This window comes from Macrosteles quadrilineatus, unplaced genomic scaffold (genome assembly GCF_028750875.1).
Source record: "Macrosteles quadrilineatus isolate MER2022 unplaced genomic scaffold, UCM_ALF_1.0 Scaffold_4__1_contigs__length_99947679, whole genome shotgun sequence".
NCBI classification, from domain to species: Eukaryota; Metazoa; Arthropoda; class Insecta; order Hemiptera; family Cicadellidae; genus Macrosteles; species Macrosteles quadrilineatus.
The window spans coordinates 58,474,013-58,680,316 of NW_026542597.1; the positions used below are offsets into that span (position 1 = coordinate 58,474,013).

The following is a 206,304-nucleotide window of genomic DNA, read 5'->3' on the forward strand; positions in this document are numbered from 1 at the left end:
ACCCTACAAACTTGACGAAATCGTTTCATTGCGTTTAGAAATTGACAATTTTGATTTTATGATGAATCAAAAATATTAGTGAAAAAAGTTTAAGTAGCCCACGATTGCGCCGCTACCTCGACTGGGAGTCGTGGCGTACTCCTGTAATCCAGCTACTTGGAGGTCGGGTGATGAGGATGGTTTGAGGTTGGGGCTGTGGACTAGTCATCTCAATGTTTGATTTGGCGTCCGCATACTGGTCGTCATCAACTTGGGATTAGACGTCCGCCTACTATATTAAGCTCACCATCAACATGGGTACTCGGGAGGAGTCCTGGGTGTCCAGGTTGGCTAAGGAGGGGCGGTGGACTAGGGGGAAACTCCAGTAGCCAAATGTCCCCGTGGTGAGCAGTAGTAGGGGATAGCGTCCCCGCATACTGGGTTACTACTAGACTATGTCTCAGTCTCGCTAATATAATCAAACCATCACCCTATTTTTTTCCTTTTTTAACAAGGTAATTCTTATCTAAACGAACAGTCAGGAGTTTAAGATAAGTGTACTTAGGGAGCCATGGTCTTCAGAGATTCTTAAGCACAATGTAATAAGGTCTTGATGAAACGTGTAATTCAATAAGTTTTACTGGTCAGGTGACTTGAATATAAGCCTTTGATAAAACATTGGCCTAATCCCTTCAGTAGATTTATCATCCCTATATGAATAGGATGAAAACCATTTTTTTGTTAGCTCCGTCTGGTTTACTGTATGGGTCGTGTTTTATTTACAATTTGTTTCTTGTTATTTCATTAACCTATTTATAAAACCTCGTTTAACTAAATAAAAATCGTGCTAATATTATAAATGTGAAAACTTGTGTGTTTGTTTGTTTGAAGTTCAATCACTCATTATCTACTGGTCGAATTGGGCTGAAATTTTATGATAGTTCATATTCCCGATTAACATAGCCTATCCTTATCTCAAAATCCTTTCTGGCTCCGCCCCAGCGGCTTTGGAATTTCCCATGTTAACCTTATGTAATTCATATTTAAAAGGATTTAACAAATGTTGACGACTGCTTCAACTAGACAAGTTGGTTCTATGATATCCAATAGAATTAAAATGTTATAAGGCTTACCAACAGGGTGCAGCACTACTAGGGCCTATTTTTTTGCATTTATGACGACAGCTAGTTTGAACTAGCAGCAACAAGTAATATACAAGGAGAACTGTCAAAATAGGATTGTTTACAGTTATGTTTATGTTTAAATTTAATAGTTGGTGGCAATCATTCAACAGAGATACTTCGATACTTGGTGTGTGTTTGAAAATGATGCAATGGAATACTGAATACCAAGCAACAATAAATTATAGATAATACAAATTATTAAAAAATATCAAATGGACAGAGAGCACAAAACATACATACATTGCAGAGCATTAAAACGGAAAGATGAGCCTGCTGGAATGTGTTGTTCTGGTGGAAAAGTTTATTTAGGCCTACCTGTATTATAAGAGCCGATACAGCTATGAAAAAACTTTACTTGGAGAAGCTGAAGAGTCGCGGCATTTCCATTTTCAATATTTTATGTTGTACGATTTTTAGTCGAAAACTAAAAAAATGGTTTTCATTTAGGTTAAACTGTGCAATAATAGTCCAGTCAATGAATGATCCAAAAGTAGGTGTAGAGTGCGTGAGCAGGTAACTAAGCGATTCCTTCAGAAACTTGTTCAGGGGGCTTAGGGTGTTAACATACCAAAAGTCCTGACTCCTAGGTGGTGAGCCAGGGGGTGGAGGGGGTGAAAAGGGGGGGGAAAAAGGTACACATTTTGGGTTTTTTGATTATATCTCGAAAACTATCAACTTTTTGTATACTATAGTAAATTATAAAATTGAAGAAGATTAAATTTTCTACAAGAAAAGTATATAATGTGTTTATTTTGGTTCAACAGATTACGAGTTATAACCTATTTAATTGATATCTTATTAAAATACTCCTTCCATAAGAAATACATGTAAATTAGTATGCGAAATGGGGCGAATCCTATCCGCCCAAAGGAAATATAACTGATATTCTGGAAATCTTGACCAAATTTCCAGTAATTTGACACTTAAATCATGAAATTTTGTCAAAAATTAAAGCGAGGGAGAGCATTTAAAAATGGGATGATTTAAGGTTTTTTTTTATATTTCCAATAAAAAAACACCAAAACTCGACATTTTGTTACCTCGCCCTCGCCTTAATTTTGGATCAATTTTAATGATTAAAGTGTCAAATTACTGGAAATTTTGTCAAGATTTCCAGAATATCATTTATATTTCCTTTGGGCGGATAGGATTCGCCCCATTTCGCATACTAATTTACATGTATTTCTTATGGAAGGAGTATTTTAATAAGATATCAATTAAATAGGTTATAACTCGTAATCTGTTGAACCAAAATAAACACATTATATACTTTTCTTGTAGAAAATTTAATCTTCTTCAATTTTATAATTTACTATAGTATACAAAAAGTTGATAGTTTTCGAGATATAATCAAAAAACCCAAAATGCGTACCTTTCCCCCCCCCCTTTTTCCCCCCTCCACCCCCTGGCTCACCACCTAGGAGTCAGGACTTTTGGTATGTTAACACCCTAAGCCCCCTGAACAAGTTTCTGAAGGAATGGCTTAGTTACCTGCTCACGCACTCTACACCTCATTCCTTGACTGGACTATAAATAAATAAATAAATAGTCAATGGTTATAGTCTATGATGTAAGCAAGGAGTGCATAACTGTTGTAGTCCGTTTTTTAAGTTTTCAGACAAATCGAACCATATTTTGCAGTGCACTAGTATTGGTAGTGCTCGATTTGTAAAAATTGAGGTTCCGGAACTGTAACCTATGTGATTAGTATCTATTTATGCCAATCATTTTATCTTTTCCAAATAGAGGTACCGGAACTCCGTTCCGCTGCGTCCCCCCTCAAATTGAGCACTGGGCTGGTCTTTACCGTACAACTTATATAACTATATAGTTGTTATGTTGTCGTGGCAATGTGGTGAGCTTCCCTTAGGCCCATCCCTTGCTGGCAATCGAGTCAAGTTCACAGTAGAACCAGCTTAATTAAAACAATAAAAAACTCACTCTTTCCCGAGGTGCTACAACCCAACCTAGACTTTGACCTCCACGATTACTAGAACAGACCCAACAGACCCAGTATGGATCATAAACATAAATTATGTTACTGGCTCTAAAGTACACAATATTTAATGTTGATTAAATGCAACTGTTTAAACCATGTTGTAATGCAATTAGTATATGATTCGGGCCAGTTACGTCATTCAGTCATGTTTATGATCCATTTTCTAATATTCTTGCCTTCTGACAATTTAATCCATAGCAGTTTTCTATCCATCTTTAAACATTTTATTTCTCCAGGTTAGAACATCTTGTTTTCACCTTATTCTAGCCTCTCAATTGTCTTCATTTCATTGATTTTACTTTGTTGTGGCGTCTATCTTAAACGAGTATTTTAACAAACGTAAAGAAACATTTAATTTTTGAACTAGTTACCTTAAGCCTTTGTCCTTGCAGGATGAAGTTATAGATGAGTGAACGAAGTGAACAAATCTATGTATCGTGTATTAGCGGAGTCGGAGAAAAGTTGTCCGCTTGTCCATCTGTGTGTTCGCACCAAAAACTCAAGAACCGTCGCACATAAAGCGTTCAAATTTTGCACAAATAATTATGACACCAGTGGGAAGACCTCAAGATTCTAGACGATTCCGATCAGTAGTAATTATAAAACCCTTAAAAAACATTTTTAAATTTGTCCCATAAGAATAACATTAGGAGCTACTTTCTTCTTCTTTTTATTTGTTTACGTTTTACAACCAACAATTTTGTTGTCTACTTAAGATAGAGAGAACGACCCACCGACCTTTACTCTAAGCTCTTTCATTCATGGAGTAAACAGTTTGGCGTCTATGAATATATATAATTATAATTTCACAGCTTTCAGAATCATGTTATTTAAGTTAGTTAACGACTTTTATGGTCGTGGTTCTTCATTTGACTATCGTAGCTTACGTCAGTTATTAGCATCTGCAATAAATAACAACAGACAACACAACAAAACGTTAATCGTAAAATACTCTGTTTCTGATTTAAACTTCCCAAAATAATTGGTTTACACTAATATTTTTTTTCAAGTACAATGTATGTTTTTGTTTTGTTTAAACATCTTTCGATCTTTCATTCGTCACCAGCTGCTTGAGTGTGACTGACAGTGACAATGACAATCCGGAATCCGAGTCCATAACACTAATTTACTACCAACAACAGTGGGGTTAATTGGTAGCAGTAAGAACAATGGAAAGCAAACAGAAGAGGCTTTATAAGGTTGTTCTGACCGGAGGTCCTTGCGGTGGAAAAACAACTGGCCAATCAAGGTTGTGCACGTTCTTTGAGAACTTAGGATGGAAAGTGTTTCGAGTGCCGGAGACTGCCACAGTGCTGCTCAGTGGTGGAATAAAATTCTCAGACCTGTCAGAGGAAGAAGGTTACAAGTTTCAAGAGAACCTCCTCAAGACAATGTTACAGATAGAGAACACATTCTTTGAGCTGGGAGAGAGCTGCAACAGAGATTGTCTTATAATATGTGACCGAGGGGCCATGGACGCATCTGCATTCATTTCTCGAGACAAGTGGGAGCGTATGATGTCAGCCAATGGTTGGAACTCTGTAGAGCTCAGAGACAACCGGTACGACCAGATTGTACATCTAGTGTCCGCTGCCAACGGAGCAGAGGACTTCTACAGCACTGAGGACCACGCGTGTCGAAGTGAAGGAGTGGTCCTGGCTCGGGAGCTGGACTACAATGCTGCGGCTGCTTGGGTCGGTCATCCGTACTTCGATGTCATTGACAACTCCACAGACTTTGAGACCAAGATCTGCAGGATGATCGCAAGCGTTTGCCAGAAGCTAGGCATTGACACTGGAGACCGCCTCACGACCAACTCTCGCAAACGCAAGTTCCTTGTCCGAGGTCCGCTGCCAGACGACTCTATATTCCCACCGTTCCAAGACTTCGACGTAGTCCACAATTACCTTCAGACGTCAACCCCCAACATGCAGGTGCGACTCCGGAAACGTGGTCAGAAAGACAGTACTGGGTTGGCAGGCCACTGGTCCTACATCCACACCATACGCAAGCCCAAGCTGCGAGGCCAAGTAGTTGAGGTCAAGACGCAGCTCACACACCGAGACTACATCAACATGTTGGCGCAGAGGGACGACTCCCACTTCACCATCTTCAAGCGACGCCGCTGTTTTCTTGATAACAACCAGTATTTCCAATTAGACATCTACAGAGAACCTTGCCATCCTAGGTGTAAGGGTCTGATCCTGCTAGAGACATACTCTGCACTAGACAACGGAGCGTTGGAGAAGTGTCTGCCCAAGTTCCTGTCTCTTGTAGAGGAGGTGACTGGCAACCCAGCATACTCCATGTTTAACCTCTCACTCCGCGAAGACTGGGACACCACCACCAAGTTCTGCAGAGGTTTCCAAGGTATCCACAGGGACGTGTGTAAGAACTGACGTTAGAAGTGAACAACTGTTAACCAGGTGATGAAAAGGAGAAAATCAAGATAAACAACAATGAGAGCAGTGCTCCTTTAGCAAGTCATGTAAATGTAAAATCCTCAGAGTCAACAGTCAATGGAGGACTCTAACCTGGTACTTAGAGCTGTGACTGAACCTTATCTACTTAATAAAAGAAAAGATGTTAGTTAAATATTCTAGTTCTTGCCACTGGGAAAATACATAAAATAATCTTAAAGAAACATGAGAAACATGTTGTGACCCCTCATTTTAAAAGGTCTTTTTAAAAGACAACGTTTGGTGTGATATATAAAATTTTTTTAAGAACAACCAGTAAATACATGATTAAAAATATGGATATGGAACAAAAATCTAACACTATCTGTTGCAGATACGAAATGTAATCACTTTTAAAAGCGTTTATACTGCCATTATGTCCAGGATGGTCGCAAAACATTTCAATCGCACTAAACATTTTATTTTAACGAGAATTTTAAAATGATGGGTCACGACATGATTCTTTACGTTTGAAAATTTTGAGTTGCCCCATATCTACTTTAAAAGGGGGAGGGGATAAAATAATTCTGGTTTCCTGCTAAAAGCTAGAAAAGTCATCATACAATGATGTTGAAGTAGCAAAATTTTATCTTATGCCATTTAACTTGGTTTTGGGTGTGTTAAGACTTTTCATCACCTTGTATATAAAATACAAAGTATGTCTGCATGTATGTTTGTTTGCCCTGTATGTAATGCCAAACCATTCATCCGACCACCATGAAACTTTAGGAAGTTGCCATGTGTCCAGAGGTGTTTGGTATGTTAAAGTAAATAAGGGAACAGGTGATTTTCGGCCCTAGGGCCGTAAAAACCTGTTCGGCCCCTAAATGACAATGACAGCTGACATTTCGGACCTGGACACCAATTCGTAGATTTCAGCCTCTAATAAGTGTTTGTGTGATACTACAAAATATCCTAGTGTGGAGAAAAATAAATTACTTCGCTTCAAATCTACATACACGAATGTGCAAAATGCAACAAAAAGTACCCATCGTAAACACATTTTTGTCACATGTATACACATATATAAAGGAAGAACACCTTCACATCCTATGGAGCTAGTTCTAGCTCGGAACTGTTTTACACATTACTTCAGACTAGTCCTAGAGGGTTGTGGTTGCGGCATTATCACATAGATACAAATCCTTGAACCCGGGACTTCGGGCACCGAAGCTCTGCACTCACACTAAACCAGCTCCACCCCCATTGCAACACATTAGGAACAGGGGTATATGTAAAACGCAAGTAGGAAAATAATTTATATTACACTAACAGAAAGATCACAGTCATTTGCAATAAATAAGTAATAAATTAAGTTGGTGCCGAGGAAGTTATTCAGGTATGAAGAGCGAGTTGAACGGTGTTGTTTTAAGAACTTTGTTTCCGATGTCTTCCACAAGCATAGAGACCACTGCTTCCACCGCCGGCTTGATTTCGTCAATAAGGTCGTGGGCATTTTCATTGACAAAGTCGTTTGTTGCTTTGCCTGGAATCATAAAGTGTGAAATTAGACAGTGTAAATCAAGAAAAAACATACAAAATAAAGTTGCTTAATTTAATAGTTATAGCGCATTGGAAGGGAAAGTTTTGCAAATATTTTCATTTATTGAAGCGTATTTGGTTAAATATGTTTGAAGAAAGTATTGGTCTATAAATAGGAAGTAAATAAAATCACATGCCCTGTGCAAAGTCTTGCGTTGAGATTTCGGAACGATTAAAATTTTATACTATGGTTCCTTTTCAAATTTTTTTTTCTATTTGAAATGAATTTTTTTTTTTTAATTCGATCTTTTAAAAACACTCAAAACGGTTTTTATTTATTAACAAAATCAATAGAATGATTTTATTCGAACAATTGTATATTTATCATAAATTTTTAACTGTCAAAATGTCATTAGATTTGAATCTTAAAGTGCTTTAAATTAGATTTTGTATGGTTTTGATTTTGTGGTTCTTTTGTTATATAATTTGACTTTGAAGATTCAAGATGGCTACTATTTTAAAAAGTATTGTGTTTGGTATTAAATATGTTTGGAAACTTCATAAACAAATATCTTAAAGCTTCTAAAAAGTTTGACCAAGATATCACCAGGGGAATTTGAGTAAATTATACTCGATTGCAATTTGGCGGATTACAGCTAAGCCGGAACATAAAAAAGGTTTGGTACTTTGGTATTATACCGACCACACCGATTAATCGACTTCCTCACAAGATTTTAATTAGTTTTAACCACAAAATCTTCCGAACATAACCTAACCTAAAACATAGTCCACCCTTATGTTAGGTTATAATTAGGTGTAGTCGGTATAATACCAAAGTACCAATGGTTTTTTTGACTTTATCGTCATATTTTGGTTTGAAAAGTCAGGTTCTGCACAGCAGGCTATGTATTTATGTAACACTGTGTGTATAGACTTACTGAGGGTCTTGTCACCGTTGAAAAGGTTCTCGAAGTTAGCCGTAGCTTTGCCGACGTTCAGTCTGCTCTTGACCATCTTGATGTGGAGGTAGTCCTCACCCTTGCGCTTCTTGAGGTTGGCAGCAATCATTACATCAGCTTGAACATTGGCTGCAACACAATAGAACATCATCATCTGTGTACAGTAACTGAAAAGTTAGATGTGTGTGATGAAAATCAACAATAGCAACTATTACATTTCGTTAGTTCCTATAAAAAGAAAATGTTCTTTGGACTGAAATATTAGAATTATACACAATAAAGTGTACAGTAGGATTTACGATGGTAACTCGACCATGCAGCAATAATTTTAATTTTAGCGCTTTTCACCTATAGAGAAGAAGCTGTTGCCGTGTGTGCTGTTGGAAGGGAAAGACTTAAATCTGAGACCAATATACTTTTTCGTTTTGATGTTCCCAGATGTCAAAAACACAATTCGATGAAATTTGCACACTAGTATATATATATCTGCAATTTTGCTCTTAGGTGCCATAAACTTCTTATATCCTTTTTCATAATAATTCTCTGAACTCAGACCAAGATTCGATGACCTACAAATATTCCGTGTAAGGAGTAAAGGAATCTCATCCACACTTTCTTTAAAATTTTACCTCTAAATATAAACTGTGTGCATGCTCAACGGCTAACTGTTCGCTAGTGACACTCTGACCTGACGTGACTTGTCTTCAACCTTGACCACGTGACAGCTGATAACGATTGCACATCGTTGATTACAGGACAAGACGTTCCCACGAGCTCAGACACGCCATTCTAATATTCTCAATCTCACACAGTTGCGAATGTCAGGTATGAGTAATTATCACTTCGTATTACAACGATAGTCTATAGAATTACATCCTCGGTTACTTGATCTAACAATATGATTTCAAATTGTAATTCTGTTTGGCCCAAGCTTGACTAATAGAGGTCGAGAGAAAAGGTTTGAGGTTTTCTACAGCATTACCACACCCAATTCCCCTCCGTTTACCCTTATCGAAGTAATTTGGTAATTGATCAACTTTACTTGTTTAAGCAAACTCTCGAAAGGTCTTCTCGCTCTTAACTCCATACATGTGCATAGTACATATATGTCCTTGAATATGAATTTACCTAAAATAAGCATAACAGATTTTATGGATACAGTTTTAGTATAAATTATGTTAAATCATGCCCTGATTAATGCATCCACTTAGATGAAATTATCACAATCAGATGGCGTTTTAACGTCAAATAATTTAATAATGATGATGTTTAGTAGTAAATCTGTCCTGGTGGTTACCAGTGGTTACTCTGTTACTCACTTAGGTTGGCCCGGAAGATCCCGTTGCCTTGTATGGGTACGACCAGCGCTCTTCCCTTGATGGTGTAGTCAGACAGAAGCATGATGTTGGGGATCTCTATCCTGGCGGCTGCCATCAACTTATTTGCATTCAGGCTGTGAAACAACAATATTAAATGAAGATAAATAAATCTATCGATATCCAAAACAATTTTAAATTGATCTTGAATCTGGAGAATAAATTAAGATATGATTTGTTCAACGTTGGTGTAAACAAAACTAAATTTCTAACAGAAAAAGGTAAAAGTGTTTGCCATAATTATAAGTACACACATCTCAATTGAATTTAAATAATTTATGCTTTTTACAAACATGATATTTTGTAAGTTTCTAGGAAAAGAACTAGTTTCTCTTTAAACGTCATTACGTTTTGCAACAAACTTTAAAAACCAAAATTTTATCTCCATATCCCAGACCTATCAGTCATAAAATGGCTGGGTTTTTTGAAAGTTTATTAGGAGTTATCAAAAAGACGGATTCATCCTAGGATTTCCTCAAGAATTACAGGGGTTAGAACCGTTTTCCCTTAAAGGTTCTTCAATTACTTTCATACAAAATGGCATTGATAACATCGAAATTAACAAACAACCAAAAAAGGGCTCAATGATGGTGGCAAGTTATTTGAAGGTTAGGTTTCATGATAGTTAATTTATCTAAAGCAACAGAATTATAAAGTTTCGAAACGAAAATCTTCACACATTTTGTATGAATACCGTTCTTTTATTATAAATATGAGCAAATGCTTTACTATTCTCAAGAGTTTCTATATGTGTGTTGGTGGAAGGAAACTGTCGTCTCTAGTTATCCTTGGATAGAAGAATCTTGATGACTTTTTCCATAAATACCTACTATTTCTATATCCCTGTTGTATTGTCTTGAGTAGTGAATAACAAATGTATCCGCAAGTAAGGACAATAGAATATACAACTTAACCATTGACAAGTTACAACAATGAGCTATGTATTGACAGTTATTGGTGGCTTCCCACACAGAACTGACTCACCAGTTGTGGGTTGGAGAATGAAGATGTCACAATGTAAGTAAACGGACAAAGTAATAACTAAATCACTACTTCACTTAAGCGATATTTTTACATACCCAGTTTGTAAACATACTTTCAGCTAAATGAGAAATTTAGGACCAGTATAATTTTTAAAACTTTTGGAAATTAGTACACGACTGAGGCATCCAATATCAAAAAAGCTAGCTTAGCAAAACGTCAATTTTTAACACTTGGTTGAAATATCTTAGTTGGAGGATAAGTGGGGGTGGTTACAATGTATTTGGTAGTTTCATTTAAACAAAATATTTCTATGTATATGTAACCTCTTATCACAAACCAGAAAAGCAATATTATTTCCTTTTCTTGCGCTATAAATGCATCAGTTATATTTTTACATTTTGTATCCGTGGTCGGAAGATATAGTCTTAAAATAATTAAAAAAATATGTAAACCAACTGTTTGCTAACTGTTTTAGCCATTTGTAATTTTAAATATCTGTCGTCGGTGTAACTTGTTAAAAGTCTAATAAATTCCAATAAACCAGTATTATTTGCAGAAAAATCTATGCTAAGCAAAAATTGAAAGTTATTCATCTGGGTTACAGCCAAGATCACCCAGCTGCAAATGTTCAAAAATTAAAATTAACACGTTCCATTTACTTTCTTGAAATCCACTGTAATCATACTAATCATGTCGGATCAAAAGTTGATGTATAGAGAAACCTAATAAGTAATTAATAAGTCATATACCACTGAATATAGATGTAAAACGTTAAGTACTCATACGAGAGAAATGTACTAATTATCAACTGCAATGGTAGTAATAAAATGGTCCTTATTTCATGGGTTGGTTTCAATTTTTGAGACCCAAGCACTCTAAACAGAAAACCTTCATACTTTAGGAAATATGATTGTGATTTCATCACATGACAAATATTGACAAAATGAAACAAATATTGTAACATTGTAAGATTTTATACATAGTGGTAACTTGTTGAACATATAAAACCCGCCCAGCGATGTAAATACGTTTCTCAGCTCCTACTTGTTAATACACATTATTGGTAGGCTACTCACACGACATTCTTGAACTGGTAGTTGGCGAGGCCGAAGACCATGATGTTCTTGAGGTTGGCGTGGTAGTTGACGGCGGATGTTCCCTGCTGCAACATCACCATGGGGATGACCAGCGGCTCGATGGGAGGGATGTTGTGTTCTGGGATACCTGCAAGTAGAAGTAGCAACGCTCATCAACTGGACAATACATTCAATTTTGAAGGACCTGAAAAGGTCCGCCAATTCCCAAGCACGCACTGAGAAATATTTTTTTGATTTTATGAAAAGGGTAAATCGAGTCTGTTAATCTCTTCGATCGTACTAGACAACATTTCAGCCATGTATTGAACGGTTGAATGCTGAAAGTTTAAAACTACTAGGGCGGCCAAAATGGTTAGACTCTAAACCAACCAATCGTTAGAAACAAGTAAGGAATCTTTAATATACTAGAGACTTGTCTAAAAATTGAAACCTCTCAAAAAAAAATTTTTAATACTAGTTTGCCTTGCAAAAAGACCCCTTCGTCTATTTATTTGTTTTTTTTTGTCCTAGGACGCTAGGCACGAGCCCGGGATTTTTTTCACGTTACTTCAGGCTACACCTAGGCTAGGGGTTACGGCATTATCACTAAATAAAATCCATTGGTGAATTGGTGGGATTTGAACCCGGGACCTCAGGGACTGAAGTCCCGCGCACTAATCACTGCACCAGCTCGCTAGCCAAAGAGCGGAAATTTAATTCTAGTAGTAAATTCCAGCAATTTAAAGACTCTGAACATTTTGTTATCATTCAATTATCATAAACTAGAAGGATGTAACTGAGTAAGCTATCTTACCACAAGTTACAGTCTAGTGAATACTTTCCCTACACGTCACGCTACTTTGTTTATAGTGAGGTCGGATAGTACACAATGAGTTAATTAAATCAAATAAATAGATAACAACATCATAAGCATAACAAAACTAATAGTACACTATATGGAAAGAATTTTATTAAACCAAACAAATAATATCAGTAACTTTATCTTTTTCATTTTTCCATTTAGAAGCTGAGTACATCACACTCAAGTATATGAAAACTTTTTCAAGTGTCGTCAATTTTCTTTCCGTACCTCATAGGATACGGTTGCTATTACTTCTGACGTTCTGGCATTAATTTACTCCCCATGATGCAAAACATTGACTTTATCTTATAAAAGCAAATTTGAGACGGTATTAGAAGTCTCAATCTTTGTCAACTTCTTCTCTAGCGAGTGTAGGGGTCCTGGCTACTGGTCGTAAATTCAGGGGTCATATTTATATAATCTAACCTAACCTAACCTAACCTAACTTCTATAAGCGGATTAGGGCCAGAGGTGGCCAGTTCTCCGTTTCCCTTCACTAGCAGTGCTAGGGGATTCCCAAAGCTTTAACAAAATAAAATCGACGCCCCATTGTACCCCACAAAAATACTATTTATAGAAAAATAAGAATGCGTTAAAATTGCCAAACCAAAATGTAACAAGCTAACCGCTGGCTAACCTGTTCCACCCTCATTAACTATTAACATTTCCTTCTACTTGACTGTTAATGTCAAGAGGAGTACGTGACCTCAGAACGGCAAAGCACGTGACTAGAGATGACCATTGTGACCACATCGTGATAAGTGAAGGAAATCTACTTTTCCTGGAAAAACCGAAGACTTTGGCCATTCTACAAGGATCCATTTAATAATACTAACTAGCTGCTGTACCCGTTTTTCGCAACGGCAAGATATACTATATTGTCTATTATTATTATTGCCATTAGCTGTATATGGGCTATTAATTGACAGCTGTGTCTAAGGAATATGTCGGCCTTAGTCACTAACAAGACTACAAGATCGCGCCACTCATCCTACACTCATCTCCATTCATACCTGGCTTAAAATACTTACTTTGTATGGTCGCCATTTCATCGAAAAGTATTAAAGTATTATTCCAAACACTTGTTGAGTAGTTCGAGTTTATAAACAAAAAGCCACCAAATTTATACAAAAAAGTATGACCTACATTGTAATAGTCCTACTTTTTACATTAAAATATATCAATAGCATAATTTCCATAACTTACGGTTATAGAATATTTCTTCATTTATGTAATCTATGTCAAATTTTAAGAATAAATAAACCTACCCCATATAATAATAGTATAGTTGTGTCAAATATTTTATTTGTTTGGATCAGCTGTCTAGAATTGTGAAATAAGCATTTAGCAGTTCTGATTGTTTACATTAAAATTTCAACGCAAAGGCAAACGAAGATTGTGAATTTTCTCAAGCTTTCATGGAGACCAATTAATATTTACTTTTGAAAACTTCACCTCAACTTTTAGACATCCAAGAGGCGTAGCCCGAGAGGAACTCAGGGAAGTGAATACTGAATAGGCCTACGACATTCCTAGATATGTGGACCATCTTTGAGCTTAATTGGTTTATAGTATTTTAGTCGTGGTAGCCGCACAGACAGACGTACAGACAGAAATGTTATGTATAAGAACGAAATTGTACTTTAAAGCAGAACTCTCTCAACAACCCACTGTAAGTTCCATTTTTTTAAATGGCAAAAAATTTGATTCATGGTTTATCTCTGTATATTTGAAGTTTACGTGATGACGTAATAATTAATTTTAGGTCAAGGTCACCCTTGTCATTTATGAATTAAAAGGTACATCTAAAAAAGTGTACGCATTAACCTGTTTTGATGCAGTAGTTCTAAATACTGTACATGGATTTTCTTCTGTAGGCCTATGGATATACTAGATCACGGTACATCTTTTTAGCTATACCAGTTCTACATAATTAGTTATAAACTTAAGTAGCTTGATACCTACACTAAACTAGTAATTATTGACCATCAAAGTGAGTTTTTGGAGCATAAATGTCTTTGATTTTATTAGAATAATGGAATCTGCGTCTTCTTTAAAACCTTGAAAATTTTAGTTTCTGTTTTAGTAATTAGATTGTCACCGGTTTGATCCGAAGAAAAGCCGGTAGTATGTATCAAAACTGGACCCAACTGTCCTTCACCAATGGAATTTAAATACATTATGGCTAGAGAAACAGTTTATCCTAGTCAATATTAAAATTACAGCAGGCTACTTAATCCATTCTACTCTTACCCTTTATTTATCCCTGGGGTCAACTACGCCGAGATGTGTGTGATATTATATGGCATAACATTTGTTCTTTCCAATCTAATAAAATTTGCCTATCTAAAATTAAGTTATTCGAGTTTTTTCTTGGTAGAATAACTCTAATGACCACGTGACTTTATAAAGGGACGATTATGATTCTTTAACTAACTTTTTTACATTTATACAAAATATCTAAAAGCCAAAAGTCTCATCCCCATTAATTGTCAAAAATGTCGTATGCATTTTACGTTCTAAACACTATCTTTTACATCCATGTTAAAAGTCTTCACGACTTGCATGCACTCGTTATAAAACTACATATTCAATCTCTGTGAAACTTAACGTTTTGCAATTGTTAATGGATGAATTGAAAAGTGTACATCTTATTCCCGATTAAAGACGCCCCCCCAAGAGGGAAGCCGGTAGAGACCGGGTAAAAGTTGCTGTGTTAAACCACAGATTAAAGAGTATAAAATGTCTCAGCCATGTTTACATTTTTCTATAATTTCTTTACACTGTTGCGTGATTGACCCAATTCAGATTGAACAGATTTAGAATTATATAAAAGGTTTGTTACAATAACTAATGCTGAACTTACTATAGATTGTTTCTCAAATCATTGTTAACAATACCGAATTTTGTAACAATTGTAAAGAAGTTATTAAAAAGATATTGTAGGCTCATACGTCATTGCATTGCACGGAAACCCCTACTCACTAATAAAGACATATTTCACTCGCTTTGAATCAAAATGTCCAGTGGTCGAGGCCTAATCGAGCACATAATATTCATATTCACATTTATATTATGTGCTCGATGCACAGTAGGCTACTTGTTACAACAATGGTATGGTATACACTTACCCTTGGCTAGGTATGGCCTTAGGATGTCCGTCGCCAACATGAAGCACATCGGCAACATTGGGTCTGACATCTTGCACTTCGGAATGTCAGCTGGAACAAAACATAATCTATTAAAACAATCAGCTGTGGCATTTGGAACAAATAATTTTAAGCCAACAAGTCTTGGAATTCAGTACCTGTTACACTGATGCATCTTTGGTTTAAATGGTAATCAAGTTGGTTGAAATAGTTGTATTTATTTCATAATCTATTTTAGTCATACAGTATACACCAAGAATCAGTCAGTTTTTGCAATAAGAATATGAATATTGTTAAGAGTCTTCCTTAGTGGAAGCCATGTTGGATTTCTTCCCCATAAGAACAATGTTAACTTTGGGTCCAAATATCTCATCAGCAAATTGTCATATAATTAAGGATAAGGAGTTAAATTTAAGGAATTGCGGTCCTCTAGAGATTGACGTTTTTTATTTCACAATTTTTTTTTTTATAATGAATAATTGATTATTAATTAGCTTAAAATTAAGCTAATTATTGAAAGGAAATGAAAATGGATTTTTGAAATTCAAAAACCTCAGTCACGAGTCTATTATGTTAAAAATACAAATTATAAATTTCAAAGCTATATCTTAACAAATAACGCCGTTACGTGTCCACAAATGATGTAATGTTTAACATTGTTCTTATGGGGAAGAAATCCAACATGGCTTCCACTAAGGAAGACTCTTAAGATTGGAAAAATACAATGATAATGCTTTGCTATAAACAAGAGTCAGAACCTAAATTATTATTTCTTACTAGGCGTCACTGATAAGGAGCACGCAGGGTAACATCCTAATTCTAATCCAAACACTCATTCTAATCCAATTTAGTTCTAATTTATAAACAAAAAGCCACCAAATTTGTACAAAATATAGGCCTAACCTACAGTGTAATTGTTCTACTGTTTACTTGAAAATACATCGGTAACATTATTTTCATAAACTAGACACTTAAATAGAAAGCAGAGCCTGGGTTGTACAGCAACGGCTATAGAATTTTGTTATTTCCATAATCAATGATTTAATTTTAAGATAAATAATCTATGACAAGGTTTTAGAATACATAATCTATGCCAAAGTTTTGGAATAAATAAAGCTACCATGGTTGTGTAAAATATTATATTTAATTGGCTTGGATCAGCTGTCTGATATTGTGAAATTAGCATTTTGCAGTTCTGATTGTTTACATTGGAAACGCAATGGTAAATTTGCTCATCTTTTCATGGAGACCAATAATATTTACTTTTGAATATTTCACCTCAAAACTTTGGACATCCAAAGGGCATAGCCCAAGAGGAACCTAGTAAGGTAAGACATTCCTAGATATGTAAACCAATTTTGTGGTTAATTTTGGCCTTTGTATTTTAGTCATGAAAGCTAACACCACCTTAATTGTATAATTGTAGGTATGGATAGATTGTTAACAACAATACACATTTTCTTATTTTGATTTCACCAAATTTGAGTTATTTGATTTTGTAACAAAATTCTGATTTTAAATAACTTCTAATTCTATTGCTATAGGTTTAGGCTACTTATAATTATTATGCTTTAAAAAGCGAAATGAAAAAAGGACAAAAATCTAAACCGGTTTTAATTTTAGGAAAACAAGGCCAACTTGTTAGATTATAAAATGAAACGGTTAAGTTGGCTTTCCAGATTTTAAAACAGCTCTTACTTAGACTGTTGAGGCGGCACGTTTATTTTATACCATGCAACCTATCATGGTAACCACTGGACACAATTAAAAGAGTACTGTACTGTAACAGCTAAACTAAACATGAGAGTGTTTAGTTATTCTTTAATCTTAAAATTATTTTTCGAATGTAGATTACCAAGGAAGCTACACAGGATATCACAACCTAAACATCCTCAAAACTTTTACTCGGGCTTGCTAACATTTGAGACGCGTTAATATTTGAATACAGTGGTTGTTATTTTAATCTTATTTGCCAAAAAATTGTTTTCGTGTTAACTACATATCTTGGTCATAAATGTAATGTTAAAATATTTACTATCAAAATGATCTACGATTAGGACACCGAACAGTTAGATTTAGCTGGTTTCAACGTTAAAGATCTGTTGTGATTATAACATATCAGTTAGCTTGTATCAGCATAGAAGTTTGGCCAAACTCTAATTATTTTATTTTATTTATTTATTCATATCAACGGATACACCATTCACAAAAAATATGTGTTATAAGCACATGAGCAGAATGAAAATATAACAAAAAAAATATTAAGATAAGTTACATAATGACCATGAAACAAAGAAGCATTGCAACAAAAATTTATAACAAGATAACAACGTGACAAAAATAACAGATAATAACATTAACAAAGTAGGATTGTGCAGATAATAAAAAAAAATTCTAACGCATAACATTAGAAAACGCTAATTACATGGAAATACATAGAAAAAACTTTGAAAAAATTTACCATTCGCGCTGCTTAAAAAAATACATGCAAAATATTTTTAGATACGTTAAACTTGTACAAAACTTATTTTCATAAAAATTAATTTTTTGAATTATTTAAAAAAGGAACAAAAAGCCTAAAAAATATTTAAATTAATTGATTTAATAAAACAATATAACTCACGTAGGTGGGTAGGTGAGGCTACCGCCACCAGTAGGGATACCACAAGGCTCAATCCTAGGACCATCATTGTTACACTGGCCAACATAGACTGCGTCGAGGCGAGGCCCCCCTGCTATATACCTGCCCCCCGGCCCCCCTGCCAAGGCCCCGGGATGTACCTATGGGGCTCCACCGCCAAAATAAGCCCTACACCACCTTGAAACTATGATATACGACCTATAGATAATAGCAGGCTCTAGGAATGGTTCTGTAGATAGTTGGCACGCAAACGATTTGAATTATCAGTATGTAATGTTTACTGAATTAATTAATGATTGTTTTGAACGTGATGTAAGATAGTATGTGTGTTTTGATATAGGTTTGAAGGACGGATAAATCAATAAAGAATTTAAATTTCAGCGAACAATTATTTAAAATGTTTTACATTGATTGCGAATAAAGGCCTTGTGATATTAAAGTTCTAAAGTTGAAATACACAATTGTATGAAAGATAGAACATTTGGCTTACTGGTGTATGATCAGGCTAAAGTAAGTTCACCTTAATAACATTACACCATTCAGCCATATGTTCCATTCCCATGTTTAAAACTTTGCCAGTTATATGGAATAAAAATATAAAATAAACGGTATCAGCAATCAGACACATACTTTCTCCGATTAGCTTGTCAACAACCTATATCATGGGTAAACGATGAGAGTAACTATGGTATTTAATAGGTAAAATCTCAAAAGTTTCATTAACTTTTGAACAGTAATTTTAACAGGAATGAAGGGATGCTCTATTTTGTTTAGAATGGTCAGGACCATAACAGAAGAATTTGAATCAGAATTGGGTAAATATATTTTCTCGTGATAATACAACAATATAAATTGTAGCTCAGTTGAAGTCTAATCAACTTGTTCACTTTGAGTAAAAAAGTTGCAACGGCTAAACAAAATATCTATATAATAATAGGCAAGCATTTTTCTTTAAACCCTTTTTTATCAGCGCGTGTGCATCACAGGAAAAATCTACGTATATTGTTAGATTGATATTTTCCTGTAGATGTGCAGAATCCGTTTATAAACTAAAACACGCTAAAAAATAAGCACAAAAAATTAATTTAAAATTAAAAAGATAAAGTGGGCCTTATGGGTTGCTATGCTGGTGACGAAATAACAACGAAATATAAACAGAAAATGAAAACAAATCGCAATTTCCAATCACATGTTTTATTTACAGCGTGGGGTGAAAATAGAGAAGTCTGTACATTAAATATTTTTGGTCGAGTATTCGACCACTGGACAACCTCTAGTATATATAAATGAGAGAGCCAAATCAATATCTAAAGGGGTGCATCCCCTTACCCTGTAATAACCAATACGGAAACAGTGTTTCACATGTATAAGAAACGGTGTCTCAAAATTAAAAAATAAATAAATCCAAACAAAAAATACATATGGACATTATAACCAAGTTACTCCAGTTTAACATTGCGTATGCAAACCACCCAATAAATTATACAAACGCAACTCCCAAATAGCAAAAATGAATAGTGACTTCCTGGAGCGAAAGTGAAGAGAATAGGTCCGAGGAGTCACGACTTCCTCGTGGACCGTCGTTGAGAGGTCAAGGTCTCGGGTGATCTGGAGTTGCGAGACTCTCTCAGGCATTCCCGAGTGAAAGGTCGCACAGACTTGGGCAACATCGCTCTGTTGTAGCATCTGCACAAACAATGCACGCCAGGTGCAATGCTGTTGGTGGACGATTCTTTTGGTAAGCAATAAACAGGGATGATACAAGGGAGAAGTTTTGAATTTTTGAATATTTATAGGTTTCTAAGTGTTCGAAATGCGCAATGTAAAAAAGCGTGTATGTACTACTGAGAACAGACAAGACAGTTTTGAAAATATACATTTAATGGAAGGGATTTAGATGCGTTTTCGCTAAGTGCTTTTTGTACTTTGAATTCAAAAAGGTTACAAATCGAAGTACAATAAACGCACGAAAAGGGATATCTATATCATATTTGAGGTTAGACTGAATTTTCACTAAGATAATTAGATAGATACTAAGATAATTTGGGACCTAGTTCGATAGAAGATATCATCATTTCATTACGCTCCTTAATATGATCATGGTTCATAATATAATCTGGTGGTCTTAAAGAGGATTAATTTCATCCACATGGCCCAAATAAAAATAGTTCTTTTATGAAAAACTTTCAAAAAACGATAAATGCATGGCCAACCCTTCGAGAGTTCTGTACGTCTTTCAAAGCCTTGTAGCACTATAACAGCTAATACTTGGCCTCACTTTAGCTAAGAGATTTATTATTCAATTAGTAGTGTTTTAGAAGTAGTTTTAGTACTGTAGTATTTTAGTAGTGTTGATTCCACTAATTTTACTAATAAAAGTTCACATTTTGTATAAGAAAATAGAAAGTTAGTATTTATTAAATCACAATCTGTAAGTAAACATAAACAATTCAACAAGTAAACAAAATAATAATTTGAACACATGTTAGAATAAAATGTTAATAAAACATATGTAACACCTCCTCCTCTATTTACTGTGCTGCTGCACTTTACGAAGAATCAGCTGGTCAACATGTCTTCTTATTATTCGTCCATCTTCCAGATGAACTACGTACATTACATGTCCTTGCTTTTGAGTTATATAGCCCGAGCACCACTTGGACGAACCATTGACATATTCCCGCGCTTGCACTTTATCTCCAACTTTTAAATTCCTTTTTATACCGATTTGGACTCCCTTCTTCTGATATTTGTTCGGTTCTAATGTTGGAACAATTATTGCAAGGTTTGTTCGTACACTCCTTCCAAACATTAGGTGGTATGCTGATGTACCAGTTGAATTAGGGGATTGCCTGAGTTGCATTAAGAGTCTTTGTATTTTATTTTGCAGTGTACCCTTTTCTCCCTCCATGGATTTTAACGCCTTCTTGACAGTCTGTACGTATCTTTCAGCCTGGCCGTTTGAGTTTGGATGGTATGGTGCCGTTGTTCTGTGAATAATCCCATATTCATTCATGAAGTTTTTGAACTCTTGAGAAACAAACTGTCTTCCATTATCTGAAACTAAGATGTGAGGAAAGCCAAAAGTTGAGAAGATTTTCCGTAATTCTTGGACTGTCCATGTACTTGTAGTTGTTTTAGTCTGTATAACCTCCACCCACTTACTAAAGGCGTCCACTAATATCAGGTACTGTTGGCCATCTGTTGGTCCTAAGAAATCAATGTGCACCCTCTCCCATGGATTAGAAGGTTGTTCCCATGGATGGATAGTTTTTCTCGGGTTGTTGCATTTTTCAATGCATTGTCGACATTCAGCTACCATCTCTTCAATATCCTTGTCTATACATTTCCACCAGCAAAAACTGCGAGCTAAAGCCTTCATTTTTATTCCTCCTAAATGAGCTACGTGTAGTTCTCGAAGCACATGAGGTCTGAGAGATTGATGTATCATGACTCTCCAGCCCTTCAGTACACAATCATCTTGAATGGACAGCTCGTTATCGTGAAATCCGTATTGTTCAACAGATTGTCCCGGTTTTAAGGCCTGTAGGACTGGACCTAAAACAGCATCGTTGAGAGTTTCCTTAGCCACCACGGCACTGTTGATATTGAGTGTTTCCAGTTGATTTATGTGGTACTTCGAGAGGTCATCTACAGAATGTTCTTGAACAACTTCGATAGGGAAACGTGAAAGATAATCTGCATTGCAATGATGAGCGGTTTGCCTGTACTCTATGTCATAGTCGAACCCGGAGAGAAAGTGAGCATAGTTGAATATCCGTGTTGCCGAGATTGTTGGCAAGGTCTTTTCTGGATTAAAAATTGACACTAGGGGTTTGTGATCTGTGATCAAAGTAAATTTGCGGCCATAACAAAACGGGAAAAACTTTTTCAGGCCCCAATATATTCCCAAGGCTTCCTTATCGATTTGAGAGTATTTTTGTTCAGATTTTGACAAGGATCGAGAGGCGAAGGCAATTGGCCTGTCCGTTCCATCCCTATAGCGGTGTGAAAGAACGGCTCCCACACCTACCGGTGAAGCATCAGTAGCTAAGACCAGTGGCAAGCTAGGATCAAAATGTACCAACACGTCATCACTTGTAATAATTTCCTTAATCTTCAGAAAACTCTGTTCACAAGCAGAGCTCCATTTAAAGGTGTTTCCTTTTCGTAGCAGCTGATTCAAAGGATGTAGTAGTGTAGCCAAGTTCTTTATGAATTTGTTGTAATAATTCGCAAGGCCTAGGAAAGTTCGGAGTTCAGTTACGTTCTCTGGTCTTTTACATTTTAAAATGCTCTGTATTTTAGCATCTGACTTGTGTAGTCCGTTGCTATCGATTACATGACCTAAATACTCAATTTTGGTCTGGAAAAACTTACACTTTTCCCTATTTAGCCTCAAACCATTTAACTTCAGTCGTTCAAACACCTGTTCCAGTCGGCGAAGAAGCTGTTCCCTGTTAGATCTTTGGACAATTACGTCGTCAAAGAAACATTGTACGCCTTCTAAGCTATGTAATGTTTTGTCCATGAATCTTTGCCATAACAAGGGTGCCACTTTTACTCCAAACATTAATCTGTTCACTTTAAACAGCCCTTTATGAGTACTGATTGTTTGCATGATGGCACTGTCTTCGTCCATCTCCATGTGCAAGTATGCGTTGCTGATATCAAGAGTACAAAATATCTTTCCACAATGCATCTTTGACATGATATCATCGATCCTAGGTATAGGGTAATGTTCGCCTTTAATAACTTTGTTCAAAGTCACCTTGTAGTCAGCACATATTCTGACTGAACCATTGGGTTTGACAACCGGCACAATGGGTGTCCCCCAATCGGATGATTCGACACGAGTGATTATACCCAAATTCTCCAGTCTTTCAAGTTCTTTCTCTACTTTTTCTTGTAATGCATATGGCATGTGTCTAGGTTTGATGTAAATTGGCTGGGTTTCGTCTTTGACATTAAAATGACCCTTTTCGTTTGGTATTTTCCCAATGCCTTCTTTGAAAATGTCTTCATATCGAATCATCAAATCATCTAGTTCTTGAATGTTTTCGTTTTCTTCACTCGAATTCAATGAATGTATGTCAGCTGCATCGAGTTGAATCTCTCTTATCCATTCTCTTCCGAATATAGAGTCTACACACTTGTTAACAATGTACAGTTTTCCAACAAAACTTTGATCTTTATACTGAACATTTACAAAAACAACTCCTTTTGGATTGATTATTTCCCCAGTGTATGTCTTGAGTTGAACATTTGTCTTGAAAATCCTTTTTGAAGAGTTTAAAAGCCTAAATGTATCATATGATACAATGCTAAGAGCCGCTCCTGTATCTAATTCCATTGTCATGAGTCGTCCTTCCACTTTTACCTCGAGCATAAACTTGTCATTTGATTTTGAATTAAGTTGGTAAATTTCATGAGTGTCATCGCTTGTATTTTCTGCGGTTTCATCAGATTGTTTTACTTCTTTGTTTGGTTTTCTTAGACATACTCTTTCTAAGTGACCAAAACGTTTACAAGAGTTGCATTCTGCATTTTTGAACTTACATTGATGCGCTCTATGTGAATCATCACCACATCTATAGCATTTGTTCCTCAGTTTCTCCAAACGAGATTGATACCCAGAGAGTTGTTTACTTGACTTACTATCTGGTTGTTTGTTCTTGCTCGATACTTGGTGTACTTCCTCTTGATTTTCATTTGTCTTTAGTATTCTGCTCTCACTTTTAGCTAGTTCCAATGTAGCAGCCTTTTCGACTACTTCTTTAAACGGTTGCAATAGTTTATCTTGAAGAAGTTGAAGACGTATATCAGAGTCTTTTAGTCCCCTGACAAACTGCATTCGAAGTAGAATTTCAGACACGGATTCATTACAACTTGTACAAGTAAACTGACATTCTACACTGAGCTTTCTAAGAGCATTAGCGTAAGCTTGTACAGATTCATTACATAATTGGGTACGTGTCGTAAATTTGTGCTGACGAGCCCAAATACTGGGTTTTGGTTCTAGTTGAGCCATTAACATGTGAATCAATTCCTCATATGGCTTGTTGTGTGGGTCATCTGGTATGCAAAGATCGTATAGCTGTTCATGTATTTGTGGGGTGATTGCCTGTAAAAATAAATCCACTTTGACTTTTGGACTTAAGTTTCCCCGTAATTTTGTGTAGTTTTCAAAGCGTCGAGTGAAGTTTTGAAAACTTTCCTCTGGTGTATACGGCTGGAAAGGAATATTAGATACATTTTGAGATGTTGCAGAAGCAGACATTGCTGCCTGTGTAATGTACTTTTTCTTTTCTGCTTCAAGGAATATTCTTATCTCTCTATATATTTCTTCTAACTGCCATCGAATTTCTAATTCACTTTCTACTGAATCTGTGTGAAGTTCAATATTTGACTGTGTAACTTCAATTTCAGTTCCATATTGCTAAAAGTTTATCTGAGTAGTAAGTGCATGTATCTTGAGAATGTTCACATGTAGGTAAATCATCCTTGAGTTTGTTCAAGCGTAGTTCTAGTAGTTTCCTTTTCTTTATACATAGTTCAAATTCTTTTCTACTTACCATTTTACTCGTCGCCATTGTTGATTCCACTAATTTTACTAATAAAAGTTCACATTTTGTATAAGAAAATAGAAAGTTAGTATTTATTAAATCACAATCTGTAAGTAAACATAAACAATTCAACAAGTAAACAAAATAATAATTTGAACACATGTTAGAATAAAATGTTAATAAAACATATGTAACAAGTAGTATATATAGTGCACAGTGCATATAATAATTAAGAAGCGCTGCGTTCAGTGCGACCCACCATTTAAGATCAATTATTTTATAAACTTTATAATTGGCGGGTTAGGAGATAATGAAATTATGTTTTCGTCCACATTCAGAACACAGACATTAAGTATATTACAGAGATGTATACAATTACATGTGTACATGTATACAATCAGTATTGCCTACATTTTCGCAACAGCCTCTATTAACAATAAAGCAAATTAACGACGATGCAAGTCATAATCGAGAAGGCGGTGGCAGTGACAGTGACCAGTTTAATCAAACAGGCAGTGGCCCGCCCGTGACCACGGCAAAGGTCATATATAGAAGGCTGCGACTCGGCCAATGACATGATCTCGCAACACGATGGTTTAATCATACGTTACTATTTAATCATATGTTTCTATTCCGAAAACAGCTCATAAACGAGTTACTTTACAACAGTTGTAAACATAGTGCGTTCAAATCCGAATGGCCAGGAAATAATTATCTAGGAGAAATTATTGGACGTTTATTTCTTTTCGGAGGTTGTGTGGAAGGGTTTCAGATTTTATTTTCCACAAGGCTAGATGTTAAAATCATGGGCATTATTTAGTTGAATAAACAAACTAACTAATAATGTTCTAATACCTAATCGACTGATTCATATTTTCATTTCTAACGCAACGTGAGCATGACGTTTTTATTAAAGTGTAATTATAGCATACTTCCATGCATGAAATATATGCATTAACTGACATACGAGTGTAATATACCAATGAAGTAGTCCCCTGTTACCTTCATGGATTATATTTTCTAACACAACTAAATAAAGGATGTGTGATCAGCATCAAAATGCGGACTACTCAAAATTTTGAATACCTGCCTACTTGGTAAAATTTGAGTTGGTAAATTTTAAGCTTGATTCCAAAACACCAATGAAGCTAGGCGATTAATAAATTGCTTAATCGGTTGTTTGCATAGATATCCTCCCCTCTACCTATTCCTTTCGCATTTTTATATATATTATGGTAAAATTAATGTTTGTATGAATACTTATACTGTATATGCAATGCACAGTATTAAAAGTGTATAATGTTATTATTTATTATGTTTACCATACAATTTTGAACATTCGCATTGTTGTTGGTTTTATATTAGCATAAAGTGATTTTTTCAATGTACAACGTCCTTAAAATTGATGATGAAAGTAAAGAAAATGTTATGGAGAGTACTAGTTAGTTTGTAATTTGTTTACATGTGATAAATTTCATAAGAAAAATCTTTTTTGTGTAATAAATAAATTTTCACAACCTTGCCACGTATCCCAAAACTAACTAGAAAATCCTATGAAGAGTAAAATCAAATAACATGCACCAGCAACATATACATGTGAACGAATCCCATTAAAATACCACGTCTCACAGTTCAGATTTTATAGTTTCAGCGTGATGATTAACAGCCACTAACATGCATCGCATTTTTTTACACCGTCCATTGAATGCACGATATCGAGAGGTGTTGTTCGTTAGTATCGTAACTGGGGTATAAACACTATTGAACTACAACAGACACTATACATTCCACTATCTACTCAGGAAGCTCTGTGGACGTAGTGGATGTCCACCAGGACCGGACGACCTCTCCGCGACGACCGAGATTACCGTCAAGGTCGGAAGTCGTTTCTTCACATCTTACTTTTTTGCAAATCTTAAAAGTAGTGTGACATTTTATTCAAATGTATCTACTTCCTGGTGTGTAAAGAATTTCACCAGATTTTTAAAAAGGTAAAGGGGTGGTAAATGTTTGATTTGCTGGGTAGGCGAGTGGTTATAGCGCTCTTTGGATAATCCGAAGGTTCAATCCTGAGAAAATACAACCTCTAGCATTTGGCTTTTATAATTAGCTAAATAAAGAGCTGATCTGAGTTAATAACAGAGCTCCATCTCATTCATTCAACATCTACGCAATACACACGCTGGCTTGTCTGCGTAGGGAAGATCTAATCTAATCGGCGTTTGACATTTTAAACTGATTTATTACGGTAATTTGTTATTTTATTTTATTTTATTTTATTTACATGCTTCAATACAGTATAGGCCTACACAATTTACATTGAAGCAGTTCATTTACTTATAATAATTTCTTCATTGGGTTTCTTCTTGTCCATTCACTTAAATTTAGCTTACACTTTCATGCCATGCAATAACAACATAAAAAATAAAATTTTCAATAACTATAGGCCTAACAATATATAAATATTAAAAAAAGACTAACAACGATAAATTATATAAATACATAAATACTGAATTGTAAAATAAATACAACAGTGAATAAGAAATATATTAATCATTGGTGATGAACACGGTTTTTAATTTTAATTTGGAATTTTGCATGTTGTCAGAGAAAATATCAATACTATTGCATTTTTCTATTACCAGATTGTATTCTTTCATTAATCGATATAGGGGGAAGGAGGCATGGGCAGTGGTGCGGTTGTAGGGCAACGAGAAGAGATGTTTGTTCCTACTATTGAAGCAGGGTACGCGATAAGACAGACCGGCCAGGCTGACATGTTCATTTAGTCATAGGCCATACAGTGTGTATTCTTACTCTTTGGTAAGAAACTCTAGCTGTTTATCACATTGCCTATAGAGTGGTAATGTTTCGGTAACCAACGAAGTGGCGTTTTCCTTTAGCAATGAATATTAAAAATTCTTACTATGTGGACGTAAACATTATGTTTGTCTTGCTGCAAAACATACCAGCGTAATAGTTATTAGGTGTAAGGTGTGATGGGTATAACACGTAAGTACCATTTGGTTAATTTGTGGGTAATTTGTTAACTGAATTTGGCCATGGCACGCCCACAGTACTGTACTGCATTTTTTGTTCGAGACATAAGAGTTACACATATTCAGGTTCTTTCAGTATCTTGCAGTGTTGCATACATTAACTCTGAATCAAAAGGTCACAAGTTGAATGTGGTTTAAAAAGTAATCTAAAACCCTGTCCAGTGCCTTACCAGTCAAGGGTAGAGTGTTATTTCCGACAGTAATCCTTCAAATGATTCCTATCCGTCAGGTACTTCCTACAAGCCTGTCAGATGACGACCACAATGACACCCATTCAGAGGCAGACCTTGCAGATTCCGTTAGTCACTCTGTCATTGTAGACTGATCAGATGTATTGTCTTCTGTCCTTATCATGTAAGGAAAGGTTTGAAAGTGTTACTGTTCAACATTTAGTTTTTTAAGCCACAACAACTTTAGAGACTTTTTTACTCAGGTTTATGAAATTGCAAAGCACTAAAGTTGAAAGTGCTTGCTACAAAGCTCGTGATTTCTCTGATGGTGTTAGATTTAAAATGTCAAATTATTTTAGTCAGTGGGTTTTCGTACACATTTCTCAATAAAGAGTTTTTCATTTAATTTTTTTTATGATTGACTTTCCCAATGCAATAAATTTTGTGATAAAGAACTTAACATTTTACCATTAAAGTAGTTATTACTTCTAGTAGGGTACTAGGTTTATACTCAATGGTACTAGGGCCGTCCATTAATTAGTTGGTGTTACTGTGGTTGGATTTCATTTAAGTTTAACTAATTCTTATTCGTGAAATGAGTTCATTTGAAAAAACTAAATCGGTTTAAAGTGATGATTGAAACCTATTCAATGTTTCAACAAATATTTTTTCTGAAGATATTTCAGAATTAATTAATATTTGGTTTTACGAATAGAACATAAATAATTAGGTTTTTTTTTGTTTCACTGACACATTTATGTATACAACAACATTAGGCGAAAACGTTAAATTAATCCCCAAAAAAATTAGATTCAAACTAGATTTGCATTCTTAACTGAATACATCATTAAGGCATATTGGTTTTAACAACAAAACAAGCTCAACTGCACGAACGAAAGATTAAACCATTGACTGAGCCCTTGTCAGTGATTAAACTTACACTTTCGTCATATCCTGAAGTTTTTTAACAATTCCCATTATCGTGCTCATTAATAGTCAACGTGTGTCTACTTCTCATTTATTTTGGCAGGTATTTATTCACCCGGAACTTCCAATTCCAAGGATCCTGGAGGACCTTTGAACTCCGCACCTCTGGAGACTCCAGTTCCGCGTCTACGAACAGACCAACAACCTCCCAGGAACATGGAAGTCGTCGAGGGTTACAGCTTGGTACTTGGACACGAGTGTTATGTCCTCTGCAACCTTCAAGGACCTTATAGATACAATCGATGTTGTCATGACTGTTGTCTGCACAGTTGAATCTTGTGTAAAGGCGTGTAGAAACCGGTAGAAACCTCTTGGTAATTGGAGTGGGCGTTGGATCATGATTGTATTGAAATTCTAATTCTTGAAACGTCCTAGCTCAGTAAACTTTTGCACTAAAAAAATTAGGGAGTCAATGTTTATTTAGATACTTAGGAAAACTATATAAATCTCTCTATAAAACAATATTAGTTACTCAAAAGCAATCTTAAAGATGTTAGAAAACAATAAAGATTATTTTATGTATTTTCCAGTGGCAAGAACTAGAATACATAATTATTGAACTATTGTTACCTTTAGCCCTTGTTCTTTCACTTCTCGTCTCCCTGAAGATGCCACACACTGTGGCGAAATGTATTGGTGGATTACAAAATTTTACTTCAAGAACAAAGGCTAAATGTAACAATAGTTCAATAAAAAAATAAACCATAGATAAAAATGTCGTTAGTTCACTGGAATCGGAATGTATTCCTAAATAAGTCAATGGTATCTTAATATAACCACCCCAATATGTTTTTATTATATGCCCAATATGTACAGGGTGGGGCAATGAAAGCGCCACAATTTATAAGCAGTACAAAATCAATAATATTTACCCTATGGATATAAATAGCACATCAAAACACAGCTTATCTTTTGCCATTTTAACTTAGCAAGTCATTTTTCCATTTCTTGAGAACGAAATCCTGCAAGTGACGTCCTTGTCCTACTTGACATTAGGCACTTGAAAACTCCATCAAATACTCCTCCAGCATTTCTTCAGGAATCACTTTAGTTTTTGGACAATTCTTAGCTTCGGTTCAAGCAAATCTGTGGGGTGACTTTGAAAAACCTCGAACTTCAAGTAGCTTATTAGAAACCCCCCCCCCCTTCCAAAAAAAGGAGCCAACGTAAAGCTTTCAACAACAACAGCTTCCTGGCAAATCTCTTTGGACTTTGAGTTACTGCGACTCGCACTCTTTCAAAATTTGCTGGTGTACAAAGAGTTTTGCGGCACCCACCGATTATTTTTTTAGGTTTAAGCGTTTATCCTAAATAATTTTACCCAGTTCACCATTGTTTTCCAATCCGGAACAGTGCCATGTTGACCAAGGATGGAATGTGGTCCAAACAATCTCTGGGTTTTTGCACAAGAACCACTATTTTAAATAAACGGTATCAGCATTCTGACACATACTTTCTCCCATAAGTTTGTCAACAACCTTTATCATATGTAAGTGGTGAGAGTAAATATACGGAAATGGGATTTGTACAATTTTGTTCAGAATTTAAAGGACTATAACATGCTAAATTTTTATCAAAATCGCTCGGGCCATTTTTGGGAAAATCCGATTTTTCTGTTATTTTATGGGGGTTTTAAGGGAAAATGACAGAATTTACAATAACCTTTGAACCGTAATTTTTAGAGAAATGGGATTTGTACCATTGTGTCCAGAATTTAAAGGGCTACAACATACTAAATTTTTACCAAAATCGTTCGGGCCGTTTTTGAGAAAATTCGATTTTTCCGGTTTTTTATGGGTTTTTATGGGAAAATTCCCATTAAAAATCCAAATTTCAAAAAAATGAAAAAAAACGCCTGGAGATACCATGGATTAGAACCTACATACCAAATTTCATCGAAATCGGACCACAGGTGTGGTCTCTAGCTCTGTACACATCCAGACACACAGACACACACACACACACACACACACACACACACACACACACACACACAGACATCACTTCGAAAACAACTTTTTTGGGTCCAGGGGGACCCAAAACGAATATATCCACTCAAAACTCAAACTCGAAAATTTTGACGAAAACAATACTTTCTCCATATACTATGGTATAGGGGGAGAAAGTAAAATAGGTTTGCACATTAAAATCTCAGTGTTAATAGCCTCGGGCATAATATTTACTAAAATGGCATAGTTTAATTGATGTTTTACGCACAGCTGATCATTCGTTTTTGCAACAATTAACATGTGACAGCTAAAACAAATTGTGGTGTTCTCATTGCCCCACCCTGTATAACAGTGTTTTTAATCCGTAAAATCAACCATATCTGTAATATTTAAATTTCAGTGGATGTCCAATCTTTCAGATGTCATACAGGTTTAATGTTTGCTTTTCGTCATTCTTGTTGTACAATTTTGCAATTTTTTTACAAAAAGCAATTTACAGCTTTGTTGTTTCTTTTTACACCCACCTTTGCATATTGAAGGGAATTGCGTATCGATAAAGATGTTAATGATATTTTAAGCTGACTATTCTTAAAAGGTTTTGTTGAAAACCATTTTGGAAGTGAACTTGGCTGACTATAATTTGATTCGGAACTTTCTCACTTTTATCATGCCTAAAATTTGAAAAACACCACGCTCATTACTGCTAATAAACCACAAACTACAGAATAACCTTAGACAGTATCCAAGACTATCAGCAATCGAGGTGGTCTGTCGATTGTTTCAAAGTAATTGATTTCAGCTGTTAACCCGATGTAAATAGAAGTTATCTTCGATCTTCACATAAACTTCCACTCCTGATCCTGGTCTGCTGATATCCAGAAGGTCGTTCCGATACTGATAGTGATGCTGATAACAATTCGCTGTCAACGACATCAGCTGTTCCCGTCGTCCTTGGTACAAGGTCATGGTACATCTTTCCGGCGTCCGCAGTGAATGGTTTCTAGGTTCTAGGATAGTTTGGGAATCGAATTTCAAATTAGGAGGGGGAGTATGCTTCCTGTTCCTTGATATTGATACGTTAGGCTGAATATATTATTTTAGGTTTGAATTATACTAATTTGAGATGGTTTATTATTTAGCTAAATAATTGAGGGTTTTGCAAGAATAATAAGACACAATATCTTCTTGACTCACGCAGAAAAATAGATTTCCCATTCTCAAATTTCTCAAAGTCCCCAAAGAAACAGATGCAGCCACTTGGTCAGAATAACGAGTTTATGTAGAGAAGGCTTTGGCTTGTGCATTAACTTTCAACATAAATTAATTGTGTAACTAATTATAAATATAAATAATAACACATGTATCACATGATTGCACTCATACGACTTAAAGCTGTATTGAGTTTTTTTTTTTTTTTTTTTTTTTTTTGCTATTTTGATCTTTTTGCATTATACTGTAGTTGTGGTATTAATAAAATAGCAAATTTAAAACTACAGACTACGAGCGAGGGGCTTGATAATTATTTAGAGATAATTTTGTATCTCCGTCAGAATTCGGTTTTTGTCAACTAAGATCATATTTATTTGTTGAAGAGATCTGAATCAATGCTTAAAACTATAAGATTGGCAAATTTAAATGGTGGTCATCTCAATTATAGGTTAAAATAAAATGTTCTTTAAAAAAAATCCGTTACAATTCCGCATATACCAAACATCATTGTAAAGCCGCAGTACCATATTGTTGACTTAGTTGTGGGAGATTTTAATCCAACGTCCATGCAAATTTACTGACGTATTATTCTATCCACGCAATTTTGTAAATTAATTCTTGATAAATAATCCCTTAGCAATATACTAAATATAAATTATTACTATTATTACTATTACTATATAAATTATTCTTAAACTAAAAGGCGTATAACGTTTTAAAGCCAGACGCAGTCGCGCACTGCAGATAGAAGCGCAGGTCCATGAGTCGAATGTCACAGCTACTCAAAGTAAAGTGGCCGAAAAAACACCAAGTCCGACAGCTTTTTACAAGATTCCGAACTTCCGGTTTATCCAGAACAATATCCGGTCTCTCTTGGCATTTGTCGCTACTTTGGTTGATCTTTTCCACTTTTTGCTAGTTAGCCAATTCAGTTTGAAGACTAATAGGTCTTTCGGACGTCAGTGTCAGCAAGAAATACATCTTGTTCTCTTGATTCAAGGATATCATTTTACTTAAAACACGATGATTCACATTACCTACGACATCTACACGTCTAGTGGCCTGCATTCTAATTAACTAATTTGAAATGTAGTCATTCTAAATTAATGTAAACTATACATCCTTTAATTTTTACTTACTGAACGTGTAGAGCTTGTTACACTTATATGAGCTTGCAAAGCAACAAGATCGGGATATGGGAACGGGGTGTTATGGAGGTTTGAAAATGTCTAAATCAGTACAAAAATAATTCCCAATTTTCACTACGATTGTGTATAGAAGAGTAGTTGTGGTATCAAAGATTACGGAGGAGATTTTAACAGATTTACAGTTTAAATTCCCATGGTATTCACGGTAGATAGCTTTTTTATGCATGTGTTTTGATAAAATTTGGCGTATTGATTTATTTCGTAGCTACAATACAATTAAATTTCTTTAAAAAATCCCTTTTCCTTTCCTGTGGTAGCAAACGTAGGTACTCGTTGAACCTAATGTTATAAATAGGAATGAATCTGATAAATAAATGTTTCAATAAAAACCCCTTCAGCCAAGTGGAAACTCCCTTAGTTTGCAGGTTTACTGCGCTGGGGGTATTTATATATAGTTTAGATGTGTAACAGAACTATATTTATTTTGAATGTGTTAAACCACACCAAGCTTTATTTATATAGATGGGAATGGGACTATGGGTTGCCCATAGTATAATCCCTAAGATACAGTGTTGCTTATGTTTGCTATGTATTTTATAAATATACAAAGTAAGAGTTTTTTTTATTGATTTTATTTACAATTTATTGATTTAAATGGCTTAAATACATTTTGTATTATTGTTTGTACAAAACACAGTTTTTGTCTAATTATTTAACACCCGGAAAAAAACTCCGTGCGTCACCGATCATGTTTTAAAATCAAAGACACCGACGAAGGGTTTAATCTTAAAATCATATAGTTTGTGGACAACAAATGAGCTACAAAATAGATTTTTCACCGAAATAAAAGAGGTCGTGGCTTCTGGGTTTGGTTCGTAATTAGTAGTGTTAAAGTAAAACCTGCACAGGAATCAAACTGTTTACTTATTATATAGTAACTAGAGGTCGTCCAGTGGTCGAAACTCGACCAAAAATATGTAATGTACAGCCTTATTTTCACCCCACACTGTGAATGAAACATGTGATTGGAGTTTCTTGCATTTGTTTTGATTTTCTGCTTATATTTCGTTGTTATTTTGTCACCAGCATGGAAACCCATAAGATCCATGTTAACTTTTTCAGAATTTTAAATTCATTTTTGTGTTTAATTTTGAGCCTATTTTAATTTATAAAGGGATTCTGCATATCTACAGGAAAATATCTTTCCAACAGTATGTATGCATAGATTTTCCCTGCGATGCACACGAGCTGAGAAAAAAGGTTTTAAAGAAACATGCCTGCCTATTAATGTATAGATAGTGTAACTAAATAATACCCAAACTACTACTACTGTAATAGTGATCATAGCTGTAATAAATTACCATAAACACCTGATGCGTAAATGCGATAAATACAAGAAACAATTAATTGATCAAAGTTTTAGAAGGATTTTGGTGATTGTTCTGCATTAGACGCCGTAACCAACAGTAACAACGCCTGCAAGAGTTGTCTGACTACATGTGTGGCTTCGGTGCTTGGAAAGCGCAGCATGTTGTTCGCCGGCGATAATAATACTTGTAATAATACTTGCGATAATAATACTTATGTATTCCAACATTTTCGACAATTAAGTCGCATTATAATACAGTAGGCTATTAAAATGTAACGTTCCTTGATAAATTACTAGAATAATATAGATTCGCTTTTCTTGTACATTTATTTATCTTTTTTTACATTTAATTTTTAAAGTTTTTACTTGTCCTCTCCAGAATTACAAGCTATTTTGCATATTTCCACTGCTCAAAAGTTTCGGAATTAATACACGAACCAAATTCTTAATGAAGAGCTTTCTCGATTCCTTTTTGTTTAGTTTTGAAAGAGCTACCAGTTTTTTCCTCAAACAATTAATTGTAGCTTTATTATTGTTGAGTAGTTTATAATATACTTTTTAGAAACCCTTGAAATTTCTATTGTCACGAATCTGGTTGAAATTAGTACGGCAATATACTAGTTGGTCTATCATTCTGCGTCCTTTTTACTAAAAAATCACCATGAAATTAGCTAATCACGAACGACCACGTAGGCCTACAGCTTAAAAGGTAAGGGAGTATGTTTTATCTATGGTATTAGCATAATCTATGGTATTAGTCCATCCCAATATTAAACGAGGATGATGAAAAACTGTATTGAAATCAACTATAAGTTAGTGAAAATGGTCAACATACCTAGGTCCTAAGTCAATATCATAATAAGTCGTTAAGAAAAATGTTTGAGTAGGTCTAACCCACTTTGTGCCAATAATGAACTCCGTAAATTACCTGGGTAAAATAGTAATACCATAGATAGTTTTATCTATGGTAATACTCTCTTGACAATGTGCTCATAATTAATTTGTATACAGTATATTAACGATTCTTTATAATTTTGTAGGAAATTTTCATTTGTTAAACTACAAAGACAGAGAGTTGTCTTTGAATTCAGTGGTATATCGTTGAAAATTGCATGCCATGTCAATCTGTATGTATTTGTTAATCGACGATTGCAATCTATTATATAATACGCTAAGCCGATTTTTGTAAACAGAACTCCTCTCTCATTTTTTGACCGATTTTTATGATTAAAGTGTCAAAAGAATGTCCCTGATCTGTAGTTTTGCAAAGTGTTATTATTTTTTTGAAATCTTAATTAGTTCGGGCTGGATCTTCCATCAAAGTTGGGTTTTCTTCAAGTTGGGTTTTCTCCCATAAGATTAACATAGGGGAATCTAAATATTTAATTGGAAAATTTGTCTCCACTAATTTAAGAGAACAGGGCGTAGAAACTTGTAGTGCAGTAAAAATAAGAGAAAAATTCCATAAACCTAAAAAAAAATAGCACAACCGGGGAATTTGGTACAGATTTTGGGTGTACCTTCCTTTTGAACATACTAAAAGTCCCCTAAAATTGAAGCTGTGCTACGGCCGCCATATTAAAAAATGGGGGCATATTTCTGTATTTTTCGCTATAGTGACTTTATTATTAGAGATACAGGAAAAAGGTAAATATACAAAATGTAGGTCATCTAAAAATACACATTTTTTGTATTTACCATATTTCTCTAAACCCAACGGTTTTTGAGTTATTTGTTATTAAGTATATTTAGTTTTTTCTATTTATCAAAAATAGTTGAAACACATGGAAATTGACCGTTACTTTCAAGGATTATGATAATTTATCCCATCTATCTATCTATATATTAATAGGCAAGCGTGTTTCTTTAAAACCTTTTTTCTCAGGTCGTGTGCATCGCAGAGAAAATCTACGCATACTGTTGGAAAGATATTTTCCTGTAGATGTGCAGAATGCCTCTAAAAATTAAAATAGGCTAACAAATAAGCACAAAAAATTAATTTGAAAACTTCAAAAAATTAACATGGAGCATATGGGTTGCCATGATGGTGACGAAATAACAACAAAATGTAAACAGAAAATCAAAACAAATGGAAGAAATTCAAATCACATGTGTTATTTACAGTGTGGGGAGAAAATAGAGAAGTCTGAAAATTAATTATTTTTGGTCGAGTTTCGACCACAGGACGACCACTAGTTTAGTTAAATAGTGTGATACTATAAAATCTTAAAATTCAAGCTTATTTTATGAGTAAAACAACTCTGCCACAGCAAACCTGCAGACTCAGCAAATTTCCATTTGATTGGATGTTTTATAAAAAATGTATATGAATAAAATTAGGTTCAACAGGTACCTAGGTTTGCTGCTACAGGTAGGTTTTTATAGCGTGTGTTTTTTAGTAAAATATCAATAACTTAGTATAAAATAATTAATTTTCCAAGTTTGATCATAATAAATCTATAAACAAACCAACTGCAACAGTTACCTAATTCATAATAATAGCATGGTAGCTTAAGATTTACAATTTACAAATTTAAATATACAAATTTTGGTTGTGTTTACTAAAAATATGGCGATTATTCGTCACGATTCGAATACTAATTGAAGGGGTTTTCAAAAGGAGATGAAGCAAGTAATTTAAGTACTGTAATATTAACTCGTACCAAGTATCGGAAATATTGTATGCAGTGAGGAAATCAACCATATTTTGTAAACTACGTCATATTAATATTTTATACTCATTTTTACCCATTTAATAAATTAACATTTAATATTTTGATGGCACTACCACTATCACTCTGATATCAACTAAGTGGGATGAATAATTGTCGTAAACCTTGAAAGTAACCGTCGATTGCGATGGGTTTCACCGATTTTTGATAAATAAAACTAACTATACTATACCATACTTAATAATTAGTCACCAACATGAACTAGACACGAAAAACACCCTTCCAAATTTACAATGGGATGTCAAGTATAGTTAGTTAGTGTGGTGGTGCCATCAAAATACTAAAATGTTAATTATTAAATGGGTAAAAAATGAAGATAAAATATTAATATGACTATTGCATACTTCACAAAATATGGTAGATTACCTTACTGCATACAATATTTTCGGTGCTTGGTACGAATAAATATTTCTTAAATAACAGGCTCCATCTCCTTTTGAAGACCCATTTGGTTAATATTCTAATCGTGACGAATAATTGCCATCTTTTTAGTAAAAACAACCAACATTTGTATATTCAAATTCGTTTATTGTAAATTTAAAACTTCCATGCTATTCTATGAATTAGTTAACTGTTGCAGTTTGCTTGTTTATAGATATATTTTGATCAAACCTGGAAAATTAGTTATTTTATAGTAAGGTATTGATATTTTACTTAAAAAAAACACACTATAATAACCTACCTGTAGCAGCAAACCTAGGTACCTGTTGAACCTAATTTTATTTATATACATTTTTTATAAAACATCCAATCAAATGGAAATTTGCTGAGTCTGCAGGTTTGCTGTGGCGGAGTTGTTTTACTCATAAAATAAGCTTAAATTTTTAGATTTTATATTATCACTGTATTTAAGTAAATGGGATAAATTATCATAATCCTTGAAAGTAACGGTCAATTTCCATGTGTTTCACCTATTTTTTTATAAATAGATAAAACTAAATATACTTAATAACAAATAACTCAAAAACCGTTGGGTTTAGAGAAATATGGTAAATACAAAAAATGTGTATTTTTAGATGACCTACATTTTGAATATTTACCTTTTTCCTGTATCTCTAATAATAAAGTCACTATAGCGAAGAATACAGAAATATGCCGCCATTTTCCAATATGGCGGCCGTAGCACAGCTTCAATTTTTGGGGACTTTTAGAATGTTCTAAAGGAAGGTACACCCAACATCTGTACCAAATTCCCCGGTTGTGCTAATTTTTTTGGGGTCAAAACATATTTTTACTGTACTATTGGTAGAGGTGTCCAAAGAAAGGTCTTGGTCTGTAGATGAGTTATCAAAAGAAAAACGAAGTAAATTCGCTTAGGGCTCTGCCCCAGAAACCTGTTATTACGCTCTAGCGCTACTCAGCAACACAAACAATTTAATTTATCTCTAAAAAATATATACTTAAAGTGCACTGAGCAGCAGCCTAAAAAATACTATGTAACTTCCTCATATAGTTACAAAATGCTCAAACTCGCATTTTGACATTTATGAATCGGCTTATATTTATCCAACAGTTATTCATCTGCAGAAGAAGTTCAGTGTGCTCTTATCGTGTCTAATAACATACAAACACAAAAACCTTGCCTAAAATGGTACCTATCTTGACAAATTATTTGCAGTGGCCTATATAACGGACCGTGGTCCACTGGATTGGTAACATTATTGAAAGTAACACGATATTTTGGCTGTAAGAGTAAATACTATTTAAGCAGCTACTGTCATGACAGAAAGTCATGTTCCTTTTAAACTAGATCACATTATCCTTTATAAGATACGTTGATTAACAATGCATGTAAACGTCAATATTTACGTAACAGCCAATTTACAGAATGTTTTTTTCTCTTTGGAAATGCCATATTGCCATTTCATTTGCATTATTTGTTGCCAATGAAGCCACACGACCATATAAACGAGGAGGCCCCTAACCGTCGATTTCGACGGGTTTCACCTAGTATTATATATTTCTGTATTGCTTATAGTGTAATTTGCTGATACCTAAATTAATAATCACCAAGTAACTTAATCAAAATTCGATTGTTTACCGTCCTACTAATTCAACAGTTAGTTGTCAGCCATGTCAGTGATCTCAGTGTCCCGCGGTGCTCCCATGGTCCGGGGACGGATGACCGGGGGTGGAGGGTGCCGAGTGCCGGATATTAGAGGGTCACGTGACCACCATGCGGGACAGTACAGTATACAGGGTGTGGTGTGCAAGGTGTACGTCTTCTGATGGATAACACACTGACAGCCCTCATGTCATGCTTTCCTATGGGAACCAAACGAATAGTAAAAATGAACCTCTCTTTTAGTATACCGTCACATATATTTTACCGCAGTTTTTAACAAAATAAGTGGTGATTTGAAGGTCGTCATTCATGGTATTCATAGTGATAGCCCCTGGACTACGTTTAAATGACTTCATATGCTTATAGGCTAACTCCGTCAGTAGTCCAAAATTGCGTCTAACTTCAATATTGTTCAAAGCTTACATGTTTCGTTGCAATGCAACATCGTCGGAGCTTTTTAGCGAATTTCCCATATAGGGAATAAGCTATTACCGTAGTACTCATGGTAAGACCTGGACGCGGGACCGATTTTTTTTTTCGTTTTGAGGCCCCTAGAGGCCAAAAACACCATCCGTTCAAATTCATATATATATATATATATATATATATATATATATATATATATATGTGTCCGTCAGCACGATAACTCGAGCAAAAATGATCCGATTTTGATGAAATTTGGTACAAACGTGTAAACCTACGTCTATTCGAACGAGTTCGCGATCCAGCATGATCGGACCATGGGAACGGGTGTTTACGGGGGGTTTTATGGGGTAAAAATAGGTTTTTCCCAATTTTGACCCAAAAAACATAAAATTTAGCAATTAATTTCCAAACCATTTTGTAGAGCTTCAAAAAACAAATAATTTAGTATATTGAAGCGTTATTATGCGCCTAATGGTTACGGAGAAAATTCAAAAAAATTGTAAATTTAAAATTCCCATGTTATTCTTATGGAGAATGAGTAAACTGTTGTAGTTTGCTTGTTTATGAACATATTTTGATCAAATTTGGAAAATGTTTTTATTTCTTACTAACTATTAACATTTTACAAAAAAAAAAACAGTTTTACCCTCCCTGATGCAGCAAACCTAAATACTTGTTAAACTAATTCTATTTAAATCGGGAATAAATGTTATATTTTTAAGTAGACATTTCAGTGTAAATCCAATCAGTCAAATGGAAATTCGCTTAGTCTGCAGGTTTGCTGCGGCGGGGGTATTTTTTTTAAACATTAAAATTTACACATGACTACTGACTGTAATAGCCTATAAAGCTAATACATCGTTACTTTTGACCAGAAGTCTAAATAGAAATGTTAGGTTAGTTTTTAATCATAATTTATTGTATGAGTTAATGTTGTTTAAAGGTCTATTAAAGGTTGTGTTTAGTGTTTTACCCTTGTGATGGAAAATGTCCACGAGAAACCCTTAAACAGTTTTGTAGATAATAACTGGCAATAATACAATGAACGTATATCGGCAAGTCAATAAGTCAGGCTTTGGTTGCTTGTTTATTATCAAAACTGATTCTTCGTAAGTAAAAATTGCAATGCTTTAGTTATGTTCGATTTTTTAAAGCTAAGCATGTATTTTAGTTAACTTGATTTAGTTAGCACTATGCCCTCAGTTGTCAGAATTATTAATCAATAATTGGGTTTTAAAATGAGCAAGTTTACTTCATAAAGTTGACACCTCGTTGGAAAAGTCTTAAGCAAACCTACGAAAAATCTTCTAAAGCCCTAAATTTAAGTGAGTTGCGAGTTTAGTATAATCGCCCGGTTTACTTATAGCTTGCCTACATTAAATTAACTAGGTGGTGTTCGTAGAGGCGTCCGCTAAATTGAGCGGAATTATTAGGACATTATATTGTCACTGACCCTCATCATCCAGCTTCATGATTATTTTCCCTTGCAATTTGAAATTGAGAGAATACTTGTATAAACCGTATGGGTGATTACAATAGTTAAGTATTGTTCCCCAATGAAGGGAAATCGAAACACGGTAATGTCATTATAATTATATTGGCATTACTGTATATTGTACAAGTACATGTGACGTCAAAATGACGTGTTTGGTCAGCAAGGGGTACAATAATTCCAGGGGTAAAATTACGGCAACCCAGTGGCTAAAAAAATAGTATCTCGGGCTTCGGGCTTTAGGTGGGCGGGCTTAACCCCTACAGATCCACAATTGGACCGTTTTCCTTACAACCGTTTGAATTGCACACATAATGCCTTTGGTATGAACACTTACAGCAGCAAAAAACTATTTCCTCCAATACACACCACATTAGTGTTCAATATTCAAATTTTCACCACGGCAAGGTGGCTCAGTGATTCCTTAGCACCGCCACCATGAGTGAGAAAAAGAGAGGGTGACGAAATGAAGATGGCAGTGACTCACCCCCTCCCCCCACCAGTAGCCCCCATCATCCAATTGAATCAATTGAGTCCAATTGACGCTCATTGAGACCAATTGACCCCGGCATTCCGCCAGTGTACTGTCTATGTCTAGCCTGGGAGCACGCACATAGCAACATGTCGCAGGACTACATGGCGACATGTCAAACCTTCGACATTTGACACCACTATATGGCCTAGGTTGTGAGATACCCTGCAAACGATGCAATTTTAAAATCGTTTAAGAGTTGACCGACAGAAGAAGGGGTCAGTCAACCCTAGCAAGGGTGTAGGTGTCGTTGACTTTGATTAAATTCAACCTTCCGGTAATTTTGTCGTGGGTGTAAGGGGTTACAGTAAGTTTAGTTTGAAAGCCAACGATGAGAATGTAAATACTAAATACATTTTGTAATCAGGACTTATTTCATACTAGTGCACCCGTTGCTCAAATTCGAGCAATTGCAAAGAATGACAGCCGTTATTTAAAAACGAATAACAGTCACAATTTTTGATGACTTAACATTGTCAACTCATAGATAATGTAATAAATCACTCCACTCCAGTTATAGAAACTAAAGACTAATCACTCCGAAAACGAATGCTCTTGAGTGTATCATGTGTTTACTATGAACAGCTGTAATTAATACAAATTATTCGTCTGTTTAAGTAAACAAAATCGGTTCTCCATAAGAAATTACATTTGATGGCCTGTGGGGCAAAGCCCGAGGACTTTTGTTACAAAAATTGGTGAAAGAGGGGGTCTACACAAAAAATACTTTATTTTGACACATCCTTTGTAAAAGTCCGTCCATTATTAACGGAGGAGTAGTGTTTCGTAGAAATCGCCTTCACGTATTATACAGTGTATAAATTAAGCCTTGAAACAAATCTTTATTTATAAAAACGAAATAGCTAGAAATATTCTGTTTGTAGCATTGATTCTTAACAAATGTTTCGCAATGTTTATACCAAAAAAATGTTTAACCACCCTAGCAGGTTACGAGTGACTCTTTTTCTCTAATAGCAACCCCTATTGAGTGACCCCTCATTTTGAAGGGCCTGTCAAAAGAAACACAAATATGCAAACCCGAGGTGAATATCTCACCCCTAGCCAAAATGGCGGGTATTCCGAAAATGGGTGTTTTTTTCAAATAAAATCAAATTTTGGAATAACCGTCATTTAGGCTAGGGATGAAATATCTACCTCGGATTTGCGTCATTGTATTTCTTTTGACAAAACCTTCAAAATGAGGGGTTACTCAATAGGGGTTGCTATTTCCAAAAAGTAAGTCGCCCCCACCCCCTACCCTGCTAGGTGGTTTAAAAAATATTTTTGTTGTAAAAAGTTACGGAACCTTTGTTAACAATCAACGTCACAAACAGAATATCTATTATATTATTAAAGTGATACAATGCAATTTTATGTAAGCGGCTAAGGCCATTTACCAAATAAAAATATAGGCATATGCCACATCAAAATAAAGCTTAGAGTGTGTAGATTTGCCGAAAAGTATTGATATGGACAAACTCCCTAAGGGCTCTGCCCCACGGGCTGATTTCCAAAGGGCTACGCCTTGCATATTTTGGAAGTTATTATTCGATTAATTTAGTGAACAACAGCTGGCCAATGGAATTGACAAAATATAGTTTGTTTGTTTACATTTTTGTTTACTTATTTTATTATTTACTTTTATGTTCTTAAAAGAAGTGTGGCGAATGGACAGTGTGAAGCTATTTCTATCTGTTTGATACAAGTGAGTGATTAAAGGTGTTCGAAACACGATGAATATGGGATTAAAAACCATGTATGTTCTTCGTTCCAAGAGGTTGTCACTGATCTTTAACAGGTCGCAATTTCATTGAAAAGTATTAAAGTAAAGTATTAAAGACGTCGTGAAAGAGAGCTGCGTGTTTAGGTACAACCTCGCCCAACTTAAGGACGTTAGGTATGAAGGTTCCAATGCTTTTAACACCCTTTCAGACGACAATTTCTCGAACTTGGGCCCTTTAAATGAAATATAAAGTCAAAGTTGATTAAATTAATTTAATGGTGGCTTCTGTTCACCCGTGAATTCGCGGGTAGAACCTCTTGTTTCTATCTATTTCGGTATAAAAAATACAGGTTTGTTTCATTACTTAATTTACACACTGTATATAATGATAGCGTAACTTATAATAATACCTCGTATCTGGTTTAAAAATCACGTGTTTGTTAAATTCCACAAGTCCCGATGATGCAAAAAATTCGCATTATACAAGTTCATTTTTTAAAATTATTTGAACCTTGGAAACAACTGTGAAGCTTGTACACATTAACCTAAGTCAATTTAATTTTGTATGTCTAAAAATACCTTTAAAGTCACTCATTTAAGCACGTCCTTTTTAAATCCCCCTACACCGGAAAACTAGAGCACCGACCAAGATCAAACTCTTCTCCTAAATTCACCAATTTTAAAGAATGACATCGGATATTTAAACCTTGACTAACCTTTTTCAAAATAAATTCATACTTTCAAAATCCCAGTTTTGAGTAACATTAAACAAATTTTTCTCAGCTATTTAGAAAAAGTATCCTTTTTGCAAACTGTCACTGAAATTTTTACTTGGCAATTTTTTTAGTATAGTGGTCGTTTTTATAAAACTGTTTTATTTTTAAATCAGACTTTAGCTTTTGTAAAATATACCATAACTATTATAGTTAAGTAGCTTTCGTAAGTAGCTTAAAATGACTATATTAAACGTTTATAACTATTATCAAACTCTACCATGGAGTATAACTACTAGTTATTTACTAATTTTTACTGTTTTACTATTTTTATTATTACTAATTAATTACGTATTATGACAACATCAGAATATATTATTACATTTAAATCTTTATTATTCTTCAACTACTCGGTCAATTGACACCAATCACATTCGCCTTCTAAGAACGCAATTCAGACGTGTCATAAACATTTTACCGACAATCGCCGGTCATGATCACCGGAAGTACCTCCCCTCAATTGCCGCCCAAAGCTGCGGTAATGAGGAAGTGACGTCATCGTTGGCGGCAACAATCCAACAGCTGATTGTGTTATTTATAAAAATATCACCACCTGAGAACGGAATAGCCAAAGTTGTCACCACGACTAATGAACAACAATTGAAACACTAATTTTGTGTGTTAGTTTGAAGTATTGCGATTTTAGTCTTAAAAAAAACACACTTGTATTGTGAACGAAAATTATGATTTTGATTATCGTCATTTATCTATTCTATTCTTTTCATTTATGGTTCGTGACACTTCAGTTTTGCAACCCTGCTTATATGCATACACGATGGGAATGTGTAACCGTAGGTTGTTTACAAAGTAGGCCTAAACAGTGGAAACCACCATGATAAATAAGGCTGTTATCACAACAACATAAAACCAACCAATGTTTACAATAATTCAATCACTTGAATAAATATATTCAAGTCAGTAAAGATAGGGCCACCTCTGTGATTTAGCTACTGGTTTATTTCTAGTAAAGCCGATGATCACTATACTGTACTGTATAAGCTAGGATTCTCACGGCACGGCTATCTTAATAGTTAGATACCTATAGTGATCAAAACGAACATCTTTCCAGAACTTAATTTCTTCTCCATTTCGGACAGCACTTAAACTAAAAAGGTTGTAAAACGGCAAACGTTTTACGGATGAGACACCTCCAACGTTCTATGCACAAAGCGTCCACTTTTGGTTTTACTGTATATCCAAAATGATTTCAAAATATTAAATCACCCAAGGCATGGTAAGATTTGGTTCCTGATTAATAAGCTGACGTGCGTTTTAGCAAAGCTCATGGTTTCAATTAATATGCATTATTATCAAGAATCCCTACAAGTTTTTAGTATATGGATGCTGGGAAATCATAAAAAACACAAATCAGATCTCTTTGACGATATTTAACGTGCAGAGCTTACCTATTCAAATTAATTTTTATGAAATCACCTTTTGTGGTGTCAAAAGGCTAAGCTATCCCAGAACATTTTGAGCTTAAGACATTATGATAACAGAAGCAAGGTATTTAATTCAACGTTTCTTGGCACCAATAATTTGTAATAAATTATTTACAAGACATCCAGTTTGAGTGATTAAAAAAACTGATGTTTAGGCCTAGTCAATTATAATCCCTCAAAATGGATGTCTTTTAAATAATGTATTACAAATTATTGGTGCCAATAATTATTATAATTCTATATTTAACTGAGCGGAGCTCTTTGGAAACGACTTCAATTCAAACTTTCTAACACTATCCCTCAATAACGGCAGAACATATTTTAGCCAAACTTATCAAGGTTGTTTCGACAAATGTTTGGAAGGTTTAAGACGAAACAGTTTCAATTATTGATAATGCATATTAATACAATTTAAAAGTAACTCAACTTATTTAAATTTTAACATTGACCTTATGCAATAAGTTTACATTAAATAACGACGTAAATGTAAACAAAACCAAGAAACATAGCATATGTTTAAAATCAAGGCAATGCACGACCTAATTTGAGTACAAAGGATAATTATTTGGATGATGACCACTGATAAAATAATACAGTACAAAGAAAGTATTACACGACATTTAGAAACTACCACTGATCATGATTATCTGAATTGGGATGCAACAAATAATATTTATCTAAAGTGATTGGGAATTAAAACAACTATATCAATCAGCAGTTTTAAATAACTAGGCATCACTAAACCAATATTTATTGTATCTAAATAGGCTATTAATTATGAATATGAGGTATTTTTATTTGCTTGAAAAAGTGCAATTAAACTATGACTATTATGAAATTTATTGTGGAAACGTTTGAGTGTGCCAATGTCGACTAAAACCGCATGTGTTCGATATCAAAGATAATATAGAAGTAAATGACGGTTAAACAAACAACTTTAATAAAAAAAACTGTTGCAAAACTTATGACAGCTGGTCTGACCATACAACTTAACCGAATTACATGCGGTTGGTACCAAATGAAAGATATTTTCCTGTAGAAGTGCAGAATCCCTTCATAAATTAAAATAGGCTCAAAAATAAACATGAAAAATGAATTTGAAATTGAAAAAGAAATTGAGTAAAAGAATAATCTACTTTTACTCTATAAATCTTGGTTGACAACGACTTGGGTATAGAATTGCCCAATTAAGTGCCTAAAGTAGTTTTTACAAGAACGCATAAATTAAGGAAAATTTAAGAATGCATTCTCAAAAACTGCCTTATAATTGTAGAAAATGAAGACGAGCAACAAGCGCACGAAACGTACAGACCCCAAAGCAGAAAAATCTTTAACAAATTACATCCGTTAATCATATGGATCCATGCAAGATTATTTCTGCCTGATTTGCCAAATCTGGCCAAGATTGAGAAAACGTTGATTGGTCGGGTTCAACCAGAAAAGTTGGTTCACCAGATGACATTATCAAGCAAACAAAGAAAAAATACCGATACAAAGGATGTGTATGTAATGTGCACATCTTTAATTATAAAACTTGTAATGGATGTTGAAAGTCCTGATACAAACTGAACTAGTAGAGTACCCGTTCTTCGTCCGGGGTTGATGTATGTTTAAATGGTGCTTTTTGAAATCTGAAATGCAAAACAGTGTAAAATAAGATTCAATTCCAATAAATGTACCTATCAAAAACTTTTAACTTACTAATTACATAAAAAAACATTTTCAAAAAATAAAAGAAAAACAAACTCAAAGCTTTTACTAACTTTTAAATGATAAAACCAAGCATAGACAAACAATAATTTACAACAGGAAGTGTCAAAAGTTATAATATAGATTGGTAATATAGACAACTAATCTATAAGTATTAATATGAATTTATGATTTAAAAAATTGTAAAAAGGCAAATGGTGTGAACAATATTTCTCTCAAAATATTCAATCTTCTAAAAAATCTTCAATTTTTAAGGTGTGTGCCCTACTCTAAACAAATGTTAATTGTAAATGTGAACTTCATAATTTCACTATTTTTTACACCAAAATCGTTAAATATAGTTATTCACATTGGCGAAATTTTAAATAATTAATTAGGGTTAGATACAGTAACAGATATACAATGTTACTTATTTCATAAAATCAATAATCAATGAACCATCAAATATAAGAATAAATAAACATGTCAGATGATTGTAGAGAATATTATATGCCTATTTATAAACCAGCTGTGGAATTGTGAATTAATGTGGTTTGACAGTTCAGTTTGTTTACATTTGGGTGGCATAGCAAATTGCAAACATTATATGTGTTCTCATGGCAGTCATGGAGACCAATCAATATTTAGTTTTAAAATCCTCACCTCAAAACTTTTAAAGCCAAAGGGGCAAAGCCCACGGTCAGTATCGAAGTGTGAATAGTCCTATAAAGGTCCTTGGTACGGTAGCTATATTTTTGTATAATTTAATACCAGTCAGTTCAGTAGTTTATGCGCCTGTTAGTAACAAACATACAGACAGACATCACTAGATTTTTATATAATAGTATAGATTTGTTGTATGTATCTATAACAAGTGCTTTCATTTATTGTTTTATTAAAAACCATGAAACACGATCCGTTCGCTCAATTGACTTTCACTGCTATGAAAGAGCAATCCTAGTTAATTTTAAACCCTTTGCCCTGCTTTAAAAAGCGAAACAAGTTTCTCATTTACATTAGCGTACAGGAGCAAAAATATTCTACTCTTTTGGCACCTTTCTTATTTTTTGTATATTTGAAATACAACTTGTGTATTTAAAAAAATCCTTATATATAATACGTGAAGGCGATTTCTACGAAACACTACTTCTCCGTTAATAAAGGACGGATTTTTACAAACGATGTGTCAAAATAAAGTATTTTTTTGTGTAGACGCCCCCTTTCACCAATTCCTGTAATAAAAGTCCTCGGGCTTTAATTATGAAGAAAAGGGGTTTTACTTAAGCATTGGACGTCGTGCAATGCATCCAACATTACTAAGTACTTGGTAACATAGATCAGTACTTAGCCTTACCCACTTCAATGTTGCTGCGTTCCCAGTAGGTACTTTAATTCGTATCTTCACAATATCTCATAATTTTTCCGTTACCCCAAAACCCCCGTGGTATGTTACCTACGTGAACCCACTCACCTCTGCCCGCATTTACGGAAACTTATCTTTTAGATCGGTTTCCTGCAGCGCTAAAACACCAAATTACCCGGTATTTGTGAAAACCTTTAGAACTGGGGTAAACTGGAGTGGCTTTGTCCTGGCCTGAGATTGCAGCTACTGGTGATGCGGGCGCCGCTGCGTGTGAGAACGCGTGCGAGACGTGCGGGGCGTGCGTCAGCTGGACCATACGGGCACCCTGTCATACCGCGGCGCATAAGTGACTTCGGTGTTTTGTAATTCAAGAGGGGATCATGCTGGGGTAAACCGTCTATGTGTTTGATAAACCTGTAAGTGCTTTATAGTTTTCGTTTGATTGGCGACTTCGTAATGAAATGTTGTTTGAATTATTAGGTCTATTTTGTATTAAATATGTGTTAGTGATTTAAGTGACTGGAATGACACCCTCGATCACCTGGCATTAAGTGATGGATTATTTCATTGCAGCTCGCTCGTCCCTTAACTTGTTGACAAGCATTGACTCGCTTATGAAATTTAGAATGTCGACATAGGCTTTTATGAAAGGAAAGTAAACTCTGGTATTTTTGGTCATCTTATATAATGCTATATATTGATGTATTGATGAAAAATAAATTAAAATGTTAGCATCATTAATATTTTAGCTTTAATGCCTACACTAACTTTATAACTGCAATGAACACAATATTCCAAATTCTGTTGGAAAATAAATGTTAACAACAGTTATATAAAATAAAATTAAGTATTAAATGATGAGATCCTCTTGATGGCATGGAAAGTATCCTTTACTGATGAAATTTGGTATGTGGGTACTAATCTTTGTTATCTCCAGGAGTTTGTCCAATTTTTGTAATTGGATTTTTTATGGCAACTTTCAAACCCCAGTAAAATAACGGAAATTGGTTTTTTTACCAGCTTAAACGATTTTGTTTAGAATTTAGTATGTTATAGTGGAGTTGTGATAAACACTGCTTCGCTTAAAACGGCGCACAAAAAAATTAATCATATTTCTAAAAACATTTAATTTTACTGCCAAGAATGTTTGTAATTTTTCACACTTTAATCCCTGAATATATTAACAATATTATCTCTATTTATACATCATTTAATAATTTTCTTCGAACTGCGAGGAGAGATTTAGGGGGTTGTACAAAAATCAGTCAGGGCTTTTATTGTGTCTAAAATAAAAAGATCTCCTTTTCAAAGAAACATATCCAAAGGTCAAACACCAGCTTCACTCACTTTGTGATCACTGAGTAATACGTCAAGAATATTCACCAAACAACAATCATTGCGATTATAATCAGACATTCCACACAACAGACGAATGGAATTATGTTCTGTCTCTTTACGATCCAACATCCATTCGTTTATTTTGTAGGCCTATATCAATGCCAAAACGTTTAAGTAGTATAATTAACTGAGAATGATGGAAGTAGACTTCACATTGGTGGCATTTGAGTGCGCTGATGTCGACCACATTTTTATCTTTTCTTTTAGGGTAAATTCAACGATGTGTGCTTTATTCTTTAGGTATGGTACTAGAAGACCATACATTACAAATTAAAAATAATAAATTAAGTTAAAATAGTTTAAATGTTGTTAATATCAGTGAACGGATGGTGCACAAACATTCTCGCTATAAACCAGATTCATCTAACCTTTGTCTTCAGCTGATACACAACTGTAACAAAGTATGTTTAACACATGGTACAGTAGTGTGCAGTGCAGATTGTTCACTGCTTGCTTGGAAGATTGTATTTAAACTACCATCGATGATGAGTCAGGCTAAAGCAGTTTCTAATGAATGAAATTAATGCAAATCCTCGCAAGAGATTCAAAAATATTTTAAAGTGTATGTAGTTATCACGATTACAATGCTTATCTCGTGTAGAAGTTGTAGAACTTGTTTTACTTACCTTTTGCTGTTATTTATTTATTTATTTATTCCATCGGCAAGATCACCAATTTACAATGTGGATTCAAGAAGCCTATGTGGTGACAACATGCATTTTAACAGAAAACTTAACACATAACTTAAATCTATGGCAGGAGCAGAGCAACATTGGTAAAGGAAATATAATCTTGACTAGGAAAACAATAATTTAACAATGAAGTACAAAATAATTGTGAAAAAAGCAATAACAAAGGTAAGAATTTGGTATGGCAATACAGTTAAAACAATCGATCAGCAAAATCAAGGTGAATCTTTGGCCAGGAAAGCTATAATATAACAAAACAATGCTGCTATTTAATCTACTTAACCGCATTATGTTGGACGCAACATGAGCGCTGTACCTATATTGACTACCCTATTCAATGAAGGCGCAATCCTATGGTGAGCGTTCAGGGCTAAGTTTTGATTGCTATTGTTAGTTAGCTTGGGTAATGTTGATGTAGCGATAGATAGTGTATTGTTGTGTTAGTAGTTGGATACAGTACAATATTAGGTAAGGTTTACAGTGGACTATTTAATACTCTCTGTTTTCATGTGAATAACTATTTTAAAATACTGTAATTTGCTGGGTGGCTTAGTGGATACAGAGCTCGCCTAAAAACATTCTGGTTCGATCCTGAGAAAAGTTAGACACTTTTTTTATGATTTAAAACTGAACCAGCTCTTATTTTTATTGTTAGGCTTTTATTTATTAATCCAGGTTCAAGAAACGGTTGGTCTTATTAAGAAACAAAGCTACTCAATGCATCTCACTCCAGTCACCACTCTTCCACTCATATTTGGATTAAAGCACACCTAGAGGCAGTAATAGTTTTATCTTATGTTTTCAATCATGTAGTTTTATACATTTTCACCTGTAATGAGGACATATTTTACTTGCAGCGTGACATTTGACTATTTTGTAAGCCAATGTGAACAAACTAAGAGAAACTTAAAATGCTTGAGTCTGTGCTACGATATATCTTTCCTCTCCAAGCTTATGATTTTCAGTTTGCTCTTTAGTTCAGTGGTTTGAAGTTTATTTTTCATTGAAACGAATATTTTATTGCTGATGCCAGTAATTTTTTTAAAATTAAGTCAACTTTCAAACGCTTTTAGGGAAAGCGGTCAAAAACCTATACAATTTTTACATTCCACCAAGATAAATATAAAAGTGTAACGCTTAGCAGTCGTTTACGTTTGTTTGTACAACGTTTTATTACTCTGAGGTACAACTTATACATTTACCATAACAACTACTTATACTACACAGCTATAATATCAACTGGTGAGTACAAATACATAAACCTAATTTAAACAAATTTAAATGATCGTCTACTTTTTTTCTGAATTTCTATACCGTTTTGTTTTTTTTTTCAGTGAAGTACAAAATATATCAACTGGTATTAAACAGTTTTTTTTTACTCATAATCAATTTGGCTTGGTTTATGTTAGACCAATTTTATTTTGTAAGCATAGAATATTTTTACAGCTAACAATACAACAATACAGGTTATGTGTTTGTTGTTATTTAATGTTACTGGTTTTTTCACTAATAAAGTATGATGTAACATACCGGGTGCCCACGAAGAGGTCCCTATTTTTTAATTAGTATATTAGACGCACCGAACACTCTACAAACCTGAAACTCAACCGTCATAACATATGTAAAAGAAATACCCCTGAGTATCAGTTTATTCTGACACATAAGAACAAAATGGCGGGATAAAAAGTAGGTTTACCCTTAAAGTAAGATTGCTGATTTGGTTTTTTTCCTGACATTTTGTTTGGATCAGTCAGAATTAATTGAGACTCGATGGCAACACCTTTACATACGTGTTAGTCTTGACTGTTGAATTTCAAGCCTGGAGCGCGCTCTATACGTCTGTCATATCAATTGAAAGATATGGACCTCTTCGTGGGACACCCGGTACATTCGACAAAAATAATCGTGATCCCAAAGATGTTTCATTGGGCCAAACTATTGGCTTCTAGAATTTTTGAGCCTAAACATTTTACAAATTTTGGGCAGGTTTAAAGTAAATAATACTTTTTAAGCGTATAAAAGAAGCATTTCAATTATATAACTTCGCTGATTTTTTTTTAATTTTTCCTATAGCCTATAACTACCAAATTATCAAATTACCCTCGATAATTATGTGGTGTATGACATCTTGGAACCGTGATTTATTTTTGGTATTGTTTACATGTTATTCTGTTGACGTAATTAATATTTTATCATAATTAGCTCAAAAATAATTGTTTGTTTATCTTTCTTGAAATAATCTTACCCATTAGCTTCAAAAGTTTGGGTACAACTTTAACTTTTCTTATATTAAAAAAAATTGTTTCTTCCACTTATACAAACTTTTTTGAAAAACATTTTTGTAAACAACGTGTTGCAATCCTCACCGTGTCTACGTCATCACCCCTCTCCACCGCCATTGGCTGACGAGGCTCCGCCCCTCGCTCCCATTGGTCCTCACTCCTCTCCCCGCGCAACAACCACTCCTGCACACACATCGAGACCGGCAAAAAATATTATTAATATATAAATTCCCGATGCGGAAGGTACTGCTAGTGTAGGTAACGTGCTTCTCGCGGTTAGTCCCGCTCTAGACTGAGTTAGAGGAACCACAATTGTGACAATATAGCTTATTGAACGTAGTTAGCTGAATTGGGTCTAACTCAATTTGAGCCAGCCTGTTAGCAGGAATTTGATTAGTCGTATTATTTAATCCCGATCGGTTTATTTTATACGCCGTTTAATTGAAGCGTGTTTCCTTCTCGTCCAATTAGACTTGTCGACTCGTATGTCTTGGTGATATTTTCCCGCGGATTCCGCCGTGTCTTCTGGAGGTTCTTCCTCGAGTTTCTCCACCATCTGGTCATCCTCGGCTCCAACACGTCGTCCGACACCGGCACCATTTCCGACTTCTTCAAGCCCATCCTGGATGTGATGGAGGGCTCGGGCTTCGACGACTCGCTGTTCTCCGACTTCACCGGAGGGCAGCTCCCCGGCACCTCGACCATCCTGTGCAAGTCGGACTCCAGGAACGTCCACAGCATCCAGGTGATGTTGGGGCTGGGACACGAGGTTCCTCCGGACCAACATCACCACGACATTACCGTCATGTTCCAACACCCCTCGACTCAGCAGCAGCGCAAGGAACACGAGCTGCAGGACAACGCCAACATGATACCGCAAGGTGGGTGAACTGTACAGTGCTTAGCTTATTGGATTACAAACAAACCATATTGAACAACACTTGAACCAACACATAAATACATTAGGAATGTATATTACGTTACAGAACGTTTTCTCACTGAAGTCAGTGCACAAAGGCATTGGGTTTTAAAATTAAATTCAATTTTATTTTATTTTCCAACGGTTAAGAATCAATTTACATTGAATATATTGTAAAACATTACGGATTCAGACATACTTACTAGACCTACACATAAATTATTCTCCGAGATCACAATCCAAATATGATATGAATATGACAAGAATATGTTTAGTTAATTAATTGAAATAAACAATATCCAACATTAGGCCTAAAATAATTTGTTGTTTTTTTGTATTCAGGAAATCGACCCCTAAATATTTATTTTCATAGGCATGTTGGATATCAATTGAAAGCTCTTATCCTCTAGATGTGCCTTTTGCGGGTTCGGATGATATCACGTGAAAGCCCTTCGTCCTATAGGTTTTTATAATTTCAGAGTTTGTACTGAATTATGTTGTCAATCATATTAACTTTTTCAAGTTACATTATTGACTTAAAAACAAAATGCATACAGTTTTGATACAAAAATGGTGTTATCATTACAGTTTGTTTGTAATTGTATTATTTGTAATTTTTATAAGGTGCCTTGAAGAGATCACGCACGCAATGCAAATACTGTAATAGGGATATGATATGATGAGAAATAATCGTTTTCACCCATTTCAACTGTCCTTATCCATGGATAATTCAGTAAATACCCCTCTTTTGAACCTAGTACTAAGGAATGAAGTATGTCGATTTTGTGATTCTTTATATTTTGGACGTGAAACAACAGATATAGGTGTTCTAGCAAAAATAAATAATTGTTAACTTAACTCAGAGTAATAGACATTTGTAATTAATTAAAATATATCTTTTATTTATGTATGAAACATTTTATTATTTTACACATTAGTTTAAGCTATCAAAATAAAAAGAAAATATGGGGTTACCCCCTTTTCATGATCCCCCCCCCACAGGGGGGGTCGATTTTACTGAAAAGATCGATGTTTACTGGAACGGATGTATCTTAAGGTAGGTATGAGATATCTTGATTTTGTAAATTTTATTTTGTAGAGCACATGTGTGTGCACAAATTGTAGCATGGAAATTTTAATCCACTACTTATAAATGTAAAAAAATTATCAAACAATTTGAAAAACAATTTTTTTTTCAAAAATATTGTTTCATAATTAAATTACAAATATTTAAAAACTGAATTTGTGTAAATCCATGCTACAGTTTGTAGAATACACTATAACCTTCAAAATAAAAAAAAGATTATTAGATTATCTCACATAGAACCTGAGTTACATCCGTTCCCGTATTTTAAAACATGTGAAAATCAAACTTTCGGTAATCGCCCCGGAAACGAAAGGAAACACAATTCTGTTGGTTTAACCAAAGTTTTACAGATCATTTGTACTTACAAATCATAGAATATATACTACTACATATTGCACACCAATGTGTTCTGGGAAAACCAGAGAAAAAAATAAAACAATAAATTTTTTTTTTTTTTAATTTGCCTTTAGGCCAGTTTTTGGGTGGAGTGCCCCCTTAACATTAAACACTCTCTGTAGCAACAGCCTGTTTATTATGACCAATGATGCTAAGGTATAATATATTATCAATCGAATTAAGTTAAAAAATCATTGACAACATCGTTTAGGAATTTATTTTGGATTTTAAAACCATTGGAGCCTTTGGAAATAATCATACAACCAATGTTGTAGACGGAATACATATTTTGTTCATTTCTTTACTCAGAAATAATTCTCACCACAATAAAAAATATGCATTGGTATATATTACTGTTAAAGGTAATTCGTGGTTTCTCCTAACAGAGTGTCAGTTTTCATGGTATATCATATTTACAACTGTTAAATCAAATTGGTAAATCGTTAATCGACAATCGACTTTTTCTGAGCTTACCTTAATCATATATTTTATTACATAAATAATGTAAAAATAAATGTTTGTTGACACCCAAAAATTGGCGTTGACATTCCTGTTATAAAAAATTAAAATACCTTATTAAAAAATTTTATTCATGTTATATGCATTTAATTTTGGTTGTTAGTTAAATTGGTGGCATCACACAGACATTTCTGTGCAAATTATTGTGCATCTCTTATATTAATACGTGAGGGCTCTTTTTGTGAACAAAACTCCTCCGTTATTTCTGGACTGATTTTAACGTTTGAGGTGTCAAATAATTCGTTTCAATTCGTAGTTTTGCATAAAGGTTTTAGAATTTAAAATCTCTTACCCTTAAGGGCACGAGACGCTCTCAAAGGTCGCATTTTCTCCATAATAAATTACATTGAAAACAAATTAAAAAACAAAACCAGCTGTATATAAAATTAAACTCACCAGCTTTTTGGGGCGTAAATATTGATGTTTGTAATATTTAGGAGGTTATAAACAAAATCTAAACAGTTAATCCGTTTTGTTGTAAGAACAGAAAATTTCTTGAACTTAAAGAAGAAATGTTGAAAACAGGAGGAGGAGACAATTAATAGGAAATCTTATACTTATGAGAAGTGTAGAGGAGAGGCCTGGTCTCACAGTAAGGAATCCAGGTACACAATTACTTGTGAAGATGAATAATTTTTGCCAGTTTTTTATACTCATCGAAAATTATGACTGTTATTACTGTAGTTTTGAAATAACTTCTGTATAATACCGGTACTTGACAATTGCTCGATTTCGAGCAACAGGTACACTAGTATTATTGTATTTGATGAGTCAAGCTTAATTAAAAATGTAGGACTAGGTTTTATTGTTTTTTGTTTGTTTTAACAATGGTTTTTTTTTATTTATTGCAGTAAATAATTATTTTAATGTTTAACACAATTAAGTTTTTATTGTTAATGTTTAGGTTTTGGATTAAATATCTCGATTTTCATCGAACCATGTAGGATATATACATGGCTGTAGTTAGGGGTTGATATTTAACAATTTGATATAGTTACATTCATAGTTTGATTTATCTGATAACTTACTTGTAATACTTCTTTATCCTTGACCGATACTGTCCGATAGACTGCGTCAAAACTCTTACTAGTTGTCAATAAAACACACAGAACATAGGACTTGGGCTTGGGGGGTATTTCGCAATACTCTTCAGAGTTGACATCTACTTCCTTTAAATAAAATTCAAGATAATTTTGTAAATCTATATAAATCTTATTCCCTTTAACTATTAAATATTACTTTTAACCAAAAAAGCTTATGGAAACACACCAATTAAAAATAAAATGCCAAATCATAATTACAGTTATGATTGTCTATGTAATAGTATACATACAACAGAAGTTCCTGAAGCTTGTCAAAGTCAAATTATCAAATTTATCATGTGGCATAATTTCTATTGTTGTGAACGTTTTTTTACAGCAAAAAAGTAATTTTTATCACCCATGTTTTATTTTTTTAATTTTTATTAATTGATTATTATTAGTTTCAGGAACAACGGATCCGCCACCACCAAAGAAATCTGAATCAAAGAGTAAAAAGGGTGACAACAACGGCGTTAAAAAGAAAAAGACAAGGTGCGTAAAATAATTTGGATTGGAATTGAAACATTTATGTATTAGACTACACAAGTTATGTAAGGTTTAGAATGAGGAATACAAACACGTTTTTAAAAATATTTTTACAAACATTTCCGTTTGGTGTTTATAATTTGAATGAAATATTTTTCGTAGGTTGATAGAACGTATGTCTACTGCACAAAAAGCCAACAATAGTCCCGAAACTATTCATGTTGTGAAATCAAACTATTAAAAACTCTCTACATCCCACAAACAACCCCTATCCACTCATATGCAAACTACCAAAAGTATGACGTCATGTGGTGGTATTTAAATATCCTCTATACCGAAGGTGTAACTAGCACCACCTGGTGGGCATTTTAAAGAACATGTTAAAGAACACTTTAGATAAAGTGATGATAATTCCGACAATATCCGCCAGATCGCATCTCTACCCCCATATGGTAGGGGCGCGTGCGCTGGGGTGCCAAGCAGTCATGCGTACTGGACCGTCAGTTGGCTACAAAAACATTGGCATTTAATAAACTGCATCATGGAGGTAATTGAATTTAAATGTCCGACATACGGGCTGACCGATGTGTGGTTTGGCTAACACGTGACCAAGGGTTAGTAATATGTGGGTGGCTTTTGAAAGTTTCAAACACGTTTCAGACTGTTACTTTTCAATGTTTCACCCCTTTTTTTTTCTTTTTTTTTATATATAAGTTCTACATTTAATTGGGTACTGTTTATCGTTATATATACCTATATATTTTTTCGAAGTGCGGTTTTTATTATTAGCTTGCGGAAATAGTCCGTTATACACCGTAATGGCGTTGTGTCCGTTTAAGTAAAATATATAAAGATCACAATTATTTTGAAAATAAAACTAGATCAAATATATAACGTATCGTATACCTTATTTATGAGCTTAAAAGCCATCAATTTTGTTACAGCGGAATTATATGCTTATATCATTACAATAGAGGTATTTTTGTTACCACAACTCCAATAGTGTTTCCACCGATTTTAATCATTTCAGTTTAATTGAGTTTGAGGTGAGTTTTCCCCACTAGAATTTTTAAATAGATCAGCCCTAATATTTTACTTTTCCTCATAAAACGTAAGATTTTTTATCAATTTGAATCATTTACGGAGGAATGTGTTCACAGCTAATCACAAAAACATCCGTGTCTAAGAAGCACGTGTATATAGACTGATTAAAATTGTTATGCATGGCTGTGCATAGCTAACTGCTTAAATAGGTTGCTTTACCATGGTTCAAAACAATGTATTGAATGTGTATAATAAGCGTATTAATAATATAGAAGATAGATATTCGCTAACACTATAATTTTATTTCTTAAGAACTATCGTTGTAACTTACAATCGGTTCACCAGTCTGCTGAGCTTACCTGCAACGATAAAAACAGTTAGAATATCTTCTAAAGCAATATTCTATTAATTGTTTTAATTTCCACTTGCATTTCATCAGTAATGTTTTAATAAGATGAAACAGACCAACAAAACCCATCACAGGCGTGAGCTTCTATTGTGCGAAGTCTATTGTGTCAAGATGAATTGGACTGGGTAGCATTAGGGTCTAGCATCACTTCTTTCATTTCAAGTTAAACCCTTAACTAACTACTAACATCCTTATAAGTTTGACATTTTGCGTCCAAAAACCCAACCTCAATTTTAATACATTTTTGTAAATTTGTCGTCTACCTTTTTGTGTGTATGCTTATGGTGACTCTTCGATTTCAGGGATAAAGAGAAAAACAATTTGGGGTTTGACTTTAAAAATAGTTTAAGCTCTAATCCATCTGTTAACGAAGAATAATGGAAATATGAGCAATTTATAGTGTTTAGTTAGATATTACTACACGTTTAGTACGTTAATAAAATTAATTCAGAAAAAATAGAAATCAAAATATGTTTTGGATTATGTTGATAAATAAAGGCAGTACCTTTTAAGTCAATTATCTTTAAAAGGCAGAATACTGATTTTAAGCTCTCGTACATGACTAAATGGATAGTTCGTCATACATATAGAGGAAATTTGAAAATTTTTAATCGTTCACCATCTTCACACAGTGAATCCAACTTAAATCCCTGGTATTTAAATTCAATAATAAATCCATCTTTATTGAATGTATTATTTGAAATGGAAAATTATGGAACTCTTATTTTGACTATTTAATCCAACTCCACATTTTTGTGTACAATTAATAAACTGTTCTCGTTACTTTTGTCATACTCAGAACTAATCCTAATCTAATTTCGTAGTGTCCAGTTTACTTCAATCCAATCCATTAATACTAATCTAATAAGTATCAATAATATTAATTAGTAAGAGCAAACTTCCCATTTAACTGTATTATTCTTTAAATAATTATGCACTCAATATCTACACTATACCTATATACACTACTAGCTGTACCCGCGGGCTTTGCCCCGTTTAACCATAGACTAACCAACACAAGTAGACTTCTCATCCCATTGTAAATTTTGAAGCACGTTTTTCGTGTCTAGTTCATGTACGTGACACATGGGCGCTAGTGTCGACGAAACTTTGTTTCTATTATTTTAGGGTTAATTTCTTGATTTGTGCTTTACTGTTTGGTTATATAACTAGGGGACAAGTTATTGTTTATGATTAGATCGTATTATTTGGTTAAACGAGTTTTAAATGGCTGTAATAACAGGAAACAAATTGTAAACAAAACACGACCTCTGCATAAACCGTACAGGAACTAACAATAAAATTGTCTTCAGCTGTTCCATAAGGATGAGAAATCTACTAAGGGAGTATGTTTTATCTATGGTTTAACTTCATAAGTGAGCTCGTTCGCATGGCTCAATCACGTCCTGGTTGAAGTTCGTTCGCTACGCTCACTCACCTTTTGGTTGCAAATTAGCTGTTGTCATAAATGTAAAAGAAATAATAGTGCTGCACCCTGTTGGTGATCCTTGTAACTTTAATGCTATTGAACATCATAGAACAGAACCAACTTGTTTAGTTGAAACAGCTGTTAAGATTCATTAATCTATATCTATAAAAGAGGAACTATGTATGTATATATATGTGTATATACGTTATGGACTCCGAAACCGCTCGATAGATTGTTATGAAACTTTCAGGCATTATTAAGCATCTTTCAAGGATGGTTCGAGTGAAGTTTGGTGCAGATCCGTCAAAAGGGCTCTGCCCTAGAGGGTTTTAAGTGGGCCAATGTCAGACTTTTTGATCTAGAATGTTTACAAATAAATATAATTTAAAAGCAGATGTTTACTTTCACCAACTGTTTTGTATGTTTGAATAACTACAACATTCTGTATTAGCATTAGTCATTAATTGAAGTAGTGCCACTGCCACAGTGTTTCTACAGATTGCAGCACAGAAAACTATTTTACTTTTAAATAAGTCCAAATGTATTAAACCCCAATCGCAGCACACCTGTGCACTTAACAACGTTTAAATTCTCCAATGTTAAATATTAAAACATAAAAACCGTTATAGTACTGAATTATAAACAATAAAAGAATGACTTTTTTAAATGTATGACAACAGCTAATTTGCAACCAAAAGGTGAGTGAGTGTAGCGAACGAACATCAACCTGGAGGCGAGTAAGCGTAGCGAACGAGCTAACCTGAAAACAAGTGAGCGCAGCGAACGATTTCCAACCTGAAGGTGAGTGAGCGTAGCGAACGAACTTCAACCGGGACGTGACTGAGCCATGCGAATACTTATGAAGTTAAACGGGGCAAAGCCCGTGGGTACAGCTAGTCTATATCTATAAAAGAGGAACTATGTATGTGTGTGTGTGTGTGTGTATGTATATACGTTATGGACTCCGAAACCGCTCGACAGATTGTAATGAAACTTTCAGGCATTATTAAGCATCGTTCAAGGATGAGTGTAGGAGTTTTGCCAACGGGTATCAGGTAGAAAGGGTCCCCATCCATGAATTCCACATACTGCGGAGTTTTGCCAACGGTTGCGGGTTGCGCGAGAGGGGGAGGAGGAGAGAGAGAGATTACACGTGACCGTGAGGGTGGCTTCCGCTAGGGGTGGACAAACCAGGCAGGATGCTGACTGTGTTGAAAGTAATGGAGTTATGCACTTCTGACTGTGAAAGGATATGTATTGAATTTTTAACCTAACCTAACCTAATCTAACCTAACCCACTGCGACAAGCGCATAACTGCCAAGCGTAGACAACCCTGACAATCGCTCTCCTTCCCTCCGTCACACTCTTTCTCCCACCACCACCGTTCGTTGGCAAATCTCCGCACCAAGAGGTGGCCGAAGGCATCCCCCCCATCTACCTGACACCCGTTGGCAAAACTCCGGTTCCCTTCAAGGATGGTTCGAGTGAAGTTTGGTGCAGATCTATCAAAAGGGCTCTGCCCCAGAGGGTTTTAAGTGGGCCAATGTCAGACTTTTTGATCTACAATGTTTACAAATAAATATAATTTAAAAGCAGATGTTTACTTTTACCAACTGTTTTGTAGGTTTGAATAATTACAACATTCTGTATTAGCATTAGTCATGATTTGAAATAGTGCCACAGTGTTTCTACAGAGTGCAGCACAGAAAACTATTTTACTTTTGAATAAGTCAAAATGTATTAAACCCCAATCGCAGCACACCTGTGCACTTAACAACGTTTAAATTCTCCAATGTTAAATATTAAAACATAAAAACCTTTATCAAAGTATTATAAACAATAAAAGGGATGACTTTTAAAATGTATGACAACAGCTAATTTGCAATCAAAAGGTGAGTGAGCGTAGCGAACGAACATCAACCTGGAGGCGAGTTAGCGTAGCGAACGAGCTAACCTGAAAACAAGTGAGCGCAGCGAACGAGCTCCAACCTAAAGGTGAGTGAGCGTAGCGAACGAACTTCAACCGGGACTTGATTGAGCCATGCGAATACTTATGAAGTTAAACGGGGCAAAGCCCGTGGGTACAGCTAGTTCCATTTAAATATGAGTAAATATGAAGGTTAACATGGGAAACTCCAGAGCCACTGGGGCGGAGCCCGAGAGTCCGATCAGAATAAAAACAGCTTTGTTTTCCTATTTAATGCATAAAGAATCAGTGTACCAAATTTCAGCCTCCTAGGTAAATGTGAAGTAAGAGAATTAGTGATGAGTGAGTGAGTGAGTGAGTGAGTCAGTCAGTCAGTCAGTCAGTGAGGACTTTGCCTTATATATATACGAGGTTAACATGGGAAACTCCAGAGCCACTGGGGCAGAGCCCGAAAGCCCGATCAGAATAAAAACTACTTAGTTTTCCTATTTAATGCCCAAAGAATCAGTGTACCGAATTTCAGCCTCCTAGGTAAATGGGAAGTGGGAGAATTAGTGATGAGTGAGTGAGTGAGTGTGTCAGTCAGTGAGGGCTTTGCCTTTTATATATTCAGATAGATACCTATATCTACACACACATGATCAAACTTGTTACCTAAGTATTATACCGACCACATAAGTGTGCGCCCAGCCTAAGCGCATTTTATGATGCTCCGGGGTTTTTGCCTATATCACATGACCTTGGCCTTCTTAGTGTAGAAAAACGTTTTTATGAATATTGAAAACAGTATGGAACCCATTATGGTTTGAGGCACTCCAAATAGATAGTTATTTATGCCAAATACTGTCAAGGGAATGTCCACGTGGATATTCAAAGATGCAAGTTTTTGTTTCAATTAAAAAAAAATAGGCAACGCAAATCAGGCAATTATATATTTTTTGGTTCTCCCCACATAATGTACCTTGTAGCCTAATAAACCCTTTGGCTGGGCTTTTATTGACACAAATTTGTTTGGGGTTTTCTTTTGGAGAAAAATATATTGCCAATACGCATAACAGTCAGCCAATTTTAGAATCCCGCCATAGCAAACATTTTCATAAGCTAGCTTTATAAAGCTTGAGCAATGCTAAATTGACGTTATCTAAGACGTCATTCCATAACGTACGTGCGTAAAATAGTCTAGAAATTACAGAAAACCGTTGTTGATAACTGTTTTGCATACAGTAATATTCTTATCTTATGTAAGGGCTCTCTAATGGTATATTTTTAGCAAAGCAAAAATTTTCATATTGATGGATGTTAGCCTCCGGATTACTGTATAATACTTAAAGTGGTTTAAATACCTGCATTTAAGTAATCCAATTCGTTGCTTATGTTGCAACCGGTTTCAACTCCGTGGAGTCATCTTCAGGCTCCCAAGGATATAAGTTATCACTTCATTTGAAGGTCGTCATCGTTTTTTAAAAAACTAATAAACACGTAACACGAACATTAAACAATGAACACTGACGTTTAACATACAAAAAAACACACAAAATAACTGAGAAGGTGAGCGACGCGTACCGGCCGGATGTAAAGTCTGGAAAGCGAAAAGTTTTAAGTCCTAACTCAAGTATATGCAGAGATGTACAGCTTACCGTTTGAAAAAAACTTGTCAAATTGCTGTTTTTCGAAAACCGAACGGAAAACAAGACAACTTTCGAGCAGTGGCGCAAATGACATCAATCGCAGATGACACAAATTACACCAGCTACGCCACAACCTCATTAATTTTAGACATGACATGTAAATGATGGTGTAATAATCATCGAAGTTACTCTTCTGATATTTTAGTTTCTCTACTGAATTTTTCGAAAACTGTTTGAACGCGGTAAAAGTAAGTTCACAGAATAACGTTGATCATTAGTACGACCGTTGCCAGTGTTTCAGTTACAAACTTTGTTAGGTGCAAGCAAGTGATCGGTTGTTTTCGGATAAGTGTTTAATTAATACATAATCAAGTAACATCGCCATGCTGGGCGTCTTCTTGTTGGCGTTTGTGGTTCCAACGGTCACCGCTATATGGACTGAAACGCAAGGGGAAACACTAAAAGAATTCCTGGACGTGAAATACTTCATTCAGGATCTAAAACAATTTGAGGTATACGAAAGAGTCTTGAAATCTATTGGCGTGTATGGAAGAGGGGTGCTCCTGAAACATATTACAAAGACGATCGTGTTATGGCTGGCCAATGAAAATGGAAAACTTTGTCTTAACACTTACTACCGTATTCCAGAACCACTTGGCGGACATACTAAAACTGACACATTTTTTCTGGCTGACATAATAACTCCTCGTGATGATCCAAGTATTGAATTTACTCAAGTGGAAGTGGAACAACAAACGCTCGTCCTACGTCGTAAGAAGCGTGAAATGGAAATCTATTACATTGGTAGACGTCCCGATCCACATTTTATTCATAGGACCTTCGAGGCAAAATTTGATTTTCAAGATAAAAAGTTAACCCTTACTTTGAGTGTTGACAACCAAAAAAGATATATGCAATTTAAAAGGGTCACCACAGAAGGGTACTGAGGTTAGTTTTGTATTCAGGTTTGCTTTCATCAATAAATAAATTGTTCTTCAAGGAAAAAATCTGCCTTAATAATTTGTACTAACCAACCAATTTAACTAATAAGTATATTTTGAATAAAATTATTAATTTCAGGAGCTCCCCGGCTTTAAGAAAAACTAGATTTTCCTATACGTGGGTTAATGTAAATTTATTAAGTAATTTAATTTTTAATTAATTTTATGATTTACTAATAGAAGAAAAAAACTTACTGACACTCCTGATACTGATACTAATACTGATACCAACATTTGAGCGAACGAAGCTCTTTGAGACCGGACCGTAATGTCAACTATGTAATGAATTAACTCAATAACGGCTGAACATATTTATCCAAACTTTCCAGGGTTATTTTGAAAAACAGTGTTCATGTTATTAAACAAACAAATATAAATTTGATAATGTCTGCACAATTTAAAACCAACATAATGTTTTTAGCATAAGCCTTATGAGTTGCCATGATGGTTACGAGATAAAAACGTGGATGTAAAGAAAGAATCATTTAGGTCGTTAGCAGACTAATATACGATCTAAATACAGCGCAAAGGAAAAACAACTCAGGTGAAAACCTTTGATCAAACAGAGAAAGTATTACAGGACATTTGGAAACTATCACGGTATTTAAGAGGTACACTATCCAATGATTTACATGGTTGACATTATCTTAATGAATTACCTACCTGCAATCCTAAAATGCTACGAAAAGGTAGGGAAACAGGTCCACGATGACTTATTATAGGCCCCGACGACTCTGTAGGAATTTCTTTTTACATTATACTAGCTGTAACCCGCGGGCTTTGCCCCGTTTAACTTCTTAATTTTCAAGATGATCTCGTTCGCATGGCTCAATCACGTCCTGGTTGAAGTTCGTTCGCTACGCTCACTCACCTTTAGGTTGGAGCTCGTTCGCTGCGCTCACTTGCCTTCAGGTTAGCTCGTTCGCTACGCTCACTTGCCTTCAGGTTAGCTCGTTCACTACGCTAACTCGCCTCCAGGTTGAGGTTCGTTCGCTATGCTCACTCACCTTTTGGTTGCAAATTAGCTGTTGTCATAAATGTAAAAGAAATAATAGTGCTGCACCCTGTTGGTAATCCTTGTAACTTTAATGCTATTGAACATCATAGAACAGAACCAACTTGTTTAATTGAAACAGCTGTTAAGATTCATTAATTCCATTTCTCATAAGGTTAACATGGGAAACTCCAGAGCCACTAGGGCGGAGCCGATTGGATGGATCACGAAATTGATGGTGTATAAACCTATTCCATGAAATTCTACACGTATGTACGAAGTTTCGTGGCAATCGGTTCAGCGGTGTATGAGTTTATCACTGCCAAATATATATATATACAAACATCCTCTTTTATACTTATAGATTATATTTTATATTATTTACCAACGCCTTTAGCCAAATAGTTTAAAGTTTAATACGAGTATTTATATCATATTGGCTAAGATTGAATACTCGTCGACCTTACAGAGTCAGTATAAAAGTTAGGCAACATTTACCAAAACCACTTTAACGAAGGTGAGGATGATATGAATACCGGACAGTTGCGGACACGGACAATTGGGGACACGTCTTAAAAGCGGACAATTGCGGACACTAGGGATTAATGCTACCCGACAAGGGTTTGACAGGTATCTACAAATATTTCACTGCCGGACAACTACGGACACATGTTTTGGAAAGAGTCTGATTTCCACCTAAAGAACAGATACATACATGATATATGATTTTAGGACTGATTTCCATCACACTTTACACACTAACCTAACCTAAGGTAACTAAGATTAGGTTAGGTTAGGTTAGTGTGTAAAGGGTGATGGAAATCAGTCTTAAAATCATATATGTATGTATCTGTTCTTTATGTGGAAATCAGACTCTTTCCAGAACATGTGTCCGCAGTTGTCCAGCAGTTAAATATTTGTAGACACCTGTCAAACCCTTGTCAGGTAGCATTAATCCCTAGTGTCCGCAATTGTCCGCTTTTAAGACATGTCCCCAATTGTCCGTGTCCGCAACTGTCCGGACACCGGATGATAAAGCTCCAACTGAGCGTCTGCAGGATTTCCCGAGCACTTCTAGAGCTCTGAGCCTTCGAATGAATTAAATAAATTGATCAGTCAAAGCCGTGACAACTTCGTATCGACCCCTGGATTTTTCTCAGCTCCTGAGCACTCCGGGGAAGAAATTTTAGTGTGGCTGGTTCTAGGGGTAGGCCTAGCCTGACTTTGTAACATAAATATACTTTATTTACTGCAAAAACAGCAGCCAATATTGGTGTGTGTTTCATGATAAGTTCTTGTTTGAAAACAAGTTTCCAGTTTCGACTCTTCAGTGGAGGTTTAGCAGGTTTATAAATAGATCATTCAATAAAATAGTGTATACACACACACACATCCCACACTGGTATTTGCAACGCAAATCCACGCTCTAAATTGTTATTCCATATAAAGTATGTTTAATATTTTATTTCAATCGAAACTAACAGTCCTTACTTCAATTCTTGATTCCATCTTCCTTGACCGTAACTAGTCAGATGTTTTATAATATTCATATACCTGTTGCAGAACCACGTTCACGGCTTATCAGCTGGAGGAGTTGGAGCGAGCGTTCGAGAGAGCACCGTACCCCGACGTGTTCGCTCGGGAGGAACTCGCCCTCAAGCTGAACCTGAGCGAATCCAGAGTCCAAGTGTGGTTCCAGAACAGGAGAGCTAAATGGCGAAAACGCGAGCCACCCAGGAAGACGGGATATCTACCAAGTACAGGTGAGAAAAAGGGGGTGCTGCTTGGTAAAGAAAACTGCTTGTGAAAAAAGTAGTTATGCAGAAGAGAAAAACGTAGTAAAATGAGATTAATAGTAAATTGGGTCCAACACAAGACTTAGGTAAATAGGTAGATTATGTTACTAGCCTTATGGTTAGCATATTGGACTAGGTAATTGGCGTGAGAAAGCACAGGTAACTCCCGTTATATCACAAATATTTAGGGGTTTGGCAGATTTCCCTTTAAAACATTAGTGATTTTTACAAACACAATTCTGATAACGTTAACAGGATTATCCACAATGTAAGGAGAGAGCATAAATTGAATGTATTTTCTCCTTCGCCAATCCACGATGGTTACTGATATAAACAGTAAAGGATCCTCTTATCTGTGCTTTAAACAGACATTCAAAGTAAACTAAAAACAATAAATTGTACGTTATGCAAAAAAGAAAGAAATTAAAATTATTTGTTATATAACAATCTAAATAGTAATTTGATCATCTTTTTAAGTTACGCAACGTCCTGTTCTTCTTTGGTAGAATACAAATAGGTTTGGAAACCCCAGTATTTGTTTGAAATTAATTAATTTGAAGTAACTTTTATGTTCAAAGGGGTTGAGTTAAAGTAGTCGTTTGTAGTTTTGTTTGCTGTATTAAATTTTGGGTGCACTAACAATTATTTTCAAAATTACTTTTATAATTTGTAATTTTTTATGAAATACAAAGCCCTGCATACTGAATTTATCAATATAATATCGCATTTTAAGTTTAAGCTAGTAATCTAGATTAACCATGTGAATGGCATTTAATGAAACCGTACCTTACCTTTGATCGTGCCCAGAGAACACCGAATCTACTTTCTGTTCAGGGATTTCACATGATGACCGATGACCCTCATCTAACTAATTAGGGATTTTAATTTTCCTGATGATTAGTAACTTGGACATTGGCAAGAAGTATTACTTTTATAGACTAGGGGATATTGAACCCAAAAAGCACCTGATGAGATGGCAACGTAGTTGTGATAATATAGTTTACAATTCACAAGTGTTTAGTTAAGAAAATGGAAATAGGTTTCAAAACTTGACGTATTCCTACAGGAGTTCCTGGATCCCCCAGTTCGTCTATTGGCTCCAACAGCTTCACACCCTTGAGTCCCTTCAACTCTCCGGCCAGTAACCCTCCCTCTGTGCCTACTAGCACCCCGGACCCCTGGGGCTACCCTCCCTCCTACCAGCTAGCTCAGATGGACATCCTCAATGACTACAACTACCATCCTGCCCCCAGCTGCAACTCCCCTGGGCCTGTGTACTCCAACAACTATCCGATCATGGGTGAGTGCAGACTGTGTGTTCATATACTGAGAAGAGGCCTCTCCTAGCCTTTATTACAAGTACATTTTGCTAAGCATGGTTTTAACCATTCTTTGGTAGGCTATATTTCATGCGGTAAATAACAAGTACAGTATGGCATGGTAACCATTTCTTAAAATTAGATGCGTGAATCAATTACCTTGTACTACGAAATTACGTTATATCGTTATAGAGATTAAACAACAGAAAATTCAACAGCATTTCTTGGAATTATAGCATTCTAATACCAATTGTTTTACGATCAAATTACGTATCATCATCATCATCCATCGATAATATTAAAACGTGACAGGGTTTTTTTTTTATTTCACGATTCTGAATAAACCACTTGACGGATTTTCATGATTTTTGTGTTGAAAGAAAGATACTTGGCTAGAAGACAAAACTTTTGCTCTAACCACATCGGCAGCATGCTACAGAGCTTGTCACCGATTACCCTCATCTAACTACTTAAAGATTTTGATTTCCTCTTTGTAAAATTTCCTCCAACATTCTATCTTAACGCCAAAGCATGAAAGTAAAAAATGAAAACTTTACAAAAACCGAACCAAGACCTTCACTTAACTTCACATTGCTTTCAGGAGCCCAACATGGAAACTTCAACTCTGTAGGGATGTTCCCCAACATGAGACATCACCAGGAGTTCATGATGGGTGGAGGCGAGGATTCTCCACCACACTACCCCCATCCTCTGGAGATGGAGCCCAAGCATGAGTATGTGGAAGGAGAGCACCACCACCACCCACACCCGCACCCGCACCCGCAGTACCACCCGGACACCCAGGACCCGGGCTTGGGTGAGGTGAAGGACACCACCAACATCGGAGGGTACAATGTGGACAAGGGAGAGTGTAGAGTGAAGATAGAACCGGAGTCGCAGAGTTACGGGACGTTGCCTCCGTTCATGAACTGACTAGAACGCGGTCTATGTCCGTCCCGGGGCAAGTACTAGCACTACACTCCATTCCACATTCACCTTGCTGTACTGAGTGTCAATAGATCGTGTATTTCAAAGTGCTGTTTCATATTGGCTGTCCTAAAAAATCAGAACCCGAGAAATGGACCTTTGGTCTTTCTTTTACTTGCGGGTTTACGACTAATAATAAGTAAAACAAAGTCAAAAACCAAAACCATTATGTCAAAATACCAACATATCTTAATAAGTAACAAGTTCTACAACGCCTCTGTGACGAAAGTTGAAACAAATCCGCATGACGTTAACATGATGTTTCCCGTATTATTGGTAGGAATACTAACTCCCATGTACTGCACGGTGAATGTGGAATTGAACCTTTGACGGTAAAAATTCAGAGTGCTTGATGGATTCCAGTTACATACTCACAGATTGTATGTTCACAAAACATTTTCTAAGATAGTAAAAAATCGAATTTAAATTAAATCAAAAATACTTGTCCAGTTTTAAAGAAAAGTTCAAACCTTAAACACATATGTTTTTTTATTGTTCTCATATTCTTATGTTCACTCTGTGATCACACAAATATTATGTGGTTTTGATTTGTTTTACTATTGTGTATCAGTCCTTCTAGTACCTGTACATGATTTGTAATGGGATTTTATTTAATTGTGTTAACTAAATAGGCTACATTAAAATTCTAACATGAGTGTGTGAGGGGAATTCTATCAGCACTCTGACCCAGGGAAATTAAGTGCTTTACTGGGGGCGGCTTGGACACTCGGATTATGAAAAAGACTTTTAAATCTATCATATTATAGTGTGTTTATATTACACAGCCGATCCAGTGTGCATATTTATTACGAATAGTATAATGGAATAAGGTACCTAGATAACAAAAAACAGAATTACCAACGATATTAATTTTTTTTGAACTGAGTGGCATTTTAAAATTTGTTTTCATTGTGGGATTTCACTTGTTTTATAACAACTAACTTTAGGATTGTCTCCTCCAAAATACGCCCACGGAGTTAGTGCATGGCAACGTCGTACCGGCCGGTCTGTTGTCATTGTAATATCAGTGATAATAAACTTGTAAACATAAACTTTGTGCAGACGCTCCATTGCGAATTAGTGCAACAGCTGTTTCAGTAGGACGGGACCGCGACGTTGCCACTTTTACCTCGCAGCGGTGTTATAAAGGAGGCTATGATATATTATACCATCCATGCCTTGCTTTTAATTAATGACTGAAAATACACATATGATTTACTCAAATTTGTTTATATTTGGAGATTAGGATTAATTAATGTATGTAAAATGATCAGATGCATGTAATTTCGACCAAAGTTTTGGACTCACTGTTATGTTTAAAAAATTTATATTATTGTTTTCAAATTTTGCAATCGGTTTCGAAAAGAACAAAGATAGACACGTTACTATTACGTGATGAAAAACACTAATTCTGCAATAGAATCTCAGCTTTAGTTACTAGGAATATATAAGTAAGAATGTAAATAATGTAAATTTTTTGTTTGAAATGTAGTGTTATGAAAATGAGGAAACTTAAACAACAAAACAATGTCTTCCAGCAACAAATGTTAGTATTAAAAACTGACTTGTATATTTTCTTATTTTTAAGTATTACCATAGATAAAACATACTCCCTTGTGTTGGTTAGTCTATGGTATTACAGTACCACACCGAAATATAATTTTGAAACAATTGAAACAATTATTTTAATTAGGCGTATACGACTAAATATTTTGTACATTCAAAAATTACAAGAATAAATATAAAGATTTACCTGTAACAACTAAACATCATGCATTGCGGTTCCTAAATAATTTTAATACATTTTTTCCATCTTAAAATCTCTTTATATATCACAACTTAATTTTGTAAATATGTTTGCTTGTGTATGTTTTCTATACTTAATATGTGTTATTTTTGTAACTGTGAATTCCTGTGCCATAAAATGTACATAATTGTTTGCTGTTTAAAACTATTTTTGTAAAATAAATATTTTAAAAACTATTTATGTAGCCTACGTTTTGATATTTTTATCAGTAAAGATTTATTACAGTACTACAACCTTTTCTTTACAAGAGGTTTTGTTATGGTTGAATAAATTAAAATATATCAATCAATGCGACAACAATATGATAAAACAATAATTAATTATGAAATAGTTGTAATAACTGTAATTTAAGTTGTAATAGTATTAAATGTTATCACTTCACTTCAAAGATAGTTTTTGTATTTATGTAGTATAGTGTTGTATAAAAACATGCATTTATGCATAGTCTCCCCTGGGCTATGATTTATGTGATATATATGTGCGTTCGTTGTGCCTTATGTGACTGTACATTTTTCTACTGAAAATATATTTTGTATCATATTTTAGACATTGTAAAATAAAACTGAATATTCTGTAATTCTTGTGTAGACACAAACCTTTATTTCTTATGGGACATAATATTATATTTTATTATATGTGGCCTAAAATGACGATTTTGTCTCCAAAAAGACACTCTATGCCTGAATGACAAACTATATACTACCAATTGGCCAGTAACTTACAGTAGTCCTAATCAACACTCTATAGTTATTTTTGTAAGTAGAGTGTGAAGTGGCACTTTGCTGCACATGAGAGAACGGTGAGTGTGGAAAGTTTTTTGAGTGCAGCAAAGGAACTTTGTACTCGCGTAAAAGATACTCCTCATTTCACGGCAATGATTTATTATTTATTGGCTGTACAAACTTACTTTATTTTAAAACCAAGTGCTCTACATGTTTTCCATCATTAATTGTTTATTACATATTCCATTATTCTTTGAATGTTTTAAACGATTCCTGAACATTGTTTTGGAGTGATGACCACTAAAATTATATAATTATAAGCAGCAGTTCAGATGAGTACCTTTTTTGGGCCATGCTGTCTTTTTCCTATAGATACTATAAAGCATAATTAGTCTTTCAATTTGAACAATCTGATATTCTTGATCCTTATGAATAAAATCTACAGGGTTTTTTTAGCTAATTAGTTTGTTTTAAAAAAATCAATTTTTCTTCTCGTGTATTCGTTAAAAGGTAAAATGGTTATGTTAGTGGATTTTAGTACCAATAATATTAGGTAGAATTTCCAAAGTTCCGAATTTATGATTTATAACTACCAAACTTTCCAAATTCTTGACTTCAAAATTTAAAATATCCAAGTTTTATCATTCATTCGTTAAAATTTAAAAATTCAATTTCAAAATGGATTTTAACTCCTTTCTTTACATTAACCGATACCTGCAATCGACATTTAAATCCAGATCCTACCTTCCTATCTTTGCATTAAAATTTTTTTTTTTATTTTCCTCTTCGAATTTTAATTTTTGATAACTGTACTCACAATAAATTTTAAAATTCATTGGAAGCAAAAATATTTGGCTTATTTTGAATATGTTTTACATTAATTGCCTGAAAAGCCGAAAGCTTATAGTGGCCGCTTTTAAAATATAAAGGTCGATGGTTCGATTCCAAGTGAGTCTGTTTTTAGACCCAGATGTCACTGGGCTATCAATTAAAAATGCTATCAAATAAAATGTCGACATCAGCGATAGCAAAATCAGGGGTTGGATAGGTCCTTTACAAAAATCTAAACAATTCCAATGACATACATAAACACTAAATAAAACGATGAAACTATTAGTCTTTGGACCGACTGCCTATACACTTGGGATGAAGTTTGTGATTGATTTTCAAGCAAAACGTCATCGATATTGAATAGGACAGTGGCTCTCGCCGGTCCTCGGAACTGACCTTTCGCATCTTCGACAATAAACTCGTCCAAGGGAGCGATTGCGATAGACTTATCGCGACTAACATGTGGGTGGCCGGCGCGCGCAACTGATCAATAAGCCCTGCTGACACACTCGCGAAATCGCGACTCTCCATCCGATCGATATATCGATATTGTACAGTTACATCGATTTTGATCGAAAAGCTGATAGAACACATGGTACATTATACATATTGAATAAATATTGTGTACTAATTAAAAGGAATTATACACAAAGTTCATTAATCCAAGTATCGGTAGTGAAAACTAATTGTTTGAAAATAAAATCAAATGATAAAACATAACGTAACGCAATGGCTATTCTAACTAATTTTAAATTGTATTATTACAATTCCACTCGTAGGTCTAATTTTTAAGCGTTGTTCCTTATTTTTACAACACCCAACTTTGTATTGTTCAAATGTGATATCACTATCAGTACATGTTTATAGTGTTGTTCGTACATTCATTCACTAAGTACTTAATGAACATTTAATTTTTTTTTAAATATAGTAATTATTTTGAAATTACGACACTAACGGCAAAATTGATGCGAATGTAACATCGAATTTCTTACATCGGCAATCAAATCGGTAGTATCGGATAGTATCGATAGTTTACAGTAGTCTCGGTAGTTTCGGAACGTTCTCGTCTTTACTGTCTTGTTGCTCCTTGTTCTACGTGTGTTCGCGATACACCCCGGACCTTGGACAGCAACTGATGAGCCTACAGGAGGACAGCCTTCACAGGACGGTCATGGATTGATCCTTTGAACTAGGTAGGTAATCAGTGCTTGAAGTGTTACGGTCGCACAACACTGCAAAAGTTAAACATCTGGAACTGACTTGGAATTTGTGTAATACTTTACATAAATTTTAATATTGAAACAATAAATAATTTGTATCGTGCAATCTACAAGATATTAAATTAACTAGCTAGAAATAATATCGAGAAGTAATCGAAAAATAATTTACACTTTCACCTTATGGTATTAATTGTTAGGTGTGATAAAGATTTTCAAATAATTCCACACAATTAAATAATATACTTTTTATTTTTTTATTGCCTATTTGTGTGTCATTTGATTTAGTTCAATAAATCGCAAGCTTTGAATAAAATAATACTCATACTGGATGATTATGCATGTAACACAATCACGAAATCAGTACTATTAACCTTTATGAAGTAATCAATTAAATAAATTTGTAAGTAATACAAGATTGGAACTCTGAAGAGATTTGTATGATGGAAGGAAATCTGAAGGACTTTCAGTATACTAATACTGCGTCAACAGCTGCCTTTCTATGTTATGAAACATACTTGTGGCATAGATTTGAAGACTTCACAAGTTGTGTATTACAATAATTTTTCTCTTTAGCTTTGTTCACTTTGTCTTCATCAAAATATATTTGGTTGGTGGATAACATACAATTTGGGTATTAAGTGTTTTATTGTAAGAACATCGAGTAATACATCATGACTATGACTAAACCTATTTATGGTATGACTGCTATATGGATATATTCTTATGTTGGTTGTTACATTATCTCAATATTATTTACCAAAATGGATGTCAGCGGGACTACACAGACCATTTCACTCCATTCAACACTCATCATTGCATTCATATTTAGCTCGGCTGTGCCGTTGTCTCAAGAAATTAATTGATTAAACTTCTCAACGATCCACAATGTTTTGTTGGTTTATTCCGTGGCCATCATTGCGTGCAATAAAATTGATTGTTCCGATAGATTTAAAAACTGCCAAACAAGACAATATAACCTGTAAATTATGTCGTTTAAATCAACATTATTATGTCAGGGAATCTTGTAGACCCGTGTTCCTCAGGCAACGACCGCTTGTCAAAATCGAAAGAACGCTTCTGATCCCCAATCTGCATCGATGTAGAGTTTCAACCTCAGGATGACTTGACTAAATCGCAGTGTAAAATTACGTTTTGTAGGTTTGTGGCGCGAATATTAGAACATAAACTGGATGCATTCTGATAACACCGGGGTTGAAGCATACGAATGATCATAACCTTTAGACTTATTAAATAATCGGCTGGTCTTAGACAAAGTCAAATACCGTACTAAAAAATTTATCTCAATCAAAATGTGTTAAATGACCAACTCTTTTTCCCGTATAATTTTATGTATGACACTGCAATGAGGTTACTGGAGAGGGGAAGTGTGATTGACAGGACGCAAGCTGAGGTTATAAGATAACGGGGACGCACACATATTACTGCACTGACCACCACCCGCAGTCTGGACTCAAACTCCGACGGGCAGCGTCGTCTGTATCAGACGGGGGTTTGATCAGTCACATCAGTTACGTTTCCAGGCCTATCCATCCATGTATGTGTCATGTTTAAATGTTAATTAGTTTTTTGTGTCATATATCACGCTCTTCTTATGAATACATAAGACGTGTTAGTTTCGTCTTCGTCCAGTAATAGGTAGAGATCAAGAAATGATAGATTGATAGATACGTTATGAGACAAGCTATCTTTACCACAGATATTTAAACCGAAAAGATAGTTTTATTTGCGATTGTACTCTCTGAATTTGCCGTGTGTGAGTGATAGAGCTAATCATCTTGTTCGTTAATTAACTGTTAAGGGACAAACTCTGTCTGTCTCGCTTGGTTAGATACGTCATTGCCTCCCTGCAGAGATTGGCTACCCCGCTGATCGACATCAGTCACAGTGTATCACTCTGCTAAAACTGATTTAAAATCAACGCAGACTATAATTCTAGAATCAAAATATAGATAATTGATTATCTATCCATATACGAGTTGAAAATATGATACCACCAGCAATTTCTTCTTGATGTTTGAATTTGAGAAAAAATATTGAACTCGTTAAGGGTGTTATTTTATAATATTGAGTAAATGCATTCACTAAGATAAAAATGGGTATTTTTACTATTTTGTACATATAGTTGAAATATTTTACGTTTCCATTCAATAAAAATTATCTGGTTTGATGGAAATAGTATAGCTTGATCGGTATATCCATGACGATTGCATCCGACTTAATTCCCAACACGCAGAACACCAACGCTCCAGCAACACACTGACCCACCTTTTCACGTTACAGTCCTCATTCACTGCCTCGCTGCTATAAGACTTACTGTCATGCATAGGAGCTCCAGGATACCCGAATTTTTGGCTATCCCTCTGATGAGCCGGGTCAAAAAGCGCGCTAGCTCGCTCTGCCACTGCCACTTGATTACCGCAACTGTAAGCTCGCGTCCAGATAACAATATGTTAGCCTTATCTGGTAAAAAGGCTGGCTAAAGATAAATCGAGAGCATGAAAAGGAGCCACGGTTCTCAGGGAAACCGACGTGGCAACTTAACTCATTCGTGTGTAATATGGCAGACTGGTGTAAATAAGAACAATGTGGTAACGGGTTGGCACCCTCATCACAACCTATGGCCAAAAAGAAAATCTTTATATAAATGAACAAACTCCGCTCTGGAGTACAATAACACTGTACATGTATGATGTATTCATGTAAACATATTCATGTATTCACATATACATATACATGTATTCATGTATACATGTAAAATGTTTTCAATGATTAACGTACAACTTAATATGCTAAGCAAGTAAATTACCATTGATCATGTAACATTACGTGGAATATAACAGGTACTGTACAACAAGAGTCAAAACAAAAATTAACTGTAATATCTATACTATTATAAAAAAGAGGTGGTTGCTGTATGTGTGTATGTGTGTATGGGAAAAGTAAACTCGAAAAATACTGGTCGGATTGGGCTGAAATTTGGCATGATGATAGCTCACATTCCCGATTAACATATAGGCATATTCTTATTTCAAAAATCCTTTCAGGCTCCGCCCCAGTGGCTCTGGAGTTTCCCATGTTAACCTTATGAGAAATAGAATTATTGAATCTTAACAGCTGTTTCAATTAAACAAGTTGGTTCTGTTCTATGATGTTCAATAGCATTAAAGTTACAAGGATTACCAACAGGGTGCAGCACTATTATTTCTTTTACATTTATGACAACAGCTAATTTGCAACCAAAAGGTGAGTGAGCGTAGCGAACGAACTTCAACCTGGAGGCGAGTTAGCGTAGCGAACGAGCTCCAACCTAAAGGTGAGTGAGTGTAGCGAACAAACTTCAACCAGGACGTGATTGAGCCATGCGAACGAGATAATCTTGAAAATTAAGAAGTTAAACGGGGCAAAGCCCGCGGGTCACAGCTAGTCTGTAAATAAATATAGCTCTCGATTATTTAAAAGACTTACTCAGTGTAATTGATTTTGTTCTTTTCTCTTTAATCTACAGGAAAATATATAATCAATGACCCACAAAATAGCTATAACTAACAAATAATAAAGCTACATTGTTCTGAAGCCAAGCCAGCTTTTTTAAGTGAGCTAAAAATAAAGAGATAAATTAAGTAAACAGACAACAATAACAATATAACAAAAACAATAACAAACAACACAAGTACAGTACAGCAATTTAACAATAAAATAAACTGTTAGTTGTGTGTTTTGTTGTGGTTTGTGGTAGGCTCGTATTAGTCTTTTGATAACATTATTTTAAATTAAAATCAATTACGATGATGTTACTTTTTGGATATTACAGTTCATAGCCAGAGCGAAATTAGTAACCGGGATTGTGTGTGTTTCTAACACCTCTAGCCCTTAAAAAGTTGTTAACAAGTGAAACTGTTTGGTTATGTTAAGTAGTTAGGTTATTGAACAAATTTACATTGAACCCCAATTTCATATAATCTGTAGTATTACATTACCGATTACCGTGATTTAAAATTTAAACACAAGTTAGCAATGGAACTCCCTTATTATCCTAAGAGAAAAAAGGATCAAATTTTCTTCAAAGTATTCACAAGGTCAATAACTTATTATTTTTAAAACTAATCTAGGCCTAATTTTTAAACCTAGGCTTAGTTCCAAACATGATAAGTCTCATAATTGTGTACAAAAACATGCTAATAATTGTAGGTAAAGTTATTCAAAGTGTTTCCTTAAAGGAACATATTTTGGCTGTAACTTACATTTTCCTTAGTGTTAGGGGGGCAATTATTTGGTCAGAATTCATTTTCCCACTCCTAAACTTACCTACATAGGCTAACTTTTTTATATATTTTCATTGTAGATTACTAACTTAAATGAACTAATAATGAAGCAATGTTTTAGAGTTTTACACTTGTGTATTAAGTTCATATACTGTACAAAAAAACCCTTAGGCTACACAGCATAATATACCCTAAGCTATTTTATTCCAAACTAGATAGGACCACCTATGTTACACAATATTAATGTAGCTTAGCTCTTAATGTCACACATACAAATAGAAAACATAGGAAACTTTAACTTAATCTTTCTTTATTTTTTTTAACCAAATGAACAATTTGCTTGGAAGTAATGTAGGGTTACGATGAAAGGTAAGCTTTACGGTTTGTAATGTTTTGACACAACACTCATCATCACTCATCCTTTCAAAACAAGATGCATCATAGTTGTTTCGGTCATCTGCGATACATCCATGCGCTTATCATATTATTTGCTGTTGGATACAAACATACTTAGGCTACTATCAAAATAATTTGTATCCCTTGTTGTCTTTGAGAGTTGCCAGTGGCGGTCTCAGGGGGGTGGATGGGAGGGATATATCCCCCGAAACATTTTATATTTTATTAAACATAAATACTATTAGCTTGAAAACATTTTAGAGCTCAAATACATAATAAAATACATTTTTAGGCTTGTTAATTCCACATTTTTTGGGGGGGGACCCCGGACCTCCTTTTTTTCTAGGGGATATCCCATACCCCCAAACCCTCCGACAGTCATCCCCCCCAAAATTAAATCCTGGGACCGCGACTGAGAGTTGCAAAGACAACAAATTAATTAATCAGATTGTGTAGATTTTTTTTACATTCATACCGGTAATTAATCATTTTTGAAGTCAACATTGCTAACACTTTTTAAGCATCTTGTGTTCCAGAGTTAGAACCAGCTGATCTGGGTATCCGTGCTGTTAACTTATCTCATTTTCTAACTACACATCTTGCTTAAAACACGTCCTCATTTGTTGGTAACTCCAATCTTTTGGAAGAAGAGAAGATCAATAGAAAACATAAAATACCCTCGCCGCAGCAAACCTGCAGACTAAGCGAATTTCCATTTGCTTGATTGGATTTCCAATACAATATCTCCATTGTGAAATGTTAATACAGTACAGTAGGCCTGCTTCAACATACTAAATAGTTTATTTTTTAAGCTCTAGTAGGGCATGTTTTGGAAAGAAATTGCAAAATTTTATTTATGAATTTGAAAGGACAGTGTTTTTGGCCTCTAGGGACCTCAAAACGAAAAAGTAAATCGGTCTCGGGTCCAGGTCTTACCATGAGTACCTACAACAGTAATAACTTTAGTTCCCTTTATGGGAAATTCACTAAAATGTTAGCACCTTTGTAGATGTGTTGTATAAGAAGTTTAAAAAAAGTCCATTATCATTATCATTTGAGATAAGAACGCCATCTATGTGCTTAGCGCGTAGGCCTATATTTCAACCCAAATATAAGTGAAGGATGAGTGTAGAATGGAGTGTGATGCTTTGTGTAGAGTACCTTGTTAAATCACACAATAAACACATGATGCTGTAACTAGCTTTCTAGTAGTTTAGCATGAAGACATTTTCTAAAAAAAACACTGTAACTTAACAGTTGCAGGTTAAAGGAGCACCTCAACCACCACCACAATGTTCGAAGGTGTAGTTGCCACTCTTCTGAACCGATACCTCGGAAAATACATTCAAGACTTGGACACAGAAAACCTCAATGTTGGAATCTTCAGTGGAGATGTTCAGCTCACTGAGCTCAAACTCAGGCCTGAGGCTTTGGTAAGTAGATAGTAGTAGAGGTAGTAGCCTATCGTATTTGTATTCTTATCTCTTATGATTTTGCAGTTTTCATGTACATTTTTGATAAACTGTTAATGGTGTTGTTTTGAGGGTTTAACAAGTTCTCTACCAGGCAACTCCCTGGTCTGTATATCAGCATTGGTAGAAATTAGTGAATGTGTTTAAAGTATTTGAATGGTCTTTTAGTGACTGACTCAGTGGAACAGACCTCTTTTTGCATGTATGCCAATATATTACAGTTTTATGATTATAGCCTATACAATTTAAATAGACTGGGCTAATATTTGTTTTAAAATTGATAAATTGGTACCTAAGTGGAACTCAAAATTTTAGGTTACCTCCCTCCATTTTGCCTACTTCACTTTGAGAACTAAAAAAAAAAATGTTTGTAACAAATTAATCAGCCCTGTTTAAATAGCGTAAAAAACTTAAACAACTCAAGTGTACACTTGGGGATAGAATATGGCTCATCTATACACGTAGGTAGTCTCTAAAAAATTGTAATACAAATCTTCCTTTTATTTATTTAATGCATCTAAAACTGTACTTATCATTTAATTTTCTCATAAATGTACATAACAATTATATGTTTGTTTATTCGTGTAGGCAATGTCTAACTTACCAGTAAACATTATAATGTTTTGGATTTTTGTCAAACAAATTAATAAATACAAAAAAAATCAATTCATTGTTACAGTAAGTTATGTAGTTGTATTCTTAATGGAGGAATGCCTAAAGTTTGAACGTTTGATAAATTGAATGCAGGAGAAGAGATTTAAACAGTGAAGCCTGCAGTCTATTGATTACAAAGCCGTTCTAAATAGGCTAAACATTACACTGTGGGTAATGTTGTAGTTCGTCACCAATCATTCAAACATAAATGAAAATAATTATAACAATATGTTATAATTTAATGTTTGAATGTGATGTTATTTTTTTTACGTTTGAGAGTCATTTGATGTTTAGTGTTGAGATTTAATTAATGTGAGCTAACAAAGTTTTTTACATTCCTTAAAACTAAAACAGGTAGGCCTAACTGTGTAAACATGTAAAATATTGCAGAAATTAATGTATTACACAAATGCAAAATTCAGCTGTACCCTGGATATATATATATCAATGCATAGTAAGTTTTGCATTGTTAAATTAATTGACAATGGCACAAACATAAACCACATCATGTTGCATAATATCATTTAAGCGGTTTGCATGTGATGCGCTATGGGCTCGGGAGATAATTGCGTCTCTTGTGGGGGAATTTTCCATGTGTCTCCAAAACAAAACAGAAAACCTTTTCTGCCCCCGGGACTGGCCCACTAGGCCAAGTTATTATAGCAGCCCTGTATATAGTACATTTTTTATTCAAAACACAGATTCTTTTCCAATTTTCCATTACTTACAGTACGAGCTTGACTTACCAATAGAGGTGAAGGTTGGAACCATTGGAAGGATCACAATACACATTCCTTGGGCCGGCCTCTACAACCAGAGTGTCAGTGTGGAAATTGAGGTAAGTTTAGAATAAGTAACTTTATATGGTAGCTTTATGTGGTTTTTTTAGTCTTAAGTTTTGTTTTTAGTTTTTAATAGTGCTGTACTATACTTTATGACAATTCCACCCTCAGCTTTACTGAATTTTGTAATGTAACGTAATGTGAAAATAAATGATTGATTATTGACTATTGACCATTTAGCTTTTTTTATCGCCTGAAATTTTTCTGAGTATTTATTTCCAAAATGGTATTAAATAGCCAAAAACCATTTGATTGAAACCAGTTTTAGAAAATATCTGACTTTTACAAGATAGGCCTACTGTAGACTATTGGAGTTTAACAATTTGCAACTAAATTTTGATGGAGGTAGCTGGTAATTAATAAAGACATTAATAACTGACCTAAGATCATGTAAATAAACAAATTGCTGCAGTGATGTAATAAAAATAATTACCGTATATGATTAATGTTACTATATTTTTGCAGGATGTGTACTTAATCGCTGGACCAGTGACTGACCGAGATTATGATCCGGAAAAAGAGAAGAGACTGCTCAGAGCTGCTAAGAGGAAGAAGTTGGAGTATTTGGAATCAGAAAGCTTCTTGGGAGCTGGTGAGAACCTTAGTTTTAATTATTAAATTAGCCATTTAATATAGCCTAGTGATAGTGAGTAATATTTCTGGTCAAATACAGTATATATTGTAGAAAACTACAAATATAAACCTATACAAGATTTATTTGTGAATTGCTTAGCTTATACAACACAAAAAGCTGTGTCTAAAAGTGTTTTTTTTTCATACAATATACAAAGACAAATATTTCAATTCAACACATCTAATGCAGTTTGTTACTGAACAGATGCTCCGGACTCGAGGAATTTCTTTGAGAATCTGACGACAACCATCATGAACAACTTGCAGATCCACATTCACAACGTTCACATCCGCTACGAGGACTCTACCATGAACAGAGATACTCCGTTCGCCTGCGGTCTTTGCATCCAAGGCATCTCCATCGAGACTACTAACAGGTGAGCTACTTATAGGTGGATGCAAATGTTGTGTTACTTTGTCATTGTGCTTAGAATCATAGTACACATACAGCATATGTGCATTCGTGTAGATAAACATAACGACTACTTTGATTTTACAGTAAAATATTGATATTTTGTTTTTCCATTAGTAAATGGAAGCCAACGACCAGCTGTCAAGGAGCGAGCTCTGTCTACCAACTGTTGAAGGTTGAGTCTCTGTCTGTTTACGTCAATCCCAGTGTTACCACCTTGATAGGCAGCAGTCCTGGACTTGCTACCTCGGCACCTTACACTTGGCGTAACGACATGAAGCGTGGCCTGGAAACATTCTCTATCAATAAGGACGAATTTGACTTCAGTGAGTATTTGATGTTGTACGTTTCCTTTGAATTCAATGTGATTTTTGAGATAGTAGAGGTTAGAACGGTACTAAGTATAGGGTATTGTATGGCATAAAAAATGTAAAATTTCAAGGAAAGGCTTACGGTACTGTGAAGTATTGGTGGAACAATAACACCCCTTTTTCATTAGCAGATTTTTATGTTAAGAAGGTAGAAGTTTTATGCTCTAATATTACACCATGAGTAAATGGGGTTTTATTTATTATTTTGTGATGCTGCAGAAAATACCTTGCACAACAAACATTATAAAATTTTGCCTTGTCATGTCATTTTGCAGCTCTGGTAGCCACCTTGCTAACCTACCGGTGCTTAAATAGTTGGTTTGAATCCAACCTGCGAGCACTACAGTAGTGTAGTATTTCACGTTCACGTTCACTCATTAGTCTAATGGTCCCACCCGGCTGACGGTGACATGGTGGATTAGTTGGCTAAGGTGTTGCATTGATGAGTGTAGCTCTGAGGTATTTCTACAAGCGGGTTTGATTCCTTTACATGTGCAATCCATATTAAGCCTACTACTGTGTGGCTAGGCAGATGGCCCACCTTAAATAAGCGGTGTCTGGCTTGGGTGATTGTTGACAACATTTATCAGTTTAATAGGGATTACACATAACTGTTTGGCTTATTTTTATACTGCTGTAAAGAAATACACAGATTTTTCTTTTTTGTTTTTTATTTTGGTTAAATTACATATTGTACATTTTGGTTACATATCGTATTGACACAAATCATTAAAGATATAAATCCAATATACTACTAAATTACATTAACAAAGATACCATTAAAACATTCCCGGGTCGATGGGATGGAGAGGGAAGTTAGTAAAATTTAAATGCATTCAAACTATATGATTTTGTTGTTGCAGTTTTAAAGCCCATCGCAGCTAAGGTGAAAGTTATAGTCAACAAGTCCAACGAGGCTCGTGTACCCAAGTTGCTGGTGGACTTTGTCTTGCAAGACGCAGCGATGCAACTGAGCAGACAGCAGTACCTCGCACTCATACAGCTGATCGAGTCTTTCCAAAGAATCAACCTCAACCGGTAAATTCTATAAATCGTTTGGCATAAAATAGAGGTCATGAAATATATCTTGAACTCGGCCAACACATTGGCCATGTCTTGAAATCAAATTGGGCTACCCACAGCGGACATACATTTCAATATTCAACATCTTCCATGATTGAAGCTTTGAGTATTGATAGAAGTAGAAATCCCATGTCCATGTTGGAGCCAGTTGTAGAGTAATAACTAAACTAGAATAGTCAATGCTCAACTATTGAATCAATCCAAAGGCAATTAATTGTTAAGATGACTGTGCAAAAACAATAATATAATGTTGGTCCTCCCTGGGGAAATGGTCCTTGCATGCATGCGTATCCCACTTGCTAGTCTAATTGACACGATCTATGCTTGTGATGTTGTTAGTAAATGTTTTCGTTAATTTTATTTACAAATTTACATTCTAATATTACAAGTAACAGTATTTATTACTGTCTTTATAAATTAGCTTTAAAGAACTGCTTGCTTCTGTTCATTGTTCTTAACCAAATGCAAATCTAGAGTAAATCTACAAGTACTCAATAACAAACTAATGACATGCATGACAAGTTCTAACATACTCGCTGCAGCAACCATTTCATAACTTGACCTTAGTTTCAATTATTTTTTGAGAGGGAAATATTTGTAAGCAGGGGTAATATTCATCCTAAATGTATCTATAACATCCACTACAACCTTCCTCCTAGAAACCTACAAAAGTCTAACGGCTTGTATGCTATGCTCCATGTGTGACCGATAACCGATAACGGAGTGGAACTCTGATGAATATCTAATCTACAAACTTTATTTAATCCTACAGTCTTGTGAATGACACTTCTAATTTATATTTCAGGAAATATCGGCAGTTCTACCCAGGAGTTGGAGTGACTGGTAATGTCCACAAATGGTGGAAGTACGCTTACAACGGAGTCCTAGAGCAGAGGGTTCGGCCGTACACTTTGGAAAGGATAGTAAAACACCGGTAACATTGTTTTTTTTATTAATTTTTAAAAAGTCAATGCACTGGTTATAGGGTTTGAAAATTTTTAATTGGTGAAGTATTGTGTTTGCCACAGAGATTACTGAATACTATAGCTTTTAACGTATTATCTGATTTATAAAATGTAGTGAAATCAAACTAAGCCTTCCTTACAACCATGAATTTAATGTTAGATAACTCTTAATAAATAACTGAAGACCACACCTCTCATAAACACCAATCAAGGGTACAAGCCAAAAAATAATGCAATGAGGCGTTTGGGTTGGCTGCATTCTAAGTGTGCGATCATTATCTGGTTGATAACGGAGGGATTAGAACATTTTCTTCCTGACCTGGGGGTAATTTGTAGTTTGAGGGTTTAATCCCCTCTCTGATATTGGTCCTTGTTTATAACCCACGAGGAGTTAAACTGCCTGATGCAGAGATTGGTGGCCAAGGTTCACCTTACATAAACATTTGACAGTCTGGTGAAAGCTGACATGATTTGTGGGTTCTTTATGGGTTGCAAATCTTGAAATCTTCTCCAGAATTTTGCTCCTTATGGATATCCTTACTAATTGTCAAATAGTGTGTTGACAAGAAACTAGATTTTTGCGTGTACAAAATTTAATCATAAAAATAACATGTTCAAAATAATAAAAATACCCCCGCCGCAGCAAACCTGCCGTCTAAGCGAATTTCCATTTGGCTGAATTGATTTTCAATTGATCTATTTAAATAACATTAGGTTTAACGAGTACCTAGGTTTGCTGCTACAAGGAAACTAATAAAGTACGTGTTTTAAGTAAAATAATTATTGCTTCGTATAAAATGAATATATTTGCCAAGTTTGATCAAAAGATATCCATAAACAAGCAAACTACAACATTTTACAATATTCTCCGTAAGAATAACATGGGAATTTTAAATTTACCATTTTTTAAATTTTCTCCGTAACCAATTACTGTACAAAAACACTTCGATATACTGAATTGTTTGTTTTTTAAAGCTCTTTAAGAATGTTAAGAGAAAAATTGGGAAATTTTGTGTATTGAGGGTCAAAAGTGAGAAAAACCAATTTTTACCCCATAAAACCCTGTTCCCATGATCCGATCATGCTGGATTGCGAACTCATTCAAGTTTATCCCGCCTTACACCTTCAAACCAAATTTCATCAAAATCGGATAAAAATTACTCAAGTTATCGTGTTTACGGACACACACATATATAAAAATTTGAACGAATGGTGTTTTTGGCCTCTGGGGACACCAAAATGAAAAAGTAAATCGGTCCCGGGCCTAAGTCTTACCATGAGACCTACGGTAATAGCTACTTCCCTATAGGGAAATTCGCTAATATTTGTATTGTTAAAAAAGGTTAAGAATTCCATATAAACAAAAAAGTACAAACTGTACCCCATCCATTACAATGATCTCATAATTGTGATATTTTATCATCCTAATTTTGATATCAGTTTTATTGATCTCCAAAAAATCATATAATGAAGTTTAAAAACATGGTAGTTCATCCATGACTAAATTCATTGCTCTATTGAGTTCATCACTATCTCTCCATTTAGGGATATTTGTTAAAAAAATTAACAATTTTCTTAAAACTCTCTCTAAGTGATAAAGTTAAACAGATCATTGTGAAGTGTTAGAAATGTTCGTTAATCGATTGTGATTATTTGATGATAGGACCAACTATCGGAAGTATCGAGATGTTTATGCTCAAAGTCTTTTAAACCCGACTGATACTGAGTTAAAGCTAGATCTTCAGCGGCATGAGGATCAACTGGATATGCTGAACATAATCATTGCCAGGGAACATGCAAAAATACAGGTAACAGACAAAGTTAATGGAATAGGTTTTTTAAACTGTATTCAAAATTTTATCATGTTTGGTATTTATGTTAAATAAAGAATTTGTTGTCTCCTGGATGTTAATAAACAAAATAAATTTTATTTGTATAAGAGACGGAGGACACAGATTTTTCTTTTTATGCTTTCATTTTGGTTAAAAATGGCTGTATTATTTTGAAATGCATATATGATGAAAGATATAAATCAATATAACCTAAAAAAAACTAATAAAAAAATTTAAAAAAATATTCTGGTGTCATTGGGTTAACTGTGACTTGCTATAGTTAATTTACAATAATACCGAATCAATATTCATTATCGTAATTTAATTTATTTTTCAAATACATGAATTACTTGGTTCCAACAAACTCATGGTTATAATACCTACTGACTGACAGACTGGCTGGCTAGCGATCCGGTCAACATATATGTGTGACTCCAAATCCCTGTCTTATTGTCCACATGTAGCACCAGGTCCAAATAGTACAGGTAAAATAGGGTTTTATAAACAACAAAATTTGTACATTCATGAAATTTCACCTGTGAGTTACTAATAATATGAGAAATGAAGATCCGATGAGTCCCCAAAATTTTGGGTGTCCTAAGGCCCTTTTTGTTCCGAAGGGCCCTTGTTCCTAAATAACTTTGATTTTACGTTTAAGGTCAAGTGAGGTGTGGTTTTCGATGGTTTTAGTTATTTTTAATCAATTGGGAGTAGTTTTAAGTGTATTAAACCACTCCATACAGGGTGTTTCGAAATATTATTACTTTTTACGATATTTAAACATTTATTCATAAAGTAATAAAATTAGTTACCTCCATGATCTATATAAAAGGGGATTATTGAAAATAATTGTAATTCTTTACTACGTAAGGGGAAAGGATCACAAGGAGTAAGAGATAATATTAAATACCCCCGTCACAGCAAACCTAAAGCCCTAGCGAATTTCCGTTTTACTTACTTGATTTTCAATTAAATCTAAAATAGCATTGCGTTTAACGATTACCTAGGTTTGCAGCTGCAAGGAGGCTAATAAAGTGTGTTTATAGTAAAATATTACCAGCCTAGTATAAAACAAATAAATTTGACAAGTTTGATCAAAATATATCTATTAACAAACAAACAAAATCATTTTACACTATTCTACCTAAGAATAACATGGGAATTTTAAATTTACAATTTTAGTATTTATATCTGTAACTAATAACCATACAAAAATACGTTAATATACTAAATTATTTGTTTTTAAGCTATTTAAAATGTTCTAGCGAAAAATTGGGAAACTTTGTGTTTTGAGGGTAAAGTAAATGAGAAAACCCAATTTTTACCCCCAAAAACTTCGTTCCCATTGTTCAGGACAAAAATGCTTGTACCGACAATGCTGCTCTGATGTCTTAGTGCTGTCCTGGTCGTCACAACCACGAAAGATAACCGTACTTGTATTGATTGAAAATAAGTTTGAGGAACTTAAGATACAAGTTGCAAACGTCAGTATGTATGAAAGGTGTTTTTGCACCACATTGTTCGTGCTTTAAGATTGGTGTTGCCTGTTCTGCAATGTGCAAGGTTTTAGGTTTGTAAAGGGGAATCCTGCTTGAACACCAACTTGGACAAAACCAGTAAAGATGGACAAGTTGCTAAGAATAATAAAATTGTTAATGAGTCGTCTGAGAATAATTATTATTGTGATGATGAAATTGTAAAGAGAGATACTACAGAAATTGTAGAAAAATAGCTTTAGTTTAAGTACTTCATTTTAATATGTAATGTAAGGTTTTATACAAATACAATAGTAATAAAAATAAATTACAATAGTACAAATACAAATTTGTAATAAATGTAAAAAAATAACTTAAATAACTACCTAAGAAAAATACATATCAATTTGAAATTGGTCTTAATAGATTTGCATAAAAAACACGTTGAAAGATTATTCACACCACCTTAAAAGTTGAAATTTTTGCTTAGTAACCTATGTAATTATGTTATAGTGTAAAACTTAATGCATCCCCTTTTAGCGAACATCCCATATAGGGTGGCGTCCCCATCTCAATAATTGATTGATTGATTGATTGATAGGAGATAAGCTATTACCGAAGGTGTTATGGTAAAACATAGACCCAAAACCGATTTACGTTTTCATTTCGATGCCCCCAGAAACCTAAAGCACCATCCAATCAAAATATTATATATGTGTTTATATACATATATATAATATAATCTATCCATGTTATATACGTGTCCGTAAACATGATAACTCGAGTAATTTTAGTTCAATTTTAACGAAACCAGCATAATCGGTCCATGGAACAGGGTTTTATGTGGTAATTTTTTTTTATTTTTGACCCTGAAAAGACAAAGTTTCCCAAATTTTCTCTATAGCATTTTAAAGAGCTTAAAGAAAACAAATAATTTAGTATATTAACGTGTTTTGTAAGTGTATTAGTTACAAATAAAATTCAAAAATTGTAAAATTAAAATTCCATGTTATTCTTAAGGAGAATAGTGTAAAATGATTTTGTTTGTTTGTTTATTGATATGTCTTAATAAAACATGTCAATTTTATTTGTTTTATACTAGGCTATTGATATTTTACTATAAACACACTTTATTAGCCTCCTTGTAGCAGCAAACCTAAGTATTCATTAAACTCAATGCTATTTTAGATTTAATTGAAAATCGGGCAAATGAAAATTCCCTTAGTCTGCAGGTTCGCTGTGCCGGTTGTATTTAATATTTCCTCTTACTCCTTGTGATCCTTCCCTCTTATTTAGTAAAGAATTACAGTTATTTTCAATAATCCCCTTTTATATAAAGCATGGAGGTAACTAATTTTATTACTTTATGAATAAATGTTTAAATATCGTAAAAAGTAATAATATTTCGAAACACCCTGTATGGAGTGGTTTAATACACTTAAAACTACTCCCAATCGATTAAAAATAACTAAAACCATCGAAAACCACACCTCACTCGACCTTAAACGTAAAAACAAAATTATTCAGGAACAAGGGCCCTTCAGAACAAAAAGGGCCCCAAAAAGGGCCTTAGGACGCCCAAAATTTTGGGGACTCATCGGATCTTCATTTCTCATATTATTAGTAACTCACAGGTGAAATTTCATGAATGTACAAATTTTGTTGTTTATATTGAGTGTTTTTGTATTATTTTACCTGTACTAAAATGGCAAAGGTCCTGTGTAACTATTGAATCTACTGAGATCAGCAATTTGCTACCAGGGTTGTTAATAACATTAACATAGGGTTCTGTGGAACGTTCGTACAAATTTCTTATGGGTTTTCCAAGGAATGTGGACTGCCAGGACAAAGTGTGTTGAGTTAGGAGAACTTTGCTGCTAAACACATCATATGAGACAAATTAAGTCCAGGCAACTCCATATGTAGGCTACTGTAAACATTTTATCAGGTTACATGAATAATAATGTAGAAGTAATATTCTTCTTTCTTTCTTCTTCCTTCCATATTATTCCTACTAAGCCTCTCTCTGTTTGCAGCTGCACAGGTCGAACCCTGAGAGAGTGTATGTGTTTGAGCGAGAGGGAGTGTGGTGGAGGGGAGGACTGGAGGGGGAGGCGAGGACAGAGTTGAGAGTGATGGCAGACAAAGGACGAGGACTTTGGTCACAACTGTCAACATCGGAGAAAACTAAACTTTACGACGCAATAGGTTATGTCGAGGAGACTGCCAACAGACCTGAGAAACCCAAGCAGTACATAGGTAGGTCGTAGATTTGTTTAAGGTTCACATGAATACTCCTTGTGTAATATATTACTGGTGTGGCTAACTAAATTGGTGGGCCATGACCTGTTTCTAGTTTTAGTAGTAATGACATGTATTGTCAGTAGACTGTATCGCATCGTTTTTGCTAATAAGCAATTTAAACAAATACATATGTACCAACGTTTACAGGTTGTAAATGTACAAAATTTAACATTTTCACACTTTTATGGTGTTAATTAATAATTTAATACCTTATCTGTACTAGGGATCCCAGACGTCCTCTTTTTCCCGGACACGTCCTCTTTTTGGGTACAAAAAAAAACGCCCGGGGGGATTTTTGGCAATACTTTCAAATGTCCGGGATTTTGACTTTGTGCGAGAATAAAAAAATATTTCTGCAAGAATTAATATTAGCAATCAGCTTTTATAATTAATCGTCATCATAGCATTAAACTAAGTTAAAATACTACACTTTAATAATATCTTACTAAACTATTATACCAGGGGAACTTTAATAATTTTTATTGCAAATCGTTCTACCAAATTGAATTCATTGTAGTCTTTACACTTGTGGCGAACGAATGGACTAATTACAAACTCTAACCCAAACCTCGGGATCGTTTGAGTCTTGACTATTTTTTGTACGTTATGAAAAGACTGGAAGATCGGCAGACGACGGACGCTTTCAGCCATATACGGCAACGGCAGTGTCCGATGCTGGCGTGGCGTTCGACGTTCGGCCGCATTCTTCTTATTTAATTTTTCGGCATTTAATGTTACCATTAATTTTAACCCAAATGGTTTAGAACTTGAATTGGGTATTGGATAAAGAAAAGAAGTTGTATCAAAGTCCAAGCTTGAAGGGTAGTTAAATATTAATTTATCTGAGTTCAGCGATAGGAATTTGTTATTACAGTAATGTAACTCAATGATTACCATAGAAAATTTTTAAAATTTCAATATTAAATCATTCATATTTAGAGCACCTGATATCATATTTAAGAATAACACTACCCAATTGGTATGTTGCTAGCCACAAAACAACAACAAAATGGTAGTGTCTCAGACTTAGGTGCGGAAGGGACGGATTTAATTCCCGGCACAACCACTCACAACCACAAAAACTTTATTCTCACATTGACCCATTGTAAAATGCCACTGGCGTAGAAAAAAATTAGAACACTGAGAACCAACTCTTCAGGCAGTAGCAGTGACGGGACGCCGACGGCATCGTTAGTTGGGTAGTGTACTTTGTGTAGGTTAACTGTTGCTTGCTGGGCAGGTATAATGCAGTCGTGTTGGGTGCTAGTTCTTAAACACTTCTTAGATAAAATAAGTTCTCTGGTTCAAAATCATGGTCTGATTTTGGACAATTTCTGTTTAGCATGCACATTGGCACCAGGGTGTTTTTGTAAATCAAACATGCTTGAATGTGTTGTAATGTTGCGGTATTCCTTTGATATTAAAACCACAAGTCTCAATAATAAAAAAATACCCCCGCCGCAGCAAACCTGCAGACTAAGCAAATTTCCATTTGACTGATTGGATTTACACTGAAATGTCTACTTAAAAATATAACATTATTCTTGATTTAAATAGAATTAGTTTAACAAGTACTTAGGTTTGCTGCGTCAGACATTTCTTGACCTTTAAAAAATAAACTGGGAAGCTTGAACACATTAAACTAGGTCCTCAAAATAGCTTAAAAAGTACTAATTTTAGCACGTTATTTCCAAAATTTTACCCCCCAGGCCCCCCGGTGACCCCCCAAAATATATGTCTAGGTCCACCCTTGGTGAGTAATTTTGTCCTCTTTTTTGATGGAGGGTCCCTGGGAACCCTAATCTGTACAAACTTTCTATTAATTGGGAACACAAGGAATAAAGATGGATTTCTTAACTAAGGACTAATTACAGAGTGGTGTGAGTGACTCGATTGGTGAGCCAAGCTGAGTTTAGCCTTTTAGTGATTGAGCACCAAGTCAGAAAACCAAGCTTGAGCTGATCTTTTACTATCACAATATTATTGCGACCGCAGATCGCGTCTGTGAAGATTGTACAATTGAAAAATTTACTGCGATCATGAGAGATTATCAATGTCGACAAGACCGCAGATGTTAGTGGTGTCTACGCTACTGCAGGAGAAGACAATGATACCTACGAGAATACAGGAAACATTTAGGATTTGGCAACGATCACGGAAGATGACGATGATGTCCACGCCAACACTTCTTTTGTCACCCGTTTTTATTTATAAATATATTTACAACTATCAAGGTTAAGACTATCAATGTAAAGGGTTGGAAGTGTATATTTATTTAAGTTTCTTCATACACTTTTTGAAAATATCAGGTGTTTTGATTTTCATTTAATTTGTTGCAGAGCACAAGGTAAACTTCACTCTGGCCAATTGTAACCTGAGTATGGTCAACCGGGGGAGGGAGATCCTTGTGCTGACATTGGCACAGTTCCTGGCCAGCGTAGAGACTCGACCTTCTGCTCGAGCGTTTAAAGTGTCGGCTCGTGTTGAGAGCTTTGTGGTTGAGGGGGCTAGCGTGGAACACGATCTAGTTCCCATAATCACTGCAGACAACATTCTAACTGGTGAGTGTCATCTGTTAGAATGTTTTTATTATTTTCTGTTTTTAAGCCATTGGCTCGTTTCACATTTTGTAAGGGAAGGTTCAAACCCTGTCAACATTTTGTTAGCCCCATTAATTTTTATCCAAAGAAATATATCATCCGTGTTTTCAAGAAATGACTCCACTTGGGAAAGAATTAGCAAACTTCAGAATTGAAGTTGAGCGCTATAACTTGGATACCAAGATAATTTGATGCTTCAATTGGTTTATGAGAGAAACCAAACAAAGGAAGAAAAAAACTTTTTTTTGGGACCTTATGATATTTGAGTTCTATTTTTGGTGATGGTTAGTGATCTTTGTTTCAAAAACATTAAGATATGTGATTTTTATTATTAATTTTTTATTTCTAAATACAGAACTCCTTTAATTAGATTACTATAGGTCGGCCGGTTAGAAAACAACCTGCGCAAAATTTTTAGCACATGTAGGGGAGGTAACGGCGAGGGAGGGTATGTTCCGGTTCCCCCTCTCCCCCAATGGCCGTTTTGACACGACACCGGCACGTCACCGACTCGGCGCCACCCCGGTGTCGTGAAAGTTGGAATCCTGTATTACCAAATGGAACTGCTTACACAATGATATAATAACATTTCATGATGCTCAAATATTGATAGGATTTAGGCTATACAATATTTTTTGCAGGACCTATTTTTCTCAAGTTATGAAGAACGTAATTATTTACATTTTTATCAGCTGTATAATTTAATTGCTGTTAATATTTATAAAAGCTTGGGGTGGGGAGGCAGCAGAGTGAGGGAAGAGCCATAGTCTGTCTCACTCCCACAGCTCGGTATCTCTCTCTCGTACCAATGCTACGAGGAGGACGCTTTCTAACCGGCCGACCTATAGCTGTTACTTTACTAGTGTAGATTCTTGTGGTTGGTCTCTGCTTAGTGGATTATCTTTATTTTATTTTAAAGTTTCCTTGCTCCTTAACTGGTGATCATCCCAGACCATTTCTTATCTTTAGTTCTGTTTAGGATTCATGTGATTGGTCTTTGCTTTAGTGGATTGTTCTCGCTTTTATAAAGTTTCCTCGTTCCTAACTGTATGAATGAATGAATGAATGAAAACAGTGCTTTATTGAATAAAAATAATCCTTACAAACATAGGCTCCTCGCAGGAAGCCACATTGACTTACACTCCTCGTTCGTAACTGGTAATCACCCCAGGCCCCTTCTTATCTTTAATTATATTTGAGATCTTGTGATTGGTCTCTGCTTTAGTGGATTGTCCTTGCTTTTCTAAGGTTTCCTCGCTCCTAAATGGTGATCACACCAGACCAGACCCTTCTTATCTTCAATAATGTTTTAAAATATTGTGATTGATCTCTGCTTTAGTGGATTGTCCTTGCTTTTCTAAGGTTTCCTTCTTCCTAACTGGTGATCACCCAAGGCCCCTTCGTATGGTCAATACTGTTTGAGATTCTTGTGATTGATCTCTGCTTTAGTGGATTGTCCTTGCTTTTCTAAGGTTTCCTCGCTCCTAAACGGTGATCACGCCAGACCCCTTCTTATCTTCAATACTGTTTGAGATTCTTGTGATTGATCTCTGCTTTAGTGGATTGTCCTTGCTTTTCTAAGGTTTCCTCGCTCCTAAACGGTGATCACGCCAGACCCCTTCTTATCTTCAATACTGTTTGAGATTCTTGTGATTGATCTCTGCTTTAGTGGATTGTCCTTGCTTTTCTAAGGTTTCCTCGCTCCTAAACGGTGATCACCCCAGGCCCCTTCTTAACTTCAATACTGTTTGAGATTCTTGTGATTGGTTGTGATTCCTTCTGAAAATTTAACCGAGGAAGTAAGCAGCTGCAAAACTAATCATAAAGAAAGGGTAGTGTTTAAAAAATATAAACGTAGAACAAGCTACATGAACAATGAAACGCTGCACAACATCCATTTTGGAATGCTTAAATGAAATTAAGTAATTACCATGACTACAAGAACAAAAAGAACATAAACATTGTTATTAAAAAAATAAATTATCAATATCATGAGGCTTGTGTATCTCTAGCTGTGTATTAGCCTAATTGTCTTTCAGTATGAAAAAGGGATCCCTCTATAAGCCAAATTATTCAATCTATAATAATTTTGTTGTTGGCTTTTTCATTAAAATCAAACTAGATAAGGAGCCACTTGTTCAGTTTATTAATGTAAAAACTACTTTTTCACTCTTGATTTTTAATACATTGATAATTATTTATATGACATTATAAAAGATGCTTTAGTTGACAGTGAATTAACCTTTAGGTTATTTTTTTGTAAAAAAGTCTATGTACACAAAAACACAACAGTGTTTGAAAATCGTGTGATAATTCAATGCTACCAAATCTAAGTCCTGTGTTTTATTTTAAATTGTAATTCTATGTCTGATTTCATTGGACATTTTTATTTTTTTGTTAGAGAATAACCCAAAATGTGGTCTTGTTACTATTTATGGTAAACCTTCTTGGAAGCAATTAATAGCACAACTGAGTACAATAGATTTTATTGACAAATTTAAACATTTTCACATGCTGTGACAGATTTAAACATGGTCAATATAAGGCTTGCATTATATTTTGTGGCTGAGCTAGAAAGCAATTGAAATATACATGTATTGAGTTAAGTATTAGAATATTAGGAGTAACAATTCATCATAATTTGACTTTTAAATGTTTGCTACTACTAACTAAAACTAAAACTTTTAAATTTGATTATTAAATCATATACTGGTAAAATGTCAATGAACAGCATAGTGTGATGGGAAGTACACTTTAAGAAGCACAGTATGAGTTTCTCTTGTTTTTAAAATTATATTACACAAAGACTATACATTTTTTCAAGGTGGATTAAATACTAATAATGTCTAATGTAAATTTTGTGTTTTTACGCCTTTGGAATTTTATGTTTTTCATAGGGAAAAACTGCAAATCCTGGAGTTGTTACCACTAAAGCACAGGTCACACTAGGCTGTTCGCCAGCCGCTGGTGATCAGCAGCTGGCACCAGCATCACCGGCCTACCAATCCAGGCTGAGTCAGCTCAGTGTCAGCTGCGAATTTTGTGGTCACATTAAGCTGACAGTCGCGGCTTCTTTCAATTCGCCGCTGATGCCAGCCTAGTGTGACCCGTGCTTAATTTAATGTTGCCAAATTATAACAATCCTATCTCAGATGATTTAATCTTTTTGTATCCAAACACCACCACTCTCAAGTATGTAAAGACCAGTAACTGTGAAGATATTGAAACTTTTTTCTCCAGGATTTCTTTTGTTTCCTTAATCTAAGGTTCTGTGTTGAAGATGTAATTCAAAAAGTAGCCTGATTAACTGATTGTCAGGAGAGCTTTCTAGTGGTAAAATTGAATAATACAATTAAAGATTACCAATATCATATGTTCATTTTAGCTGTGTATCTACAGTTATGCCAGTAAACTAATTGTGATTATTAAAATCCAGAGACATGTACAAGTTGTGTATATGTTTCATTGTTAGTTTAACTAGTTTTACAATGATATAGCCTACAGTTTAAAAAGAGTATAACATTTTCAGGTAACAATGCTTGCAACTTCCTTGCGATTGATTTTGAAAAGAATCCGCTCGCTTCAGAAGCTGATTATGGTCTTTCCATTTCACTTGAGTCAGTGGAGGCAGTATATCATGAGGTAAGTTATTTATTTCACTATTCCATTGAACATTATAAAGTAGTGTAACAAATTCAAAAATAGCTATGAGGATTTATTCTGGAATAGCAGGGTTATCTGAAAGTCCATCTTGGAAAATGAAACAAAAATTTATGAATAAATTAGAAAATTGTGTAAATTTTTGTATGCATGGATGGGCTCCTTCCCATTTAGGATCTACAAATTCTTGGAACCTAAAACCTTGTACTAAGTCAAATCACTAAGTTCAATGCTTTGAACTTTAACTTGGCATTGAGAAAATAGCATTCAAGACAGTTGGGAATAATATGTGCGCAACCAGTAACCTTCAGAATAGGAAACCTTACCCTCCAAAATGTACAATATTTTTTTTAATCAACTGATAGTATAATCACAAAAAAAGTCACAGGTTCGCTATAAGTCACAAAAAGAATAAATAAAGTAATACAATAAGTGTAAGTCCAACAATTTCATTGTACAAAAAGTATTTTATGGGATGGTAAAATACTAAAATATAAAATGCAAAATTCACAAATAAAATCTCAGTACAAAAACAAGATGACACAGGACCAGAAACTAAGACATCAAACTAAAGTTTTGACATTACAAAACACCACTAGAAAAAAATCAGAAGTGCAAGACAATGAAAACAAGTTTGACAAGACGTCATAAAAGAGAGATTATTTCTGAAAGAAAAAAACATGTAAGTGTAAGAAAAGAGTTTCGTTTAGAGGGGCCATTTATTTTTTATAAGATGAAAGTGATTTATCAGTACTCTCTGGAGTTGCTGAACTGATGATTTCCAATGATTATTATAAAACGAGTTTAAACCATTTAAAGTGGTATTTTATGATGTTGTAGCACGCGTTATCCGAACTGATGAGTTTCCTTCAAGCCCCGACAGTGTCGCTGATGTCGGTTGCACAGTCCACCTCCTCTGGTGTGTTCCACAACGTGCGCTCCATTACACAGAGAGCCATCGCGCGACACAAGGCCGTCCAACTCAACCTGGACCTCAAACTGCCCTACTTGGTCATTCCCGAACTTGGCTCAATGCAGAAGTGAGTTACAATCATAATAAGAGATCACTTTTAAACTAAGCAATCAAATACGTTTTCACAGGAAAGTTGTCTAATCCCCTCAAATTTTTGTGGGTATGCGGATGATCGAACCTGTCTCCTTCACACCAAAGCCTGAACCGCTAACCAAGGCAAGTAACATTACCAAACCCAACAACAAGAAGAAACAACAGTTAACCATGAACAGATTACAGTATGTTTATCTATCTAAAGGGTGTTTCGAAACTCTCTCCCGAAACTCTGTGGGCATGTTACTGAGGTCAAAACAAACCAAAAATATCCTGTAACCATATGCCCTATCTCGTGTCAAAGTAGGATTTTTTACAGTTATGTTTGTTTTTTTATTTTTTATTTAATAAATAATTTTTGATACTGTGCAAATAAAGTGTTTGATTTTTTAAGTGCACAATTCATTAACTTATTGACTTTCTTTTTTCCCATTTGTTTATAAAAATCTATTGTGTTTGTATGGTTTATTTCCCCAAAAATAATGTTTGGTAAACGGAGTAGCCAGTTAATAATTTTAGTGGATTACTAAAAGTTTATCTACATACAGTCTCTACGGAACATAATAATTATTCTCTTTAGTGTTCTCTTCCTGTTGCGAAACACGTGTATGACCGCTAGTTGAATAATAATGTAGGCTTGTTGTAAAAAATTAAATGACATGTGTTTTAGTTTGTTTTATTTGTTAAACATTCTAACATATTGGTTGGTTGTGTCTATACTAGGATTGATAAAAATCAAAATAAATTTGGTGCATTATCTGTTAATCTGCTGACAAGGAAAACATAACCTATATGTAGCTGTGTAGATTTGTAATGCAACTATTTTGTTTATTTATCTGAACTTTGTCATCTTGATGCGAGAATAACTTCTTCAATCCTTGGCTTTTCCACAACAATGTAGGGGCAACAAAATTTATCTGGAATCATGACTGAAAAAGTGTAAGTTTTTAATTCCTCTGATGTTTTGCAGGGGTGGCAACATGGCTGTGGTAGACCTGGGCCACATTAGAGTGACCAGTGAGTTGCAGCCGAGCAACATCAACTTGGAGGACGCCACACAGATGGAGTTGGAAGAACGACTGTACGATCGCTTCCACATAGACTTCTCCGAACTGCAAGTGCTTTTCTGTGACTCAGGTCAGTCTGACATTTGTTTATTGCTGAAACAGTTTATTCTTTTGCTCACGATATAACTACTAGTGTCAAAGTGAGTGAGGGAAAGATCGAGACAATACTATACAGAGTTTTAGGGATAGTGACTATGTGGAAACTCATCCCTTAAAAAACTCTTTTGCTGTGTTGTCATGCTTTTTCTGCATACACTGATCCTTACAAAGTAGCTTGATAGAAAGTGTTTTTGATTAGAAGACTACTACTTCATCAGTAATCACTGTGTGGTGCCTTGTCTACAGGTGAGGAGTGGAGGGATGCCAAGAAGCAGTTAGACTCCGACTACCACTTGCTGCCCAAGGTCCAATGTCAAGTTGTGTTCTCTAACAGTGTGAGGCCGGAGTACAGACAGCTGCCCAGGTTAGATACTAGCTATGTTGTTTACCACTAATTATACCTCCCTCAATTTTTCCAGTTAGCGCTATCATAGTTAAGCCTTAAACAAATAACCCTAGATACCAGATTACTGGTTGTCTGCTTTTCCCACAGGCACAAGCTGAACGTGAGCCTCACTAGTTTGAAGCTGAACCTGTCAGATCGCAAGATCGGAAGTGTTCTAGATTTTATTGACAATCTGCCTCTCCCTTCTGCCAACACTGTACATGTATCTGTGTCTTCCACTTCCCTGCAGCCCTTAATCTACACTCCTCAAGGTAATTGATACACTGTGAAATTTTAGCGAATTTCCCCTATAGGGAATAAGCTGTTTTATACTTAGGGTCTTTGTTAGTGATATTTACTATTAAATTAAAGTAAATCAAACACTTATAAAGGAAAGCAGTTAAAATCCCTAAATTTTTTTGGATATGCTAGGGATCAAATCCGTCCCTCAAGAAGTCCAAGACACCAAAGTTTAGGCTTGAAACACTCCTATAGTTTTCTAGTTGTGGCGTGCATACATTTAGCACAACTATAATGAGCATTAAATAAGGAACATGAGCTGTGTAGAAGTTGTTCAACTCGTGTAGTGACAATTGGCTATTAAATGTTTAATTTTGGTTTAGTAGACTGTAGTTGATTAATTCTGACTGAAGGAATTGTTGTATTTTAAGATTACACATGGCCTTGTATCTACAGATTTGTGTAAAAGTACCTAACATTAAGAGGGATTTCCAGCTTGCATTAACCCTTTTGGTGCTAGAAGATTTTGCAGTTATTTTCTGAAAAATGCCAGAGTTATTTACTCATTTCATCCGAAAAAAAGCTATACTCGCTGTGGGGGCAAAGTCAAGTGTGCTAGAAAAAATAATTGTATAAATAAAATTGTTCATCTCATAAGAGCTAAGGAACAATTTATTGGTCCTCAATCATATGAGAAATCAAAAGGAATGTTTGCTGTTTAGAAAGAATAACTGAGTAACACGATTGAAAGTCGGATCTGCACAATATATCGTCGCTTTGCACTTTTCGGATGAAACGAACACAACAATATATCATTCCATAGCACTTAACAGGAAAAGTACGCACAACAATAAATCGCCACATAGCACTGAAAGGGTAAAATTATTTAGCAAAACTTGATCAGAAAACTTGTAACAATACCACTAGCACTGCAGACTAGCTTTGTCTATTATTTTCTCCCAACCACAAAATAGACACAATCATTTTTCAGTAAGAGACGTTAAGTAATTCTTAATGCAACCTACACTTAAATTTAGCATTAACAAAATAAATGCTTATGTCTGTAGGAGATGTACAGTATTCTGCTCAGAGACTCGCAGAGATCAAAGCCATTCTTGTGGCTGCAGAGATGACCCTCAAGAACAAACCTTTGCCTTCGTCTGACAAGGCTGCTGCTAAAATGGCCATGCTGGAGGTAGATAAGTGAGTATTACAATTCAGAGCTAAAATAAAACATCAAGTTAACATCAAATTTTTATGCTGTAACTATCCCAGAATATCCCAGATTACAGAACAAGGGACTCCCCCTCATTTTGAGAATAGATAATTTGATTTGAGTATGCCTCATTTTCCAAATACAGGCAACACTCTATCCATAGGCCTCCCTATGTTAACAAACAAGCCGCACCCAAAGTTTAGTGATGTTTAGTATGATATACATGTTTTATTGCTGTTTTCCGTTACTATTTTACTTAGTTCTGTACCACTGCATATACAATGGGGGAGTGAGCTGGTCTAGTGGTTAGAGCGCGGGACTCCGGTTCCTGGGGTCCCGGGTTCAAATCCTGCCAAATCACCAATGGATTTTATCTAAGTGGTAATGCCGTAACCCCTAGGTCTGGCCTGAAGTAATGTGAAAAACAATTCCGGGCTCATGCCTAGCGTCCTAGGAAAAAAACAAAAAAAACTGCATACACAATGTGTTGTTATGAGGCATGCTTTTTGCTTTTGTTTTTGTGTTTAATTCTTAGAGTTGTCTTTTTATTGAAAGCAAAATTCTGGTCCTGAGGTGTCTCTGTGTGGGTCCACTGGTACAAAATAGATGTCTATATGAATACAGTTAGCACTAGCACTGCTATACTTGGCAGATTATCTATTGTTATTATATTGCTCTCAAGTTAAAATTAAACTTATATTATTTTAGTTTGAAAGATCTGAGAAAAACATTATCAATTTTTAAGTAATAATTTAGGTACTAAGTATTAAATTAATTAGAAAAATATATTATTACCGCACAAATTCATTGTAAGCATAGTTTAAAATTAAAATAGGACTACCTTTTTATCCTATCTACCACTATTGCAGGAGCTTTATATCATCAGAGCACAGTGATGAGGAGATGGAGTTGTGGGCGAGAACTGTTGATCTTCCTGGCTTCGACGACAATGTATCTCCAAACAATGCCATCACGATGCTGCTCAGATTCGTCATCGGAGAGGTTGTATAGTTGTCTAGAAATATCTTGACTTGATGTTTGAGTAGCCTACGATTCTAAAACTTGTGTGGGTTATCTGATGTGATGAGCATTTTTGTTGTTGTAAATTGTGGAGTTGTTTCAACTAAAACGAAGGAAAATCAAACTTTAGGCCTAGGTTACTCTTCAGGTTATATATACACAGGCCCCGTTTAAATGTTTGCTGAAACTATTTTGTGACTTGCAATTTTCTCCATCAAGTTTCGTGTTTTTTTGCAGAACTTTGTTAGTTTGTATTTTGGACATAGCGGTGTAAATAAATAAGAAATGTCATCTTTAAAGAATGAAAAACTTACTTAATAATTTAATACATTTGAATACTTTCTTATGAAATGGTGATCATACTAATGTAGGTATTTTAAGCCAAGTATGTAATGAGATGAATGTAGGATGAGTGGCGCGATCTTAACAACTGACACCAGTCTTGGATTAGTAGTTACTGGTGTGATTTAAGGTTTGAAATTTTTATATCTGTATAATAGAAAAAAAAATGATTTTTAATATAGCACAATTACTTGAAATTAACCTAAAGTCACAGGGGAGAACAAGAATTGCAATGATAAAAACGTTTGAATAAAAAGTTTACTTAAAAAAAGACATTTTCTTTAAGTCAATATACAAATGCACCAGAATAGTGAGACTTATCACATAAAAATAACCATATTTTACAAATCAAAGTTTTTGTATATTCCACTGATTTGTTAACCATTTGAGGCAGTAGCATTGTAACAGCGAGCAGTATTCAGTGTGCACTTGTTGATTACGGAGTCAAACCTGGAATTTCCAGGACACGTGTAGGTAGAGAGGGCGAATGTGCCGTAACCTCTGATGTATCGGCAGACATGGTACTGCTGACAACTGGAGGAGGAGGGAAACACGGCGTAGTGGTCGCAGACGACGCGGTCACACTCGTTGGTGGCCGAGCAGACTAAAGTGGCGTTGTCTGAGTCTCCACACACAGTGCCTACAGGACAGGACAGTAGTGTGCTGGTGGAGGAGTTGTTGATGGTCAGAGTGTAGGAAGTGCAAGTGACACAGGAGATGCTGGCCTCTAGCTGAGCAAACGTCAACAGTGCCTGAGGAGCACACATGACAAATGTAGAGACAAAAGAAGAAAGAAGAAAAAGGTTCTTTACCTTACACATTTGAGCAATGCATAGTTAGTGATATCACGTATTAGCTGGATAGCCAAGTGAGTACAGTGCTTGCATAACAATGAAAATATTGCCTGTTTGATCAGAACACAAGAGTCTGAGGGTACAAAACTGGACCCAGCTGTCTTTGATGATTGGGATTTTAATAAATGATCCTTGAGATAGAAACGGCTGATACAAAGCATCTCGCTTCTTTCTACACACTCATCATCAACTCATATTTAAACTATTTATAACGGGAGATTTTGTTTTAAAATGTTTCAAGTGTTGTCCAAAAGTTTCCCATCTGGCAAATGGCAAAGGGAAATGAATCCCTTCCTACAGAAACTTAATAACAGAACACATTTCATACTTGGTAGGAACATCAGTTTTTATTCACATCTTTTTTGGCTACTATGACGAGATAAATAATCGTTGTACAAGGGTGGGACAAGTAAAGAGCTTACGTTGATCTCAGATTTGAACTAGCTCACTTGGCCACAGTTAGAGCTCAATGAAGACCTTAATTTATGGGCAGCCTTTGTACAACACGCTGAACCAAGCTTTTAAGGTTAAGAACTCTTACCTGGATGGAAAAAAGTGCACCCTGGTACAAAAACAACATAAGTTTCCCCTACACACAAGGGGAAATAATAATAATAATAATTACATATATTTTTATATTCTTGACAGGATTTTCCACCCCATAAACAAATTGAAAAAAATCGAAGGTAAACAATTCATAGAATTTAGCTTTATGTGTCATCCCACCCAGTCTATCAATGAAAACATACCTCTGATTTCTTTTAATTATAATGTCAAGCATTGAGAATATGATTATTAAACACAGATTGGAAAGAGATATTTGTAAGAAAGTAGGGTGTTAAGTGTTGACTATATAATATAATATATATATAATAGTGAAAAATATAAATTAAGGAAAAGTTTATCTTAAAAGAATGATTATTAAGAAATTTTATGTCCTAAAATATTACTATTTTCGTTTGCATTTTATACTATTAAAAACCTGAGAATTAAGAGGTCACTTACTGTTGTTGCTATCAAGAACAGCAAAATCATCAGGTATTTCATCTTCGTCAGTTGCTGCTCCCAGTAAGATACTAGATGTTTGCGGTAGATGCATTACTTTTACCTTGCTTATCTTGTTTATATGTTTTTCTCTAAATTAAGCAAACAAGTATTACAATTTCACCTTAGTCTCATAACCAGAAATATTTGCAGCTTAAACAAAAATACTTAAGTGTTATCTATAATTCTACTTGACATTGTTCCCTTTCTTGTATCAAATATTTTCAAATATATTCAAGGTTATTTCCGCGTTGAAGAGTATTTATTTGGTGTCTAGATCTTTGAGGTTGGTAAAACTTTCTGTGCTGCAATAGAAAAAAAGAAAATAAAGTGCTTTTATCAGTCTATAAATAAATAGGTAGTTTTAACATATTTAACTCAACTTACTTCATAGTATTCCCAGTTTGCTTGAGACCTAGTACAGAATCTCCTAGCGGTTGTTGCTAATGCCCTTGTGAACCCATCACACTCTGTTGTTAATTTGACGGTATTTAGAACCGTTAACTTTTCAGATGTTATGTTAAGTGTCATATTGACACTTCCTTAGTTTACGCAACGATCACGAATGCTCGTGCCTTAAATTTCTACTCCTGTTGTTAAGACTATTTATGCGAGTTGCGTACACTACTTTACCTATGACCATTTTTGTATTACTAACAATCGCTACTCATAACTTCGAAGAGAGGTTATTTTTCGTTTATAACCTCTCATTGCCACTGATAGTAATGCAATCACTCATTGCACCACTAAACAATTAATTGGTCTTAACAGCTGATAAGTCAATGATTGAAGCATTACAATTTTACTGCTTTTCTCTCAATCCTTGAACCTCATTGGTCCGTTACTAGTGTTGTAAAGTAAGTAAACAATGCTGTGAAGTGAATCTTTTAAATTCTATGAACTGAACTGAAAAGGCTAGTTTCAAATACGGTCTTTGGTAAAATAATTTATTTGATTCACAGATTTATTTACAGTTTGGGATAGAAGATTTGATTTCTTATTATTAAAAAAGATGACAAAAACGTTTTTACAAAATTGCATATGATAGATAATGTTAATTAACTACTTTTATGGTTGAAATGACTAGGATTGTAAGCTGCATAATTGTAATTCTAAGTATAAACTAAATATGAAATAAACACATTAACATAACACATTATGAAATTGACTTGTTAAAAAAGTCTTTGAAAAAAAATGAAACTACCCTTTGTACTTCTCAAACAATAATTCAATAAAGGTTACATACTTACCAACAGGGACTTAGGAGCCAGCCCTTTTTACTCCAGGTTGGGTAAACAGTTTTGGCATTTGGGTCTCAGACCAATATCGGGCAGGCTAAAATCGGGCTGGGTAAAACCAGGATGCATTAAAAAGTATTGATTAAAAAAAAATATTAGTTGTGTAACTAGAATAGTAATTGGTTTATGCAAAATTGTACATTATATCTCACAATCAGGGCGAAACCATACAATAGTAATTGGTTTATGCAAAATTGTACATTATATCTCGCAATCGCGGTGAAACGATGTACATCTTCTGTAGTCACCCCAAAATTCTTAATATCTTCATCTTCGTTCATTGCAAAAACGTGAACACTTTTCTACATCATGGCAAAATCAAAACCTCTTCTGTCGTCACGGCAAATTTGAGAAATCTACAATGGTCATGGCAAAGTTGAAAAATCTTCTGCAATCACTGCAAAAATTGTGAACGTATTCGGAGGTTACAGCAAAATCTTCTACAGTCACGGAGACATAATCATCATCTTTTGCTATGACAGCAAAACCATCAACATCACCTGCAACCACAATGAAAGCCAACTTTTGATCGCATCTCTTTGGAGACACTTTTTGCAATCACAAGAATGCAAGCTCTGCTCTGCTGGGCTCACCACAAAAATCAAGCCGCTCGTACATCTCTAAGGCTCAAAAATCATTTCGAACTCAAAACTATTCCTTGAGCCAACTGTTGATCCAACTTAACAGTAAATATCGGAAGCTCACAAACCCTTACTAGTCAGCCTTCTCACATTTTCATTATGTCAGTGTCAATAGGAGTTGTCTGGGTTGAAAAAATCAATCTAATTATTTTTGTTACGATAGAAAACACCTATCTTCAAGTGTTGTTCTCAAGCATGGGTCTAATAAGATACAGAGAAATCACTTTATAACTATTATACCTTTTTGCTGCAGGTTGTAGTTCAACTATGCCGCTCAAGCAACCGCATAGACAAACCATATTTGATGCTACGGGTGAGCAAGGCAGTATGTGATGTGGCCTTGATGGAGTATGGCCCCGCAGTGCAGGCGTCTCTAGGCAGTGTACAGCTGGTAGACAAGCTACATGTGGGCCTGGCGGGGGAGTATCTGGAGCTGATAGCTACTGAACCTGGAGTGGATGTCATCTCACTGCTGTACAGGAAGGTCAGTATTACGAGCTTGCAGTAGTGTGTGCTGTGGCTATAAAAATGATGGGTGATGATGATGTTCAACGATGATGATGGATATCTTATATGTAAGTAAGTATGTTTGATGTTTATTATACAAGGCAAACTAACACTACTGTATAAGGAAAAGCTGTAAAGTTGTAGAATTAGCCTAATTCCAGAGATTTACCAAGATTTTACAAACTGTATTCAGCTTTCCCTTGATCATTGGGCCTTCACGGAATGGTTATAGATTAGGATAAATAAATCTGATATCAGTCAGTAACATACATAAGTAAGGCATGTTACTGATCTTAGTGATCTTTCATTAGTTTGTTTTTGAGTAAAAAATTAAAATTTGCTTTAGTAGTATCCTTACCTCATAAATCACGATAACCAAAAATGTTGGCAAAGAAGTTTAGAGACATTGAACTTATTAATTTGAACCTTTGCATAGCTAAATAAACAATTTTTATCGTAGGTAAGAGCCAACTGCCCAGACTTCAAGAGCCACTTTCACAGTGTTGAGCAATCTCTGGTCCTGGACTTCTCTTCCATCAGTGTCATCCTTCATCGGGAAGCCTTCGTGACTCTCAACAAATATCTGCAATACCTCATGCAGAAGTAAGAAGAGTTATGTTAATTCATCATTGAGTAGTAGTGGTATAGTCAAATTCAACTTGTTGAGGATAGTAGATTTAAAGAGTGTCCAATCATTGGTGCTATATTTAAATGTGAGAAAATAAGTGTTTTCCCAGATGCTAATGAATATATTTCTTTAACATTTAGAACACAGCTTCCGCTCTGGTCAAGAGTTGTAAATTCTAAAATCCAGTATAAAGTGTCACTTGACCCTTAATTTTTGTTTTTAGATCTGGATTCAGATCTTACTGATTTATAATAACGCTTTTCTTTGTACCACTGCTAGGAGTTTGTTTACCCGGAGCTAGAATAAAATGTTTATTAAAATATAACTGTTTCCCCAGAGTGCAGAGCAGGGACATTGATCTGTGGTCCAGGGCCAAACACTTCTACGCACCTCTGCAGTCCAAACTGTGGCACACTCCTGTAGATCCACCCATCCCACCCGGAGCCACCAAGTTTAGCTACTCCACCCGGATGTCACAGTTTCGGGTGCGGCTGTGCGACACTGACCTTGAGTTTTTGGATATAAAGGTGAAACCGAATTTCCTAGTCAATCAGGAAAATGTTATAACTTTTCAGTGAGGAGATGTATTATTGTGCAGTTTCTTCTTTTTTTATAGTGTAAGTGATTTTTTTATGTCTGACATTGATATTAGTTTTTAGTTTCTGACTGATGTAGGCCTTAAATGTCTTTTTGTAATTTGATGCAATAAATCCTTGATTCTTGATTGATTCTTTCAACTGTAGCAAATATAGAGCTTATCTAACAATTGTGGTATGAATGTCTATCAGGTGGGAGGGCTGGAGAGTGACTGCATGTTTAAGGCCAATGAGAGGATGGTGTTGAAGTTCTACTTGAGCAGTATAACTGTTGACGACCTCTCGGATATGACACTGTACCCCAAGGTAAGCGGTCTTCAAATTTAATTTAGGAGTGTACTAACACCTATTAAATAATAAGCTTTTTTTATCAGTAGGGATAAAAAAAATTAATAAGTTAGATTTTTTTAAGTAGCACAAACTGAGTTGATGCTACTTTTCTTCTTTTCGGTCTCATTTGTTGATGGTATGTGGTATGTACAATAAACATGCCATGTAGAATCGTTGATGTAGTTCTAAACCTGCAAACTTTAAGCACTATGTTCAACTGATTGACTGTACACTTTTATTATAGGACTTATTTTTTCACAAAAGAGATAATTTGCTCTCCTTAATTCAATTTGTGGCCACATTGATAATTTAATAATATTTTATAATTAAATTACTAGAGTGATGCTGCTCCGCAGCATTGCATTTAATATCATATCCAAGAAATAATCTAATTTATGATTTTTGATTGAGTAATACAGTTTCTTGAACTTAACTGATTCAAACGATTAGTAGCTCAAATTAAAGCCTATCATTTACTGATTATTTTCTTTGAGTCTAAATCATATAAAAGAAAACATAAACAATATTGGAGCTATTGATTTTTAATCATAGAAAAACCTTAAAAAAAAAATTTTATGTTGTTCACCTTGCATTTGTTTAAAAATCGTCCGATTTGAACAACTAATAGCTTAAATGAAAGCCGGTATTTCATTGAAAGTTCTTCAACCAAAATATATAGGATTATACTGTATAATTATAACTAGTGAAATACATCTCGAATTGAACTAAGAATTCAAAATAAATCAAATTTATGTTTTTGGTCGAGTAATACAGTACATAAATATATGCTGGTGCTTGATGTAAAATCTGTGCGTACATACCTTCAATTTGAGACCTCAATCATGAAAATCGGCCGGGTAGAAGAGCAAAACGAATTTGGAAAAGAAAAACCAAAATTGTATATATAAGATTTCTATGTAGGAAGATTTCTTACCTGCTCAACTGCATGAACTGTCAAATGTTTCATCTGAATAAAAAGCATCGAGAATATGGTTCAGTATCAAATAAAATTCTTATGGATTTTTTTGCAAAATAAATATATTCTTGACAAAGGAGAAGTGTTCCATTAAATAGGAAGTCCTAAGAAGAAAGAATAATAAACAGCAAGAGCTGAATGTAAATCTGAAGATTTAAAACCCACTTATAGTCCAAGCAATTGTTTGGTCAGATATGAGTGAATTTGAATTTGATGATCAATCTTTGTAGCAAGCTGCCAATGGTGATGGCGAGATTGAGATTACAACCTAAACCACTCAGGATAGAAGAGTCCTTTGAGGGTCTCACCACTATACCAGTTATGACATAGTATAAAAATTTATATAGCTTTTAAACAGGGGTGCCCATCCCCCCCTAGACTCATGACGCACCCCCCCCCCCAATTGAGCAACAGCCCCCCCCCTTAAATGATGTACACAACCAATGAGAAACATTATTCCCCCGCCCAGCACTATTTGTAAAACTATAAAAGAAGTTTTATAATTTTTTTTAGATATTTAAAATTCAAACCCAGTTAATATATGTCAATAAAGTTATAGTTTTGTCTGTACATTGTTCAGAATTATACATATTTTGGGTTATTTATGTTTTATACATTGAAGAAGCTGAAACCCCTAGTGGAATACATCAATAGAAATCAATAGAAAAGATCTATTGATATCACTAGATGCTTAGTGATATCAATAGATGTTCATGGATATCATTACAAGTAAATACAAACAAATAGACATCATTGAAAACTTAGTCAATACATATCACAAGACATCTATAAACATAAGATATATCAATATAGATCATTTGAGCAAACAAATCGTTCATTGATATCAATAGAGAATATTTTTTAAATATTTTAGATGTAAATATAAATCAATAGACATCAATACGGATAAATAAAATGCAAAATATCTCTAAAATGTATCACATATGAACATTATGGATTATACAAAATACCAATGTAAACTTTGTGAAAAAAACAGTAATAAAAATGTTATTTTTTGAAAAAAGGAAAAACTCTAGTTCTAGGTCATAGGCGTTAGCTGAGGTACCTAAAACTCAATATAGGTAATTTAAAAATATATAATTTTAAAATTGTTGTAAAACAGTTACAACTTGTATTAAAACTTATTTTTTAAACTGCCAAAAACTGATTGCTAAACATTAAAATTGTTGTAAAACAGTTACAACTTGTATTAAAAATTATTTTTTAAACTGCCAAAAACTGATTGCTAAACATTAAAATTGTTGTAAAACAGTTTACAACTTGTATTAAAACTGATTTTCTTAAACTTCAAAAAAGTGGTTGTAAAACAATTTTAAAATTGTTGTAAAACAGTTACAGCTCGTATTGAAACTTATTTTTTTCAACTCCAAAAAACTTATTGTTAAACAATTTTAAAATTGTTTCAATCTTATATCAAAATTGTTGTAATATGGAGTTTAAATCAAAATGTTTTAAAATTGTTATACAACAATAATTGTAATACAGCTTTCGACAACGTTAAACAATTTTTTTGCTTATTGGGTTATCGTTAGGGATAAAAATGCCTCACAAATTTATTATTGAATTCCTTATTTCTAGAAATCAATAAAAATAAATTGTATTGACACTATTCATATCACCCAAGTAGCAAGAAAACAGTTTGAACTGGTAATAAAACAGTTTTGAAACAAGTTAAAGCATATAGGTACATGCTTGAAATGACACAAATGCCATTGAAAACCTTTTTCAAGTTAAATTACGAGGCCTAACACAGCTTCTCGCATTCAAAATGGCTATCATTACTCAGTCCAACATGAAGCGTCCATGGTGTAATGGCTAAGACAACCGGCTGCCATGTTGGAGTCCCCAGTTCAAATCTCAGGAACTCACTGAACTTTTTGCCAAGAATTTTTTTACTTTTTAATTTTTATTTTATTTTTAGTGCATAGTTGATATTATTTAATGTTTTGAAACAAATTAAAAATGGTTTTTTAACAAGCTACAAATTATTTTCAAATAAGCTAATGACTCGGATCCTATTTACTTGTATTGATATGTATTGATGTGTATTGGCCCAAATACACATACGTATCAATACGTATCAATATACAATTTTTGTATTGATATATATTGATCTCTTCCACTAGGGACATGTCTTATATCCATTTATGTCCGTCTGTCACGGCCCAGAAGGTTTTATGCAGCCTACTCATGGCCTACTCTGAAGAAAACTAGAGTACCGATTATGATTCTAATGGTTTAATTGTATCCACAGGATTGGCGAGAGAGTCCTTAGAGCCATTAAAATATGGCCTCACTATTTTGGAAATAAAATAACGGACGATCAAAAATACAATTTTGTGTGATTTTTATAGTTTATTTTCTCCATGTTTACTACATACGTCATTTTTTATGAAATACTAATAATCTGTTAAGAGAACACGGCATATATGAAATTACGAACAGCTGTTTTGATAAAGATTCCTTTTCCTAGCTGTCACTGATATGTTTACATAAATGTTCTTTAATAATACTGTGTAGGCCCTATAACCATTTCCGATCACGTTTGTAAGCAAATCCAAAACCAAGTGAGATTAATAACCGTGTGGCTTTGGGTTACATAACGGGTTTGATTTATCACGAGTACTAATATGTAACTGTAAATTAAATTAAATAACTAGCCATCATCCAGGTCGGGAACCGGAGATTCTGTGTGTATCAAGTTGTACTTGAATTTTGATTATAGGGAAAAGAACGTGAATCAGTGTTGTACAGGACTGGAAAAATTATCTTTCTATATAAATAAAATTAGAGTTTTATAAGTCACCTCAATTTAAGGAATTTTTTATTGCCAGAATATCCATAACGAACTGTCAGCGTCTTTCTCGATATAACGATCCCCTCTCCCTCCCTTTAGAAACATCACAGCTCCTTTGATGAAAATGAAATGGAAACAACGCTTGCGCCAACAATCGTCTGCTCCGTTATACACTTCTGTCTGCTGTGCGCTATGTTACAACAGATTTCAGATACAACAGCTGGGGAATGATGACGATATAATGCTTAGTACACTGTGATTGAGTGATAACCATGGTAACTTTAGTAAGGCTGTGATTGGCCAATGAGTAGGCCTAAATATGGCGACTTGTTGAATTTGTGTATGAATTGAAGAGAAACCTATTAAATGAACAGAAGAACAAAGAAATAGAATAACAAGATTGTTCTCGTTACATTTTTTTTTAAGAGTGTTTTAACTATCTCTAAATATAATTTTACACTTTTTTATTACTTATCTATAAATTCCTATGCTGTGATACAGCACCTATCGGTAGCCTATCTGTCTATCATGAGCAGTACCTTATAACACTTTCTAAAGGTTCCTTTAATATTTACGTTATTTATAGCAATGTAATGTTTATGGCTAGTGATTAGTTGAGTTTGAGTTAGCTACAATTTTAAACGTTGCCGTTTGTACAAATGAACCAAGATAAATGATTTGAAATTTACAATAATAATGATTGTGCAATATTGAATTTCGTTTATAAAAATGTAAATCGTGACTTAATGGATGTTTACAGCGTTTTAATGAGTTTTTCATCTGTTTTTATACTATATTGGATTAACCGTATTTTGTATCCCCCCCTCTCCATATTAACTCAGGTAATCGAGTATACACAATAGTGTTAAGTATTGTAGCCTATGCTACTTGCTACTTGATTGTATTTTAACGAGCTTTATGTCAACAAAGCGTTTTGCTGTGCTTAAGTCGCGGTCTTGTAGCTGGACGTGTCTGTACCACGCGTTATCTTTTATCTATCACAGCAATTGAGCCATCCCGTGCGCTCCCTCTCTTAGATCTCACGTCTTGCTAATCTTAAATAATAACTTTCTACACGAATCCTAAACAATCCTAAAATCCTATTTTAACTAATTTAATTCAATAATATAACTATTGTCATTAATTATCCACTTTCTATCTGGCAATTTCGTAATGTATTTTGGATTGTCGTCACGTTGAACACTGTTGCAATTAACTTAAGCCCCCCCCCCCATTTGAATTTTTGAGCCCCCCCCCCAAGAATTTCAATGACGCAGTCTGCGTCACGGCCCCCCCTTGTGGGCACCCCTGTTTTCAAACCAATTGTCTCAACTTTAGAAGTTGGACCCAGCCTTGATAAAAATATATGCATACAGTTGTATATAATTTTATCAGGTGATGGTTAGATATGATGATTTGATTAGAATAGATATGATTAGATGAATGTTATATCATTGTATTTGGTTGAAAAGACTGTAGACTGTAGTTGACTGATGTTTTCCAGGTGTTGGCTGTGGACGATGAGCGAGTGGTAGAGTTGAAGTATGTGAGACACAGCCCCAAGTTGTACAAACACACAGACGTCGACACCAAGAGAGACGACGTCAAGTCTGACGGCAGTGTTAAACTGCACGTCGGCCGCATTCATCTCGTGCTCTTCTACAAAATGTTCATTGACATTCATGTGAGTTGTATATTTTCTTCAACCTTTATTCCGAAAATGTATAAGGGTTGGCCGTAAATTAAGATCTCCAACAAGCTCTAGTCAACGCCAAGTGAGTGAGTTAGTTCAAAACTCCAGCAAATAGAGTAAAGTCAGAGTCAAATCTTTACTTCATCCAAATAAATAAAAGGTTAAAATACCTGCTTGTCGCCTTGTGGTCCAAGTATTGTCCTAGTGGATTATGTACATTTCGGCGCGAGCACCATCGTCGGATCCATATAAGAACTGTTTACACTAAACTTCCCTGAAGAGGTGCGTAAGATGTCCACAACACAAAACACATATAAAAACCGGTCGACCGTTATTTAACATTTTTTTTTTACTTTTGCTACGCGTGCACGGGCAGGATATGGAGGCGCGCCAGACGTGTGTCGAGACTCGACTGAAGACGGTAGTTGGTCGTGATCTGACCTTTGTCCTGGTGACGTAGCTAGTGCAGCATTGTTTCGGCTATTATTCATTTGTATTAAGGTTTCAAAAAGAATGTTGGACTGCAGGGTGTTTTTGTCGTTTAACAGGTTGTTTGTTTCAATTTTAGAGGCTCTGTAAATTTCGAACTGTTCCAATGCCGTCATTGTTCGGCCTTTTTGGCAAATATGTAAAGGCTGCAAATTTGTTGTTATATCAGTATAACTATGGTTACTGGCTACCAAATGGTCGGCAAAATTTGATTTTTGAACGATGGTTTTCTTGGGAAGATGTTCTTTAAACCTCTTTACAAAGGGCCTTCCAGTTTGGCCAATGTAAAACTTATCACAGTCATTACAGGTTATTTTATAAACTCCTGTTTTTTGACAAAAATCCTGTGGTGTATTTTTTACGGAAAGGAGATTTTGGAGTTTGTTCGATGTTTTGAAGGCTACAATTTTGCCATGCTTTTTCATCTGGTTTTTCAGTGTATGGGAGAGGTTGGTTCCAAATTCGACTGATACATAATCCATTCGCTCTTTATTGTTATCAGTGCTAGTAATGGCTTTTTTCTTGATTATCTGTTTATTGGTTAAACTATCAATCAAGCCTTCAAAACATCGAACAAACTCCAAAATCTCCTTTCCGTAAAAAATACACCACAGGATTTTTGTCAAAAAACAGGAGTTTATAAAATAACCTGTAATGACTGTGATAAGTTTTACATTGGCCAAACTGGAAGGCCCTTTGTAAAGAGGTTTAAAGAACATCTTCCCAAGAAAACCATCGTTCAAAAATCAAATTTTGCCGACCATTTGGTAGCCAGTAACCATAGTTATACTGATATAACAACAAATTTGCAGCCTTTACATATTTGCCAAAAAGGCCGAACAATGACGGCATTGGAACAGTTCGAAATTTACAGAGCCTCTAAAATTGAAACAAACAACCTGTTAAACGACAAAAACACCCTGCAATCCAACATTCTTTTTGAAACCTTAATACAAATGAATAATAGCCGAAACAATGCTGCACTAGCTACGTCACCAGGACAAAGGTCAGATCACGACCAACTACCGTCTTCAGTCGAGTCTCGACACACGTCTGGCGCGCCTCCATATCCTGCCCGTGCACGCGTAGCAAAAGTAAAAAAAAAATGTTAAATAACGGTCGACCGGTTTTTATATGTGTTTTGTGTTGTGGACATCTTACGCACCTCTTCAGGGAAGTTTAGTGTAAACAGTTCTTATATGGATCCGACGACGGCGCTCGCGCCGAAATGTACATAATCCACTAGGACAATACTTGGACCACAAGGCGACAAGCAGGTATTTTAACCTTTTATTTATTTGTCAATCAATTGGTCCGGAAACACCACAACAAAATATGAAGTTTACTTCATCCACTACTATTTTAGACAGTCCCCAACACTAGGGTGTATGTGAATGATATTAGTTTCATCATAGGAACCGATATGAGGAGAATGAGGAGAAATCTACCATCCCGCCCAAGTGTTGTTTGCTTTCTATGATTGCGGTCCAACACTGGTTTCAACATTGGTAACTAGCGGTTCCACCATATTGAACACTACTATAGTGGTAACAAATCGACATAGTGGTAACAAAAGTCGTAATGTTTAACAATTAAGATTTTAATTGTGTAAATGTGATCTGATTACACAACAAATTACTACAAAGGATACTATATTTGTTTGTAGCGTTTCATGGAGCCGTTCATCCGCCCAGGGTTGGTGGTAGGTTGGCTGCACTGGGCTGAGCGATGTTTCTCTGAGTGGGTGGCATCACTACGTGGATGGAGCACAAGAATCCATCTCTCACTTGATATCCAAGGCCCTTCTCTGTTGCTTCCTCAGAAACTGGCTTCTCCTAACCTCATCATCTTCAACATGGGTTAGTAGCATTATCTATCTATCTATATATTAATAGGCAAGCATGTTTCTTTAAAACCTTTTTTCTCAGCTCGTGTCTATCGTAGGGAAAATCTACGCATACCGTTAGAAAGCTATTTTCCTGTAGGTGTGCAGAATCCCTTTATAAATTAAAATAGGCTCAAAAATAAGCACAAAAAATGAATTTGAAATTTTAAAAATTAACATGGGTCTTATGGGTTGCTATGGTGATGACAAAATAACAACACAATATAAACACAATATAAACAGAAAATCAAAACAAATGGAAGACATTCCAATCACATGTTTTATTTACAGTGTGGGATGAAAATAGAGAAGTTTGTACAATACATACTTTTGGTCGATTTTTCGACCACGGGGCGTGCTCTCGTTTGTTTAAATACCTGTAACATTATAAGAGCAGACAACCAAAGTGACACCATTTTGTAATGTATGGGAGGGGGGCTATATTGTGAAGAAATTATTGTTTCCAATTGGCAAAACTGAATCTGCCACTCAACCGCTTTTACAATCCGTACAAATTAATATATTTATGGTATTAAAGTACTATTTTAATAGAATTGTAACAAAATTTAATTTACCATAAAGCCAGTAAATCAAGTTATACCACATGTGATACACATGTGGACATTCTTTCAGTTGAGTTGGTTCAAGTCACTCTAGCAATTCTTTTATTTAAGATAAGGATTTTACAGAATGGAAATTATGTGTTATTAAGAGAAAATTGGATCAAGATACAATAATATATGGGTATGGGTTACAATCAAAGATTTGGTAATGGTAATAATAATATTTTAGGTGATCTGAACGTGGAGAACTTTTTCAAAGAGGTGTCCAGTAATGACGGGTCGAGCCCTGTGCAAGATAACATCCTCATCAGATTAGAAGCAGTGCAGCTTTGCAGAGCAGTCATGACTCTAGCTGGGTCTCTACATGTGCAGGTATATACTGACTGTCAACTAGAAATCTGATATTCAAAGTTACAGCCCAAACGAGTTTTTGTTCAACAAGATTATTCCTGTGAACAACTGAATGGCCAATGGTTTCATACAGTTTGAGCCTTTTAAAAAGTTTTACTCTTGGTGCACCGTTTAGATTTTTTTGTTAGTGGACCGAACTTATAAAGTATTAGTAGATATGCTAGGGATGAGACTCGTCCTTCTCACATTGAAGTTAAAGATGCTATAAACTAGGCTAGCCAGGGGCGGTTCCAGGGCTGAGTTTCGGGGGAGAACATTCCATTATCAGCACTGTGGACCTTCATCTTGTGTGGGGGGGGGGGGGGGTCTGGGGTCCCCCTTGTTCAACATGTGAACTGGTTGTAGTGTCTGACTTGCTTGGCTTTCGGTCTAAAGTGTCCATGAAATGCCCAATGATTGAGATCAATGGAAAGGGCAAGCAAAGTTGTTATGTTGCAGTAGCGGAAAAGTACCTTAAGCATCTTGATAAGCGGCCTGTATCCCTTCATAGTCTTTTTGTTGGTAATTTTACCATTCACAAGCAAATAGCAGACAAACGGCTGGTTATTTTATGAATTTTATATTGGTTTGAAAAGTTATTAGCCTATTTAATTGTTGTTGTTTCATCTACTAAAATTTGTACAGTATTATTAAATGTGTTTTTTATCTAATGGCCTAAACCTCATAAGAGAAAATATCATAAAAAGACAACTTTATATTCATTATTAGAAACTTTTTATTACAAAAAAAACTCTGGAATTCATTTTTGCCCTCAATCATCAATTTAACATTAATGAAAATAATTAGATAGTAACAAGACCAGGGTTTGGACCCCCTCAAAGTGTGTAGTCATTGTGCTTGTAGTACAATTCTTCCTCAATCTCTAGTGTGTAGTAGATAGTAGTATGGTCAGTATTGTAGATCGGAGTCATGTGATGTAGGCGGGCTTCCCATAAGATGTTACGATGGTGTGAGGGGATCCTGGGTCATCAGCCCGCCTTCTGGTCAAGTAGTCAGTAGCCATTAGATAGTAGTCAGAAGTCAGCAGTCAGCAATCAGCATCCTGTAGTCAATAGTCCGTAATCAGCAGTCAATGTAGTCCGTAGCTTGTGGCTCATGCCTGGTAGTTGTCGTCTGGCATCTCAGGAGTGTTGCAGTATTTGCTCACAAGTTGCTTCAAAAGGTCCCACAACTTGGCAGAGATCCACTTGGCAAACGGGACTGTAGGAAAGAAAATACACAAGATGATACCTGTTATGTAGAGCAGAGCACGGACAAGGTCAGGAAGGATGACACGCATCCTCGAGGGCTTCCTCTCCACGAGAGATTCAACGTCAAACACAGAAGACATAATTAGACTTGTTTATCAAAATCAAATCGAATTCAGAGTGAACATTTACCTTGTTGCTATGGAAATCCTTATAAGAGTCAAAGTTAAAAAATCTAAATATACTGTATACTGTGTACTATCACTATCCTAATACCTATTCCATAGCTACCTTAGGCCCGATTTCCCCAAATTCTCTCTAACGATGGTTTAATTAAACTTCGGTTAAAACTAACCGACGATTTAAACCACAGTTAAGGAAATCTGGTTTCACCAACGAAAACACGTCAAAACTAACGCTGGTTTTATAAACGAGAGTTTAGAGTAAAATCTAGGTGGCGGTGGCAGTGAACTGTCATAATACCGGGCTGTTACGGGAGCAAGTAAACATAACCTAGAAAATAAATCAGTGTTTATGAGGTAGTGAAAACAAAACTGGAGACAGAAAGCTTACAGAAATACAACAGATTCTGAGCAAAATAACAGAAAGCAAGAATAAATACCAAAACAATTAACATAAGCAAATAGAGGCAAAGCAATAAACATATTCGAGGAACAAATTGGTTGAGTTTTGTGGTCGAGTCAAGACTCATCAATCCAACTTTTTACAAGGATGTTCAATATTCTGTTTGTTCACTAACCAGTTTGGTACATTTGAAGTAGTGAAAAAACTGGAGTCAAAAGAATTACAAGAACGAGACACAATGTAGATAACACCGAAATAATTATTTTCTATAAAATACTAGCAGAATAATGACAATTTAGGTTTAGGTTTTGGTTTACTTACGTCTGACCGAACGCAAAACAATTGTTTGAACGTTGGGTTAGGGTTACCCAAAGCCGGGAGAAGGAAAGGGAGCCTATTTTTTCGAACAATGAAATAATAAATTTGATAATGTTGGTAGAAGAGCCGGGACACTCTTTTTAGCCGAGATAAAAGAGTACAGAGTACGGCTCTTCATCGCCAATCAGTTCAATGCGGTCGCTGATCACAGATATACGCCTTAACTAAAAGCCTTGTGGGATAACCTAAAGCAATGCACTATGTGGGATAGCCTAAACACAAACCACTACAGTGGTTTGTATTCATTTCCTAAAGAAAAATGCTAAACGTTTTGATAGTTCATATCTAATAATAAAATCAATTTCATCTTTGTTATTAAAATCATTAACCCTTTCTCTTATCCACCTAGGCGAACAACATAGGCCACTTCATTGCCATCACTTACTTTCAAAAGCTAATTCGTATCGTATTCTCTTCTACCATTTCGCCTTTCCATATAAACTTTAAACTTAAAGCCAGCTGATATTCACTTAACGAAAGATTAAAGAAGTTAACCGGTCAAAATTGGGCAGTTAATTATCTAACGACGGTTTAGTCTAAACTAGCGCTAACGGCGAGTGGTGAAATCCGATTTCGTCAGTTAAGAGCTAACTGCAGTTAGAGCAAGGCTTAACGGCGGTTTAAAAGTTTGGTGAAATCGGGCCTTAATGTTGTAATAAGGCCTACCTATGGCTAAAGAACAGAACACAACTAGACCTTCATGGTATTAATTGATAGTAAATTATTTAATTTACTTTGTTCCTAAATTTTAAAATCCAAAATGCATATTTGACACAAATGGTATATATTTTTAATTTTCTTTACCTCAAGATACATACATTGAATAAATTAACCCACTGTTTGCATTCCAATGAAAAGCCAAAAAAGTACTGTCAATATACTATATTTGCTTCAATGTCTCAGTTTTATCAGACTATAGCCCAAATATCAATTGTTTTTAGTTTTTATAAAATAAACTATTATTAAAGAAGTGAATGACGAGTATTGTCATATGATATCTCTATGTTTTTGGTTTACTGACATTCATTTACATTAACGGTGGTAGACTATAACGTAATAATTTGCTATGGTAAGCCTGTAATCATTGACATTAATATTTTAATCACTTTACTAATATTATAAATGTGAACGAATTCGTTATATTGAGGTGTCTTATTTTAGCCAAAATCACAAAAAAATCGTTAAATAAAGGTCGTTGTTATGGTTTGTTCGTTATGTAGAGGTAAAATATACATTGTGTCTTATGGAGAGTTCTAGGGGATAAAAAAAATTTGTTATATCAAGGAATTCGTTAAATCTAGGTTCGTTATATCAAGGTTAGACTGTACTAGACGGATTGGGCTGAAATTGGACATGATGATAGCAGCTCACATTCCCTATTAACATATAGGCCTAATTGTCATCTCAAAAATCCTTTTGGGCTCCGCCCCAGTGGCTCTGTAGTTCCCCATGTTAACCTTATGAGTATTCATATTTAGTAGGAATTAAAGAATTTAGTTAGCTGTTTCGACTAAACAAGTTGGTTCTATGATATGCAATATCATTAAAAAGTTATAAGGTTTACCAACAGGGTGCAGCACTATTATTTTTCTGATTTTATGACAACAGCTAATTTGAACTAAGCAGAAACAAAAAGCTGTGATACAAAATGAGAACTGTCAAAGTAGGATGGTTTACAGTTATGTTTATGTTTTTAATTTAACTAGTGAACCTGTGCGGCTCAATGCCCCGCAAAATAACATATGAATTTAGAAAAAAAATTCATCGTGTTATAAATTGACTCGACATTAAATATTTATTGCAGTAATAATACAGCCTTAGAAGATAAGTAGATCAGCAATTTTCTAGCTGTATGTGTATTATATTTAGTAAATTAATAAATGTTCAAGTTCAAGTATGTTATAGGGTAGCTATTTTTTAAAGATTTTTAAAAACGCATTTAACAAAACATTTTATCATATCAAACCAATATTCCTATGTAGCATATTTTGAGGGTCATAAAAATGCTGCTTGAAGAAAACCCTTTTAAAAATAAACACTAAAAATATAATATTTTAACCACAAAAGCACTTCCATGAACACTACGATTTCAGTCTTCAGGAAGATTACCCTTGTCAAAGTTTTCCGTAATGAATATGTGTAACCTATTAAAAGATGTAGCCTTACTTAAAACAACATATCATAATATAGTTGCTCATGATTGAAATTGGTCTGTGAAGAATAGTGCTGCTCTGCTCTTTAATTAAAGTGCTTAAGTTACTTGGCTTGGTGCTTTCATAACTGCAAACCCAAAATACACCCACAAGTAAAACAGAATCAAGTTATTGGTTAAAAAAACTTATGTTTGTGTAACAACATTATTCACATGAAGTAGATGATTTGTTTGATTTGTCGATCAGCTGTTTTGTTTCAAATGAATGTCAAAGATTTGTGATTTTAAATACATAAATTATTATAGTAAAGTTTTCTAAATCATGGTAACTTATTCTCAACTAAATTTTACTATTCCCAGCATTATAATAAAGTTGTAAGATCCATTATTATTAACTTTAAGGTATACAATCCTTGATTGAAATGTAGTATACATTAAAAGTCATAATACACAGCAATTATTATGTAGTAGACTTTGACTATGTTCAAGTAACAATCATATGTTTCTGTAAATAAAAATTATCTCCTATGTTATCCTTATGGAGAAATACGAAACTTGAAAGGGCTCCAGGGCCTCACTCTCTAATTATTTCCCTAAAAAGAAAGTTTCCTGCACAACTTCACGTTACGCTCTTTCCAATGACACCAAAAACATGTCAATCGGTTCAGTAGTTTCGGAGGAGTAATTGTCACAAAAAAACTGCTTGCGTTTTAAATAAGTATAGATGAATAATTTGTGACATTGTGCGAATGTTTAATTTTTTCTATTGTTTAGGTGCAGTAGTAGAACATTATGGCTATTACATTTTTTATACTATAGCTTACCGTAAATTTAAAGAACCAATTTTTTTCAAACTGTGCCTAGTTTCCAAAAGCGCTTGTGAATAAAACAAACTATTATATATTGGCCTTGTTGAACATTTAAATTTAGTTATGCATTTCATTATTAATTGCCAATATCTCCAATATAAGTTACTTTGAAAAAGTTTAAGGTTTGAAGTAAGGTTGTGTATCAGTTGAAAAATTTAGGTTTTTTAATTGCTGTATATGTTGGGAACAAAATTTGTATTTTTGTATAGGCTAGATGTATTTATAGCCTATTAGTTATTTGACTCTATTCAATACACGTTCTTTGTGTATAATGAATAAAGAATGATTTGATTTCATTTTGATAACACAGTCATTAAACGGGAAAATATAACTCTTTGAAATAGTTTGTCAATACAAGCACATATAATATTTATTATTTGCGCTAAATTTACTAATTTTTTTGTTTGTTTTACCACACACACTTAGTGAAAGAAATTTTAACTCTAAAACTAACAGATATTTTGTGTAGGAGCCGATCATTGAACCGATAAGTGTGCGGCTGGATGTGAAGCGTACAGTGGCGTACCACACGGCAATGTGTGCACAGTCACACGTGTATGTGCCATCCAGCAGCCAGCTGTTGTTGTACAACGTGCTGGGTGTCGTAGACAACATCAGGATCAACCTGGGCCAACGAGACCTTGCCACTCTGCTCTCAGTGTGGTCTGATAACTTCAACGACGGCCGGTTCATCGGTGAGTTGTGTCAAAATCTCTCAGCGTTTCAATGTATGGTGACATGAGCACCTTTAGTGGTTATTGCATTTACTGGTTTGGACTTCTTCGGACCACACTTTTGTTTAGGATAGGATAAAAAATCTGAAACTATCAGGAGTCGAAGAATGAATAAATTTCATAATGACATTGAAATGGTGAATTTAAGTGAGTCGCTGTTTAAAAGGCATTACTGCTGGTGGAATTCAAGAACGTTGATTTATTCTTTCAAAATCAAGGAGTGTTTTATAAATTGCTAATTTATTTACAACAAGATTTATTTCAGGTGAGATAACCAGCAGTTGGCACTCTGTGTCCTTGGTTGACCCTGGCTCTCCATCAGCTGTTTCTGAGGACCCAGCCGTCCGCAAACTGGCTGCGTTCTTCTCTCACAGTGAGCAAGTCCGCAAAGAGGCTTCTCTCAGTTTTCAGTTTGACGGATTGCAACTCTTTCTGTTCAGTGACATGGATGAGGTATTGTTTTGTAATTTCTCAATATGCTTTTTTATCGTAGGGCTGTCTTGCATTTTTGTTCTCTAGTAATCCTGAATCTCTAATAGGATTATAATAGGTTTGGAGGTATGATACTTTATGAAATTATTTTTGACAGATAGTTTCACTTAAATTATTTTATTTGTAAACAACAGAGTTTAGCACAGATTATTAAATATTTATTCATTTATTGGCATGGAGAAATCAACAATTATAGCAACAAATACCTTCCAATAGTTGAAAAGTAATTTATAACACCAAATATAAACCTAAACTTAACACACAGGTGCTGAGTTCGCCAGTGAGAGACTTGAACCACGGATTGTGCAAGCTGGTGACAGGAGAGGCCATGTTGAGTCTAGAGTCATACACGGACCACAGCATGGAGCTGAAGATGTCTCTGCAGTCTTGCCACCTGCGCGACATCCGGCCTGACAACAACAACTGCATCAGGAAGTAAGGATAAACACAGCCTTTAGACGAGACTAGCAAACATGCATTATTCATAAAAAATGCTTACTTAAAGAGATCCTGGCATTTGATGGCACCAAAAAATTTTACAACACTTTATGCTTGATATTTTACATATTGAGGCTTCTTCAGAAGGAAGTAAATAGAATGACAGTTACAAAACTAGCATTGTTTTAATTGTCTAATCAGTCAGGCCACCACAGCACTTTCTAAACACTAAATACTGAATTTAGTCTTTCAATGTGCATACATATAGACAAACATAACTTTTTACTTTGCCGTTATTGAGTGTCTATAGAGCACTAGGGGTCTCCAACCTACAGGCCGCAGGCCACATCCGGCCCGAGAACAAATTTTATCCAATCCGCAAAGGCCTAGTGGGGAAATAATTATCTATATAATTAATACGCCAACATGAAATTTGTCAGTTGAACTCCTCCGCCATTTCTTAACGATTTTATCCATTGCGGTCTCATTGGAAAGAGCGTGTTGCGTAGATATGCAAACTGGTTTTACATTTTTGAAAAGGGCCCTTGGGCTCTGCCCCAGTGGCTTTTAAAGTTCCCATGTTATCCTTATGAAGAACATATTTGTTTACATTATGATTAGCTGGATATTTAATTGCTGTTAATATTTAAGCTACAATTCAAAGAAATGCGTCCTATAAAAAGTGGGGAAATAATTATTTTTATATAATTGGATTCTTCTATTTTAATTATCTATGCCTCTAACTCATCAGAGTTAAGAAATTAAGATTTTAGTTGTCCGTGTTATTGTTACAACAATTCTTAGGGTAATTCAACCAGCCTACTACAGCTGTTTCGTGCTGCAAAAAATAGACATTTTCAGGTCATAATGTATTGCTATTTAAAATCTTATGTGAGAAAATTAGTCAGAAGTTTTAAATTTTAAAACCTATATGGAACACAATTGGTTAGGGTAGCAGACTATAGTACGAGAGGGACAGATTCAGTTCTCAGAATAACCACAAAACATTTAATGAATTTGGAATGGAATTGGTTTGTTTGGACCACTCCCTTGAAAGTGTTGGTGTTAATATACCTTCTTACAAAACACCAAAACATCACTGGCGCAGACACTCAAAAAATCATACAAATTGTAAAACTTATTATACAGAATCTTCCAGTCGCACGGTGGCGACCAACAAGAGAGCAACAGCCACGTGTCAGTCTCCACTCCACCCATCGTAGACATCACGTTCCGCCAGTCCCACACAGGCGATCGCTGCGTGGACGTGCTGGTGGAGCGGACGAGACTCAACCTGTCTGTGCCGTTCGTACTGGAGCTTGGCCGCTTTGTGCTCGACGCTCTACCCGGGGACAAGACCTGCGAGGGCGGAGTCATCAATCATGGCTATGTTGGTGACACAGGTGTGCAGGTGAGGAAAAGAAGCTATGTTTGTTTTTGTGTCCCCCCTAATTAAGGTTTTTCATGAATGGTTTGTTGGTTTTTCAACGTTTAGAATGATGTTGCATTTATAAGCAAATTTTTCCTATAGGGAAGAAGCTATTACCGTAAGTGGCAGGGTAAAATCTGGGACCGATTTCCTTTTTTGTTTTGATAGCCCTAGAGGAAAATACAGTTTTTGTAATAATGGTTATATTTGTGTATCAATTACACATATACAATCCACGAATACTAGAAAAATACCGGTATGGATCATAAACTTAAACAAATGACGTTTTTGGCCTGAAAGTAAACACACCCCTATACTAAAAGCATTAATCAACATATGGTTTTGTTTACTTTCGGGCTAAAAACTTAATTTGTTTATGTTTATGATCCATAACGAGTCTTTTCTAGGATTCGTGATACAATCTAGTTCTTGCTCCAAATTTAAAACTATGACTACAGCTGGATGAATGACATTCAATAGTTAAGACAATCACTTGGCAATGCTCCGATTTATTAATTAAATAGCTGAGTACCTACCCGTCCTTCGTTCGGGGTTGGTATACAATGCTTATTGTAGTTAAATATGCCCTACTCATGCTTTGGATTTGCAATGAGAGAGGACACGTTTTGAGAAAATTTTGTTTACTATAATCTACGGTATAATATAGTATATAGAATATTTACCATAGCCATAATGTTCTACCACTTCACCTAAACAATAGAAAGAAGTAAAGTTCTTACACTCAGGGTTTCGTTGCTGCTTAGTTCAAATTAGCTGTTGTCATAAATGTATAAAGAACTAATGGTGCTGCACCCTGTTGGTAAACCATAAAGGATTTTTGAGGTAAGAATATGTCTATATGTTAATCGGGAATGTGAGCTATCATCATACCAAATTTCAACACAATCCGACCAGTAGTTAATGCGTGATTGAACTTCAAACAAACAAACAAACAAATAAACAAACAAACACACAAACTTTCACATTTATAATATTAGTATGATTTAACTTTAAATAACAAATGTAAATTTAGCAGGCAGGTTTCATTCAACTTTTGTAGAACAGATCAGTTATAGGTTCTTGTAGAAGTGTTGGAAGGTTAAGGTTTATACAGTACATGCTTGCTAATCCAGTATTTCGGGACTAGATAATGCTAGATAACTGATCGTCATTTTAAAAATATGTTATTTTGAGACTAGCAATCATACCGTTAATTTTACATTGTCTGCCGATTATTACTGACTCTGCCAATTGCTCCTGATGCTAGCCGATCCCTCCCGATCCTACCAAACGCTTTAATTTGGCTTAAAACAGATTCAATATTTATGTTATACATTTGTATTAATACTGAATCATTAAAAGTACCAGACCATTGGATGCTGGATTAGCAGGTTTATACTGTATACTACTTTAATGTAGAGTTATTTATGTTTTTGTGGTACAGGGTAAAGCCCCCATGGAACACCCGAGGCCTCCCAGTTCCAATGACAGCACCAGTGGCTACTTCTCCTCAGGGGCGTCTTGTGTAGATGATCAAGCAGGTTTGTATAGCTAAGATCAAATAAAAATATGTCAAGCTAATTATTTACCTCTAATGAAGACTATGATTTAAGGTTGTTTAAGTAAAACAAGTAAACTGAAACGTTGTTTAATACCTTGTTTGGTTTTCAAACAATTTTTTGACATGCAGACTAGCCTCATAGTTTGTTCATAGATTTTCTACTATACTCATTTTGACTAAACCAAAATCAAAATCCAAATCACTACGGTAAGCAAAATACCAACTCATAAAAAAACAACCAGTTACAAAAATAAGTAAAAAAATCCATCATGAGTGTCTTGAGTGTGAGAATAATTGCAACCTGTATGACAATAAACATGACCTATCTCCAGTAAGACCTGTACCACTACCTAGTAAGAATGGCACTTAGTGTAAAACTGTAGACCTACCAAAAAATTAAAAAGATCCTGTTTGAAGTTTGAAGTTTGAACTCAAGTTTTCATTATTACAATCGTTCATGCTGCACGCCTCCTGTTCTTTATTTAAAATTGTATTTAAATAAACAAAACTTATCAAAAATATCATATGTTATGGCAGGATTGTCAATATCGCTGCAGTTGCGCAGGCCGGAGGTGATGCTGTTTGCAGGTGGGGGGTCAGCTTCAGTGGGGGAGGATGGCGGGGGCCAGGCACTACTGCTCCGGACAGAGTTCCTGTTGGACTACAGTCGTCATCCGGGACATAGCAACCTTGTCTGCTCCCTCTCCGGACTTCATATAGTGTCCAGCAATAAGAAGAGACCTCATCTTGTGAGTACCTATCTATAGTGTGGGCGAAAACACTCGTTTTACAAGACAATTCTGTGTGTATTCCAATTTTTAACTATTGGTGTGTCGAGCAGAGTTGCAAACCAACTATGGGTTAAACCATCGGGGCCCAGTGGTTTGTGGATCCTGGGGTCTCAGTATTTTAAAATGTATTTAAACTTATAAGACTAACATTTACTGGTCCAATAATTGTTTTATGATCTGCTAATAGTTTCAAACTTCAAAATCCTCTTTGTACTATAATGATCTACCATGATGATTGGTTGAGCAGGGACAAACTGTGTCCGAGGGCATTATGAACTTAATAAACTGATGCATTCTGCCTGAGGCAGATGCTCACCATGATTCCATGAGTGCTTTCCCTTACCACAGCTCTAAGTAGGTCTCATCACTGTTCACACTTCCTAAATGCTTTATCCCCATCATAGATCCTGAACAGACGATGGTGCTTCCTTCTTCAAATTACCCTTACCATTACTCTATCCTTTTTGGATTGCCTCAGGAACATCCTGAGACAACTATCTACGAAAGGGAGAAAAAAGTGAGCTTGCTTACCCCTATATTCTTTGTTCTTCTTGAGCCTATGACTTGACGTATATTTATTTACCTATAAGAGAGATTCCATTGAAGGTTGTGTTGCAATGAGGTCTGCAGATGATTGTGACAAAAAGTAAGATTTAACATGACTTTTTCACAAACCTTATTTATTGACGTTTGTAATGCAATGTACTTTGTCGACTGCAATAAAAGAATTATTATTATTATTATTATGATGTTTATGCAAAGGTTTTCCTGTTAACAGGTCTTACACCCATGTGATCTCGAGTTCTCCCAAACTTTCAAGAGTGAGGAAGGTCTCAAGGTCCTAGTCAGCATGAGTACCATTGACATAAGATTGTCAGCAAGCATAGTTCACACACTCTTAGACGTAAGTGATTTACATCAAGTCTTTAAAATTTCATTATTTTCATTTTGTGTTAGTGATCATACACTGAAAATATTACTGCTCGAAGTCTTAATTTTTTTCTGGGTGTTTGTGGTAGAGTCTTGTTAATCTAAGGGGTCTAAAAAAACCACGTTTGTAAACACATAATGTATGATGAATGGTTTTGCTCATCAGATTGTGGAAGAAATCAACCTGCATCTGCAGACTGAAGAGCCTGACCCTCTGACCAACATTTGTCACATGGCCAGCGAGTTTGAGGACTTGTGGTCGCCCAAGAAAATATTGCCTCAAGTTTTCCCACAGCACACTGGTAGGGATTGGTATTTTTACTAGGTCTGTAGAGAATGTGTTGTAATTGCCTTATTTAGAAAAAAATGATATTCTTATCTTGTGATTTATTATCTTCTGATCTCACCTATTCCAGTTTGTGCTTAAAACGTTGACTGCTAAAACAATGTACAGGCACTCTCCAGTGGCGGCCAAAGCCCCCGTGCGCCAGCGAATCAGCGAACACAATTGGCATTCATATATTTTAGGCTGACAAATCACAAAAGAGCAGTGATGATTGTGCTGCGTTACCCCGAGGGTGGATGTAGTTCACTGAAACACCCAAAGGTAGCAGCACTGTCGGATCCATAGCCAGTGTCTTTGTAATGTGGGTCGAATAGAGAATTTCCCAAAACTGGGACAAAAGCATTGTCAGACAGGACTTTACGGGAAATTTTTGTACCAACCTACACCAAAATAAAGCTCGCATTCTAAGCTTCAGGCTGGCAACGATTATAACATCCTCCGTCTGAGGCTAAGCTCACACTTACTCAATATAGTTCGGTTGGTCTGGTGCCAACTTTTGTCGGTGTGTTAAAGCGTTCTTGTCTTGAAATGTCTTTTCTTGTATTTCTTGTTCTTACAATTGTTCAGTGTAAAATTTTATTTCCCAATCTCTTACTGGAGTTCTGTAATCCACCTATTTTTGTTCTTACTACATAACATTTATGTTATTATATTTTAATTTTTATTTTATACTTTTAGGAATAGAATTATTTTGTTATTCAATTTAACATTGCAATTTCCAATCAGAAAATTTTTCTACTTATCAAAACAAGTGTATAAATGCAATGATTACCATGTTGGTTCCATCACATAAACATCCATGTGACTCACATTCTTCACATTAGTGATCTGACTGTTTGTGTTGTTTGAAGCAGAGCACCCAATGTTCACCAGGACAGGTGAGGGGAGACTCAGTGAGTCATTGACAGTCTGCATGACCAAGTTACGACTGGTGCTGGAACTGGAATCACCTGTGGGAGGTTGGTTGTAATTTTTATTCGGTACTTAAAAATAAATTTGTTCTTGGGAGCAAAATTTATTTAATCACTCTGTGAACCGTATCTGCCTAAGAGAAAGTCATGAGAAAACTAGCTTTGGAAAACTATAAAATAAATTACAATACCTCTCAAAAAAATAACTTATACTCAAATAAAAAAAAACTACAGCAAATGGAAGAGGAGGAACTTTACCAGTGGAAGTTGATATGAAAGACTTAGCACACCCATGACACTGGTATTGCTAAATTTGTGATGATCAATTCCCAGTGAATTGGTTAAATGGGGATTGGACGATTGAATATTTTTCTGAATCAACAATGGAGTTTATGTTTTGACAAAGTGTTAAGCAATGTTGTGTGATTGGGCTTTTTTTATTTTTTTCTGTCCTAGAACGCTAGTCATGAACCCAGAATTGTTTTTCTCATTACTTCAGGCTAGACCTAGGTTACCTAGGAGCTGCGGCATTATCACATAGATAAAATCCATTGGTGATTTGGTGCGATTTGAACCTGGGACCTCGTTCCGTGCTCTACTGTGTAACTTGTTGTTAACTATTACGCAAGTAGTAACAGAGATGTGTGATTGTTTTAGGGTCCCACAACACCAGTAATGTTCCTGTGATCATGTTGAGAGCTGCAGCAGAGGCAGGGTTACACAACTGGTCGTCGTCCGCTCACATGCAAGGTCAGTACAGTGGCCTCTTGGTAATGTCACACCAATACTGCAATGAATGAGTTGTAGGCCGATATCTGTTGATTCATGATACAAACGGTATCTGGTAACCACTTACCACTAACCACTTACCATCTTTTTTGTATATTTACCGTCTTGTGAGTAACAGTATAAGCGTAAATATATGTTTTAAGTGTTATAAGACGTATCTTTTATTTACTTTCCATAAATTTAATAACACGCACAATGCTGATCAAGAAGTTATTTGATCAAGAAGTTATTTATATTAATTTAAAAACAAACTTTTTCAGGTGAGGTTCAGTTGCAAGTTTCCTACTACAATTCCAACGTAGGCTCTTGGGAACCGTTGATTGAACCTCAGGTAGAGGTAGAAAATGTCTACAGGCCTTGGGAAGTGCTGTTTAAGGTAATATGTGATTTGATAAAGTATTACTTTGTATGTTTGTATTTTTATGTTGAACATTTTATTTTATTTTAGTTTTGTGTATATTCATGCTTGTGGCAATTTTACATTTTTGTTGGGGGAAGGTCCAAACCCTGTTCTTGTTACCATCTTACTTCATCCTGTTAGATAGCATCGTTAATTGATAGGCCAATGACAAATGGTATCTTTGCCCAGTTACCATCTCGCTTGAAATTAACATTGATAGTTCATTTCATATAGGCTATACTTTTTTGTACATACAACTGTGAAAATTTGATTGAATATGAATGGAAGCTATCACTGGAAGGAAATTAAATGGTTTTGAATTTGAACCCTTAACTTTGTGTTGGAAGCAATAAACTGTAACTACAAATACTGAGTGTGCTTTGAAAATTAAACCTTGTCCTTTGTGGATTCAAGATATGAAACTTTCCTTTATTCAAAATACTGTGATGTCCATCAAGAATTCAGCAAATCCCTGAAATATTAAAATTAAAAATGACAGGTCATTGTAAAAATCTTTAAAGATCAAATAACATATAATCTTTACTTATCATCATCATGAAGTAAAAAACAAAAAATAAAATTCTTTACACAGCTACACATTTTGTAATGAGTAGTTGTTGAACAAGTTTAAATCCTAAATAAAATTATGTAACTGTGATTTAACAAGACAACTGTTTGGCTGCAGGTTTTCCAAGCCAAGGCTTACCCTCTGTCCTCACGCCTGGACCATGAGTTGATGGAGGGTGAGAGGCAGGTGGGGCACAAATTGCCTCGAGTGGTGGGGGAGCAGACGACAGCAGGGGCGGAGGACTCGGAGACATCAGCTGATGAACAAGAACCTGAGGCAGCAGCCATGACGTTCATACGGCGCCGGGAGAACGACGCACACCGCAAGACTATGCATGGTGGGTTTCACAGATGTTTAGCAAGTACTACCATTGAATTTTGGATACCGAAGTAGACAACCCATCTATATAGACCAGCTGTAGCCTATTTTTCTCAAATATAGTTGAATCATAGACAAAAAGAATTAAATATATACCTTTTTACGTTGACTTAAATTGTAAGTTTAGTCCATGGGCAGTTTGATTGTTATAAATTAACTCTTCAAAACTGGAATAGGACTGTTATGTAAATTGTGAGTATTTCCATTAATTAATAATCTTTTTAGTTGTCACTTTTAAAATCATCGGAAATTATGACTGTTATTAGTTTTTAAACAAGTTATTTGTTTGTAAATAACTCCTGTACTTCTTTGTAATTGCTTGATTTCGAGCAACATGTACACTAGTTAAATATATACCGTCAGCTGTGCTGCGGTTACCATAGGTTCTGGCGCACACCGCTTGGAGCGCCATAGAGTTACGGCGTACGCGCTACGTAAACTACAGCGGTGTGCGCCGGAACCTATGGTAACCGCTGCACGGCTGACAGTCTATATTTAATTTTTTTTTTTTTTTTTTTTTTTTTTGTCTATGGTTGAATGAACCACTCAAAGTGTGTACTTTGCTGTAAAATTATATTTTATTCCTTAGTTTTTGTTACTGCGATAGTTGTAGCATAAAAGTTACTTTAGGTTAAAAGTTTTTCAGTTTTGCTTGGTTAAAAAAATAGCGCACTCAACAGTAAGTCATCAACATCATTGCGATCTATCGGTGGCTTTATTTTCATTATAAAACTGTGCTACATGTTTAAGATGGGAATGGATTGCTTAGCTCTGTACATTATGATACAAAGGTATTGCTTTCTTTCTTCTAATAAAGTGTTATTAAATTGTTTACAAACATTTCCTTTCCAATAGTTTTTAGGGAAAAAATTGTGTGTAAAGAATGTTGGTCCTCGATATTTTTTACTATGAAAACCACAGAGATATCTTCTGCGAAAATAAATGTGGTAGAAAGTACATCTGAGTAATGATGAGCGGAGGTGTTCTTGTGTTTTCAAAGATTTTTTTTAGTTCCTGAGGTTAAAGAATTCATTCCTGTAAGCAAAAAGAATACAGCTCCAACAAAATATCATAGACAATAGACAAAGCTTTATTGATCATAACACCAAATATTAAGATTACAACAAACATTTCAAGTTGGTACATTGCCAGGTACAAAGCCAAGAACAGACCTTAACATAAGCTAATAATTAAAGAAGAAAAGTAAGTGTAGTAAATACTGATTAAGTTTTTTTTTTCAATTTCATAGTTTGCATCTAAAACCAAATAAATTGAATAGTAAGCTTTTTTGGCTAAATATCTCTCACAGTTTGAGTTTACCCAATGATAATAAATAGTTTTATAATAATAAGAAACTGCAAAAAGTGTACAGTTTAAAATTAACTTTTGATTAGGAATACGGTTTAGTTTAAATTCTGCAGCAGAACATCTATTCACCTTCTTGAAGTGATGAACAAAATCATAATTAGATTTTGAAATAAATGGTTTTATTGCAAACAGAGTAAAAATTTTAAAGATGATAAAGTTCTAATTATGTCACAGAGAGTGTCAGTATGGTGGGATACCCTGCAGACTCTGACTCGGACAATGAGGAAGGAGTAATGGAGAAACTGGCTTGTGCCATCGGACATCTGTTTACTGGGTGAGTATTGGAGAATATGGCATGGCTTAGAGGAGATTGCATGTTAAGAATCTGTGATATCAATGTCCTTCGCTGTCGTCTTGATTCCACCTTCAACTTTTTATCATAACATTTTCTCATTACTGGTTCATCTCTTGCTCTGTTGGTCTGTTGAGACTCACAAATGAGTGCTATGTCAATAAGGAAGATTATTGTGAGGTAACATGGTTGTTTTCGACTGTTACATTACCTACAAAAGCAGCCATTTGTTACCAGAAGCTATCTCTGACTCCTGCACTCTTTCACCTTGTCACACAATATTTTATGACTACGCCTACGCCAATAGAATTTTGTAGGGAAGAACCTCAAATGCTTTTAAGGAAAAGCAGTCCGAACGCCTCTTTTCATTTTTTTTTTTGTGTGTGAATATTTTGGGTATAGAATTTTTATCTCACTCCTGATTTTCCTTAAAAAATATATCACCTTATAAGAGCCAGGAAAGCTGTGTACCATTGAAAAATAGTTGGCAACACTGCCTATAAATATTCTACGATTTTGTTGTTGCACTGTAAAGGTTTGAACATTTATGACTACTTATGGTTTTAACTTTTCTTGTGACTTTAACAATATTGTCACATTAACTATAACATTATTGGTATAGTTTGTTTATGAAAAACATGTTTTGTTTAGTAAAAAACCTTGTGTTGACAGAGACAGCAGTGATGGTGAGGCCAGTGAGTCGGAGGAGTCTAGTGGAGCAGAGCCGTCAGGAGAGACTGAAGACGCCTCGGAGATAGAATCCATGAGTGTCCAAGGCACCGTGGTGGGGCGTGACGAGAGAGCTGTCTTCCTAAAAAAACACAGTAAGCGCTTATTTTATTAAATTTAAAATTTGTTTTTGTTATATTTTCTATTTTTAGTTGTATTTTTGTTTATATCCAGTGCATTTTGTTTATAGGAAATAAAGGTGATTGTTATCTGAGTCCATCAAATTAACAACAAATATTGAACTAAAAACTCGATTGCATTGTTAAAAAAACAACAACCATTAAACTTGCCTATCTGTATTGCCAATATTTTCAGTCTATTACTCTTATTTTATTATAAGTGTCAAAATGAAGTTTGGGGGATATAAACATTAGTGGTTTAAAAATCAACAATGACAACTTTACTTTCCATAATAATAATAATATATTGCTTTATTTCATGAAGTAACTAATGTATACAAAACAAAGAGATTTTTGCATGGCCCCGGCATTAGAATAAACCACAGTATCCCCTGCTTGTCATAAGAGGCGACTGAAGGTGGGGGGGGGGGGCACCAATTCTTTCAGCGTCTCCTCTCCACACCAACATTTTCTGTTTAAAATCAAGACCAGGTTTTGCAAATCACTCCGGTCTATTCTCGTGTATGGCTCCTAGTCCGTTGTCTTCCACCGTGTTGAACGTCCGTTCAGACAGAGGGTTCAGCTTAAAAACTTGGGTTTTCTTGCACATCCCAGGCTGCGGGATAATACAGGGGACTTGGTCAGCTTGGCTAGCGATGACCTGGCTGCCCTATCCACCGGCAAAAAACTCCTGCCCTATCATCCGGCATTCAAAGTAGTACCAGATAGTGAGTGTCCTTATAGGACCCTTTCTGCGGTTTTGGGTAAGCTCTGTCGAGACCACTGCTTGTTTTAGGAGTTCTTGGTTTTGGGGGGCGCGTAATGCGGGTTATAGCCATGCATGGGCTGAAAATTTTAAACAATGTCTAGCTAACTGTGGCAGATGAGAGGAATATAGGTAAAGTTTCAATTGTGCAATGAACAACTCTGGGTTCCCTAACCCGAAAAAACAAGGCTGAAATTACACCTGGCTTGGATTTTGACCCGTTCAGGAAGAACTCAGATTTGAGTTGTTTTCATGTTCGCGCCTCAAGTCCTCAAAACAATCAACATTCTCCAACTACAACTATAACAACATAACTAAAAGTCAAATGAATAAAATCCTTGCTTTGATTAACTGTACTTGAATATTTCATCGTAATCTCATCACGCCACAAAGAAAGTTAATACAACTGCAGCGACTTCTATAGCAAATGTGCTACCATTCCATCCATCCTCACCTCAATTTTCCCATCTTCACAAAGTCGCCTTGCAAAAAACTATCTTTATAATGAAGAAAATTCTCATATTTATTTAATTTTACAAGACGATTAACACAACTGACAATGAAATAACTTGTACCATAGACAAAGTGTGTTCTCATGTTTAGCTATATAATTTTTACAGGCTGTCATGTAGCCTGACCACAAGGTATGTTATTTGTTGACCGACTAGTAGGCTCCCCGATTAGATAACTAAATTTAGAAAAAATAACATTAATACTTTCTCTCTGCGTTCAAGAGCTAAGCTCATTTTGCAGGCTTGAGACTGCCAGTGGCCGCATTAAAAGTATTGACCCTCAAAGCCCCAGGGGGAAGGGGGTTTCGGGTTTGTTTGGTAGAATAAGTTAAGAAGGGTACAAAATATGGACAAACCTAGAGGCCAGTGTAGGACAGAAAGTAGAGGAGGGGGTGAGAAGTAATGGGGCGAAGGCTACACGAAGCAAATCATAAAGGAAAAGCCTAAAAGATGAAAGTGGTTTAGGATACGTGAAAGATAGTGAAGAAGTTTAGGTTCAGATTAAGAAGTTGAAGAGCAGAGGTCATAGAGTCAGAACATCCAATAAGCTAACCAAGGTAGGCAAGAAGATAACTTTTAGCTTTGGTAAGATTTAGGAGTTTGAGAAGAACAGTGGATCGAGTGATATGGATGCAAGAAGGCTTAGGGAAGGTCATGGAGAAGACTTTACTTGCTTCCACCATGACATAGGGAGATCTGGGGCCGAGAGTCTAGAATATTCCAAATTTGAGATAAAGTTTTATTCTGCTTTCACAAAATAAACCTTTTCTCACATTTGAAATATTCATAATGAAATTGGTTTCTAGGTAACAAATAAAATGTACAATTAAATGAATTATCACCTGTTTTGAGCTACTAAGGAATACTACCATCCTACTGACTTGAACACTTGAATTGGTGTTTTTTGACTGACAATGTGACTTAAATTATTTTATGTTGGGTACTATTATAAAAGAATTTTATATCAAAATGCTATAGTTCGGCCGCTTAGAAAACGACCTGCGCGCTAATGCTAAACCAATGCTGGAGGAGGTCGCTTTCTAAGCGGCCGACCCATAGGCAATGGATCCTCTCCCCCTGAGCAAAGATAAATAGAGTAGAGTCCATATATCTATCCTCTTAACTGTATCTATTAAAGCTGTCTGTAGGAATGTCCAAATAATATCCATACAACCAGGCAAAAAAACTCACTTATTCTATCTAAAATTTATGTTTAAAATTGGATTTGAAGAAAAAGCTCTAACAAACTTGTTCAAGCTGCGCAGTGTAAAAAAATATTAAATAGCCTATATCAATATAAAAATAATGTTCTGATTTATAGACAATTACAGTTCACGTCAGCCACTCAACTAGCAAACTAATACCATAGATCACATGCTAATACTGTAAAATGTAATTTTAAAAGTTGAATGAATGAATGAATGAATGAATGAATAAAGTGCTTTATTTTAACATAAACATTCCTCTCATAACATAAGCATACACTTAATTAAACAATGGTCTACGACCGTCTGTTTGGTTGGCACACCTGGAAAACACATTTATGAAAATTAAGTTGAAACAAAATACACTTACTAACATACACAAATTTACATACAATTTTACATCCATTTTCAACAAAACTAAAAAAAATGCCTTTTTCATAATATTGTTTACATAACTTTTATTATTTTATTTTTTAAATTATTAGAATTTAAAAGGTTTACGCATAATGAAAACTATAACAATTACTATGAATATTTAAGAAGACAGGCTGACAAGTTGTTTGACATAATTATTGTTTTGATTTAATTTATAAATTAGAAAGATAATAAAACAATTTTGAATTTGAAAAAAAAAATCATTTAATTTATTCGTAGTTAAATTCTCTAATTAACTCCCACCTCCTTCTCCATGCCTCCCTCATAAAGTTTGCTAATTTACGCCAATCCCTACCATTTATGTATTCTATGTGTTCTTCCCAATGCATGCTTCGTTTTCCAAACCAATACCCCCTGATATCACCTAAAATTGGGCAAATAGAAACAAAATGAAAAACTGTTTCAAATTCACGCAAATTGCACAAACTACAGAAATGATTTTTATTCGTTATCCATGGTTTGTGATTCAAATCAACCAGCTCTGCTCGGGCCTTAATGACCCATGAGATAAGACTTATATTGATGCTATCAGTGAGAAAACTCCTGGGCCCTAGGTCAAGGTCAACGGCAAGCAGTTGTTGGTGATATTGCGATGTACGCGCTCTGCCAACCATATCAATTCTCCAGCTATCTCTTTCCGCCTCAATTATCTTCACTAATCCCTCAAAAACATCTGCTGACTCGAAATTAATATCCAAACCGTGTTTTCGCCCTAGACATTTCCACTCTTTGGCCCAAAAAATACCTTTTCCAATTACAGATTTAGCAATAATTTTTGGTAGGCGTGATTCTGGCATATTAAAAACCTTAAAAATGTATGTTGCGTTAATTTGTAGATTAAAGAAATACAACTTTTCAAAACATGTTTCTAAGTAAACAATATAGTTGGGAGTGTTATGTGGCAATCTAAACATCCTTTTAATAAACGTTTTCTGAGCATTTTCTAACTGAGAAATTTCTGAAAACCCCCAAACTTGTGCGCCGTAACACAAAATAGCTCTGAGAATAGATTCGAAGCATAATATTTTAATCTGCAGCGGGACTTTGTTGTTGTCTAATAGCCTTTGCCATACTGAATTAATTGCATAATTAGTTAGCCTCCTCTTCTCTATGAAATGTTTTTCCCATGACAATGTCGTTGTAAATAACATTCCCAAATATTTATAACTATCTACCACTTCAACCTGTTTGCCCTTATACCACCACCTATCATGTCCTGATAATCTACCACCTTTCCTGAAAACCATTATTTTGGATTTGGATATATTTACTGTAAGGTTCCAAATTGAACTGTAACACTCCAAGTTTTTAATCATTATTTGTAATGCTGTTGCTGTGGGGGCCAACAATACGATGTCGTCTGCATACATCAAAACATTTACTCTCTTTCCACCGAAATTACAGCCACCTTCCAGCACCTCTGGCAAATCATTTACGAACAAGCTGAACAGGAGAGGACTTCCTATACATCCTTGTCTTAAACCTGTCTTTGTCTCAAACTCATCTGAAATGCCGCCCTTACACCAAACCGCTGCAGATGTGTTACAATAATAACTCCTCAAAACATCTAAAACGTGCGTTGATACGCCGATTGATGAAAGTTTTAACATAAGCGATCGTCTATCAATAGTGTCAAACGCACTTGAAAAATCCACAAAAAATGCATACAATTTGCCACCTTTCTCCGCTAAACGTAGTTTGATCATCGATGCCAAATTAAAAATATTATCTATAGTGGAATAGTTTTGTCTGAAACCCGCCTGGAACTCCGATAAGATGTGGTTTTCATTGACCCAATTTGTAAGTCTATTATTTAGCATTCCTATAAATATTTTACCAATACAATTTATAAAAGACAATCCTCTATAATTTTGAACTGAATTAATATCACCCTTTTTAAACAATGGAAAAACTATCGATTTCTTAAAGCTTTCAGGTATGACCTTATTCCGAAAAATGTCATTATAAATACTAAGTAGTTTAGTCAAAAATAGGTCTGGGGCGTTCTTATAAAACTCATATGGGACTCTATCTAGGCCCGGTGCTTTATTATTTTTCAAGCTGGACAAAACAACTTTTAATTCTAGGAAATCAAAGTCTTTATCAAGATAATCATCGGCAATAAAAGGTTCTGCAAACGAGATAGTACTCTCCACCAGAGGATTTAGTAAAGTTTTAAAGTGTGTAACCCATTCTTCAGGTTTTATATTTCCTACTCGGTTTATGTTATTTTTACACTTAAAAGAGTTTATTGCTCGCCAACACGTTTTGGAATCTTTAGACACAGTAAGAGTTGAGATTAAAGAATAGTTGTATTCGTTCTTCTTTCCTGTACATAGCTGTTTATATTTCCTCTGCTCCTCAACATACTTAGCCTTTATTTCAGTTGAATTGGTTTGTCTAAAAAGCTGTAACAGTTTAAACACTCTCTTTCTGGCGTTTAAACAGTGATAGTCAAACCAAGGTTGTTTACCAACAAAAGGTGTATTACTCTTTGAACCTAGCTTATAATGTGCAGAATTAGTTATAACATTTAATACATCATTAACAGTTTGCGGCGAAAAAGATTTCATACTTTCCTCAACTTTGCTAGTATAGTTCAGACAATCAAAATTCGTCCATTTCAGCTTTGGCAACAATGGTATAGTTTTCCCCTCTCCTGCACCCCCTCCCACAGGCCCAGGAGTCTCAACATTTAAACTTACTTCTATTGGCATATGATCTGATCCGGGAAAACCAACAACTTTGAAGTCGTGAATGGAATGTAAACAATTAAAAGTGACCTCTGCTATATCTATGACTGAGTTACCCCTATGTCCAACAAAAGTAAATTCACCCTCTTTGTCCCCTATGGACCTTCCGTTTAAAACTACTAATCCTAAATTGTCACACAAATCTAATATTTTACGCCCATTTGAATTTAAAATGTTGTCTTTTGAATGTCTAATGTCCTCAATCCTATTATTCGAAATGCTAATTATATTTTCAGAAAAACTCTGTTCTATTCCAATACGCCCATTTAAATCCCCTATAAGGACTATATTCTGGAAACAGCTATTATCAAAGAAACTTTGAAGCCTATTATAATCTATTTGCCAACAATTGAAATTTAGGTAAACAGGCACTATAAACAATTGCTCGCAGCCAACAACAATATTGTCGAGCCTAACCACATTAAAATATTCACAGTTTACAAACGTTACATCGCTTATAAAATGAGAGTTACGATTTAATGCGTAAACTAGACCACCTGAATATCTACCAACATTAGCAGTTCTAACTGCGAAAGTAAAAGTTAAATCAAAGTTACTTAACCTATTTACAATAATATCTTGATCATTTTCCGCGACAAATGTCTCTAAAAATATAATTAAATCAAACTCCTTTATGAACTCTAAAAATAATAAATCATTTACCTTATTTTTTAATCCACAAACGTTATAAGATAAAACCTTGAATTGAGTAAGCCCGGTCGTCGTTGGGTTGTGGTTTGGTGTTGGTCCCTCTGTAGATGGATTGGCGTCACCTCCTCACTCATTGTCCTGGTTGGAAACGCGAGGCGACTGCGTAGGTGTTGAAACTGACACTTTCTGCGACGTACCCGTAGCACTCGCCGACCCCTGCGTTGTTGAAGCTGTTGTCCTCTCTGTTGATATGTCCGTCACTACTGTAGATCTGGGTACTTTAAGATCACGTAAGAAGTCTGAAAAATCACGTTTGAAGAGTGTCTGCAACAATTGAGCACCATCCTGGTTGCCTGCCTTTAGTTCACCTCCCTCCCACGTGAACCGATGTCCTTTGAAAGTCATATGGTCGAAATATAATGATATCTTATTCTTTTGTTTCCCCGCCACACTTTCAATTTCGTCTCTAAGCTTTGACAGACATGCTCGTTTTTCACGCACTTCTTTAGGATAGTCTCTATGCACTGAATAACCGGTGCCTTTTAACTCTCTTACACGTGACATAATATAGTAGATGTCGGCGTCATTTGGTAGGTGTGCAATGATTGCATTGTTACTTCCCCCTAGAGGGTGGGCTCTATTTACAAATATAGTATCCGCACTCCCAAAAACATCGTTGCAAAACTTTCGCACGATTTCATTGAAGTTACGAGTTTCCTTGGACCACTTCAACCCCCTAAATATGAGGTTGTTACGCCTAGATCTTCCTTCAAGATCGACTAACCTAGACATAACCACACTCTCTCTCTGTTGTAAGTCCTCTATTTGTTTCCTTAGTACAATATTCTCCTTTTGTAACTCCGACACTTGCCCCGTGAGTTGAGAGAACTCCTTTTTGGTTGCCATATTTTCTAATTTACTATCAAGCAACTGGCCCAAGTCCTTCAGAAGTTGGGATCGTGTAATATCGCCTACCTTTTCTTCACTGCCCATGTTGGCCGTTACCGTCTCGACGTCGTCTGCACACTCCGGCGACGAATAAGATCTCTGCCGTTTGAATGACCTATTTACTGGTGTAATTTTAAAAGTTATCTATATATTAAATTATTAATAGGCAAGCATGTTTCTTGATAAACCTTTTTTTAGCTTGTGTGCATCGCAGGGAAAATCTACCCATAGTGTTAGAAAGATATTTGCCTGTAGATGTGCAGAATCCCTTTATAAATTAAAATAGGCCCAAAAGTAAGCAATTTTGTCATTCCACACCTCAGCTAAATGACAGATTGTTTGTCATTCCCTATTTCAACCTGTAGTATTTAAATCCACCCCCTCAGTGAGAAGTCAATTGAGCAGTCTACACTGCTTAATTGGAAGGTTCATTCCACTCACTCCAATGCCTGGTCACATACTGTACCATGAAGCTTTTCTACCAAGGAAAGACTCTCAAGGAGCTTGTAAGGAAAACCTATTTGAATTACGAGGCTGTAACGATGGTGGTTTCCTAGAGTTTAAACAACATTCTTTGAGGAAGAATGAATGAGTAGCTATAGAGCGGATAAGATTTTATACTCTTTATACACCTCTTTTTGTACAGGGGGGGGGAAGGGGTAGTGAACAGTTCTTGCAGTGAATTTTGTAATATCTTGGACTGTTAAACCTGTGCATTGCAAAAAGAAATTATGTTTGTTTTGCATATAGGCTACTTGCTGTAACATGTTTTATTTACATATAGTAGAACAAGACACTACAACTAAAATAAAATAACTTTGTCTTCATTTTAATACTTCCTCTCTGCGTTCAAGAGCTAAGCTCATTTTGCAGGCTTGAGACTGCCAGTGGCCGCATTAAAAGTATTGACCCTCAAAGCCCCAGAGGGAGGGAGTTTGGAAAGTTGAATGTTAAGAAAGGTTGAAATTTTGGACAAACCTAAAGGCCAGTGTGTGACAGAGGGTGGGGGAGGGGTGGAGGAGAGATAAGGGGGTCAAGAAGGTTAGGCCTATCTGAAGGCACTGGCCGTCTGAAATAAAATACCTAAAAGGTGAAAAGAAGTTTGATAATTGTGTGGAAGATAGTTAAGAGGATTAGGTTCAGAATAATAAGTAGAAGCAGGGGTCATAAAGTCAGAAAAGCCGATAAAGTAACCAACGTATGTAAGGAGAACTTTTGAAATTGAAAGATTTAGGGGTTTGTTTGGGAAGAACAGTGGATCGAGTGATGTGGATTCAAGAAGGCTTAGGGAAAGTCATGGAGAAGACTTTGCTTGCTTCCACCATGACATTGGGAGATCTGGGGCCGAGGGTCTGGAATACTCCAAATATGAGATAAAGTTTTACTTTGCTTTCACAAAATAAACCTTTTCTCGCATTTGAAATATTCATAATGAAATTGGTTTCTAGGTAACAAATAAAATGCACAACTACATGAAGTTATAATCACCTGTTTTGCGCTGCTAAGGAAATATGAGAAAATGGGTAGATTACACTACTTTGCCCTAACTGGTCTGAAAACACTTTAGGGGACTCATTAGTTAGCTCCTTTAATTTTCATTTAATGTCTACTCTCTGAGTCGTTACTACTTTTAGCAATAAATCATTTCTCATTACTTTTTTATGAAATCTCAACACCTAGCTCCTTAATTCGGTCTCGTCCCCTGATGGAATAAGTTCCTTCCTTAATACATACCAACTTAAAATTTTACTAATATCTCTTAACTGCCTACATTTACCTCTGGTTTACCCACGGGACTGCCACATTTATTTATGTACGAACTTAACTTTATGTAGATAGAGAATAATTTCAAAGACTTTGAACTGTCATTTTGTAATAAGCCTCGCTTACTACAGCTACTGACCTACCCGTATCAACTTCAAAAGACACTAATTTGTATTCTAACATAACCTGTGTTTTAAATGGTTAAACCTTACTCATTTTACTAGACTATGCATTAATTTCAAACAAATTACCTATAATCTCAAAATATCATTTACATTATTCAATAGTCTACCAATAGTTAACAATGGTCTATCCAATAGTTAACATCGGACGAATACCTTATCCACATAGTTATGTTTAGGCATAATTCTATTATATCTAAAATCACTTTTACTGTTACAAAAACTAAAACTGTGGTTTACTGTTTTGCTAAGAACAGCCCACATTTGCCAAATGATTTCCTTGACCTTATTTGTGACACCTGCAGCCTTAAAAACGGCAATTCCTGCCAATGTGATCAAAGCCATCACAACAAAAACACTACTGACACTGCTGCAGACGATGGTACCTGTTGTTTACATGCCGGTTGTGGGATGTGCCGCCGGGTAACCTCTTGGTCTGGCTTGCTGAGGTGATGGGCATGGTGACGCAAATGCCGCCGCCATGCGTTGGATGTTGGATCCTTTTGCCATGGCCATTGTCGCCTCCCACCGAAAGAGATGCCGTGCATCTCGAGCTGTGACAAATTTCAAATGCTTTTTTGAACAATAAATCGGATTCTGATAAAAGTCTCTGCTTCAAATTTCACTTTTTAAGCTGTTAACAAGGTGATATCATAAATAGCCATTCAAATTTGCGCCAAAATCACAATGTCTCAACAAATTCATCAACTGTGCAATATACTGCGAAACACTCTCGTTCTCTAATTGGTTTGCTAACCTGAAACAATACCGTTCCACAATGGAAGATTGAGTTGGTTTTGATCTTAAAGAAAATAGGAAAGCAAAATTTGTGTTACCTAGTTTATTTATATTAATTTTGTAATGTTTATAATTGACAATGTCACCTGTTTCATCTGGGAAAACCAGAATAATGTAAAACGTTTTTGTGGCAATAAACGACGTATGACTTTAATCTCTGAGATCGGCCTCGACAACATCGTAGAGCTATGCTTCAGGGGGAGGGTACCTGGAACTGTGTCAAGCAGTTCGCTGATGCCATCGTTCGAACTAAGAAGGTCGATCTCGATCGGCCTTAGCCTTCGGAAGAAAACAAGACGGAAATAACTCATCAATTGGTTTACCTTATGGTTGCCAGATTCTTGAACAATTGTGGATTTCTTGCTCTATGATCATTTTGCCAGAGGTGTGGCATCTTCAGGAACACAGTTTATATTACATCTGGCAGCCATAAGGTAAACCAATTGATTAATTATTTGTTCTTGAAGCTGGAATAATACACAAATTATGGAAATAACTCCTAATGGCATAGTTAAAACGGCTTAGCCAGAAGTAATGTGTGGAGATTGAGCCTCTCAGTGTGAATAAACACATTTTAACCTTAAAAAAAATAAAAAACTGTATACAAAGATAAAAAAAACTACCCAGCCCAACGCAACCACATGACTAAATAGCAATAAGAAGTATGAAGGGGCATTTTATCTTTTTTTTTCTTTGGTTTTGTATATCTTACTATCTCACGTGATTTGTTGTAAAGTGTGATTTGTTATAATTAATCTGTTTCAAGTAATGTTTATTTAGAACGGCAAATAAATAACCAATCGCAACAGTGTAAGGAAAACATTTAGAATAGATTTCCACAGGTGTGGTGCCTGATCACACGCCTGCTGTTGATTTCCCTGCCGTGGAGCCTTCAACCTTCCCTACTATGGTTAATATGTGTGGTGAGCTTTTCTTCAGCTCAGCTGTAAAACTCTACACTTCATCTGCTGATTGTTACACTGCAGATTAGATTAGGCCTATAATGTAGTATAAGATGATGTAGTTGTATCTATGTAACGTTGTCTTGTTTAGAATAGCAATAAAGCTTTATCATACACATAGTTTCAGTATAACTGTCATACACCAGACCTGAAGTTGAAAAATATATTTGATCAAATATTTATAAAAATAATTCAAATCGGAAAAAGATTATGTTTTTGGGAGAAACCCATGGAAAGCTTGAAAAAGTCAGACCGATGACACCATATTGTTCTGCTAAAAATTTACAAACTTTAAACACCCTCATTATATGCTTTCAAAATAGGTTTTCTTATTTTTATGATTTCCAGAAGTTTGTTAAATAACAAGTGGTAAATACCCCACTTCTAAAAAGAGAGAATATTTTTTTTCAAGGATGTTATTTCAATTATTTAGTATTAGCAGTTTTATAGTTTTGTCTCGTGTTAAACAGAGAATATCTCTTTGTAACAAGGTTTAATAATCCTTCTGTATTTACTGAGACAGTTTTATTCAGTAGCTTAGGAAATTTTGTTATTGTAATATTAAAGTAAAACCAAATTCTTTATTGGATATTTTCCTACTATTCAGCATTTAGTTTAATTTGATTGTTAGAATCGGCATTACTGAGATTGGTTGTATAATTGACCAATACAACCAATCAAAAATTACACCATAATTAAAAAAAAAAATTAACTAATAATGGCTAATTAAAATAAGCTAATGGCTAATAAAATAAAATAAGTTAAATAAATAAGTTAAATAAAATAAGTTAATGGCTAATTAAATTAGCTCCATGTTGTTCAGATTTGTGTGTTTGGTGGTATAGATTGTTGATTTATGGTCCAGGTTCACCATGGTATATAGTCAATGGTTGTATACACTGGAAAACCAAGAAAACACCTTTGAAATCATTATAAGCTGCATGCATGAAACAGTAGATTAAGTTTTTAAATGCGCTTCTTTAATCCGTTTTTGTTCATTGACACACTCATTTTACTCTATTCTTTTCGCTTTTTGCTGGATAAATTTTCTTGCTTGCTTTTGCTTAAGACAAAATTATCTTAATTTGATTCAAGCGTACAAAGCTTGTGCAGAAAAAGATTTACTTATAAATATCAACTTGTAGAATAATTATTTTTTAAATATCAATTAGTCTAAATATTTGTTGGCTTAATTTGCACACATATTTTAGTTCTTAGTTGAGCTGTCTTTTTTGCAAAATGTAACATCTTAATTTTTAAGAGGAAGAAGCATAGAGTATAACTACCGTTATAATTGACCTGCCGTATAGTAATATATGTGTTCAATTTGTTCTCCTACCGATATGAAAAACATATAATTCATCATATTATGTAGGTCGTTGTCATGATTGGGGCGTAATATATTCATGTGACCATCATATGATGAACCATTTACAGCTGATTGATGGTTGGTGAGTATCTTACACTTCCCAAGCCTTAGGGGCTAATAAAAACCATGCAGTGTAAAATGTTTGAATTAATTCACAAACGGAACATAGATAAACACACAAAATTTGTTTGAACAATGTAAACAATTCCATAAATTTAGTCATAAATAGTTCATAAGACAGTCCAGAATTGCTTCAGTGGTTTCTGAGTTATGTGTTTTTCTTTATTTTGTGTTGCTTATTCTGACTTACATTTGCATGAATTGTGAAAAGGTGCAGTATACCTGATACTGCCTTGGGTATCTGAAAATTCTTCATTCTCGGAGTAGAAGAGTCACATTTCAGTATCAGGTATAGCAATCTTTTCGCAATTTATGTGTATTAGTGTTTACCTCCGCACATCCCCGCGAGCCCTGAGAGACTAGATAGCAATAGTTATACTCCGTTCACAAAATTTTGGTGATTTTAGGGTAACTAATCTATCCCCTCCAATTGATCCTACACTTAAAACAATAGCAATAATAGCTTACGTTTGCTAAAACATTAATCAGTTTCAACACTAGGCAAAAATAAGTGGTGGAGTAGCTTCCCTGAAACAGCCAGTGGACAGAATGGGATACCTCCCTCAAAGGTTAATTACATGATTGTACTTGTGTATGTTTAATGTAAAGAGGTTACTTTACGCAGGTGACTCGGTGGATTCGGGTTTGGAGGCAGAGTCAGTAGACAGGATGGCCACCTACGTGATGATCGAGTCACGAGACCGCCTGGAATTGACCGTGTCTCCTGTCGCTCTGAGGGTCATCTCTGACCTGGTTGCGTCATTCACGCGGCAGTCTGCCCCTGCGCTGCACAAGGCACCCAACCTGGCACTGGTCAACGACCTGACCCCTGCGTCTACCGTTACTCTTCTGTGCAAGACTGAGGTGAAATAAGAATCTTGCTTTTAAATCATCTCAGTTGTGCCAAACAAAAAAGCTCTCATATTTTAGGACACTCACCTTGCACGGCTTAGCAAATCAATTTGGGCTAGGCTTTTTTGTTAAGCCAATAAAGCTTTCCTCCTTAGATTTTTTATGTGTTAAGACCAATCCAGGTTGACCCTCTTAACCTGAACCTTCTCATGGCAGTTTAGCAATATATTTTAATTTAATTCAGGTTAAAATTACAACAAGAGATCTTGAGATTATTTATTATATTGAAAAGAAGATAATAAATCTTATTATCTTATTATCTTAGAAGATAATAATAGATCTTACGTTTTACTATAATAGTTTTAGTGTAAGCGCATTGTTTTAATACTAAATTTTCAGTCTAATATGGTAAGATGAACTGGTATTTATTATATAATTTCATGGAATTATGAAATTTGACTTTGCATTATTGACATTCATTATGATGACTAAATCATGACTAGACATTTCTTCCATTTTTCTTTTTGGTATTGGTAATCAATCGTTATTTTGTGCATTACTGAGCTAATTAGCAATAAACTGTTATTGAGAACCAAGAAGAAGAGATGTAACCCGAGTAAAGAATTCCAGGCAGTTGACAGCACACACTTAATTTGATATTACAACTGTACAATGGTGCTATTCCACTGTGTAGTTTGTTCAAACACACTCAGACTCATACAATTCAGAATATTTTTACACTGTATACCTCATTTTATTTTAGTTTGTAACATATTTTACTAAGTGTGTGGTTGATTTGTCAGGCCACCCCAGGTCAGGTTGTGATGACTGCGAGTTACGCAAGGTCTGACTCTCTACCCAGCAGTCCAGCGTCCACCACAGCCTCGGGTGACTTGTTGGACGAACACACGCCTTCAGAGTCTGAGAACGACATTGAGAGGTCAGTGAAGCGATGTTATTAATTGAGATTTTTGTAGAAAAATTCCTAAAGCAGCGTTTACACGTCGCCAAGGCAGGTAGGATACGGGGCAGGTTACCTGTCTCTAGTGTATTTCAAGTTACCTGGCTTTAGTGTTCTAACTCTGTCCAAAGTACATAATAACTGTAGAATCTCCAATCGTACAAAGTCAAGATGCTGATCGCCTATTGTGACAACAGCAAGATAAATTCCTACCATTATTATGACCTTACATCATCTGTTGTCTCTCTACAACTGTGTCCCTACAAACACAGTAATAATCTCAACAACAAGTACAATCCTGAATTACTTACAAACTCTATAAATACTGTTTTCCATCATACCTTTTGAAATGATAACGCTTCAATATACTAAATAATTTTTTTTAAGCTCTACAAAATGGTTTGGTAAGAAATTGCTAAATTTTATGTTTTTTGGGTCAAAAATGGGAAAAACCAATTTTTACCCCATAAAACACCCATAAACCTTCGTGCCCATAGTCCAATCATGCTGGCTAGCGAACTCGTTTGAATAAATGTAGGTTTACACGTTTATACAAAATTTCATCAAAATCCGATCATTTTTGCTCGAGTTATCGGGATGGTGTTTTTGGCCTCTAGGGACCTCAAAACAAAAAAGTAAATCGTTAAATCGGGTCCAGGTCTTACCATGAGTACTACGGTAATAGCTTATTCCCTATATGGGAAATTCGCTAAAAATTATTGTAAAAATTGGAATAAAAAATATACCCATCCTGTCTTTTGACTTCTCATCAGAGTATATCATACACCTGTATTTTTCAGCTTTGAGGGTAACTTCTCAGTGTACTCCAATGTTGAGCATGGTAAAGGTGACATTCTCTCTCCACTTATGAGGTTTCCAACTGAAACTGTGGCCAAGCTGTACAACAGAGTCACGGACCAACGGCTGAGGATAGAGGTTCCAGGTGATTACTGATTAGCTCTCCATAATTAGCCTCTACTAGAGATGTGTAGACATCAAAATTTATCGATTACTGACACCAATGAACAAGAATCGTGGTATTGAGAATAGGTATGGAGAATCGAAACATTGCTAGTCTACTGTCTATCTTACTGATTTAGGGAATTGTACTTTTGGCACTAGCAATGAAATACTCTCTATTTTCTTTGTATGTAGTTAGTTGTAGTTTATTTGATGATTTCATATTTTTAATATACCGTAAGTAAATCAATATCGATTAAACAGTGTGTTTCTTGTAGAGGATCAGATTTGTATCAAATGTAAATGTGTGATGTGTGTTCGTGTGTGAACATCACACCATATTATGATCATGCCACATCTGTGATGTCATGTGAGGTTGATATCGTCACTATACTGTACGTGATTCAATTCCTTTGATATCACGGACGATTAATATCAAACATTAGAAATGACAAAATAAATTTTAACACATTGAACCCTAAGCCCGAGTATAGGTCGGGGCATGACGTAAGACACACTGAACTAACCCCGAGTATAGGTCGGGCTTCAATATTAAATTCCATAGCAACGTAATGACGTCACATTTGCTATTTTTGTTATTACGTAACCATTCCTTGGTCTTCTGGCTTCGATTGTAATACCCCACAACCTCAAAAAAACCAGCTGTTTGGTAACACAAAAAAAAGATCCAGCTGTCTGCAGCCTTGCATCGTATTGCTTAGTGATGACGACGACGACGCTTTGTTGTTGTTGTCTGCGCTAATGGCTGTCTTTGTTTACAATTGTTTATGTGTTCAATAAAGTGAATGTTTTCTGTTTTTTACAAGTATTATGATTGCGTAATAGTTCTTGTTATGAGCAATACCTTGTTGTGGATAATTTTTTTTGTGTTTAGTGTAAAATATGAGCGATATATTTGATAAAAAAACGTTGAGTCATATTCGAGAACTCTTGTCAGAATCAGACCATAGTGATGAAGAAAATCAATCTTTTAGTGATAATAATTACTTATGTTCAGGACCTAGTTCTACTACAATATCAGTAAATGAAAACTTGAATGATCCTATTTATGATTCTGGTTCGGAAGGTGAGTTTGTTGTAAGTAATTTAGATGCTTTTCAAAATGAGGTTAGTGCTGTTACATACATGGTTGATGAAAATGATCCTGATGAGTTGGTGTTTTATGATTTACTACCAAGTGACATTGAAAATGATGACTGTCAAAATGAATCAATTGCAGTAGTTGAAGAAGGTGAAAGTAGAAACTTAGGCCCAATTAGATGTAAATATAACCCTACAATTTACTCTGATGAAGAAAATTGTGATGAGCCAGAAACAGTATTAGACACTACTAGGCCTACAGATAGTATACCATTTAGGCCTAACCCTCTTGAAATTAGTCATGCACAACCACCCAATCAGCCTAATCATAAAATCTGCAAAAACAGAAAATTACTTAGGCCTAATAGTTCGATAGTTTCTTCGGATGACGAACTGTGTGATTTTGATTTCGACGATGTTGACAAAGATCCAGATTTTCTGCCTAGTGATCGTGAAGATAATATCTTACAGCCTTCAGCTACTTCTTGTTTAGGTTCTCTTAGGCCTATAGTAACCAACCAAGTAAAACGCCAGTCAAATAGTACTAATCATAATCGTAAAACCAAAAGACAACGATCTGTATCCCCAAATGAAAACTTACCGGATAACGCAAATTTACCTGTGCCAAATGGAAACTTTGAACCTGAACCAGAGCAGGCTCAACCAAGGAAAAAGAAGAAAAAAAAACCCACTGATGAGGAACTTGGATGGCGGTTGGAGGACAACCCACCACCACTACCAGCATTTGACGAGTTAGGCGCTGGTGTTACGGCTGCTATTGATGAGAACTCAACTCCATTTGATGTGTTTTCTATATTTTTTCCTGAATTTTTTATCAAATCATTGAAGTCAGAGACAAATAAATATGCAAAATCTATAACCGATAAACTAAGAAGATCAAACAAATTGAGGAAAAATAGTGTCTGGTCAAAATGGACAACCGTAAAGCTTTATGAAATTTACCATTTTTTCTCGATTGTATTGCACATGTGTGTTGTGAAAAAACCTAAACTTAGTGACTATTGGTCAACAGACAATTTTATAAAATCTATGTATGCTCCATCAGTCATGGCCAGGGATAGGTTCCTAGCAATTTTGGCAAATTTTCACATCAACGATAATTCAACATACATCCCATTCAACACTCCAGGCCACGATCCGTTACATAAACTAAGACCATATATAGATCATTTGCTGACTTCTTTCCCAATGTGTTTTTCACCGTACGAAGATTTGACCATAGACGAAGGAACTTGCGGATTCAGGGGTAGAGTTCGGTTTAGAGTTTATAATAAAAGTAAGCCTGACAAGTACGGGATGAAATTATATGTTTTGTGCGATGCATCTACAGGATATGTACTAAAATTTGAAGCCTACACTGGTAAGTCTGACTCCAGTAATACAGTTGTAGCTCTATATGAGAGATTGTTGGCAGATTACCTCAATAAAGGACATACTATTTATAATGATAGATTTTACTCTTCACCAAAGCTTTTTGACTTTCTCTGGGAGAAAAATACTAAAGCAGTCGGTACCTGCATGAGCAATAGGACCGAGTTGCCCAAGACTGTCACCACTAAAAAGCTACAAAAAAATGAAACTGTTTTCATGAGAAGAAACCATTTACTCTGCATAAAATGGAAAGATACTAGAGATGTCTTAGCTCTATCAACAGCTCATAAAATGACTACATCAGAAGTTACGGTGCGTACAAAACAAGGGATGCTGCAAAAACACAAACCAGATCTGATTTTGGATTACAACAATAAAAAAACAGGTGTGGACAGAAATGACCAGTTTATTTCCTATTACCCTTTCAAGAGGAAACAGATGAAATGGTGGAAAAAAATGTTCTTCCACTTGTTTATGATGTCAATTGTCAACGCATTTATCTTATATCGAAAAACCAGACCTGCAAACCTGAGACCCCTCTGTCACCTTGAAAAATTTATAATAGCAATTGGAAAATCATTGAGCGAAAAAGCAGGGACTTTATTACAAGAAGAGGAAACTGCAAGAGCCACAAAATCTAATCGACTTATTGGACGTCATTTCCCTGACAAAATCCCCTCTACGGACAAGAAAAAAAATCCTACAAGAATTTGCAAAGTGTGTTCGGAAAAAAACAAAGTTTCTACAGGAAAATCAGGAAGAAAAGAAACTTCTTGGTGGTGTCCAGAGTGCCAAACACCATTGTGTGTGCCTGAATGTTTTAGACTGTATCATACCAAAGCAGACTATACTAAAGCCTAGGCTAGATGTGCTCGGGATCTGATACGACAAGACATTTCAAATTCTCGTGTTATAATATGTAAGGTAAGCAATATAACTATATGCATGTATATATTTCCTGAAAGGGCATGTTGTTCTCTTCAATTTCACATGATATAAATGCCATAATTATGCTACAGTAAATATTAAATACTTTTTTAATTAGGTTAGTACTTGCGGTTGCAATTTTTGTTTTTCTCCATTTTTTTTGTTATTTCAAACTGAAACCCTGTAATTTATAGCCTACGGTAATGTAATAAAATATATGTCATTTAAAAGCTTATTATTTTCTCTTTAATTTGATATATTATTTACCAGAAAAAAAGTTTTTTTTTACCAAGCTACAAATTTTAAATAATACCCTAAAATTGCCCAGTAACGCCCATACTAAGGGCATTTTGCGCCCAGGGTTAAAAGTGTTAACAAAAACTAGGTATCTTCTTTATTGTATTCAACAAAACAACATACTAAACTATTTTCTGTTTACAAAACAATTGAAAAACATATTACTGTTTATATATTAATTATTAAACAGTCTTTTGGCAAACTTATATGAAATATATTGAGGGGTTTTCTTTATGAATGATTAATCATCGTACGTCAATCATCCCCCCCAAAACCCTCAATATATATTTCAAATCTTCCTCTTTCTAGACCTTAAGTTATACCCAGGTGAAGCATCGTTATGGTCTTCTGCTTCTTGCTCTTCGAACTCTCTTCGGCTTGTCGATTCATATGTTTGATTTTTTTTACGTTTTCTTTATGCCATGCAGTCAAATTCATAGTTTCAGGAGACTTTTCATGCATGAAGTTCCAATCACCAGTTCTTTTTATTTCCCGACCAAGAAAAAGTGGCCGACGTCCACTCATGCTTGTACTAGCTTTTTGGTTGTTATCCTTGGTACAGGCACAGATAGTGCAGTATTGGACGTAGTTCTTGATGTCCCGATGCATATTTACCCAGAAGAAACGACGCCGAATCGAAGTGTAGGTCTCATCTTGTCCTGGATGGCCAGCTTCAGGGCTGTCGTGGTACTTCTCTAGAATACTTACACTCTGAGACTTCGGAACTACAATCACAGGGAAAGATTCTGATAGATGAGATTTGTACATAAGTAAACTGTCTTCCAAGCGAAGGTTCTTATAGCATGTCTTAAACTGGAATGGGATAGCTTCGGAATTATTGTAACGTTTGGTTATCCAGGATTTCATTCTACTACAAGCTGCATCTTCATTCTGCCATTTCTTTATCAGTTCCAAGTCAATGTCACAATTTTCCCGTTGTGCCACCATAAGAACAGGCTCAATCTGTCTTAACTTCATTGGGACTGGAACTTCCCTCTCCATGAGTTCTTTGGATATCTCACCACTGTCTACCGGTTTTCTTGACAAGCTATCAGCAATAGTTTTATTGTTGACTTGACGTAAATCCACACAAAGTCTGTAGTCTCCGTTCTTCTTTTTGGATTATTCCAAGTAATTGTCTTTTCCTGTGAGTATATCTGTGTTTCAATAGCTTGAATTTGATTGTGAAATTTAGTTTCCATGTAATCAATTTTAGTTTCCAATTCATTTAATTTATCAGAGTTACCATCAAAATTTGTTTCTAATTTTGTAATTTTATCAATGGTCACGACAACATCTGACTCCAATGATTCAATTCTTTTGTCTAATTTTGAATAGTTGTGAGAAATTTGTTCCATAAATAATGACATTTTACTATTAATATCTGCCGACTGTGTGTTAAGTTTCTCTGATTGGATATCTAGTTTCTCCAAAATTTTGGACAGTAGAGTACTCACCGGGTCAGGTTGTGGTATTTGTTCTGCCAACTGGGTATTCCGTCCTACCCGTGATCGAAGGTCGTAGGCTTTGCTTCCTGCCTCCTTCTGCTCACCTTCTTCCAGGCCTTTCTCTAGCATTTCAGTTGTTAAATCTTTAACTCCTAATTTTGTCATTTCTAAATTAAAAGTCCTGTCACGGTCGCCAATTGATATCCTCACTATACTGTACGTGATTCAATTCCTTTGATATCACGGACGATTAATATCAAACATTAGAAATGACAAAATAAATTTTAACAAAAACTAGGTATCTTCTTTATTGTATTCAACAAAACAACATACTAAACTATTTTCTGTTTACAAAACAATTGAAAAACATATGACAGTTTATATATTAATTATTAAACAGTCTTTTGGCAAACTTATATGAAATATATTGAGGGGTTTTCTTTATCAATGATTAATCATCGTACGTCAAGGTGATGTTTTAATAAATTCCCATTGGCTGCCACGGCCAAGCCATACCCATGTATCCTTACCACTACACTAATCTCCAGTCTGTCCAAGTCCAACGGCTGTCTCACCTCCTGGTTGGCAGCCGTGGTTGTTAACATAATTGTGTAGTTTTTTTTTCAATTTCCCATAACTTAAGTCTCTTGTCTAGTTATAACGTCGTCGTGACAGTAGGCCTAGCGACGTTACAGTGCTGGACTCTGTGCTTTCAATTGTTTTATTTCAAGATCTTGGTCATTCCACTCACTTATTTACTGTGAGCAAAAACTGATTAGGAGCAATTCTGCTAACATTTTGTATTTATCATGGCGCTAAATTTTAAATTTGAGATGCTATCACCACTCTGATGATTCATGATTTATTTAGCACTTTATTTACACCACATTTATTTACCACTTTGACCATTATGAATGATTTATCAAGGGTTTGATGTTGTTTCAATTGTAATACTTGATAAGTTTTTGTGTGAGTTAAATTCATTTTTAGCTAGACAAGCTCTGACACACAAGGAACATTTTATATTTACCTAATACTCAGAAGTAGTCACTAAACCACCCTCTATTGGCAGGATTTGAGAAGCTAGAGGTGTTGTGTCCGAGGCGCACTGTCAGTAAGGTGCATCTGTTGCATCCCACGGGCACCAACACAACAGGGGCTCGCTACTATGTGGTGGTCAACCTGGACAGTGGAGATTGGGGTTGTCACATCACTGTGCGGTCGCCACTGCAGGTAATACTCCTAGCTCTTTCTCTTATATAAGCTTATGTTACATAAATTTAAATGGACTTTTAATTCACTTCAGTACCCTACGTGGTAAGATTTTTTACATAACTTTAAAGTAGGTTTTAAAGTAGGTGGTAGGTTGTTCAAGTACACATTTAAGTAGGTGAAAAAATTTAATTTTAAAAAAATGTTATAGAACTAATTTTATTAAGGTACCTATATTTTTTAACCCAACAACATGGATGAGATGATCAAGAGCTTGAAAAGTCGCAACAGATGATAGAAGACGGAGTATTGAAAACATTCCATACAAAAAAAATAAACTAATGTATAAAATCCATTCTGTTAATACCTTGATGGGTTTGCATTTTAAATAATTGCATTATCGCTGATTATTTGGGTCAGCTGTTTTATTTATTATATCAGTGGATTTATTCTTAGTTCAAGAGATTTTGCACGTATTGCATTTAAGAAACTGATTCCGTAATTTCAAACCTTAATAAAGTTGTATTTAACATAATGCATAACTAAATACTACATTAGTATCATTAACTTGTGCCTCTAAGTTTGTAAGTATAAAAAGGTCTTACAAAACCATTGAGCCAGTTTTGTAGGACCTTGTTTCAACAATATTTGTTTAAAGCCCAAATGTGAGCAAACAGTGTTATTGTTCATTGGATCTTGGTCTGTGACCCCAAGGTCTTTTTACATTTCGATTCTTTCTTTTCTAACTAATAAACAATGACAGATGGCTCCTACTTATATCTTATCACAAATTAAACCTTATTTATACATGTAAGATTCATAGGGAAGCAGCTAAGTCACAAAATGTATAACCTTTAAATAACCAAACTTCTAGTAGGAGGTTATAATAAAAAAAAATAATAATTGTGATTTTCTTAACCCCACAGATAAGAAACGAGACCTCTTACGCTATGGGTATCTACTACAAGAAACCAGTGCTTGAAGCCCTCGGTATTAAGCACATAGGAGAGTCCACCAATCCGTTTGAAGATACAAACCGCATCGCCATCGTAGAACCTGACGAGACATACAATGTGCCCCTGCATGTGGCGTACCACTGTAAACTGCACATCCTGCCTGCATACGTAGAGTAAGTGATGAACTGAATCTCGCTATGGTATTTTTATTGAGGGATAATCCATGCCCAGGGTTGGCACAGCCTGATGACGATTGTCATTCCAGATAAATTGCAGGTTCAGCAAAAGAGTACAGACCTCTGTCACAAAAAAAGTGCCAGTTCCCTTGTTTATTCTAATGGCCATTGATAGTCTAAAGTTGTGTCAAAAAGTCCATAATTTAAATATAGCAGGGAATTATCTTCTCTGAAATATTTGGTATGACTTTGAGGAACAAAAAAACAGGAAACTCCAACCTGTTGTGTTGATTTTTATTTACATTTTTGTACCCTAAAATGGTAAAACAAGCCTCAGTAGCAATTTAATCAGTGAAAGTAAAATAAGTAAAGGAGTAACAAGCTATTACAACTTTTCCATTCATGTACCTCTTGCTGTTGTTTAAAAAATTTTAATTAGCAACAGAATAATTTTTTTATGGGTATTTACATGGAAAACAGGTTTTATCTTGTAACAACAAGGGATCTTGTTTTCTAATAAATTTCCTTGAAATATGTATTAAGCTGGGTTTTCCTAGGCGCGGAAGTGGAGAGCGGAGAGAGGAACGCGGAGAGCGGAATTGAAATTAACATGGCATTCCGCTCCGCTTCTAGGAAAACAGTAACATTAAATTGCCTAAGACAAGTGGAGTCCGCTCTCCGCGTTCCTCTCTCCGCTCGCCGATTCCGCGCCTAGGAAAACCCGGCTTTAATAACACTAACGAAACTAATGGAATCCATGTGTCACACACCCCTCTTTCAAATTAAATTTTTAAACTAAGATATAATCTAGGATATTTTATTAAATTTATTAAGCAATACCTTTTTTAGTTCCCCTTTTTTAAATTATTTTTACAAATTAGAATTATTAATTTATTTATTTAGAATCATTATTATTTTTAGAATTGTTGTCTTGGTAAAGTTTTTTCCACATCCGCTTTAAGAAAACTTCCTCTTCCCATTCTTGAACTTTCCTATATAAGCTTAGGTGTCCCATCTACAGTACTTACCACTACTCACCACAATCTGTTGTACATTACAGTAGCTACCATGTTAGTGAGGCGGGGTTGTGGTGGCAAGACCTAGCTGCTGATCTCAACACTCCCAAAGACATTTTCTGTGTCCCAAAAGAAGAAAAGGACCAGACTGTTTTTTCTGCACGTGTAAGTATTTGGTGAAATAGTTATTTGTGCAACTAGTGAGAAAAGTGAGCAATTGACTCACTCGAGAGAAAACCTCAATGTGAGGAATGGTTTCTCGAGTGAGGCAATTGTACTTTGCACTCAAGTTGCACATTATATTTTTCCTACAGTTACCATAAAAGAAATAAATTGGTGATGAAACGTAACATATTTTTACACAGAAGTAAACTTTTAATATAACATTTAATGTGAAGTGACAAATACAACAGTACAACAGCTGACCAGCTGATTTACAGCCAGTGCTGCCAACGTATTTCGCGCGCATACGACGTTGTCTGCATGTTACGCGCTCACTATTTCGTGCCTTCACGTTGCAAATCTGGAGTGAGACAAAGTAATTAGAGTGAGACAATGTTAACATTGTCTCACTGATGAGCGAATTGGCCACTTTGCTTTCTCAAATCAGTGAGAGAACATGTACATTGTTAGGTAACTGTAGGAAAATGATTTTTTTATTCAATTTTTAAAGTAATAAGCTTTAACTATTTCACAAATTAATATTATTTAGGCTACATTTTTATTGAAGATGGGCAGAAAGTAACAAAGTTGAATATTATATTACTTCCTTATACTGAGAAATTATTAACAAGCCCAATATACAACTTTAAACTCACAGTCATTCAGCAAGATCCACACTTATTGTGGATAGTTCAGTTTTTAAATTTTAGGAGTAAAATCAGCCGTGTCTTTTTTACCAAAATTACTATACAAGAGAATCTGGCAAGATAGGGAAATTTTTGTTGCTTTAAACATTACTCATTGATTTACTTTATTAGTTGAATGGTGAATACTAGGTGAGTATAGAACACATTTAAATATTCTGCTTAACTTCGTTATTAATTAAAATCAGCTCTTTTTTAGCCCGGACTATTTCTTAAAAGCCCAAAAATCAAAACTACATCATGAAAAAACTATCCAATTAAGTGGTTTGGACCTTTGTAAGCCTTTCTCTTTTATTCTTTTTACAGGAAGGATTACTTCTACAGTATTTTAGTTAGTCTTGAGTGAACCCGGTATCATAGTACCGTTTTCTATTTACCTCTAAGTAGCGGTTTTATTTAACAAATAAGCTCATCAGTAACACATTTTGTTGAAACAGGCATTGTGTGAGGAAGGGGTGCCTATGAGTAGAGTGTCACGCTCCATGCCTAACTACCTGATCCGTCTGCTGCCGCCACTTGCTGTACACAACCGTCTGCCATACGCCGTCCAGCTCAAGATACCATCCATCAAGTATGACGTTCGCATCGAAGCTGGCGACAAGGCCAACATATACTTCCTCAATCTTATGAAAATGCACAAAATTGTTGTCGAAGTAAGTTTTCAGGTTTTGTATACTGCTGCTGTTATTTGTTACAATGACTCATAATGATCAAACATTTTTTTACGCACATTTTACAGATATAAGTGGCCAGCCTGTAATGTGAGGCTCCTGAATTGATCAGTCTACTCACAAAAAAATATGTTTACTCAGTTGGACACAGACCTCAGGGCCTGCAGTTTCTGGCATTTAGTTCTTTTATCACCCAGTCAGCATCCTAGTTGAGGTTGAGCTTCCTCGTGCAGAGAATACCCTGGACAAACTGTAACACACAGGTCCAATAGTCCTCATCCTTTGTCATCATCTTGACAATGTCCACCGACAGCAGTTCTACTTCATGTTGAGCCTTCAGGCAAGGTTTTTTTCCCTTAGGAGGAGTATGTTCTGTGTTGTCGAAAAGGCCTGTGCAGTGATGATGCCAGTCCTGAACAGATACGGCCGAAAATAGCCATGACCTTTCAGACACTGGGCGAGGTTATAATCCACCTCAAAGTAAAATGAGTGTTTGGATACAGATGATTATATTATTGTTAACAAATTATTATTGTTGGACAGGTGCCTTCATACCTGGGCATTCCATGGCAGGGCTCGTGGACTCTGAGCAGTGATCTAGAGGAGAAGGTGGTTGCCATGGCAACAGAACACGACACAGAGGGCGGCAACAAACAGCTGGGACTCAACATCAGAGTAGAGCGCAGTGAGGTGTGTGACGTTCTGCTGCATGCGCCCTACTGGATCATCAACAAGACCGGACTCCCTCTACAGATACGGGTATCTATAACCAAGTCCACTCTAAGCTAGAGCTAAGCTAAGCATATCAAGAAAATCTAAGCTAGAGTAGGCCTATCGTTAGTAAAAATTGTCAAAGATCAAATTTCAACAAATATTTAATGCTACTTTCTTAGTAACTTAGTCCTCATGGTTAATGTAGATCTGGAGGGACCGACCGCTGGGCTAGTGATAGAGCGCAGGGCTTTGGTTCCAAAGGGCCAGTGTTTAAAATGGCTTTTATTTAAGTCATAATGCTACAATCATGTTGGCAGCCTGAAGTAAAGTGTAAAACACCATAGGATGTAGGATTTTTTTAATCTTAATTTCGGTCCAGCAACTCTGCTCTTGTCAATAATTATAGGATATTGATATGCATTTACATGCATGAGCCTCTAAGCATAATAACTCCTAAACAAAATTTCCCAATGACGTTTAATGTTTAACATTGTTTATTCATATTTACCAACTTGTTCATGAGAAGGCTTACGGCAACAATGCCACTTCATTTTATAAACTGTGCCAAAAGATTTTATTTCCAAATTATGAACATACGTTACTCTGATAATAAGACCAACTGAGTTAGAATGAAGTATAAAATTATTAGGTATGTATCAGTATATAATTGATTGCTTACGCTCCACTGTGATGTTTGCAGGCATCGCTGTCTGATGTTGTGTACGAGGCGCAAAGTGAGGAGCCATTGTTGTTCTGCTATAGAAAACATCGTCGACGTTGTGTTCGTCTCCGGGCCTACCACTCGTCCTGGTCATCCGCCTTCTCTCTAGACACCGTGGGCTGCTCTGGCCTCGTCGTCTGCAGGTTGCCTTTTATGTTGTAGACTATTTTTTTATTTCCAGTTAAAATCTGAATAAAAAAATATTTAACATTATATAAACTTAACAACAAAATATTGATACTAAATAGTGCAAGTAGACTTCTTATCTTATTATAAAATCTGAAGATTGTTTTCATGTAGTTTTGTGTTGGTAACATGTGAGCGTTCCAATATGGTAGACAATTTTTTTTGCTCTTATTACAAGGTAGATTTGACTATTTGTTCTCTTAAATTTACTCAAACTCCTCAAGACTATAAGTTGGTTTTCATATAAAAAGCTTGCCTACCAAGCTATATAAATAAATTTAAACTCATATCTAAGCACAACCAAACATTCAACTTCCAGTTTTAATATTCAACCCCCTCTTGAAAAAGAAAAAAAACTTTAAAATAGTAACCATCAGATGTGTGGGTCTGGAATTTATTAGGAATACATTTTGAATATTAAGAATACTACCCCAAAACACAACTTTGGGTCATTTCAGCCATTGCCACTAATATAGGTAACTAGCTGTAACCCGCGGGCTTTGCCCCGTTTAACTTCTTAATTTTCAAGATTATCTCGTTCGCATGGCTCAATCACGTCCTGGTTGAAGTTTGTTCGCTACGCTCACTCACCTTTAGGTTGGAGCTCGTTCGCTACGCTCACTCACCTTTAGGTTGGAGCTCGTTCGCTGCGCTCACTTGCCTTCAGGTTAGCTCGTTCGCTACGCTAATGGCCTAATTGTTCTGCTGACAAGAGGTGTCATTATTCAGTGTGACTTGTAGGACCACCAAATTGAGAGATGTGGGGCAGTCAGGTTTGAAGAGTCATTAAGTCACAGTTTTGCGTTCTCCTCCTGTACGATACGTCGTCATCGTACTGTACGTTTTGGGGTCAGGGATAGGGCGTTGTAATAAATACACTTGTTACATTTTAAAAGGGGCTCAGAGGGCCGCAAAGGGTATACGGTGTTGACGGGACTAATACATGGTGTGGACTGACGTGAGGAGAGGGGATTTAGGCTTGTTCGGAAAGGTGGTGTGATGGTGGCGTGATATGACGTCACGGGAAATAGCCATGAGCTGTTTTATTAGAAATATCGCCTGATTTTGCATATTGCCAACCTAAACAGAAATTGTGGTTACATGATGGTATGAGTGTCAAACTATTGTAACATTATGGTACAAATTATCAGAATATGGTACAATCCTCCCCTCTTAAGTTTTGTGATGCTATCGGTTACTATAATCTTGAAAACTTAAATCACAAATAACAATATCAGAATATCTTATTAATTCATTATCTATACTTATTTAATACGCAAGCAGGATTTTTGTGACAATTACTCCTCCGAAACTACTGAACTGATTGACATGTTTTTGGTGTCATTGGAAAGAGCGTAACGTGAAGTTGTGCAGGAAACTTTCTTTTTAGGGAAATTATTAGAGAGTGAGGCTCTGGGGCCCTTTAAAGTTTCGTATTTCTCCATAAGATTAACTTGGGAAACAAACACTGTTTTGAAACTCCAGCTGTTGTCAGAAATTAAATATTAATAATTGGTTTCCATGGAAGCATTAGAAAATTCACAATGTTTACATTTGCTTTGACATTTAAATGTTTAAACAACCAGAACTGTCAAATGCCATTTCACAATTTCGGACAGCTAATCCAAAAAAAAATTTCCCGTTGCGAAGGAAAAACTAATAGTGAGAAGAAGAACATATGTTAATTGTAAACAGTCAATGTGTAAATTATCTATGTTGCATTAAAAATGTGTATAGTTTTGGATGTTGGTTTATGTTTGATGATATAAGTTATTAAATTCTTATTTTAAGGATTTGGCATATGAGTAAGCCTATGATAAATAACCACCATTTCAGAGTTCTGCCAGTTTTTGCCTAACTCTGTCCTGTAGAGTTTAAAGTAGCCTACACCTTATTGTCTACAAATTGGCTAAATAACTTAGGTACGGTACTTTATAAAAGCTGACAGCCTTTTTACGTTGACTTAAATTGTAAGCTTACCTTTTCCCGTCCATGGACAGTTTGGTTGTTAAAAATTAACCCTTTAAAACGGAATAGGACTGTTATGTAAATTGTGAGTATTTCCATTGGTTAATAATGTTGTAGTTGACTCTTTTAAAATCACCGAAAATAATGACTGTTATTAGTTTTTAAACAAATTATTTGTTTATAAATAACTCCTGTACTTCTTTGCAATTGCTCGATTTCGAGCAACATGTACACTAGTTATTTTTGTTTGCCAATCATTTAAATAAGAATAAGAATCAATCAATCATCAGTTTCTAAATATATATATATAGTCAAAATATTGAGATAATATCACACATTAAAAACACAAGTAAATGAAATACACACTTAAAATCATAAACATTAATAGCATTAAACATTGAACCTTGATGATATTAAATAATGATAACACACATAATGGTCCACACAATTCAATAAATACACATTTGAAAATCATTGATAAGGATATATAATAAATAAATCTATATACAAGTCATGTCCGGGTATTCAATTAAAGGTCTAATCTTATTACAGGTTTGCGCTCCCGTACAGGAAAGCGTCTAGTAGGCGTCTGTCTGTTTACATTTGGCGATTTGTTTACATTTGGAGGCGAAGCCAATGACCCCGCTCTTTCAATGTTTTGGTTTGCGTCAGGTGACCTAGTCAATATCGGAGTTCTCTGTCCGACTGTGCCCGGAAGAGCTCGCATACCTTCGCTACTGTTCCCTGTCAGTGTGTAGTCTGGCGAATTTTGCAATGTTGCCGTTTGTCTGTCTGGAAGCGACGTTGTCAGATCGTTTTTGGGAAATTCTACTACTAAATCTGACTGCTGCCCTAGCTTAGACTGTAAAGCTATCAACTGGTCTATGTGACGCTTCCACTGAACGCCTGATTCTAGTTCAACTAAATAAGTTACAGGACCCAGTTTTTCAATAACTGTAGCCTCTATCCATCTTTCCCTTCCCCTGTAATCTTTAGCTAACACAGGTTGATTAACAAATAATCTACGAGTTGTGACACCACCATAAACTGAAACTTGTCTGTTTTGATTACTACTAATGACATCCTTCACATTAGGTCTAATTAAGTCTAACCTTGATTTCAGAGATCTGCCTAATTAACTCTGCTGGTGTTTGATTGGTTGTGGAATGTACTGTATTTCTGTATGTAAACAAAAAATTTGATAATGCTAAGTTCAAATCAGAAGTGTCTTGTAGTGCTATTCTAAGTTTGTGTTTTACTGTTCTTACAGCATTCTCGGCTAAGCCATTAGTCTTTGGGTTGTATGGTGGAGAAAATGTGTGTTTGATTCCATTTTTTTGCAAAAATGATTGGAATTCTGTACTTGTGAAAGGTGGTCCATTGTCACTGACAATGTGATCTACTAAGCCAAATCTAGCAAACAATTCTCTAAGATGAGATATTGTGTGTTTTGCTTGCGTTGATGGAACGGGTAACACTTCCGGCCACTTTGAATAAGCATCTTTAATTACTAAAAATAACTTTGATTGAAAAGGTCCGAAAAAATCAATATGAATCCGGGACCACGCCTTATCTGGTACATTCCAAGTGTGCAAAATCGACTTGGGCGGAGTTACACGTTCCTTCAAGCATGATGTACAATTACCAGCAATTTGTTCAATATCTAAATCGATATTTGGCCACCAAACATAGGATCTTGCCAACGCCTTCATTCTTACTATCCCTACATGGCCATTGTGTAATTCTTGTAAAATATGTGTTCTAAACTTGCTTGGGATGACGATCCTGTAACCCCACATTAGGAGTCCTTGTTCAAAAGTTAATTGTGACTGTCGCACAAAAAATGGATTTAACATAGGATCCCTCTCATTTACGTCATTTGGCCATCCAAATCTAACATAACCTATCACTCTACTTAGTATAGGATCTAGTGCTGACTCTCGTTTTACTTCTACATAACTTAGAGGAAGTTCACTCTCAATTAAACACTGTAAATAGGTACCTACAATATTTACATTTAAGTCATTGTCATTGATTTCATCGTTCACAGGATTACTTACTGGTAAACGTGATAGACCATCAGCATTTCCGTTACATTCGGATTTAACATAAGAAATGTCGTACTGATAACCTGATAAAAACAATGCGTAGCGTTGGAGCCTACTAGCTGCAAATGCAGGTAAACCTTGTTTAGGTCCAAAAATAGCTACAAGCGGTTTGTGGTCTGTTTTTAACAAAAAATGGTTACCATACAAGTACTGGTTGAATTTTTTTACTCCATACACTATACTAAGAGCTTCTTTGTCAATCTGTGAATACTGCTTTTCAGTATCATTTAACACTCTACTTGTAAATGCAATAGGTCTTTCAGTACCGTCTGTTTGAATTTGACTTAGAACTGCACCTATACCATAGGCACTAGCGTCACATGCTAACGTTAACTTTAACTTAGGGTCAAAATGAGCTAGTACTTGGGCTGATACTAGTTTTTGCTTAACTTCTTCAAAAGCTTTCTTACACGCTAAATTCCATACAAATTCAGTGTCTTTCCTCAATAACATATACATAGGGGTAAGTATGGTTGAGATTCTATGTATGAAACGAGCGTAGTAGTTAACTAAGCCTAAAAATGCTTTTAATTGGGTGACATCTTTTGGTTCTGGGGCGTTTACAATGGCTTTGACCTTGTCTTGTGAAGTTTCCAACCCTCGTTTGCTTATGACAAACCCTAGATACTCTAAACTTTCACAGAAAAATTTACATTTACTTTTACTGACTGTGAAACCATTGTCTTGTAGTCGTTTACAAACTAACTTTAATTTACTAATATGTTCAGAGTCATTTTGTCCTGTTACAAGAATGTCATCTAGAAATACCGCTACACCTGGTATTCCTTGTAAGGTTTGCTCCATTGTGCGCTGAAAAATACCAGGAGCAGATGATATGCCATAACATAATCTATTGTACTCAAACAAGCCCTTATGGGTACTAATTGTACATAACTTTTTACTTTCATCATCTAGTCTTAGTTGTTGATATGCTTGTGACAAATCTATTTTAGAAAACCTGTCTCCATTTTGCAAACTGGAGAACAATTCTTCAATCTTAGGTAAAGGGTGTCTGTCTATCTCTAAGAAAGGATTTAGCGTTACTTTATAGTCTCCACACAATCTTAAATGACCATTTGTTTTCAAAACTGGTACTACAGGGGTAGCCCATTGGCTTGAATTTACTGGTGAAATAATACTCTCAGCTTCTAAACGTGCTAGTTCTGCTTCTACTTTATTTTTAAGTGTGAAAGGTAAGGTCCTTGGCTTATGATATTTAGGGGTTGCATTAGGTTTTAGTTTAAGTTTGACTGGTTCTCCCTTAAAACAACCTAGCTTGTCTGTGAAAACATCAGGGAATTCCTCATACAACTGTTTAACTAGCTGCTTGCCCTGCTGATGTACTGTGACATTTGTTTGTTTGTTTACATTGGTAACTGCGGTGTCGGCCACCTCAGTCGGCGCGCTAGTGTCGACCATTCTGCTAGCAGAACAGCTGACAGGTGTACCAACTGAGCTGTCATCCACAGCTGATTGAACATTGTTTACTTTACTACTATTTTTGATACTAACAACTAGCTGCAGTGCTTTCATCCAATCCCTACCTTACAATGGGTTTGCACCGTTAGGGACAACATACAGCTCTAATTGTTTACAAATACCTTCATGTTTTACATTTACACATAGTTTACCGATAGGTACGATCTTTTCGTGTGTGTACGAACTAAGAACTAAGCTTGTTGGTAGTAACTTTACGTGACTTAACTTTACTTTGTAATCTTTTTCAGATATAACTGACACACAAGCTCCGGTATCAATTTCAAATAGGATCTTTTTGCTCTCTACCTCTAATTGCACTCTAATTGGTTCTACTTTTTTCCTAACTTCTACTCCCTGTACCTGAAATAAGTTAGATATGTCATATACCGTGTCTTCGTCTACACTTTGTTCAGGGACATTTTCTGTTACATAATGTTGCCTAGCATTAGCATTACTGTACTTTGAATTAAAATACGACTTATTTCCTCCCCTAGACTGTCCATTAGTCTTAGATACATCATTATACTGTTTACTAAAATGGGGCTTATTTACACTTCTACTCTTAGATCTACAAGCTTTTTCAAGATGTCCTTTCTTCTTACAGAAATTGCAATTGTACTCACGATACCGACATTGCAGAGTATTGTGATTGTTCTTTCCACAGCAGTTGCACTCCCGGGGCTGTGACGTTGCCGAACCTCTGTTGGCTGCGAATTTTCCCCCGCTTCCGCTTGGTGCTGTCCTTGTCGTCTGACTGAGGCGCTGAAGTCGTCCTCCTGGATTAAGCGTCATCTGGGCTGCTCCTTTCTCGGCGAACTCCATTGACGTTGCCAGCTGTACTGCCTTGTCGTAGGTCAGGTTCTCCTCCCCCAGCAGTCGTCTCTGGATGTGGTGGTTCTTGAGGCCTGATACCAGTCTGTCTCGTAGATGGTCTGGAAGCTTGTCCCCAAACTCACAATGTTGCGATAGCTGCTTAAGTTGTACGATATAATCACTCACTGTTTCGTGTTCTAACTGATGTCTGCGGCTGAATTTAAAACGTTCTGTAATAAACGACGGTTTCGGGTGTAAATGTTTACCGACCGTGTCTACAATTTCCTCGTACGTCTTGGACGAAGGTTTATCAGGTGTGATTAAGTCCTTTAACAATTTATACGTCCTGACTCCCATTACCGTTAGTAGTGTGCTCGCTTTCTTTGTGGCATTAATCCCGTTGCAGTCTACAAAAAGTTCAAATCGCTCTGTATACGATTGCCAAGTTTCTTCGGCGCTGTCAAAAGGACCGATATTACCAATTGTTGCCATGTTTGTTGAAAAATACGTTTCCGCTAACTGTCCGAATTGTTCGAAATAACTTTCAGTCAACGGCATAAGTGCCTTTTTTACACTTATTTAACTGTCCGTAGTCTAATATTACGTCCATAAAACAAAGAATAACGTTATGTTAGGTGTACCTTTCTACACTCACGAAAACGTTTCCGCCAAGAATATGAGTCTGAGTCAATATTCGCGGTTGTTTGACGTTCGTCGACCGTTTCTTCACGTTCACTTGTCCCTTTGTTCACTTGCACTGTCACTTTGTTCACTTGCACTGTAACTTTGTTCACTTGCACTGTCACTTTGTTCGCGAATTTAAGTTTTAAAACGCGATAATATTCCGTGTTCCTCGTCGCCAGTTGTACGATACGTCGTCATCGTACTGTACGTTTTGGGGTCAGGGATAGGGCGTTGTAATAAATACACTTGTTACATTTTAAAAGGGGCTCAGAGGGCCGCAAAGGGTATACGGTGTTGACGGGACTAATACATGGTGTGGACTGACGTGAGGAGAGGGGATTTAGGCTTGTTCGGAAAGGTGGTGTGATGGTGGCGTGATATGACGTCACGGGAAATAGCCATGAGCTGTTTTATTAGAAATATCGCCTGATTTTGCATATTGCCAACCTAAACAGAAATTGTGGTTACATGATGTTATGAGTGTCAAACTATTGTAACATTATGGTACAAATTATCAGAATATGGTACACCTCCGTTGTTGTCCTAAGGATAGACATTTTCCCATTTAAAATATTTTTTTATGTATTAACAATTTTAATAGTAAGTCATTCAAATTAACTTTATTCCTTTAAAACAAGTGTTAAAATCTCAACTTGGCCTTCGGATATTTGGTTTCCCGCAATACCCGTGCAAGGTCGTCACTCAGATGTGTTAATGAATTGCTACAAGTCTTGCATTTACTTCCAAATTACAATTAGTTGACTGCTGATCTGCTCACATAAGAATCATAGCATTCGTTCACCTTCCCTTTGTTGTGTAGGGATCGAGAAAGGAAACGGAGGTATCGTATCTTGCTGACAGTAAGTCTCTCTTGCTCCTCCCCTCACATGACCCGCATTGTCACGTTGCTACCGAACTTCCTAGTGACCAACGAGACTCGGAGACATCTGAGGTTCATGGAGGACAACGAGCGAGCCGACCTCTGGATAGACCTGGCGCCCTCTCAGGTAAATCCGTCTCTGTGTATATACCTGGTAACAAAAATAGCCGTAATTATTTACAAAGTAGTTTATTTACCTGTGCTTCCCCAACTGCCCACAGGTTGTAAAAAAGGAGAATCTGGTTCTTTGGAAACATAAGGTGTACTTATGTCTTGTTTGATCCAAATAAAGTTAAGGTTTTATAACAAAAACTGTTTATTCTGCTTCCTGGATAACAAAATTTTAAACAGGTTTTTTTGTACCTATATTTTGTTTAAGCTAGTTATGTGCCTTTTGTTCTGTTATTTGTTCAAGTTAAGTGTGTTTTTGCGATTTAGTTGCCATTAACTGTCGACACCGTAAAAGGGTGTCAACTTTTCCTATTTTAAAAAGCTCAGGAAGGGTCTTCACACACGTCTGACTAAGTGTTACTGTTTCAGTGTGTTCCGTTCTGGCCAGACACAGACTCTATGAGAATGTTTGTCAAGTTCCGGGACAGCAAAGTCGTCTCTCAGCACTTCCCCATCGCCAACATTCATCAGACTGTTCTACGCATGGATAGAGGGGTAACCAATTACCTCATCAGAATAGATAAATATATTAGGGCTTCTTCAAATGGCCACCTGAGACAATACAAGCTATAAAAAACCTTTAGTACAATGTACTTGTGTAGTTGTCTTAACCTTAGTTACTTAAATGATCCAGACAAGTATTTTTTTCATATAGATGTCATAACTAAAAGTAGACACGTGTGATGGTTCAGCCACTGAAGGTTTTAGTTTGTTTGGCAAAACACAGGCCACTTGTTTAGCTGAATGAATTTTTACATAGCCTACTCCAACATTTTCCCCTACGTGTTAGTGTTCACCTAACAACCAAAAGGTGTATGATATGATCTTGTGAAAATCTTGTAGTTTTTGATGGCTTGAAAATATCTGATTTATGTCAGTGAAAAAGCTCATCCCACTTTATTCTTCACTCAACCTGTGTCTTAACTTAAGGCTGTGGTTTCCTAGACGCGTAATAGATGTGCTGCGTGTGCGCATCTAAGAGTCGTATGGAGTTTCGTGTAAGCGGTTTCCAAGGCTGCGTATCTAATGTGCGCACATCTAATACGAGCGCACCAATAGCTGCGTATTTCACCGACTGCTCTCAGAGCAGTCAAATCTGAGTTACGCTGTGTTTTAGACATGTCTTGTGCAATGGATTTGGAAGTAAATGATGTCCAGATGGCAAAATTCCCCAACAACAACAAAAAATCTATTGAATTCGACTCTTGAAATTACATATTATGGAAGTACGTTGTTCATACAATTAAAATTGTTATAGTATTACATTTCATATCATTCGTTAGTTAGTGTTAATTTCCCCATTATGTGTAATTTTAATATTTAATTCCCTTATTAAATGTTCCCTACAATTAATTTGTCCTCACATATTTGTAATTTGTAAATAAACCTAATGTTGACAAACATTCTTTTCAAGCCAGCACAACACCAGACTCCCAAATATAAGAGCCCCCATAATTATTTTAAGAACCCCTGAACATTTTAGTAATAATCCTATATTAATTACTAGCAGAGTACCCGTCCTTCTTACGGGGCTGGCGTATAAGTATGAAATGATTATTGCAGTTATACTCGTAAATAATATACTATTCGTCAATTCGGTAAATTCCGAATAGGTAGGCCTAAATATAATAACAGTAAAAGCAAAGTTGGAGAGGTTAAATTAAAATTTATTTTTTACATTTTAAATTGACATGTTTGCTCTTATACTACGGTTAAAACTTCCGCGAGGGCCACGTACATTTCCTAATCATGTACTTTTCACCGCTTACGCTTCTTCAAAACTGACCAAAGTATGCATTTCATTATCTAATCATCGTATAACACCATAGTAGCCACTAGTAATCTCTCCCGTGAACTTAAGTTACGCACCTACCATTTGTATTGTACGCAATCTAGGAAACCACTCACGGCAGCTGCGTTTTGGGACCTGGATAAAAGCCGCAGCGCATCTAAACTGCTGTGCATCTATTACGCGTCTAGGAAACCACAGCCTAAGATGCACACCTAAATGTTGTGTTTCTATCTCAAACATAATGATAATGATAGATAACTATAGTAACATGTTCTGATAACTAACTGTGTGCCCGCAGTGTGGTCTGTGTGTGGAAGTGAGTGGAGGGGGAGAGAGGCCATTCTACATCATGTTCCGTCCCTACCAGCCGGGCGACGCTCCAGTCAGGGTGGACAACCTGTGTGAGGACCTCTTCTTGAAAATCCATCAGCAGCAGCTTGGACAGGTCTGTACATTTACTAAGGCTACAATCTGAACCATCTTGATATATTGATTTCATTTTAAATTGGTCCATAATAAAAAATAATCTCTTTTATAACCATTCCTAAGTACATTTGTTCAGGGGTAATCCCATATTGCTAAGGGTTTAGCAATCCTAAGAACCTATTGATAGTTCAAACAAGGATTGACAGATGATCCCACATTTAGTTGTAGGGCAGTTTCAAACTAGTGAATGGTTGCCTTTTGATGGCTTCATGTTGGATTTCTGTCGTAGAATTAAAAAAGCTGCAATGGTTTAGCGACTTGGATTTAACTCTATGAAGAGGTATTCTTTTTATCCAACCCAATGTTTTAAACACCGAGGGGCTATTGACAATATTGGGTTCAGCCAATACCCAAGTTTGACTTAATGAAGTCCAATGTGCATAACGTGTCCTCTGCTAAGCTCTGGCGCTGCATTACTCTGGGAATTGTGTGGGAATTGTCAGTCACCTTGAGAGCCATTTGCACATGCTTCACAATGAAACTCTTGTGTTGTTTTAGGATGTAAGAGTGTACATGTCTGTTGATAACTAGCCTATCTACCTTTGATGCTTTCTAGGGTTATGGTCCGTTCACAAAATTTAGGTGGTTTGAGGGGGAGGTTTCCTGAGTTCCCCCACCACCTTTTAAGCTTAATGTATAGATCAGTTGATCAGCTGTTGGCTGTTGTTTAAATGTTTGGGTGAGGTGGAGGGTATGGAATTGCTCCCCCTCAAACTTCCTAAATTTTTTAATAGAGTATAGTGTGGTAGAATGTAGTGAACAAACACCATAACCAGACAAGAACCTAATTAAGTGTTGGTAGTCTGTTTTGTGTTAACAATGGTCAAAACACCATTGTCAAAAGAAAACAAAATAAGATGACATGGTTGTCCATGATGGTGTTTCAGACAAGTTGTTGATTCCAGGTAGCTCTACTGAGTCCTTACCAGTCAATGCTCTACACTTGGGATGATCCATCCAAAGAACGTTGCCTTCTGTGGAATGTTTACAACAAAAAATGCAAAGGCTTCATGGCTGACTTTAACAAGGTGAGGTTTCGTTTAATAATCACTTCTTTAAATTTCTTAACATCCTTTTATTATTTAAAAAAAAAAACCAAAATTGCTGTATAAATTTAAATTATAATATCTGTTTTTAAACTGTTCCAACATTCAAATTAGAGCATTTACGCCAAAGAAAATTTGTTGGTAGCTTCTGCTATATTAATTGGTTCATAAACTAAGCTCAATTAAATTTAGGGGTAGTAGTTAAATAGTTCTGTAACTATAAATATTAATGTTTACGGTTTTGTCTTTGGGTTTTTTTGGTCGAAACTAGGTCACAACTGTGCTGCTTTATTTTGCGAGTGAATTATTAAGCTAATTTAAAATCAGTTATTTCCATACTGTACAAGTTTACAACACTTGGCTTTAACACTATCACAAGTTCTGTTGACGATCAGTGGAATGGCATGATTACAGTGTTTATTTTCACAGCTGCAGACAAAGTAAATGAGACACACAGTACATGCTATGACAGCTTGATGTTTAAAAACAGTGTTTACCCCAAAATAATTATTTTGACTTGTTATGTTAGGATATCAGTTACTTTCTGAATAGCACTATAACTAAACAAAACCACATTAAACAGCAAAACAATAATTATTTAAAACTGATCAATAGTTCAATCTCCTAATTTTGTTCTTCGTCTCTTGACAGGATGGTTATGGCCAAGAGAGAGTAAGCTTCCACATGGTTCGCCAACAGCCGGTGACACCGACAGCGACAACGACAGCAACAGTGACAGCCAAGTTGTCGGCCAGTCTCAAGCGACTGTCAACTCCGCCACAAGACGAAAGCAGTAGCAGCGATGACAGTGAGTCGGACGAGTTACAGCGACCACAGGTAAAACAAACACTGATTGGTTGGGCAAAAATACTTAGTTACAATAAAGTTGTCTGGATTATCCTTTCTAAAACTGTTGCGACAAGGTCAGATATAGGGGAACAGGTCGGATAACACAGCAAATAATTAAAAAAAAACCTCTGTAAACAAACATATTCAAATCATTGAATCAACAAAGTTTCACTGTTGTCATACTTTGTAGCCTTTAAGTTTGTTTTTCATTGAAACATACCCCTTTCTTCCCTGTGCATACAAATGTACATAAAAAAAATATACATAACTGAAAAAATGCCACATTTTGATAAAGACATTAGGGGTAACAAAGAGGTATTCAGGTGTTAGGGGGGTTGATGATTCGTGTGGTATGTCCCTCTAAAACAATCGAGAAATTATCACACAGATGTAAATAGGTCTTAAACTAAATATCTTCCATGTACAGACAGGAGCAGCAAAATGGGTTGTTTTTACACACCCACTATGGTGTACAGTTATATCACACTGAAGTAGAATGTGATTTCATGGTACTCGACCATTCTTGAGATAACTTAGATGGTCTGATGACCGATGATTGGAAAACCAAGGCTCTACTGTGTCTAGCTAGACTACAAAAATTTGTACAAACACTAGTCTATTTTGTTGTAGCTGATGAAGAAGACCAGGAAAGACAAGGTGGTTGTGTTCTGGGTGAGCTACTTGGAAGGTCCGCAGAGAGTGCTGCTGTTCACTCAGGATGAGAGAGTGGCATTCCAAGCACGAGGCAAGATAGACGCAGAGAAAGCCAATCTGGAGATCTTCTTGTCTATGAGAGGCATTGGTTTGTCGTTGGTGAGTGCGAGATCTTTATTAAACATAGTCTTCAGTTGAATCCTCAACCGAAATACTGTTAATACTGTTCTATGAAATGGCGACCATACAAAGTAGGTATTTTAAGCCAAGTATGAATGGAGATGAGTGTAGGATGAGTGGCATAACATAACTGTGAAACTGCACAAGAAGATAAAAGCAACAAAATGCATGCTAGACAAAGAGGAGAAAAGTGAAGTGATGAAGAGAGTGGCACGATGTTCTTTTTGCATGCACAATTTCTTGACAGAAGTTTAATTATATTGTTTTGTTTCCTTTTACACAAGCATGTACCAATTCTATTAGTGTTGGTGTACTTGCAAAACAAACTGCACTCTACAAATGGTTGGGGTTTCTACTGCAACACACATTTCCAATTTTATTATTACGAAGTCGGCTGCAGGGAACATTTGTTATTTTTTGCTAAATGTGATCCGAGTTGTCAAACATGCACACACCAAAATACATTTGATAAAAGAGTTATCAAGTCACATTTAAGCTTTGATAATGATGAAATTATGGGGATTTGTCTTTGGTCCTTGTGTGACCTAGCATCTAGTGACACCAAACATAATTGTCTTTTATATTTTGAATAGCCTTTGTATGTGTGTACAATTCAAAATACTGTACCAATTGACTGTATGCTTTGTATGTCAAGGCCAGGTGTATGGCAGTACTCACTCAACCATCAGTCTTGGAATTCCAAATTATCTTGCAAAGAATTTTAATTTTTGCGTGAATAGGTACAAGAGATACCCGCTCTTACACGTCTACGTTATTTGTTATAAATAATATTTAGTAACATCATGCCGCCTAATGGAACTCCATACTTTTTCCCATCAAATCCATATAAAACTGATCCCGACTGATGGTGGCCCTGAAAGAATATTACCTCAACCGGATAGCAGTGGCTTGGCAGGATGGCGTTACAAACTTAATTGTATTTTCCGTTAATGTTTTGTTGTTATTATTAGATTTTTAGAGGTAGAAGAACCTAAGTTCGCCTCAATAAAGAAGGATTTTCATTTAATTTCATAGGTGAACAACAGCCACCACCCTAGTGTCCGAGAGGTGGCGTACGTGAGTGCCAACGACTCCTCAGCAGTGTGGGAAGTGAATGTGGCGCACAAGTGGAAGATGCTGACATTGGAGCTCGCCTCCTGGATAGAGGAACGCTGGAAACTCGACTGTAAGAAGGCGCAGATGAAGGAGTATGTGCATGTGAGTAAATATTGTCCATACAAAAAAAGGGAGGTTCAAAGCTTTGTCTAGTACATCAATTGTATAATTAGTTCAACAAAAATTATGGGCCTTTCAAATTGTTGTAAAATCTACACATGTTATTTGCTACTAAATAGCCTTAACATATTTTATTAAACTTTATATAAACAAGTAATACAAATTTTATATTTTAATGTTAAAACTAAAACAATACATTTTTTCAACGGCACAAAGTGTCGCTTTTGTATCAAATCTATTCTACAGTTGGAATCTTATGTCGGTCGTCATTTACCTGATTATATATAAAAAATTGCACTGTAAAAAAAAATACTCATCTAAAGAATTATCAATTTATTTGTTTATGGTATCCATACTAATACTATTGTTATTAAGATGTATTTGGAGGAATGGAAGTTTCTCACAATTTGTCAGATCCCCTTAATAGAATCGGATGAAATTTAGCACAGAAGTGGATATTTTGTTCTATGAATAGATCATTAAAATTTCTGATAAGCTTATAAATGTGTTTGAATGAGTATCTAATACCCGTTGATTAGTTCATATCCAGTTGCAGCTTGTGGGTTAAGCTACTATCAATAAATAAGATGTATAAGTACTGGTAATCTGTCTATGTGAAGGTTGACTTTGAGAAGATGCACATGACCAAGCCATTTTACGGGGAGTTGAGGAGACGTTACAGTCCGGCAGTGTGGCTGCAGCTACGCAAGTCTCATCACCACACTTATCTGCACTTCAAGCTGCATAGGCTGCAGGTTAGACGGATACATGTAGCCTACACACCACTATGGACGAATAAACATGAACAAACCGCCACTTACAACCATTGGTCGACCAGTGTTATTAACGGGGTGGACAGCTAGGCCTGATTTATAGCTGAGCGGTTGGAGACAACACTCTAAATTGAGGCTTGAAATCCTGTTTGTCAGGTCTAGTGTTAAACTCATGAGGATTTCATCTGTCTGTCTACTATGCTTGTTGGGAAAGGCGGATCTAAAATAATTGGTGGATGTCTCATGTTGAAGTTAACTTGACTAAATCTTTGTGAGTTGCATGCACCTCAAATCCGCAATTTTGCTATATTTTTCTTATCCTTGCTGTGTGTGTTCACCAAAAACTTTTTTTAAATCATTTGAAATTTTACTCTCCTATAAAATAGGGGAAACATAATAAAACTAGCATTAAACTATTATGGTATCATTTAAAATTTAAAAAAGGCTGAAGTATCTGTACAAAAGTATGTGATGTGTTTAGGTGGACAATCAGACTCAGGACGCAGTGTTCCCTACAGTTGTCAACTCCACAGCAGTCCCTCCACACATTGTGAGGAAGGTGGGAGTCAAGCCTTGTGTAGAGTTGGCAGTGATGAAGCGACACAGGCCCAAGCACAACCAAGATGTTTACAAGTAAAGTCAGAAATATGTTGATTTATGTTGTGTGTTGCTTAATCCATTTCATCAAGTAATTTTACTTCTATAACTAGAATGTAGTAAAATTTGTAATCAATGTAAATATTATATTGATTTTAAAAATATATTTTATTAATGAAGACTGGATAAATAAACGTAAGCCTGTGTTGAACTTAATTGGTACACAAATAAGATAGCCTGAGATTATTTGTGAGGAAGTATACTTGACTGACCTGCATCTGGGTTAAGAATAACCCCTTTTAATGGGTTTGAAAACCAGCCTGATTCGATCATGAGAAAACGGATTGTGACCAATTGATTCATTTATAGTAATCATACATCTATCTATATATTAATAGGCAAGCATGTTTCTTTAAAACCTTTTTTTCTCAGCTCGTGTGCATCGCAGGGAAAATCTACGCATACTGTTAGAAAGGTATTTTCCTGCAGATGTGCAGAATACCTTTATAAATTAAAATAGGTTCAAAAACAAGCACAAAAAAATGGATTTGAAATAATAAAAATAATAACATAGTTCTTATGGGTTGCCATACTGGTTACGAAATATAAACAGAAAACAAAACAAATGGAAGAAATTCCTGACACATGTTTTATTTACAGCGTGGGGTGAAAATAGAGAAGTCTTCACATTACATATTTTTGGTCGAGTTTCGACCACTGGACGACCTCTAGTATTATCTAAACACATTGCTCTTGTAAATTTCCTTATTGGTATTCAAAACTAAGACATTGCTGCAACGGTGTCACAGTCTTATGTACCACAGACAGCCATCGAATCGCCAATGGTTATCTAGACATAACAAATTTCTAACAGAGTTTGTCGTCTCCAATGTTATCCTTGTTTAGAGTATATTAATTCATGTTAATTCCTCATTTATGGGTATTTATTTTAAGATATCTTGTATATATATTCATTTCATTGTAGATCTTTTACATATTTCTATTCTATATAGCACCAAATCTAAACACTAAAAGGGGATCCAAGTTTTGATTTCCTTTTATGATTAGAACAAAAACACAATAAACTAGAAATGTGTTTATTCAGCAGTATTGTGTAGGTACTTTTACTCTTGCCTGCATTCTTACTTACCGAGATAAACCAATTTAAACTTATCTAACTATCTCTACAGATTTGTAAAGCTACTGATGCAAGAGTTCTCCATCCGGTTGGACAAGGGATTCATACTCTCTCTGTATGAGATGTTGAGTCCGTGGCTGTCTGAAGAGAAACCAGCGATCCGCATCCGTAGTGACATCACCACGCTACACCAACCGGCCTCAGCCAAGGTACAAACTACGTTCCTCATCAATTTATACAGTATAGAATAAATATATCTGACATCAGAAGAAATTTCTGCTAAATAAAGTTATGACTCATGGACAAAATAAGTGTGACTATTATGGCCTTAATAGCATACTGGTATGTTCAGCTGAATTTAAATTATGATTGAGGAGATAAAGGTTGATCTGTTTTCTTGTCTTTGAAAGCCAAAGAACTAAAATAAAACTCTAGAGTTGTGAGACTCTTAAGAGGTTGTGTTACCTATTACAAAATAGTTAAGTGTAATAGCAATTTCTAGGGGATTTGAAACTTAAGGACTGTGTTATTTTTTTATAAGTTCTCATGTAGTTAAAGTTAAAATATTTTGCTAATGTTGCGTGGTTGTGGGTCGATGCCACAGGGAATTTGGTTTGGAAACCTCAGCACAAAAGAGCATATTAATTTTATTTATTAGTATTTGTTGAAGAATAGAAGAATGTGTATCATCAGCCTAGAATATTTTGCACAATTTTATAGTGTGATAGGGTTAAAGGGCAGTGTTGTACATTATATCAATAGGTAATTACACAGCATAGCTGACTACAGATACCCTATTACTGCAAAATTGTCTAAGCAGCTTGAGCAAAAACGTGTTTTCCAGCTCCCACACTTGCAAAATGCAAGAAAAACTTTATTTGAAGAGAAACTATGTTAATTTGTTGTGGAATGATTTGATGTGGAATCAAAATTCTTCCTTGAATAACTGAGCCATATTGAGGCTGTAAATCTTTGACCATTGATACAACTAGACATTACATCCCCATGTTAAGTTATAGCCAGTTTATAATCAAAATTGTCGTAGTTGATGTGAGAAACTGATAGTTTGTGCTGATCTAAATTACTAATTTCTGTTGAATACACGAACCTTTTTACCAAGTCAGTTTGACTTGGTAAAAAATTATTTCCAACAGATGGAATGACTTATTGTGATATATAGCAACTGTTATGACCCATCAACTTTGATAGCAACAAAAAATAAGTTTGAAAATAGAATTTTAGACACTAGCGCATTCTTTGACTGGCTCAAACAGCTATATGCATTTGAAAATAAGGAGTCGGTTTCGCTAGTTTTGTGTGATCTCAGTAAAGCTTTTGATAGTGTTCCTTTTGATGTATTACTACGTAAATTATCATATTATGGCATTGAAGATGGCACAATAAAAATTATTCAATCATATTTGTATGACAGAAAACAGTATGTATCAGTTAAAAATAAATGTTCTGCTATGAAACCTGTAGAGACCGGTGTCCCTCAGGGTTCTGTTTTAGGCCCTTTCTTTTTCTTAGTATACATAAACGACTTGTCTCAAAATCTCAATATCCATTCAATAATTTATGCTGATGACACCACTTTACTAGCCAGTCACAAAAACTTAGAGTACCTGAAACAGGTCACTGCAGAAGCTGAGGAACAGGCTCTTGCTTGGTTTTCTTCAAATGAGCTACATTCTAATCTTGAAAAGACACAATATTTGACATTGAGTCTCAAGCAGGAAATTAGACTAGATTCTGTCAAGCTTTTAGGATTTCACATTGATTCAAAATTAAGTTGGTCAAATCATATTGAGGCGGTTTGCAAAAAGTTATCAAGAGTAGATTGCTTATTATGGAAATTAAAAAAATTTGTTAACCAAGAATATTTGAGACTATCGTACTTTGGTCTGTTTCAGTCCCACATACTCTAAGGCATTCTAGTTTGGGGACATTCCCCTCATGTAGCTGATATTTTGACGATTCAAAAAAAGGCAGTTCGTAATATTGCTAATTCAAGATCCCTATCTCATTGTAAACCTCTTTTCATACAATTAAAAATTCCAACAGTAATTAATTTGTACATTTTTCAAGTTTTACTCTACACCAAGTCAAACTTGCATTCTTTCCCCCTTAGATCTGACACTCATGAGTACAATACTAGGGGTGGAGGCAAGCTCAGCATGAAACCTCATAGACTGGCTAAAACGGGTGACCCTTTCAAAATTAACTCAATTCGCTTTTTTAATAAACTACCTGATAGTGCAAAATTTGTTGATTACAATATTTTCAAAATAGAATTTATAATTGGCTAATTCAAAATCCTTTCTACAGCATAAGTGACTTTATAAAGTGTAATTTTGATGTAAATTTTAATTAAAATCAGCTATTATACCTAATTAATTGTACTTTTTATATTATTTGGATGTATCAGAAACTTGATTGTATTTGGATGATTATTTTGTAATGTATATGACGTGTCCTATTTCTTTGTAAAAAGATCAATGGAATAAATGATTCTTATTCTTATTCTTATTCTTATTCTTATATGTTCTTTTGTAATAAAAATTTGCGACAACTGGTCCATATAGATGGGATGTCTGCTTCAGTATCCAATGCAATGCTGTAAATCTCACGAGGTGCACCCTCGACTCGTGGATCCTTTCGTGAATCAGAAACAGGGTAGCAAATGTGTCGACAGGTCCATTATAGTATAGTGGCATATAATATTTTGTTCTTATTAATTGAAAATGCCGCTGTGGGGGAAATTAACTTACCATACAATAATTGTAGAATGAGACTGTCTGTAACTCATACAACTTCTGTGTTGTGCAGAATACCTCAGCCTTGGCCCAGTCCAAGGTGGTGGTGGAGTGGATGCATGTCTCGCCACTCAAGCTGCAGTTGAGTTTCTCGCCCAGAGGCAGCAGTGTGGGAGGTCAGTTCTGTTGTCTGCCGGGTCGCTCACACACGGTCGACGTGCTGCACCTGCTGCTGGACAACATCGCTCCATCACTGACGGACGTCAAGGACATCAAGCTCAAGTAAGCAGAGCATAATGTTACGCTTTTGAATGTAAAAAGTTTTGAGATGGAGCTTTTAAAAGTACAGTTGACCCTTGATAATGTGACACAGTTCAACAAACTCAGTAATCTAACACTGTGCTAAATCATCGGATAATGTCTGCACTGTTCCCGAATTTGATTTGTATTTTGATGGGAGTCTTGTGTCTTACCAATTGTTTCTTACAATCTGGTTCCACGGTAATAACAGATGTGGAAATAGTCAAAAAGGTTACTTCTATTGTCTTCAAGGAGGTGTAAAACCTAGACACACTTTCAGCTGAGATGAACCTATGTCAGCTTCAAATTCACTGATTTGTGATGTAAGAGAAAACCTTAAACGTTTTAATTTTATTTAACCCTACTAGTCAAAGAGTACATAAAAAAAATCTTCAAATGTTGTCTTTTCTTAGCTTTTAAGTTGGTTGTAGTTTTATTTCTGAAAAACTGACATTCTTTGGTCCCCTAATTGTCAAATTATCCAATTGAATTGTCAATTGTCCTTGAAAATATTTGTGAAGGCTGGTAAATTACTTCTGAAAAAAGGGAAAACGTTAGATAAGTCAATTAATAATTTTGTATCCCTAGCCACGTAGTTTGCTAGGGATCATAATCATAGTCAAATCACTGAGAAATAAAGACTACTAGAATAACGATGGCCAAGATTGCGGGACTTTACTCCGTGCTTGTTGTTTGGCAGGACGGCGTTCTACGAGACCCGTGGCCGTGTGGTGACGCTGCAGTCTGAACTGTCCGAGGTGCTGAGTCACTACACCAGTCAGCTGATGCAGCAGTTACACGTGCTGGTGCTGCAGACTGATGTGCTCGGCAACCCTTACGCCCTCGTGGCAGATTTCACCGAGGGCCTGGGCGACCTGTTCTATGAGCCACCTCTGGTAATTGTTAGATTATAAACACAAATAGCTTGGTGCATTTGTTGTAGTTTTCCAATTGAAATTCAGCATCTATGAAATAGTTTAATACACTTCTTGATTGTTTTGTTAGTTGTGGTGATGAGACAAATTTCTTTGAACAAAACTTGTATTTAAGTTTTGGCTTATTTCTGGTACCAATCACCTGATTAAAAGTTATTTGACTTTTACACCAAGAAACTGACATTTGATCTTTCCTAACCTCAAAATCACTTTTTCCACGGCACCCATATCTAATTATGCATTTGCAGGGTACACTAGAGAGCCCTGAGGAGTTTGGTGAGGGGCTGGCACAGGCAGCGCAGTTTATGATGGGACACACAATGGGTGGCTCTGCTCTCACCAACACTCTCATAACCTCGTCCATTACACACACTGTCAACTTTGACGATGACTTCAAGAAGGTAATGTCATACTTGAAAACAATTGAATTTTGGATACAGAAGTAGACTTCTTGTCCTCATGGACCAGCTAATGTTAATTTTATTAATAAATAACATTGCTGAATAAGTTTGTTTTAGACAAAGACAATGCTTCTGCCAACACCCTATTTTCTTTCTTATTAGCGAATTTCCTTATGGAGAAATAGCTGGGACTGATATCCTTTTTCATTTTGATGTTATACCAACAGCTGATTTTTTTACTTGTTTATAATAGAAAAGAAGACTGTGTCTCCAGTTGTCCAGTGAGTTACCAGATGCTCTCATTCTGAGTAGCCGCACATTTGAGATGGGCGTCGCTCTGGGCCTGTCGGGCATCATAATGAAACCTAGCATCATAGGTGGGTACAGTCTCACCAGATAGAAGCATGTATTTAACTAGCACACTCAAACGGAACTCTACTTCATTGAGTTGTCATCCTTAAATAGTTGTTGAGTAATTAAACAATAAACTTAATTTAAAGTGTTGTAACTGTTCTATAGCTCTCTTACGAGAGTATTTAAAGTGCACAAACTTTTTTTATTGTTATGATTGGTGAAAAGGTTTAAATTTTGTTTCAATTTTGGAGTGAATTGTAAATTTGTGTAGTCTTTATGGGGTTTTTCAATGGATTTAAGAAAGATATTGAGTAAAGTTATCCAAATGTACAGGCATTAAAAGATACTTTAAACACATTTAAATCTTTTGGCAGACATTTGAATGGATAATTAAATTATTGCATAGGCCTGCATTTGTTTTAAGAGTTATTTTAGACATTTTCACAATCTTGGTTTAGCAAAATGTTGCAAAACTTTCTTGTTCCTACTGTGACCTTGGAATGGGAATAGGTTTTAATTTTCATCAAACTTGTTTTTTCAATTTTGTTTTTAAAAGTATATAACTTTTTATAAAAAATAATTTTAAAAACATTTTCTGCAAGAAAGCTAGATACCAATTTATAATTTTCTACGGTTTTAAAACTTTAATTAGATTTTTATTTGAATACATAAGAATTGATCTACATACCTGTATGATTTTTTATCTTCTATAGTTCTGTAAACTACTTTCTAAACTACCCTCTAAATTAGAGGAATAACTTGGTGTATTGATTGCCTAACCATGACTTCATGTTATCACTCACGACAGTTCTGATAGCACTGATTGTTGATATTGTTTTGTCCTCCCTCGGATGGTTGTAAGCATGTTGTTGTGGTCGTTGGTTGTTAGCGTAGTAACAGTTTGTTGTTCTATGTTGCTGCAGACGGCAACGTGTTCTCAAAACAATGGCAAGGTACGTCTCTCATATCCCATTGTTTTTCGCTTTGCATCTCAGCTTCGATTTGTTTGCTTTGCAAAACCAAATATTACAGAACATTTTATTACTAGCAGGGGCGTCGTCTTGGGGGGGGGGTAGGGGGGGGGAGCCTCCCCCCCCTAGAATCCTGGAAAGAGAAAAGTTGGGAATTTCCTTGCCACGAGTTGGGACAGTTGGGAAATCAGATACAAGAAAAATATATTTTTAAACTAAATAAAATTTAAAAATATTTGCGAAAATCCATCAAAGATCAAAATTTCTTTGACTTGGACGAATAAACTTGATGTTTCTTTGATTTAATTTAACTTTGATTAAACTAGGCTAAACCATGGCTAAACACGCCTTATTTTAAGAAATCGTTAACCAATTAGCGGTATAGTTTGGTGGAATTTCGTTTACGAGAAATTTTGTTCCTTATTGGACGTATGTTGGCTACCTTGATCCTGTCCTGTGTTGATGATTTTCTGAATGGTTCGTCTGCGAGACTGCGAGTTTGAATTTTGAAAGTGCAAGCGGCGTAGCTCTTCAGTTCAATTATGTTGTTTGTTAGTGTTTACAAGAAGTTCAAAAATATTTTTCATGTCAGTCAAATAAACTATATTTTATACCTTTTTTTGTAGTATTTGGAGCAGGCTTACTGACAGGAGTACTTGCTAATAGGTAGATTAAAATAACATTAAAGATAGGTTTTGTATATCGGTATTGCCTTTAAAACTCTAATTTTTAATAACCTAAATGAAATATTTATTCTCTGAATATTATCTAAAAAATCTACAAAAGTGATTTATCATTCCTAATTAAGAATTTACAAAAATGAATCAACTAATCACTCTGAAACAGATCTACATAGACAATAGACAAAACATAACCTAAAATTTGATGTTTGACTTTCACGTTTGAGTTTGATTTTTGTCCAAGTTCTAGTTTGATGAAGATGAAGGTTAACATTTTTATTGTATGTATAAGTTTATTATCAACCAAGTTGAACGTTTTTATTTTATACAAGTCTTATTTTAGGTTTATTCTTTTCTAGACTAGAATAATATTATTCACAACACTGATAATAATATTTCATCATTACAAACTTGTTTAGGCCTAGTTGTAAGTTTTATGAAAGTTAAAGTGTTGATCTTAATATCGACTTCTAAAAGTATTGTAATTTCATTATTTTGTAATAAAATATTGTTTTTCTATACTAATTTGTACTAGGCTTATTTTATATCCCTAAAATTTTACACTGCTACCACAATGGTTTGTAAAGTTTTTTGGATTTGAAACAATACTTATTCAAGTTTTTGAAGTCATAAAACTTCATTATGAATTGGTAGAAGTTTTAGACGTTTTTTGAATTGAGTAATTTTGTATACATGTAAAACTAGCTATGTTTTGTTAATGCAAGTTAATAAATACTGAATTGAGTGTGACTGCAGTGTAGTATAATAATTTGTAGATTTTTAAAAATAGTACAGAAATTGATTTTTTTTTATAAAAAATAGTTGGGAAATCTATGTTAAGCAGTTGGGAAATTTGAGGCTTCTCCCCCCCCTAGAATTTAACCAAGCAACGCCACTGATTACTAGTCATCAGTAGAATCAAGAACTGATTGGATCGCAATCATCCAGAAGAACAAAAAAAATCCAATGTGAAAATACAAGGTCTGTTGGAAAAAATCTCCGAACAATGAATGATTAACAACTATGAATTTTACTTATACTTATACTTATAATTTTCTGGGTGGAGGTAGCTATGATGCCTTTACTAAACTTGTGGACAGTGAAATTACACGTAACTCCTTAATTCATTCCAGTAGAATTATCTTCAGATAGTTATGTGTTAAAAAGTCAAAGCAAGAACCAATTAAATATTTGTGATTATTAAAGGTGGAAACCTTTTATTAGAGTGTGAGGTGGGTCGCCGGAATTTAACCCCCAGAGCAAAGGTGATGTCGATGTCACTATGACATAATAACCTGAGCGCTCTTGAGTTTGTCCGCAGGCTGAATTTTAAATTTTACCCACAGAGCGTGATAAATTAGATTAGCAATATGAGCCGAAATTTTACCCCTGCCCAAATAACTAGGGTTTTAGACAACCTGTAGGTGTATAGCCTGATTTTTACCCCCAGAAGTTTACTTTTTAAATTTTACCCCCGGATTTTCCCCTGGAATTTTCCCCTCAAATTTTTACCCCCACGTAAAATTATCCGAGTAGCTAAGTCATAACTTTACTCCTCTGGAAATTTACTCCCTCTCCAGTTATAGAAATTTGTGAGAATCATTCATTTTGTACATAATGTACGTATTTGAGAGAAATAGAAATATTTTGCAAAATTAAATATTGATTGGTCTCCATGGCAGGATGAGAAAACCCACAACGTTTACCTTAATGTTGACATTTCAAGTTAAACCAGCAGAACTGTCAAAATGCTTAAAGAATTTTACAATTTCAGACGGATAATCCAAACAAATTAAATTTCATATTTAGCACAACTATGTGGTAGCCTACGTTTTATCATTTTATTTAATTGTTTTGATTAAATTCACAACTGTTAAAAGATATGTTTGATTCCACCTTTAATTCATTCAACTCATATTGGTTGTGCAACTCAAAAGTTCCGCAGCCGGAATTTTACCCCCTAGGCTGACATCAGTTTTTCTCTGGGGAATAAAATTCTGCTACCCCTACGAGGTATGTTCATATTTTTCTATATAATACGAAATAAATAATAAATCTTTGTTCCTCTACAACTACAAGTAATAATTTACAATATTGATTAGTGTAGGATCAAAAATACAAATTAATTTCAAAATTGATTGTATATAAAGACTTTATACAAATTTTTCTTAGGTGATAAAAACAAATGGCTTTTAAACTTGCAAAGAAATATTCACAACAAATTAAGTAAACTCCTGTGTGTGGGGTAGTTGACAGATATCGGTGTACTTGTACTGTTTTGTCCATTCAATTCAAAAACTATAACCCTGGATACATTCCATATTTACCTAAGGGTACATCAGGTAATACAATGCATGTTAGGTGTTTCTGCATGTTTTAACATATGCTGCTGAGATTTATCTTAATACCCCTATCCCTATAATTATAACTGGTGAAGGTACATTTTACATTGAAGTAAGAATTTGAAAATAAATCAAACTATGTGTTTTGGTCGAGTAATACAGTAGGTAAATATTTGCCCATGCTTTATGTGAAAACTTGGCGTGCATGCAATTTGAGACCTCAATCATGAAATCGGTCGGAAAGAAGAGCCAAACAAACTCGACAAAGAGAAACCAAATTTAACTCCCATAAGAAATACATGGGGAGCAAAGTTCGTTTACATATAAGCCGAGTGGGATTATAGATCAATATATGCCGATGCTTGATGGCTAATCTATGCGTGCATACCTTCAATTTGAGACCTCAATTATGAAAATCGGTTGGGTAGCAGAGCCAAACGAACTCGGCAAAGAGAAACCAAATTTAACTCCCATAAGAAATATATTGGGGAGCAATTTTTGTTTACGTATAAACCGAGTGATACTATTGATCATAGAGCATGCCGATGCTTGATGGCTAATCTGTGCGTGCATACCTTCAATTTGAGAACTCAATCATGAAATCAGTCGGATAGAAGAGCCAAACAAACTCGACAAAGAGAAACCAAATTTAACTCTCATAAGAAATACATGGGGAGCAATTTTCGTTTACGTATAAACTGAGTGATACTATAGATAATTATATGCCGATGCTTGATGGCTAATCTGTGGAAAAGAAAACCCAAGTTTGTTTAATATATAAGATTTTGAAAATATGACTAAAATAATTTTAATTTGAGCTTTGCTGATGATTATTGGAACATTATTGTTATAGAATAGATGATATTTGCATATTTAAAATCTAAACATTTTATCAGTAATGTTGTTTTATAAATGTAAGACAAGATTATTTTATCAGAGTGCAACCACTCAGTGTAAGATACAAAACAGCTACAGTATTTGTAACCAAATATAACTAAAATCATTTATTAAGTTTTGCAAAATGGCGTTAGGGCATATGTGCTGAAAATAACTTCTTTTTCTAAAAGACATTTTGGCCTTTTTCATTCAACGTTTGTGCTATTATTGACTATCAAATTGTTTAGGGTCCCAACAAGAAGGTGTGGAGAGCTTCTTCAGAGGAGTTGGCAAAGGTCTGATGGGTCTTCTGACTAAACCTTCCGGGGGTGTAGCGGATTGTGTGGCCATGGCCAACGACGGAATCAAACGGTAAGTAAATCAAATCAAGTTAAACTATTCCAAAAATATATAAAAAATACAAAACTTAGGATATTAATTATAACAATGATTCAACAGATCATCCTTGTGTTGGTCTGAGAACACAACTTTCCTATGTAATGTATAAATAAAGTCAAAAATGGCTGAGGATAACTGAGTGAGTACGCAGGACTAGAGTGTCAGATTCAGTGATTGTCACGATTTAATCATAAGTTCTATCTGGTCATGGTCTGAAATCTGAAGTGTTATTCCATTCAAGAAGGCAGGCAAGTTTGAATTTAATAGAGAGTTGACACTGTCTGTGGCAAAAATGTACCTAAGATAAAATTGGTTCTGAAAATTGCAAAGGTAAAGTTGCATGGGTAATCACACAATATCATGGACATTTTTAACTTTTATCTATTTACAAATTATTGGTTCAGAGTTCCACCATCTAGTTTTCTCTTTTAAAAATAAATTTATTGTAATGTTTAGTTAAACCGTTTTACCAAAGCAACTTGGATTAAATACACTAGCTCTTTTAAACAGATTATAAGTAAATTTGCACAGTTTTACTGTGACAGATTGCTGCTCCTAACTTATTTCAACCCTGTGCATTTGTTTAGTTTACTTCCTTCCTATCCATCCTGGTACAAATTTTTCAAGCATAACAAATCTTGCATGGAGCCAAACTAATTCTTTCATGTTAAAAGACCACTTACCTCTGCAGAATATTTTTTTTACTTTAGTGCGCTTGAATGCTTATCTTAAGATTAATGTTTTGTGTTTTTTTTTTCAGAGCATCTGAAATGGGTGAGGATATAATTTTCCGTACTAGGCTTCCCAGATACGCAAACCCTTACTTGGTGAGTAATACCAGTCTTATAATGTAACTTTTACTCTGTGTAATAATTATTTTGCAAGTTACATCAACGTAAAAAAATGAAATTTTGTACGTTTTAACTTAAAACCCCCATTGTTCATTAAAGGATTAAAATTTACCAAAAGTTATTCTCTCAAATATTTGATTTTGAATCAGTTTGTTGACAGATGGATAAATCATGTCAAATGTAATAATTTCAAGTCAATGTAATATTTAATTAATTTTTTTTATTTTTAAACGAGAATGGGTGCCTCTTAACCTCCACTTTAACTTGCAATAACCTGTTCACATGGGCTTCTGGACCTGCGTGTGGAATACATCCAGCAGAGCAATGAGAGAACTACAACGAGTACAGTATAAGCTGGGTTTTCCTAGGCGCGGAAGTGGAGAGCGGAGAGAGGAACACGAAGAGCGGAAAAGAGATTAACATGGTGTTCCGCTCCGCTTCTAGGAAAACAGTACCATTAAATTACCTAAGACAAGTGGAGTCCTCTCTCTGCTCTCCACTTCCGCGCCTAGGAAAACCCAGCTTTAGATTTTCCCTATTAGAGTTTTGAACAGGATGCACATGTGTACAAGAACCCTTCCCACACCACTGTCACTTTTATTATTCTGTCAAGTCATCTCAACATTTAATATACTTTTTTATACTTTTTCATTGAAATGGCGACCCACTGTTGGATTAATTTACTAGCTCTATTGTCTTGTGGTGTGACTCTCTGTGTTTATGGGAGCCTTTCCCTCACCCTTCCCTACATGCTATTCTAATTTATATAACCAGTACAAGCGTAATTTCAATTTGTATTGATGAGATTTAGTGGCAGGCTTGTATCACTGTGTATCTGTTCACACTAGATGTGTTTTCTCTAGTCTTATGTGTGTTGTCTGTTGCAGGGTATCAAGCCGTTCTCCCTGTACGAGGCGACGGGCATGCAGCTGCTTAACACCCTCAGCAAGGGACATTATGCAGACACTGACATCTACTGGGCTCACGCGACACTCTCCCTCGAGTGCAAGTCTACTCTGCTCGTCACTTTACAGTCAGTCAAAACGTTCATTCCCGTCCTACAAACTTATCTGCTAAACGTTTTTACATTGTTTGCAACCAAGGCAGAAATATTAACCATGAGTAGCATGACAAAGCCTTTCATTTACAACTATTCATATGAAATCTAATATTTTTTAGTCATGTATATTCTACAACAAATCATTTAAATAATCATTCATCAATTTATACACACATAAAAAACTGCTGAAATGTATATCTGACATGAAACGTACCACAATCTGGGAAATGCGCTTAGAACTTCCAGGCTTGGGCTTTGGGTTTACAAGTATTGTTATTGTGGCAATTCATTAGATCTGATGATTGGTTGAATCCTGCCTCAGTTAGGTGAGCTGTGTAACTCTTTAGGAGATCACGTATGTCTGTAGCATAGCAGTGTTTGATCAAGCGAAAGTTTGCAAAATTATTTTTTTGTTGCACCTCAATTCAAGACCTATGCCAGTCATGCTTACAGTGTGTCCACTGTGAACTTGTATTGGGATTTGAAATATTGTGCAAATAAGATGGATGGATAAGATGTTACCATAAGCTCAAAATATTACTATTGCAGGTCTAAATGATTGTGACATGGATACGAAGCTGGTGTCCTTGGTTGTATTGTAAATGTGTTTGTGTAACTGTAAGGTTGTTGCCTTTTACAGACACGTGTTTCTGGTAGAGAAGTGTCGGGCATGGGAGATTGACTGGATGGTTAGAGTTGACGACATCATGGCCGTTCCGACATTACAAGGCGACAAGCTTACGTTTAAAGTCAGACAGGTGAGTTCCCTAGTATCACTATGTGGTAATCAACATCTTTGTAATAGGACTTCTCGGATTTGGTTTGTCATTTCTAAAATGATTCATAATTAACAACATATTTGTCCCCCCAAAGTAATCTGATACAATATCTTGGATCCCTTTTCGTTCAGTTGCCATTTTGAGGCCACAAGCAGGAATATTACAAACACCGCCAAAAAATTCTAACACATCAGAATAAGCACAGTATCATTGGATAAAATTTGCCAAAACTTTTGCAAACACAAGTGATTATTGTCAATTGTAAAACGAAGTTGCTCCTGTTTGTAAGTGTTTACAAAATTATTTTATGTACAAGTTTTGTATCTGTGTATGATTAAAGTGATTTGAAGGTCAGTTTTAATGACTTCACTCGCAAATAAAAATGTATCTATTTTTCTATATATTTTATGATATTGAATTCATGAGTATTCTAAAATCTTGTATGCGTAAAAAAGTAACCTTATTTTATATTTGTGAGCGTTCTCTGTCTGGATCACAGTAGGTAAAATATCTCAAAGATTACACTACCTTAATCTGCCTTAAACCTAATTAATTGCTCATTTTGACACTCTTCTCATCAAATTAATAAAAATTTGTTGGTAATTTGTTTAACAAGGTTGCAAAAAGATGACAAGGCAGATTAGGCAGTTGAAACTACAATTGGTTTTTTGAGTTAAACCATTGACGAAACAAAGAATAACACTGTTAGTCCAGGCGCTAAACGGGTTGAGTATGCACTGAAAGTCTGACAAAATTTGACTTTTGATTATTGTTGGGGACATCTAGTAGATGAAAAAAATCGATGATGTCGCATTTCTAGGGTGGTCACAACTCGGGGGGAGGGGGGGAAGTTGCGCGCGTCATCGGTTTACGTTTCCGCGTCTAACTCATAAACGGTTAATGATAGAAAGGTGAATTAAGCGTCTATCTACGCCTAAATATATTGTCCTTCAAAAAAGTTATTACAACCGTTCTTCTATCTCTTATACTTTAGGCGCTAATCAACATTTATTGCAAAAAATAAAATTTAAAAATACTTTAAAATGAAATATCGGAAATATTGCGCTTGTTTAGGGCATGTTACAAACTATTTATGGTTAGAAAAACTAACAAGTAGTACAACAGCACCAAGTTTAAAGAAATCTGTGCAAAAACAACAGAGCTACGTTGATTTCAGTAAGAGTAAACGTGGAAAATTCGTAGTAGTATCGAGGCGCGCATGGATGGTACGTAGCCCACAGTCAATATAGGTTTGATGTTGTAAGTAACTATGGGAAAGCTGAATTTTTCTATGCTGTTAGACCATGTTGAGATGATCATTTTCCCGAAAGTCAACACTCCTCCCCCCTTGTGCTTTCCTCTAACCCCCCTTTTTAGATACATTTACAGCCTCTTAGCAATTAAGCTATAACTTTAAAACGGGTAAGGATAATAATGCAATCTTTTATTAATCATTTTGCGTTACGATAATCTACAAAAATAATTATGAGATAAATAAATATTTAAAAAGAATTATTATGGATTTCTAAAGAAGAAGAAGAAGAAGAAAAATTGTTCATTGTAATAAAATATCAATACAGTGTTTTTTTTTTTATTTAAATGCAAAGAACAATGGTCAAAGACCGTCTGTTTTGTGTTAGACACACTGATTTTAAAATATTTTAAAACAGTTTAAAAAAAATGCCATGAATCACATACAATTATTCAAAAAATAAACTGATTTCAACTACAGAATATACACAAACAGCACTACATACTAATAAAGATCAGATAACAATTGAATTAATAATACAATTTAAATGTAGCCTACTGAGAATCTGAATTTTTCCTACAAACAGTTAATAATTCATAAAACAAACCTGTTACTTTTATAATTTACTTTAATAGATACTTAACAAACAATATTTTATAATTTTTTTAAATTACATAGATTTTTCCCATTTTTGTATTGATATCCCAATTCTTAAATTTAATAATTATACACCATTATCAATTCCCACCCTTTACTCCACGCCTCTTTAAGATAATTTCCAAGTGCCCGCCAATCTTTGCCATTTAAAAATTAAAAAAAAACTCATATTCATTTAAATATAACTTGTTGGACCAAAATTGACGTATCTTTTTTAAAATTGGACATTCTGCTATAAAAGGGTACACGTTTCATCCCGGTTGAGATTATATAGTGAACATACATACATTTTATTTTCCATTTAGAGTTATATTTTTATTAGACGACTCCCTTTATTCGTAAAAAATGTTTTTAGGGATGATTACGAATAAAAAAAATATATCAACCATTTTCCAATATGGCCACCAACTTTGTTATTTCTTATGGAATACGCTGTATTTTAGTATTCTTTTAGAATTTAAAAGCTATTTTTTTATTCGTGACATTTTTTCTCTAAACCTACCCCATTTAGGAGTCACAGCCTGTTATATCTAAAAGAAAGGCTTGTGGTGTACATTCGGCATCCTGTAGCTCATAAACGAGTAAGTTGAGAGAGAAAGTGCAAAGAATAAATAAGTCACATATAAGTCCTCGTTCAAAAAATATATAAAATACGTTAAAAAATACTGGTTTTGTTGTTTTAAAAATGGTCACCATTTTCAAAAATGGTAGCTTACTTTGATATTGGAACAATTTATTTTATGGTTTTTTTATGTAGATGTGATTTGAAAACTTGTTTATTCTTTCTGTTTTCGCTCTTAAACTTACTCGTTTATGAGCTACAGGATGCAGGATGTACTCACAAACCATTTCTTCTTCGATGTAACTCCTAAACAAGTAGCTTTAGAGAAAAATGTCAAGAATAAAAAGGTTTAAAAATTGAGCGTTTACATTCTAAAACAATCATAAAATACAGGGTATTCCATAGGACTAACAAAGTTGTCAGCCATATTGGAAAATGGCAAACATATTAAAAAAAATCGAAACCACTAAAAAAACATCTTAAAATAAAGGGTAGTGTCCCATAAGAAGTTAATTCTATATCTCATAATAAAAAAGTTATCTATTGGTTCACTTTAGGTGAGACACCCGTATAATAAAATGAGGCTCTGGCGTACAGCAGCAAATGCACGATATTCATTCATATGTATCTACTATAGTCTGTATATGTACTGAATGAGCTACATAACGTTAACATAATCTATATAAAGCGGCAAATTCAAATACAAAAACCATAATATACGTAATTTTTTTCATTGTTGCGGTGCACAAAAAAGCCAGAGTCCTGTAAAATCAATATACTGTACTATCTATAACCACTATATGCAAACAAACTGTTAATAACTATGTATCATTTTAAAATGTAAACTATGCACCCCAAATTTTGTATCAAACATTTTGTTGTGCGACCTCGTATAAAAAATCTACAAAGAAAAGTTTCATAAATTAATCTATAAAAATTACTTTTTTATGTTTATGATATTTTTTAACTATGAATATTAAGGATACCATGGTAAGTACACTTTTTGTAGAATATCGTAACTCAAAATGATTAATTAAAGACTGTGTTACTATCCTTACCCGTTTTAAAGTTATAGCTTAATTTCTAAGAGACTGTAAATTTATCTAAAAGGGGGGGGGGGTAAGGAAAGCACAAAGGGGTAGGAATGGGGACTTTTGGGGAAATGATCATCTCAACATGGTCTAACAGCATAGAAAAATTCAGCTTTCCCATAGTTACTTACAACATCAAACCTATATTGACTGTGGGCTACGTACCATCCATGCGCGCCTCGATACTACTACGAATTTTCCACGTTTACTCTTACTGAAATCAACGTAGCTCTGTTGTTTTTGCACAGATTTCTTTAAACTTGGTGCTGTTGTACTACTTGTTAGTTTTTCTAACCATAAATAGTTTGTAACATGCCCTAAACAAGCACAATATTTCCGATATTTCATTTTAAAGTATTTTTAAATTTTATTTTTTGCAATAAATGTTGATTAGCGCCTAAAGTATAAGAGATAGAAGAAAGGTTGTAACAACCTTTTTGAAGGACAATATATTTAGGCGTAGATAGACGCTTAATTCACCTTTCTATCATTAACCGTTTATGAGTTAGACGTGGAAACGTAAACCGATGACGCGCGCAACTTCCCCCCCTCCCCCCCGAGTTGTGACCACCCTAGAAATGCGACATCATCGATTTTTTTCATCTACTAGATGTCCCCAACAATAATCAAAAGTCAAATTTTGTCAGACTTTCAGTGCATACTCAACCCGTTTAGCGCCTGGACTATGTGGTTTCACTACACTGCAATTACTCTATCTGTTGTAATTTACATAAAAAGCCGACCCACCGGTTTGCTTAAAGTTCCAAAATGAAAATACATAATCCTGTTGATTGTTTTGTTGCAGGACGAGAGCTTCAACTTGTTGTCGGGAGATGAACGTTTCGTCCAGAGCAAGGAGACGGCTGTGCTGCAGTGGCTGCAGAACAAAGTGGAGACTGTGCTGATACTCAACATGGAGGACAAGCCTTGCCCTAGTGTGGAGTTGTAGAGTTACGCTAGCATTGTGCTGAGTCAGTCTGGTGATGGATGTATGTAGAGCAATGGTCAGTCATGGGTTTGAGTCTGTATGTAATACGTTTTTATATTCTGTTCTATTGTTTCAGTACTTGTTTTGACTATTATTGATGAGAGTAGATTTCCCATTCCAATGTTACAGTTGTAGTCAGTTTTAGCATAAAGGAGAATATAATTTAATTGAGTCACCGACTTAGTTTGCTGATGTCTGTTGACTTCTGTTGAATGCACCAACTTTTTAACCTTAAACCAAAAGTCCAGAAGGAGAACTTATCACAAATAACACAAGTATATGTTTAATAATACATCGACTATCAAAGTAAAAAACAAAACTAATAAACTAATGTAGAAAATCGAATTATGACATTAGCACACTCTATGGTGGCCAACTGAACTATGTTCAATTAAATTAGAAAGTTGTTACAGCTGGTCCATATAGATGGGAAGTGGGATGTCTACTTCAGTATCCAAGTCAATGGTTCTATCATAGACTAACCAACACAAGTTTTTTGACGAAATGTTGTTTCTATTATTTTAGGTTTCATGATTTGTGCTTTACTGTTTGGATATATGACGTGGTCGAGTTATTGTTTATGATAAGATCGTTTTATTTGGTTAAACGAGGTTTTAAATGACTATCGAGAAACAAATTGTAAACTAAACACGACCTCTACGGTGCACCGGACAGAACTATCAATAAAATTGTTTTCAGCTGTTCAAAAACGATGAGAAATCTACTAAGGGAGTGTGTTTTAGTTTTATCCAAGGCCTATTGTATAAAAGGGTGTTCAGCATTATTTTTTATTCGAGGTATGATCATCCTTAGGAAGGAACTGAACAGTAATTCCAAATTTAAATTATTTTTGGTGGCAGTACTAGCTCTTACATTGAAATCCGACAATATTTTCACTTTCTGAAAATTAACCGTCTAATCTTAAATATAACAGTGAAATCGAGATGTTTTCTAAATTTAGTTTCTGGGTTGATTTTATCTATAATTAATTGCTTTCTGAACAAAAGGATAAACTTTAATTTAAGGGTTTTTTGTTTTGTTTTAAAAAAAGAACTGACATATTGCTCCGCATACTTGCTGTCCAACTGACTCGGCTATATACATGGCTGTGATGATGCCTAGTCCTACATTCACTTGGCACAAACGTGCTTATTGTATAAAACATTCCTGCAACGACTCTATGTCAAGTGCTCTAGTCTTAGGAATAACCGCAGATTATATTTTATGATGTTAAACGTAGAGGTAGATATTAGGATGAATGTTTCCTGGAGTAATTGATTTTGTAAAAACGAGATTAAATTGTTTCTCGAGCTTACGATTTCTACTTGTTACGCTACTTGGTTCCTCACCCGTTGCATCATTAGGGTTTTCTAGTCAAGGTTCATCAACCAACGTGTTAGCTCGGTTTTTGACGGTAAAAATTAACTATAAAATTAAGCCTGTTTAAATGCCTTAATCTATAAAAATATGTGGAAATAGCATTGTTTGTATCAAGAATGTGTATATTGAGTAGGACTCAGGAAACTACAATAACTATTAACTATGTTATAATCTGTGCAGATTCTAAATGAGTGGACTTAACATGTTTAAATGTTCGATGCTTGTTACACTAAATAGGTAAAGGTAAGTCAGTTTACATTTCAAACTTGACATTTGAAAAATATTTATTTCTTGAATACATCAGCAAAAACTATTAGTTGTTAATCAGTTTTGGTTTTCCATAATCCACTGACAATTGCCTATTGTAATTTATTTTAGCTTCACAATTCACTTTTAACACTTTTTTTACTCGTGTATTTAAAAAAAAGGTATTCCAATATACTGATATAATGGCCTAGGACAATCTATAGATTATATCAACATCTGTTACTGACTGTAGACATCATTTTATAATGCTTTATCCCAAACTAAATTGTTAGCTGGAATTATACAGGAAAATCTTAAGGGAATTAACAATATGAATTCAATTTTATTTACAAATGAAAAGCACTCACAATGTATCCTCAGTCAGTAATAAAACATTAACAATAGATTGTTATTATTATTGCAGCTCCAGTTTTAAAATACTCACAACTGCTCAATTTGTAAATAAATATGACATTGATTTACCAGTCAATTACTAATTTACAAATTATCAGTGAACTACTCATTCAATAATTCCTAACTATATTTTAGAGATTTTAAGGCTAGCGTTTAATTTTAAATGGTTGGCGACCTATTTTTGAAGGTACCAGGCATTGTGTAAGAGTTACCGTAAGTACTGATACAATATCTGAGGGAACTGTGATTAAGATTTCCAATAATTTAACTTTGCGATCGTATTTGGGTTAACTATTATTTACTTATATTGCTTGTTTTTACACCTAATACGGCATCTAATTTTTTACACAAATGTAAATCAGATATGGAAAATTGATTCCATGTTAACCATAGACTAACAGATAGAAGAGAATATTGTGTAAAAAATATTACTAAACAAACATACAATTTTTTAAAATAATTACTGAAGAATAAATTAGTTGATTGAGAATAAATTAGTGTCCCAAATCTACTAATGGCACAAAATATTTATATTCCAAATTTAGATTAGCTTTACCAATTATATCCTGTTAAAATCTGTAATGTTTGAACTTCAATAGTGGTTATTCCATACTTCTATATTTATTGTTTCTGGATTAACATAACTTTTTATATCCTTTTGAAAGCATGTTCAAGTTTATCAACATTAAACTGTTATTAAAATTACATTAGTTAGTTCTCTTCTGGATTTATTACTAGTCTTCTAGCTAAAAATCACAAAATAATGCATAAGTAGGAAGAAAAGTTTATTACTGAGAAATTTATGTGAAAGTTCCATAAGTAAAAAAATGAAGGTACAGTCTTAAAACAATTTAAATTATTGAAGAAACATAACACATATTATTATATCAATAAGAAATAAAATATTCCTAGCAATTGTTGTACATTTCAGTGTAAATAAGTCGTTTAAGTGTTTAAAGCTTAGGTTTTTGATGTGTAACATATCATTGCTTAACTGTTAATGTGATAGGTTTAAGAAAATGTAACACATTTAATTTCTAAAATTTACTTCTGTATCAGTTTTTATACTTTCCATTTAAATCTATATATTTATATATTTTAGAGATGAACCATGCAAATGTTATACTAAGTTATATGCAATTAGTTTCCAATTCCAACCCTATTAATAGTTAATTAGTGTATTTTATTGTTGGTCAAATTATTTTACAAAATGCCCAATTTTGGTACTTTTTTGTTCAAGATCAATGTTTAATAAGTCAGCGAACAAAACCACCATAGTATTTTTTAAAGATTACTCTCTCTTTTACTTGTAAAAATAGTGCTCTCCTCCTCTAAAACATCCCATGCGACTTTTGTCTTGCTTTTCTTTTTGTAAATCATCTTCTCAATGTCTAGGCAAATATTAAGATTAAACTTGAATTATTGCTGTCTGTACTTTTTTTTCACTGAAAGAGTACTGACATATGAAATTTTTAAATTTCTGTTGCTTTGTATTAAAAACTAGTATAATTAAACTTAATAATAAATAATAAAACTTTAAGTTTGGTGACTTAAAAAATAGGTAACAAATGATGTTAGAATAAAATATAATTGACTAATATTAGATACTGAAGCAAACATTGCTAAAGTAAGTCTGCTTTGTGTTTCAAACCGTCAATTGTTGTGTAGTTAAAACAGCAGTTGTTAGAACATAATCAGCTGATTTAAGTAATTAAATATTTTCACACATCCGCTTTAGGGAAATGTGTTGCTGTGGCTTTGTGATAGCCTATGTACACTGTTATTTGGTAGATGCACAATGCGTTTGAAGGCCCTCAATATAAGTAAATGCTAGGCCAAATAATTAAAACGAACAGAGAATTTGGTAGCCGAGTAAAGGCAAAAGGTTATTGATGAATGATATCACATAAAATTTTAAGTTAGGTTCATCACATTCAACATGTAGTAAGAAGTTCAAAATTGTATTTTAAAACTTAAAGACACATAATTTCCTGTGAATGTCTAAATTAAAACAAAAACATTTTATTTCAACTATTGAAACATAATTAAACACTAAACGATGTAATCATATTTAAAAACCAACCGCTCTTATCATGTATTTACATTTTTCAGTCAAATTATTAGAGTTGTGTTCACAAATTACTACTATTATTAGGCGGGGTAAAGGAATTCTTTGTCAAAAAAATGCCAAATTCCTGATATAGTTGGATCAATGTATAGGATGATTCCTTCAGTATCTACAGTCAATGATGCAGTGTGCTTAAATAAGTAATCTCAGACTAAAATTAATTGTAAGTTGAAAAAAAACTATTTTTTCTTTCAATAATAAATTGATTTTCTAGTTGTTTTTTTATTAATAAAAGTTTGGAATGTTAGCAATGTTTAATTGCCTTTTGCATATATTGATAATTGATATTCTCATTCTCTTTTGAAATGTTGAAAAGCTAACACAACTGAATTAGCATTTTAGTTTTAATCAAATATTAATGTTTGGGATTAAGGCCATGAAATAAAAATATTATTCCACCAATGTTTATCATGCATACTGGTCATTCATTTGATGGTCATTGATGAATGATTCTTTTGTTGGACATGAATATGGTTGTAGTATTTCAAACATTTATTTATTGCCTTTTACTATTCCTTATGTTAGTAAATGTTATTATAATTTAAGTGTAAATACCTCTAAACTGTAAGATAAGATATTGTTTCATTGATATTTTAGTTTTAATTTAATAATCTATTATTTTATATGATTGTTTCATAGTGATAATAGAAATATGATAACAGTTAGTTATTCCTAAGTTGTTGATGTTAACTGTTGATAAATCTGCGAGTGCAGCGAAGAAAACAAAGTTAATGTTATCCATCATACTGAGTGTAAAACATTGGCAAATACGCTTATTAATCAGTAATAAACTTAACCAAATGTATATACTTGTTTTATTTAATGTACCTATTGTTTACTAAAGCCCTTTAAGTAAACAAAGCTATTACAACAACTACGACAAACACCATGAATCCTCTATGTTTAAAAGTGGAATTCCAGTTTTTTCCCAGGCTTTTCCTGGATTCTAAAAGCTGTTTTTAGGTTACAGTGAGAATGTTTAGCTGTAGGGATGGACGGGATTGAATTTTTAGTTCGGGACGGGACGGGACGGGATTTTTATTTCCTTCCCGATTTTCGGGACGGGACGGGACGGGATTTTTTTCTGTGCATAAAAAGAAAGTACTGTATTGCAGTTACCAAAAAAGACATAAGAAATCAATTTTTACCATTTGTGGCACTGATCTAAAAAAACCAAAAAATGGGTAACAATTTACAGGTACCTATAGAAACTTGTGACTCGCGGGTCACGGGGTGATCGTCTGTATGACTCGCGGTCACGGCGCGATCGTAGTCATGACTCGCGGTCACGGCGCGATCGTCGGTATGACATCGCGGTCACGGGGTTATCGTCGGTATGACTCCACGGTCACGGCGCGATCATCGTCATGACTCGCGGTCACGGCACGATCGTCGGTATGACTCGCGGTCACGGCGCGATCGTCGGTATGACTCCACGGTCACGGGGTTATTGTCGGTATGACTCCACGGTCACGGCGCGATCGTCGGTATGACTCGCGGTCACGGCGCGATCGTCAGCATGACTCGCGGTCACGGCGCGATCGTCGTCATGACTCACGGTCACGGCGCGATCGTCGTCATGACTCGCGGTCACGGCGCTATCGTCGTCATGACTCGCGGTCACGGCGCGATCGTCGTCATGACTCCCGGTCACGGGGTTATCGTCGGTATGATTCCACGGTCACGGCGCGATCGTCGGTATGACTCGCGGTCACGGCGCGATCGTCGGTATGACTTGCGGTCACGGCGCGATCGTCGGTATGACTCCGCGGTCACGGGGTTATCGTCGGTATGACTCGCGGTCACGGCATGATCGTCGGTATGACTCGCGATCACGGCTCGATCGTCAGCATGACTCCGCCATCACGGCATGATCGTCAGTATGACTCCGCGGTCACGGCGCGATCGTCGGTAGGACTCCGCGGTCACGGCGCGATCGTCGGTATGACTTGCGGTCACGGCGCGATCGTCGGTATGACTTGCGGTCACGGCGCGATCGTCGGTATGACTCCGCGGTCACGGGGTTATCGTCGGTATGACTCGCGGTCACGGCGCGATCGTCGGTAGGACTCCGCGGTCACGGCGCGATCGTCGGTAGGACTCAACGGTCACGGCGCGATCGTCGGTATGACTCGCGGTCACGGCGCGGTCGTCGGTAGGACTCCGCGGTCACGGCATAATCGTCGAAATGACTTCGTCTCCTGCGTTCGCGGACCTATCGCTCGCAATAACGGCGTTATCGGCACTCGCGAAGCGGAAAAATCGCCGACGATCGGACCAAATCCCGTCCCGAAAAATTCCCGAGTCAAATGTAATCCCGTCCCGATAATCGGGAATATTTTTTTCCCGAAAAATTCCCGAAATTTCGGGACCCGTCCATCCCTACTGTAAACTATAATAACCAATTAGTTTAAGGCTTACAACTTAAATTTTTTTTCTTACATCAAATTTGTGTAGTTCTAATTATTCCAAGTTGTGTTAGCTATTGTTGCAAAATAATAATCCTAAATATCTAGATCATTTTCATTATTGTCATCATCACCATAATCATCACATAAGGTCATGAAAACATCGTTTTGCAGAATTGTGACAAATTCCTGAATATCTTTTGTGGTCATCATCATCATCGTCTACTTCGGTCCCGAAAACGTCATCATAGTCTTCCGCAATCGCGGCAAAATCCTGGACATCTCGCGCGGATTGTAGACGCAATCGTTGTCTCCCACGATCACAAAAAAGTTATCATCGTCATCCGCCATCCCGACAAAATCCTGAATATCTCGTGCGGTTTGTGTGCATTATCATCGCCTCCCGCTGTCACAGAAACATCATCTAATAGTCTTCTGCGACCTCGCCAAAATCCTAGACTTCTCCTGTGGCTTGTATACATTATCGTCTTCTCCCATGGTCAGGGAAACGTGATTATAGTCATCCACCATTCCGGCGAAATCCTTAATATCCCCTGCGGTTTGTATAGTCACCTCCCGTTGTTACGGAAACGTTATCACAGCGATCATGGCAAAATTTTGGACATCGGTTTGTAGACATCCTCGTCTCCCGTGGTCACAGAAATGTTATCATCGTCATCCGTCATCCTGAATATATCGTGTGGTTTGTGTACATTATCATCGCCTCCTGAGGTCACAGAAATGTCATCATAGTTTTCCGTGACCACGACATCTCCTGCGGTATTTAGACATTATCGTCTTCATCACAATCACGGAAACGTCATCATAGTCATCCCCCATCCATCCCGGCAAAATCCTGATTATCTCCTGCGGTTTGTATCATCGTCGCCCGTGGTCACGGAAACATTTTTACAGACTTCCAGGATCGCGTCAAAATCCTGGACGTCTCCCGCGGCCACGGGAAAATTATCGTCGTCTCCTGAAGCCACAGAAACATTTATCTCAACATCAATTTAATTAACTGAAACCTACAACCAAACAACTTAACCTTAACCTTATCAAAGAGCTGGAACCCAACCGCTGGAAAAACAAATAAACTAACTTCACCAAATTAGGTCTAAATATATAATGTTCATATCAAATGCACCAGTCATGGCTCCAAACCTTTTCAAGACTGAAAAGGACTAGTATAATAACAGCTCATATGGACTAGTGGACTTGTTAACCACTGTAACTAAAGTTACACAAGTAAAGTCGGCACAAGACACAAACACTCTAGTGAAACCCCTTTCCCGCCCCGGCTGGTTTACTGCTCCGGTTAGTTCAATTAGATGACGTGCTGTGTGGTTTCGGCCTGCCTAATAGTCATCTTGGCTTAAGTTCACATACTTGTCCCTTTTCCTTGATGCATCTCTTCATATCATATGTCTCACCCTGTGATGATGTGGAGTAGTATGAGTGTAAATGAAGATACCTGGGCCCTATATATCCTCCTCTCACCACTACCATATCACGCACATTTCCTGTCGTTGTTCAACTCTACTACAAAGGCAGGCCCACTTTTATAAATGGGCTGACTGGGCATATGCCCAAGGGCGCCGAAGGTTTGGGGGCGCCCACTGCGTGCCCCTCAACCACCGCCTGCCCGCACTAGGAAAAAATGGGGGCACTGCTTTTGGGTTGCCCAGGGCTCCACTGACCCTTAACGCGGCCCTGCTACAAGGAAACTTGCTACCTCGTCAAAGTGCACAATATTACCTTAGCTGCCTATCACAGCCAGCTTTTATGGTATTTAATAAATGTAATTATAATATAGTGAAAAGAGAAATAAATATATATCTGGACTTATTCTGATTCGTGAAAAGTAACTAGATCTAGCAAATGTGAATTCTAAATTTGGGATATTGGTTTCCAGACCACGACCATTGGTGAACCTAATAACTTGCATAATTAATTACTATCTACCCTAACCTACACCCTTCCCCAACCCCTTCGAACCTATCTAGACATAGTCTTATGCTAATACTTATCCGGGCTAGTTGAACTGCTGCTGGTCGACACACTACTATGTACTCTATTCTTTTCGGCTCGCCGCAGTGCTTGCCGTAGCTGCGCGCGCAGTTAAGTCACGTGACTTGCGCTATTGTAGCGAGTCGCTACATCCCTATTATTTGATTGCATTTTTCCCATGTCTGTTTCTATGTTCTGTCTTCCACTTAACCAGACAGACCAATCTTAAACTTATATTTCGTATCTTTATCTAATGGTGTACAGCAACATAATTTTGCAACCCAGATTATCTCAGAGCGAACCACTTGCCAAAAGAAATCCCTACAAAAACTGCAGTTAAAGTGAGAACTTGGGGGAAGAGTATATTACAAGTCATGTTCTTTGTCAGTGTTGAAATCCAAAATACAACTTTCTCATACTAACCACATTGTCTAGCATACTCTGCTTTGGTAAATGTACGGTTAACTAGTGCTTCTGTATGGTTAAGTGGTGCTCATGTTAGTGAGATCAATGTCCAACAAAATAGATCATGTTTAAAATAACTAAAAATATAACAACTTTTAATAGCTTATTGCTTAAGAGATACTTTTCATAGCTAAATCTGTATAAATTTCTGGATTTGCAGTATTTTTATTAAGAGCAAAAGTGTCATGGAGCTGTCTAATGCCGTCTCTTTCTTAGCTTATGTTTTCTACGAAACAACTCCACCTGACTCTAAATGCAAAGAGGCACTATTAAAGTAATATAAATATAAAGATCTCATTTGCCTGTTACCCATTTACAATTTCCTTCCTTTGAGAGAAACTTCTTAGATGTTTGAAAAACCTCAACCTTTATGTTGAGGGCTCTCCTAGCTTAACGGGACAAGAGTTTTCCCCTAAAGGTCGCCCTAGGAATCTTTCAAGGGTTAAAAGATTTTCCTGATATCACATGTCATGAAAGTAGGTGGAATGAACCCAAAGAAGTGAAAACTGTTCACTCGCTTTCACACTGAGGTGAAAGTTGACTAAACCATTGACTGTCCTTGTAGGAATTAGCTTTATGAATCCGAGATCTTATTTGTTTTATTTCAGAATGTAGCTTATCTAAAGGGCATTTGCACTATACTGAAGGTTTTTCATATCTCTGGAGGCTAACTGAAGCCAAGCAACAAATATGTGTTACCTGTCTGTGTTGTTTTACCAGCAAAGATCACACTTATAGTGAATTTCCCATATAGGGAATAGGCTATTACCGTAGGTCTCACGGTAAGACCTAGACCCGGGACCGATTAGCT

At 35.4% G+C, this 206,304-nt stretch overlaps 6 protein-coding genes across 7 annotated transcripts; 3 read left to right on the forward strand and 3 right to left on the reverse strand.

Annotated features, from left to right (window-relative positions):
- The first annotated feature begins 4,318 nt into the window (after positions 1-4,318).
- LOC128992025 (TRPL translocation defect protein 14-like) lies at positions 4,319-5,732 on the forward strand. The gene has a single exon (XM_054415369.1). The coding sequence runs from the start codon at positions 4,332-4,334 to the stop codon at positions 5,559-5,561; it is 1,230 nt and encodes a 409-aa protein (XP_054271344.1). The 5' UTR covers positions 4,319-4,331; the 3' UTR covers positions 5,562-5,732.
- Positions 5,733-6,901: 1,169 nt separating this feature from the next.
- Positions 6,902-18,199, reverse strand: LOC128992738 (protein takeout-like). The gene is made up of 6 exons (XM_054416468.1): positions 18,133-18,199; positions 15,492-15,581; positions 11,499-11,646; positions 9,382-9,515; positions 8,042-8,191; positions 6,902-7,107 (listed from the first exon to the last, which is right to left on the reverse strand). The coding sequence occupies exons 1-6, from the start codon at positions 18,197-18,199 to the stop codon at positions 6,953-6,955; spliced, it is 744 nt and encodes a 247-aa protein (XP_054272443.1). The 3' UTR covers positions 6,902-6,952.
- Positions 18,200-19,709: 1,510 nt separating this feature from the next.
- LOC128992950 (uncharacterized protein K02A2.6-like) lies at positions 19,710-53,834 on the reverse strand. Its single transcript, XM_054416696.1, has 5 exons — positions 53,646-53,834; positions 53,298-53,396; positions 28,988-29,158; positions 20,766-24,589; positions 19,710-19,836 (listed from the first exon to the last, which is right to left on the reverse strand). Exons 1-5 carry the CDS (start codon positions 53,832-53,834, stop codon positions 19,710-19,712), a joined length of 4,410 nt encoding a protein of 1,469 aa, XP_054272671.1.
- On the forward strand, positions 53,427-70,250 carry LOC128992583 (retinal homeobox protein Rax-like). Its single transcript, XM_054416231.1, has 5 exons — positions 53,427-54,094; positions 57,618-57,708; positions 67,699-67,898; positions 68,998-69,231; positions 69,852-70,250. Exons 1-5 carry the CDS (start codon positions 53,845-53,847, stop codon positions 70,181-70,183), a joined length of 1,107 nt encoding a protein of 368 aa, XP_054272206.1. The 5' UTR covers positions 53,427-53,844; the 3' UTR covers positions 70,184-70,250.
- A 31,533-nt stretch (positions 70,251-101,783) lies between these two features.
- Positions 101,784-196,961, forward strand: LOC128991618 (intermembrane lipid transfer protein VPS13C-like). Its single transcript, XM_054414661.1, has 52 exons — positions 101,784-101,859; positions 102,742-102,874; positions 107,325-107,555; positions 108,039-108,181; positions 108,544-108,733; positions 108,995-109,108; positions 114,431-114,610; positions 116,775-116,967; positions 117,786-117,928; positions 123,608-123,833; positions 124,138-124,325; positions 124,630-124,799; positions 125,952-126,213; positions 127,676-127,772; positions 128,330-128,541; positions 129,362-129,487; positions 129,680-129,815; positions 130,711-130,818; positions 131,428-131,520; positions 131,820-131,935; positions 132,645-132,864; positions 134,448-134,547; positions 135,238-135,389; positions 148,504-148,742; positions 149,534-149,670; positions 150,492-150,634; positions 156,889-157,049; positions 157,955-158,157; positions 159,221-159,341; positions 160,480-160,695; positions 161,257-161,472; positions 162,128-162,291; positions 170,207-170,393; positions 170,807-170,932; positions 172,528-172,674; positions 173,621-173,743; positions 174,413-174,598; positions 175,241-175,423; positions 176,480-176,662; positions 177,301-177,435; positions 177,935-178,086; positions 179,241-179,397; positions 182,018-182,226; positions 182,945-183,140; positions 183,428-183,580; positions 183,834-183,957; positions 184,858-184,887; positions 189,052-189,175; positions 189,963-190,029; positions 190,941-191,086; positions 191,754-191,871; positions 196,260-196,961. Exons 1-52 carry the CDS (start codon positions 101,786-101,788, stop codon positions 196,401-196,403), a joined length of 8,097 nt encoding a protein of 2,698 aa, XP_054270636.1. The 5' UTR covers positions 101,784-101,785; the 3' UTR covers positions 196,404-196,961.
- LOC128991617 (uncharacterized) lies at positions 103,541-105,542 on the reverse strand. Of its 2 annotated transcripts, XM_054414659.1 has the most exons (3): positions 105,520-105,542; positions 105,094-105,224; positions 103,541-103,986 (listed from the first exon to the last, which is right to left on the reverse strand). In XM_054414659.1, the coding sequence occupies exons 2-3, from the start codon at positions 105,133-105,135 to the stop codon at positions 103,612-103,614; spliced, it is 417 nt and encodes a 138-aa protein (XP_054270634.1). In that variant the 5' UTR covers positions 105,136-105,224; positions 105,520-105,542; the 3' UTR covers positions 103,541-103,611. The 2 variants fall into 2 exon arrangements, with proteins under 2 accessions (XP_054270634.1, XP_054270635.1); XM_054414660.1 differs by lacking the exon at positions 105,520-105,542 and having other exon boundaries at positions 105,094-105,249.
- Positions 196,962-206,304: the final 9,343 nt, after the last annotated feature.

Bases quoted from the DNA above. Each gene is read 5' to 3' on its own strand.
- LOC128992583 (XM_054416231.1), top strand. From the start codon at position 53,845: ATGGAGGGCTCGGGCTTCGACGACTCGCTGTTCTCCGACTTCACCGGA. The intron at 57,709-67,698 runs GTGCGTAAAATA...TACCTGTTGCAG, and splicing joins GTTAAAAAGAAAAAGACAAG to AACCACGTTCACGGCTTATC. The intron at 69,232-69,851 runs GTGAGTGCAGAC...CATTGCTTTCAG, and splicing joins CAACAACTATCCGATCATGG to GAGCCCAACATGGAAACTTC.
- LOC128991618 (XM_054414661.1), top strand. From the start codon at position 101,786: ATGACCCTCAAGAACAAACCTTTGCCTTCGTCTGACAAGGCTGCTGCT. The intron at 128,542-129,361 runs GTGAGTACCTAT...TCCTGTTAACAG, and splicing joins ATAAGAAGAGACCTCATCTT to GTCTTACACCCATGTGATCT. The intron at 157,050-157,954 runs GTAATACTCCTA...TTAACCCCACAG, and splicing joins CTGTGCGGTCGCCACTGCAG to ATAAGAAACGAGACCTCTTA.
- LOC128992950 (XM_054416696.1), bottom strand. From the start codon at position 53,834: ATGGGCTTGAAGAAGTCGGAAATGGTGCCGGTGTCGGACGACGTGTTG. The intron at 24,590-28,987 runs GTGAATAAATAC...ATAAACTTTTAG, and splicing joins CTTGGAATTGGAAGTTCCGG to CAATATGGAACTGAAATTGA. The intron at 19,837-20,765 runs GTACGTAGTTCA...TTGTTTGTGCAG, and splicing joins CAAAAGCAAGGACATGTAAT to ATGCTACAACAGAGCGATGT.
- LOC128991617 (XM_054414659.1), bottom strand. From the start codon at position 105,135: ATGAAATACCTGATGATTTTGCTGTTCTTGATAGCAACAACA. The intron at 103,987-105,093 runs GTAAGTGACCTC...TGTGCTCCTCAG, and splicing joins TGTTCTTGATAGCAACAACA to GCACTGTTGACGTTTGCTCA.
- LOC128992738 (XM_054416468.1), bottom strand. From the start codon at position 18,199: ATGATGGTCCTAGGATTGAGCCTTGTGGTATCCCTACTGGTGGCGGTA. The intron at 8,192-9,381 runs GTGAGTAACAGA...ATTGTGTTGCAG, and splicing joins GATCTTCCGGGCCAACCTAA to CCAATGTTCAAGCTGATGTA. The intron at 7,108-8,041 runs GTAAGTCTATAC...TTATGATTCCAG, and splicing joins CAACGGTGACAAGACCCTCA to GCAAAGCAACAAACGACTTT.
- LOC128992025 (XM_054415369.1), top strand. From the start codon at position 4,332: ATGGAAAGCAAACAGAAGAGGCTTTATAAGGTTGTTCTGACCGGAGGT.